The 218,539-nt window shown below is 33.8% G+C and overlaps 2 protein-coding genes and 1 pseudogene across 5 annotated transcripts; 2 read left to right on the top strand and 1 right to left on the bottom strand.

Moving 5' to 3' along the window:
* Positions 1-2,047: 2,047 nt before the first annotated feature.
* On the bottom strand, positions 2,048-40,892 carry PIG-U (phosphatidylinositol glycan anchor biosynthesis class U). Of its 2 annotated transcripts, none has more exons than XM_076466188.1 (12): positions 40,721-40,892; positions 32,413-32,477; positions 31,507-31,578; positions 26,952-27,014; positions 21,176-21,276; positions 20,743-20,843; positions 18,481-18,578; positions 8,829-8,968; positions 7,486-7,629; positions 6,751-6,875; positions 5,043-5,185; positions 2,048-3,635 (listed from the first exon to the last, which is right to left on the bottom strand). In XM_076466188.1, the coding sequence occupies exons 1-12, from the start codon at positions 40,848-40,850 to the stop codon at positions 3,525-3,527; spliced, it is 1,293 nt and encodes a 430-aa protein (XP_076322303.1). In that variant the 5' UTR covers positions 40,851-40,892; the 3' UTR covers positions 2,048-3,524. The 2 variants fall into 2 exon arrangements, with proteins under 2 accessions (XP_076322303.1, XP_076322304.1); XM_076466189.1 differs by having other exon boundaries at positions 8,829-8,872; positions 40,721-40,877.
* Positions 40,893-46,072: 5,180 nt separating this feature from the next.
* LOC143231643 (large neutral amino acids transporter small subunit 2-like) lies at positions 46,073-136,239 on the top strand. Of its 2 annotated transcripts, XM_076466186.1 has the most exons (10): positions 46,074-46,664; positions 88,505-88,630; positions 89,669-89,768; positions 103,682-103,726; positions 104,635-104,758; positions 106,971-107,074; positions 113,469-113,565; positions 121,749-121,898; positions 129,237-129,414; positions 133,357-136,239. In XM_076466186.1, the coding sequence occupies exons 1-10, from the start codon at positions 46,178-46,180 to the stop codon at positions 133,419-133,421; spliced, it is 1,476 nt and encodes a 491-aa protein (XP_076322301.1). In that variant the 5' UTR covers positions 46,074-46,177; the 3' UTR covers positions 133,422-136,239. The 2 variants fall into 2 exon arrangements, with proteins under 2 accessions (XP_076322302.1, XP_076322301.1); XM_076466187.1 differs by lacking the exon at positions 88,505-88,630 and having other exon boundaries at positions 46,073-46,664.
* A 40,052-nt stretch (positions 136,240-176,291) lies between these two features.
* LOC143231288 (Y+L amino acid transporter 2-like) lies at positions 176,292-217,265 on the top strand (annotated as a pseudogene). The gene is made up of 10 exons (XR_013016875.1): positions 176,292-176,791; positions 199,181-199,306; positions 202,729-202,825; positions 203,059-203,103; positions 206,772-206,895; positions 209,431-209,534; positions 209,981-210,077; positions 210,524-210,851; positions 211,087-211,164; positions 215,810-217,265. The product of XR_013016875.1 is annotated as a Y+L amino acid transporter 2-like (transcript).
* The last annotated feature ends 1,274 nt before the right edge of the window (positions 217,266-218,539 follow it).

The following is a 218,539-nucleotide window of genomic DNA, read 5'->3' as shown; positions in this document are numbered from 1 at the left end:
AAGGTCATGCCATCAAATTGTAGATTATAATTTTAACATTAATGTGTGAATTAATTTCTTAATTAATTTTAAAGTAAATATTAAAAGAACCCAATAAATACAGATTTTACTGAGTCATCAGGTATGTTGAATCCAGCACTGTTTAAAATTAGATGTTTGTGATTTACAAATACCAAGTATATGGTTCCATAGAAATTAGGAACTCGACTTACCAATATTGACAAGCTAAAATATAAAATAAGAACCTCATATCTCTTTATTTTGCTGAGATAAGCTTATGTACTGAAACAAACCCAGTGGGGCTCCATTCACCATCTTCTATTTTTAGAAATGGTTCCTTATATACTCTTACTACAATATATGACATGTGAATAACCAACAGACAGCTCATAATACCCCGTAGTAATTTTCTTAGTCAAATTATTCTTTTGAACTGAGATTTCAAAGAGGTAGGTTGTGTCTTTAGTCTGCTCGAAGTTTCACACCTTTTTTATACCTCAATACAAATTAGTTACTATAAGCTTATTTAATTATAGTAGAATTCTATGGTATCAGTATAGTTATTTATGATTTTTTGGTTACTAAACTGTGTATATAAAAACTTTAAAAAATGTGTGATATCTTCCACATGCAAAATTTTAAAAGGCTTAGCAATCTATAGCCAGCAGCAACTGGGGCCAAAGGTTGTAGCTAGAAGAAATAATTGATTTAGTTCTTTATTTATTGTTCTATATTTTACACCAAATAGGTTTCATTATAAATAGTCATAATCTATATACACATGTAATATATAATAATTTATGTTACTGTATAATACAAAATAATAGTCCACTAAAACAATGTGAATACTGGTTAAGTTTTTATGTTACTGGATATGGTAACACAAGTGCACATGCACCCACCAATGTTAGCTAGGCACAACTAGAAGGTCAATATAAAATATTCAATATACAACGTTATGAGACTTAAGCTACTTAGACTAAACATCTGTATTTTCATGTTATAACACGTAGACATTTAGGAAGAAAAAAGCATAATTTATATTTATTTCTTAATTTTTTTTATGATGGTTACGAGATTGGTCAATTGACAGACCCCATCACACTGTGTATGAAATAACATAAAATATAAAGTCATACTGAAAACAAATATTTGAAATGTATTTAGGAGGTTTTAGAGATTATATAAATAATATTTGAGATTTTTTGGACAAATAATAATTTTTTTAATGATAACATGAAATCACTTTACACTTGGATCAATAACCAAAGAGACTCAATATTTTCACAAACAAATCTTTAGTAATAATGTTTCAATAAAAAATTGTTTTTTTAGTACACAAAAGAACTTGTAATTTTTTTCTAAAAGTCTACCAAATTTTGTGAAGGTACATGTACTGTATCAAAAGTTATAGGGTAAATACTTAACGAGTGCAAATATGTATGTGAACTCATGTTTCTTATACCAAACCTGTTGCAAAAAGGTCAATTTTTCTGTCAAGTCTGAAAACTAAAATATTCCTGTGGAACTTTGAAACAGGAATCTTATATTAAACAGTTTGAGCAGAAAGATGGCTATAAACTCCTACAAACATACCACAGCCATGAAAATGTTGTTCCACTGGTCTTGTAATATAAATTAAGAAACACCACAAACAAATTAATTCAGGAGTCCATAGGAATATAAACAAATTATTTAATATTTAATTATTTAACAAATTATTTAATTCAGGAGTCCATAGGAATATAAACAAATTATTTAATATTTAATTATTTAACAAATTATTTAATATTTAATTATTTAACAAATTATTTAATTCAGGAGTCCATAGGAATATAAACAAATTATTTAATATTTAATTATTTAACAAATTATTTAATTCAGGAGTCCATAGGAATATAAACAAATTATTTAATTCAGGAGCCCATAGGAATATAAACAAATTATTTAATATTTGTGTTGATCAACAGTTCATTAAAAAAAAGAAAACAGAAGTGAATAGGCCTCAAATGATATCATGTTTTTTAACCAATCATCACAAGACAAGTGACATACAAATACTTTATTTATTTTGTTGTTTTAAATCATACTTAGAAAAATCCCACTCCTCATGAATGATATAAAAGGGAAAGAGTTGTTTTAAATGGTGGGCTGAATTAAAAGTTGGGAGAGTGTGAAAACAGATCATACAGAGAAATACCAGATTTAAGTGTAGATTAAATTTCTAGTATTTATTCAAGTACTTTGTATATTGTATAAATATCTGACAGGATTTTAGCATTATCAACTATTAATTAACAACAATGGAAAATTCCTTAAAATGATCACAAATTACGAGAGAGAGAACTTATCATGAATATATTTTTAAAACATATTGAAATCTCTCAAAATGTCAGAATTATAAAATGCATACAGATACAATGATGTTAAGCTGCAATGTAAGAGACAAATGGATACATAACTGAAAGTACTGTACAGAAAATACATTATTAATATTGTAACATGTAGTGAGAATATAGGGTGTCCTAGAATGCTCATGATAATATAAATTATATATAAACAAAATGTTTTCCTCAAAACAGAATTATGAAAAGTTGTAAACATCAAATTTTCAGAAAACACAAAAAAAAGGACCAACCTTTACTATAAGTAATAGTATAAAGAAAAACCACTACAGTTAGCTCAAAATTTCTAGTCAACTTTTGAAGATCTCATGTTGAAAAAAAACTATTTCTTATTATTCATGACATCGAACTTTGATCTGGAACACTGGCAAGTTGAACATGCATTTCTTTAAGCACTGAAAGTGTTCTACAGATATCTACTCAATATAAACATACCTGTAGCAAGAGGTGGACTACTTAATTACCTGACATTATTAAAATAAACATTTGAAACACTATTGAAGACTAAACCCAATGTGGACTGGATCAAAGGCTCACAAAATGGAGGAATGTCATCTGAAAAGTGAGTTATACATGAGTTATGTAAACTAGCTACACTCTTCTAATTGAAAGGACAGGCCTCACACACTACATTTTAAACTTTTTAAATTTAATATATAGAAAATCATAGATACAGCAATTGTATCAAATATTAATAGTTTTATACAGAATAAAAAGGCAATACATATGAGAGTACAAGACAAGCAAAAGCGAGACTTGAAACTTATTATACTGAATAAAGAGGAAAGTTATGATTAAACTGTTTATGATAAAACTACTAGATGGTTTGACACTGAATCAAATATCTGTAAGTAAATTAAACTGAGTTACATCGCTCAATTAAGAATGCAAAATTTTAAGAACAAGTGAAATCTAAAGCTTTGTGAACATTTTACAAAAACAAAACTGAACACAATGAACAAGCAAAATGTTTCTTTACATAAACAACAGCTAAAGTACTTTTATTCAATACCCAGTAGTAATGGAATGAATCATGGTCAAAAACACACACAATACATGTAACTAATGTACTAACATTCAGCTTTAAGTTAACACAAGAGAATAATTAACTATAATGACTCATCGAAGTTCCAGCTGTACAGGCTTTCCATCAACTTCGGTTTTCTTTCCATGATGTAAAATGTAATCTCTCTTAATGTACGCAAACAGAAGGTCTGTTATAAGGAAGATCTTAAAAAAAAAAACAAAAAAAACTTTATTGATATAAATAACACTGTAATGATATATATCACTATAAATTAAATACATAACAACAACACAGAAAAATAAGGAAATGAATTAAATATACTGCAATGTTTTATTGTTAGGTTCAGACTACAGGAGATTGGAGAACAAATGCCATGTTATTTACTATAGATGAAATAAGACAATCTACGATAAAAATAATTTCAGTTAACAGAACTATAAACTGGTTTAGATAACAGTAGATAGGAAAGAGCATGACATTTAACATGTCATAGAACCAGTTAGACAACCTGAGATAACAGAAATAAAAACCCTATAACCCAAGTGCTTCAGTTTGCCCCTGAAGAAGAAAGGTCTACTTTTCAAAGGCATTTGAGTTATAGGGTTTTATTTCATTTCTATCAAGCTTTCTTGAACCTGTGTGTTTTTCTGAGATCATGAAATAAGAAAAATTATGCAACAGTAATACAAACAGATTCAGATCAAAGTAGCTGGGAGAAAGAATGCCATGTTATATACCATAGACTCAATGACACACTATCAGGGGAGACAATGTACTATGACAAATTCAGGCCAAGCAGATGACAGAAATAATGTTAATTACTTGAATTACATCAATACAGAGTGCTTTAAGTTTGTGGTGTAAGTCACATAGATGAGTGACTAACCTTGATGTACAAGTTTACATGATAAAAACTATACCCAAACTAAACTGCTGAAAAAACATTACAATTATGTAAAAAACAGCAACAAATAACAAAAAAATCAGTCACCTTAACTCTGACATTAAGATCAAGAATATTTTCATAATAATAATTTACAGTTATATAATAAAAACATTAACTTTTATCTTTCTTGGACTGAATGTTGGAAACAAAGTTTTTCTCTCCATTTAACTGAGTAGGATACCATAAAATCTGGCTTTTAACTCTTATAACACAAACAGTGTTAAACAGAAAAGAGTTTGTTTGTTTGTTTTGTAATTTCGCACAAAGCTACTCAAGGGCTATCTGTGCTAGCCGTCCCTAATTTAGCAGTGTAAGAGTAGAGGGAAGGCAGCTAGTCATCACCACCCACCACCAACTCTTGGGCTACTCTTTTACCAACGAATAGTGGGATTGACTGTCACATTATACGCCCCTACGACTGGGAGGGCGAGCATGTTTAGCGTGATGCGGGTGCGAACCCGAGACCCTTGGATTACGAGTCGCACGCCTTACGCGCTTGGCCATGCCAGGCCAAACAGAAAAGAAGAACAAAATTTAACTTTTCATTCCTTTAACCAAGAAGTACTGGTATATAAAATATTACTTAACAAAATAACAAGGATAACAAAACAGTCAGGCTATGTATCATTGTTAATATCAAAATTATCTTTAACATTATTCTTACTTGGGCAGTGTTGTATGCTAATGTAATCCCAAAGTAAAAATTAGCATTAGCACTTCCAGGATAAATCCACAAGAACCACAGAACTGGAGCCAGAACAGTACAACTCAAAATGATGCATCCCACAATAAATGTTTGTCTCATATCTTTATTTGGAGGAAAAAACAACAACTGTAAGATATATTTAAGGATAACTCGGCTCATAAAGCCAAGAGAAGATAGACAGTACAGTAAGCATTGATAAAAAATGGAAACAATGCAATACAATGTTAAAAAAAAACAAAATTCAATAAAAATATCCTAAAAACATTGTTTAAGATACAATATAAGACATATTTAACAAACTTTTTCAAATAAGGTAAAAACACTAATAGTACAATTTTGAAGTTTCTTCATTTTCCTTTTAATCTCCTCCTATCTGAAGAGACACTAAAAGGCAACACTGATGTTATTCAAATGCTTATATAAATTATTAAAATACAGGAAAACTTATAAGATTATAACTGAACAAGTGACATGTCATCAATAACTCAAATTACTTTTTTATTGACCACTTTGTGTGTGTCAAATATACATTTTTAATTTTTTTTTAAATCTCTTATTCGGGGTATCATATGGATACATTCAGCAGTTGATTTGTCTGTAAACTAACTGTGCTTTACATATCCTATTTTGGGGATAACAAAGCACTTTACATTTTTTCTCTGGATATAGGTAAAGAACTGCTTTATGTAAATACTATGTATGAATTAAGATATATACATTTATATTAAACCCTGTAGATTAATTGAACAATATTAAAGAAAAGCCTTAGTTTTAATTTCCTACATCAAGCTGCATAAAAAAAGTTAAACAGTATCAGAAGAACATAAAAAATTCAACATCTAGTAAATTACTCTTAGCCAAACTCTATTTGAATGTTTTTATTGTGATGTGTGGATGCTAGTTTTTTATTCATTGTGATGTGTGAATGTTAGTTTTTTATTCATTGTGATGTGTGAATGTTAGTTTTTTATTCATTGTGATGTGTGAATGTTAGTTTTTTATTCATTGTGATGTGTGCATGTTAGTTTTTTATTCATTGTGATGTGTGCATGTTAGTTTTTTATTCATTGTGATGTGTGCATGTTAGTTTTTTATTCATTGTGATGTGTGAATGTTAGTTTTTTATTCATTGTGATGTGCGGATGTTAGTTTTTTATTCATTGTTATGTGTGGATGTTAGTTTTTTACCTATTGTTATGTCTGGTTGTTAGATCTTACCTACTGTGATGCAAGGATGTTATGTTTTACCTAGTGTGATATCTGGATGTTAAGTCTTACCTATTCTATTTTTAGTCTTGGAGTAAAACAATTAAAAACATTATATTGTGTGTCGTTTTTCTGTAACCTATACATGTAAATTACAAGAGGATTACAAACGTCTAAGGCCAAAGAAATATAATGTTATGCTCCTGTTAACACTAAAAATAAAAATTAATTTTTTTGCGACGACCAAAAGTTTCACCTACTTTCATAAGCAGACACATAGAGGTTCAGAGCTATGTTATGTGATGAATATTTAAGATGGACACCTCTATAATTCTTGCTATATGAAAGTAATCAAAATGCATTTGATTACTGTCTAATATTAAATCCATATACAGATAAGTAGTCATAAATTTAAACTATAGCATACAACCAAAATAAAAGTAAATTAATTAGTACTCACAAGGAAACAGATGTTTCCACAAAGGTAGTAGTGACAAATACAATGCTGTATCTGCAACACTGGGATAAGATTTGAACACAGCTGTCAAGGCCAGCAGAATAACAACAAGTAATGTATATTCTTTCCTGAAAAAACAAAACAGTTCTGTGCTTTCTAATTCTTGAAGTTAACCAGTATGTTTTTCAGAGTGGTAATATTCAACAAGAACTGTAATTAATTAATTTTTCACTAGCTTTCATGCTCCTGAAAATTATTCAATTCATTAAGATTTAAGGCTAAAAAACTTTGCATGTTACAAAATTATATGGTATTAGAGTATATCATGTTATATTGAAATTATACCTGTACAATGGGAATTATTGCATTTTGTTCTATTGTGATTAAAAAAAGTCAGAATTTACCTTGGCTGTTGTGGAAGAAAAGAGTTAAAACCAAGATTAAACTTAAAGATAAGGGAATAAAAATTAATGCAAGCAATAATATTAAAAAGGAATGTTAAAACTTGTCTTAGTTTTAATATCAAAAAGGTGAACAGTAAAAATTACTAAAAAAGTTAATTGTAAAAGGCATAGGTAGTTATATCTTGTCTTGTTTGATTAATAAGAAAAGTATATGATTAAAACATCCTTCATACTGCACTAACTATCATATAAAAATACTTTCGGTGAAAAAAATCTAAAACACCTAATTAATTTATATATGTGTATATACATATAACATCTTTTATTACCTTACCTTAACCTGACTGATAAAGGTAGTGTATAGATAAATGCATTTATCTGGAAAGTCCACAGAAAGAAAATGCGGAAGTGGTCAAACATCTCAGTGAAAAAATACCAGAAAAGTCCAACATTAGGAGTAAGATCTGGAACTGATACACTGGTAGGGAAAACAAAAATACAATAAAGTAAATAAATTTTATGAACTTAATGACACAAAAGTTTTGAAGATAACACACACACGAAGTAGATACCTTGGTTAAACAATGATTTAAAAGTTTATTGTATAAAAAGTGTTATACAGATCACTGTTTACAAAAATATATACTAACCAGACTACTGCTTCACCCTTGTAAAAGTTAAGTCCTTAAATAACAATAATAAATGTAGAAACTGTTGAACAGAGCTAGGGAATTAACTTGATTACCTGTAAAAATATATCTCATTCTCTAGTATTACCTAAAGTAATGAATTAAACGAACTTAATATCTGTAATTACTCTTATTTTTAATTGTTCTACCTAATAAGTAACTGAGGTTTTCACAATATCATTTCATATTATTATTTTCAATTAAATAGAGATTGCTCAACTTACTCAATTAGTGCCACAACTTAAAATAACTGAAGTTAGTTTTTCTAATTATTTAATCTGTAGGGTCAAAACTTTAAAAATCAGGTTTCAAAACCTGCGGTGAGCACAGCATACGCATTCCATCTTTGTGCCCCTCAACAACAACAAACCAACCAACCAATTATTACAACTATTCAACTGAGGATAACAAGTTAGTTGAATGTAATGAAATAATGAGTCTACTCATTAATCAATTATCAAATTCCACTATTTTACTGAACTGAATAGCGTAAAGAATATACATGAGTATTCTACCAATTACAACAATCTGAAAATTAAGAGAAAAATAATTTGTGTGAGATGTAAAAACCTTATATTTCAGTTACAGCATATACATATAAATAGCATTTTTGTCTCTAAGAATTCCAAAGCCTGTGATCTACAAGTTACTACTGATTGTTACAAATAATGTTTTCCTCACTTTTTAACTAGAATATTGATCAACTCAAAGATTCTAAAATAATGAAACAAAATTCCTTGCTGCTTTAACACTTTAAAGTTTTGAAACATTTAAATTGTACTCAAATCTCAACTAACAATGTTACACTTGCTACTTTGTCTGATGTTCTTCTTGATACTTTTGAAAAATTGATCAATCTTTATCAACTGTCGATGTATGGTTAAAATAGATTTAGAAATTTTGTAATTAAAACAGCATTAATATATTGGGAATGATAAACATGAAAAAGAAACAGCATTGGAAGCTTTTTAGTGATTAATCAACTTACATGGTTCCATAAGTAGACCACAAGAAGTCCCATGATCCCACAACCTTGAATGAGATGATTAACAAGGATGTAAGAGTACTCACAAAAACAACCAATATAAGTAGTGCTACAGAAATTCTTTCTTTAGTTGTCTTCTTCCTCTACAGAAACAATTCCAGATGGATATCATTAAGTAAATGTTTCAGTAAAAACAAATAATTTTTTGAAAACTATCACAGTACAAGCTATTGGTATATTAATAAGCAGTCAATAAAATGTACTTTATAATGTTACTTTATTTGTCTGCAGTGAAATATGGTGTTTTACATTTGGCACACACAAGTACAGTACTATCATAAGACTGATTTCATCTAGAAAAACAAAAAATAAGCTAATTTTGTTAACACAGCCTCCAAGAACTGTTGGTAAAACATTAAATTAATTATCTCGTGCCATGATATTCTATGTTACATCCATAAACAGAATTATATTTATAAAAAAAACAAAAAACGATTATACACTTTATTAATAGGTAGATAACTGCACATCAATTATTGGGCACTATTAAAAGCATACTGAGTGCAAATGGCACACATTTTCATGATTAAGGTTTATCTTAAATCATTTCTCTCGACTTGCTGTAAAACACATGATGCCAGAAAAACATGTAGGTTCATGTTGTTTTAAACAGAATGATAAAACTCTATGATAAAACCCATGCTTTTGAAAGGTGGGTGACCAAATGAATGATACATAAAGGGAGTTGAGTGATGTTATGAAGGTCACCTGGGCTTTGTATATTTTTCAGTGTACTGTTATAAATTGGTCTAAATTCTGGTGCAACACAGCTGGTAACAAGAGAATTATGTAAAAAGGTGTTAGAGATATTTTGCTTTAGAACTGGCCAAGAAAAACTGTACTTAAGTGTTGTTAATGTGCAATTAAGGTAACACATGGAGACTGACTGAAAAAAGAAATGTTAAACAGATCAATTTATAAACACAAGCATGGAACATTAACACAAGTAAATAGTAAGTACGAGTAAACACTGAGAATACACACTACATGAAACAAATAAATACATAAAAAAGATTTTCTGGCAATGAACAAACCAATGACTGGAGATCACAGATCCCAGGTTCTAGATTTATTCCATAAGGTTAAAGAATATTTAAATTAGCAATCCAATAAGCTTTTTATTCATCTTTTTCAAGCTTTAGTTTTAAAGCTGGTTTAAATTCCAATGAGAATAAAATTGTTAACGGAATGACCAGGTTGTTTGAAGTATTGAGCAACAGGGAAATATTTTTAGTGTTAATCCTCTCATCCAGGGTATAGTTTACTGTGCATGACACAAAATTTTAGTCTTATATTAAAACTTTTTTTAAACATTTTATGTTATACCAATTAGTAAAGCATAAAATATTTGCTAATAATTCATTTTAACAGTATATAACTTCTGTATTATTAATTTTATAACGTAATATTTTTAAAAAGTTCCAAATTTCCTGTAGTTTGACACAGTTTCTCAAAGTATTCTCTCATCTCTAATTTATTTCCCCATCACCTCCAGAAACTACAAAGTTAAAAATTAATTACTTACAATAAAATCATCATTGTTCAAACAAACCATAATTTTTAGTCTTTAAATCCGTTTGGTTACAGAGCTATCAATCAGAAAATCAGACCCCTCATCCTCTCTTTCAGGATTTCTCAACAGTTCTCTCTTAATTTTAATTATGTATTACCAATGACTAATACAAAGTCAAGGTTTCATCTATAAAATGATGTACTGTATAACATTGTGCTCTGAACAGAGAATGGTCAATTTCAATTCTAATTCACAACAGCCAGCTTGGATGCTTTTGTAGAAGTTCTTGTCAAATAGTTAGAAAGCCAGAAAAATTGTGATAGTTATGAGATATTGTCTGCTTTCTATGTTATTACTCTATGTTATTTTTACTAAGATAACCATTAGTTTAAACAAAGAAAAGTTCACTTATCAAAAGTTAAGAGCAAAAAGAAAAGAATTCTCAGATAAGTACGTTATTTCTTGTTTTTTTATGTTACACTTCACATGTTATTTTAAAACTAAAATGTCACAACAGAGATCTATTTACATTAGTTAAGGTTAGATTACATAAAATAAACAATAATAATATTATAAAAATATTTCACAAGGCATGCAATATGAGCATTTCAGAGTAGTTCATAGCTAATGTCATTTGATAGCACAATATGAGCTGCATGTTCACCAAGTGACTTACAACTCTTAATGGCTCTAATAGTAATTAGACACAGTTCAAAGGGCAATAAAATAATAAAATTTAATTATACTGTCCACAAATTTAATGCTACTTAAAATAAATTAATGTTTTTTCACAACACACTTGAAGTCATTCTAAAATAAGAAATGGAGGGTAATTTAGATTTATTCAGACTTTTTTGGTTTGGTGGTTATAGTTTGTTTTGAATTTCGCGCATAGCTACACGAGGGCTATCTGCGCTAGCCGTCCTTAATTTAGCAATGTAAGACTAGAGGAAAGGCAGCTAGTCATCACCACCCACTGCTAACTCTTGGGCTACTCTCTTACCAATGAATAGTGGGACTGATCGCATTATAAATTAAAATAAATGTATTTTCACAACACACTCAAAGTCATTCTAGAAAGAAATGGAGGGTAATTTTGTGTGGCGTAGCGTGAAAAGGTGTACCTTTGCCAGCACGACTGTTGTGTGGCGTGACGTAACTAAACCACTTTATTTGTTAAAAGAGAAATATACAAGTTACATAATTCTATCTAAAGTATTTTCATATTTCACATAGAGTGGTCGTGTCCAAGCTTCAATGTAAGTAACCACATAAATTTAAACTACTTTTCCTGTTGCCATTTTATGGCTGTATTGGAAATAATCTGGTCAGATTTTTCATCTTTTATGTAAATAAGCAGTATAATTGTTTCCATATCTAAATAGAAATGTATATTTTTTTGTTTTTTATAAACCATACAATTGTACGTAAGTGAAAACACAATATTAAACAATAATTTTCCCCCTTCCAACAAAGACAGTGTCATCAGTTTTACTTAAGCGTTAGGCCTACGTATGTTTTGTCACTTACATATTCAGATGTGTCTCTGAATCAAAATGTTTATAGCTTTAAGATTTTTATTTGTAAAAAGATGTATAAAAAGTGAATTTTTTTTATCAACCATATCAAAATTAAGTAATTAAAAAATAAGGTTTCCCCATCCACTTGAGGATTATGCTCAAGTCCTTGTGTAAATTAGCTCCTACACACATTACTCACACCAACAAACATAATGCAAGTCAACATATGCATGCCTGGGTAAAACAAAATCCACTTGTTTGTGTACCAAAATTGCATGAAAAAGCAATTTTTTGTTATCAATATAGAATATTTTAGGAAATACAGATATGAAAAAGGGATACTTTATCCAAACTTTATGAAATCAAAAAATGGGACAGAAAATAAAATCCGTATTAGTTGGAAACATAAAATTTAATGTCTGTTCTTTGTTTCATGCCACTCTTGATAAGAAAATACTGTTGATAAAACTATTTCAAGCTAAAATGTTTTACTTTTTAAATAATGCTATGAATATGTTTTAAATAGAAAATTGCTCCTGAAATGTAGTTTAGACTAAACAAGGAATAAAAACACAATTATATTCTACTACCAACTAATATAAGTATTAAACATTTACCCCTCACAAATCTATGATGGCTCACAGAAAGTGAATCTACCACCAACTAATATAAATATTATACATTTACCCCTCAAAAATCTATGATGGCTCACAGAAAGTGAATCTACTACCAACTAATATAAATATTATACATTTACCCCTCACAAATCTATGATGGCTCACAGAAAGTGAATCTACTACCAACTAATATAAGTATTATACATTTACCCCTCACAAATCTATGGTGGCTCACAGAAAGTGAATCTACTACCAACTAATACAAGTATTATACATTTACCCCTCACAAATCTATGGTGGCACACAGAAAGTGAATCTACTACCAACTAATACAAGTATTATACATTTACCTCTCACAAATCTATGGTGGCTCACAGAAAGTGAATCTACTACCAACTAATACAAGTATTATACATTTACCCCTCACAAATCTATGGTGGCTCACAGAAAGTGAATCTACTACCAACTAATACAAGTATTATACATTTACCCCTCACAAATCTATGGTGGCTCACAGAAAGTGAATCTACCACCAACTAATATAAATATTATACATTTACCCCTCACAAATCTATGGTGGCTCACAGAAAGTGAATCTACTACCAACTAATATAAATATTATACATTTACCCCTCACAAATCTATGATGGCTCACAGAAAGTGAATCTACCACCAACTAATATAAGTATTATACATTTACCCCTCACAAATCTATGGTGGCACACAGAAAGTGAATCTACCACCAACTAATACAAGTATTATACATTTACCCCTCACAAATCTATGGTGGCTCACAGAAAGTGAATCTACTACCAACTAATATAAATATTATACATTTACCCCTCACAAATCTATGGTGGCTCACAGAAAGTGAATCTACTACCAACTAATATAAATATATACATTTATCACATTTATGGTGGCCACAGAAAGTGAATCTACACCAACTAATATAAATATTATACATTTACCCCTGATGGCTCACAGAAAGTGAATCTACTACCAACTAATATAAATATTATACATTTACCCCTCACAAATCTATGGTGGCTCACAGAAAGTGAATCTACCACCAACTAATACGAGTATTATACATTTACCCCTCACAAATCTATGGTGGCACACAGAAAGTGAATCTACTACCAACTAATACAAGTATTACACATTTACCCCTCACAAATCTATGGTGGCTCACAGAAAGTGAATCTACTACCAACTAATATAAATATTATACATTTACCCCTCACAAATCTATGATGGCTCACAGAAAGTGAATCTACCACCAACTAATATAAATATTATACATTTACCCCTCAAAAATCTATGATGGCTCACAGAAAGTGAATCTACTACCAACTAATATAAATATTATACATTTACCCCTCACAAATCTATGATGGCTCACAGAAAGTGAATCTACCACCAACTAATATAAGTATTATACATTTACCCCTCACAAATCTATGGTGGCTCACAGAAAGTGAATCTACTACCAACTAATACGAGTATTATACATTTACCCCTCACAAATCTATGGTGGCTCACAGAAAGTGAATCTACTACCAACTAATACAAGTATTATACATTTACCTCTCACAAATCTATGGTGGCTCACAGAAAGTGAATCTACTACCAACTAATACAAGTATTATACATTTACCCCTCACAAATCTATGGTGGCTCACAGAAAGTGAATCTACTACCAACTAATACAAGTATTACACATTTACCCTCACAAATCTATGGTGGCTCACAGAAAGTGAATTTGTCATCTTACAATTATTACTCCTTTTCTCTACTGAACAAGTGAGATTTAGTGAACAAGATATTAGTGTGTGACTATATTTCACATGAGAATGATGCATTTTTTGTTCTGGTCAGTAACACAACCTGAATAGTGAGCAAAAACTTTTAAACCAAACCAAATACTTAAGAGAAGTGCCAAAAGAAAAAGTTTGACACTCAAATGTTGGTATTTTCTTCACTGGTTATCCTGTCTTTTCACGTTTGACATTCAAATGTTGGTATTTTCTTCACTGGTTATCCTGTCTTTTCTCGTACTGCACATTTAAAACCTTTTTTCTGTTCCAGAAATGTAGACAACACAATGTTGGTTATCTCAGATATGGATTTATACTAGCATCAAATAATGAACAACAGTCAATGTGCCTATTGTGTTAGAAAATGAAGCAATGGTACCCTCCAGGCTCATTAAGAATATGACAAAAAATTCACTCTGACAAAAACATAACTTATTTTCAGTCTCTGCGAGAAAAATTTCAGAAACGGAAAACCTTGCAAAATATGTTTGCTGGCACTTCATTGTCAATAGCCAGAACTGGTAAGCCTAATACAATTTGGGAAAAACTGATTCTGCCTGCAGTAAGAGAGGTTCTGAGTACCATTTTACATAGATCCCCTGAGCAAATTATTAAATCTATACCTCTCAGTGGTAAGGTTGGATAAGATGGCTGAAAACATTGAAGATGCATTGTGCAACATACTTAGAATAACAGAACTTGCTTTACAGCTGTATGAGTCTTCTCTACCAGGCAACGAATCTATGCCTTTTGCTTATGTTTGCTTCATCAAAAATGAAAGTTCGAATCAAGGGCTACTTTTTGTGAGACAACTAGGAATAGATATAAAGGGGAAGCCAATCTTTCATGTTGTTGAACAATTTTATAAAGATAAAGAATTCCCACTAACTAACATTCTTGCTTGTGCAACTGACAGGGCATCATCAATGGCAGGTCTTTATCAATGGCTTCAGCACTTTTGTGAAAAATGCTGTGCCTGGTGTGTTTACAGTCAATTGTGTAATTCACAGGCAACATCTGGTCACAAAGAACCAAAGTGATTGGCTTCACAAATCATTAAGAACTGTTATTACAGTGATAAATAAAATCAAAGCACATGCTCTCAATGCCAGACTGTTTTAATAGCTCTACACTAAGAATGATGAAGATTTTGAATATTTCTTGCTACACACAGAAGTCAGGTGGCTGTTGATGGGAAATTGCCTGAGACTTACTACTCACTTTTTTTGAAACAGGTAGAATTCTTTCACAATTCTAACGTTTCTCTCAATGAGGAACACAAAAACACCAAACATAACATTGATTACTAGTCAGACATATTCACACAGTTTAATGAAGTCAATTTGCAACTCCAAGGAAATGACGTGAACCTTATAAAAGTAAAATCAGTCATTTCCACGTTTTAGTCCAAGTTACTCTTATTCAAGCATAACATAGGCCACCGTGAGCTCTTCCAGTTACAAAGTCTCTCCGAAGTGGAAGAGAAGAAGAGAATACCAGATGACGATCTTCAAGCAGGAGGAACTGTACAGAGACACGTCTGAAAGATTTCAGGATCATCTTTTGCTCCAAATACCAGACTAGGTGATCAATCCATTCCTTGATATCAACAGGAAGAGTGGAGGAAGAACTGATCTCATTACAAAACGACATTGAGCTCAGGCCAAAGTTCAAAATATCATATCAAGTGTTTTGGTTACAGAAAGAAATTACTGAATGCTACTCTGTACTGTGGAATGAAGTCAAGCTGTACTTAATTGTCCTCCTGATATTGTATTTAGTAAAGCACAGCTTCAATACAGTAGCCCTGCTTCTTTCCAAACAAAGAAACAGACTGCAAATTACTGAATGCAGGGATCTCAGGCTTCTTTATACCTTGCAGCCTGATGTGAAGAAACTTGTATCAATGCATCAAGCTCATCCATCTCATTAAAATGTTACAGAACAGTGCAGTTACCAATGCACTCTTCAATGGTCTTAAATAAAGTAGTTTACTTATTTAAGCTTTAGTTTTTAAATATATAAGCTTGCATTACCATTATAATGATTGCCACTGTGTAGATTTGCAGATAGACTTAGTAGAAGTCTTATACTGGTGCAATGAAGATAATATTATATTGTGGGTGTGGAGTGGGAGGGGAGAGCACTGGGGATGTGGTCTGAAGGTGAAGGGAGCTGAAGATGGAAAAAGTTTGGGAACCACTGCTCTATATGGATACAAAAAGGTTATGTGGTAGGCCAAACTGACCAAGCCCATGTGGAAGAGTTAATAGAAGGCTCATGGTTGTTGAAACATTCTCTAAAATCTGTTTGGGTATGTCTCTTATACTGGTAATTGCAATTTTTGCATTGTATAAAGTAAAAAACATCATGTGTTCCATAAGTTATTTATTTATCAATTTGAAAGTTTCTTTGGTTGTGCTTGTCAGAAAAAAAGGTTTTTCTAATACTTACCATATATCTGTCATAACTTTCATTGTCTATTTTTAGAAATTGGTAAGCTTAACATTTCTTTTTCAGTCAGTCTCCATGTGTCACCCTTATTATACTTTAACAACTAATTATAGTCTCTCTTGACCATTTCTAATGCAAAAGTCTCTAACATTTTTTTTTATATAATACTCTTGTTACCAGGTGTGTTGCATCAGATATAAAATACACTTACAATAGTACACTGAAAAATATATAAAACCAATTCTTGGTAGTTTAGGTGACCTTCACAATGTCACTAAATTGCCTTTATACACACACACACACACATTCAGTTACACCATCATTCCCAGTTTAACTGGTAAAGAACCAAGGTCCACCTTTCAAAAGTGCTCTGGTTATAGAGTTTCATCATTTTACTGAAACAAATATTAGAAGTGGATGCAATTAAATGATCCAAGTGGAAAAGAGAGTTAAAAAATGTAATAAATCATACACAAAGCTCATCAAGCATTTAAACTTTACAAAACTTGGATAACAAGTGGGGTTAAAGTGTTATGAAATGACATAAAAATCTACTTTTTCTGAAAAGTTATAGTTTTTTTGGCAGAGACATGAACATGGTAAGTTGACCCATGTGCATGTTAGCAGAACAATGAAGTCTCATATCAGTATACAATTACATGTGTATGATTTCCACTCCAGAAGCTGAAGATAGAGTCCTTGTGATAAAGGATTTGTACTACATCTTGGTACATCCCACAATACCCGTTAGATGATGTGTTATGACTACTTTGAATCTCAGTACATACCTTAAGCTCTGCTAAGTAAATGGCTTCCAAAAAAGAAATAAGAGAATTTCTTGATGACACGAAACACTTGAAATAAAACTGTATTTCAGAATGGCTGGTATGGGTATTAACTTTTAGATAAGCAGAGAACAACGTTTCAACCTGCTTATCAATAAAAGTGTTAATATCCATAAAAGCCATTTTGAGATGCAAAGAGGAGTACTGTAATGAAAGATAAGGCAACTTTAAGAAATAGCATGGAAGGTATTAGTGTAAAGTCTCAAAATACATGAAATATCCATGCCTGATTACTGTCTTCATATAGTTAACATTAGAGCAGAACCCACTAATTATTAATTTTTTGAGTTACAAAGCAAACTTCTTTTGCCTGATATTGCAGTATTGACAGAATAAGTAACAAGAGAGCATTTTTCTTTTGTAATCTTTATAAAAAAGTTTAAGTGTTCACAAGTTGGAATCAAACTTTTAACTGATATTGTCTACCAGTAATCACACACAACACAACCTCTACTCTATAGACATCCACCAGTGGGTTAGCAGTAAGTTTAGACTCATAGCACTAAAATCCAGGGCTTGATTGCCTTCAGTAGACAGTCAAATGTGGCTCTGCTTTCAAACAAACAAAACTCTTCTACAGATTTCAGCAGAATCAAATACCATTAAGGAAATGAAAATATTCTACTTTATTAACTCTGATTAAGACGTTAGTACACAGAATCACATACAAAAGTTGTAATGGTTTTCAAACAAGATTCAAAGCTTTCAAACAGTGCACAATTGTAAGGTACTTGGGTTTTGGGTCTTGTCAGAGAACCATTCCTATTTTATTAATAATTCTATAAGACAAAAACATGCTTATTCTGATGAACAAGTCATACTTTACCTCAAAAGTGCTAATAAAAGTTGGCACAAGTAACATCACAGGATAAAAGGATTGGTAAGTGGCTAATGCCAAAATTACTGCTGTTATTGTTGAAAAGCCTAGAATAGAAAGCAAAATCAAATACACAGTGTCACTACTTGAATACATCAAATAAAAAATACATAATGTCACAACCTGAATACATGAAAAAAAGAATACATAGTATCACTGTCTGAATATGTCAAATAAGAATATATAATACCACTATTTGTATACATCAAATAAGAATACATACTATAACTATTTGAATACATCAAATAAGAATACATGATGTTGCAATACAAGTACATAAAATCCAGATGTTGTGCAAGGTTTAAAATTTATTGAGGGAACAATCTTCAACAGTTCTTTTTAACAGTGGCTTTGGGTCACATCAAGATATTTCAACATTGATAAATCACAATCTTCATTTTCATTAGTCACTATAAATGATACACTAGCATCAATTCATGCCACCAAAGGAATAACAAACATGTGAAGGGGAACAGCTTATGGTATCATTGACTGTGTACTTTCATTGGTGTTAAACCTTTATAATGATCAGGAGGAAAGAGTCAGACAATGGAGGAAGCAAGCATATCACACAATCTACCAAAGATATCAGCAGATTATTTTACCATCATCTAGATAAATATCAGCTCATATGAGCCATAATACACAAGTGAAGCATTTAAAAATACTTATTAATAAAAATTGAATTTACAAATGGGCTCTAGCATTATGTGATGTAAGAGAAAAGATTTATTTTGTATAGTTTTAATTTTTAATCATATGACACAGTTTAAAGTTCCAAAAAATGCAGTATGTAAACAAGTGTTAGTACAAGAGAATATTTTGTCATTTGTTTTTCCATTTTATGGGTTGAACTCTTCCTCCATGCCATTAGAAAATGTAAATTTCAACATTATGGTAATGTTTCACTGATCCATGTTGACAATCAAATAAGCCAGGGTAAGAATACTTGTTATTCTTTCAGAAATCCAACATACCTGTACCAAAGGCATATCATAAGAGTTATGCTTGTATAAACATACTGGTCAAATTTAAGATCTGAAATAACTTTCATGTAGAGAGAAGCTAGCATGTGGTATTGGTATATGCTAGAAGATATTAATTTAATAGCAATCTACAAATAAAGTTTATATAGTGACAAACACTGTTTTTATTCAAGTTTTTTTGTTATCCCACAACCCAAAAACATAGAGTTGTAAGGAAAGCAGAGTTCACAAAAACGTTTTATGTGATGCTGATTGGACTCTGATAAATTACTGAAGACCTGAAATGCTCTTCAAACACTGTCAATTACACCACAGATTGTGAGACAGAGACAGGCAAATTTCAAAATAGGAAACAAAGAGACAGAACACTTGAACTCAAGGATACTGTAGTTAAGTTTCTTTGTTGATGTAGCCTTTGGGACAGAAGTCACTGATCTCAAGCAAGATAAATGACCATGCACCAAATGACAGAAAAGTGTCCAGATCTACAGTATCAAGAAGAATAAACTAGAATATATTATTTGGTTGAGTATCAGTTAAAAAACCTTTACTTCAACTGTTGTCAAGAGATGGAAATTTGCAAAAATGAACAAAAATTGGACTGATAATGATGATTGGAAAAGGATGTTATGGATGGATGAGTACAAGTTTGAAATATCTGATTTAAACTGTATTATATCTGGCAGAAGAAAGGTGAAAGATACTTACCTCAATGCAGCATGATGGTTATGGGGTGATTTTCTGCTGAGGCAACACAAAATATTTGCAAAATAGATGTAATAATGAAACATTGTAAGTAGATACTGATACCTCATGGAATGCCCAGCAGTTTGGGTGAACAGATCTGGGATTCATATGACAGATACAAAATGCGACAAATCAAAGTTGCATCCAAAGAAACTTTATGGGAGTGTATTAGAATGAAATATTATCTGCAATTGTTACAGGGGGATACATAAAATATTAATTATTTGCTGAAATCAAGAACTTTAACTGAATTTCTGTTGTAAAGATTAATAAAAATTTTGTATGATTTACTTTTCATTGTTCTTTGAAAACAGCCTGTGACCTAATTGCTCACTTTGTCCTGACACTTTTGCCCAGTACTGTATTATATTAATAACTATTTATAATTTTCAATTGATTTCTAATTTAAAAAAAGATGGAAATTTATTTTCCTAAAATAAACATAAGAAGATAAATAAATCAAAAGATTAACACATACCATACACCATGCAAAAAAAGGAGAGTGATAAAAGTACATTTGTAAACACAGAAGTCGATCTTCCAACACAAGCCAGAATAGAGAACGGACACAGCAAATATCTGAAAACACATACATGTGACATAAGAAAAACAAGCAGTGATCACATTTATTATACAAACTTTATTAAACTCTAAACATTAACATAAACAAAATTGAAAGTAGTATAATACAAGACATAAATGCAATAACATTTTAGAAGAGTATTTTTACATAACTTCTACACACATCTGGTTATTAGTAAAACATAATTCTTAAACAGGTAAAAAGCATCCTATCATATGCTAATCTTAAAACAAACAAGTACAAAGTTTGGAAAAAAAAAGCAGTTAGAAGTACAAACTGTACCAAATAAAGATGTGTCATGTCATAAGCAAATTTACCTTATACTTACACAGTTTCCACAATCAATGGAACTTTAGCAACATCTGAGTTCTGTAGAAGGACTGTTGAAGATTGGGTTACAAACTTGGAAGAATTACTTTCTTTTTCAGCCTGAGATAAAAATTGTGAGAACACCAATTATTGTTTTTTGCAGCATCTCAAATGTACTGAAATTATAGGAGACACTTAAAAAACAGTTTAAAATTATTAACAAGTATATAACCATCACTCAAAATCATTCTGAACTTCCTGAAGTGACTTTTACAACTGAACAACTTTTTAAAAATCATATTTTTGTTCTTAAACTTTTAAATTCAGTAATAAATTTGTCTTTAAAAAATATATTTGGTTTCAACTATTAGAAAAGAAAATTCATTATCTGAAAAAAAAAAAGTCAGATTCTGAAATTTTACATCAGTATTATTATATTTTTCCAAATCATTAACTGGTACTTTTGATAAAAGATTGCAAGACATATTAAGTTGTCTAGAAATAAATGTTGGAATTCTCACAATGACATTTAGAAGCTGAATATTGAGTAACTTATCACTGGTTGATTGGCTTAATCCAACATTTGTCACTTACAAGGTATCTTAATTGCTTGCTGTTTCAACTCTACTCAGAGTAAGTCTTTCAGCCCCCAAGGCAGCATGGACAAGAAGAGCTTTCATCTGATTTTCCTCTGTGATTTCAAATTTCAACAAAAAGCTACTGAAACTACATGGAATATCAACAAGGCATTTGGCTCTGAATCTGTTACTCAACGTGTAGTTCTGCATTGTTTCCAAAGCTTTTGACATGGAGGTGGAAGTTTTGAAGACCATGAATGTCGTGGAAGGAAGTCATACTTAGATTAAAACACATTAAGAGAAGCAGTTGAAACAGACCCTCACACAGCAGTATGTGAGCCTGCAGAAAAGCTAGACACAAGCACTGCCAACCACCTGAATGCAATTGGAAAGATGAAAAAGTTGGATAAGTGGGTTCTGCATGAGCTGACTGAAGATCAACAAAATCAGTGTTATGAGACCTGTCAAGGATGATGCTCCAAAAATTGAACAAATTGGGAATCAAGCTTCTGCCTCATCCACCTTATTTTCCAGATACTCATTTTTTAAAGCACTTTGACAACGTTTTGAACAATAAATGCTTTCAAAACCAGGCAGCTGCAGAAGAAGCTTTTAGGAAGTTCATTGACCATAGAAACTCTGATGTATACAGCAGGGGCATATACAGCATCATTACACGTTGGCAAAAGTGTGTCAAAGCAAATGGTGCTTACTTTGATTAAAGCATGTTTTACAACACTGGTTTATACTTTTCCAAACTTCACAGTTCAAAAACAACATTTATTTCTGGATGACCTAATAGTTTATACAGTCAAATTATTATCTGATACTTTTGATAAAATATTACAAGACAGTTTTGACTTAATAAAGTATAGTAAAATGTGAAAGTTCAATAAACATTTTAGTTAATTTTTACCCAATTTATTAAGTCTTAATGAAAACAAATATTGCAAAAATAATGAAAAGGTAGAGTAAACAAATAAAACAAGGAAATAAGAAACATTCTTAAGTTGAAGAAAGCTGTCATAACTCTCCAGATGCACAGTGTTTAAAGCTATATAATAATACTGGAAAAATTCTAAATAAACAGACTACAATTACCATCCATATAGTAAGTTCTACCAAATACAACTCACCCTAGTGACTGTCTTTCTTACTGAATGAGTGTATAAGAAAAAAAATAGTTACTCTTTCAGTGTGATATAGTTTTTTGTGTAATATCACATATAAGAGCACTCAATTTTTTTCAGGAAAAAAAAGTTGTGGTGTTACAAATTCTGATAATAAATGCTGTGAGGACCTGCCAAATATCTAGTGAATAGAAAATTCCTTACAGAAAACAAAGAATAAATTTAGTTATGAAAACTGCTGATAGCAAACACTGTTTACTTGAAATGACAGTAAACAAGAGATAAATTTACAAGTAAAATATAAAAAAACCTTCAGTAGACAATGTTATTTCTTCCAGGATAAACATTTATGCACTTAGTATAGTTTGAGTCTACTTACTTTTGATAAGTATTTTAATAAGTTATAGCTTTTACAGAACATTCTCAGGATGAATTCTTTATTTAGACAGATACAGCACTTTAATCACACAGATGATTGAAATGGCACACCTGCATAAATAAATATTCATAAATTTATTTTATTAATAAATTGACTTTCATTAGTATCTTACTAAAAACTAATTTAGTGATTGCAGTTAAAATAATCTATATGTAGAATAACATATTGGGCCAACATGTGATCTATTGATCCATCTCAGCTGTTCCAACCTCAACACTAAACTAAAAGAGAAATAAATCTTATGTCATTTATGTACTAAGTCTTATACCATTTTGTACTTATCAAGCTTTCTCTTGTACTCCCTTAAATATTCTGCCTCTACAACGTCTGAAGGCAACTCATTACAAAGGCCAATCACCTTGTTAGAAAAATAACTCCTACCCTGTCAAACTTTATATTTGTGTCCCCTGGTCCTACTATTCTCACTGTTAAGAAAAAAAATATCAACACTATAAATTTCCTTTACAATCTTAAAACTCCTCAACCAGATCCACCTAACTAGTAACCTTTTAAAAGAATGCCAAAAGGTTTGTAAAACAATATTTTCCCTCAGTGAAACCATGTTGGCTATCTGATAAAATTCTTATTTGTTAAATGACTTTACAAAGCATTTTTAACAGACTTTCCAAAACTTTTCCCACAACTGATGCAAGACTAATGGGTCTATAATCCCTGGGGCAATTATAATCACCTCCCTTGAAAAAAAAAGTCACATAAGCTAATTTCCAATCCTCTGGTACTTGCCCACTATTCAAGGACTGACAAAAATAGTAACAAATGGCTCACATTTCCAATCCTTGATCTCTCATAATCCTCTATTACTAGCCTTCCTCTATCATCCCTTAAGGATCCTCATTCTAATGTTTTGTTTACCCTTAAGGTATTTAAAGAAAAAGGAGTAATAACTGTTAATATTTACATCAATTTTTTCTTATTCATTCTTTCTGATGTCCTAATTTCCTGTTTCAATACCTTTCTCGATTTGACCAGACTTGAAATAACTCAGCTGTCAAAATTATAACATATCATTCCTCTCACATCCATTCAAATTTTGCCTTTTTAAAAATTTGTAACTAATATATCATTATTCTTTAACTCTGTATGCAGCAAAACATCAAACCTAATAGAGCAATGATCACTTCCACCCAGATGCTCCCCACTTTCTACTTTAACAATCATTTCTATATTTGAATATTACAATAAATCTAAATTAACATTGTTTTTAGTAGGTCCCTTGGTTGGTTAGTGAAAAAAGCCATCCTGAACAGTTTCTAAAACCCTTCTTCTGGTCTAGAATTTCCCAATCTATGCCTGAAATTAAAATCACCCATAACTATGACTTCATTACAACTGAACTCTCAATATCATTGTGAAGTGCCTCACTAATTTCATTAGTATTATCTGATGGTCTGTAACAAATATTCATTAAAAACCTTATATCCACTAATATAAACCCAAATGGATTGAATCTACTTGCCATTATCTTGATATCCTCAACTTCAACAGGATGTAACTCACATTTTACATACAAAGCTACCTGCTTCTTGAATATTCTATCCTAATTAAATAGCCTATAAATATGTACTTCCATGAAACATCTGCCACCAGAAACACCTACATTTGATCATGTTTCAGTTATTCCCATTACATCAAAACTCTCCATTCCTACTAATGCTCTAAAGTCATCTATTTTAATTTCTTATATTTATAGCATTACAATAGTAACGATCAAACCTATCCTTATAACTACTTCTATAGTCATTTCCTACTATAAAAACTTTTATTTGCTTCTGATGCTTTTGCATTAAGTTCTTCCTTGCCCTCACCACTAACTAGTCCTAGTTTAAAACTTACCTTTATAGCTGAGTTAATAGCTGTAACAAATAAACCAACCTCTATCTCATTAAAAGCTGTAACAAATAAACCAACCTCTATCTCATTAAAATGTAAACCATCCATTCCAAATAACTCCCTTTTTCTGCTGAACTGATCTCACAAGTCAAAAAAGCCAATCTCCCCATTCTTATGTACTAATATAAATTTAGTGTTCAGTCCTAGTGACCGATGTATAATTTCATCCCCACAGTTTATTCTAGGAAGTATCCCTTACAAAACTAAATTATGTTTTTTTTTTATTTAAATGTCTTTATCATCTTCTGTACTTAATAATTAATTCCTCCTTTTACACATGCACCACAGAAACTGCACTTTACTATATTTTCTGCTCTGTCAAGTTATATCCTCTCCCTGTACCCCAGGGTAACATAATCAGATTCTTTTCTCACTACTTATCCCACAGACTATTCTATCCAAATGCCTTGCCAAGAAATCACCAAGCTATAACTTCATCATCCACATCCTTATTTGTCCCTTTTATTTTCCTTCCTTCTAATAGCTCCTCAGCTTCTGAAGCCACGAGCTACTTTTTGTTGCTCAACATAATATGCTCATTATAAGTAAATTCACAGCTTTTTACTGTGGCTTAGATACAGTTATAAGATAACAGTAGTAAGAGATTGTTTGGGGGAAAAAACTGATGACTTTTCCAACTTTGTGCTATGAAAGTGGTCTGAATGTAATGAATGAGAAACCGATCTTTATTATCAGTGTATCAAAGGATCATTGTGTAATGTGAATAAAAACCAAAAATCTTTATTATATACATTGTGTAGAAAACATAGGTAAGCCAAGCCTGTGAAAAAGATGCATGTCTATATTTAATATAACATCATAACAGTTATCACTAGTTTGGGATGAAAAAAAAGTGAACTAGATAAATAAAAAAACCAATACCTTTCACAAATTTATATTATGTAATAAATTGTCCTCAAAAGATGCAGAATATTAAGAATCTGTTTAACCAATACAAAAAGTGAATCTCAGAATGACTGGTATTAATACTTTTAATAAACAGCAGAGAACAACATTTCAATCTTCCTAGGTCATCTTCAGGTTAACAATAAAAGGGTCATCAAAATTACAAAACAGAAACGTGTTGGAAATGTTTTCACATGAATGAAATAAAAAAGATCTTTTTTTTTTATTTTAATGAAAGTATTCATGATTAACTACCTTTAAGCTGACAGAAAATTCACAATAAATAATCTTTGTAGACTGTAATAATATTGTAGAAATTTGGAAAGGAAAAGTGTATACTTCTCCAAATGGAAAGTACTACAGATTTTATCACTATGTACTCCAGATGAAGAAATGTACTGAACAAACATGCTCCTCTTGTAGGTTATTATCCAACAAACTGGTATGATCTGCCAGATCCAACATGCTATTCACCATCAAACTATTATCCAATAAACTGGAGTGGCTAACAGACTGTTACTCCAGAAATTGGAGTGTCTGACAAACTATTACACAACAAAATATACAGTCTCAATCCAACAAACAGAAATTAATATAAAGTTAAAAATAAAAATGTTTCACTTTACCTCCTCTCTGTTTGGAATTGATTTTAAGCTATTTACTTCTCACTTACAATTACAGAAACTCAATACTACATTTTAAAATCCATCTGTACACAGATAAACCTCAAAGCTATTAACAGATACAGACAAAAGACACTTCAGCAACATTCAAGAATATTTTGAAAGAACTACTGTTTAAACTCATCACAGGTATCACCACAATATTCACCAAATATTTTCCACATTTTCCTGCTGCTGCTCCCAGAAGAAAGGCTGTTAAAAGATCACAGAGCTGAAAGAGCAAAATGACTAGAATTAGTTACTGTTTTATACACTGCAGTAACAAATTTGTATTGTACAAGTAAAATTAGAGATTACTTATATTATCTATACTGATAAAATAAAATCAAAAATATAATTAAAAATCTATGACTCTTGAGAAACCCACAAACATGCTCTTCTCCAAAGTTATTATCCAAGAAACTGGTATGATTTGCCAGATTGTTATCCAACATGCTATTCACAACCAAACTATTATCCAATAAACTGAACTCATTAACAGACTATTGATCAACAAACTAAAAAAAGTTGTTATATAAGTAAATATTTGGTCACTTATAAAGGTATGTTAGTCAATCGTAATGGATTATCAGGTCACTATGCTAATTGACTGGCTAAGTTGATTAACACCCGATAACCTGTACCAATCACTAAAGAAATAGATAAAAATATGAAACTCTGAGTTTCTTTTTTTAAAGTGTGATTAGCAATAACCTTAAAAAAAATAAAGAAAATTAAGCAACACTAAAAGTACTCAACTGACTACCACACCAGTTATGGACCACATCAACAAATATATTTTTGATATTAAATTATTCCTTAGTCCAATAAAACAAAACAATATGTGAAAACATATGTGCTATGTAAAACTAAAGAAACAAACATTCTTACCATTTATGATCACATTGGTTCATTTATAGTGAGAAACAACCTGTACTGAATGTGAATACTGGTAATAAAATAATTTCTTACTTGAGGAAATAACAAAATACAAAATAGTGTTGAAAAACTTGTCAAACTGAAATAATTTTACTAATGAAAGACGTCAATAACGTTTTGGAGAACAGCCCTTCAGAAGATTATGAGTGGTAATGAAATTGTTAATATTAATGTTAAGAACAAGGTAACAATATTAGTGTTTAGTTGAAAGAACAAAGTAAGATGTGGATCGAAGGCTACAAAGGAGCTAAGGGAAGTAAGGTATAAAAATTACAAATAATAATAATAATTGTATAAATACAGTTATTTATAGTAAAATGAATCAAAAGATGGAAGTGTATAACAAAAACACAGGCAACAATGTAAAAATAAAATAAATGAACATGTGTATCAGGTAATATTGTTCAAAGAGATAATGATAAAAGGTACATAAACTTAAGAAGAGAAGCTAACAATGGTGAAAAGAATATAAAGGTAACAAAAGGTAACTAAAATGAATGGGATAGAGAGGAAAAATAATATGAACCTTGAACAAAAAAGCTGTGCACAGTTTGTCAGAGTGAGAAAGTATAGAAAAGGATTGAGAAATAGAAACAAAGTTAAAACAAAGTGTGTGTTTTCTTATAGCAAAGCCACATCAGGCTATCTGTTGACTCCACTGAGGGGAATCAAACCCTTGATTGTAGCATTGTAAATCTGCAGACTTACTGCTATACCAGCAGGGAATGTTAAATGAAAGAGCTCTCCATTCATTCCAAAGGGATTAACAGTGCCTAATCTAAAAACCAATCATTTTCCCAGCTTCTTTCTTGCATTAAAGTGTTATTCTCTTGTAAAATAAATGAATGTATGATTCTGAGTGCTGACACTGAATTTTGCAGTGTTGCAACATATTCTATCATTGGACTAGTTCTTTGGGATTACTTGGAAAAATAATGTCAAGTTCATGTAATGATTATTTATTTCTTTGATAATGTTTGTTACAAACTATGTCCATTTTAACACAAGATGTAGGCTAATAAACAGAATACCTAAACAGACACAATAATTCTCACTACTAACACTGACTTGAATCACTCATTTAAAATTCAATTCCTTATTAAATGATTATTGATTTGCTGCTTCACTTTACTTGAATTTATACCACTAGCAAAAATGCCACTCAATGAGCAGCTGTTTATGCAATTAATTAGTAACCTTAGTATTTATACCACATAAAAATTGAAATGTAGGAAGAGCTCATGTTGAAGTTAAAGCAATCAGAAAATATATTACTTAAAAACTATGCAGGAGAAGAAATAATATTAATAAGATACTTTGTTCTTCTCATTACAACTACTTTCACTGTCTTTATTTTAGTGATACAAACTTACATGTGATTGACATGACCTCAACAAATGAAAGTCTGAAGGTGTTGAAAACCACCTATCATGCAAATCCAGATCAAAACGGAATGATCCTGATCAAAAATAGCCTTGCTTTGGGAAGAATTTCCATTAATAATGTACAAAATATTGTTCTTGTTCACTAAACATGGCAATTTCTGATAACTAACTCCCAATTTTAAGGGCAGTTTAATATCAAGTCATCCCATAAGTAATGTCCAAAATTTAATACAGAAAGTGCATCATCATTTCTGGCTTTGTAGAAGGTTTTAATGACTAAAATATCTAGTAGGACCTGTATAAAAATGTTTAGACAGATAAAAAAACTAACCCAACTCTACTTTTTCAGATCATTAAACAAATAAACCCTTATGACGATGGATGTGTCTGAGGAGCACATTAGGCACATGATTCTTTATGAGTTTATAAAAGGCAATAGTGCAGCAGAAACTGCACGAAAGATTCAAGGTGTTTATGGTGTGGAGTCTCTTGATGAAAGAAAATGTAGAAGGGGTTTCAGAAGATAAGATCAGGTGACTACAGCTTAAGTGATGCATTATGTTCAGGTCGTCCTGTTGAGTTTAACGTTGACTTGCTGCTGGTTGCACTTGATAAAGATTGTGCTGTAACACTTAAAGAACTTGCACAGAAGCTTAATTCAACCCATTCAACAGTTCACCGTCATCTGTAACAGCTTGAAAAATTGGTCTCCCATGATTTGACAGAAGCCAATCTTAGAGCAAGAGTTGACATTTGCACTTCTCTGCACTCTCATGAAACTAACACCTTTTTTGAACAGATTAGTGACTGGAGATGAAAAATGGATATATTATAAAAATTTTAAATGCCACAGACAATGGCTCAGTGCAGGTAAACTGACTAAAGCACAGCCCAAAATGGACCTCCACCCTAGGATAGTATTTAAGTGTTTGATGGGATGTTGTTGATGTGCCACTCAATGTAATTATTACATCAGATTTCTATTGTCAACTGTTAGAGTGCTTGAATGTTGCACTGTAAGAAAAAGAGGAGTGCTTTGGTCAATTGTAAAGATGTTACACCAGGATAATGCACAACCCCATACAGCATGTTATGTTACACCAGGATAATGCACAACCCCATACAGCATGTTATGTTACACCAGGATAATGCACAACCCCATACAGCATGTTATGTTACACCAGGATAATGCACAACCCCATACAGCATGTTATGTTACACCAGGATAATGCACAACCCCATACAGCATGTTATGTTACACCAGGATAATGCACAACCCCATACAGCATGTTATGTTACACCAGGATAATGCACAACCCCATACAGCATGTTATGTTACACCAGGATAATGCACAACCCCATACAGCATGTTATGTTACACCAGGATAATGCACAACCCCATACAGCATGTTATGTTACACCAGGATAATGCACAACCCCATACAGCATGTTATGTTACACCAGGATAATGCACAACCCCATACAGCATGTTATGTTACACCAGGATAATGCACAACCCTATACAGCATGTTATGTTACACCAGGATAATGCACAACCCCATACAGCATGTTATGTTACACCAGGATAATGCACAACCCTATACAGCATGTTATGTTACACCAGGATAATGCACAACCCTATACAGCATGTTATGTTACACCAGGATAATGCACAACCCCATACAGCATGTTATGTTACACCAGGATAATGCACAACCCCATACAGCATGTTATGTTACACCAGGATAATGCACAACCCCATACAGCATGTTATGTTACACCAGGATAATGCACAACCCCATACAGCAAGGATCACATTTGTAAAAATTGAAGAGCTAGACTGGGAAAAACTTCCACATCCTCCTTATTCTCCAAACCTTGTCCCATCTGATTATTGTCTATTCCAAAGTTTGCAGAACTATTTTGATGGAAAAGAGCTTGGAATACATGAAGATGTCAAAACTACCCTCTCTACATTATTTTCCTCCAAACCCCAAGAATTTTATAGAATTCCAAAGCTTGTAAGTTGTTGGCAGGAAGTAATTAATAATAATGAAATATACATTGTTGATTAAGTAACATTAAAAGTGTTTGAAATCTTTTTCTGAACCTAAAATTGGACATTACTTAATGGATGACCTGAATTAACATTCTTCAGACAATTGTCACATTTTTTCTTCTAAATATTTAGTCAATCAATCATATGTATGAAGTTTATTGAATTCAAAGTTAGCATAAACACACTAATTACAATGTAAATAAACCAACAAAAATACAAGCGGTATGCATTCAATTCTACTTTATTATGTGATGAAATATAGTTCTTCTCAGAAATAACACTTTAATATATTTTAATCACAGTTATATTGTATATCATAAAAAGTTGCTTTACAAACTTACCACAAAAAGCAAAAAAACCCAGTCAACAAAGTATCTCGTCACTACTTCATATAAAAGAAGTGACAAAGGAGACTGAAAAAAATAAAAATTATTCCTTCCTTTCAAGATATTTTCAAGTACAAGTACTTCGACATACACTAATATTAACATAAGTGGATTTACAAAAATCCTGGCACAAGAATGACAATCACTGAAACCCAACATTATCATGTATAATTTCAAATATAAAACTTAGTTTTTGTAGTAAAATGGTTAAAACAAAAGAATTTACACAAAGATATTTAATTAATGAATTTGTTTAAAAATGAGACTTAAAAAGCTATGTGAAAAATGAGTTAGCATTAATTTTAATTAGTTACAAGACACTGAAACACAACAGAATTTATAAAACATTAAAAGCACTTGAGAAAGCTGACTTAAAAACTGATCTAGTAAATGTCAACTACCACATAATATATTAAAACATCAATGCAAACATCCATAGAATTTATTTTTATATTCTAGGTGGGGGAAGCCATTTGCCTTAAAGTTTGAATACTCTAGCTAATTACAGTTTATTTATGAAAATGTAATTTCATCATTTATATTTAAAAAGTGTTATTTTCTGATATATTTTTCAAATAAAATATTCAGATTTTCTTCTCAAATTTCAGATTGGGGACAAATGCTCTCACCCCACCCCATTCTGCAGACACTCATGAGCATTTATATCAGGGGTTCCCAACTGGTGAGTCACGACCCCCCAGGGGGTCGCGAAGCCTTGGCAGGGGAGTCACGTAGCCTTGTTAGAAGTAGCTTGGGATAACATTAATTTTATTTCATCAATTACATTTTCATGTCGCGAGTGCCAAAAGGTTGGGAACCCCTGATCTATATCATAGAAATTCAAGGTGGTATTAAGCTTACCTCATGGAACACATCCCCTAAATAAGGAGAAATACCTTGCCTATACAGGTGGACACCTTCTGTAACTATTTATTAAATTATAAATGTTAAACATTCCTTTTCAGTTTCACCACATATTTTTCCTTAAATGAAAGTTTGACAAGTTCTTAAATTATTTCAATATACATATATAAAACACATTCCTTACTCAAGCACCTTAAAGAAATCTAATTCTATACATCTATTAATGTTTTAAAAATGAACTGATAAAACTAAACTTTATCTTTGATAACAGTTAAGCACTTATGTGTGCATGTATACTTTGTAGCTGATAGTGAAATTTTTAAGTTACAGTTTTAGAACTCTACTGTGCAGTCTTATTCAAATGAAGCAATTCTGTAAACCTTCCATTAATCATGTGAAACAAAAGAAATAAACCTCTTTAAGTGCTCATGTCTTTCTGGGAACTTTTGAATATCTTGTGTGATGTGGTATAAAAGCAGTGAATAACTCCAAACATGCCACTAATGAGAGTAATTAGAATCCTACACAATCTGGTACAAACTTGGCAGCTTTATTTATGAGTCACCCAACCCCTTACAAGTCTCAACTGAGTTAAGCTTTCTTATAACTGATTACTTGGGTATCAGTTGAGCAACACTAAAGGGCTAGAATGTACTTCAACTAGTTAGTGTGGTTGTGCATAACTGGTAAGCATTAATAATGTACTAAAAACTACTGTGGGGAAAAGGTTAATTTGCATAGCTGAACTGGTTTGTTGGAAAGGCCTTGACACAAGCTGTAATTTGATACAACCCAAAGACATAATGGATAGTGTTGCAGCTCATTCTGGAATATTCAGTAAAGCCCTTTTCCTATTCATTCAATATATGTTTTAAAAAGCTCAATAATTACACAGGGCATTAAAACTAGGTGGTATATAAGTAAATATACAGACAAATATACATCATCTCATTTAGCCCAAAGATTCCTATCAGCCATAAACAACAGTTAGTGAAATGAGATACTGTTCTCAGAAGTCAACAACTAGAGCTGAGCAAGTTAATCAAAATTTGTATTTCTAATTATTCCAACAACTGATTAACTAAAAATCCAATTGATGGCCACCAAAATAGTCATCTGGTCAAAATTAGTGTTTCTAATTATTGTAACAATTGAAAATATAACCAAATTGACTGTGACCAAAATAATCAACTGATTAAAATTAGTTTCTGATAATTTACTTTTTTATTATTCCAACTATTGTCATCATGTTTGTTTGCTGTTAAGTACAAAATCATATACTTGAAGAGGGAGTAATATCTGATTTAAGGATCTTGAGTTGTATTCCCATTGTACCTAAACATGCTCACCCTGCCTTTGCTTTTGTAAAGCTACTAAGGCTTAACTGCTATTGACTGACAGCAACAACTGATAGCCCTCTAGCTACTGAATTGTTAAATAAAGTATAAACACAGTTTTTTGTATTGTTTTTGACATTATATTTCTAAGTTATAATTCGGTGAAGACATTACTTAATGTAGTACAAGTGAGTGCAAATCTATGGTAGCCTGGACATTCCCTATTTTTAAAGAAATAATGATACACCCTTTAATATTATATAAGCAAGATAGATCTAGACATTAATTGTTTTATATGAACAAGTTATTACCATAAAACATTTTCTAGGTTTTCTGAGATTAACACAGCTGGAGTCTAGAGCAATCCAGTTAAGGCTTCACTCAATACCAGGTTATTTCTAAGCTAATACAGTACGAGTATAAATTAAAACATTACCATGGTAATATCTTATACCTTGGTCTTTTTCCAGACACCCCAACAGTGTATCTAGACTTTAAAGATTTGTTGTCACCAAATGTAGAATCACTTTGTTACTCCTACAGCTCTTATACTTGCTACAGAATTTTTGTTTATTTGTCTAGGAGTCAGAGGTATCATGAAAAAATATTTTATGTGTTTCTGATGCCTAAAATAAGTAAAAATATAAGTGGTATGACTGAAGAAATACTGGTTCTTTTTTAATAAAAATCATTCAAAACAGATATCCTGTTTACCAATTACCATTTTTTCTCTGAATATAATAACTCTTTAAACTTAATTAAAACTTGAAATGATTGTTTCTGCTTGTATTTCTATAAAAGAGGAGGAAATTGTTAAACCAGCAAGTCAATTACAACCGAGCCATCAGGTGGGAGTAGATAAGATCATGTGACCAGAGAGAATCTAGTGACCCCTGACTCATGAACAGGGCAGAACTGTTGGGTGAATTTGAAAACCTGACATCTCGTATCAAAGAAATGTCTACATAATGTAAACCATCTCACTCTAAAGTATAATTCACAGAAACTACTCCAAGTGCATTAATATCCTTGGAATGAGAAGCAACAAGGGATAGCAGAATAAAAACAACAGTAATAATCTGCAATTACTTCCACCGTAGCCCACAATGCTGAAGGCATATTAATAAGAAAGGAATACAGACATCTGTAATACATGTGTGAGGACTTGTGTTGATTGGTTCTACTTTAAATCCAAAACCAACATTGTCCATTGGTAGGTACAATCCTGGATGGAAAATCCTATGAAGCAATTATATCACAAGGATAAACCTACAAGTGACCTAGTGGAACATCTCATCTCTGCAGTGTGTGTTGCATGGTCCTGGAATTATAAGATGCAAGTCAATATAGCTTGACAGTGCTGATTTGAACAGTTAAAGAATACATGGTCAAGCACCACTAGCTACAGACTGGATTCCAAAAAATGTGTAGTAATAATGAAAAGGAAAATAAGGTCCTTCTAAAGGTAACTTACCTTGTCAAAGTTGCACTGAAGACTGATTACAAGCAGAAGACAATAGTCCAAAGAGGAGGAAATCACAATACCAGGCAAATAGTAACAAATTAACATATTGAAGGTAAGATGTCAAATTTGATGAGAATACACCTAAAACAAAGTATGGGAGAAAGAAGATAAAGAGGAATAATCTAATGTAATAAAGAGCCAAACCCTGTTGGTTAAGGTGAAATAAAAAGATCATAGACAGAGAACAGCTGCCAAAAAGCAGGATTTGGTACCATGGAAGGAAGTTGTTTAGGCAATATAACAGCAAAGAGCACATACAGTATATAGAAATCTTTCTGGATCAAGTCTAGTATAAAGGTGAAAAATGGAAGGATGGGAAAATACCAAAAAGTAGGAGTTACCATCCCTAGCCACTGAGATATTGGGAAGGAAAGAATGGTCTAGTACATAAGTTGATAAAGATTACATGAAACAATGATATCAAATAAATTAGACTTCTGATATCCACAAAATAAGAGAAGAAAATAAGTCCTAAGGGAAAACTGAAATAAGGATCACATGGAAGGTGGTTCAAATGGAGGCAGTGAAGGATCATATTAACATTGCAGTCTGGAAGAGCAGCCTGCCACAGTGGACAACAATACCAGAAGGAAAGCATCAACAGGGAAGAATAGGAGAGGTAAATATCCTACAGTGTCATGAAGAAAACGTTGTGGGACAAGGCCACCCAATAACTGAAGATCAAGAAAACATAATACCCTCAAATGAAAAGAAAAGTAAGAAAATACTTGGTTGATCAGCAAAAAACCCTAGACCCAGAGACCAACAGTAGAAAATGTTCCATGCTGATGAACTTTCATGGAGGGAGGGTAAAGGAATGAGCCAGAAATAAAACTGCTTGTTGAGATAAGCCAGATCTCCCTGCCAAGGACCAGGTATAAATCAGGTATGAAAATGAAGAACATGATGGGCTAGGTGTGGCACCAATAACCAAGGTTGATGAAGAAGGAAGGAAGACAGAGAAAGAAGCAAAGAAGAGATATGTTGGACTAACAGAAGATGCAGAAACCACAGCTGAGCTGGCCAGTGAGAAGCAATCAGGAGAACTTTACACAGAATGGTATGAATGATTGAATCACCTGATGAAGAAATCAAATAGGAGGATAATATAGTAGTGTTTGTTAGTTAAATCCTGGCTGAAAGTATTGTCACCCAGAGCAATAGGATAAGAACAGGAGACTAAAACAGAGGTAATTTGTGGTTGATATATGTGGAAACAGTATATGGGAGAGAAGTACTTCACTGAAGGCCACTGCAAAGCAAAAGGACTGAAAAACCACTCCATCAGATATATCAGGTCATCTCACAAGTAATGTCCAAAAATTTAATACAGAAAGTGCATCATTACTTCTATCTTTGTAGAAGGCTTTAATGACTAAAGTATGTAGTAGGGTGTGTATAACAATGCTCAGACAAATAAAAGAAACTAACACAACTCCACTTTTTCAGATCATTAATCAAATAAACCCTTATGGAGCAAACCTAAGAGCAAAAGTGGACATTTCCCCACACTCTCATGAATGTAACTCAATGGACAGGTTAGTGACTAGAGATGAAAAATGGATATATTATAAAAATGTTAAGTGCTACAGACAATGGTTCTGCACAGTTAAACTGACTAGAGCACAGCCCAAAATGGACCTCCACCTTAGGAAAGTCTTATTAAACATTTGGTGGGATATTGTTGATGTGATCCACTTTGAGTTGCTGTCACTCAATGTAACGACTACATCAGACTTCTATTGTCAACAGTTAGAGCACTTGAATGTTTCACTGAAAGAAAAGAGGCCTGTTTTGATCAATCGTAAAGGTGTATTACACAAGGATAATGCACAACCCCATACAGCAAGGACCACATCTGCAAAGATTGAAGAGCTAGACTGGGAAAAACTTCCATATCCTACTTATTCTCCACAACTTGCCCCATCTGATTATTGTCTATTCCAAAGTTTGTAGAACTATCTTGATGGAAAAGAGCTTGGAACACATGAAGATGTCAAAATTGCCCTCTCTACATTCTTTTCCTCCAAATCCTAAGAACTTTACACAAGTGGCATTTCAGAAGCTTGTGAATTGTTGGCAGGAAGTAATTAATAATAATGGAACATACATTATTGATAAACATTAAAAACATGAAATCCCTTCTCTTTTTCTGAACCTAAAATCAGACATTACTTAAGTGATGACCTGATATTTTGTCTTAATGGGAATGTCAGTATGCAACAAAAACAAAAGCACTTGAAACATGACACACAATGATATATCTTGTGTATGAACCAAAAATAGAAGATCAATCCATGAATACAGAAGGATTGGGAGAGGATGCCACTCTGGTGACCGAGACAATAAACCACCACAGAATTGTAAGAATGAATCATTACCAGATGATGTCTGGCCAGCTGGAGAAAATGAAGTACAGCAAGAAGCTCCAGGATGTTGGTAAGATCTCTCAGTCACAAACCAATACCCTGAAGCTTTCTGTTAATTGACCCACAGCCCCATTGATAAGAGGATGCATTTATGAAAATGTGTAACTCTAGAAGGAAGAGGAAGCAAGACATCTGCTGATGTGCAACTCTTATGTAACTATAATTGCAGGTCATCAACTACGGAAGTAGGAAGGCTAATAAGAGCTTGTAAACAATCCTGTGCAAGATTTCATTGGTTATGAATAGCCCACATATGATCATGACCTAAAGGGATAAGCGATGCCATAGAAGAACACATCCCAAACCAACAGAACATCACAAGTTGTAATAGATGGAGCAATAAGAGTATGGGAGAACTAACAGCTCCATAGAATGAGGTTGAAAAGAAGGGTGGACCTGACTGAGTTGGACATGGAAAAAACACACCCCGTTTGACATGGAATAAACACACCAAAATGAACAATATTCTGGACAGGTTAAGGAAATGACTCCTGTAATCTGATAAACCAGCTCATTTGAGCCACTTCCAGGAGCAGCTAATAAGTGTGACTACGGAAGACACAAACACACAAAAAGAAAGCTTAAAAAGCAGACTTGCTCTTGAAACAACACTCAAGACCTTCTATCTTAATGATTAAAGCTGCTAAACTATTAATAATAGCAAAAAAAAAAAAAAAGTTCATTTTTCCAAATTCATCCACCTGTTCTTCATGAACCATGCATGATAGGTGTTTATAACAGGAATTACCCAGAAATTTAACAAAAATTCTAACAGAACATACAAAGATTGTTTGTTTTTGAATTTCGCACAAAGCTACTCAAGGGCTATCTGTGCTAGCTGTCTCTAATTTTGCAGTGTAAGACTAGAGGGAAGGCAGCTAGTCATCACCACCCACCGCCAACTCTTGGGCTACTCTTTTACCAACAAATAGTGGGATTGACCATCACATTATAATGCCCTCACTGCTGAAAAGGTGAGCATGTTTGGCACGACGGGGATGTGAACCCGCAACCCTCGGATTATGAGTCGCACACCTTAACAAGCTTGGCCATGCTGGGCCAACATACAAGGAAAAACCATCGTAAAAAAGAAAAGCTGTTCTTGAAACAACACTCAAGACCTTCTATCTCAATGGTTAAGCCTGCTAAAGTACTGATAATAGTAAAAAAAAAAGTGTCTTTTGATCATTAGATAACATTCATCCATTTGTTCTAATCTACTGAAAAAAAAACAACTCCTGCACAAGTTAGGACTATTTTTTTGTTGAATCTTCAAACAGACAATGAAATTTTATTAGTTTTGTCATTATTACTAGCTACTAGTTGTTTTTCTTTGAAGCCATTAATGCACTTAAGCCAAGAGCAAATTTGGCTATGTATTCTGCATTAAAATCTATGTATAGCTACTAAAACTCCTGCAAAGGCTGAATGGTTATTTTCAGGTTGATTCTTGAATTCCTTCTTTTAAATGTTTCCAAGTTGTTTTCTACCAACATAAATTATTTGAAGTCATTCAAGCATCACACAAATGTAAGTGCTATTATCCTAGTCAAAAATACCTCATTTTATTTGCATAAATAATGTGTAAATTTATAAATGTCCTGCCTTATTGCTATTAATTATAACTTTATGAGCCACTACAGATAAAATGTCTGTGAATTATTGACTGAAACAGGAACAATAATAATGAATGCAGTACTAAGTATGTCATAGGACAGTTTTAAAATTAGTTCAAATGCATTAATTTCTTCACCCTGAAGAATGTTTCTATGACCTTTCCATCATTGAAACAAATCTTATGTTTTTACTAATGCTCATTAATTGAAAACTTCCAAGTTGACAATTCACTATTTCCCAAGTTCACTGTTGTACTCTGTCTCTATGTGGTTTTCTGTGATTATTTCAGTGAGTTTTGTAACTGCTGACAATTATCATAGCAGATTTCTCTACTATTCTGAATGATAATTTATACTGATTTTCATACTCAGCTGAAATTCTGAGTGCATATTTTATTATCAAAACCTAGACAGATCAACTATACAAAACATTCCAAATGTCCATGAATAATTTAAAAAGTTTATTATTTTTCAAAAAAACTGTTACAAATGCATAACATAGACAATGATATTGTGAACAATCTCTGCTGTGCTCAGTGACTATTAAATTTGTTTTTACATGAAACCTCAGGCACAAAACCATGTAGTCCAACAAATACTAGATGTATGAAAAAAACAAACAATGCAAATGTAAGTTATTTAAAAACATTTAACACTCAACTAAATGCTTATTCATGCATAAAGCTTACAATTTATTTCCCATAAATGAACATTTAAGTAGTTAAGAAACACAAAAACTAAAAATGGCTAATTTAAGAAAAGTACAGAATTACATTGAATCAAAATGCCAATATTATATTTTCAGGACTATCATTAAGGACTCAAAAATATGAAGGAGAAAAAAGACCTAGACACTAGTCTGGAAATACACTCTAGAGTAATTATCAATTTTAGTGATGTCAAAATATGGATTTGTAGTTTAAGAAAACAATGCACGGACTATTTTTTTTTTCTGAGTACTTAACAGCTGTACACTTAAAAATATAATCTTTGCATCTTGATTCAACTTCCTTCTTTAATACTTTGGTGATACCTATTTCCCTTTTTAAATTATCAATTTTTAATTATTGTAAGTATAAAGGTTTCAAATTTTGTCTGACCTGTACTACATTATATTACTAGAACACAGTACCATATTAATTATTATGGTATGCACCACAACAATTAACTTTAAAAGTTAATTTTAATTTAAAACTTTACAAAATAGTACAAATATATGCTACTGTTATTTCTACTAGTATGTAAGCTCTGTAAACAGAACACGAACGAAATCTGTTGTTACTGCAGCTCTCAAGTGTAATGTTAGTTAGTGTTCACTGAACAACTGCTACAAGACTAAGACTGTACATTACGCTACACTACATAATATTCTTTAAACATTATTTGATTAACATTTACCTCTTTTCCAAGATGACACGGGTGTTGAAACTTCAACTCTTTTTTCAATATTTTCACTTATTGATGATTTGATTACAAAATAACGTAATATGTAACCACTTAAGTATAAAACGAGCCTAGTTCCCGCCATCTTGACTTAAACCGCCATCTATGAAAACTGTTTAGAAAAAAATTAAGCTTTTCTTTTTTTTTTCCTTCTTGTTTCTGAAGGAGTAAAAATTGTCTTTTAAACAGACACCATTTTTCTTGAATTAAATGATTAAATTATGCTTATCCTCCAGTTTCTACTGATGAAGATTTAAGCAGTATTGAACATCTTATAATAAATGCAAGGTAATGCACAAGGGTTATCATAATTTGAATTATAAGTTGGATGGGGATAACTTTAACAGCGTTGTGAAGGGAAGGGCTCTTGTTGTTATAGTCGATCAGTTTCTAAAAGTCTCATCAAAGTAATGTGCTGTTGCTAGTGGTCGGACAAATAGGATTTTAGCTTGTATCTACAGATATATTGAATACAAGTCTAAAGAGGATATAATTTCATTGAACAGGTCATGGGTTAGGCCGCGTTTGAAATATTGTGTTCAATCTTGGGCTTCTTACCTTAGAAAAGACATTGAATTAATTGAAAAGGTCCAGAGGAGTGTTACTAAAATAGTACCTGGAATAAAGCTGTCGTATACGAGAAGATACTGAAATCTCTCAAACTGTTTGCTCTTGAGAAAAGAAGAGCTAGGTGGGATCTAATTAAGGTGTTTAAGATTGTAAATGAAATTGATAGTGTTGATGCATTATCTTTTTTTAAAAATATTTACCAGTGAGAATAGTAAGACTAATAGACACAAGTATAAATTTTGGCAGGAGAGGAATCACCTCCAGCTAAGATAGTTTTATATTTTTAACAGGATAGTTGGCCTATAGAATTGGGTTGCCTACAAATATTGTATAAGCAGTAAATTTAAATGAGTTTTAGAATAAAACTTTACAAGTATATTAATGATAAGAATTGGCTTTAAAGTTTTTAAAGTTAATTTAGTTTAGAGTGTGGAATAGCTGAGATTGACTAATATGTCCCATGCTGTCCCAAAACGCTGCTATGTTGTTAATAGTTGATAGATAAAAACAAAATCGAACAAAATGACTGTAATTATTATGAATTTCTCAAGAAAATATTGAGAAGTATAAAAACTATAATATTTCCCCAAAGTTTCTGAAGGCGGTTGAGGATTGTATATGTGAGCCACTTGCTACAAGTTTTCATATGTACTTGAATAATAGGCAAGTACCAAACGATTGGAAGTTAGCTAATGTAATTCCTTTTTTCTAGGGAGATAATAAAAATTATTCCACTAATTACAGGCCCATTAGCTGTATATCAGTTGTAGGAGAAGTTTGGTAAAAGGTGCTTTGCAAAGTAATTTGAAAACTGTATAATTTTATTGGATAATCAATGTGGTTTCACTAAAGAAAATTCTTATCTTGCAAATTTTAACATTCTTTGAAAAGGTTACCACTTGTGTATATGAGCATAAGAGGGTTTATAGATTTTCAGAAAGTATTTAATTAGGTGTAATGTAAAAGACTTATAAAATATCTCTATAGCTTTGGGGGATAGGCCAACAAATTAGATAGAACAGTGTTTGGGTGGAAAAAAGCAGAGGGTTGTTACAAATGGAATTTAGTCAAATTGGATTAATGTCACAAATGGGGCACCTCAGAACTACGGTTTAGGGTTTTCACTTATTTTTTTATACATCAATGACATAGATAAAGAAGCAATCGATAAATTACTTAAACTTGTGATGACATTAAGATCGTGAATGTTGCTGACTGTAAAGAAGATGCTACTGATTTACAAAAGGATTGAGATCATTTAGCGAATTTGGCAAATAAATGGCAAATGGATTTTTATTGTAATAACTGAAAGATAATGCGCGTTGGTTATCATAATTTGAATTATAATTATAATTTGGACATTAATAACCTTAATAATGTCGTGAAAGAAAGAAATCTTGGTGTGACGATACAACTTTGTAAGTGTTGAAACTAAATGAAAGGTGTACATAGCTAAGTTTCTCTGCTGTGAACTTTCTTGCAAGTTCGAGTACAAATGCAAATATGTAAAGAAATTACGTGACTCTAACAAAATGTGTGACATCATAAGAGTGGGGGTGTTTGATGTTGGAAGTAAGACATAAAACTCTTGTAGTCATACTTTACTTATGAAAGACATTACTGATACCTGATTGGTAAGGAGTAGGTCGAAGGAATAGAATGAAAACCGCTGATTTTTTTTTTAATTTTTGAAATTTGTTGAGTACTTAGAAACGATAAGCTACTGATGAAACTCAACTGAAGTCACTTATTGAAGTGTTGTTCAAAGTAAAATATGAAGTAGGAGTGAGCGGAATGATGGTCACATCCACTTTTAGGTTGAACTTTTTCGAAAACCACTTATTGTTTTAATGCTAACCCATCCACTCCTGCTTTGTTTCCTTACTTTCAGATCCTTTCATTCCTACTTCCTTGGCCAAGCGTGTTAAGGCATGCGACTCGTAATCTGAGGGTCGCGGGTTAGCATCCCGGTCGCGCCAAACATGCTCACCCTTTCAGCCGTGGGGGCGTTATAATGTGACGGTCAGTCCCACTATTCGTTGGTAAAAGAGTAGCCCAAAAGTTGGTGGTGGGTGGTGATGACTAGCTGCCTTCCCTCTAGTCTTACACTTGTAAATTAGGAACGGCTAGCACAGATAGCCCTCGAGTAGCTTTGTGCGAAATTCAAAAACAAACAAATCCTACTTCCTAGTCTTTTATTTAAGAAGTTTTTACGTATCTCTCATAGTTCTTTTTGGTCCTTAATCTATAGAATGGCTGGGCTCAACTTCTTGTAACTCTTTTCAGAGCTATCTTTCGACATTTACTGGTTGTTGCTTGTATCTTTGGTGTAGTTTTCTTCCATCTAGTCAGAGTGGTAGCCTTTTTCTAGTTGGATTAATCACTAAGACTTATTTCGCATATAAAGCATTATTGTTTCCAACCTCTGCTAAATTAGGGACGGCTAGCGCAGATAGCCCTCTTGTAGCTTTGTGTGAAATTAAAAAGCAAATAAGACTCAGAATAGGTATAAGAGGAACATTTATAAAGATGTTAATTAACTATATTATGTTTAAATAACTACATCATGTTTAAATAATTATATTATGTTTAAATAACTATATCATGTTCAAATAACTACATCATGTTTAAATAACTATATTATGTTCAAATAACCATATGATGTTTAAATTTCAGTTTTGAGGAAAAGAAACAAATAAAAGAAATATATACATTTTGGCTACACATTTCGAAAACATAAAAAGTACCTTAAGGCTATACATTTTGAAAACAAAGAAAGTACCTTAAGGCTATACATTTTGAAAACAAAGAAAGTACCTTAAGGCTATACATTTTGAAAACATAAAAAGTACCTTAAGGCTATACATTTTGAAAACAAAGAAAGTTCCTTAAGGCTATACATTTTGAAAAGATAAAAAGTACCTTAAAGCTATACATTTTGAAAACATAAAAAGTACCTTAAGGCTATACATTTTGAAAACAAAGAAAGTACCTTTAGGCTATACATTTTGAAAACATAAAAAGTACCTTAAGGCTTTAAATTTTGAAAACATAAAAAGTACCTTAAGTCTATACATTTTGAAAACATAAAAAGTACCTCAAGGCTATACATTTTGTAAAAGAACAAACTTGTAAATATTAAAAGATAAGAAAAGATTTGGACTATAAACATATAAGTTATTGTATTCAACATAAAGTAGCGTAGAATATACCTAATTCGTGCAAATACTGTTTCACTATCCTACTTCATAATTTAATTTTGCGATTGCTGTTATTATACCAATATATATATCACGGTTGGCCCAAAGGTAGTGGCGTCACTATGCCGAGACAACCAAGCAGTGGCACAGGGGACAGCAAGTGAAAGAGGCCCAAACAAGGATTTCAGTAATAAAAATAGAAACATTGAAAATATATAAACACTGAAGTACCTACATGACTTTTTATATTATATATATGTGTGTGTGTGTGTTTTCTTTTAACATCAAGCTATCTGATGAGTCCACAGAAGGGAATCCAACCCCTGATATTAGCGTTGTAAATCCGTAGACTTAGTATTATATATATACACATATACGTTTTATGAAGGAAGAATTTTTTTTGTTGCTGACTTTCAAAATTTGTAGTGCATAATAAAAGGATTTACATATGTTGATAAAAATCTGGAAAACTACCTTTTCACTCCAGATAAATAAATATAAAACCTCCTTTTCACTCCAGATAAATAAATATAAAACCTCCTTTTCACTCCAGATAAATATAAAATAATATATTTATATTTAAGCCAACATTTCGGTTTGCGGCTTCTTTAGGGTTAATATTCATAGATGTTTTAAAAATATACAAATGTATTAATTTATATTTATTTGTAGGGTAAAGGTCGTTTTCTCTTAACTTTTATCAAAGTAATATATATGTAATTGGGCTGGGGCCGATGTTCTTTAGTAACGTCTCCGTCTATAGGTAACATTGATTTACATTGTTTCAGTGCCTGAAGAAATATTTTATTCGAGTTGTTACAGATTCATTATTTTTAGTTCTACAGTTAATAACTGCGGTTTTATTTTTCAATATATCTGTGGGCGATTTGTAAACCTAACATAATCTATACGAAAACCATTTATTCACAATTTAAAAAAAAAAAAGTATTATGTTGTATAATATATAAAACAGTCTCTTAAATAAAACTCTACTTTATTTGAATATTCACAACAAATTACCTTCCTTAACATTTTGCCTTATTCGTTACTTTTGTCATTCACTTATAAGTGTAGATATTGTATTCCCTATTGAAAAAGTTTGGGTTTGTTTTGAATTTCGCGCAAAGCTACTAGAGGGCTATTTCTGCTAGCCGTACCTAATTCAGCAGTGTAAGACTAGAGAGAAGGCAATTAGTCATCATCATCCACCGCCAACTCTTGGGCCACTCTTTTACCAACGAATAGTGGGAATGATCATCACATTATAACGCCCCCACGGATGAAAGGTCGAGCATGTTTGGTGCAACGGGCACTCGAACCCACGACCCTCGGGATACGAGTCGAACGCCTTAACTTCCTGGTCGTGTATCAATTTATTAGATTTCGACACAAGCACGAAAACACATACATATAGACCCGTTTGCAATACCCTCACACAGTCGAAGGTAATAATAATAAAGAGTGGAGTTATTGGTCAATCGATGGCGCCACATGCGTAAGTTTGTGAGAAAATTGATGTATTAAAGCCTAGTGTTGATGGCTCTGGCTAGCCTGACAGCCCACGTGAGAAAGTAGTGTGGTTAAGGTTGTTTTAATAAACGGAAAAACACGTTGCAGCTTTGTGGTCAGAAAAACATTCATAATGTCTGTAAATCAGATACCAGAGAAAGAACCCATGAATCCTGAGGAAAAGAAAAATGGAGAAAAATCTCAAAATAATGTGGAACTGAAGAAAGAACTTGGGTTATTAAATGGAATTGCAATCATTGTTGGGGTAATAGTAGGGTCAGGAATATTTGTATCGCCTCGTGGTGTATTACAAGAAGCGGGCTCGGTCGGCATGGCTCTCGTCGTATGGATAGCTTGTGGCCTTATTTCTATGCTTGGTGCGTTATGCTACGCTGAACTAGGAACATCTATACCAAAATCTGGAGGTGATTATGCCTATATTTATGAAGCCTTTGGCCCCTTACCAGCATTTTTGTTTCTGTGGGTAGCACTTTTAATCATTATGCCCGCGGGAAATGCGATAGCTGCCTTGACTTTCGCGAATTACATCCTGGAGCCTTTCTTCCCCGGCTGTACGCCGCCACCAAACGGAGTAAGACTCATAGCTGCAGTTGTAATATGTAAGTAGATCTTTTGATTTTGTTCGTACACGTTGAAGTTCATCTGTAAAAATTAACTATAAAACGGTTATTTAAATTTTATATATTTGTAGTCAATGTTAAAATTAACTCAAGTTTTCTGTACAATCTCTTAAAGTATTGCAGGTGGGGTTAATTTACAGGCTGATTATCTTATCTACACATGTGGTTCAAGAAATAATGTTGGAATAAGCTTAAAGAACAATTGTGTCTTTGTAAATACAAAAATCTCTTATTTCACAATAAACTAAACACACATAACGCTATTAAACTTAAAGCAACAACTATCAACAGGGTCAGTATTAGGCAAGCCAAACACTACGACCAGACTTTCTTCTTTCATGGGTCCAGTGTCGTATTCAAGATTGATGTGAAGATACGTTGCTACTAAAAGACCAGTGGTTAGTCTGACGACGTCATAAACACAGTTTTAGTGACGTGGCTGAAAAAAAATCATGTTTTCATTCATGACACATTCCTACGACTTTTTTTTCTTTCCTGAGATGTCGCCAGAAAGTGTGTGCATGTCTCACAAGTACGAGTCTGGTCGTAGTAAAGATGAAAAACAACAAAAAAACATGTCGAAACAGTGAGTATAAATCATGATCCTCCATGAGAGATAAAAGTTTTTTTAAAGCAACGGTTAACTCTTATCTCGATTTACGAAATAAGAGAGGTTTGGTCCGTAATGTTACAGAAAATAGGTTTTTGAAGAAGTGCCTTGGGACACAAACATTTATCGTACAGAAAAAGCCATTTGGTACAGAAAGGCCCTGTGCATATACCAAATTACGAACATCTATTGGAAGGAAATAGATGAGATATCCACAGAATGTCGCCCCCCTTATAATGCCAAAAGCCAGGATTTAGTACTTGTGATGGGCACATCGCAGATAGCCCATTGTGTATATTTGTGCTTAAATAACAAACAAACAACTACACAGAATGAGAAAGCCCCATAATTGTGAGTTATTAGTTCGTCGGTGGTTTGTATTTTGTAAGAAACAACGGTATATTCCCTTTCTGTTGCGGATGTTTTAATCAGAGTTGATCAAACAGAGGTCTACTTTAAAAATGTGAATGTTTCTGATTGCGTTTGTGAGCATGACCTTTCGAAAAATCGCTTAAAGAATGTGCAAACAATGGAATGCATTTCAAAAAAAGACTCAACAAATATCGTCGTTGACGAAACAATGGAAAGACAGTTGAAATTGTTAGGTTTCTCATAGAACACAACTTTGCTTTTCGTGAATATGATAGCAAGGTTGTAATGAACCACACAATGCAAATTTTTAGGCCTGACTGAACTGCTGGGTATATTCGACATTTAGAGAAAGAACATGTCACAGTAATAGGTAATAATAAGATTCAGAAGTCCTAACTCTTAAAAAAAGCATACAAAATGAGCTGATAAACAGCAGATGAAGCAAGTGCAAAATACAGTAGTTGACTGGCTAAACAAAGATGTATATTATTCAGTCATAATGGATTGCACATCAGATCAGAGTGAACGAGAATAGCTGAAGCTGATATTCAGGTTTATTAAAGTCAAGGAGTCATTAGAAGTTCTGATTAAAATTCGAGAAAGTTTCATAATATTAATTAACATAGGAGAAGGCACGAGTTAGCATTTAGATTCCACATTACTGGCCAGATGGTTAAGGTGCTCGACTCGTAATCTGGGGTCGCAGGTTCGAATTCCCGTCGCACCAAACACGATCGCCCTTCCAGCTGTGGGGATGTTATAATGTTATAATCAATCCCAATATTCGTTGGTAAAAGAATAGCCCAAGAGTTGGCGGTGGGCGATGATGACTAGCTGCCTTCCCTCTAGTCTTACACTGCTAAATTAAGGACGGCTATCGCAGATAACCCTCGTATAGCTTTGCGCGAAATTCCAAACAAACAAAATTAAAAATCTAACTTGTAAAAATAGTTTTAAGTTTGTTTTGTTGGAGCAAAGCCACATTAGGTTTATCTTATGGGTTCTTTTTGAGAAATCGGGTCAAGTATTTTAGCGTTGTAAGACCATATACTTATCGCAGTTGCACTGGATGAGATTGCTTAAGAAATGGGAAATTTGAACAATAATTTAAAAAAAGTTAAGGCAACTTCTAAGTATTTTTGGATTTGAAATATCATTGGCAGTGTTAGATTACAGGTACCGGTTAATGAGCAATGTGCGCACACGTATAGCAGACGATAAATTTACATGGTTCGGCAGGTCACTACAGCCCTCATGTTCAGATGGGTGTCATGTAGTCTGAAGACAAACCAGACGACAAATAAACAAAGTGCCAGAACAGGTTATAGATAAAACATATGATAAGTTAGATTGCGGTCTAAATGATAATAACGACAAAGCATAATTTATGTTGTAAAAACAAATTGTGCAGGAGACAATAATAGATAAAGTATGGTAAATCAGGTTGTTGACAAATTTTGCAAGTTAATGTGGTAAAAGAAGCAAACGGAAGGCTAATACGTCGTTCTTGATGAATGGAACAATACTAAGAAAAGTTAATTAATTTTTTAATACAGCAAATAAATCTGTGATTAATTCATGATTTTTGAAAATAGTGAAGAAATGAAAAAGTGCTATTTGATTGTTGAAGGCTGTTCCTACTCCCACATTTTAGAAAACTAAAAACTCATCTTTTATTTTTCAGAGAATTATGAATTCCCCGTTTTTAACTCTTGTAAATTGGTGGTATTTGCTGCTGCTAATGGTACCTCATTCTGTAAATTAATCACTGTGTGTAACAAATAAAACTGTCTTAATTGGAGACTGGAGTGTTTTTCCAAATCAAAAATATGTATTCTCTTATCATAATCTAACTAATTATGTCCCTACCAAGATCCTTCTTCATTAGTGTGAAAGCAAAGACCCAACCACTGACTCCCAAAGTGCTTCAGTAGTAAAAGGTGTCTAATTTTACTGTACTATATTGGTAATAATTTTTTGCTTTCTCCCTTCCAAGCATCCTACAGTGTAAGTAAGTAGAATGAAAACAACAGTTTTATGGATCACATGTTTATGTGTAAAATGCATAAATCAGACTGCAAGAAAAATTTTAGAAACCCCGATGTTAGTGAAATACAATAAAACATATGGTATCTCTTCATAGTACCCATACTGTCAAGAGATTTGTGTCTACACAGTTCAGATCAGTCCACTACTTCCTTTAGGATGATCAGATATGCTGCTAGTATGTTGTTTGATAAAAACAAAAGAGAGAGGAAAAACTGAAAAAAACTCAGCCATTGCGTAGTCCTTAACCTGATTTTTTTCCAGCACTACTCCAATCCTTTTGGATTTCCTGTTTTTTTTGTATCTGAACTAAATTCCCAGTTATCATATTGTCTTATAAATTTAAAAACCTTTCTATCAATTTCAACTTTTTCAGGTACATATCCTAGATTTTCTAACTTATGTCTTAAGTAAGCTGAATAAGTTAGATCTTTCTTATCTTTGTCTCTTTTAACCTGTTTTGAATTCAAAGCAATTTATTTTTAAACATTTTTAAAATATGTCCCTCATCACCTTTTAAGCCTTGGGTCCTGCTAAGTTTGTAATGCATTAAGCCTTGGGTCCTGCTAAGTTTGTAATGCATTATGCCTTGGGTCCGGCTATGTTTGTAATGCATTATGCCCTGGGTCCGGCTAAGTTTGTAATGCATTATGCCCTGGGTCCGGCTAAGTTTGTAATGCATTATGCCCTGGGTCCGGCTAAGTTTGTAATGCATTATGCCTTGGGTCCTGCTAAGTTTGTAATGCATTATGCCTTGGGTCCGCTAAGTTTGTAATGCATTATGCCCTGGGTCCGCTAAGTTTGTAATGCATTATGCCCTGGGTCCGGCTAAGTTTGTAATGCATTATGCCTTGGGTCCTGCTAAGTTTGTAATGCATTATGCCTTGGGTCCTGCTAAGTTTGTAATGCATTATGCCCTGGGTCCGGCTAAGTTTGTAATGCATTAAGCCTTGGGTCCGGCTAAGTTTGTAATGCATTATGCCTTGGGTCCTGCTAAGTTTGTAATGCATTATGCCCTGGGTCCGGCTAAGTTTGTAATGCATTATGCCCTGGGTCCTGCTAAGTTTGTAATGCATTATGCCTTGGGTCCTGCTAAGTTTGTAATGCATTATGCCCTGGGCCCGGCTAAGTTTGTAATGCATTAAGCCCTGGGTCCGCTAAGTTTGTAATGCATTATGCCTTGGGTCCTGCTAAGTTTGTAATGCATTATGCCTTGGGCCCGGCTAAGTTTGTAATGCATTAAGCCCTGGGTCCGGCTAAGTTTGTAATGCATTAAGCCTTGGGCCCGGCTAAGTTTGTAATACATTATGCCCTGGGTCCTGCTAAGTTTGTAATGCATTATGCCCTGGGTCCTGCTAAGTTTGTAATGCATTATGCCTTGGGCCCGGCTAAGTTTGTAATGCATTATGCCTTGGGCCCGGCTAAGTTTGTAATGCATTAAGCCCTGGGTCCGGCTAAGTTTGTAATGCATTATGCCTTGGGCCCGGCTAAGTTTGTAATACATTATGCCCTGGGTCCTGCTAAGTTTGTAATGCATTATGCCCTGGGTCCTGCTAAGTTTGTAATGCATTACACAAATGCTGCTACAATGAGATTCAAACAAAAACAATTTATTAAACAGGAATAAAAACTTTGAAACAACTAAAATACAAATTTTGTCACTTACAAAAAAAAATTAGTAGAGATATGCCTGGTCAGTACTAAGTACAGATGTTAATAAACAATACAACATAAAACTCAAAATTATAAATTAAAAACAATAATGAATTAGTAAGAAAAGAACCAGAAGAAAAAAAAATCTTTATTCAAAATTAAACTACTTCTCAGTATCCATAATAATCTCTAGCAATAGTACTTTCTTACTACGTCTGGTGAACTAACTTGTTTTTGAGATCAAGGAAGGGTGTTTATTTAGTGGATAGAAGATAGTCTTAATCTCATGTAACTAGCTGATTTATGTAATCTCTCACAAGGTCAATACACAAATATCACTGCTAGGGGAAGCTTGTGTCAGTTTCATAATGCAGACGTATTCAAATTCAACATGTACTAGAAGGTAATTTTGAGATATTCATAGAGATAGAGATATAATTAGTAAGTTGCAAAAGTCTCCTGCGAAATTATTGAGTATTTCTAGCTGAATTTAGGATGTTGAGGTATTGATAATTTAAACAAATATAAGGAAAATAACCTCTAATTGTAGTAAGTTGAAGACTGGGTTATAATAATAATTTTAACCAAATGTGTGATGCAGCTGAGAATTAACTCAGTAACATGACTGAAGAAACGAAGCTTGGCATGTTGGTGGCCAAGTCATCTGAGACATAGAAGCAGTTGCTTTGATGCTAATAGTATAGTTAACAGATAATCTAAAAGGTTATTATATCTTCATAAAAACCAATAGTTAGGTTTATCTTGGAATACTGTGACTGTATGATTTTGGCTTCATTATGTAGTAATAGATATTAACATATTAGAGAGATAAGAAGAGGGCTACTACAATAATTTAAGGGATGAAGTTTTATCTTATGGATTACGATAAGAGCTCTGAACTTCTCTTATTTTAAGAAAGAAGAATAAAAGTTGATATTTTAGGAAATTGACAATATTATCTGATAAATATATAGGATAAAGACCTCTGATTTTTGTGTTGTGTTCTACAGATAATATAACATACTTTGTGCATAGCGCTGCTGTCTGTAAAGGAAATATGAAATGCTTTTTTATAGTTTTTATTGTTCTCACTGGATTATGCCAACATTCAGTCCCAAGTGAAGAGATGAAGACATTTTAAGTAATTTTTATGGCTAAGTCCAGTTCTATAGAAATGGTTTAGTGTGCTGTTATACTTTTGATATGAAAGAGATGTAGTCAGCACTGCACTTTGTGTGGCTTAATTTCTGAGTTCAGTGAATTGAGGAACTGAAAAATAATAACTATTTTATTCAACAAAAGTAATTAAAAGTGACATTAAGAAGGGCATTGTATTAGTAACAACAAAGACAAACAGTACATAAACTGGAGAATTTTAGATATCACTGTAGCTAAAAATCACATTTCCTCAGAGTTGCCATATTGTGTATTACTTATTAGGTAATTACATGAAAAACTTAAATAAATGTCTTAATATAATTAGGACTAGTGCTTGATTTCTAGAACAAAAGAAGAAAGTAATTAGATCACTGTTGTTTGGTATAGGATGGGGGGATTTGCATTTTGGAAGATAATATATATTTTACAAAGGCATTTATTTTTGTATTGGGTTTGAGTGGATAATTTAGTGTACTAGGTCAGTCAAAATTCAATTCACAACATAACTGAAGCAAACTTAAAATGGATTGTAGTGCTTCTGTCTATCAAAAACAGGTTCTAGATCTGTAATCCAGCAGAAATCAAACACTGGTTGCAACACTTTTTTGGAAGATAAAATCTAGAAAAGGCTTAAATGTTCATAAGATAAAAACTAATTTTCAGTGATGTCGAGAAACCCACTTGTTGAGAAATTTATATGCAAAAACGGCTCGTTTGGGTTGAGAAAATATTTTACATAGAAGAGCGAACAACGTTTCGAATATATAATTTTATTATATATTCAAACATCTAACACCGCCCTCTACATTTCGACACTCAGTTACACAAACCCCTTTCAAACATGTGGTCAGCTTCCGGTCAGTTATCTCTTTTTTTGTGAACCTGACGATGACCGAAGAAGGTCGAAACGTTGTTCGCTCTTGTATGTAAAATATTTTCTCAACCCAAACGAGCCGTTTTTGCATATGAAAAACTAATTTTACATGTAGGTATGCTCTAAGGGTGAAGTGTGTTAGTGGAAATGAGAAAGAAATATTCAACTTGGCTTTGTTTTGTGATTCATATCTGCTAAGAAAATTTATAAAAACTAATTTGTAATTGTAGACTCACACCCAGGTCAAGTAAACCTGCTGTGACAGCTCAACATCATTGAACATCTAACACTGGAAGCTCTCATGATGTTATGAAAATAAAACATTGAAATCATTCTTGGTAATTACAAACATATGCCACACTAGCGACAGGCACACCACCAGACATAGCTTAAACACTGTGTTGGTTAGCTGCCTTTCAGTACATGTATTCACAAAGTAACTAAAGATTTTATGAAATTTTAATAGACAATATAGCCAAAATGAAGAGACTTAGATAGATACTTTAAAATTTCTTGACCAATCTATAGTTTCCTCACTTGTATTTTAAACTTTCTTATAAATGACATCATGAAGCTGAAGATGCAATTCAAGATTGAGACTCAATGCAAAGATAGTGCAAAACATGTTTGTTGTTCTCATCCAACATCTAAAAGAATTATAATTGAGATCTCTCACAGACTATCAGTGAATGTTTATTGATATTCTATTGTGCTTTGCCTTTCAAATACCTGAATGAACAAAATACTTCTTACGCTCTAGCGTAAGCAGTCTCTAAAGGAATCTTTCTTATCCTGGACAGAGCAGTATGCTCTAGCAGTCTCTAAAGGAATCTTTCTTATCCTCTACAGAGCAGTCAAGAATAAATTTTGGAAATGAAATGAGACCATTCTGTCACTTTTGAGAATCTCATAAAATAAATCACCAATTTTGATTGTACACTCTACTAGTGAGTCTTGTTTTTAACAAACTAAAGAAGTACTTGCTAGATACAGTAAATTACTACCTAATTCTCTTGGAATCATATCTGAAGAAAGTAAATCAGTAGTCCTCAAGAAAGATAAGAAGCTTGTAACATTTTAAATTTTGAATCCTGTATACATTTTTATGATTATGAATTTCCTTCAGATAAACGTTACTGATTGCAGGAAGCAGTAATTGTACCTTGGTTGATAAGACTTCTTTTGGTACAAAAGCAAAGAAGGCTTTAGGGCCAAGCCATCTGTTTAGAAGTGTCTGGAAGATAAGAGTAATGACTGGGAATCAGAGAAATTGGTTATTCTGACTGCTGTAAAGGTATTTGTGGGTTGTCTGCTCAGAATTATTGTAAGACTTTTTTATTTATTTATTTTCTGTAGTAATTGAGTGATCCTTTAGAAAGGTTCAAGCATTCTAGAAAGCAAATGGCTGTATTTTAGAGGGTTGGCACAGTAATCTATATAGCATGTAATCTAAGAGTTTTGGCCAGAAGAATTCATACATGTTGTACTACAACTTGTTTACTTGAAAGTCAGCCAGAACCTTTTCAAGACTCAGTCTCATGGAGAGAATGCCATATTCTTGGTAAAAAAAGAATAGAAGATGATTGGGAATGAAAAGTAGGTGGAGAAGACTTGAACTTTGAACCACAAACTTATAAATCAAATTTGTATTTTGTTAGATAGTTTTGTTGAGTAAAATATAATTTCAGAATTCAATGCAGACTGTAATTATGATTAATTTTTTTCAAACACTTTTTATAAACATTAACAAAGCAAAATGTTAGTTACTTTAGTAAAGTATCAAGATTTTATGTCTCTATTCCTATCAGTAAAAATGTTTAATCATTTTCATGTAAATGCTATACTTTCAATGACTAACAAATATTTAACTGCCAATATTAATATATGTTTGAAATATATTGTAAAGCAATGAGAACTATGTAACTTTTTAATAGTAAAGGGAAAATTAGAAATTAGTAATAAAGAGGATTGGTATGGTACATTAAAATTCAGGCATCTATTCATGTTCTGTCTGGCAACCATGGATCTTTATAACAGGCCTGCAGTGTACTCACCCTCTGATGCAAAAGGTTATGTGGTAAGGATGTCATACCCAAACATAACACTTCTCCCTGCTATTTTCCATAATCCATTTAATGTATGAGGTAATGATTTCCCAGTGACTGTTTCAACAGTTCAATTGCCCGGAAACTTGTAGATGATAATATACAGTGAGTTGTATGTTGTGTATGAAATAACAGTTTTCAGTCTTTTGTGTTACTTTTTAATTACACAGTTCTTGTGCTCATTTACACACAACAAATTAATTACAGATTTGATGTATTTAGGTTTTTCAGCATTTTTTTGCAATAATAAGTTAACCTTTGGCACAATTTGACAGCATTTGTGACTGATTTGAATTTTTTTAAATAATGTCTAAGCCCAATATGTTTTCAAGAACAGTAGATCACTTTATATTAAAAAAGTTAATTTTCCAGATATCAATTTTAAACACATCTAGGGACATATAATCTGTGTTTTCTAATATTCACATAATTCAGGACATTTCAACAGTTTCTAAATTCTTCAACATTTTCTAAATTCTTCAACATTTTAATGTGTATATTTTATATTTCTTTGTACCAAGTCTTCAAACTTTTTTATTACATCTTAGTCCTTGTGTGACATATGAACGTATCATTGTTTCTATCTTCTTATAGTATTATGATACATATTCAGAATCAGCTTTGTTTCTGGATATGTTGACATTGTTTCAAGTTACCTTTGTTACTTTGTGAGTCTCAAAGTTGGGAGTGTCTGTTTCCGCGTTTGGAGATCGTTTCTTAATACGGCCTTGTTTAAGGATGCCGACAGCAATGTACTTTAACAGTTGTTAAAATTATATCTAAATATTACCGAACCACGTGTAATGAAAATAACCAATTACGTGTTAGCGCATATGAACTGGAAAAGTATGAGGTTTCTTTTAATTTAAGAAGCATTATATTGGTCAGTGTAGTTTGGAATAAAATTAAAAACTGTCAAATATAATTTAGTTGTCATTCGTCAGTTGCACGTACCTGATCTTCAAGGTACACACGTTGTTGTGTTAAGTGTATGGTAAACAACAACAACAAAAAACGTTCGTTTTGTATTCCACTTTGTGTCCAGTCTTGTTACTCTGTTCTACATCGACTTCAGAATGGATTATTATCCAGAAATTGAAACCTTAAATGACCCTTCTGTTATCTAGTGTATCCAGTCGATGTAGTTCTAAAGTTAATTCAGTTTTTACCATAATACAACGCTCGCATATGGAATGGCCTACTGGGTAAGAAGCTTAGCTCGCAATCTTTGGAAAGCGGATTTCAATTCACGTCACCGAATATCAATAGAAGAATATCAGTCTTCTAAGAAAGTCCGTAGAGAAACGTGTACATGCTAGTCTGATACTTAATATGCAGTGGTTAACTATTACATGTATAAAACGATTAACAACTTGCGACAGTTGTATAATACAAGTGTGGTTAACCACGTGCATCAACTTCAGAAAAAGTATCTAAATGTGTTTGATTAAACATATTTTGTTACTGGTTATAGAAGAGCAAATTTTCAGTAGCCAGATTGTTCATATGTATTGGATGAAGTTTGTAGAAAAGTTTGGTGATTATGATTATATATGTATCCCACAAACCCCTAGAACAATTTCTGTTAAAGGCCTCTGTGTGTGTACTTCCCAGTGGAAGTTAGTAATTGAGATTTTGTGTAAGTGTCCTGCTTGGAGTTTGAGTACAGTGTAGTAACCAGTACATGGTCTCGTGCCTATAGGAAGTCCATGTCATTTGTTTTCATTCCAAGAATCATCTGTCAGTGAAGGATGAATAGACTTTGAAGCATTCTTTTATAGACAGACGATAATGTAATTTCAATATAAGCTGTGGAAGGTACCTTAATCTTGCTGTAAATTACATATATGTTTATTCTGTTGGTTGAGGAAAACCTTTTCTATCTGTAGCTAGGTAGCTTTTATACCTGCTAATGCTTGTTTTTGTGAGGATAAATATAATTTCTTATGGTTTTGTTTTTCAAAGTTAGTTTCAGTACCTAAATGCAAAAATACACTGTCCCAGCAAGCACATAGGACATAATTCATAAAAAAAACAACTAAACTCATGTTTTAGTTGAAGGTTAGCTTCAAGCTACAAGTTATTGTGAAACATGAGGACATTCAGACATTCACATCTTTATCAGAGAGCAAAAGTAAAGTTTCTTTACCATTAACCATGGTGGGATGTAATAACTAATAATGAGGAATGTAACCACTAGTTATAATCAGATGTAACCACCAACAGTGTAACTACTGATTATTATTGGAAGTAACCACAAATTGTGATAAATGTAATCGTCAGCTATGATGTGATGTAACCACCAATTCTAATGGACGTACTCATCAACCGTGACGAACTATACCTACCAATTATGAAAGAAGGTAACCATCATGATGCTAAAAACAGATAATTCGTTGACTTTGTACATAATGATGATTAGAATCTACCCGACAAATCTCTCTTTCCCCTTCTTTATAATAGATGACCTTAAACGTCAGTTTCATGGTGTTCATTTTTTCGAACTTAACGTTTCAAATAGAAATTTTGCCTCTGCGGAGAAACATAATGTTCTAACTCAGGTTTTTCCTTCCGCGGAGTGACATAATTTTCTAACTCAGCTTCTTCCTTCCGCGGAGTAACACAATTTTCTAACTCGGCTTCTTCCTTTCTACTTCTTCCAAACTTTTTTTTTAACTTTTCAATCGATCGTCAGTCCTTCATTTATCGGCGGATTGACATCAAACTTAGTGGGGTATAATACACCCAGATGTCTTTTTTCATTTTATTATGGCCAAGCGTGTTAAAGGCGTGCGACTCGTAATCTGAGGGTCGCGGGTTCGCATCCCGGTCGCGCTAAACGCGCTCGCCCTCCCAGCCGTGGGGGCATTATAATGTGACGGTCAATCCAACTATTCGTTGGTAAAAGAGTAGCCCAAGAGTTGGCGGTTGGTGGTGATAACTAGCTGCCTTCTCTCTAGACTTACACTGCAAAATTAGGGACGGCTAGCGCAGATAGCCCTCGTGTAGTTTTGCGCGAAATTCAAAAACAAACAATCATTTTATTAGCCGCGACCTAGCGGCTCATTGAATTGCTCTGAGTTATTTTCACCCCAAAACATTTACTTCACGGCTCCGTCATCTCTTTACCCATTTGAGATCTAATTACACTTGTGACTCAGGATTCTCTTTCGACTGATGTGTTTGACCACGCCCAAGGTCTCGATTTGAGGCTAGGATGGTGGAAGTCCTGATGAGTAATAAAATCGAATTGCGTATACGTGCGCCCCACGCTTGGCGCACAAAAATATAGAGCTAATAAAAATTAAAAAGTACTCAGAGATTAATTTACTCTAATCCTGCCTGAAAGAATGTAAAGCGCCGCGTCTATTGAGGATTCCCTCATGTCTGTTTTTTTTTCTTAATTAGTCTTTTATTAGTGTTTAGTGAAGTTAAAGTAAAACAACCTAAAAGTGTATATTTTTGGTTCCTGTGCAGTTATATTTATAGTAATCAAAGTGAGTGAATGTTGACGGAAATATAAATTTTAATGCGCCCAAAAAAGTTGTATTTGCCCATTTTTAGTCATTTTAGGGGGGTTCTCCCGCTGGTACGACGGTAAGTCTACGGATTTATAACGCTAAAATTAGAAGTTTGATTATCCTCGGTGGACTCAGCAGATAACCTGATGTGGCTTTGCTATAAGAAAAACACCCACACAAACACATTTGTAGGGGGTGTTAGAGCTCGCAAAAAAACATAGCTTAGTGGTTTTGGGCGATTTACTCAGCCATATTTTGACAAACTTATATTTACCGTTTTACTTTGATGTAACAGCGAATGTCCAAGGCGCCAGGTGAATTAGTAAGTATATATGCGCACGCGCACACACATCAGGGACTAACTTCTCAGTACGTTTATTGCGCTGCGTACTCTGGCTCCCAATAACTTTGAAATATCTTCCTTTGTTACGTGAATACAATTCGAAAATTAGCCTTTACGTGTACATAGTCAACCATAGGATCACTCATGCCCTGTTGACGTGGGGTGCGTAGCGATTTTTTTACGAGCGTGTAATTTATATACGTATTTGTAAGAATTCAGACACTGTAAATTAAAGTTGACGTGATTGGTATTATTAACGTTAACATCTTGTCTGTGTGTTAAGTGCTTGAAATAAAGGTTCTCTTCTGTACGCTTTCGGTGTTTATTTAAATCAATCAGCCTCATGTCATTAAATAGAGTGTATTTATTTTATTTTTCATGATTTCCCACGTAACTAGACGAGTGTCATGTAACTCGACACCCAGGAAGTGCGATACGTTTGTAGCTCTGTACACAGTTCTCAGAAAAGACGAACTGTTCATTGATGTTTGAGTAACAACAGTTATTGCTTAATTTGATCTTATTTCAGAATCAAATAATGTTTTAAAAAAAATGATTGAAGTATTGTGTAGCGTACTTATTTGTGGAAATATAGTTGTTTTTATAGTAAAAAAAACTTTAAGGATTAATCAAAAATTATTTTTATTTAAGTAAAATATTCTTGTACTTTTAAATTAGGTAATGTGATGATAATGCGTTAGATGAACAATTAAATTCACTCTAAGCTGTTGTGCTTATCATAATTGTCTTAAGTCTGGACGACACCTGAGCTTAAACCTAAGTTAGACTTTACAACCTAAAACATAAACAGTGATTCAGCAGTACTCGCTACCTTTGTTGTTGTTTTTTTAATTTCGCGCAAAGCTACACAAGAGCTGTCTGCGCTAGCCATCCCTAATTTAGTAGTGTAAGACTAGAGGGAAGGCAGCTGGTCATCACCACTGACCGCCAACTCTTGGGCTACTCTTTTACCAACGACTAGTGGGATTGAGCGTTACATTATAACACCCCAGAGCTGAAAGGGCGAGCATGTTTAGTGTGACAGAGATTCGAACCCGCGACCCTCGGATTACGAATCGAGTCGATCCCTTTAATGAGAAGTTTAGTCTTCCTTGTGTTAGTACAGCAGAATATCAACCTAGCAAATATTTTATTTTGATACAGGCATTGAAAACTTTCTTCGTTGGTGTAAATCATATCTTGATAAATGACGTTTGTTTGTTTTTTGGAATTTCGCACAAAGCAACTCGAGGGCTATCTGTGCTAGCCGTCTCTAATTTAGCAGTGTAAGACTAGAAGGAAGGCATAGTCATCACCACCCACCGCCAACTCTTGGGCTACTCGTTTACCAACGAATAGTGGGATTGACCGTCACATTATAACACCCCCACGGCTGAAAGGGCGAGCATGTTTGGCGCGACGGGGATGCGAACCCGCGACCCTCAGATTACGAGTCGCACACCTTAACACGCTTGGCCATGCATGGCGTATTACTGGAGTTTATTACTATGACTTCTGTGCTAAATATAATTAATGTGTGAAATTCTACATCCGCAGATGGTGTGCCAAAACACCAATATGTTGTAAAACACATTACACTTATTTAATGAGAGTTATAATTGAAATATTTACATTTTCACGTCGTAATCAGTACGTTATGGAATGTTGAAGAAACTCTGTTGTCTCGTTATTTTTTATCTCTAATATTAGGTTTATTTTTGGTTCAATTACTTCGCCATTAATGTTTTCATTGTTTATAAACTAGCATTTTTGATAGGCTTTTGACTGTTAAGCTGAGTTAACTACTTTTTGGCGTTTGGGGTTCAATTCCCCCTCGATAGACTCATCAGATAGCCCAGTGTAAGAAAAACATACATACATAGTAGTTTAGTATCCCCTCGGTGGTCTCAGCAGATAGTCTAATGTGGCTTTTCTATAAAAATAACACACACACTAGTTCAGTGATGGGCGTATGATGCATTTCATTATCCAGCAGTTTATTCATTATAATTATTAAACTGGCAGTGATGCTGTAGTTCAGTAATTTTGCGATACTCAACAGTTGCATATTTTAAAACTTTTTAATAACACACCAGATAAAATTATGTTTTAAAATAAAAAGTGAAAACAGTTTCATTAAAAACAAACGGTTAAAACCTAACAAATGTTTTGACACGTTCTGTCTTCATTTGGTTTTAATGGAATGGGTTTAATTTTTTTGTATCGTAAATTAAAGTTTATAATTTTATTTGCCTAGAGTTATTAATTGTCCTTTATATATACTATACTGTATATAAATGTTACTATATGCGTATTGACCAAGTCATTTTAATTTTTTCTTAAAGGACAGAATTTTATTTTTTTAAGTATAAATTTAACAGTTGTGCACGAGATATTCAGCATTTGATTTGTTGAAATCGGGTTCTGAAACAGGTTCTGTGGTAAATAACTATAAAATCCCTAATCCTTTATTTCCATGTTGTAGAGACCCAGTATGGCCAGGTGGTTAATTCGCTCAAGGGGAGATTCGAATCCGCGACCAAATGTGCTCGCCCTGTCAACCTTGGGGGCGCTATAAGTGATGGTCAATCCCACTATTCGTTGGTAAAAGAGTAACCCAAGAGTTGGCGGTGGGTGGTGCTGACTAGCTGCCTTTCCTCTCGTTTTAAACTGCTGAATTAGGGACGGAGAGCGCAGATAGCCCTCGAGTAGTTTTGCGCGAAATTAAAAACAAACAAACAAACAAATCGTATGATAGAAACCGTGTTATTGCGTGAAGAAATTGGAGCAAGGTTGACCTAGCTGACCTTAACATCAATTATAAATGATAACATGCATATTTGTCTGTTACATTTGAACTAACCGCTAATAACCGGTCCTTTGAGTCGCATTAAACTTAAGTTTCAGGACTGCAAGTATCTGAACAACTTGACAATCTATAACTGAATAAAGTTTCTACACGAGCGTCGAGGTTGAAAAAGGTGGCGACCTCGATAAATGAGACCTTTAAGGGGATTTCATATATTTATATTCGTAAAGAAGTACCCGTTATCAAAACTGTTTCAAACACGTGTATGGGAAATTTGTTTTTTTTAAATGACCTCTAGACATAACCTTCTTTGTTAATTTAACGCTCAATATCCAGTGTATTTCGGGTTTTGATAATTTGTCTATTTGAGGTTTGTTTCTTCAGCGAGTAACAGTCTCTAGTATCTATTAAGTAAAAAGTCTTGTACTACCAGTCATTGGTTGCTCGGAGTTGTTTTTCTCTACCCCCATTCCCCGCTACTCCCCTCTTTAGTTTTAGTGCTTTGCCGTCGCTCGTCTGGTAGCTAACAAAGGAACCATGCAGTTACTAGGTCATTAAACGCAGAAAATCTGTTCTATTTTCCAAGAAACATTTCGAATGTTTGGTGTGTGTATAACATCGGCTAAACGTTCTGTATTTTTTAATGGAGCTCTTTTACGTTATTTATGTTAGTCGTTCAGCGAAATGTTTAAATTATTTTCTAAAAGATAGAAGGTTTTTATATCGACTGCTAAAGTCTGTCAATAATTTATTGCAAGATTTAAGATTTTTGTCACATTTTTAAAAGTGTCTGCGATCCACATTTTGGTTTTAAAAAATAATGCTGGGTAAACACCAGTTGTTTTTTGTAATCTTTTGAAAACACAGTATCTTGAAAACAACTTAACTGTGCAAGTCTTAAAACTCATAAGAGAAACTTTACTGTTATAAAGTGGATAGTGATACATTTGGCAAACTAAAACTGGTTACATCAGCTCTCCCATGAGTAGTTTGTAGTAGAAAACTCGCGTAGGATAAATACCTTAGTAATATTAGATTTTGTACAAAACGTCTCCGTGTCAGATAGTGAGAACATACTTTACAAAAGTGAGGCTGCATTGACAGCACATACACACACACACACTACCGAAAACAAAATAACTAATTTATGACTGAGACCCACACAATGATCAGCTATTTATTGTCAAACTGGCATGTGTAAAACAGTTTGGTATAAACGTTTATGATAGCACACAGAACTGTGTTTATTACCTGAATTGTTAAGGGTCAAAGTAATAGTTTGTTCATAAAAATGACAGATGTAAACATGAGGCAAGACTTGCATTTTTATAATGTGTGATTAATTACAGGAATGTTTGCTACAGTCATGGTGGTGAAAGAAGGAGATTATCTCAAGATTCAACTCTTTTAATGTGTGGCTGATTACAGGAATGTTTGTTACAGTTATGGTGGTGAAAGAAGGAGATTATCTCAAGACTCAACTTTTTTAATGTGTGGCTGATTACAGGAATGTTTGTTACAGTCATGGTGGTGAAAGAAGGAGATTATCTCTTGACTCAACTTTTTTAATGTGTGGCTGATTACAGGAATGTTTGTTACAGTTATGGTGGTGAAAGAAGGAGATTATCTCAAGACTCAACTTTTTTAATGTGTGATTAATTACAGGAATGTTTGCTACAGTCATGGTGGTGAAAGAAGGAGATTATCTCAAGATTCAACTCTTTTAATGTGTGGCTGATTACAGGAATGTTTGTTACAGTTATGGTGGTGAAAGAAGGAGATTATCTCAAGACTCAACTTTTTTAATGTGTGGCTGATTACAGGAATGTTTGTTACAGTCATGGTGGTGAAAGAAGGAGATTATCTCTTGACTCAACTTTTTTAATGTGTGGCTGATTACAGGAATGTTTGTTACAGTTATGGTGGTGAAAGAAGGAGATTATCTCAAGACTCAACTTTTTTAATGTGTGATTAATTACAGGAATGTTTGCTACAGTCATGGTTGTGAAAGAAGGAGATTATCTCAAGATTCAACTTTTTTAATGTGTGGCTGATTACAGGAATGTTTGTTACAGTCATGGTGGTGAAAGAAGGAGATTATATCAAGATTCAACTTTTTTAATGTGTGGCTGATTACAGGAATGTTTGTTACAGTTATGGTGGTGAAAGAAGGAGATTATCTCAAGACTCAACCTTTTTTTAATGTGTGATTAATTACAGGAATGTTTGTTACAGTTATGGTGGTGAAAGAAGGAGATTATCTCAAGATTCAACTCTTTTAATGTGTGATTAATTACAGGAATGTTTGTTACAGTTATGGTGGTGAAAGAAGGAGATTATCTCAAGACTCAACTTTTTTAATGTGTGGCTGATTACAGGAATGTTTGTTACAGTTATGGTGGTGAAAGAAGGAGATTATCTCTTGATTCAACTTTTTTAATGTGTGGCTGATTACAGGAATGTTTGTTACAGTTATGGTGGTGAAAGAAGGAGATTATCTCTTGACTCAACTTTTTTAATGTGTGGCTGATTACAGGAATGTTTGTTACAGTCATGGTGGTGAAAGAAGGAGATTATCTCAAGATTCAACTTTTTTAATGTGTGGCTGATTACAGGAATGTTTGTTACAGTTATGGTGGTGAAAGAAGGAGATTATCTCAAGAGTCAACCTTTTTTTAATGTGTGATTAATTACAGGAATGTTTGTTACAGTTATGGTGGTGAAAGAAGGAGATTATCTCAAGACTCAACCTTTTTTTAATGTGTGATTAATTACAGGAATGTTTGTTACAGTTATGGTGGTGAAAGAAGGAGATTATCTCAAGACTTAACCTTCTTTTAATCTGTAGCTAATCACAGGAATGTTTGCTACAGTTATGGTGGTGAAAGAAGGAGATTATCTTGTAAGTATGACCAAGTCCAATGTGAAAATACATTTTATATGAGAGTTACTTGTAAAGTATTACTTTGAGGAAACTGACAAATAGTTCAGGCTTGAAACCAGATGTTTCGGGATGTTACTCCGGAGTTTCGTGTGTGATTTTTATTTTTATTTAGGAAGGGGATAACCGTTACATTAATGGGACGTTAAAAAACATTCTTTAAGTTTCTTCACCAGTGCTGGGGTCCAAATGTGTGTTTATAATGATGTTAAGAAAGAAATGTCTGGAAGAGTGTGTGTATACACTTCATGCTGTAATAACGAGGTGCTTTTCAAAGTTCATTACTGTAAGGAAGGATAGATGTCTACCAGTCCGTTTTCTATTATACCCCTTGTAAATGCTTGAAACAATTTAAGTCCTCTTTTGACAACATTATTATTTGTCATTTTTCTTTAACAAAAGGGTAGAAACTTAGTACACGACAGTGAATGAACAATTTAAGTCACTGAATGATTTGGAACGTTGAACATAGTAATGAAGTAATCATTCTTTTTAAGATAAATACTCTCTGTAAGATTAAATATAATTTGTCGTTTTTTAATGTTGTATCTGAGATTAAACGTTGTTACGTCCAACGCTGTTTGTAAGATTAAATGTTATTGGTTGTTTCAAAGATGTCTCCAAGGTTAAACATTTGCTGTTTCAAAGCTGTAAGATTAAACATTGCTGGTAGGTTCGGGGATGTCTCTTACAGTTGTACTTTATTTCTTGTTACAGTGTTGTTTTTAAGTTTTAAACATTGTTGGTAGGTTCGGCGCTGCGTGTTAAGATTAAACATTAATAGATGTTTCAGCTTTGTCTCTAAGATTAACTCTTGTTGGTTGCGTCAGAGTTCTCTCTAAGAATGAAGGTTGCTGGTTTTTCATTGTAATCTCGAATATTAAGTGTTATTTGTTGGTTCAGTGTTGCCAGTAAGATTCAACTTGGTTGGTTTTATGTTTTCTCTGAGTTTAAATGCTTGTACTCGGGTTAGTATTATTTGTAAGATTATATGTTATCAATCTTGTAATGAACTTTTCATAAATATTTAATATTATTTTATGTACTAAATACAAAATATTTCACTATTTTTTTGGCTGCCATTAGTGCAGAATATTTATTGATTTTTGGGATTATGTGAAAGGTCTCATCAGCAATGACTTGTGCTAGCGTTATAAGTTAGTTAATGTTTTATCTTATTTGTATTTTATTTCGATATTGTTTGTTCACGATTAGTTTTGTCCATAATGACATCTTGTGTGCCCTCGATTGTAGAAGAATGTAACATGTACATATGTCAGGGTCCAAAATTTCCAGTTTTTCTAATTGATCATTCACAAATGAAGAGGTTTAACTGGTCCACTTAGAAAACGATGGCAAAAACTGGCCTCCCTTGAAAATGTTAATTTATTATATCTTTTATTAGATAACAGAAAAAATATGTAAAACTATAAATTTTGAAAACGCACGTGATAAGATTTGTTTAAATATAACCTTAAATCCTAATCTAAACACTGACTTTCATAAATACCTGAACTTTTTATGATTTTAATTACATTTTCTCATAAAAGATGTTGTGTACTCGTTGAAGTTTATTCGATCTTTTTAGTTTAATTAGCGTATAAAATGATTAATATATATTAATTCTATTTATAACTTGCAAATGTGATTTAAAGAAGAAGACATAGTGGTGGCTGGGTGTGTATTTTCTTATAGTAAACCCACAGAGGGGAAGCGAACCGTTGATTTTATCGTTGTAAATCCTTAGCCTTACCGCTGTACCATCGGGAATTGAGAGGGTTGTTCTTATGTATGTATATATACATGAATGTTAAACATAACTTTTTTTTTTTTTTTTTGTTTAAATTTTTAACAATACTTATCGTAATCCAAATAAGCTTCCGCACACAAAAACATAATCTGACTTCAAATGGCTATTTTAATACTAACCAAAGACTAGTTTGCCATTGAGATGTTAATATTCATTAAACGTTTTTTTAGATCGATCGTGTTGTTCATATGTTCTAGGAACCTTCTTCTCATTTCAGACGTTATATTGATTTTCTATAATATTTAAAAGCGGGCCAGAGCTTGAAGCTTCATATGAGAGACAGATGTAAAGAAGGTACGAAAAACTACTATGGTTTTAAGAAAAATGCACGTTTGTTAACAAAGTAAAACTATTTAAAATTCTAACAGAGACGATTAGATTGTTATTATTTTTTTTAGCTTTTCTAGTTATTTGACCCATGGGCGGGCTTCCTAGCTGGTCAAGGCCGACTGAACGACGCCAATTTCGGACCCTGGACTTTGAATACAGCTAATGATGTTTTACAGTATCAGTTATGTTAAATGCAGACATAGTCAGCATAACGTATATAAGTAACTTAAAGCATTACTTTTGGCAATCATGAATAATATATTAATTGCCGACAGATAAAGTGTGCCAAGACTGCTTATCACACTTACGACGACTCAAATTGAAATATAACTGAAACATATACCAGGAGGCTGTTCCTAGATCAGTCGTATTGCACTAACAACAAAAAGTGTAAGTTTAAACTTATTTAACTGCTTAACTTTGCATTAGTAAACATAAGAGTTTATAGCGCTTAAAATTAGGTTTTGATTCTCGCGTTGGTTAGAGCACAGATAGCCCATTGTGCAAAACAAGCATTTTACCGTATTCTAAAAACGGCTAGTATGGGTGCTAAAACTTTAATTAAAATAAAGTACAGAACGAAGTTTCGACCGACTTCAGGTTAACAAGGACAGACCTTGTTTTAACACCCATACCAGCTTTCTTTAGAATACATTTTTTTACTTCTAAGTGGGTTTCTCGTCGTCATGAAACACTTTACCGATGAGGAAGCAAATTTCCTTTATTCGTATGTTATTGTTGGCAACAAGGTGCTTAACAAATGGTTATAAATGATGAATAAGTCATGTTAAAGTATATAAGTTAAGTGATCACATGTAGGATTGTTATTTATAAGTCATTTGTTGCTTTTCACACTGCTTTCCCTCTATTGCCCTTCTGATAATATTGGGCTACGTTTACTTCAGCCCATACTGTATTCTAACCTCCTAGGTAAGGAAATAAGGTCATTGTTTCTCTGCCACGACAACCGTACAAGCTTTCGGTACATTCATTTCAAGTACATGTACGTAGAAACGCCTCACGTCCTATGTCGTTACCATGAAATATCCAGGCGTTTCCCGTACGCTAGTCATTACACAAATCTAGATCACGAAATTACGTAAGTTTAGGGAATACTTGTAAGTTGTATTCAACTCATAACAACTGTCAGTCGGATTTTTTTCTTTGCAGGTTTCTAACGTTATTTAAAATCACTGTTATGAAACAGTGGTGTCACAGCTGACTATTAAGATACCTCGTCTTTAATATAGGTTTGATTAATAAGGCAATATGAAGGATCGTCTGTGGCAATGGTAAGATGGTTTGGAAGACAGAAGGTTTGGTAGAAGCAGCGTTACAGATTGACTGTGGAAACTGTATGATAGAGGCTGAACGAGTATCAAGATCTGGCAGCTGTGACATCACTTAGTTTATGGTGCTCTTTTCTTGTCGTCAGATGTGATGAAGGTATTGACTTTAACCTGATTAGTGTTACTGATGTTATTATTGACTGCCAGTTAAATACAACAATCTGATTTATTAATTATGTAATTCGTAGCTCCATACGTTGATTTTACGGAAAGGGTTTTTTGAATCACTTTCCAGTAAAGTACGTGTTTTTCTTATAGCAAAACCACATTGGGTTATTTGTTGTGTCCACCGAGGAGATCGAACCCCTTATTTTAGCGTTGTAAATCTGTAGATTTACCACTGTACCAGCAGGAGACGTCAGTGCAGTGAACCTCACACGAAGTTATGTATGAATTAGTAACGTTCATAACATACAAAAACGTTAAGATCTCAGCTGTGCAGTATGGTCAAATGTAAAAGTGGTAGCATTGGAAAATATGAAAAAAAAAAAAAAGCCACTGGAGTTGAAACAAAGAAATGTAGAATTTTTATCTGCACAACGCACCTGTATTTAGTTGTCACATCTGACTGGATAATTGATGAAAAACTTTTGGAAGAGGAATATTCTTACAGTACAAAACATTAAAATATCAAACCAACTCTACAAGATATGAAGATATAATTAAAAGATATCATATACCACACCTTCTTGTTTAAGTTACTTTAAATTAAGTGAACGTGTCGAGTTACAGATATATGTGTTTTCTTATAGCAAAGCCACATCGGGCTATCTGCTCAGCCCAGCGAGGGGAATCGAACCCCTGATTGTAGTCTTGTAAATCCGAAGACATACCGCTGTACTAGCGAGGGGCTGCAGATATATGAGAACCATCACTACTATTTCCAAGTTCAAGGTCAATTTGTGTGTTTCAAAGTAACTTTGTGTATCCGAAATGTTGAATTATTAAAAAATTACTTTTTATAGAGACTAATTCAGATATGATTTTCTACGTAAGCAGTCTTATAGAAGATATGATTATAATTTTGATGAATGTTTTTATTTAAAAAACAAACAAATTGTTTATAATATACAATGCGACAATTCAGAAAATACATGAACTTTTGTTTGTTTAACATATTTCTATACATTTTTTGATAAAATCTGAAATTATATTTCAGTGGCCAGTTCAGTTTCATGTTTGTTCTTTAGGGAAGTTCGCCCTCTTTCGTCTAACTGTTTGAAACTGGAATGAACGTTTTCAGTCGTTTTTTTTTCTTTGGTCTTGAAAAAGCACGTCTGCTTATATTATTACAAGTTGATGCTTTCTGCAGATGACATTTAAAAATGAACACTGATACAGCGATTAGATTTGTTTAATACTTCTTTAGAATCTGTACTTTCGTTCTATGCTACAACTACTAGCAGCATTTTAAAAGTAAACAAGTTAGCAAAGAATACAGCCCAGCTAATTATATCCCAGTTAGATAATAGTAGGAAAATCAATAACATTTATTTTCAGCTATTGGTTGATTTATCTGTCCAGCTTCTGTACCAGAAATTACTAAAATGAGAAACTAATGTGAAATTAGTGTGTGTGAAAGTAAAAAAGAGAATGAACAAGTGTATAATAATATGATCTTTAGATCAATATTAACTTTTTAAGGGCCTAATGGGATGTGACAGACGTAGTAGTGCATGATTGAAACACTATTTATATTAAGATAGGACAACAACTGTTACGATATGACGTGGTTTAACTTGATAAAGCATAACTTTTAATTACTTTTCAACGTTCTATATTATTAATTAGTATTTCCTTGAATTAACCTGCTCAGTATTGAGGAGAAGTGGCGAACTAGCTTTGATAGTTACATACGTAGCGATAACATTTAATTAATAATTTGGCTGCTGTGGTTGTTGGCAGGCCTAACTGTGTAACAGGATTTCTACTGTTATAAATACTTGCATGTTTCTCAATACTCGGTGGTAAACAGATTCTATTAAGAGCCTTATGTTTTCCCTGTTGATGATAGTTGAAGTGTTGTTGTCAGAAAAGGAGGGGAGGGAACACGAGGTTTAAATTTTGGTAAAATATAAATGTTGAAAAACCTGATGAATCGATTTCGTTATGTTTACATGCTGTTTAAAATTGTACAGGGTGGCCCGTAAGTCCCCACCCATCCATATATCTTATGCATTAAGTATTCTTGCGCTCATGTACCCACGTACTTGTCACAATACTCTCTTCAAGTGTAAATGGGCTTACATCGGCCATAATTCTCTGAAAAAAGAGAAACAAATTTATAATACATGCGTAATTGAATATAACATAATAACATATGGATGGGTAGAGACTTACGGGCCACCCTGTATAATAACTATAACGCTATTAAGTCAAAATGTTTTTGTTTATTTGCAGTTAAGCTAACAGTAGGCTATCTGTGCTGTAAAAAGATCCAAAATCATGTTGTTTAAGTTATCTTAACAATAAACTACAGGTATCGAAACCCGTTTTCTAGCGGTATAAGTCCGCAGATTGCTCTCCGCTGCGCCACCTGCGAGGCAAAAAAAAAAAGAGAAAAGATATCACCGCCCTAGTTTTTCTGTTTAATTTTTGTCATATCTGATATATTTATATTGACATTTTACCCGAAATGTTTTTATTAATATTTATTCGTAGCAGGCCTGGCATGGCCAAGCGTGTTAAGGCGTGCGACTCGTAATCTGAGGGTCGCGGGTTCGCATCCCCGTCGCGCCAAACATGCTCGCCCTCCCAGCCGTGGGGGCGTTATAATGTGACGATAAATCCCACTAATCGTTGGTAAAAGAGTAGCCCAAGAGTTGGCGGTTGGTGGTGATGAATAGCTGCCTTCCCTCTAGTCTTACACTGCTAAATTAGGGACGGCTAGCACAAATAGCCCTCGAGTAGCTTTGTGCGAAATTCAAAAACACACACTTATTCGTAGCTTGTTTGGCTTTTTAGAACTTGAATGTGTACGTTGGCTGAAAGAGTTGACTGAAAATTGTTTTAAAGGATAGAATAATTTTGTAGATTCTTATTTTCGTACGAAAAATTGAAAGTTTTGTCCACGTCAGCAATGACTAAAATACTTCATTGTTTATCAAGTTGCAACGGAAAACATGGAGGCTCATCTCGTGCGATAGTTGGCATGAGCATGTTGTGTAGCTTGTTGCATAAACTCAAAATTACATATATGTATGTTAAAAAATTATTTTTCACAGATTGTCTTTTTAATTTTACCTCTGATGAAAACGAAAGATATATTTTACATTTATGTTTTAATCATTAAACAGTTGTTTTGCTGTATAATATTGAATAACAACTTCGACAAAATGTCGTAATACTATTTACATACCTAATTTAATTTAGGTTAATATATGGCGACGCGAAATGGCATCAAAACGTATAGATATTACAGAGAAAATTAGTTTGCGATATTAAACTGCAAAACTGATGATAAACGATATACGGGGTATTATTTTGATGTTTCTTCTCATAGTTATTAAATTAAAAGAATAATTTTTTCTACTTATAGAATTTCATTAAAACGATATAAATTAATCCGTTGTGAAGCTTTGGGTTGAAAAAAATCATGACGGAGAGTGAAGTAAGACTACGAGTATATGTCATGTAATTAGTGTTAAAGAACTTATTAGTATCAAGTGTTAATTCAGTTTTTTCTGTAATTTTGGCAATTAAAATGCCAAGACTATAAGAATATTTCACAAAATAAGTCAGGATATCAACAAAAGATATTTTTCGAACTATAAAGCCCAAAGTAAATCCAAATTAGTCAGTCGTTATTGTGCATGCAAATCGTCACAAGCACAGTTATAAAATGTAAATAATTTTAAAACTTCGCGATTTCAACTTAATGGATTTACCCATGTTTAAGACTATTGAATTTTATTAATTACCTAAATAATAAATTCAGTGATGTTTATTAGCCCTTTCACTTAGGTTAATCCATGTTAACTAACCATCCAAGTTCAGTAATTTATATTCATCTTGCTACCTATGTTAATTGTTGTTAACTCGCCGGCTAAGTTTAATTATTTTTATTAATCCTGTTACTTAAGTTAATTCATGTTAACTCATCATCTAAGTTTAGTAATTTTTATTAATCATGTTGCTTGTGTTAATTCATGTTAACTCATCATTTAAGTTTAGTAATTTTTATTAATCATGTTACTTGTGTTAATTCATGTTAACTCATCATCTAAGTTTAGTAATTTTTATTAATAATGTTACTTGTGTTAACTCATGTTAACTCATCATCTAAGTTTAGTAATTTTTATTAATCATGTTACTTGTGTTAATTCATGTTAACTCATCATCTAAGTTTAGTAATTTTTATTAATCATGTTACTTGTGTTAATTCATGTTAACTCATCATTTAAGTTTAGTAATTTTTATTAATCATGTTACTTGTGTTAATTCATGTTAACTCATCATCTAAGTTTAGTAATTTTTATTAATCATGTTGCTTGTGTTAATTCATGTTAACTCATCATTTAAGTTTGGTAATTTTTATTAATCATGTTACTTGTGTTAATTCATGTTAACTCATCATCTAAGTTTAGTAATTTTTATTAATCATGTTACTTGTGTTAATTCATGTTAACTCATCATCTAAGTTTAGTAATTTTTATTAATCATGTTACTTGTGTTAATTCATGTTAACTCATCATTTAAGTTTGGTAATTTTTATTAATCATGTTACTTGTGTTAATTCATGTTAACTCATCATCTAAGTTTAGTAATTTGTATTAATCATGTTGCTTGTGTTAATTCATGTTAACTCATCATTTAAGTTTAGTAATTTTTATTAATCATGTTACTTGTGTTAATTCATGTTAACTCATCATCTAAGTTTAGTAATTTTTATTAATCATGTTACTTGTGTTAATTCATGTTAACTCATCATCTAAGTTTAGTAATTTGTATTAATCATATTAATCATGTTACTTGTGTTAATTCATGTTAACTCATCATCTAAGTTTAGTAATTTGTATTAATCATGTTACTTGTGTTAATTCATGTTAACTCATCATCTAAGTTTAGTAATTTTATTAATCATAAATCATGTTAACTCATCATCTTTTAGTAATTTGTATTAATCATGTTGCTTGTGTTAATTCATGTTAACTCATCATCTAAGTTTAGTAATTTTTATTAATCATGTTACTTGTGTTAATTCATGTTAACTCATCATCTAAGTTTAGTAATTTTTATTAATCATGTTACTTGTGTTAATTCATGTTAACTCATCATCTAAGTTTAGTAATTTTTATTAATCATGTTGCTTGTGTTAATTCATGTTAACTCATCATCTAAGTTTAGTAATTTTTATTAATCATGTTGCTTGTGTTAATTCATGTTAACTCATCATCTAAGTTTAGTAATTTTTATTAATCATGTTGCTTGTGTTAATTCATGTTAACTCATCATTTAAGTTTGGTAATTTTTATTAATCATGTTACTTGTGTTAATTCATGTTAACTCATCATCTAAGTTTAGTAATTTTTATTAATCATGTTACTTGTGTTAATTCATGTTAACTCATCATCTAAGTTTAGTAATTTTTATTAATCATGTTACTTGTGTTAATTCATGTTAACTCATCATCTAAGTTTAGTAATTTTTATTAATCATGTTGCTTGTGTTAATTCATGTTAACTCATCATCTAAGTTTAGTAATTTTTATTAATCATGTTGCTTGTGTTAATTCATGTTAACTCATCATTTGAGTTTAGTAATTTTTATTAATCATGTTGCTTGTGTTAATTCATGTTAACTCATCATTTGAGTTTAGTAATTTTTATTAATCATGTTACTTGTGTTAATTCATGTTAACTCATCATCTAAGTTTAGTAATTTTTATTAATCATGTTGCTTGTGTTAATTCATGTTAACTCATCATTTGAGTTTAGTAATTTTTATTAATCATGTTGCTTGTGTTAATTCATGTTAACTCATCATCTAAGTTTAGTAATTTTTATTAATCATGTTGCTTGTGTTAATTCATGTTAACTCATCATTTAAGTTTAGTAATTTGTATTAATCATGTTGCTGATATCAATTTCTGAATATTTTTTTCGTTCGAGTAAATTTTGAATAAAAAGTTTCGTATTTCTGTTCCACTCAGGAGTTCCATATGGCCATAGATTTTTAGTTTTTAATACCATTAAATTCTTATTAAAATGTGGTATGTGATGTGTTTTTGCTTAATGACATGCACCAGCTTATTAATATTACGTAAAAATGGTATTAGTTTACACTGCTAAACGTTTAAGAATTAGTGTACGTGCAGATGTTGGTATGTTTGATTTTTTATGCAACGGCTAAAATGAAAAAAAATTAGTGGATTCGAAAAACATCGGTTAGGAAATTTATTTATGACACAAATGTGAATAATGCTTTTAAAAGTATTTTCACTAATAGTTTCACGTTATTTTGAAATAATTCACAAACATTCGTAGTTCGAATATATGTATCATTTTAGTACATACACAGGATACTAAGGAAGCTGGTTGGTTTTAGGTACGTGTTGGTGTTCCTGCACTTTGAGTCCATCGTCATGCCTCAAAGTTTAAAGGTAAACTTATTTGGAGCTTGGAGGAAGTACAATTCGAGATGGCTTCTTGGATAACCCATGAGTGGTGTTTGTAACATATCCTTAAAGCAAGTTGTCAAAGTTGAGTGTAAATAATAAAATACAGACTGTTAAAATGCCGTATGCAGATATAATATTTCTTTGTTTTCTGAGTGCCAAAAACGTCTATTTACTTTTAAAAATAATAAGAAACAAACAGAAAACGTTAAAACATTTGTACTGTGGTTCTTCTAGAATAATTGGATTCCAGTTATTCCAAAACAAATTAAGTTTAAATGTTTATCTCAGCCACGATAATAAGCAAATCAACAGACATATTCTCACCCATTTCAAGGAGAGAAGTTATAAGTTATTAGCCGTTTTACCCAACCAGTATTTCAAGATCATGCACAGCTGTTGGTCGAACAGTTTTCGCCTTTTGAAAGTCCTAATTGTTTTATGTCAGTAAACCTGGAAAGTGTTATTCCAAATTGAGAAGTGTCTGATTGTGGAGCCGTGTTTTCTGACATGCAGATTTCTCAGACTCTTGTTTTAAAACAGGCTAATTTCAGGCACAGTCTTAAACTTTTAATGTAAAAAACAACAAAAAACTTTGTTTAATATGTCTGAATTAGAAACATTTAGACACATTGCAAGAGAGGCATGCCCTAGTAATGTATAACAAGGAGTGGACATTTTCAGTAAAAATATAAATAAATAAAAATTACGTTAAGTTATACGTGTCATCACTTAATATCATCTGCTTTTAATGTACTCAAATTAATATGAAAGTATTGAGGACAAAAGGCAAAATATGAGACAAATTGTTAACAAGTTTATTCCGGGTAGTTCTGTATGAAATGTGTGAAACTTTGCACATTCACTGCTGAACATCCAAAGTCTGCAAAGGCGAAGTCCACGCTCACTAGGTGAAGTTTAACATCACTCAACGTCAATATCGAGTATGCCCCCCGTGAGCATCAATAACTGCTTGGCATCTCCTGCTCACGGAAGCGATGAGATGACGAATCACATCCTGTGGAATGGCTGTCCACTCAGCCTGCAAAACTACTGCAAGCTGAGGTAGAGTCTGCGGTTGAGGTTTTCGCCGTCGCAGACGTCGGTCCAACTCGTCCCAAAGATGTTCGATGGGGTTTAAATCTGGTAATCTGGAGGGCCAGGGAAGAACGTTGATGTTGTGGTGTCTCAAGAAGACAGTAGTGAGTCGGGCTGTGTGAGAACGGGCGTTGTCATGTTGAAAAACGTCGTTGACGTTCACCATGATGGGTTGGACATGGGGCCTAAGAATCTCGTCGACGGTTGCGTACGGTCTGATCGGAAATCCTATGCAGCCCTGGTATGGTTGAGGCAGTAGACGTCGCAGTGGTGGTCCTATCCCGACGGTGACGTAACCAGATGTAGCGATCTTGTGCGGGCGTGGTCACACGAGGTCTGCCAGATCGTGGACGGTCACGAGTTGATCCATGTTCTTGGTGACAATTCCATAGCCTTGTGATGGTGCTTGGGTGGACATTCACAGCTCTGGCAACATCTAATCGAGATTCGCCTGCTTCCAAGCGACCAATGGCGTTGTTGCGTTGTGCTTCAGTCAGTCTTGGCGTAACTGTATTGCGTGTCGGTGGCTTAACACTGAGCTATGGAAACCGAGAACCCGTCACTTTTATAGGGATTTTGCACATGTTGCATTTGCAGAACATGCAGATCTCTCAAACAAATTTATTGGACACGCATGCGTTTTGGCGAAAAATCCGATGTTTTCCACCGTTTTCAAAGTGCACTACTTTTATTGTCATTTTGGTCTGACAATCAGTGCCTTAACACGTGTAACATCACATACTCTAAGCTTGTAACGTTATTACATATATTTCTCTTTAAAATAACAAAAATATCCCTTTTGCGTTTCTTGTTTTGAAGAATATATGTTACAGGAAGATTCCTCTCGTACAATGTGTTAAGTTTGTATATGAACGTTAGGGATGGCGGATTCTGGAAGTCAGTGATGGAATACAGATACGAATATCTCATATTTTGTTAATACGAAAACATGGGGGGGGGGATATATTCATGAACAATTTGTCAGGTAATATGGAATAATGATGAAGCAGCAGACGATAAGATATTAATACTTTTATTTCATAAAACAAACTCTTCAGAAATTGAAACAAAATTTGATCAAGTAATAACATTTCAACACTTTTATATTTCAAAATGCAGTGACAATAGCTTAGATTAAAAATTATATTTTTAAAGGTGACTTATAGATATTGTAACTGTCCATTGTTCTTTGTAAGCATAAATTTCTCAAGTGTCTTATCAACGGTTGCGATCAGGTCTATACCTGTTTCCTCGGATGTTAACCAAACGCTCATCAGGGACAGAGAATGTTGGAACACTCAGGTAGCGTTTGGCTAGTGGAGGTTTTAAGGTAGGATGGTCTTTTTCATGGATCCTCCAATAATCTAAAGGGTGGATTTCTTCAACTGTTGTTTTCTGAAGATGAGGTAGTTGCTTTCTTGAAGATATTGAAGAACTAGTTTTGCAGATTTAAAATGTTTTCTTGTTGAAGAAACTTCCTTCGCCTGTTTCTGCAGAAGAGTTCGATTTGATTCACAGACCAAAGGTCTGGTGAAACACCAGTCGAGTTTAACTCTGGCATCCAGTGTTACAGCTAAGCAGAAAACACTTCAATGTTCATTCACACTGAGTGAGCCAGAACAGATTTCTTCAGTATATGGTCTAGATTGAAATAGTATCTGGACTGCATGCTGTCAGTTTCAGTCGTCAGCCCATAAACTACATAAATGGAGATAACGATGTTTTGGGTGGAAGTACCAGAACCAGTTTGTTTTTAATTTCGCGCAAAGCTACACGAGGGCTATTTGCGCCAGCCATCGAGTATTTAGCAGTGTATGACTAGAGGAAAGGCAGCTAGTCATCACCACCCACCGCCAACTCATGGGCTACTCTTTTACCAACGAATAGTGGGATTGACCGACACATTATAACGAGTATATTTGGTGTGACGGGGATTCGAACCCGCGACCCTCAGATTACGAGTCGAATGCCTAAACCACCTGGCCATGCCGGGCCCCAGAGCCAGCGGTGACGTTTATAGTTCTGCCCGATGTTTACGTCAGAAATACAAACGCATATTTCATTTTATATAATATAGAATATAGTTTATAAAAAATATTAAAAACATAATATATAAAAATGATAGATAGAGTTCAAAACATGAGAAGTTTAATTGTAGAATATAGTTTATCACAAAAGTAATAAAAACATATGCTACTAAATAATTGAAAGTAATAAAAATATAGTTTGACATGCATGAAAGATTTAGTTTACCTACATTATATTGTATAATTTACATAGAATATAGTTCATATAAACAAAAATTATAGAAATGTTCATCTTCAGACGTATCAACAAATCAAAAGAGAATTTTCGTGTGGTATAAATAGTCCTCTTATTATATATTTACACTGTACCTTGGTGTGACCAGTTCTTCTGTAATAGGTTTAAAGTATTCATGTACCGCTAAAGGCAGTTTTGTAGCCATTTTAAATTCTCTCGAGTGAATGTATGTATGTGTATGTATTAATGACAGTCTAGAAACCTGTCGAGTACAATAGTTGAAATTCACTGTTACAGTATTAACTATTCGCTAAATTATTCAGTGAATACAAATGGTATGCCATCAGTTCGAATACTAATACTTTAACTTTTCTTACCAAAGTGTTGGAACACAAATACAAGTGATTACAAATTTTGATTTACATGCATTCGAATAAGGATACTCTATGTTTAAATTATTAAGAATTTAGGCGTAATAAGCTTTTTAAACTTTTAATTATACTGAGTGTTTTAGACTGTCATTACTATTCGTTACGTTTCAAACAAATTCGGGACTGAATATAGGTCATCTCTTTTATTTAATGAAAAGAGATAAAATCAGTCTAATTTCTTAATGGATAGACAACCTTCAAAATCGAACTCAGCTATTATAATAAATAATTGAAAGCGTATTTTTTTTTCTTGAGAAATGTCAGTTAAAGTACGATCTAGAGGCTAGAAATACGGGTTTGAAAGTAATGGCTGCAAGCCGACATTTTTCTGGGTCGGTGTTGATTGTTGATAGAGTTGTTGCTGTTCCTGTTGTGGTTAGAAGTGTTGGACTGCTGCTTTATCACTGCATTGTATGAACATATGTGAGTGTGCATTGTGCATAAATGTGTTTATGACTAAAGAAAAAAACAGTTACCTGTGTGTGGTAAACAGTGTGCTTTTATCACACGTAATGTCACATGGGAATTCTCAGGGTTTACTTTCTGACCCTCACATATTTTTTTTATTCTTACTGATGATTCCGACAGTACTTAAGAAATGACCGTATGTTTTTCAAAAAGATGTGAAATAATAATTTTAACTGTTTGTGTGTTTTAAAGTTAAACACAAAACTACTCATTATGGGTATCGAAACCCAGTTTTTAGCATTGTAAGTCCGTATATATATATATACGACAATATCAGTTGGGGGTTTGAACTGTCATAACAGGAAAGCTGAATCAGTCGGAAATTTCTTTCGTTTTCAGGAGCTTGATCGATCAGCTATGAATCTGTACAAGTAAACTTAGTTAGGGTGGTAAAAGTAGCATGGTATTTACGTTGGAACGTCATTTGTAAAAGTGACCTACAAGTGGTACGTGTAAATACGTTTTATATCATACAATAGTGATAGTTTACCTCATGACGACGACATCAGTGGTCGAAACGTTTTTATAAAGTTAAAAAAATTCGCTCAAGAAGCTGTTTCCGTACTTTTATTTAACATGTTATCGTAACATGGGCTTTACTGTGAATTATTTGTACCAGATAATATAAAATAATCAGAGAACAAAATAACAACATTATTTCATTATTTAGCCATAATCACCTCCTGAAGCCCCCTGGTGGTTCAGTGGTAAGTGTGTGGGTTTATAATGCTAAAAATCGAATTTCGATACTCGCAATATGTACACCACAGATAGTTCTTCTGTTTGAAGTTAAGTAGAAAGCTTAACAATAAGCTATCTATGCTCTGCACATCACGGGTTCGAAATCTGGTTTTAGCCGTTGTAAGTCCTGAGACGTGTTGTTGTGCTGCTGGGGAATGTCCGTGTGTAGTCTTAACAACAAACAAAATGAGAAACCACATTACAACGACTCCTATCGGATACTTGTGTACTGGTAAACTACCAATTAATTTGTGCTTAATTTTAAGAAATAACTTTTGTTCATTAAAATAAATATCCATAGGAATTGTCTATTATTCGATTGTATGAATACACTGCTTAATTTAGTAGATTCTGTTTAATGATTAATAAACAAATGACGTAACCATTACAGCTCTCATTTTCATTAGTGTCTTATTTTGACAATAATATTTTTGGTTGAGTTAAATTTATAAACTACGATTTAAACGCCCATATCCAGTGAAACATTGGTAACCATTAAGCCTAAGATCTATGATACAAATAATTTTAACTACAAATTTTATTTTCCCCCACAGTCCATTGGTTTGTTTTATTTTGAATTTCGCGCAAAGCTACACGAGAGCTGTCTGCGCTAGCCGTCCCTAATTTAGCAGTGTAAAACTAGAGGAAAGGCGGCTAGTTACCACCACCCACCGCCATCTCTTGGGCTACTCTTTTATTAACGAATAGTGGGACTGAGCGTCACATTATAACGCTCCTACGACTAAGAGGGTGATCATGCTTGGCGTGACAGGGATTCAAACCCGAATTTCAGATTTTTTTATTATTTTTTCTCTCCTTCAATTCGCTATCCAAGAGACCTTTAGTATAGTCAGACCTCTTCAGTTGTAATGGAAGATGAAAGACGAAATGTTCTCTGAGGCACTATTTATATACGTAGTACAAAACTATTTTATCGCGTTCTTTCGTTGGGTGGTCTCTTTTGGATTATCTGGTAAAATAATGAGAAATCCATATAACAATAAAAAATTAGTTTATTTCTTCTATAATGCTTCTTCGGGTTGCATTCGCTTGCACTTTGTAAACCTTAGTTCGTAAACAACACAGCAAATACAAAACTTACAAAATTTCCTTTATAATCGATTGATTAACTGAACAAACGTTATAACTCTCATTAAACAAGGTTTCTTAGACTGAATTCACAAACTAACTGAACACTTCCCATTGAAATCTTAATACTCATCACCAACTGGTTAGACGTATTTATAAACAATGTACTCTTGTTTCTAAATATTGCCCCAAATTACTAGATTTTTGAATAACTCTCTCTAGAAAACATCTAGCTTAAAACATTAAAAAAACAGCTTGCAACACTGGATTGTGAAGTCCCTTGAACATTCCTGTCACATAAGTATATGTGTGTGTGTGTATGTTTTCTTATGGCAAAGCCACATCCAGTTATCTGCTGAACCCACCGACGGGAATCGAACCCCTGATTTTAACGTTGTAATTCTGTAGAATTACTTTTGTACTAGCGGGGGGCAACCCACAAGTAAAACATCTCAATAAACTGTTGATACACTGAGTATGTTTTATGGATTTGCTTTTCCAAAGTTTATGCATGCAAATGGGATGATCTCATGTCCCTTATCTTCATGTGTTGTCATGTCACTAGGTTCCAACCTTGATAATATCTTGAAAGTAGTGTCGATGGGAACCTCAGCTCTTTAACAAATTGGATTTATGCAATTAAGTTTATTTGTAAAATTACTCAATTGTATGCTTTTCATTGTAACTGATGGTCCTCCCTAGCATCTCTTTTATTTTGGAGTTCATCTTTTCATGTGTTGAAAATTATTCAGCTATAACATACCGCCTTGATAATATCTGGTCGTATCAGAAATAACAACGTAATAATTTTTCATTTTATCACAAACTGATTTAAGTCTTTTTTTTTATTTGATAAAGTCATGTATAATATCTTTATTCTTCACATCCACAAGAACTTTTCCAACCATCAATCCTCAAAACATGCCAGAATGTTTGGTTATGCAATGTCCAAATTTCGAGAAATAGACTTCATGAAAGTTAGTTAAAGGAACGGTAACTGTCTACTGTAGAAACACAAGTATAGAGGACAACGTTACGGCAGTCTTCTGCTGCTGCTGTACATTGAACTAAATATTGTCATGAATACTCTGTCCAAACAATCTATCAAATAACAGATATAAATTTATTGCTAGCAATACCTGTTTGAGGTATTTCTGTTCTTGGTGATACAATAATCATCCATCCAGCTGTAAATGAAAGTTAGACCTTTGTTGTATTAATTGTCATGTAGTATAAAGAGGATTTGTAGTCGTAGATTCTCAAGCTACTTATAACTGGTCTGAAATCTCATCCATGTGTCTGCGTGAAGTCAGTTCCCAGTATATGTGCTTTCTCGATATGAATTACTCACACGTCTTGAGATGTAGAGAAGATTCCTGCAGTAAGGATAACATAAAAATCCCATTTTGCTTGAATTATATATTCACTTGCTGTTTGCATCAATATCCTTTATTTCTTCATTTTTGGAGACGGTTAACCATGTGAAACAAATTGTTGTAGGTGGAAATCATTGCCGATCGCCATATTGTACGTTTTTCTTTGGTAAGTCTATGTATTTGTAAACGATTTTTCTCAAATAACGAAACGCCTTTTTTTTTGTGACAGATTAAATACCTCCAGAGGATGTTTGCTTCACAAATTTAGCTAATTCCCGTTTCATTGGTATCTCATTAGATATGCGTTTATTTTATAAATCTGGTTGAGCTCTGTCTCTTTGACTTGATAACCAGTGATTCTTTACATTCTTTGCTATAAAGGCTCGGTTTACCACAAATATAGGTCACTTCTCTCTGGTATTCTCTAAGACCTCTTATTCCATATAGAATTGTGCTTGGAGTTCCTTGTAATCTCTTTTTTTCAAGCTACAGAATACATTTGGATTCATTTTTCTCTATTCTGTTTGGCCCGGCATGGCCAAGCGTGTTAAGGCGTGCGACTCGTAATCTGAGGGTCGCGGGTTTGCATCCCGGTCGCGCTAAACATGCTCGCCCTTTCAGCCGTGGGGGCGTTATAATGTGACGGTCAATCCCACTATTCGTTGGTAAAAGAGTAGCCCAAGAGTTGGCGGTGAGTGGTGATGACTAGCTGTCTTCCCTCTAGTCTTACACTGCTAAATTAGGGACGGCTAGCACAGATAGCCCTCGAGTAGCTTTGTGCGAAATTCATAAACAAACAAAACAAACAAAACAAACAAACAAACTCTATTCTGTCTAACTAGCCATGTGGTTAATTATTTAAATTCTTCTAGGCTATGGTTAAGTGGAGTTGACATTTCAGTACTAAAGGATCTGATATCCTTGTAACTTCTAGATCAGTGGTTCCTAACCGGAGGTGCGAGATAACATTTCAGTTTTTTTTGTTTATATTAAGGGTACTGTTCTATATGTTCAAAAATTACGTTCGATTTTTATTTCTTATTTTTCTTGTTACAGACTTAGCTTTTTACCTTGTTACGATAAACTATCGTTTCTACCGTCACCGGCGCAGACCGAAATCTTAATGTACAACTGTAAACAAACAACAGACGAAACGTAAACGTGACCTAAATACTCGGCACAACTAATTAGGTTACGTTCGTGAACGCTGTCTTAAAATGTCTATTATTTATTTATGTCATGTATTCACGTGAGCGTGACTCAAGAATCTTCCAGAAGTATCCAGAATTAATCGATGACGTCATGTGACGTATATTCGAGAATGTTCTAGAAAGTTTTGCAGATTATATAAACCCATGCGTGATGCTATGGTAGTCAGTGTATTGTTGATTCTGTGTTCGTGCAAAATCTTCATTATGTCAAAGAAAAGAAATGGAATGATGATTATGTGAAGTTTGGTTTCACATGCATCGGAACAACTGAGGATCTGAAAAAACCCCAGTGCATGCTTTGTGATGCTGTCTTTTCAAACGCAAATTTAAAGCCATCTAAGCTGCAGGAACACATCAACAACCAGCATGATGGAGCAGCTGTTGCAGGCCATAATGTTGAATCGTTGAAAGGTAGAAGGGCACGCTTTGATTCTCGAGCAACTATTCTAAAATTAGGTTTTATATCTGTTGACAAATCACTGCTGATGGCTTCATACCACGTGGCATATAAAGTAGCCAAATCAAAGAAGCCCCATACAATTGCAGAAGAAGTGATTAAACCGTGTGCATTAGAAATGGCAACAATTGTTCTGGGAAAAGAAGCCTCAAACAAGCTAAAATAAGTACCGTTATTGAATAATGTTATTCAAAACCGAATTGGTTATTTGAGTTCGGACATTTTGGACCAAGATATTGCAGATATCACGGCTAGTCCCTTGAAAATCTCTCTCCAATTGGACGAAATAACTGATGTTGCAAATTGCAGTCAACTCATCGCACTAGTGAGGTATGTCCATGATGGTGCAATAATGGAAGATTTCCTGTTCTGTGAAGATCTGAAAACAACCACAAAAGGGAAAGATGTCTTCCAGTGTGTGTAGGACTTCTTTGCGAAATATGATTTAGATATCCAAATTATTGGTTCTGTATGTACCGACGGTGCCTCTGCTATGCTAGGAAATAAATTAGGATTTTGCACTGATGAAACAAGAGATTCCGCACTTGCAAGGTACTCACTGTTTTCTTCATCGATACGCTTTGGCATCAAAAGCATTGCCTCCAAAGTTGAAAAAGGTCCTTGACACTTCTGTGAAGACCATCAACTGGATTAGGGGTCGCTTTGTGAAGATTTTGGAAGTGAGCATTCATTTTTGCTTTTCCACACAGAAGTCCGCTGGCTGTCACGTGGGAGAGCTTTAACGCGCTTCTTTGAACTGCAAGAAGAAGTCAAAACTTTTCTGAAGGAACTTGACTATGATCTGCCCAGAGAAATAGAATTACAAGAATTCAACCAAATGTTAGCCTATTTGAGTGATATTTTTACTCGTATGAATGACCTGAGTGTATCTCTTCAAGGGAAAAACATAAACATATTGAAATGCTGCGAAAAGTTAAATGCTTTCAAAGAAAAGTTAAATCTTCGGTGTCGACGAGTTAAGAGAGGGAATCTTTCAAATTTTCCATCACTCGAAGAAATGGTAAGTGAGGATGAGTCCCTAATTCCATGTGTGTGTGAAGAAATTGTGAATCATTTGGAAATACTATCAAAGTCATTTGATGGATATTTTGGAGGATAACTGGAAACTTCTGAAGAATGGATTATGAATTCATACTTCTTCAATTTGGATAATATGTCGGATGATAAAGAACTGAAGGAAGATCTTATTGAACTGTGCACAAATCGAGTTCTTGAAATGCAGTTTGAAAGCAAAACTTTGGAACAATATTGGTGTTCGGCAATGGACATGTTCCCAAGACTTTGTGAAAAAGCATTAAATGTGCTCATCCCATTCGTGACAACATACTTATGCGAGTTTGGATTTAGTGCTCTTTTGTCAATCAAGACAAAATCTAGAAATCGCTTGGGTGTACAGGCAGACTTGCGGATTGCTATCAGCAACAAAGTGCCATGCTTTGAAAAACTCGTAAGAAATAAACAGGAACAAAAGAGTCATTAAATATAAATTGGCTTATAAACATTTGAACATTTCAAATTCAAAGAAATTTCATTTCATGCATGGATGAAAATTTATTTTGTGTAGGCCATGTAGAGTTTATACAACTTTTAGTTTTTTGTAATATTTTTTTTCTTTTCCAAATGTTTCGTTTTTGTTTATATATCATTAAAAATTTGTTAAAAAATTTGTTTTGGCCACCTTCACCTTTATTCTTAAATAAATAATTACTGTGAGGGGTGCTAGAACATATTAAAATTTTTTAGAGGTGAGGGGCATAAAAAAAGTTGGGAACCATTGTTCTAGACGGTGTTTTTATTAGTTAATCTACAACATCATTAAATTCTAGTTCCATTTCCAATAGGAAACCTTCTTTTGAAAACATACATCTACTTTGCTTAATTCTTATCCGTTATGGCACATATCACCATCCAAATAATTCATCAATTCACGATGGGTTTCATGGTAAGGTAATTGGGAAGTTTTCCACTTCTTCAAGTTTGGCTAAGATCTTTTGTTTCCTCTATAACCTTTTCTGGATCTTTCTGGTACAATATTCTAAACCTGTTGAATAAGATGGCTACCGATACTTGATAATTAGAAGGTTACTTAACTTTATAAATGCTGATTTTTTTAAATATACAGCAAGATGGGTAGCTTATTGTTTACTCCTTCACCCATTTGCAGTAGAAATGATTTAAAGCTGAATCTGGTGTAGTTTCCATCATAGTCCTTTGGGTTTTCAATTGGTCATTGTTGAACTGGATAACTAAAGCAGGTTTTATAGTGTCATGGCTGAAGTAGTGCATAAATATCCTTCAGTAACAGGTGACACAGATAATAAGTACCGAATACTCAGGTACTATTCGATATTTTGTTGTAGATGATATTTTGGTTGGATCTCTTGAGAATGAAGAAAGAGATTGACTCATTTAATCTTTGCATTTAATTCGTTTCCCAGATGCTTTATACTGTAACATGTTCTTTTCTACCTCAATGATGCTTTTCTCTACTTTTGGTGGCTCGGCATGGCCAAGCATGTTAAGGCGTGCGACTCGTAATCTGAGGGTCGCGGGTTCGCATCCCCGTCGCGTTAAACATGCTCGCCCTTTCAGCCGTGGGGGCGTTATATTGTGACGGTCAATCCCACTATTCGTTGGTAAAAGAGTGGCCCAAGAGTTGGCGGTGGGTGGTGATGACTAGCTGTCTTCCCTCTAGTCTTACACTGCTAAATTAGAGACGGCTAGCGCAGATAGCCCTCGAGTAGCTTTGTGCGAAATTCAAAAAATCAAACAAACTACTTTTGTTTTGACATCATCATCATTGTTATTACATTTATTGTAATGATGTTATTTACATTTATTGCTGTACTCCCGTGTATGCCCCTAATAACTTCATTGATCTTTAATTAGATTTAGTATCTATTTTAACTTCTCTTTAAATATTACTTTTCTTTTCTCAATTTTTTCTTGAATTTTTATCGTGTTCTTCTTTCAATTTTCCCTAAATTGTTTTTGTCTTATTTTTCTATCGTTTTATTCTTGATCCTCTTGAATTTTCTGATATGTTTTTTTTTATTTCATTTCAGTGAATACTCGAATCTTATTTATTTAACATCATGGTCGCCATCTTTAACAGTTGAATCTATTACAAGTATATCTAAAGTTCTATAGTTCTATTTCAGTTTCAGCAGAATAATGTTCCACTTCTAACATACTATTGTAGCATAGTTTTTCGCTTGTGAGTTCTTTCAAATATTGTAGTGAAATAATTCTGTGCCCGGTTTACGTAACAATAATAAATTACACTTTGTAACACAAATTCTTTTCTTAATTGCTTATGTTGTAAAAGTACAGAAAATGGCCATTATTATGTTCAAACTTTGTTTTTGTGACCTGAATAATGAAATTTAGAAATTAACCTATTATCTGTGTAAAAATCGGCAGATTTGCACATTTTCATTTACATAAGCTCTGAATAAAACAACATATGAATCAAGATTTTTATATACTTATACTAATAAAGTTATACAAAAATGAATAAAAATGCTTAGAAGTGAGTCGAGATATGTGACTGTAATGTAAATCACTTTCACGTATCAGCCCCCAAATTTCGTCTCCTATCATGTTTTCGTTATACGCTCCCAGGAGGTCACAAAAGCAAAGTTTGAAGAGAAAAATAGTTCTTTTCCATTTGCTTTAGCCATAAGGAATTGTGAAATAATACTTTCTGCCCAGGAACAAGAAAAAGTAAAACTTTGGTTACATAGTGTTATTTTATTTTCTCATTTCTAGAAACTTGGACTTTTGTATACTAGTGTATATTTCCTGTATGTCTATATTACAATGAAGTTAAATAAAGCAAAACAAGTAAATTTACATGTACAAAGTAACTGCGATATCTAACGACTGATCAATTCAGTTCTCTATCCTGAAAATAATCCTTTACACTCGAGAACTATTTCCTGTTTATAAATTACCTCCAAATATAGTAAGTAGGTAATATTTGAAGCAACATATAACTTTCTTGACGTTTTACCTGATACTTTCGGTTTAGTTGTGTATTAGTTAAAACCTTTTTTTTCTATAGATTTGTTGATATGACAAAAAATTTCCTGTATACCATCTTTTTTCTCTCTCTTTCTAATACAGGTTTGTTGCTCTTCGTAAACTGTTACAATGTTAAATGGGCTGCAAGAGTTCAGGACGTATTCACTTTTGCCAAGATACTCGCTCTTATAATAATCATTATAGCTGGTTTAGTTCATATTGGCATGGGTAAGATTTTTGTGCCTTTTATTACATTCTTACAATCTGAATACTGTTCCAATTTCTAAGGTCGTTTTTAGACGCTTTTTCAATAAAACACTAATATAAGACTTTTAATCATTAGACTTTGACGATATTTATTTACCTACTTTAAATTACTTAAGTTGAACCTATATAAAGAATTTGGTTAGATAGAGCAACATTGTCTAATATAATAACTAATAAATAAATATCAAGTTAAAACTTTCAAATTGGGTAGCCAAATGTTTAATTTATAATTCGTTTAGAAATAATTTTTGTGTTAGCTTTTTGTAGTGCCATCTAGTGAATGTTCTTAATAGTGAAAGAGCAGTACATTATATTTATGTATATGTAAAGACGGCTCGTTTGGTTGAGAAAATATTTTACGTAGAGTATCGAACAATGATTCGACCGTTTTCGGTCATCGTCAGTTAATTTAATGTTAGTAAATAGTCCTGAGTCACGCAGCGATTTAGTAGTAAGTCAAAGAGCTTATAAAGCTAACAACGTGTTTCAACACTTTATAATCGTAATGGCAGGAACACCTCTTAACAACAAGATGGAAACCTCAATAGCCGTGGCACGTGAAATTATTTTAGGCAGGATTAGAATAAATGAATTTACGAGACATTTGTTTCTCCTTTCTTTAGCTACTATATTTGTGTATGTCTGATATTTGAATAGATTTTATTACTTATCAGAATATCTACCAACTTACCCTAAAATTGAAATTAGATCTCAAATTCATTAAGATATGAGGGAACTATGAGCTAAAACTTTGTACTTAAAAAATAACAACAAAATATAATAAAGGTTCAGTTATCCCTTTATTAGTTTCTGTTTAAATGTTTCAGTGTTAAGCATTTAATATAAAACACGTAATTTTAATGCAGAAGAATAAATTGTGATTTTTAAAATATATTGAATCATATTAACAAAAGCTTTTAATTTATTCAAGAACTTGTCCAGTACAATAGATGAAATTGTTTTATAATATCCTAAATTATAATTATTCACATTGTACAGGCAATATCCAGAATTTTCAAAATGCCTTTGAAGGGACCACAACTGAACCAGGATATATTGCCTTAGCTTTCTATTCGGGAATATTTTCCTATGCAGGATGGTAGGTATAAAGATTTATATTTTGTAGTGTTTAATCAGTAATTGTGAGGATACTAAAGGTAATAGCAATAGATGTGGATCTGTTTGGGTTTCTATTAGTGGTTACAAAGAGAAAAGGTTTTTAGTTGGAATTTGTTACAAACCACCGTATGAAACTGGTAAAGGTAATTCTTCAGTGAGGTAAAGAATGAAGTTATAATTATGGGATATATTGATTGCAGACATATTAATTAAGAAACATTAAAATTGTATTATAGGGGAGAAAGGTTTTTAGAATCTGTTCAGGATCATTTCTATAAATATAAATAAAATTACAACTCATGTCTCCAGAATGCAACTTTGCTTGGTTGATATTTTGCTATTACAGCTTCATCAGGAGCTATTGATATCCTACAGTGTCCCTCATCGAGTAAAATCTAAATTGGAACACTGTCCTTTGTAAATCAATATTTATACACGTATTTAAAAAGTTCATATTATATTAAACTAATATTAAAAATTCAATTTTTATTGATAAGATGGAGGACTACATGATAAATGTCATAGTAAAAACAGTTTCTGAAGTAACTTGTGAAAAATATTCTAGTAGGAGAAACTTGCCAACACGTACATGATAGAATATCTCAACATGCGAGTGACATTACATTAAAAAATCTGAATACTAGTAATGTTATTACAGAACATTATGGAAAAGAACATGACCAATCACAAGTGGATAATGTCTTGTTGGATGTCAAGATATTATCTACATGTCATGATTTTCTGGACAGAAAAATTAAAGAATTCAATTTAATGAAAACAATAAATCTAAGTTGGACAGATACAAAGATTGGACTTTAGTATGGAGAGTTTATTAACATTTTAAAGATTTTAATGTGTTGAGCTTTGACTGAGTCATTACACACAATTATTAGATGTGAAATATATGTTTGGACATTGTTTTATGGATGTATTAATATAATGTGATGGAAAAATACTTACCAATACAAAAAATGAATAAATATTTTAGAAATGTTATGTATTCTATTCTAAATCCAACAAAGTTAATAATTTACCTGTTGTTTTGCACATTTATTTAGTATTGATGATTTGGTTTATTTTAACATTGGTCAATTAGGTTTGATGTTTTACTGCATATAGAGACGAGGAATAATGAGATTTTGGATCCGGGTCCCAAAAAATTAAATTTTTGAGAAATGAAACAAGAATTATGTGCTGTGAATTGGTCAACTGAATCAGTTGGAAATACTTAAATGGGAAAAAAAATCTTGAATGTTTAAGATAAGCATGCCACTTATAGACAAGAAACAGTGGCAGCAAGTGAAAACCAGGTTGGCTTACAAGTGATATATTAGGTTGAGGAATAATTCGTGAGTGTTTTTAAATAATTTCAATCAAGCATTACATGCAAGACTATACAATACTTCAGTGCATGAACACATTACACCCAAAACATTTATTATGATACTTTATTTCATGTAATACCTAGGTATATAGTATGCATTGTTTTAAACGAAATTGCAAGAAATTAAATGCGAAAAGCAGATGGTGTCGAAAATGCTCGATTTTGTCCACTTGACAGTCCATTTAATGAGCTGAAAATGAAAGCAAAAATTAAAGACATATGAAAATCAAACACACCATCTATTAGAGCAAAAAATTATCTACCAAATGGCATGAAATATTTTGCGAAAGCGTTTCATTTATGAATATATTTTTTTAACTTGAGAAAACGCTCACGAATTATTCCTCAACCCAATATAAAGTACAAAATAAGAGAAAAGCATTAATTATGAGAGGTTTAAAACTGACTGAAGTGATTGGAGATTTGAAGGATTTTTAGAATATCAAAAGACTTGGATAAATGAGAAATTAGGAGATCAGAAAGTATATGAAAAAAGTTGACTGAAAATGTAAATAAACAGTAAAGTTTTTTTTTTTTTTTTTCGTATACACTGAGGGTCAGCAAAATGTTAGGAATTGAGTTAGGCTTTTAAGAGTTGATACAAGAAGGTAAATATCTAATGATTAATGGAATTGGTAATGTGGATGCATAAACTATTTTTTTCTTTATATTTAAGGGTGAGAATTTTAAGGCAGGGTAGGAGTCACTTTTGTTTGTTAAAAATTAAGCAGTCTTCTCAATGGGTGGCCTTTGTAACAAGTTTCCTTCAGATGTGGTGAATGCAGTTAAGGAAAAGTTTGAATATATGAATGATAAAAGTTGGCTTTTCTGTATTGTGTTTAATTTAATGGGTAGGATGGCCTAGATGGATCAAAATACCCATTATTGTTCATTTAAGTTCTGCTTTCTAATGTCAAGGTTCTAAAGTATTTTTCTCAGCAGTATAAGATATTAATTAAAGATGAAATGTTAACCTAAAAGCTAAGGTGTTCATCAGCAGGAGATTAGCATTAGCAGACCATAAAATCCATTATTAGTCAATATTAGATGTGGTAGTTTGAGTTGATTTTTTGTAAAACTTACATAGAAGTGGAAAGGATATAAGAGTTGGCATCAGAGACTATTGTAGTAGTTATGTTTGAGGTTATGTATTTGGGACCTCAGTGTTGGTAGGTCAGACTGGAAAATTACCAAGTACTGAGAGTGTGTGTGTGTATATATATATGTATATTTTTACACTGCTGGTTAAAATCTTAAGGCTAATGAACAAAAAGAAAAATATGCATTTTGCATTGTTAGACTCAATCACTTATTTGAGTAGACCTTTGAAAGATGAAAACGGAATATAAACATAAAAAAAATTTTAGCATTTAATAGGGAAAATGTGAATACTATGAAATTAGCCTAAACACTAGCTGGTCAAAAGTTTAAGACCATACTGAAACGAAGCGTTAATTGGTAAACACATAACAAAATTTAGTCATTTGCGTTCAAGCATTAGTTTTGTCAACATCTCCCATTGACATCCCCTGTGTTACATTGGGTAAAAATGTGGCAAAAACAAGTTTGAACGTGGCAGAATTGTTGAACTGCAAAAGCAGCATTTCTCTCAACATGCCATTGCTGGTGAGATTGGGCATAGTGAAACTGCTGTTGCAAATTTCTTAAAAGACCTCGAGGGATACAGAATGAGAATTTCAACTGGTTGGCTCAAGAAAATTTTGCCGATGTTGAGCAGAAGGATTTGACAGCTTGACCGGCAAGACACCAGCTGATTGTTGAACCACATTAAGGCCCTTACAGATGCAGAATGCAGCTCAAGAACAATAAGATGGCATCTACGAGAGAAAGGCTTCAAAAACTGTTAACGTCTTCAAAGACCACGCCTCCTTCCACACCACGAAACAGATCAGTTAAACTTTGTTGAGAAGCACCAAACATGGGATGTAGAAAAGTGGAAGAAGGTTTTGTTCTCTAATGAGAAAAAATTTACTTGGATGGTCCAGATGGCTTCCAACGTTTCTGGCACTATAAGGATATCCCACTGGAGACATTTTCTACATGACGCAGTGCTTTCTCCTTCCATGGAACAATGCAGCTTCAAGTTATACAGAGGCATCAAATAGCAGCTGGCTACATTGGCATGTTGAAGAGTATCCTTATTGACTGAAGCCCCTCACTTGTGTGGAAATGACTTGATCTTTCAGCTGGACAATGCTGCAATCCACAATGCCTGCAGGTCAAAGGACTTTATCATGGTAAATAACATGATTCTTTTGGACTATCCAGCATGTTTGCCCAAACTGAACCCCATTGAAAATGTTTGGGGGTGGATGGCAAGGGAAGCCAATAGAAATGGACATCAATTCCAAACAGTGCATGATATTCGTGAAGCCATCTTCACCACTTGGAATAGTTCCAGCCAACCTTCTGCAAATGGATATATTGACCATGTCAAAGCAAATGTTTGCAGTTATTCACAATGACAGCCATGCAACTCATTACTGAGACCTCTTGTTGGACATTTCTTATGCTGTTTAGGACTTCTTTTCAGTATAGTCTTAAACTTTGGACCAGCTAGTATTTAGGCTAATTTCAGTGTTCACATTTTCCCTGTTAAATACTTAATTTGTTATTTTTATTTTTCCTTTTCTTATTTTCATCTTTTGAAGCTCTACTCAAATAAGTGGTTGAGTCTAACAATGCAAAATGCATTTTTTTTACTTTATGTTCATTGGCCTTAAGATTTTGGCTGGCAGTGTGTGTGTGTATTTTTGTATTATTATCATTGTGGCCCCTACTTTAGTAAATTGTTGGTTGAGCATGATAGAAAGTTTTAAATTATAATTTAATCATAGTCTTTGAAAATGTACATTTTGAAAGCCACAAATGACTTTACTCTGTAAGGTAACAATTTCTGGACTTGGTACTGATCCTGAAAGAACTTAAGCAGTAGTTTGATCCACGTTACTAAAGTCAGTTATGTTGATCTCATCCCTTTTTGGATATTTCTAATTTTATTTATGTTTATAGATTATTTTTTTTTTTTTCTGTTTTGGATTTTTTGAGTAAGTTAGTTTCAAAGGACACTCACTGAATTTTGATTCTGCTTTTTCATTACTGATGCAATGTTTGACTTCCAAACCATTTCTGCATTAATGTATGGATTAAGGATTGACTTGTATCTCTGAATCTATTCAAATATGATGCCATACAATTGAATTTTTGCAGTTAGGAAATTTGTTGCTTTGTTTGATTGTATTCTTTGAGAAGCAGCAGTGAGGTTAAAGTGTTTTACAGAGGATCATGTTTGTACTTATGTAAATGCAATCTTCTACCCCTCAATGTGGATTCCTGTACATGGTGTGGGGACCTCCCAGGGAAGGTTCTGTTCTGTCAGTTTCCCTTCTCTGAATCTAAACATCCACTCACGTGTTTGCCGTGTGTGGTGACCCAAAAAGGGAAGGAGAAGATCCTGGTGGTTGAGGGGTCCAATCCTAACACACCAATTTGGCCTTGAATTCCTGTAGACAGGCAGCCATGCAGTGGCCCCCCTTGGGTCAGTTAGCTGGTCCACTTGAACTAGGGTAAAACAAGTACCAGTGTTGGATGTTCTCAACAGGTGTTGTGGATATTGTATCTGATGCTGGTGTTTGGGTATAGTGCTCACAAAACCCTAGCATTGCTGCAGGGTCCTTGTTTGACACTGTAGTGTAGCCTCTCACAGGGCTTCATAGTGTGTAGGGTCAGTGGGCACCAGAATTTTCCTTTCTTTATTATGGATACTCCAATTAAAAATTGTAATAAAATACTGAAAACACAGTCTATAGGTAAACGACCACGTCTCGAAGATTTTGTGCAGCAATCCTCACCATCTGTACCACCTGTTGTACCTCATTTTCTTATATTGCATTCACTTTCAAACAAATTTTTAGGGCAGATTTTTTCATTCAGAAGGGACAAGAGGGATTTGCTGGCTCTCCAGAGTCAGTACAGAAGCTTTGATCTGGTGACATGTTGATGGAAACATCCACATCTCAAAACAGTGAACTCCTCTTGCATTCAAAGGTAATTGGGATATACCTATTGAAGTTACACCTCATGCTACTTTGAATTCATCATGAGAAGTTATTGTTGAGAGGGATTTGAAGAACATCCCAGAGTTGGAGATTCTTGCTGGTTTCTCCACCCAAGGCGTTTCTGCAGTGAGGCGTATATCCACTTGCAAAGTTGGAATTATGGTGCTGACCAATGCCCTTATTCTCACATATACATGAGGCAGGTTATCATAATTGCAGAGTATAGCCATACATTCCAAACCCTCTCCAATGTTTATAGTGTCAGCGGTTTGGTCACTCGAAGATGTCGTGCTCATTACAGTGGCAAGGACCATGATGCTTAAGAGTGTGAAACAGACCCTCATGGCATCAATTGCAATGGCTCTCACCTGTCTTACTTTCGTTCTTGCCCTAAATGGTTGGAAGAAAATAGGTGCAGTGTTTGGAAATGGTTCATAACATTACTTGTACTGAGGCTTGAAATTTGCTGTCCACCACCTCCATGTTTCAAACAGAAACATACCATTACTGTTTGTTCTCTTTATCTGTCGCTTGCAGAGACCTATGATCAATCAGGCCTTGATGTTCTCATTGAACAATTGTCATCTCCTTTTTTAATCCTGGGGACTTTAATGGACATCATCCACTCTGGATCTCTGGCACTTCTGCTACTTGCTCCTCATTCTTTGCCATCAAGACTTGGGCAGGGTGATCACATCTTTCCTTTTGAGCTGATTGTCTCTATGACTATAATCTTCCCTTTGTACTGATGGAATTCAAACTGGCCCTTCATCAGTCTGGCTGTACATTGGTTAGACCAGATCATCAGGTCTAACCAATGTACTGCCAGACTGATGATGTACACTATGAAATGCTGTGCCATCTATCTTCTGCTTTTCTTGCTTTTCTTCTGATTGTTTTTAACCAGATCTGGCAGGAGAATGTTTTTCATGATGTCTGGCACCAGGCTATTGTCTTACCTTTCTCTGAGCCTGGGAAAGATCCTGAGATTCCCTCAAACTACTGTCCAATTGCTTTAATGAGCTGTCTCTGTAAGACCTTAGAGAGGATGGTTAATGCTCATCTCATTTGGTTCCTCAAATTAAACAACCTCCTGTCATCCACCCAGTGTGGATTCTAACAACAGCACTCCACTTTGGACCACCTGATTTGACTTGTAACGTCCATGAGAGAAGCCTTTCTCAAGTGACAATATCTTGTATCAGTATTCTTTGACACTGAGAAGGTTTATGATACAACATGCAGGTATGACATTTTGTGAGACCTTCATGTATACGAGTTACGTGGCCTTTTGCCCATTTTTATTAAAAATGTTATAATGGACCAAGCTCATGTGGGTTCAACACTTTCCTGTTCTTTTCTACAGGAACTTGGTGTCCCTCAGGGCTGTGTGTTTTGTGCCACACTTTTCAGTATAAAGATTAATGCCATCACTGGACAACTCCCTCTTATAATTGCAAACGAGCTCTATGTTGATGGCATTCACATCTCCTGTCAGTCGCCAAATATGAGGTATATTGAGCAGCAGCTACAGACTACCTTCAGTTGTTTACTGAAGTTGACCGCAGTGAACGGCTTTAACTTCTCTCTCTTTAACTGTTTGTATGCACTTTTGCCACTAATGGGGTGTTCACCCTGATCCTGAACTCTGTATTGGCAAAGTGGTGCTGCCTGTGGTCCCTGAGACAAAGTTCTTGAAGCTTATCTTTGACAGTAAGCTGACCTTTATGCCACACATCAAGCAGCTATGGGTCAAATGTGTAAGGGCACTGAACATCCTCCATGTCCTCTCTTCCACCACCTGGGGAGTGGATCGACATTCTATACTAAAGATATGTTGTGCTCTTATTCATTTGAAACTCTACTGCGGATCACTGATTTATGGCTCTGACAGGGTCTGAGCCTTAAAGATGCTGGACCCCATTCATCGTCAAGAACTTTCTACACTTCCCCACTTCAGAGCTTATATGTAGAGTCTCATAAACTTTCTTTGCACCTCTGCTGTTTGAAACTGTCTTTACTATATGCTTCGAAACTTCATTCCTTACCAAAGCATCCTACTTAGAATTGTGTTTTCCTTCCTCATTTGGCATACTTTTTCAGAATAGATGATCTGCCATTGTTCCTTTGACCTTTATATTGAGGTGCAGTTGGATGAATTGGGTCTGTCCTTAGATAACATTGCTGTATCCACTGGTCAGCCCATCCAACTGTGGCTTATTATAGTCCCCAAATGTGACCTGTCTTTAAGTCATCTGAGAAAAGCAGACAACTCTGAATGTAAATACTGTTTGTTATTTACTGATCATCTTTTGTACCATCCTTCAACTCTCATTTATGCAGATGGTTCAAATTCTGGTGACTGTGTGTGCTTTGCCATCGTTTGTTGTGGTTTGGTGGTTGTGCACAGAATCCCCTCTACAGCTTCTGTATTCACTGCTGAAATGTGTGCTATTTCTCTTACCCTGGATGATATAGAAGCTATCGGGTTTTCAATCTGCACTATTTATACTGACTCGCTTAGTTCTCTACTGGCCATGGAATAGCTTCACATCAGTTCACACCCTGTTCTTGTCAACATTCAAAATTGACTGGCCTAATTATCTTTAACATCTACTTCTATCCAGTTTTTCTGGATACCAGGCCATGTTGGTATTCATGGGAATGAGCTCACTGACACTGTAGCTAAATCTATTTACTCTGGCACTATCACTGCCGTGCTTGTTCCATATATGAATTATGGTCCTGTATTCAATACTCGGCTTCGTGCCAGTTGGCAATAGACTTGGAATGAGCAACGTGACAACAAACTTTTCCAAATAAAACCTTATATTGGACTTTGGCCATTTTGCTTCTGTAAGGATCGGAAAGAGGAAGTTGTTTAAACTAGATTACGCATTGGTCACAGTTTTTAACTCATTGTTTTCTGATGCACCAATATGTAGTCTGTGTGATACTCAAGTCACAGTAAACCACATTTTACTTTCTTGCCGTCATTATGACTCTCAATGATGGCACCATTTTAACCATATTCTGTCCTAAGGTTTGCCCATAATGTTAGACAGTGTTATTGGTGATGGTAACATTGTCCACCTTGGAAATGTTTTTAGGTTTTTAAAGACTATCATTCTTCTTAATGTCATTTAAGTTTTTTAATTTGTGCATTAGACCTTTTTTAATGAGATTCCCTTTTAAGAATCACGGTCCATAGAAAATAGCCATAACATCAAATAATTTAAAACCGGGCCCAGAAAGGCCCACTTCAGGTGACTAACACTGCTGTTTGAACTACCTGTTAGTCATCCTGGTAAGTCATTATTAAAATTTTGCTAAACGTCTTTTAAAACTTTTATTACTTTACTTTTTGAAAATGGCCATAATGTAAAATAACTTGGAGCCAGGACTGTAAAGGCCAACTTCAGGTGACTGATGGTGAGTTTTGTACTTATCTGTTAGTCTTCCTGGCGAGTTATGTTAATCAGTTATTCTACAGAAAGCCCTCTACAACTTGTATTACTCTAGTTTTTATCTTAATGCTGTAGACTAGATGTAAACATTGGTTTTATGCTTTTCTTTTTAACTTTGTTTTATTTTACCATAATTTTCTTTTATAACTTTCCTAATTTCACTTTAATTTTAACTTTTTACTGGATGATTGGCACAGGTAGCATAGCTGCCTTAAAACAACAAATCAACCAATCAAGCTTATACGCATAGATATTTAGGTACACAAACATTGTATAAAGTATATAAACTTTTAGCCATTAAAGTTTAAACCATTCTCTTTAAGTCATCACACTTAAGTTAAAGTAGAAATAAAATGCAAGAAAAATACATGATTGTATGAAACTTATTGAAATGTACCCATGCTATCTTGTTATACTATGTGACTAGTCATGTGTGTATTAAACTTAAGTTATATCCTTCTTGAGTTCCAGTTGGATAAGTGGCATCCTTGCTAGACTGCAGTTTGATAGCTTATATCTCTGCTAGGCATCAGTTGGTTAACTTCTTTTCCATTTAGATTTGCTAAGCTTTAAGTCAGTGATTCTTAACTTGTGTTCCGCAAGAGATTGTCAAGTTTGCCGTGGTGTTTTTGAAATTCATTCAAATTTCTTGGGATTTTACAAGCAAGTCAAACACATCAGATAATAAAAGCTACTATAGAGACACCTTCTGAAACCTTCCAAAACATTTGGTGGTTTTCATTGAACTCGAGCACTGAGAAGTTCATGCTTAAATTTCATTCTCGACTGCAACGGTTCGACTGTTAGTTTATTTGTGGCACAACAAGCGCTTTGTACGTCATAAATGATGCATCAAATAATCAAACTGCTTTCTGGAATATGTTCTCATTCTGCGGTAAGCTACAGCTACTACGCTGTAGGTAGGAATTTTATATCAACTGTAGAACTTCGTGCTTATCATGTATGAATTAGCTTTATCATTTATCCATGGAAAAATATTTGAGTAAGTCTGGTGCTGCAAAGGAGAATGTGTTGAATCAAAAGCAAGGAATCAAATGAAAGTACAAAAACGAATACATTGAATATGGTTTTATCACTTTGAAATCAGAACATTCTCAATTACCATTTGCCTACTCTGCAATGCAGCTTTATCGAACGAGGCACTTGTTCCTAGCAAACTGAAGAGACACTTGGAAGCAAAACAATCAGCTGTGAAGGATGAACCAAAACAATACTTCGAGAATCTCATGGCTTAACACCATGAACAATCAAGGAAGCTTGTGAACTACATGAAGCTGCCCGAAAAAGGATTGATTGCAAGTTAGAAGGTTGCTCAATTGTTGGCAAAGTGCAAGAAAGTGCATACAGAGGCTGAATCAGTCATTGTGTCATTGAAACTATGTTTGGAACAGATGCCACCAAAAAGGTTAAATAAGTTCCACTGTCCAATGACACAATTTCACGCAGAATTGTAGACTTGTCGTCGGATTTGAAGGATCAAGTTTGTGAACACTTTGAAGCACCTGAAGATGAATTGTCTCTGCTATGGTCTCTTCAAGTTGATGAATATACTGATGTTAGTGGAGAAGCTCAAGTTCTGGCTTTTGTTTGATTCATAAAAGATGGAGAAATTGTAAATAAATATTTATCTTGCAAAGATTTAAAAAGTACAGCAAAAGGCCAAGACATTTTCGAGTTGGTGAATGAAAACATTTTGCTCTTCAAATCACATTGGAATAACTGTGTCAGCGTTTGCACAGATGGCTATCCTTCAATGCAAGGAAAAAAGAAGGGATTCCTCACTCTGGTGCACCAACAAAATCCAAACATTAGGATTGTGCACCGCATGAAAAATGACTCTGTGATTCATGCAGTAAACAAAATCCAAACATTAGGATTGTTCACTGCATGACTCACAGAGGTGCTCACCTCCAAATCTTTTCTGAAAGATTTGCAGTTTGTTATGAATCAAGTTATTCAAGTGGTGAATTTCATCAAGTCTCATCCACTTCAATCTAGACTTTTCTCTCTTTTCTGTGAGGCAATGGATTCATACTACAAAAAGCTACTGTATCACACTGAAGTTCGATGGCTTTCAAAAGGAAAGGTGTTAAAGCGTCTTACCCAACTAAAAACTGAAGTAATTTCTTTCTTGGAGGTTGAGGAAGCAGGTTTTGAATTTCCTTTTCATGATGAGATTTGGTGGCTGAAGGTTCAATATCCCTCCGACTTGTTTGACAAATTAAATTCTCTGAACTTAAGTCTCCAAGGACCAGCTGAAAACATTATTACTGCAATATCCAAGCTTTTGATGAAAAGGTGACACTGTGGAAGAATAAGATCTTGAAAAGAGTCCTTGATTGTTTTCCTTCTGTTTACGAATGCCCGTCAAAGAAGAAAATTATCCCTCAAATTATGAACACATTGAGCGATCTACAGTCCGCACTAAAACATTACTTCCCGTCACTTGCTGTCAACGAATATAACTGGGTGACCTATCCATTCAGAATCGAGACAACAAATCTTACAACTGAGGAGGAAGAATAGCTCATTGATTTACGAAACGACAAATTTTATCAGTCGTAGTTTCTAGAAAAGAGCTTGGATGAGTTTTGGATATCCAATAAAAATTCATATCCTGCAATTAGTTCAAAAGCAGTTGAAGTTCTACTTTCATTTGCATCTTCGTGGTTTTGCTAAATTGGGTTTTCATCATTGACTGAAATTAAAGTCAGAAAGAGAGAGAGGCTTCTTACAGTCGATGATAAAATGCGAGCTTGTTTGTCCATGTTAGAGCCTCGCTTCAATTTGATTTGCTCTCGGAAGCAGGCACAAGCGTCACATTGAAAACATATGTAAAAATAAAAAGTTTTGATTTTTATGCTATACCACAAAATTGTTAAAAAGCCTTAGAATGACACTCACAGCCAAAGCAAGAGATAGTATTGTCAATGTGCAGATGACATTGACATCGCTTGTTTTGGCCGTGATTTTTGTTCTAAGGCTTTTAATGCTTGCCGTATAACGTGTACCTAAAAAAGTCATTAAGACTTTCCAGGTGTGCTGCGAAAATTTTCAGATTGTCGTAGTGTGCTGCAAGTCAGAAAAGGTTGAGAACCACTGATGTGGGTATTCACTTCTTTGTTAGGCTCTTGATCATTTAATTGTGTCTTTGCCTGGGATATCCACTTCTTTGTTAGACTCTTAATCATTCAGTCGTGTCTTTGCTTGGGATATCCACTTCTTTGTTAGACTCTTAATCATTCAGTCGTGTCTTTGCTTGGGATATCCACTTTTGTTAGGCTTTAATCATTCAGTTAGGCTCTTAATCATTCAGTCGTGTCTTTACTTGGAATATCCACTTCTTTGTTAGGCTCTTAATCATTCAGTCGTGTCTTTGCTTGGGATATCCACTTCTTTGTTAGGCTCTTAATCATTCAGTCATGTCTTTGCTTGGGATATCCACTTCTTTAGGCTAGTTCAGGCTCTTAATCATTCAGTCGTTGGGATATCCACTTCTTTGTCTTTGCTTGGGATATCCACTTCTTTGTTAGGCTCTTAATCATTCAGTCGTGTCTTTGCTTGGGATATCCACTTCTTTGTTAGGCTCTTAATCATTCAGTCGAGTCTTTGCTTGGGATATCCACTTCTTTGTTAGGCTCTTAATCATTCAGTCGTGTCTTTGCTTGGAATATCCACTTCTTTGTTAGGCTCTTAATCATTCAGTCGAGTCTTTGCTTGGGATATCCACTTCTTTGTTAGGCTCTTAATCATTCAGTCGAGTCTTTGCTTGGGATATCCACTTCTTTGTTAGGCTCTTAATCATTCAGTCGTGTCTTTGCTTGGGATATCCACTTCTTTGTTAGGCTCTTAATCATTCAGTCGAGTCTTTGCTTGGGATATCCACTTCTTTGTTAGGCTCATGATCATTCAGTCGTGTCTTTGCTTGGCTTGAATTAGTTATGCCCCTTCTTAGCTTCAAGTACCTAAGTCAAATTTCTATTTGATTCCTAGTAGTTATGTCATATCTTTGCTAGATTTCTAGTGGTTAAGTTATATTCACGATAGGCTTCAATTGGTTAACTAGCCTTGCAGTGGTAGGCATTGCGGTAACTTTATGCCAAGCTGGTAAGTAGTCATTGTTTTATTAGTTGTTAACAATAACTTAAAGGTTTCATGTATTATAATAAATTTTTGTTGTTTTTAAAGAGAAAAGCATGAGGTAAGCAAGCTTTAACTCTTCTCCTATGATACAGAGTTGTACTTATTGTCTTATTTAGTAATGATTTTGTTGTTGATAGAAAAAAAATATAAAACAGCTAAGATAGTGGACACTTTAATAAATAGAGGAAAATTTATTCTGTGGCAGGAACCAGAGCATTGTTTGCATTGTATAATAAGTGATCAAGTAGTTTAATGAGTGTGTGTATATATATATATATATAAAAATAATGCACATGCCATGTATATTTTCTACGAATGCATTACTTATGAAAAGCAGTAATACCACAGTATATGTTTGACATATAGCATGTTGTGCCTACATCCAGTTGAACAATGTACAAAAGTGGATATGCAGAAATAATGAAGCTTGATTGATTCTGTTAAAAAGAATGAACTCAAAATGTTCCAACATTAAGAGAACATAATATAATTAGCTAAGGTAGACAGTTTGCCTGCAAATAACACACTGTGATGTGTTTGAAATAGAAAAAGTTAACATTATCACACTTTTCATGGATAATTGTTTCTCTGTTCTACAACTTGAAGTGCATTGTGTTAATATATTGTATGTTTAAGGTTTATTAACATTATAATTTGTGTTGTTGATTTTCTGGTTACTTGTTTTTACGTGAAAAATTTCATCCATACAGTAGCAGTTTTCAAATTATGAGATGAATTGTAAATGATTATTTAGAATATGGAAATCTAATTTGATTTAATTTCTGTTCATTCTTACTAGGAATTATTTGAACTTTGTAACTGAAGAACTAAAAGACCCATATAAGTAAGTGTGCACAGTAGAGTTTTAAATTAACAGATAAACTTAAGTGAGGATAATGTTTATATTATAGAATCTGTTCAAACCACCTTGTATGTAGTTTTTATTGTTATTTAATTTCCTATTATATTAAACGTTGTTCTTATCTCATGCAGAAAGTAGAAAGAATTAGATATTCATAACAGTTTATCAAACTGTATGAAAGGATCCATTGGAAATTGTTTCTTATATGGAATAATCTCATAAAGATGTAGTTGTAATTTAATGGTACATAGATGTATGATTGTTTAAACACCTCACTACTTTATGTTTTATATTTACAAAATAAAAATTAGGAAAATAAATAATAAATCTATAAAAGAAAAGATATATCAAAAGCAACACCAGTAAAGACTTAAGTGTTTTTTTTTATTTCCCATAAAGGACTCTGTATATTTGACATTGCTTTTAGGTTATGAAAAGAATTCAAGATTATGTTTTGGAGATCACATTACATATAACTTGTTTTGGATTCAGTACAAGATTAATAATATTAGTAAGAAATATAAGTGTGCATAGATTGATGTTGTAAATAATAGTTTAGAAAAAACTACATATTTAACAACTCATTTTTAATTATGAATGCAGGAAATGCTGAAAAACTGTGACAGTTACTAGTTTTTACACACTTCATTTAATATTAACAATTAAAATACTGTGCTAACTTACCTGTAATAATCATGTTCAGTAAAGGTCTGTTTTTTAATTATAAACAAAGAAAATACCATGCTCAATGGTCAATTTCTAAACATTTCACAGAATGGTCTCAATTGAAGATAGAAAATGCTGGAAATTATGTTAACTATTTCTTATAATACTGTTGTTGAAATGCAGTTTATTTCTTTTTTCACCCTTAATTCATTTTCATCTCTTAGAAATCTTCCTCGAGCAATTTACATATCACTTCCTCTGGTGACTGTAGTATATGTTATGGCCAACTTGGCTTATTTTGCCGTCCTTACACAACAAGAAGTACTGTCGTCTAATGCAGTTGCTGTGGTATGTATGCTTTTTTTTTTTTATCAGTTTCTTACTGAAACTGTTGTAAATATCATGGTTTTAGATTAGAGTACAGAAAAATCAGAATTGATGATTAACACTGAAGAGATTAGAGATATTGAAAATTAATATATCCTCCATATTTGTCACATATTCTAATATTTTATGTAAGTACAAAAGTGTCTTCAGTATGTGAGTATTAGCTTAACAAGTTAGAAATAATGGTTAAAGTTTACTCTGTTCTTTATAATAGGGTTACTAATTTAGAGTGGTAGTGGATGGCTCTAGAATGAACATATTTATCTATCTAACTGTCAGTTCTATTATGTTTCAGCTATGGATTGATTAAAAATTTTTAGAGAGCATAGTCTTTTTCTTCAATTAGAAAATACAAATGTTTGGGTTTCAGTCACCATACCTCAATTAAGACGATCACCATGGGTTTCTTGAAAGGGGAAGTAATTTCTGTTCATTGTATATATATTTTTGATATGTACACATATACATAGAATAAAATAAAAGGTACTGCAGATGTTACAGTGAAAACATGATGAACAAGTTATGTTAAAATAATTATTCATGCAACTTACACAAATAATTATATGTAAGTAAATCACTTTTCATGAGCAATTTACACCATATTATAAAATAAGTAGGAGTTAGACATACTTTCAGTAGCTATTTAAACAATATTATAAATAGGAGTTAGTCATACTTTCAGTAGCTATTTAAACAATATTATAAATAGGAGTTAGTCATACTTTCAGTAGCTATTTAAACAATATTATAAATAGGAGTTGGACATACTTTTGGTAACTATGTAAACAATATTATAAAATAAGCAGGAGTTAGACATACTTTCAGTAGCTATTTAAACAATATTATAAATAGGAGTTAGACATACTTTTGGTAACTATGTAAACAATATTATAAAATAAGTAGGAGTTAGACTTACTTTCAGTAGCTATTTAAACAATATTATAAATAGGAGTTAGTCATACTTTCAGTAGCTATTTAAACAATATTATAAATAGGAGTTAGTCATACTTTCAGTAGCTATTTAAACAATATTATAAATAGGAGTTAGTCATACTTTCAGTAGCTATTTAAACAATATTATAAATAGGAGTTAGACATACTTTTGGTAACTATGTAAACAATATTATAAAATAAGTAGGAGTTAGACTTACTTTCAGTAGCTATTTAAACAATATTATAAATAGGAGTTAGTCATACTTTCAGTAGCTATTTAAACAATATTATAAATAGGAGTTAGTCATACTTTCAGTAGCTATTTAAACAATATTATAAATAGGAGTTAGACATACTTTTGGTAACTATGTAAACAATATTATAAAATAAGTAGGAGTTAGACTTACTTTCAGTAGCTATTTAAAGAATATTATAAATAGGAGTTAGTCATACTTTCAGTAGCTATTTAAACAATATTATAAATAGGAGTTAGTCATACTTTCAGTAGCTATTTAAACAATATTATAAATAGGAGTTACATACTTTTAGTAGCTATTTAAACAATATTATAAATAGGAGTTAGACATACTTTCAGTAGCTATTTAAACAATATTATAAATAGGAGTTAGACTTACTTTCAGTAGCTATTTAAACAATATTATAAATAGGAGTTAGACATACTTTCAGTAGCTATTTAAACAATATTATAAATAGGAGTTGGACATACTTTTGGTAACTATGTAAACAATATTACAAAATGAGTAGGAGTTAGACATACTTTCACTTTAAACACTGCAGTAAAGTGGTTAGGAGTGTGGTAACTGTAAACTCCCCAGCTTTTAGAAGTGTACTTAACTTTTCACACATAAGTGAAGGATTTATCCTATTCAGAGTGTGACTTTATGGAATGGCATATTCTTGATAATACAAGTTTGAACAGTATAGTACTTTCTCTTCTCAAACTGAGAAGTGGGACCTCTGGCTATTCAGTATGTTTGTATACAGTATGGCCATAGTAAGGACTTTTGTAGCTGTTAACCTATAAGTATACATGTTGTAAAATGAATGTTTAGTTATCATCCAAAAGGAGGTTCATTTGGACAGCTTCCCCACCTCAGCTCTTCCTGATGGTGCTTTTGTGAATAATCTCTACTAAATGTTAGAGATGCTATGACATAGAATTCTAAAAATTAGTAATGTCAGATTAAATAATCACATACTGATTTTTTTTTTCTTTCAGACATTTGGAGAAAGGATTTTGGGAGTAATGGCATGGATTATGCCAGTCTCTGTAGCACTTTCTACCTTTGGTGGTTTAAATGGAGGTATTTTTGCATCGTCAAGGTATAAAAGTTGTTAATATTTTTCTCAATAATGGTTTAATACCATAGTGGTTTATATTTACTCTGTCATTACATAATGACATATGTTTTCTTGGAGATGTAACACCTTTGAAAATGAATGCAAATTGATTTGCACCTTCATCACGCAAGTTTGTTTCATGGTTTTGTAAGTGCCATTTGGGATTAAAAAATGAGCATTGTGTTCATTGTGTGTTTGAAACTATAATCTCTGATTTATAGATTATAAGCTTCAGAAAAAGAGGAAAGAAGTGCATAAAATTTTACATAGTTGTAATAATTAAAGAAGAGTGTTTATAATTCTTTGTATTTCACCAGCTAAAACTTTTCTCTTGAAATATAAACTGTGGATTCACTAAAACTTTTGGTAACCGAATTTTTAGTTTGTAAATTGATGTAGAACTCTTCTTTTTACTTTTAAGTTTGATGGTAGTTTATACTTTCTAACTCAGTGTACATCTAATATCTTTACAGTATAACACGATGTATTCAGACATTTATGTCTATTATATGAAAACAACTTGTGTCTTGCCACATAATGATAATCCATGTCCCTACATCTAGTCATTCATTATCTGATACATCTTAACAATATCTCTGCAGTGAAGTTTTCATGTAATGCTTTGTCATGAGGTTATGTCCAAAACATACCACTTCCTTAATCTATCCAGTGTACAAAGTTTTAATAGTTCATTTGATGATTTGACTAGTGTGTCTTGATATGTATGCAGTTGATAAATGGGAGTTGCATATGAGTGAAAGCTTCATCCTAGGAACCCATACTCATTTGATCTCAATAAAAAACAATCAAGCCAGTATCTTTGTATGATACAAAAGTTTTAAAACATTAATCTTATAGTAAGTAGAGCTCAACTTGTCCCTTGTATTCATACTTGCTCCTAGCACAGTGTCCAGAGATGATTATACATCTACTTGAAAACATTTCATGACACGCTGAGCACAACTTCTAATGTGATATCTAACCTCTTCTCATGTATATAGCTTATCCAATTCAGTGCTGCCTTCTGTATAAAAACATTCTTGCTTGTCACTAACTGTGAGGTTCCAACCTGAACTGATTTCTACCTGATATCACTGCATTGTTATATGCAAATTGAAATATGACTGTCTTCCACCAATAGGAGTGCAACACACCTTCCTACTGATTGATTGTTCAATGATCACTTCTTGATTTGTAATTTGTCTGTTAAGATGTTTTTTTTTTTTTTTCTTGTGAAATTTATTTAAAAAGGAATTTTTTAATTGTAGGATTATCAACATTCCAAAAACATTTTGTTAAAAGTTTAATTTTGAAATTTAAATTTCTAACTTTATTCTTAAATAATTTTGTCACCCACAAATTTTGTTTTTTTTTTTCTTTCCACATAATGAATTCTCAAGCTACTGTCATTTCCAATTTGTCTGGTGTGGGCCAACAAGAAGTTATTCATGCTGGACAAACAATAACTACAAAATCAGTCTCCTTTTTTTCATTTGACAGTCATTGTATGACTGACAATGAAGTATTTCATGTGGTCTTCACCTCTATTGAGCATGAAAGTGATATTTTTCTACGTGTGGATTCAGCTTATGGAGAAAAGGATTTTTGACTTTTTTTTTTTCCCTCTCCACCATCAATTTTTACCAAAACTTGTACTACTACTGTCATTGACCTCCCAAGTTTTCTACTTCTTTCTTGGTTATGGTTTCTCAGGGTTGTTACATATTTTCCCTAACTTCTGCAATTTATGATTCTTCAGCTTTTCTTCTTCACTTCAGTTGGTTAGTCAAGCTAGAGAAGTGTTATCTCACATCCTCTCAGTATCTGGGTTATTTGGGTGTGTTCTACAATTCTTATCCCAGCAGGGCCCATCCTTCATCACTTTATTTGAAAGACACAGAGCAATTAATTTCCACTGCTCTATCACCTCCTCCTCTCCCTGACAAGAAATCCTTTCTCTTTTGAGTGCTTAGGTTTCTTTAGAATCTCTAATTCCCTTGGGTCTTCCCTTTTTCTGGTTTTTTTTTTTTTCTTCTCTGCATCATTGCATCATTGGATGCATTCAATCATCAGAACTGGTATAATTTGTTTCTCTATGCTTACTCCCTATTTTGTCTTCTTTTATGTGTTCTCTCCCTCATTTGGCCAGCTTGAATATAGGTTCCTTTCTTGGGCTTTCTCCAGTTCTCCCATTCTCTTCCTCTATCCCGTCCTTTTCTTTTTCAGCCTTGTTCCTCCATCTTCCATTCAGCCATATTATTACTCTGTTGTCTAGTTCCTTACAAGACATCATCTTGTTCAACCTTACTTTTATCACATTATGTTTGTGCACCTACCTTCCTTATTTATCAATAGAAATGCTCTATATTTTACAGTTGGTTACTGTGTTGTTATTTTTCCCCTTCTTACCCTTTTGTTCCCCATCTTTCTTAATCCATCATGTGATTTTTTCAACCAGGGTCTATCTGTATCAACTATCACTGATTTCTGGAAGACTTTCTCTAATACATTTGGGTTTTTCCATAATCATCAGCCCAGCATGGCCAGGTGATTAAGGCACTTGATGTGCATGTGCAATCTGAGGGGCACAAGTTCAAATCCCTGCCACACCAAACATGCTTGCCCTTTCAGCTATGGGGGCATTATAATGTGACAGTCAATACCACTATTTGTTGGTAAAAGAGTAGCCCAAGAATTGGAGGTGGGTGATGATTACTAGCTCCCTTCTCTCCAGTCATACATTGCTAAATTAGAGACAGCTAATGCAGATAGCCCTTGAGAAGCTTTATGCAAAATGTAAAACAAACCAATCCATAATCACCAAACGTTTTTCTTCCCAGTCCTTGCTATATTCTTCTGTTCTTACAATACTTTTGTCCTCTTAATCTTTGTCTTTTCCAGTTGGAACCTGAATATTGTTCACCACACCCTTTCTCTTTCTCCATTTGAATCTTTAGTCTCCCATTCCTTTTATTTTCTCTCCTTTTAAAGTCTGTTTATTCTGCATTTTGCTAGTGGTCATTGATGTTTATGGCATCAATTCTTCATACATTCTTTTCATTGATTCTGTATCCGTCTCTCTCCTGATTGTGCTTTTCTCTCCAAATTTCACTTCTATGCCTGTCTCACCTATTTTTCATTCTTATTCTTGTTCTGATTTTGATTGCCTCCTCTGGTTCTGCTCAAACAATCTATGGTTATTTAATTTCCACTGCTTCCTTTCATGGTTCCATTTTCAGTGTCTTCATTTTTTGGAATTCTTTTTCATCTGTAATCTTTCATTATTCTTACTTGGATGGCTTTATCACCTCATTTGTTTAAAATATTTTTCTTTGGATGAGGGATAGTCCAGATATCCTTGTATCAAATTCTTCACCTTACATTCTCGTTAATTGTTCACTTCTGTTGTCTGTTGGAGGAGATTGTTCAGGCTGGCATATGGACAACCGTTCACACTTTTGTCACCCTCTATCTCTATCATCCAGCTCTTTCTTCTTCATTGGACTATAGGCTGCTTTTAGTTGCCATTATACACATCTCTTACCAACTCTGACTGGTAAGTTCTTTTTTCTTTCCCATTTCAGATCCTTCTTGTGTCTCATTAGTTTCTGCTCAGTGGCAAACAGTGCCTACCAGGTATACTCATTCAAAATCTGCATAGCATAGGGTCATTAAGATCTGATATAGCACTCAGTTGAGATGGGGGTATACTGTAAGACAGCTCAAGGTTTTCTGCTTGTTAGTACAGTAAATCTCTTCCAGTTGGCTTTCCCAAGTCCTACTGTTGCCTGATGTCAGGTTTCCAGCTTTCCTGGTGTTGAATTGGTGCAAGACCAGCTAATGTAAGCCCTCAGTTTTCAAGGCTGATGTTACTTTTCCCTTTCTATTTTACTAAGCTTGATATATACATAGAAACAGCTGGTATGGGTATTGAAAACTCTATGTAGAGGAGTGAACAACGTTTCGACCTTCTTCGGTCATCGTCAGGTTCACAAAGAAAGAAAGAGGTAAGGACTGATAGCTGACCACAGGTTTGAAGGTGGTTGTGTAATTGAGTGTAGGAATGTAGAGAGCATGCTTAAATGTTTGAATATATTTATTAATATAGGTATAAAGGTGTTCCTTTGTATTGGTTTATATTTGGGCTTGTTGTTATATAAGTAAGGCTTCTTTAATTTTGCAATTGTTTATGTTTATTTATTTAGTATTTGGGTGTTTTCTATGGTTATGTTGTATTTATTTTACTTGTAGTATTCGAAAACGTCTGTGGATGACTTTTTGTGTTCTTTAAATCTGGTTTCCATTTTTCTACTTATTTCTCCAATATAGAAGTCGTGGCAGTTATCACATTGTATTTTATAAATAATGTTGGTGTGGTGTTTGTCAGTGTAGTTTTTACACAGTATAGACCTTAGTTTGTGCCTTGTTTTTGAATAAATTTGGTATTAACTGGAATGTCATATTTTGTTACTAGTTTTTGCCAAATGTTGGTTATTTTTCTCCTGATGTCAGGAATATATGGTATGCAGCAGTATATGGTTTCATGATTTTTTAAATCGTGGGTATACGTAATTTTGTTAGTTGATTTTGCTTTCTGTCTAGGTGTGTGTGTATAATGTTTTCTATGGTTTATGGAGGAAACTTATTGATGTTGATGAAGTATTGTTTTATTTTGTTTAATTCACCATTAATTTTATCAGGTGAACATAATTTTGTGGCTGTGTTTATTTAGTTTTTTAGTATGTTGAGTTTTTGTTTTGTTTTATGTGCTGAGTTCCAAAGAATGTATATGGGTGATTTTTTTCAGTGGATTTTCATTTTAACTTGTGCATCAGTTCTTGTAATTTTGAGGTTAAGAAATGATATTTGATTGCTTTCTTCCTATTTATATGTGAAGTTAATGTTGGGATGTAGAGAGTTAATGTGAACAAATTAAAAATTTATATTTTCAGAAACACCTAAAAACAACATCTTAAATGATTTTTCAAAGAATTTTCTCACAAAACCATCAACATAATTTCACAAAACAGAAAACTAAAAACAACTTTAAAAAAAGAAACATTAATTCCATTAAAAACCTAAAACAAGACAAAAACATAAAAATTATAAAACCAGATAAAGGAAACGCTATAGTCATAATGAACACGAATGAATACATCCAAAAAATGAAGATTTATTAAACATGCTAACTTATATTGTTAATGAAAGATAAGTTGGTTTTTATTCTCATTTACCTCATCTACTTTTTAATTTGATGTTCATTTAGTTTTTACATTTTGTCGGGTAGTACATTTAATCTGAATATGTGCACATCTGATCTTTTTACTTTATGGTTTGTTGTACATCTAGCTTATTTTAAGCTTGATGTACACCTGAACTGTACATTTTAACATGATGTATATCTAGCCTCTTTACATCATGATGTAAAACTAGCAATTGGCAGATCCAGAGTTAATATATATACATGTGTGTGTGTGTGTGTGTGTGGGGCAGAGGTCTGGGAGATATGGTGTTGAAGATACCAATACAAGCAAAGCAACTATCATGTGGGGTCCATAGGCTCAGCTAAGATGATGATGTTTAGGGGCTAAACCCCACAAGCTCTGCAATTTTGTGTCATCTGCAATATAGAAGTATCTAAACATGACTCAAAAATCATCTTGTATACTTTTAAATTCTAAACTTTCATGAGTGGAATTTGAAAATATATTTCACTCTTTAAGAAATCATAATAAAAATGCCTGTTTGTGGGCTTAAAATCATCAAAATGTTTTTTTTATTTTTGTTTGTAAGGGCCATGGCATCTTTTGTGTCCCCTTGGATCCACCAGTGAAACTAGCCTCTTTACATTGTATTATGATGTACAACTAATCTCTTTACTATATAATTTGATGCATGCTTAGATATCATATATGTTATAAAATGTATTCTTTAATTTGAATTCTTTTGTACATCTAGTCTATAAACTTTCTATCCTGATGTATATTTACTCTCTTTACTCTTTAACTAAAATTTAATTATGAACTTCTTGCCCAGCTATTCTCTGTAACTCTAACATAGTACTCGTATATTCTTTCTTTTTATTGTATAACTTAAAATACAGTTAATTTACACTGATTCATTTTGTTGTTAGTCTTTGTTGTGATTCATTTTGTCGTGTTTCTTGTTAATTCTTACTGTGATTCATTTAGTTGTGTTTCTTGTTATGCTACAAGTGCTATAAATAAATTTGTTTTTTTTTCTTTGAACTAAAATTGTTATGTGATTAAGGCATGTGGAATTTATTTCCAGTGCTACTTTTAAATATTACAGTGTTTCTTTCAGCTAAACTACTTTGTTATTTTTGTATATTTATTGAAATTATTACATTTTACAGGTTATTTTTTGTAGGAGCTCGTGAAGGCCATCTTCCAGCATTTTTAGCGATGGTCAACATGGCATATTTCACTCCAATGTCAAGCTTATTATTCTTGGTAAGAAGAAACATATTTTGTCCAATGTCCAGTTTCTTAATATTGTTGTTGATTAATAATTAAGGGCTGTTTGCCTTAATTAATTACTGTCACAATTCACAAAAATGATCAATATGAATTAATCAAAATTCTAGTTATAAGATATTACTATTTCTATGATATTACCAAGCAATTGTATGCATAAATTCTGCTTGTAAACAACTCAGAAAGTTGAGAGTGTTGCCTGGTGGCCATTGGTGTAACTAGTCACGGTGCTGTTTCTTCTTTTTTATCTTGTATATCTCAGAAATAGTACAGTTTGAACTTAATATACTTATTATAAGCTGCAAAATAACCAGTATTATTTAGAGTAATATTGTTTTAAAAAAGTTGTGGTGAATTAATATATTATTCTTTATTTCCTTAGAAATAAAGTTAATTGCTAAATAACTTTCTCATTTTATTTGTGTTTATCAGAATTTATTATACATGAACTAACAATAGTAACAAGATGTAATATCATTAACCTGTTGACTGCCAAGTATTTCAGCTGCTACAATACAACTGTAATGTTTCTTCATTTTGTACCTTTTTTGTGATCCCATTTTGGATTGAAAGTGAAACAATTTGTAAGTAGGTCAAATGCATGTATGGTTCTGACATCTAGCGTTGATGTTAGGTATTATTGAGAATGAATTAACTCATCCGTGGCACTGTGTTACCGATCGGCTTGAACGAGTTATCTCATCCATGGCACTGAACAGTTTAAGTTGTTAACTTATGTGAACAAGGTTTCTGTTTAAATATGATTAGCTTTAGCTAGATAAGAAGCACTGAAAATAGGAAAACAAAACTCTGGCTCTTATAACATGCCACTTAAACAATGCCTAGATCAGTAACCTTTAAGTTGTTTAGTTTAGTGATTTATCATAATGCATGCAGGTTTCCACAGCTTCTTCAACACTTACTGTTAAATGTAAATGTATTAATCATTTTATTTCTTATAAACTTTTATCTTTAACAATAAATTTCCACCTAAAATCTATAATGTTTCTTATACTTGAGAGTTAATTATTATCAAGAATTTTACACTGATGATTTTGTTTGTTTATTATTAAGCACAAAACTACATGATAGACTATTTGTACTGTTTCTACCATGGGTATCAAACATTATTTTTAGAGTTATAAGCTCCATGACTTACCATTCTTCTAAGAAGGCTGGGGCACTGATAAAAATTAGGAAATACAAAAAGTGTCTGTAATATAGGTTTTTTGTATTATTGTTAATATAATACTTGTTACTATACATCAGTTTCTCTACCTCATTAGGTTTTTTACAAAGTAATAAACATTGTATTGTCATAATTATTGTCAGTGAATTTTTCACAGACATTTATATTATCTATCACACATGGTGAGAAAAATCTTTACCAGTTTCATCTAAGTACAACTGTTTCTAAACAGAATTGGTGCATGTAGTTGTTAATAAGTAGTGTCATAAATATTTGTAGAGAAAAACCCACAGAATGAAAATAGTCTTTTAATCGTATAGTTTTTCATAAGTAACATCATGAAAATTTATGGGGAGAAGCTCAGAGTGATATTTCATATGTTCAGCTTGTTACAGGTTTCAGTGCTATGTCGTATGTAATAGTTTAGAACTGAAAGGGTAACTTAATCATAAATTGTTCTATATGAAGATGTCTGCTATAGTAAAGGAAAGGCGAATCAAAAAAATATTAAAACAACACGTTTGAATTTGGAAGATTAGTCTCGTGAGAATAATTGGTTAATTGATGTAATCAGTACATGAGCTCTGTTGTTAATCAATTAGCAAATTCCACTGCTCATTTTACTCTGGTGGTTTCTTTGAATACTTCATTAAACAAATTTTAACTTGAAAGTACATACTGTATTTAATGCAAAAATACCACAGTATTTCTTTGGTAGGATGTTTCTTCAAATTTAATTTAATATGTTGGTGAATTCACTAAATTTTCAAGAGTATAAGTACAGAGACTGTTTTTTAGGTAAAAGACAGACAGTACTTTCAGATATGTTGTGGTAATGCTCCATGTTTGGGTTTACTTTTGGGTATGGGAGTGTCCATCCAGGCAAAAGTTTGATACAACCCTATGCCTCATTTTATCTTTTAAAATATCTTGCTATCAGACAGGCTGTTTTATTTGTTTTATCTTTGATAACTTCGTGCTGTTGTTTAAACTATTTATTTTCATCCTAACACAGCCCTTTTTTTGTGGCATTTCTGCTTACAACTTCCTTATCTTTTTTTCTCAATATTTTTCTGTTATGTAACTACAGTTATCATTTCCATATCTGTTTCTAGCTTTCACTATAAATTGTTGTATTTCTGTTGCTGATGATGTTTTACTTAAACATGTTTTTTTGTAGCTCCTAAGATGCTAATTTCCATGTATACTTCTGATAGATAGGTTACTTCACGGTCATTAAGTACCTATGTGAATGCTGATAAACTCTTTGTTCTTCAATTATTTACCGTTTTCTGCTTTAAACCTCCTTTGATAATCAAGAAGCCTGATGATTTTTTAAATTTACTGAGGAATAGAAGTTAAAATTTCTGTTTCATCTGCTCTTTTGTGAATATGGAAGGTCTTCAGGTTGGTTTTTTTGTGTATACATCTAGAGCTATTCACCGTTTTGTTAACATGGGGGATATCAAGGCTGTCTATCCCATATATAGAATCATCCACTTATTTGTTAACCTGGGGGATATTGAGGCTGAATATCCCATATCTAGAAATGCCTACTTGTTTGTCAACCTGCAGGGTCTTGAAGCTGACTATACCTAATCCAGAAACACCTACTTCTTTGTTAATCTTGAGTAATTTGAGATTGGCTATCTAATATCTAGAGAGACACGTTTCTTTTTTAACCTGGAGGATCTTTAAGTTGGCTATCCCATATCTAGAGACTCTCGCTTCTTCTTTGTTAATCTGCAGGATCCCGAGGCTGACTATCCCCTATCTAGAGACACCCACTTTTTTGTTAATCTGGAGATCTTGAGGTTGGTTTTCCTGTATTTATAAACACCCACTTTTTTATTAACTTGGAGGATATTAAAGCTAATTATCTCGTATCCAGAGACAGTCACTTATTTTTTAACCTGGAGTATCTCAAGGTTGGCTAAACGTGTTTAGAGACATCCACTTCGTTTTTTAATGTGAAGGATCTTGAGACTAGCTATCCCATATCTGTAGACACCCAACTCTTTGTTAACATTGAGGATCTTGAGGCTAGCTATCTGATATCTAGAGATACCTACTTTGTTAACGTGGAAGATCTTGAGGCTAGCTATCCCATATATAGAGACATCCTCGTTTTTGTTAACATGGAGGATCTTGAGGCTAGCTATCCCACATCTATAGACAGCCACTTTTTTCTTAACCTGGATGATCTTGAGGCTAGCTATCCCACATCTATAGACAGCCACTTTTTTCTTAACCTGGATGATCTTGAGGGTGGCTGTCCCATATTTAGAGACACTCACTTCTTTGTTAACCTGGATGATTTTGAGGGTGGCTGTCCCATATTTAGAGATACTCACTTCTTTGTTAACCTGGATGATCTTGAGGCCAGCTGTCCAGCATTTAGAGATACCCATTTCTTTGTTGAATTGGAAGATGTTGAGTTTGGCTATTTGATATCTAGAGACACCCAGTTTTTTGTTAACGTAGGGCAGGGATGATGAACCTTTTTGATAGTGTATGCCCAAATTAGGGATAATCTGAAACGTTATCTTGCATGCCCATGGTAATTGTTAGCAGCAGATTATCATTTATTATTATTCTGAATTATTTTAAATGATACAGCTTTAGGAGGTACATGTTATAAATAACAATAGTAATTCACCATAAAAAAATTAATGAATTATTAACAATAAGAGTCCTCTTGGTTTTTTACATTTGTTCATTGTTGTACATTTTGTGAAATGATAAGTTTTGGGTCACATTATATAACATAAACAACAAAGGAAAGAAAAATAAGCATATTTTATGAGATTTTTGCTGCTGCAACAATGATAGACATTTCATATTAGACTTGAACTTGGTTGTTTTAAGAGCTATGCATTCAACACTAGTTTCATCAGCCAGTCTATTCCTATAATTACACATTACAAAATTCATTACTGAAAATAATTACTTGCAAAAATATGTTGATGAAAATGCTGTTAATACTGCCATTGCAACGTTTTTCAGACAGTCACTAACTCATCTGTTTCAATATTTTCTAGTTCAGTTGACAAATTTTTGCCTCCATATTCAGCTTCTTTGTAAATCAATCAGTTGAATCTCAAGAATATCCAAGTCAATTAACTGTAGCATTTCTAAATTCAGTTTATCTAACATTACACTGTCTCATACTTTATGAATTTTGCAGTTTCTTCAAATAACCTGAACTTATTAAATCTTAAAGAAAACTGTTCAAAAGTTGAATTAATGATGTTTGAAAATTGCATTTGGAAGCTCCGAATGTGTGTTTTTTCATGAATTTCAAGATCTGTCATGTGCTTTTTTAGATTTGAGAACTATTTAAAAGTGCCATTGTACACATCACGTTTAAAAGTTTTCAGTTTGATATCAAAACCTTTTATGTTATTAAACATAACATCAAGTGTTTTGCCAGATCCCTGCAATTTGTTGTTCAAGTCATTTAAATGTGAGGACAAATCTGTAAAAAAAATTCAATTTACAAATCCATTCAACATCAGATAATTCTTGACAAGAAAATGTCATTTGTCAAAAACAGATGAATTTTATCCAAACACCAAACTAATTGTTTAAGAACAGAACCTGTACTTAGCCAACAAACATCGTCATATATTAGTAGTTCTGTGTACAGCAAATTAAAACTAGCTTTTACACACACAACCTCCTTGTGTGTAATACAATGAAAGCCTACCAGTGATGTCCAACATATTTTGCAATAAAATTTACAAAACCTGCTTCTTTACCAATCATGCTGTCATGGAAACTACTTTTTAAAGGTCAATCTGTCAGTTGAATAATTTGTTCAGGTAACATTACCAAATTAACCGGTTCTTCACAGATTTCATCACCCCAACAAAATCGAGTAATAATGGCTAGCCTAGCTGGAGATGTAACATCAGTGGCTCTCATCATGACTAATAAGGAATTAACATGAACCAATATCGTTTGTTAGTTGGTTTGCTATATTTATTTCCATATTTAATATTTTATCTTTTACTGTATTTCTACTTGCTGGCAATTCCTTAATGTGTTGAATAATCTTTTTATTTTTCTGGAAAACTGTCAAAAGGAAAAGAATGCATTCTAGCCATTTTTCTTTAATATACTCTCCATCATTAAGTGGTTTCCATGTTGAGCAATAATCTTATAAGTCTCAAAACTGGCAACAACTAAGTTGGAACCACCTGAAACAAGTTTCACCATAACATTTGACTGTATGTTGTTGTTGCTGACTTCTTGAGAAATGTGTTCTTTTTGTTCTTGCTGACTCACAAAGTCATTTATGAATAGTTTCATAATGCAACTTTACAGAGGAAGTCTCTTGCACACCACTGTTTCAGAACATAAGATACATCATGCTTTATCATCATTTGTGATCATGCTTAATCTTTCAGTCCACAATTCTTGAAAATCTCTGCTGCTGTTCCTTCCATTTGAATGTTTTTGTTTTTTTGCTGGTTGAGCTGACATTCTGACAATCTGAAAAGGGTAAATACAATTTTAAAATATCTCACCAGTCAACTTAAATATGATAATTGAACTCACTGTAACATAACAGCAGGTGCAAATTTATTTCATTGATATAAAAATAAATCTGTAATTAAGTAACTTATCAAAAATATACACATGCCAAATAATATACTTTTAACAATATAATTTATTTCCTTACTGAGAAAAAAAATAAATACATATTTACTGTTATTATCACTAAATACCTAGTATTCATTTGCAAAGAAGAAAAATATAAGCAGAGTGAAGCCAATACCAACACTTCTATTCTTGCTCAGATACTGATGTGTACACTGGGTCTGCGAAGAATTCATAAAGTGTCACTGAATGTCATATGTTTCCACAACCACAAACCTGAGAGGGCAAGAGAAGTCTCTTGTGAACATTTCTTAGTGCTTCTTGGTTGGAAAAATTATTTGCTGCTGCATTAGGTTCTGGCTTTTGGCATCTGCTCGGGTCCATATATATAATCCACATTTTTAATAACCTGCAGGATTCTTAGGCTAGCTATCTCTTAACTAGAGACATCCACTTCTTTGCTAACCTGGAAGATTTTGAGGCTAGCTGTACCATATCTAAAGACACCTACTTCTTTGTTAACCCAGAGGATCTTGAAGCTGGCTATATGATATCTGGAGACACCCACTTTATTTAATTGGAGGATGCTGAGCTTGGCTATCTAATATTTAGACACACTTTGTTTTTTTGTTAACCTGAAGGATCTCAAGGTTGAATATTCTATATTTAGAGACACCCACTTTTTTGTTAACCTGGATGATATAGTGGCTGGCTATCCCATATCTAGAAACACTTACTTCTTTGTTAACCTGGAGGATCTCAAGGTCCAGCTATCCCATATCTAGAAACATTCACTTCTTTGTTAACCTGGAGGATCTTTAGTCTAGCTATCTCATATCTAGAGATACCCACTTCTTTCTTAACCTGGAGCAACTTGAGTCTACCTATCCCATATCTAGATACATCCTATTCTTTGTTAACCTAGTAATACTTTGTGTTAAAATTTGTTATATGTTTCTTGCAGGCTGAAGTTTGTTTTTTAATATTTTCTCCTGCAATTGATGCATTTGCTATGCCTCTCAGTAGGAAACCTACTTTCATTTTCTTGGCCTCATCGTTTTTTGAGTGGAATACTTCCAGTCTGTTTTCATATCATCTGTTGTTTTTACAACATCACATTTTATCTTTTCCTTGTGACTAGTTTCCTCTATCTAATACTGACCTTAGTCAGTCATTATATTTGGTTGGGTCTTGTTTAGTATAACATTTATTGTTAGTTGGTTATCATTTTGAGTAGTTTAACTACTCTTGCTCTGATCCTGTTATCTGAAGTCTACTAATGTAAATACAGTTCATCGTGATGTTTGTTGATTCTATATTTTCATGTAATTCTTATTTGGCTTGTTGCTGTTTTGTTTTTGATTTCTTCAAGCCCATTTCCTTGGCTGTGGTTTTGCTAGATAGTAAATAGATGATAAGGCATTTGGCTACCTTAAGAGAGTCAGTTTCTTGTTCAGTTGCTTTATTTTTATTTTTGTAACATGTTCTGTCTTCTTGTGTTATTTGCTCATTTTAATCACTTCATATTTGTTGTTCTCTCTTCTCTAGTCTCTTTTTAGAACTTTGGCTATTTGATTACTGGTTCATGTAAAATAAATCTTTCTTTTGCTTTGTATACCTGTTTCTCTTTGTACTTATAGATTTGCTATTATTATAGGGATAAAGTACTTTCACTTTTATGTTGGAACAGTATAACACAAAATCTTCACCTGATTCTGATCACATTTTGGTATAATGGTTGGGTGTCTGTAAAGGACCAGTTGTTTACTTTTGATGACTGTAGCTAATAAAGTAAAGAGTTTGATTAATGTTATCTATTTTGGGATTTTGAAAAAGCAGCCAAAACTTAAGAATAAACTGAAACAGAAGGAGGATTATGCACATAAATGTACATATTAGGAATTATACAGTGTATATTTTAGACTATTTCTCCACAGTGAAAATTGTGGTGTTGTTGCTGCATTCTTTGAGTGTCTTTATAGTTATATATTTTTACTTTTACTATAGTTAAACATAATATAACTATTTTAATAATATATTTCTTTCCCTTTCCTAGAGGTTATTTTTATTTGATATATGTATAGACAGACACACACATTAACAATTTATGATTACTTTCCAAGGGATTGTATCTTTTCATTATAAAAGTATGTTTTCAGTACGTTTTCTTTCTCAGTGATTCTTAATTTACATATAAGATAGGGTAAGAGAGCTTTATTAACACTACATTTACATGTTTGTGAGTTATGTAATATACCTTATTTTTATATGGTACAAGTTTCATTAGAAATACTTTTATTTTTCAAGGGTCCTTCCCTTGGGTTACTTTTACAAAGTCAGTAACGTGTTGTTTTTTTTTCCTCAGGGAGCCTTAACCCTAGCTTATCTGTCCACGGTACAAGTATATACACTAATCAACTATGCTGCCTTCAGTGAGGCATTGTTTGTGATGTTTTCTGTGGCAGGGATGTTGAGGTTGAGGCACAAACAGCCTAATTGGGAAAGACCCATTAAGGTATTGTCAGAGAAGAAAAAAAACTTTGTTTTTCCTTCCAGATTTATGAACTTATGAATAAAATTCCAGTATTCAATTGCTTTATCAGAAACTTTCAGACACCAATGAATATTACAGTTATACTTCTTATAAGGCATTAGTATTAGGCCTATTAGATTTTTGAACATTACATTCTTAATGTAGTTCGTAAGGAATTATCAAGAATTAGAAAAGTGTATCATAATAGCTTCCAAATACAGTGTATTTGCCATATTCAGTGTTGTTAGTGAATGCCAATGAAATGAAGATAAAGGGCGAGTTTTTTATATTTTTTATATGTGTGTGTATACATCTGTTTGGTTTAATTTTCAGAGATTAAGATTTGGAGTCAGGACATTTATATAAATCCAGTGATGATTACCTAAAAATGTGTAATATTTCAAATCATGAACCTAACTTTTGCCCTCAAGCAATCAATACATTTAATGATCTGTGTATATAACTATTGGAGGATAAATGTTTAAAGGTATTTTTTTAGAAATTGTATTATAATCTTACTAATAACACTGATGGTTTTCAACATTGTTGTAAGAACAACTCTACTTGCTTTATAAATGATATGTTAAAGAGATATAAATATTGGAAGTGCTATATTATGCAAAACTAAATAATGTAGCTATTAATTCACAAACATAATATATAAGTGGTTCTTTTACATATAATCTGACATTTCTTTGAAAATGACTTAATTCACTGTATGAATGCTATTATATTCAAATATATTTAGTCTAGTGACAAAGTAAAGATATTTAACATTTTGAGCCAGAACAACAACATCTGCAACACCTTGACATAAGCAGTCAGATTAGCAACTTCAAGTTTAGGTATAATTCTCCATAAATTAGAGCTGTTGTTCAGAGAGGAGGGACCACTTTTAATTTCATAATGGATAAACTGTAACTTAATGTGTATAAATCTGAAAATGCAAACATGCTCATGGGCTCAAACCTTAGATATTCTGAACCATAGCTTAGCACATTAAAAACCAGTTCATGCCAAACCTTCAAAAAGAATGAAAACTTTCTTTAAAAGAAAAGAACATATTTTGGTATGGCCAGAAACTAAGCTTATCAGAATTTATAATTTTCCTGCACTGAAAACATATTTCTGTTTGGTACTTTCCTCCCCTCATAAGATTAGCTAATCTTACTCAGTGCTGCACTCTGTATGCTAACTTTTTCTTTATGCATGACACAAACCTTTCTCTCTCTTTCCATTTGTTGGAATTCTGTATTTCAATGTATCTCTCTTGCAAATCATCATGCATCATCTATTAACCAATAGTAGCATAGAATGCTCCCATAATGTAAGTGACTCCCTCTACATTTCTCTACCAAACTTTCACAACTTTTACTGCTATTGATCTCTCTGTCTGCTCACTTTTTCTTGGAGGGTTGACAGTGACCCACAGGGCAGTGATCACTTTCCTATCATTTTGAAGGAGATAGATATTGGTTGATGCCACCTGACCCATGTGGAAGAAGCTGGACAAGGATAACTAGTCTTCTTTCACTATTCTCTTGGAAGTTGATCATACCATTGCCCGTAAGCCATCGATAGACAACTGCCTGGCAGCAGTGACTGACTGTATTGTCCAGGCAACTGCTCAGTCTATTTTTAAAATCTTGACACATTTTCCACGGTATTCTCATCTATGGTGGAATCCTGCCTTCCACTTAGCATGGAAAGCCCAAAAACAGAACTGGGATACTTTTTGTAGGTATCCCATGCTTTCAAACTGCATCACTTTTCAGCTGTCCTGTGCACATGCTTGGCAGGTAAGACATTTAAGCCAGCAGGAATCTTGCATTAAGTTCACAACCAGCATTTCTTCTACCATCAGTTCCAAAATCATATGAGACAAGGTTTGGAAAGTCATTGGGAATTATACTTCCCTCACTCTTTTGATCTTGCTTTGGTGCCCAGAGTATTGCTAATACTCTTAGTTAAAGCTTTTCTCGTGCATCTAGCACTTCTGTTATGTTCCCCACCATCTTGGCCAACAAGACTCTAGTAGAGTAATCACCTCTTTCATTTCAGGCCAATCATCTTTATATGACTATAATCATTCCTTTTCACTGGTGGAACTCAATTGTGCTCTTCATAGGTTTGGTTTGGCAGTACATTGGTAGAACCTGATGATATTTACTATGAGATGCTCTCCCATCTTTCTTCTCCCATTCTTCTCGTTGTTTTTAACAGATCTGGCAGGAGAATACTTTTCCTGATGCTTGGTGCCAGGCTATTTTCCTCCTTATTTTTAAGCTTGGGAAGTATCCCAAGATTCCTTCAAACTATTGTCCAGTTGCTTTGATAAGCTATCTTGGTAAGATCTTAGAGAGGAAGGTTAATGCTCATTTTGTTTGGTTCCTTGAATCAAACAACATCCTTTCACCCACCCAGTGTGGGTTCTGATGACAGAGTTCCAAAGTGGACCACCTGATTCAGCATGAAATGTTGATCAGAGAAGGCTTGTGTTACTATGAGGAGATACAGCATTTGGTGAAACCTCCATTAATATGGGTTACATGGCCATTTGCCCAATTTTATCAAAGTTTTTTAATAAACCAGTGATTCCAAGCCTGTGTGGGTTTGACACTTTCCCATTCCCACAGAATCGTGGAGTCCCTCTGGGTTGTGTGTCGAGTGTCATACATTTCAGTGTTAAGATTAATACCACCTCTACACAACTTTTCCTGTTGTTGCAAACAGACTCTATGTCAATGACTTCCACATCTTATGCCAGTTTTCAAACAAGAGGTTTATTGAGCAGCAACTTCATACTGCCCTTCATTGTTTATTGGAGTGGATCACAGCAAATGATTTTGTTTTCATTCTCTAAAACTGTTTGCATGCAGTTTTGCTACCAATGGGGTATTAACCCTGATAATGAGCTCTGTCTTGGTGATGTACTTTTCTTGTGGTCCCTAAGGCAAAGTTCTTGGGGTTTATCTTTGGCTGTAAGCTGACTTTAATTCTACACATCAAGTGTACAAGGGCACTGAACATCCTCTGTGTCCTCTCTTCCATCTCTTGGGAGTGGGCCATTGTTCTATGCTAAAGATCTATTGTGCCCTGTTTTAATTTTGAAACTGGACTGTGGGTCTGAGGCCTGGTTCTGCCAGGACCTCAGCCTTGATATTGGGATTCCATTCACCATCTGGGGCTTTGGCTCTGCACAGGGGCTTTCAGCACTTCTTCAGTCCATAGTTTGTACACTGAGCCTCAAGAAACTCCTATATATTTCCAACATTTGTCTGTCTTTACAGTAAACTTCAAAACTTCAGTCCTTGCCACAACATCCCACATAGGGTTGTATCTTCCTTCCTCAGTTGGCCATAGTATTGTACAATAGGTGGTCTACCATTATTTCTTCTGGCCTTTGTGCACAGGTGCAGAATTGCCTGTTTTTGGATAACATTGCTGTCTCCACTGGTTATCCCATCCAACCATTGCTTATTACCATCCTCATGTGGAACCTTTCTTTGAGTTATCTGAAGAAGACTGACATTTCCAATTGGAAGTACTATCTTCTACTTCCTGAACATATTTCAAACCATACTTCCATTCCCATTTATATGGATAGCTCAAATTCAGGCAATTCTGTGCCCTCTGCCATGATTTATTGTGGTGGTACACAGAATCCCCCTCTACAATTTCTATGTTCAGTGCCAAATTGTGTGCCATTTTTATTGTGCTGGATCATGTAAAAACTATGCAAATTGTACTATTTGTACCAACTCACTTAGCTCTATACAGGCCCTGGAATCACTTCACATTAGTTCTTACCCTTTTCTCATCAGTAGTCAAAGCTGACTGGCCCATTTCTCTTTATCTTCTTTTAAATCCAATTTTTCTGGGTACCTTGCCACATCAGTATTCACATGAAAAAAGTTGCTGATACAGCAGTTAAGTCCGTCTGTTCTGGTGACATCATTGCCATGCCTTTTTTATACGTGAACTATGGCCCCGCATTCAAGGTTTGGTTCTGCGTTAGATGGCAGTTGACTTGGATTGAGCAATGTAACAAGTTTCTTAAATCAAACCCTGTGTTTTTTTTTGGCTGTTTTGTTTTTGTAAGGATTGGAAGTAGGAAGGTTGTCCTCACTAGTGTGTGTGTTAATTATAGTGTTTTAACTCATCATTTTATTTTTATCTGGAATTGATGCACCAATGTGTGGCCTTTGTGACACTCAAGTTGCAATAGCCCATATTTTACTGTTGTGCCATTGTTATGACTTGAATGATGGCACCATGGTAGACATGTTTTTACCACAACTTTACCCCTGATATTGGAGTGTGTCATTGACAGTAGTGACACTGCCCACCTTACTTGTGTTTTAAGTTTTTAAGGGCTATTGATCTTTCCAATTGTATATAAGATTTTTATTCATGTTGTGGCCATTGATTTATTTTAACTTAATTTCCTATTGCACATTATGGCAATTTTATTGTTATTTTTTACTGGTTGTTTGGCACAGAGAGTCTAATTGCTTTGTACCATAAGTTGCCAACTAAACCGAACTTTCACTACTCATTTGGCAGCTTTCGAAAACAGACACTTTCTTGTATGCTTCTTGATTTCCCGTGTGACACATTTGAACTTCGTTTGAAGTGGTTTTAAAATGTGTTGTATGTTGATACTTTTCTACTTAGTTTATCATTGTTGTTGTTCTGCTCTAGGCCTTTTGTGCAGTTCAGTAAAATGTGAAATCTGAAGTCAAGATTATCAGTTCAGGGGTTAAGCCAACAACAATTGAGAGATTGGATTTAACATATGTGAAGACTTATTTTGATTGGTACACACAAATCCAACATGGCATTGCTGGGAACCAAAATCTATGTGAAGGTAAGATGAGGGCTCCTAGTTAAAAGGGGTGAATTGCACATGGGACAGATCAATTCTGGGCAGTATGGAATGTGTAAAAGGAGGCCATTTCAACCTTAATGTAATGGATAAATTCACTGTATTTAGAACTGAATAGTAGAAGACCACATTAACTAGGTGATGTGTATAGTATAGGGAGACCATGCCAGGATATGAGGAGATGGATCAATTCTGGGGAAGGTCTCGTTGCATCTACACTAGCAGAAAACCACTGCCCTATGCTTGACTGAATGGTTATAGCTTACCTCTATGATCCACCACCCCAGCAACTTGGAACTGGAAAGTGGTAAGGACTTCCATACTTTACTTGAAGGGTAAAATTGAATTGGGAGAGTTCAGAGACTGTCATCACTGAAGACAGTGCAATGAGTGATGGTGATACTCTGTTTTAAAAAATTGACCATACCAAGTACACTACCCAAGGCATGGCAGGAATGGGCAGTTATCCCCTTTTGCTTTACTCTTGTAGTTTGTGTGATGTAGTTCAGAATGAACATACTTATGAAGCAACAGTCACAAGATAACAAGATGTGGATTTTTGGATGAGAGCATCAAAGTCAACATGGTGTACAGTGCTGATTTTGCTGTTAAAGAGTGGGATCTGTTTGAAAAAGAGGGAAAAGGAACAAATCCTTTCTAGTTAATGTTGCACCAAAGTCTGTAGTAAAACCACAGGTAGAATATACGTAAGATAAGTAGAAAGACGAACAAAATTGTCATTCTGATGAAGAAAGTCAGCCAGTTCAGAAGATACACAAGCAACTTCAGGGGACAAAGATAACTCGAGTATCTTTCAATATCCAGATGGATAAAATCAGAAAGATCTACCATTGGGTCTCCTTCATCTAAGGCCTTAGACAGAAAGAAGGTTTGTTGTTGGTTTGTTTCCTGAAGTGATAATGTTGACTTCAGATTTCATAATTTACTAAACTGTGCAAAAAGACTAGTTCAGAAAAACAACATTAATAAACTGGATTGAAAAGTGGTAATGTACAACCAAATATTAAAACCAATTTAAATGAAATTTGTACATATCACACAGGAAATTGGGAAGCACGTAAGAAAATAAGGAAACGTCTGCATTCAAAATCTGCCAAACAAGAAAAAGTTTGGTAGAGAAGTGTAAAGAGAACTGCCTGCATCACAGGGGCATACTATGCTACGATGGGTTAATAGATGACTCGTGATAATTTGGATGAGAGATACATTGGAATAGTAAATTCTAACAAGGAAATGGTGCAGAGCTTTTGACATGCATAAAGAAAAAGTTAACATAAAGAGATAATCACTGAACAGATATAGCTGACCTTGTGAGAAGAGGTAAGTACCATTCTGGAAAGCAGAATACCCACCCACTAGGAAAATATACCAATCAAAAACGTAAACCAGGATCTTGAAAAGGCATCAAAACGTAATATTAAATTAAAATGACCAATAGCAAAAACCTTTCAGTTTATGCCTTCTTAAAAACACATCTTTCTATTTCAGAATAACAGAGAGTCTATTATTGGTTATACTTGTCAGTTTTTATAAACAAACAGTAATTCATTTCAGTTTTTATAAACAAACAGTTATTCATTTCAGTTTTTATAAACAAACAGTTATTCATTTCAGTTTTTATAAACAAACAGTTATTCATTTCAGTTTTTATAAACAAACAGTTATTCATTTCAGTTTTTGAACATTAGCATTGAAGAGTAAATATTTCTTAAATATTCAGACATATCTTTTATTTGATACTCATAGGTATATTTTTGGTATTTTTTAAATATTCAGACATGTCTTTTATTTGATACTCATAGGTATATTTTTGGTATTTCTTAAATATTTAGACATGTCTTTTATTTGATACTCAGGTATATTTTTGGTATTTCTTAAATATTCAGACATGCCTTTTAATTGATACTCATAGGTATATTTTTGGTATTTTTTAAATATTCAGACATGTCTTTTATTTGATACTCATAGGTATATTTTTGGTATTTCTTAAATATTCAGACATGTCTTTTATTTGATACTCATAGGTATATTTTTGGTATTTCTTAAATATTCAGACATGTCTTTTATTTGATACTCATAGGTATATTTTTGGTATTTCTTAAATATTCAGACATGTCTTTTATTTGATACTCATAGGTATATTTTTGGTATTTCTTAAATATTCAGACATGTCTTTTATTTGATACTCATAGGTATATTTTTGGTTAATTAAAATTCATTTCTGGCTTAGATAACTTTATAAAAGTAAAAATTAAACCAGAAATTGTTAAAGTAAGGTAATATTATATTGTGTGAGAAAGAAAGTCTGTTGCTACTCAGAAATTCTGATAAAGGTATTATCACATTGATTATTAACTTAATGCTCTGTCTGTTTAATGAAACACATTGTTTTTTGCTATTCTTATTTCTAGGTAAATACTGTACTTCCTGTACTGTTCCTGGTTATTTGTGCTTTCTTGGTGTTCCTACCATTCTATGTAAATCCATGGGATACAGGTATTGGGGCCATCATTATGTTGTCAGGCATACCTGTTTACTTCTTGACCATTTACTGGGAGAATAAACCTAAGTTTTACAAACGTGCCATAGGTAAGTAAGTTTGAATATATGCTAATAAATGTTTATCAATGTATAATGGAGTTGATTTTTTAAATCTTGTAAATGAGTTTCAGTAAGTAAACAGTGCATAGGGTGATATTTATCACTAAATAAACAGTGCATAGGGTGATATTTATCACTAAATAAACAGTGCATAGGGTGATATTTATCACTAAATAAACAGTGCGTAGGGTGATATTTATCACTAAATAAACAGTGCGTAGGGTGATATTTATCACTAAATAAACAGTGCATAGGGTGATATTTATCACTAAATAAACAGTGCATAGGGTGATATTTATCACTAAATAAACAGTGCGTGGGGTGATATTTATCACTAAATAAACAGTGCGTAGGGTGATATTTATCACTAAATAAACAGTGCGTGGGGTGATATTTATCACTAAATAAACAGTGCGTGGGGTGATATTTATCACTAAATAAACAGTCGCGTGGGGTGATATTTATCACTAAATAAACAGTGCGTAGGGTGATATTTATCACTAAATAAACAGTGCGTAGGGTGATATTTATCACTAAATAAACAGTGCGTAGGGTGATATTTATCACTAAATAAACAGTGCGTAGGGTGATATTTACCACTAAATAAACAGTGCATGGGGTGATATTTACCAATAAATAAACAGTGCATGGGGTGATATTTACCACTAAATAAACAGTGCATGGGGTGATATTTACAATACTGTTGTCACCAAACGTGCCATTCCATCCCTCGTTAATACATTTTATGGCAGATTTGTAAATGTACATTTATACATTAGATAGATGTCAGACAAATAACAATTTATACGTAAAACATAAATCCTTGTGGTTTTGGTCCAGTGAAGCTTATACTACAACTACTAATACAGAACTTGTCCATGTTTCAAACATTCTGTTTAGATTTAAAATATCTAAAACTGCTGAAGCAGGTAATTATGTACCAGTTCCACCAATGTTTCAATGAAAAACTAATTGCTAATAAGTGGAACATATTAATCAAACTGAGGTGTTGTATGAATAATAGAGAATGAACTATTAAAAGCACCCCCCCCCCAACCTCTCTCCAAAAAAAGATCAGAACCTAAATTTTACTAGCCATGAAACAAACTTAGTAAAACCCAGCAATACCCTAGGAATTCTTCTAGAACAGTAAAATAATATTATAAATGAAACAAAATTTAGATGCTTAATCTATCAGAATAGTAAGGTTGTGTTTGATAACACACACTTGCAATTCAAACTTGATAAGGCTGTCTTGATTATAATAACAAACTTTTCATAATTCAGCTGTACAGATTTTAAAAATAATATACATTTTTGTTTTATATCATATAGGAACTTTTTACAACTTGGGAGGAAAAACAAACTCTTACAAATTATTATTTCATTTACTGCACTGTTTGTTTCTCATGAGTTCTAGAATGATGAGTAAGTTCCTCAATGATCACTTGTATCTTGGTGTTCTCCAGTTTACACCCTTTTCTTTATTACAAGTTTACAATGAATAACAAAAGACTAAAAATGTAAAGTGCATATGAGGGCCTCCAGCAAAAAAAATTACAAGCACAGAATTTTTACTGGATCTCGGACTGATGTGTAATGCTCTCTAAGAAGTATATACATTGAGTTTGGATTTAAAAGAGATACAGATATAGACTTGTACTAGGTGGATTAAATGATAAAAAACATTTGTACAAGTTTTCGAAGAAAGACAAACAATACCATGTCCATATTATAAAAATGCATCTAAAAATCTTCCTCTCCTGAGAGTTTCAATTGAAAAAGGATCCTCTGATTAATAAAGAAGATTTTTACAAAACTTTGGAAAAAATTAATTGAAAATAAGTTGTTTGATATTGAAGATATCACACAGTGTGCACACATGCTTGATAAAAAGAGCACTCATTAATAGTATTTATTTGGAAATTAAATTTTCAACACTTTCTTAAGCAATGAAAAAAAAAAATATACAAGAAGTAAATTGGAAAGATTGATTTTATATAATGAATTGGAAAGAAAAATTACAGTAAGAAAGTAACTTCAAGCCACATAAAATTCACATCAGTTAAAGTAATTGTGATGAAAAGGGAGCGTACTTGTTTATAAGTTGAGGCTAAAAACGTAACAGAATCAGCTCAGCTTGTAACAAAACAGTCGTCGTGTTTGTAAACATTCAATCATGGAAAAAAGAAATTATCATAATGAAAAAGAAACCACCAACTTAACTGAAAAAACAGAGACAAAAGAAATGTTTTGTAAGGAAAATGCACAAAAGTTTGAGAAGAGTAATCACAATAAATACAGCAAAATATACAGTTTGTACAAACCCTAACCTGAACTTACACATTGCTTCCTAATTCATAAGTGTTCTGTTGCTCCTACTCACAATAAACAACTTGATATTTCTGATATCCAGTTCAAAAACCTAACAAAATACATTTTATGCAAATTAGCCTAGTTTCACTGATAGGTCCCAACTAGTCAAACACAGGTAATTCTGGATGTTGCATAAAAACAAAACAACAACAACAAAAACAGCATTTCACTATTTGTCGTGTGTAACAAATAACACAAGAACAAACCACAGGGGGCACCAACAATTACCACAATACCAATTTCTATAACATTAAATACTCCATGCTAACTGTCAAAATTCATTTAAATACTTCAGTGAACTACAGGCCTTATTTATCACTATTAAACAAATGCATACAATTCAGTAGGTGTCACCACTAAAGAAAAAACAGATCTTCAGATCTTCTTCTTATACAGTTGGAACAAGTTGAACATACAGTAGTGTTAGAACTTCAAAGCCAGGGCAGATACTCAAAACATTACACAAGTTTTGATAGTTTTAGAATTGCTTATATAACTACCACAAAAGCAACCAGCATCCCAAAGTTGTAATGTCTCACTACAGATTCAGTGCACATCTAGAATCTATGCTTATATGAAAACAGGTGTTGGTCACTGCAAAATAAACCAAATTGAACATCTGATGAATAATGAAAGGACAGAAAGCCATGTGTACCTTTTCTGCTCCTTACCGTAACCCTATATTATAACCCATCTTCAGTTAAAGTTGAGAATTGTGACTATTAAGTATTCTCACTGCAAGATGGTAACAATCATGAAGCAACATTAGACCAAGAGTGATACTGCACATTACTAGGGTTAGAGAATTTTACTATGAAACTATATATTTGCAGTATATTAAAGGTCCTCACCATGAAACAAACGTATGTTGTTCAGTACAGGTCCTCACTACCAGACCTGTTCATCATTAAGTTCATCAGGTATGACTAATATAAAACAGTCAGTCTACAAATGATTGCTCATCACCAGGATCCAACAACATATGTATTATTCATAAGTGGGAATCAATACAAAACACTAAGCTTAAAGCTTCTGAGAAGCCGGGAAGTACCAGGAAAGAGTGGTTGTACCAGGAAAGAGTGGTTGTACCAGGAAAGAGTGGTTGTACAGTATATTTTTGATCATTATGGCACATAAGTGTATTCTTCAGAAGTGGTTATTTCTAGAAACTATGAAACATTGACTTGAAGATGAAAGATTTGGTCTGTAGTTTATCACCACAATCACAAAACTGTTGTGTATCCTTCACTAGAAACTTTCACTGTAAAATACTTTCTTTAGTGTCAACTAGGTGTCAGAACTAGAAATTTAGTTTTTAATTTTGTGTTGGTCACTCTAGTAAACTAGTTGGTATAGGACTCTAGACAATACCATGAGTAAGTAAGAACTGTAAACTGTCTGTTTTGAAATAAATTTATAATAAACCTTTATTTTCCCAACAATGAGTAGTGTTAAAAACTTGTAAATTCTCTTAGAAAATTCTAAATTCATGTACGTACATAATAAAATATATACATTTTGTAAGCTATAAAAATGTTTTTTTTTTCCTTTCAGGGGGAACAACAAATTTCATTCAAAAGCTTCTTGTTAGTGTTATTGATAAAAAGAAATTTGATTAATATATAAATCTAGAAGTGGAACAAGCACATCTATATTGGAAAATATTTCTAGCATTTTAACCAATGCAGAACTTGGCATAACTTGAATTTTTACACGATTTGCTGTTAGACTAATATTCCAGAGATATCATTTGTATTTTGTTTCTAAAGTTGTTGATTGTTTGTTACTTTATTTTTTGATGTTTTTATCGAGAAAGTTTCAATATGCAATCTAAAACATGTCTTGATTTTTCATATTTAAGTCCCATCCATTCAATAAATGACTTGCAGAAGTTCACAACTTTTAATCAAAGTGAGTTATTTTTAATTTAGAAACACTGAAGACTGACTGTTGATGCTCAGTCACATCTTGCCATTATTGATTGTAGTTTTCTGTTTTGAGAAGCTGTTTCTAAGAAAAACTAATTCAACATGTTGCCTAACAAACATAACTTTGACAAGTTCCTTGAACAACTGCTTGTTTTAGTTGTTAGCATAAAGGGCCTACCTGAATCAGTGCAACTGCTTTTGATTTTGTAAATGTGATAATTGCAAACAAAATTAAACTTGTTGTATAAGTTTGATTGACTTCATGAAAACATATCTAGAATGTATCACATAATCTCTGATGAAGTACACTGTTTTTACACTATGTGTGAAATATTATATGATTTGTTGACTTTTAAGTTACAACATAAATAAAAATCAAGAGAGCTGTACCAGGGTTTACTGAAACTTAATGTTGGAATAACTAATTAAAGGTTTAGTTTTTTTAAAACACAATACATGAAAATCTATGTTGTGAAAACACTGTTTAAAGTGAAACAGGATTCGATCAATTTTGTTTTTGATCAGGATAAAACATTATGTGAGTGTAGAAATGTTTATTTTAAGCAAGAAATGTGAAAGAGATGTGCCAGTGTTTTACTCTCAGTAGTTATGTTGCATCCTGCAGTTCTGGTTTGTAGCTTTTATCACAGGTTTTATTATTTGAAATTTGATCTTTTGTTCTCAGCTAAACCTATAATATTTACTGTTCTACTGACATCATTTTGAGTTTGCATCAACAGGATTTTGAACTTTTTAAATCTAAGTTTTGGACTACATCTATAAGATTTTGAACTTTTTTAAGCCTAAATTTAGAAATATATCTACAAGATTCCCCATTCTTTAAATCTAATTCCATATTTGAAAATTTTTTGCTGTTTAGATATAATATGCAATATTTAATATTCCCTATCTGTAATCTTAAGTTTTTATCTACAAAACTTTCAACTTTTAAAATGTAACTATGGGAATACATCTATAGGATTTCACATTGTATAAACCTGATCTTGTATCAGTGGTTTTTAGATTTCTCTAAGTAAAAGCTTCAGTTTCTATCAACATGATTTTTTTAAAACTAATTTTGATTTTGTACATTTAAAATCATTAGTTATTAAACCTAAACTTAATTTTACCTCTTCAAGGTTTTACGTTATTTAAATTTATTATTGAGTTTTGAGTCTGCATGTAAAAAATTTTAAATTCTCTAATCTAATCTCAGATTTTTTCTACAGTAATTTAAATACCTGATTTGTATTTAATTTTTTATATGTGTATAATATTAAGTGTGAGCTTACTAACTTTTTGTGAAATTTATTATTATTATTATTATTTTTCAGCTAGTAACAAGATTTCTGGATATATTGCTGATATTCTTATACCTATTATAAATAACTACAAGAACTTTGTACTAACAAGACTTGCATTTCATATACCCTTCAATTAACTTCATTCATTTTATATTTATGCATGTCTGTCTATTTGTCGTCTATTGCAGCATATATTTTTTCCATTGTTACTCTTATAATGCAAGTGTTAAGCTTGTAGGTTTTGTCAAATGACTGGCATTTTCATCCCACTTTGAACCTTATGATCAGGCTCTTAATAAACAGTTTCTTTTCTTAAAGTTCTGTTTACTACAGTATTCTTAAATTAATAATGCTGTTGTTCTTTCTGTACAACCTTTTATTTTAAATTATGGTCTTAACAACTAGAACTATAGGTTTGGATATGGAATGAGTGTTAAAAAGTCTTTGCAGTAAGAACAGTTTTGTCAGTTTATTCTATTTGTTCTTTGAAGTTTGAGATGAAAGCGTTTTTCACAGGAACTACAACATTATTCAGTTGGAGACCTCAAGCAATTCACGTTTGGTTAAACAACAGTTAATGTTTGTGTCAGAAAGAAAAATATTATCAAAATCTCAGCATTTTGAAAACAGACATGGATTTAAAATGAAATTTTCAGTGAGGTTGAAACCATGCATCACTCCATTTACCTTATGAAGTATGCTTGTAGAATCAAATTTAAAATGTCATCAAGTTGTGCCTTTCATTTTAATTGTTGTTAAAATTATCATCAAATCAAATGGGATCAAATATTAAATGTGTTCTTATGTTTGATATGAAATATTTATTAAATATTACTATTTTGTTTGAAAATAGTTTTATACATCCCCAACACTGTCAGAGTATTATCAATAGAATAATTTTCATGTAATATTATTAAATATTACTATTTTGTTTGAAAATAGTTTTATACATCCCCAACACTGTCAGAGTATTATCAATAGAATAATTTTCATGTAATATTATTAAATATTACTATTTTGTTTGAAAATAGTTTTATACATCCCCAACACTGTCAGAGTTTTATCAATAGAATAATTTTCATGTAATATTAAAACATTTGGTACAAAATAATATAACTAGTTCCCAGAAATTGGCAAGAAGTTATGTCTAACTAATGTTGCATGTTGTGTTGTATTGGAGTGTATTAAACTTTTATAACAGCAGCTAATCTTTCTTTGTGATACAAGTTCAATATATCTGGTTATTATACATATCTGTTAGCACCTCTAATTTTCATTTTCTGAATGCACACACACACAGGGCTGGCTTTAACAAATGTGAAGCCCAAGCCAAGGTCTAGCAAAAATGGAAGTTATACATAATATTTATTTCAGTTCTGACTAATTGGTAGCATATGAACATAACCATAAGTGAAATATTTTGTGACTTTGCTGCTGCAAAGTCTTTCAATGTAAATAAAAATTACATTTTCTACTAAATCATTTTCTCTTGATAGGATAGTTAATGATACCAAACATTTTCCACTCATTGTACTTCATAAATAAGATTTTTATTAGTTTAAAATTGAAGAAACTACATTCTGCAAATGATGATCATTCATCTGTTGTTAGAATAATTCAAAAGTAGTGAGAGTACAAGATGACTATTCACAATTTCATGTTCAGTAATAAACTTGAAGGCTTAAGAGAGTGATCATGATCTGCAAACTGTCTCATGCATTATCATTTATTCATTCTTCACACTATCTTCTCCATCTATATCTTTCTATTCTATAACTCAAAACCTTCACCAAGTTCTTACTCTTTAGTTCGTCTTTGTCCACAACATCAATTTTGAACAAATATCCAAACTCTCCTAGTAGTCGTTCAGTTGTTGGAATCTCTCTTTTGAATTGTACCAATGCATATACAACATGCAGTTAAAAGAAATTCAACTTCAAATTGATTTTTTTTCAAATACTGAATGGCTCATGACTTCTTTTATAAGAAGCTAGCTATTTATCTGATGAATTCCTTTTTGTTTGAATTCAGGTACTATTTCATGTTCATCTGCTAGCATACCAGATATATTCACTTTCTGTTTGAATACAGGTAATATTTCATGTTCATCTGCTAGCATACCAGATATATTCACTTTCTGTTTGAATACAGGTAATATTTCATGTTTATCTGCTAGCATACCAGATATATTCACTTTCTGTTTGAATACAGGTACTATTTCATTGTCATCTGTTAGCATACCAAATATATTCACTTTCTGTTTGAATACAGGTACTATTTCATTTTCATCTGCTAGCATACCAAATATATTCACTTTCTGTTTGAATACAGGTACTATTTCATTTTCATCTGCTAGCATACCAAATATATTCACTTTCTGTTTGAATACAGGTACTATTTCATTTTCATCTGCTAGCATACCAAATATATTCACTTTCTGTTTGAATACAGGTACTATTTCATTGTCATCTGCTAGCATACCAGATATATTCACTTTCTGTTTGAATACAGGTACTATTTCATGTTCATCTGCTAGCATACCAAATATATTCACTTTCTGTTTGAATACAGGTAATATTTCATGTTCATCTGCTAGCATACCAAATATATTCACTTTCTGTTTGAATACAGGTACTATTTCATTTTCATCTGCTAGCACACCAAATATATTCACTTTCTGTTTGAATACAGGTACTATTTCATGTTCATCTGCTAGCATACCAGATATATTCACTTTCTGTTTGAATACAGGTAATATTTCATGTTTATCTGCTAGCATACCAGATATATTCACTTTCTGTTTGAATACAGGTACTATTTCATGTTTATCTGCTAGCATACCAGATATATTCACTTTCTGTTTGAATACAGGTACTATTTCATTTTCATCTGCTAGCACACCAAATATATTCACTTTCTGTTTGAATACAGGTACTATTTCATTTTCATCTGCTAGCATACCAGATATATTCATTTTCTGTTTGAATACAGGTACTATTTCATGTTCATCTGCTAGCATACCAGATATATTCACTTTCTGTTTGAATACAGGTACTATTTCATGTTTATCTGCTAGCATACCAGATATATTCACTTTCTGTTTGAATACAGGTACTATTTCATTGTCATCTGCTAGCATACCAGATATATTCACTTTCTGTTTGAATACAGGTACTATTTCATGTTTATCTGCTAGCATACCAGATATATTCACTTTCTGTTTGAATACAGGTACTATTTCATGTTTATCTGCTAGCATACCAGATATATTCACTTTCTGTTTGAATACAGGTACTATTTCATGTTTATCTGCTAGCATACCAAATATATTCACTTTCTGTTTGAATACAGGTACTATTTCATGTTTATCTGCTAGCATACCAGATATATTCACTTTCTGTTTGAATACAGGTACTATTTCATGTTTATCTGCTAGCATACCAGATATATTCACTTTCTGTTTGAATACAGGTACTATTTCATGTTTATCTGCTAGCATACCAGATATATTCACTTTCTGTTTGAATACAGGTACTATTTCATTGTCATCTGCTAGCATACCAGATATATTCACTTTCTGTTTGAATACAGGTACTATTTCATGTTTATCTGCTAGCATACCAGATATATTCACTTTCTGTTTGAATACAGGTACTATTTCATTGTCATCTGCTAGCATACCAGATATATTCACTTTCTGTTTGAATACAGGTACTATTTCATGTTTATCTGCTAGCATACCAGATATATTCACTTTCTGTTTGAATACAGGTACTATTTCATGTTTATCTGCTAGCATACCAAATATATTCACTTTCTGTTTGAATACAGGTACTATTTCATGTTCATCTGCTAGCATACCAGATATATTCACTTTCTGTTTGAATACAGGTACTATTTCATTGTCATCTGCTAGCATACCAGATGTATTCATGAGAACAATGAATCAATTTGTTTCTATTCTCATCAAAGTACACTTCATTGCATTGCACCAAATCAATAGCTTGTGTAATGTCAACAGTAATGTCAATTTTGAGTAAATTGCATATATTTTAAATATAAAGTCCTATTTGAAAGTTTCATGACTGCAAGCTCATATGGCAATAAAATGTAGTAACTTTGCAGGGTGGTGTATACTTTGTAAGGCATTGTGTCTTCTCTCCTCTTTCACCTTTGTGAGCTATACACAAAAAGGTTTAGGTGGTCAGGACTATAACTACTACATTGGAATTACTGATCATTTCTAATAGGTCAGAACAACGATTCTCAGTCCATAAAGTAATGCAGGTTCTGTCGGTAGGTTTCAGCATTTGCTTCAGTCTTCATCCTTTTTCTCTATTTCCTTTCCTCTCTTAGTCATCTTGCTAAAGTCATTCATGTCCTATGGGAAAGAACTATTGAGTTAACTCTGGTTTTACTCCCATTTCTTTGTGGTCCACCAAAAGAGGGGAATTTGGAGATCAATTATAAAATCTGTCTTTACTGAATACCTTTCTGGATCTTCCTTATCTCACCATGGAGTCCTATCTGTCACTGTGGTGAGTGTTTTCTTGGGTACTCTAGATAATGAAATTCGATGTGTACCCATTTGTTTAGCATATTTACTTGATTAGTCGTTGCACTCATCATTATAAAGACGACTGGCTCCTGCTTTTCGTTTGCTTTTAGTGTGTTGCAAATGTTTGTTTCTCAGGAAGCAGCACAGATAAGTTTTGTACAAGTTGGAGGAATATATTCTTAACCCCATTGAACACCTAGTTCATTTGGAGATTTTCTTTAATTCATACCTCAGTTGGGTCCAGCTTTCTCCTCTTCATCTTTGGGATATGGAATGAGCAGTCACGCATGCCCTTAATTCGCCTTCTTTCATGGCTTGAAAGGTTCTATCTCTTTTGTGGATGTAGAATTTCTTTAAAGATCTTATTCTCATGAATTGAGCTCATATTAATTTACTTCAGTGAACACTTTGTAATCAATGAAACTTCTATTTGGATTCCTTGAATGATATTTTTAGCCTTCTTTTCATGATCAAGATGGACCTAGCTTGTTGGTTTGACAGATATCAAACCACAGTGAGTGTTTTGATTTTCCCCCCTTTATTCAAAGTTAATCTCTTCACAGATGCATCTTTGGCAGGATGGAGGCTTTCCCAAACTCTCACGAAATTTCTGGTTTTTGGTCTGTAAAGGAGTCTCCATTCCACATTAGCATCCTTGAGTCTTTTGAATTTCATTAACTTTGGCCAATTTTCTTCCACTTTTGCTTGGGTGGGTTTTTATTGTCCACTTTCACAATTTCACAGTCATCAACTATATCACGAAGCAAGGTGGAATCTAAATCTGTATCTCAATGTTTTTGGAAACTGGGCCTTTTTTGGCCCAAAATCACTGGTAATGCAACCTTGCTGTGTTCCTGGAGCCATTAATGTGGTTGTAAATCGTTTATCTTATCCCAAACAGGTTCTTCTCATGAAATGGTCTCTTCATCTACAGGTTGTTTGGTGGGCGTATTTTCAACTGGATACACTATTTACCGACGCCTTTACCACACACTGGAACAACAAACTTTCATCCTCTTGGTATTCTGTTCACAATCTCCAACTCTGGGTTTAGGCTTATTCTGTCAGATTTGGATGAGTCTTCACATCTATGCTTACCCTCTGATTTAGCTCCTATCCAAAGTTCTATCCATCCTCTAGTTCACTTTTTGTTTTGTCCTGTTGGTTGCTATATATTAGCCTGAAAGTCTTGGTTTCCTCTGCTTTGGCCTTTACTTATGCAACATCCCCTGCTTTTAACTGTATTTTGGTTTCTTCTCTATCAACTTAGATTGGACATAGTTCATCCTTAAGTTACAAAACTCCATCTTCATTCTTAGCTTTTGTCTTGTCACTTGTCTCAGTCCATGGACAGTCTCCTCATGTAGCATTTTTCCTCTCCTAAACCATCACGCTTTATTTCATGACTGTTTACCAGTGACATTGGTTTTCCTTCCAATGTTTGTCTGTTTGCCATGGCTTCCATCCCTCTGTGCTTTCTGTCTCTCAACTTTCTCCATTGTTTACCTGGTTGTTTGACAAGAGCCTGCCCCTTTCGACTGTGTTTAACTATTGGACAACCCAAATTAATACCTTCAATTTTTTTGGCTTTATCACGTTTTTTCCTTCCATGTTATTTTCCTCCTTTTCTGTTTCTTCTGTATTGCTCATTCTCCGTGTCGCTTTTCTGTACAAGATAGTAATCATAATATGATTTTTATGCTTTTTTGTTCTTCCTTTGAACCACTTTCTACATACTTCTTGCAACATCTTTCCTTTAACACCTATTTTCTTCTCCCACTTCCCTTTGAATGTGTGTTCTTTCATTTTGTCCAATTTTACCCTCCTGTGTGGTCTGGGAAAATGTTGTCTTTCTCGATCATTTCTTGCCTTCGATTTCCCACTTATATTTCTGTTCTAATCTAAAGAGGCTTCTTTGTTTGGGTTGATCATTTAGGTGCTATATTGCTTGTATTGTCTCCTTTCGAGGTTCCCATTCCCGACTATCTTTTCCGTAGAACTATTCTTTTTCCTTCATCTGTCTGCAGTAACTCTTATTGGTTGGTTTTTTTACTAATCAGGATGGCATATTTGGACTTGTCCATAAAATGTCGTCATCTCCACAATCTATCTTCACAGCAAATTCGTCATATTATTATATTTTATCTGCTCACCTTCACTTTCTCTTGAAATAAATTGTCGAGACTAGTATGTGGCCAACTCCTAATACTTTCATTGCTCGATTTCTGCATGATCTAGCTGTTTTTTTCTCTAGTTGATATCGTCTTCTTTCTGTAATAATTTTGCATCCATCCCTTAATTTTTAACAGGGCTAAGCCTGCTCATTTTTTCTTTTGTTTCTTTTGAGCTCTTTTAATCATAGTCGAGGTAGGGTGTCTTTAGTATTGTTAGTCACTTTTCCAGTTATTTATGTGTATATTTATGCATTTTAATTATATATTTAGTGAACAGTGCACTTCATGAGTAAAGTGGAAGGAAATTTATATCCGTCCCTCTTGACCATTTGTTTCCTTACTTGAGTGTTTCCTGATTTTCAGTTACAGGGAAATTCAGTTAACTGTGTGATGCTTTATTGCCATTCTTTTCTTTGAATGGAACATGGAATTCCTTACCATTATCAGTTCCCAGTCACTGGGATGGTGGACCATGGAGGCTTCTTCCCAAGTGTCACTATACTTATGCTTGTTTATCTACTCAGAAGAAGAAAGTGAAGCCAATTCCCTACTGGACTACCCTTGGATCTTTTATGTTTGGTTGACTGCACTAAATAAACCAATCAGAAGAAACTGATTATTCTTTCATTATGGTTTTCAGTTATTTGGAAGTTTTTAGTTAGTTAATCTTTTCCCCCCTTCTAATATATCTTTCAGTCACATGTCTCTTTAGGAGCTTATCCAGGTCTTTTTCCCCTTTAGTGCGTTTATTTATCCAGGTATGTTATGCTTTATTATCAACTATTCCCCATGTTCCATCCCTGCTCTTTTCTGGGATTAATGCTTGAATAAATATTACTTTTTCTTGCTTCCCTTATATCTGAGGGTATTGCAAGTCGTTTTGAGAGTATTTGGTATATCTTGATCCCCATATGGACATGAGATTATCTCAAAGCTCTCATTCCTCTTGGTTGTGTGCTCATCATTACTAGTGGGTTTGTTGAGACTAGTGGAGAATTTTTCAGGATCACCTAAATTCCTCTCATACCCTTTCCCCTACCTTGCAGAACAGCTCTGATTTATTGTTGAATTATTAGAATCATACTATTGGTGTTTCTTTTTCCTTTTCCATGCAGAGAATGCCACCTTTTATGAATGCTTTTTTCCGGTTTTAATGTAATGGCCTCCTTCTACGTCCTCTGTTCATATCAATCTATGAGAACTCCTTGTTGTCTGCAGACTTTCTTTAACTCCCTGCACCTCTTTCGGGATGGTTCACTCTGATGTTCTGTAGTAGTCTCATAACTTACTGGACAATGGCATTTGGTTAACAGACCTATGTTTTCAAGCATATTATATTATTTATTGGGCCCACTGCCATCACTTTGTTGGAATGTCATAACCTGGATGCCATGAGTATGGTTATCCTGTTCCAACAAGATTATTCCTGTGGAGAGGTCATTGAATCTACACGTTTTTCAAGTTTTACGTGCTCTTTGGAGTGTCCCAGATTTGGATGTTTTTGCCACTTCTTAATACACCCTTTCCCCGATTTTGATCTCCTGTTCCTCATCTTTTGGAGGAAACAGTCAATGGCAGGTAATGTTGATATCTTTATGCATATCCCAATCATGCTCTCTTACATGTACTTACCTTCAGACCAATCTATGGAGTAGTGTTCTGTTAGTGGTTACATGCTGGCCTGCTTACACATGGCTTCTGCTACTGTGCAGGGTTTTTTGGTGTCACCTTACTTTCTCTTACTCCACCTTTGACAACACTCCATCAGCCATACTACAACATGCATCATTCATCCATACCTGCACTTCATCTTTCACATAGCTTTTTCGATGTTCACCTTTAGAGGTGGATTTTTGTGTGTAACTTATTTTTTCTATCATGTTCATTGTTCATCCATGGCTGTATACTCACTTATGTAGTACATGTACTGTTTTTGTTATGTTACAATTCTTCCTATCTAAAGTTTTTTGACATACTATCCTTTTGCCTGTTTTAAAAATAAGTCCCTTTGTTTTTCTCTGTTGTAGGATACAGGGAAGTATTATTTGTCACTTTTCGGGTTACCTACTTTGCATGTGTTTCTTGTTGCCAGTCTTATCCATGTTTACTTCCTTCTGATTTTGTTCTTCCTCTCTGTCCCGATTTCCTTCATGATTAGCACCACTAGATCTTTTGTCTTCGTGTTCTTCAAATCACTTTTTATTGTACCTGTTAGTACTCTTGTTGTTGTGTCAATGTTCACAGTTGATGCCTGCCATGTTGTTGTTTTTAATTCCTATGTTATTCTTCTTCATTGTCTCTTTATACCTAAGATTTCAGCTATCTAAGAGGCTTCTTCTCCCTTCACATCTTTTCCCACTTTTTTTGAGCATTATAATTCTGTCCACCTCGTTTGCCTGATCAGGGATCTCTGATGGTATTTGACACATATTACTCTCTCCCGCGGTTTCTAAGTCCATTTATTTCTTCCATGAAATATTCATCTCTTCAGTGACCTCTCAGTTGACCTTCCGGGTTGAATTCACGAACTAATTCTTCTCACTGATGATTGTTGGGATTTTCTTATTTTCTTCCCATTATATCCATCACCTTACTATGTCCCTAGCTGCACATTTCCATTTGCTCTTAGAAAGATCATCAGTGTTGTAACTGTTTGTCCCTGTTTGTATGATAAATACTCCTTTCATTTCCTTTGCAGAGGCCTTTATTACACATACGTATCTCACTTGATAACGATTGTTATCCAACCAGGTATACTTAATCTTAACTCTACACCTTATGAGTTGTGATCATATACCATGCTAGATGTCTGTGACGTCAAGGCTCTTTCTCCCAGTGTGAATATCATGTACAATTACAGATGCTGCCAAATGTCGATTGATTGACTCTGTCAATGGGTCGCCTGTGCATCGATTTACAATATTTCAACACGTCTCAAGGTCATGTTACACACACCACTGAAGTGTTCTGCAAGATCACTCGTAGGTATTTTTTCAGCTTCATAAATATGTTAATTCCAAACCATACATTTCTAGACTAACATAAGTAAAGCAGACAGCGATTACTGCTCATCTTTGATGATTCGTGGCGTTTATTTCTGTACCATGGACTGATGTAAAATCCCAAATGCTGCCAGTATTGTTGTTGATGCTTATGTACCACTGATACGAATTGTTCAATTTAAAGGTCAGGATAGAGACGTGGAACTTTTACAAAGCCTCAATATAGACCCATGTCTAAACAAAATTTCAGACTATAGAGATCGATATAAAGAACGACATTGGTTGACTTGTCTCATTTCAACAAGGAAGAGTGATTGTAACGCTTCATTTTCGTAATAATGAGAATTACTATCAAAAACCATCCGTTTATGATGCGTATCACAATTACCAAGTGAGAAAAGGTTTACTTTATTACGTTGGTAGTCAGTGGCAACGGGAATACGGAGTTGGGGATGTTTAGAGTAACTTGTTTTGTTCGGCTGTACCATTTCCGAAAAAAGGACCATTAGGGAAACAAGCTGTTCAGTTAGACTTCGGATGTTATACATGAAAAACCTTCTTTCAAGCCAATAAAAAGAAACATAATGTTCTTCTGTTCAGAATATCTACAGTGAAGAGAGGAAGAACATCCACTAATACATTTTAGACAGGTAACCATGACTTTCCTACTACATGAAAAATCATGTCAATATACAAAGTATGGACTAGACTTAATTTTTCTCCATCCTAGTAATTTCAGGAGTTCAATGGACTAAACACTATCCCCTATCTTCAGTTACTGATGGAGGATCCATCGAATGTTCTATGTCATTATCAGATTATGAGCATTTAGATCTGGTACAATCGTATCTTCATGTAAAGGCAAATATGTCAAATCTGATGAGACCGACATATAAAAGGGTGAAGACACCTCTGCATCCGTCAACACTTTGCTTGATTCTATATTTTCTTAAGTAGAGGTACACCTGAATAACAAACTAATTTCTTTCTTTCACACACTTTATGCATATAAGACCCACATAGCAACTTTACTAAGTTATAATGACGAAGCTAAAAAAAGTCATTTTACATCGTCGATGTAGATAAAAGACATTAGGTAATTTTGACGATCTTTACTTTAGCGACAGAATCAAAGATCAAAACATAGATACATGTGGTAATCAGTCGACATGGTCAGTCAGTCGCGTACTTTCGGATTTCTTTTTACAGAACAAGTTCTTGCCTAATGTATTATATCAAGTGACGATTCAGGATTCACAGTTGTGCTACAACACGTCTATACCTATGCCATAAAAGTTAAGATCGCCCCTTCTGTTGTTCTCACATGCTAAAACATCCTTTGAATTATATCATGTGTAAATCGTTTTCAGTCTTCCAGGGTAACTTACAAGCATGTATCGGTGATGCTTTTTTTTAGATCAACTTCCTACACGTCTAGCTATGGGATATGTTGATAATGATGCGTTTAATGAATCTTGGAAGGAAAAGAACGTACAGTTTAAAACATTGTATACAGCAACAATTTTGTGGCAGTAAATGAGGAAGGAAATAGGTTTCAACTCGACCTGTACAGCCAGATGGTGAAGCTGAGCTGTATGCATGAAACCACAAAACATCATTTGGTTCAATCGAACCCCAGGGATTCGGTGGAGGTCAAGACACACACACATGGTGTGTGTGTCCGTTCCGTTCACCCCGCTCATATGATTCGTAACGTCATGCTCTACTTGGCCATCATTGGCTATGGCTGATCACATCACATCACTTGGCCTTAATATCTGTGTTGCAGGGAACTTCGTGCGCTTAGCAGTCGACTTGTGACTGTAGTAATCGTGCGTCATTTGTGATTTTTTTCCCTAATCTTTCAATCCCTTCATAATAACTATGTCCAGCAAAAACAGAAAGTAGTCGGACGAATACGTAAAATATGGATTCACGTGTATAACGGAACATTATGGGAGTCAGCGTCCTCAATGCATGATTTGCAATGCCAAGTTGAGCAATTCTAGTCTAGCACCGGAAAAACTAAGAGAACACTCTCTATAAATCTGCATAGAGATGGGAAATACAAGAACACAACGTTTGCTGAATTCAAGGTAAAAGAGAGTCAGGTTCGATGAAAAGTTACTTTGCCTGTTCTCGGCTTTGTACCCATCGACAAACCGATCCTCACAGCATCATACGAAGTTGCGTACTTGATCGCGAAGCAGGGCAAACCACACACCATTGGTGAAGCACTCATAAAACCAACTGCTTTTAAGATGCCGAATATCATGCTGGGAAAAGCTGCTGAAAATACGTTATCCCAAATTTCTCTTTCAAATGACACCATCAGCAGCAGAATAGATGACATGAGCGATGACATCTCGGCTCAAGTAGTTGCAGATCTGATTTCAAACCCAGCAAAATTCAGCCTTCAACTCGACGAGACCACCGACGTTTCCAATCTAAGCCAGCTTGTTGTATTCGTGCGCTATGTGAAGAACGACGAGATAAAAGGATATTTTTTATTTTGTAAGGCTCTTACAACAACTAAGACAGCCGACGTGAAGAAACTTCTGGATGACTTCTTCAGAGATAACGATCTTTCTTGGGATATGGTTTCTGCAGTTTTTTCGTACGGAGCTCCAGTCATGCTGGGACGAAACTCTGGTTTTGGTGCGCTGGTGAAAGCCGATGCACCACACATCATTGTAACGCACTGTGTTCTGCACAGGCATGCGTTGGCAACAAAAACCTTGTCTTCAAAACTGGCAGAAGTGTTAAATATTGTATTGGAATGTGTAAACTTTGTGCGAAATAGTGCCCTGAAGCACCGCATCTTCAAAGAGCTGTGTAATGAAATGGGCTCTGAATTCGAAGTACTTCTGTACCATTTTAACGTTCGGTGGTTATCCCGGGGAAAGGTGCTGAATCATGTTTTTACCATGCGTGTGGAATTAGCCCTGTTTTTGCGAGAGCACCAACATTGTCATGCAGATTGCTTCGAAAAATCTGAGTTCATTTTCATTTTGGCGAACATGGCCGATATCTTCAATGCTCTCAATCAGCAGATGCAGAGCGGTGGAGTCAACATCATCGAAGCGGAAGAAAACCTGAAGGGTTTTCAAAAAAGCTACCGTTATGGAAACGACGAACAGAGAATGATAACTTCGCAAACTTTCCCCTGCTGGACGACTGTGTAAGTAAGATTCAAGATGTGTCTGTAACCGGGGAACTGAAGCAAGCAATTGCCATGCACTTTGATGAGCTCACAAAGTCTCTCGACGGATACTTCCCCACCAGAGAGTCATATCCAGCATGGGTGAGACAGCCGTTCACGTTTAGTGTTGCGACAGCAGATGTCAGTGATGAATACCTCGACGAAATCATTGAACTTCAGCAGAGCCAAGTTCAACAGCAACTTTTTAGAACAACAATGCTCTCAACGTTTTGGTGTCACCAATTCATAGTGTACCACCCTCTTATTGCTAAGAAAGCCCTTGAGATACTCATACCGTTTGTTACAGCGTATTTTTGCGAGCAATCCTTTTCGAGGGTGGTAGACATAAAAACGAAGAAAAGGAGCAGACTGTTGCGAAAATGATATGAGAGTGGCACAAGGTGAAGCCGCGCATTTCTGAACTTGTCTCTGAAAGGCAACAGCAAAAGTCACATTGATTTGCAGTAAATATTCATTGAGTTATGTTTTTGTTTTTGTGTGAAATTCATGTTTTGTTGGTTTTGTTCTTTGAACGCAGTGATATTATGTGCAACTGATGCATGGTTCATTTTGTGCACTTATAAAATATCTACTTATCTTTTGAATTCGAAAAAAATCATATTTTATTTTTCCAGTTACGAAGGGTTCAGTGAATGTAAGTACGAAACTTCCGGGATTCAGTACCTCCAACAAGGTTAAGAACCACTGATTTAGTGGAACTGATTTCAACATGAAAAAAATTGATATAGGATATGATTAATTCTTTGAACGATACGTAATTTTTGCTTTTGGTCTTACACCTGATCCATCTGCTGCAGATTTTCACTTTAACTTGGTGAAATAGGAGAAGTTATGAATTAAAATACATTTTGGTAGTGTCTTATCTAACACTATAAATGTTCTATCATGGTAGTGTCTTATCTAACACTATTAATGTTCTATCATGGTAGTGTCTTATCTAACACTATAAATGTTCTGTCATGGTAGTGTCTTATCTAACACTATAAATGTTCTATCATGGTAGTGTCTTATCTAACACTATTAATGTTCTATCATGGTAGTGTCTTATCTAACACTATAAATGTTCTATCATGGTAGTGTCTTATCTAACACTATTAATGTTCTATCATGGTAGTGTCTCATCTAACACTATAAATGTTCTATCATGGTAGTGTCTTATCTAACACTATAAATGTTCTATCATGGTAGTGTCTTATCTAACACTATAAATGTTCTATCATGGTAGTGTCTTGTCTAACACAATAAATGTTCTATCATGGTAGTGTCTTATCTAACACTATAAATGTTGCATCATGGTAGTGTCTTATCTAACACTATAAATGTTAGTGTCTTATGGTAGGTGTGTCTTATCTAACACTATAAATGTTGTATCATGGTAGTGTCTTATCTAACACTATAAATGTTCTATCATGGTAGTGTCTTGTCTAACACTATAAATGTTCTATTATGGTAGTGTCTTGTCTAACACTATAAATGTTCTATTATGGTAGTGTCTTGTCTAACACTATAAATGTTCTATCATGGTAGTGTCTTGTCTAACACTATAAATGTTCTATCATGGTAGTGTCTTGTCTAACACTATAAATGTTCTATCATGGTAGTGTCTTATCTAACACTATAAATGTTCTATCATGGTAGTGTCTTATCTAACACTATTAATGTTCTATCATGGTAGTGTCTCATCTAACACTATAAATGTTCTATCATGGTAGTGTCTTATCTAACACTATAAATGTTCTATCATGGTAGTGTCTTGTCTAACACTATAAATGTTCTATCATGGTAGTGTCTTATCTAACACTATAAATGTTCTATCATGGTAGTGTCTTATCTAACACTATAAATGTTGTATCATGGTAGTGTCTTATCTAACACTATAAATGTTCTATCATGGTAGTGTCTTGTCTAACACTATAAATGTTCTATTATGGTAGTGTCTTATCTAACACTATAAATGTTCTATCATGGTAGTGTCTTGTCTAACACTATAAATGTTCTATCATGGTAGTGTCTTATCTAACACTATAAATGTTCTATCATGGTAGTGTCTTATCTAACACTATAAATGTTCTATCATGGTAGTTGTCTTGTCTAACACTATAAATGTTCTATCATGGTAGTGTCTTGTCTAACACTATAAATGTTCTATCATGGTAGTGTCTTATCTAACACTATAAATGTTCTATCATGGTAGTTGTCTTGTCTAACACTATAAATGTTCTATCACATGCAGAATCCAGTCTGTTTTATAAATTGATCATAGAAATAGAAATATCATACCAGATATCTAAGAAGATACGAATACATTAGAAATTTATTCCATAGCCACTGGATCTGTAATTATTATGGTCGAAGTTAAAAAGGGAGAATATTTTGATGCATTAGGACTAACTCCACATAATCTTAACATAAGAATATTCAATAAGAACTTTCGAATGTGGAAGTACAAGCAACCAGGACTACGAGCACCATATTCATCTGTATATTTAATGTTTATTATCGGTGTCGACATGTGTCGAAACAAAAACTCCTATCTAATTTGGATCACACAAAATTAGTAATGATATGTTTGCTCAGAATTTTGTTGTAAGTTTATGTAAGTACGTCATTAATAGGCGTGTTTTTTCTATGTAGATTAGATTACAAAACGTTTATTGCGGGAAAATTAACAAAGTGTTAAAAAGAAATATTGTGTTTAAATTTTTTATTATAGTTAGGTTACTGAAATTATTTTAACATTATTAAAGATCCTAATAATACGTTTTGATTATTATATTGTCCTTTTCAGGATAATTTAAATGGTCAGGAAAATTAATTAACTAATGAATAAATGATTTAAACCAATTAAATATAGCTATCATCTTGGCAGTCTAAAGAAATGTTCTCTATTTCGTGAAACTACTACGTAATCATCTATCATGGCCATCTAGCAACGATTCCCTAACAACACGCCCTCTGCTGACGATTTGTGGAAGTATGATGTTATGCCCTTTGGAAGAGTATTAGTGTATTTTTCTTATAGCAAAGTCCATAGGGCTATCTGCTGAGCCCGCCGAGGGGAATCGAACCCCTGAATTTAGCATTATAAATCCGCAGACTTACCGTTGTACTAGCGGGGCGGGCCCTTGGGGGGATAACTGCTTGCATATAGTGTGTATGTATTCTTATAGCCAAGATACATCGGACTATCTGCTGAGTCCACTGAGGAGAATCGAACACCTGATTTTAGCGTTTTAAATCCGTAGACTTACTGCTGTACCAGTGGGGGACTTTGCATGTAGTAATTATAACAGAGAAACTTAAACTTTGTCAATATGTTTCAGAAATAGATAGTTTGTTATGACAATACTCAACTTTTGTTGCGTATTTTTGTGCGCTCATTGAATTTCAACGGTTGTAAACAAAACCCGGCTGTAAATATACTTTAGAAGACACTTTATACAGCAACATATTAAACGTTTATGAAAAAAAAATCTGTCAGGTCGTCGAGTAACATTATACGTTTACTTGTTGACAATACGATAAAGTTATTGTGTTAATTTATTTATTTATCGAACATAGGCTCTACTTAATAAATGATCTAATAATACAAGTGGACTTATAGATTTAGGTGTTTGCAATTACAATTCTTTTGTTAATGTTTTGAAATCCCATGTTTTAAAGAATTACTGTTTCAAAAAAGTTATAAGTTTGACCACAAATATTCTGCGGGTCTTTGCTATCATGTAAATACAATTGAGTGCTTGTTTGTATGTTTGAATTTCGCGCAAAATTTCTCTATTGACTGTCTACGCTAGTAGCCTCTAATTTTCTAGTGACAAATGGATGAAAACTAACATCACCTCTTGGACTATATTTTACCAATGAATAGGGATTAACCGTCAGATAAAAATGCCTTTACGGCTGAAAAGGTAGATATGTTCACTTAAAGGATTCGATATTGTGATCCGCAGATTGTGAGTGGAGCAAACCTCACCACCAGTTCATACCAGGCTTTGTTGAGCACCTGAACTTCTAACAAGGTGTTATATAAAATATAATATTAAATGCATTTAATGTACCAGTAATCAGTGGATATTGCTGGAGAAGTTACGAACAAACGTGCTTTTCCCTATGCAGAAAGTTTGTGTTCTAGTCCTTATTTCTTGCATGCAAAAATACTTGAGTTAAAGAAACAAATTAATTAAATCCTATGACTAACGAAAACCATGATTTAGTTTCTTATGTCAATGAAATAGATAAATTAAAATTGTGCAAGATGAAGTTATTTTAGTTACGATATTTAACACTTCTTTATTATGTCTTTATACGCCCAATTTAGCATACCACATATGAAATAACACATCGAATTTTACGGAGCAAATCCTTAGGTTTGTGTATGTATGTCTAATGTGTTGACGAGTTTAGAACGTATTTTTATTTTACAAAGACATACGTTTGAAAAATTGATTTGTTATGTTTCATTTCTTTACTTTAATTCTTTCGTACTTTTTTGGAATTAGAATAAAATAACTCGAAACTTGCCAAAAGTGATGTAACAAGAAATATTTTTCTTAAACTTTACGAGAAAGTTCGATTTATATATGATTGCTGAACCTTTGCTCAGTGACCGTTTGTTCCAGTCGTTTTAATACATTGCCCCCCGCTAGTACAGCGGTATGTCTCTGGATCTACAACGCTAAAATCAGGGGTTCGATTCCCCTCGGTGGGCTGAGCAGATAGCCCTATGTGGCTTTGCTATAAGAAAAACACACACGTTTTAATACAATACGTAGGAAGTAGAAAATGACTTTTATAAGTTTCCATTCATCTTTTGGAATAATGTTTGTACTTTAAATTGACGTCACTCCAACTTGTCTCTAATCCGGATTTTAGGTCTTCTAGCGTCAACCACTAGTTTCTATTACTCTAAGATTGCTCACATGTCTAATATACTGGGCTGCGTTCACATTTAGCAAGACTGTATGAAAAGTAACAAATTCTTATTTCATAAATTAGGGAATTGCTTACACATACTAAACATTACAGCAAGTTCTTTGTGGAAAAATATATTGGGATATTTTACACCTGCATAGCCATAGCAATTATTAAACTTAGATATGTGACTAGTCCAAAATTAAGAGTTTCAATCATATTAACGTCATAGCATATTAGTTTGTTAGGCTTTACTTTGGTAATCTCCAATTCATAAAGTCTGATGAGATAACGAACTTACTGAAACAATCGCCGTTTTAAGGGGCGAGTGGTTTGTTGAACTGTGAACGGATTCAATACGCACGCCAAAGATGAATTCCATTAAAGGAAATGTAAGTACTTAGAAACGGAAAAAAAGAATTACTGTCTTAAGAAGAGAATTTTGAGAAGGAGAATACCAGAATTTACAACTGTAATCATGACACGGTGTGGAATAATGGGTAGATTACCTAGTTACAGATTAGTAATCATGACATGGTGTGGAATAATGGGTAGATTACCTAGTTACAGATTAGTAATCATGACATGGTGTGGAATAATGGGTAGATTACCTAGTTACAGATTAGTAATCATGACACGGTGTGGAATAATGGGTAGATTACTTAGTTACAGATTAGTAATCATGACACGGTGTGAAATAATGGGTAGATTACCTAGTTACAGAGTAGTAATCATGACATGGTGTGAAATAATGGGTAGATTACTTAGTTACAGATTAGTAATCATGACACGGTGTGGAATAATGGGTAGATTACTTAGTTACAGATTAGTAATCATGACACGGTGTGGAATAATGGGTAGATTACTTAGTTACAGATTAGTAATCATGACACGGTGTGGAATAATGGGTAGATTACCTAGTTACAGATTAGTAATCATGACATGGTGTGAAATAATGGGTAGATTACTTAGTTACAGATTAGTAATCATGACATGGTGTGAAATAATGGGTAGATTACTTAGTTACAGATTAGTAATCATGACACGGTGTGGAATAATGGGTAGATTACTTAGTTACAGATTAGTAATCATGACATGGTGTGGAATAATGGGTAGATTACCTAGTTACAGATTAGTAATCATGACACGGTGTGGAATAATGGGTAGATTACTTAGTTACAGATTAGTAATCATGACATGGTGTGGAATAATGGGTAGATTACTTAGTTACAGATTAGTAATCATGACACGGTGTGGAATAATGAGTAGATTACTTAGTTACAGATTAGTAATCATGACATGGTGTGAAATAATGGGTAGATTACTTAGTTACAGATTAGTAATCATGACATGGTGTGAAATAATGGGTAGATTACTTAGTTACAGATTAGTAATCATGACATGGTGTGAAATAATGGGTAGATTACTTAGTTACAGATTAGTAATCATGACACGGTGTGGAATAATGGATAGATTACTTAGTTACAGATTAGTAATCATGACACGGTGTAGAATAATGGGTAGATTACCTAGTTACAGATTAGTAATCATGACACGGTGTGGAATAATGGGTAGATTACTTAGTTACAGATTAGTAATCATGACACGGTGTAGAATAATGGGTAGATTACTTAGTTACAGATTAGTAATCATGACACGGTGTGGAATAATGGGTAGATTACTTAGTTACAGATTAGTAATCATGACACGGTGTGGAATAATGGGTAGATTACTTAGTTACAGATTAGTAATCATGACATGGTGTGGAATAATGGGTAGATTACTTAGTTACAGATTAGTAATCATGACACGGTGTGGAATAATGGGTAGATTACTTAGTTACAGATTAGTAATCATGACACGGTGTAGAATAATGGGTAGATTACCTAGTTACAGATTAGTAATCATGACACGGTGTAGAATAATGGGTAGATTACCTAGTTACAGATTAGTAATCATGACATGGTGTGAAATAATGGGTAGATTACTTAGTTACAGATTAGTAATCATGACATGGTGTAAAATAATGGGTAGATTACTTAGTTACAGATTAGTAATCATAACACGGTGTGGAATAATGGGTAGATTACTTAGTTACAGATTAGTAATCATGACACGGTGTGGAATAATGGGTAGATTACTTAGTTACAGATTAGTAATCATGACACGGTGTAGAATAATGGGTAGATTACCTAGTTACAGATTAGTAATCATGACATGGTGTGAAATAATGGGTAGATTACTTAGTTACAGATTAGTAATCATGACATGGTGTGAAATAATGGGTAGATTACTTAGTTACAGATTAGTAATCATGACACGGTGTGGAATAATGGGTAGATTACTTAGTTACAGATTAGTAATCATGACACGGTGTAGAATAATGGGTAGATTACCTAGTTACAGATTAGTAATCATGACATGGTGTGAAATAATGGGTAGATTACTTAGTTACAGATTAGTAATCATGACAAGGTGTGGAATAATGGGTAGATTACTTAGTTACAGATTAGTAATCATGACACGGTGTGGAATAATGGGTAGATTACTTAGTTACAGATTAGTAATCATGACACGGTGTGGAATAATGGGTAGATTACTTAGTTACAGATTAGTAATCATGACACGGTGTAGAATAATGGGTAGATTACCTAGTTACAGATTAGTAATCATGACATGGTGTGAAATAATGGGTAGATTACCTAGTTACAGATTAGTAATCATGACATGGTGTGGAATAATGGGTAGATTACTTAGTTACAGATTAGTAATCATGACACGGTGTGAAATAATGGGTAGATTACCTAGTTACAGATTAGTAATCATGACATGGTGTGAAATAATGGGTAGATTACTTAGTTACAGATTAGTAATCATGACATGGTGTGGAATAATGGGTAGATTACTTAGTTACAGATTAGTAATCATGACACGGTGTGGAATAATGGGTAGATTACCTAGTTACAGATTAGTAATCATGACACGGTGTGGAATAATGGGTAGATTAATCAGTGATGACGAGAAACCTACTTGTTGAGAAATTTATATGCAAAAACGGCTCGTTTGGATTGAGAAAATATTTTACATAGAAGGTCGAAACGTTGTTCGCTCTTCTATGTAAAATATTTTCTCAACCCAAACGAGCCGTTTTTGCATATAAATGGGTAGATTACCTAGTTACAGATTAGTAATCATGACACGGTGTGGAATAATGGGTAGATTACTTAGTTACAGATTAGTAATCATGACACGGTGTAGAATAATGGGTAGATTACTTAGTTACAGATTAGTAATCATGACATGGTGTGAAATAATGGGTAGATTACTTAGTTACATATTAGTAATCATGACATGGTGTGAAATAATGGGTAGATTACTTAGTTACAGATTAGTAATCATGACATGGTGTGGAATAATGGGTAGATTACTTAGTTACAGATTAGTAATCATGACATGGTGTGGAATAATGGGTAGATTACTTAGTTACAGATTAGTAATCATGACATGGTGTGGAATAATGGGTACATTACCTAGTCACATATTAGTAATCATGACATGGTGTGGAATAATGGGTAGATTACTTAGTTACAGATTAGTAATCATGACATGGTGTGGAATAATGGGTAGATTCTTTAGTTCCAGATTAGTAATCATGACTCGGTGGCTTGGTGTGGAATAATGGGTAGATTCCTTAGTTCCAGATTAGTAATGATGACACGATGGCTTGGTGTGGAATAATGGGTAGATTCCTTAGTTCCAGATTAGTAATGATGACACGATAGCTTGGTGTGGAATAATGGGTAGATTACCTAGTTACAGATTAGAAAGTACGAGTTTCAAGCTGCAGCATGCTTCTGAAAACGTTCCAAACTTTTAGCTGAGGATGCATTATAATTATTACTGTCAATACTCTATCTTGTTAAGAATAGCCACATTGATGGAGAACCTGCTAATTGGTCGTTGTTCTTATGGTGAACATTTCTAAATTACAGATGATCTAGCTTGAACTTTAGACCTCTCTGACCTAGCTAAACTGGCATAAGATGGATGTCAAGTTGCAAATGACAATATCAGTATGACACATTAAATCCAGCTAATAAAGTATGTATTGAAAATGATAGCTTAAAATAGAGATGTTATGAGATAGCCAAGGCTGGAAGTAATAAGCTTTATATCTAATAAAATAATCCGCTTAACGATAGAACAACGTAAGATGAAATGAAAGAAAACGAAGCTTTGACACACCTTTCTTTTGTTTCATATCGCTAGGAATCATAGATAATACACTGTTCACCTCATAGGTATAAGGAAGGCAACACTTACAGAAGACTAGGATAAGTATTGTATTCATTTTTCATTTGAAATTTAGAGGATGGATATCAAACGGTTGTATGTTTGTAATACGAGGATTTTTTTAAAACCATCTGTATAAAAACCTAAGGCCCTTTATGTAAGTAAGGTAATAAGTGCAAAATTATAAAGGAAGGCTAAAGACAACAGACATTTTACTGACTTAGCAACTAAAAAGAAGAAAATCGCTAAAAACGTGAGGTCCAATAGAAGTTAAAGGAGTAAAATCAGATATTTTAAAATTAGAGTAAACATCTTTTAAAAAAGCAATATAAACGAGTTAGGAAGTAATAAATATCCTATGTAAGTGATGAAGGAAGGAAATATATCAATATTTGTGACAACCACGAAAATGCTATCTTCTCAAGGATAAAAGGATCTTTGAAGTAAAGACTTTATAACTCAAGATAGGGTCATATTAGGCTAGAATAAACTAACTCCCACTGTTGGAAGTTCTCAAAAGGTGTTGTGGACATCCTATCATTATGCATTTTTTGTTTGATAAAACTTTACAGCAAATGTCTCCCTTTTTTAATTCAACAGGAATAGCACACTGGCTCTCCAAAATCAGATATGTCTTGAAGACATCTACATCAAAACCTGTTGAAATCTAAAGCCATTGATGATATAGCTATTAAGGTTACTTCCCACGCTACTTTGAATTCTTCATGAGTAGTTATCGTTGAGAGGGGTTAACAAACGTTCCTGAATCCGAGATCCTTGCTGATTTCTCTAACCAAGGAATTTCTACTATGAAATGTACTTCGTATAGATGAAATAATTCTTATCAATGGAATGTTCTTATTTTGATGTTTACATCACCATGTGAATCTGCTATTACCAAGAAATTGTTGTTCCCAGTTTCATCTCAGACATATGCTGCTGCACTCATTCCACTGCTACAGAAGGAGTGCATACAGGTCTTTCAGTGCCTATACCAGAGTTTTCTCACTTTATGTAAATAGTCAGTTACCGTCCATGGTTGTGTGAGTTGACAAATCTACGTTAACTCCTATTGTAGTTCTAACTGTTGTCCAGCGACTTCTCGAGCCTTGAGGTGCAGGACCATTATTCAGTCACGCCCGTAGTCAACGAAGTCTCCTTCTTCTGACAAAGTTCTGGCCAATCTTCCTAGGGCGTATTTTATTGAAGCCAATAGATTTATTTCTGCAAAAGAAAAATGCCGTGTTCGGAACCGATTTCTTCTCCATCTAACTTTCCTCCTTCTAAATAAAAAACTACTTTGATACCGTGAAATTTTACCGTTTTTATTCTAATTTTACACACACTTTGAGGCTGTAGCCATCCCATGGATCATACCATCATTGTTTGTTTTCTCTATATATCTCCAGGAGAGACTTAAGTCAATCATATCTTGATGCTTTCATAGAACAATTGCTGGCTTCCTTTTTCATCTTGGAGAACTTTAAAGGACAAAATTCCCTCTGAAGTGATGCCGACATTGATGAAAGGGCTATTCTGTAAAGTGTATGCCCACAAGTCACAACATTTTTCTGTTTAATACTTGTTTTTATTTACCTATTTCATGCATCTAGTCAGTCTATTACTGCTATTAATCTATCCATTTATTCACCTTCACTTTTTCTCAATTTTACTGGACAATTGACAGTGATCTATGAAACAGTGATAATTATTTCTTAGTTTTGAGTGAGTATGCCATGGTCGATACCATCTGATCCGTGTGCTACAGTGGCTTCTCTCTCAGAACTTGTTTCTACGGTCCTTACTATTCCGTCGAGTACATGGAAGATATAACTAATTCAATTACTCTAACCCAAAACATCAACACATTTCCCCAGAATACAGTTATGGAAGATTCAGAAACATGCTGATATCTTTAGCAGGTATTTCACTCTTTCCAATCATACTGCATCTTAATGGGCCCGTGTCCATGTTCGGCTGGTAAGACATCAAAGCCAGAAGGAATCTTGGATTACGTTAACGGCTAGCATCTCTTCTGCTACCAGTTCCAAAGCCGTCTTTGACAACACTTTCAATGTCAAGGGAAAGTATGCGTCCCATCCCCTTTCTGTCTTGCTCTCCATTGGCCAAATTGTTGCTCGTGTACAGAACATCACTGATGCGCCTGGGGAGTGCTCTCCCACTTTTATATCTCCACTGTCTGTTCTCCAGTCTTCTTGGACATCGAGACCAGAGCTGAAAGCTCCCTTCTTTCTTTTTAGGCTTATCATCTCTACAATTATACTCGCCTCTTTACACTGATGGTACTTAAGATTGATCTTCATCAATCTGACAGTAGGTCAGTTGTACCTGGCGTTGTTCACTATAAGATGCTGCACCATCTTTCTCCTGCCACTCTTGCTCTTCTTCTGGTTATTTTATGCTGGATCTGGCAGGAGAAAGTTTTACCTCAAGTGCAAGGCTACTGTTCTACTTTTTAAGCCTGAGAAAAATCCCAAGGCTCCTTATAATTTTTGTCTAATTGTTTGACTACCTCTCTCTGTAAGGTTTCAGATAGGGTGGTTAATGCGAGATTTGTTTGGTTTCCCTTGAATTGAAGAACTTCCTCTCACCCACTGAATGCTGTTTTCGTTGGCAGTGCTCCATCATGAACCGCATGATTTGTCCCCGAACCTCGATCAGGGACACCTTTCTCAAAAGAGAGAAGTTTTTTCTGTTTTTGTTTATCATGAGAAGGCACATGAAATGAGTTGAGTTGTACGGCCATTTAATTCATAACTTTCTACCTGACGGGCAATTCCATGTGGGTACTATCCTTTCCCATTCTTTCGCACAAGAACTTGGAGTCCCTCATGGTTTTGTGTTGAGTGTCACCCGTTTTTAGTATCATTATCAGCGCTATCATTAAACAACTTCCACCTACTATTGCAAATGGTCTCTATGTTGACAACTTTTACGTTTTTTGAGCTTCAGATTATTCTCACTTGTTTGTTGGGATGGACCACAGCAAACAATTTCATCTTCTCTTTTTCAAACTGTTTGCATTAATGTTTGCCACCAGTGGGATTTACGTTGTGATACTGAGCTCTATCTCGATGATTTTCTTCATGTCGTTCCTGAGACCAAGTTTTTAGGGTTTATCATTGACTGTAAGCATACTTTTATTTCTTACATTAAGCAGCTTCGTGTCAGGTGTATAATGGCACTGAACATTTTCCATGCCCTTTCTTTCATATCTTGGTGCGTGTACTGATGCTTCATGCTCAAGATCTATTGCTCCCTCATGTGATCTGAGTTTGACTATTGGTCTGTGGTTCTGCTTTCACATTTTACCAGTTCAGAGTCTGTACACTGAGCCCCATGAATACTTTCTTCATCTCTGACGTTTGCAACTTTCTTTACAATATGCTACCAAGCTTTGATCCTTACCATGGCATTTCACCTGAGGTGGTGACTTTCTTCCTTCCTTCCTTCCTTGGTGAGTTGTACTCTTTTAAAATAGATGGTTTGTCATCCTTCTTTTCTCTTTTGTATTCAAGCATATTTGACTGAATTTGGTCTGTTATTGAATGATTTTGCAGAGTTTGATGATCAGTCTATTTCACCATAACCAACTCACCTGTAACCTTTCTTTGAAAGATGGATACTCCTTCATACTATTCTTCTGTTTACTTTTAAAGGGATGGTTCGAAATCAGGTGGGTCTGTGGGGTCTGCCATGGTTTGTTATGACTTTGTGCTTGCTTAAAGAAACCCTCTTTCAGTTTCTGTGCTCACTGCCAAGTTCTATACTATTTCTTTTGCCCTAGATTGCATAGAAGCTAAGCAGTACACTAACTGTTCTACGTACACTGATTCTCTTACCTCTCATTTGTCCTTGGAATAGCTTTCTGTCAGTTCTCACTCTGCCCTAATACATCTTCAGTAATGAGTCATTAGCTTTCTCTCTGATTCATTTTTATTCAGTTTCTCTAGTTACCTGTCCATTTTGGTATTCTAGGTAACGAACATGCTGACACAACCAAATCTGCCTACTTTAGTATTGTCACAGCGGTGTCTGTCCCATATATGAACTATTGTTCAGTGATCAAGGTCCGGTTTCGCGGTAGTTTGCTGTCTATTCGAGGTAAGCAACTCAATAACAAGCTTTTCAGATGAAACCTACTTTCTTGTTAGGTTGTTTACTTTCTGTTTGGATCAATAGAAGGAAGTTGTTTTGCCTAGACTGTGTACTGGTTACACAGTTTTATAAAACACTATTTTCATTATGTGGGTCTGATCTGCCAATATGTGACTTTTGTGACACTCAGGTCACAATTACTCATATTTTACTTTTATGCCATTGTTACAAACGTCACTGGTAGCACCATTTTATATAAGTATTTTCTAAATGTTTACTTATAATGCTGTGTGGTATTTTTGGCAATGGTGATACTTTACGAGTTAATGTGTTTTAGCCTTTTGAGCCATCGCCAATTTTAGTTTTATTTAGGTTTTAGCCTAATTTTGAACATTGTTTCGTTTTAACTCGTTTTCTTTTTTACATTTTGTTTTCCTTGTTCATTTTTTCCAGATCAGTTGGTGCAGATAGTTTAGTTGCTTTACGCCATAAAATGTTGAACAACCAACCATTTAGGGTCATAAGCTTTGAATTAGGGTTTCTCATGCTTTACTTGTACAGTTTGTTCACTGATTTCCATGAAACTCCTCTTCCTCTAAGACAATTTTCCTTGCTTTGCGTTGACAATCTTTGATCATTACCACAGCATCTCACTTGGGGTTGTGTCTTCCTTCCCCAGTGTGCTTTGCTCTTTTAGAATCGGCAGTCAACTATTTCTCCATTTGGTCTTCGTATTCAGACACAGTTGGCTAAACTGGATTTGTCATTGGATGGAGTTGCTGAATCATATGACCGGAGAATTTTTCCATGGTTTCTTACCACCACATTTTTTTTATCTTTCTTTGAGTCATCTGAGGAAGGTGGATGCTCCCAATTAAAAGTACAATATTATTTTTGAGAATTTGGTAAAATCTTCAGATTTAAAATGCTAAAATTAGGAGTTCCATTCCCTAGGTGAACACAACAGATAGTCTGATGTGGTTTTCCTATAAGAAACACACACACTTTACCAAACATTTTTGAACCACCCTTTTGCTCCCAGATGGTTCAAAATGATGTGACTCTGTGCACTTTGCCATGGTTCCTTGTGGTTCAGTATTATTCTGATGATTTCTTTCTCATTTTGTGTGGTCAATTCCGAGTTGTATGTTATTTCTATTGCCTTGGATGACGTAGAACCTAAGCAGTACACTTATTGTATTATTTACCCGTTTCTCCCTGCCATCTGTTTCTTTCCTATATTCTGGATATCTAGTCATGTTAGTATTACCGACAAGAAGCTTACATACCCCAAAGTCCATTTGTTCTGGGGTGCTGTTACAATCATGACTGTCCAATACATGAATATATAGAAATGTACTTTTTATGTCGTTGTTTGACGCCAATAAACCTCCAAAATCTACTTAACTACCATTTTGATGGGTATGCGAAACTATTATTAGAGGTATTATGTCTTATGATCCATTTTTATGAGTATGAAAACTCTTAGTAGAGCTTTTATGTCTTATGATTGATTGTGATGGATATGTAAAATATTAATGAGCATAGTACTTTTGATTTGTTTGGATAAGTATAGAGTTATTATGCCTTCTGATAGATTTTGATGGGTATACGAAACTATTACTAGAACTATTTGTCTATTCATTCTTGTGGATGGTAATGGTAAAATAACACTAGATGTAGTACATCTTGTAATCCATTTCGGTAAAGGAAGGTATTATAAGAGATATTTTATTTTTTATTCCATTTAAAAGGAATGGGACTCTATTACTAAAGCTATTACGTCTTGTGATTCACATGGATGGATGTTGGAGGTGATCACTTGAGCTGTTACACCTTTTCATCATTTGGATGTGTATGTAAAACTATTCATATAGATAGTACGTCTTGAGTTTCATTTTTATCGATATGGGAAAACTATTACTTCACCTATTACACATTGCGATACACTTGGATGGATACGTAAAACTATTGGTATAGATAGGATGTATTGTGTTTCATTTCGATGAGTATTGAAAACCGTTACTAGAGATAGTACATCTTGTAATCCATTTGCATGGGCGTGAAAAACCATTACTAGAGCTTAGACATCTTGTGATCCATTACGATTGACATGAGAAACTATTCGTAGAGACCGCAAGTCTTGTGGTCCACTTGGATGTTTGTGTGAAACACTTACTACAGATAGCATGTTTTATAATCTATATGGATGGGAGTTGGAAGATATTACCAGAGCTAGTACATCTTGTGTTCCATTTAGGTAGGACATATTATGAATAACTTGGATGTGTATGGAAAACTATTACTAGAGATGATAGGTCTTGTGTTCTATCTGGAGATAATACAAACTGTAATATATTTGAATGGGCATTAGAAACTATTACTAGAGCTGCTATGTCTTGTAATTTATGTGAATGTGTTTGGGAAACTGTCACCAAATCTAATGCGTTTTGTGATCCATTTTAATCGGTACGAGATCTAGTTTTAGAGCTAGTACGAATTTTACTACATTTGGATGTAATGGGAAGTGATTCCTAGAACTAATTTGTCTTGTGATACATTTAAATGGGTTTAACTTACTACTACTAGGGGTAGTATATCTTGTTTAACTTACTAATACTAGGGGTAGTATATCTTGTTTAACTTACTACTACTAGGGGTAGTATATCTTGTTTAACTTACTACTACTAGGGGTACTTGTTTATTATACTACTAGTGTGATTTACGACGTCTTTTGTTCCTTTCGGATGGTTATGGAAAATTATTTCAGAAACAGTATGTTTTGGTATCCATTTCGATGCCAATCAGAACTTGTACTAGAGCTTTTACGCCCTTTGTTCCATTTGGATAGATTAGTGAAATTATTCATAGCGGTAGTACATCTTATGATCCATTTCAATGGTTAAAGGAAGCTACTACTAGAGTTAGTACGTCTTGTGATCCATTTTGACGGTTATGAGAAGCTACTACTAGAGTTAGTACGTCTTGTGATCCATTTTGATGGTTATGAGAAGGTACAACTAGAGCTAGTACGTCTTGTGATCCATTTTGATGGTTATGAGAAGGTACTACTAGAGTTAGTACGTCTTGTGATCCATTTTGATGGTTATGAGAAGGTACTACTAGAGTTAGTACGTCTTGGGATCCATTTTGATGGTTATGAGAAGCTACTACTAGAGCTAGTACGTCTTGTGATCCATTTTGATGGTTATGAGAAGGTACAACTAGAGCTAGTACGTCTTGTGATCCATTTTGATGGTTATGAGAAGGTACTACTAGAGTTAGTACGTCTTGTGATACATTTTGACGGTTATGAGAAGCTACTACTAGAGTTAGTACGTCTTGTGATCCATTTTGATGGTTATGAGAAGGTACTACTAGAGCTAGTACGTCTTGTGATCCATTTTGATGGTTATGAGAAGGTACTACTAGAGTTAGTACGTCTTGTGATACATTTTGACGGTTATGAGAAGCTACTACTAGAGCTAGTACGTCTTGTGATCCATTTTGATGGTTATGAGAAGGTACTAGTAGAGTTAGTACGTCTTGTGATCCATTTTGATGGTTATGAGAAGGTACTAGTAGAGTTAGTACGTCTTGTGATCCATTTTGATGGTTATGAGAAGGTACTACTAGAGTTAGTACGTCTTGTGATCCATTTTGATGGTTATGAGAAGGTACTACTAGAGTTAGTACGTCTTGTGATACATTTTGACGGTTATGAGAAGCTACTACTGGAGTTAGTACGTCTTGTGATCCATTTTGATGGTTATGAGAAGGTACTACTAGAGCTAGTACGTCTTGTGATCCATTTTGATGGTTATGAGAAGGTACTACTAGAGCTAGTACGTCTTGTGATCCATTTTGATGGTTATGAGAAGGTACTACTAGAGCTAGTACGTCTTGTGATCCATTTTGATGGTTATGAGAAGGTACTACTAGAGCTAGTACGTCTTGTGATCCATTTTGATGGTTATGAGAAGGTACTACTAGAGCTAGTACGTCTTGTGATCCATTTTGATGGTTATGAGAAGGTACTACTAGAGTTAGTACGTCTTGTGATCCATTTTGATGGTTATGAGAAGGTACTACTAGAGCTAGTACGTCTTGTGATCCATTTTGATGGTTATGAGAAGGTACTACTAGAGCTAGTACGTCTTGTGATCCATTTTGATGGTTATGAGAAGGTACTACTAGAGTTAGTACGTCTTGTGATCCATTTTGATGGTTATGAGAAGGTACTACTAGAGCTAGTACGTCTTTTCATGCATTGTTGGTAGAGGAAACTACAAGTACATATGTGAAACTGTTACTACAGACAGTACGTCTTATACTCTGTTTGAATGGGTATGGGAAACTATTACTAGAGCTAGTACATACTGTGACCCATTTGGGTATGGGAAGGTATGAACAGAAGTAAAACGTTTTATTAATCATTTGTATGTGTGCGGGAAACTATTCCTAGAAATAATAGCAATTTGTGTTCCATCTGAATGGATATGTGAACCTGTTCCTAGAGATAGTACTAAGTGATATCTCTTTGAATGAACATGGGAAACTGTTACTAAAGCTACTACATCTTTTGACTGTTTTTGGATGTGTTAGGGATACTATTACTAGAGCTAATATGTCTTGAGATAAATTTAAATGGGTATAGGATACTATTACTTGAGGTAGTATATCTTGAGATAAATTTAAATGGGTATAGGATACTATTACTAGAGCTAATATGTCTTGAGATAAATTTAAATGGGTATAGGATACTATTACTTGAGGTAGTATATCTTGTGTTCGTTTTTATAGATATGTGAAACTATTTGTACAGATAGTATTTCTTGTGTTTTATGTACGTGAGTGTGAAAAACTATTACTACAGCTTTTATGCCTTGTGATAAATTTGGATGGATATGTAAACTTATCTTAGAGATCATCGATCATGTTATCGATTTAGATAAATACACTAAACTGTAACTGCAGATAGTATGTCTTATGATCTATTGGGATGGTTATGGGAAACAGTTACTGGAGCTGTTATGTCTCGTGATAAATTTGGATGGATATGGAAATCGTTCCTAGAGATAGCATATCTTGCGATCAGTTTGGAAGGGTATGGAAAACTAATACTAGATATATTACAACTTGTGATCCATTTGAATATGGAAAGCTATTAATAGACGGTTACATCTAGTGATACATTTGGCGAGGGAAAGGTATTACTAGAGCTAGGAAGTCTTAGTTGGATTTGTACTGGAATCTGTTACGAGAGGTAGTGTTTCTTGTGTTCCATATGAATGGATACGTAAAACTGTTCTTAGAAATAGTACAACCACAGGCATAGGAAACTATTACTAGAGCAAATGCAGCTTATGATTTATTTAAATGTATTTGGGGAAATATTATTCGATCTTATACGTTTTGTGATCCATCTGAATAGTTAGATGAAGCTAATACTAGATTTAGTACGTTTTGTTAAACATGCAGATGGGTATGGAAAATTGTTATTAGAGCTAGTTTGTGATACATTTAAATGGGTATAGGTCACTATTAGTAGAGGTAATATATCTTGGGATTTATGAAGTATTTTCTTCCCTTTAGATGGGCATGGAACACTATTCCTAGAGACAGTGCGTCCTTTGATACATTTTGATGATAATAGTAACTACAACTAGAGTCTTTATGCCCTGTGGTCATTTTGGATGTATAAGTGAAAATATTCATTGAGATAGTACCTCTTGTGATCTAACTGGATGAGTGCTTGAAACTGCTACTATGACTAGTACGTCTCGTAATCAATTTGTATGGGTTGGAAAAATATTATTAGAGCTCATACGTCTTTGAATCCATTTGTATGGGTGTAGGAATCTAGAGCTATTATGCCTTGAGATACATGTAAATGGGTATAGGATACTATTACTACAGCTATTATGTCTTGAGATACATGTAAATGGGTATAGGATACTATTACTACAGCTATTATGTCTTGAGATACATGTAAATGGGTATAGGATACTATTACTACAGCTATGATGTCTTGAGATACACTTCAGATACAAGATAGAGGAGCTAGTACATCTTGTTATCCATGTTCGTATGGAAAGATCTTACTAAAGTACGTTTTACGAATCATTTCGATGGGCATCCGAAACTATTATTATATATAATATGTCTTAATAATAATAATAATAGATAATAGGAATAATGTGTTCCAAGCTCTTTTCCATCAAGATAGTTCTGCAAACTTCAGAATAGACAATAATCAGATGAGACAAGATCTGTAGAATAAGGAAGATGTGGATGTTTTTCGCAGTCTAGCTCTTCAGTCTTTACAGATGTGATCCTTACTGTATGAGACCATGCATTATCCTGGTGTAACATAACATCTTTACTATTGATCAAAGCAGGACTCTTTTCTTTCAGTGTAACATTCAAGCGCTCTAACTGTTGACAATAGAAGTCTGATGTAATCATTACATTGAGTGGCAGCAACTCAAAGTGGATCACACCAACAATATTCCACCAAGCGCTTAACAAGACTTCCCTAGGGTAGAGGCCCATTTTGGGCTGTGTTTTAGTCAGTTTACCTGCACTGAGCCATTGTCTGTGGTGCTTAACATTTTTATAATATTTCCAATTTTCATCTCCAGGCACTAACCTCTCCAAAAATGAGGTGAGTTACGTTCATGAGTGTGCATATGCCCACTCTTGCTCTTAGGTAGGTTTCTGTCAAATCATGTGGGACCCATTTACCAAGTTTAGACACCTTTCCAAGCTGTTGAAGATGACGGTGAACTGTTGAATGGGTTAAATTAAGCTTCTGTGCAAGTTCTCCAACTGTTAACGCACAATCTTCATCAAGTGCAGCCAGCAGCAAATCACCATTAAACTCAACAGGACGACCTGAACATGGTGCATCACTAAAGTTGTAGTCACCTGATCTGAACTTTTGAAACCACCTTCGACATTTTCTTACATCAAGAGACTCCACACCATAAACACCTTGAATATTTCGTGCAGTTTCTGCTGCACTATTGCCTTTTTTAAACTCATAAAGCATTGTATGCCTAATATGCTTCTCAGACACATCCATCTTCATAAGGGTTTATTTGATTAATTATCGGAAAAAGTAGAGTTGGGTTAGTTTCTTTTATTTGCCTGAACATTTTTATACACGTCCTGCTACATATTTTAGTCATTAAAGCTGCTCTCTTCAAAGCCAGAAATAATAATGCACTTTCTGTATTAAATTTTCGGACATACTTATGGGATGATCTGATATTTAGATATGTGTTGGAAACTACTATTAGAGTAATTACATTTTGTGATCCATTTGAGTATGGAAAGCTATTAGTAGAGCTAGTACATGTTGTGATCCATTTTAATATGGATAGATATCACTGAAGCTACTACATCTTGTGATTTGAGTATAGAAATGTATTACTACAGCTAGGAAGTCTTATGAATATTTTGGATGTTTATGGGAAACTGTTACTAGAGGTAGTAGGTCTTGTGTTCAACTTGGGTATATATGTATATAGGCGAAACTTTCTATAGACTCTACGTCTTGTGATTTATTTAGATGTGTATTGGAAACTACTACTAGAGCTGTTATGATCAATTTGGATGGATATGTGAAAATATTCATAGAGGTATTACATCTTGTGACCCATTTGGACGGATGTGAAAAATACAATGAAAACGAGTATATCTTTTGGTTCACTGAGGTACATTTGAGAAACTATTACTAAAGCCAGTATATCTCGTAGTCCATTTGGTCTTGCTAAAATATCACTAACTAAAGCTAGTATATCTTGTGATACATTTTAAAAAGTTTGGGAAACTACTACCAGAACCAGTTCGTCCTGTGATCCACTTGAGTATAAAAAGCTGTTATTAGAGATAGTACATCTTGTCATCCATTTGAGTATGGGGTGCTGCTACTAGGAATAGTACGTCTTGTGATTCATTTTGATGTGAATAGGAAACTATATAGGTAAACCTACATACCAATGGACAGAGAGTTCAGTTGAGCCAGACAGATGATAATTTCTCGTTAGAACGGATGAGTTGATTGTCACGTTGTGCTGTCTGTCTGACGAGTCTTTTTTAATTGGAATATTTCTCAGGATTAATAACAATGGCGATTAAGATCTTGCCGAGTAAGACATTTTCTTCTCTGCAGGTAACCATGGTTGACTTCACAGGCTTCAATTCAGGGTCATCATCAGTTGGTTCCTTCGGTGTCTTAATATAATCAGTAGGCCACTCAACTTCATCTTGCTGGTCCAGTGAACCATGAATGTTCAGATGTCAGCTTCTCAGCTCTTAACCTTCTTGTACAATAATTTACTGTGTTCATTTCCGAAGGCATATACTTCCATTCTGAAGGATATGACTTATATATAATACTTCCGAAACGAGAGGCTTGAATCTCTTAGTTTCATTGTTCAAATCGCAAAACACAGTCGAAGAATCAGTCAAGAAAACTGATCGTGTGATGGGAATATTCAACTCATTGGTGAGAGTGTTCAACAAGCATACAGATAACAGAGCTACTTGGAGTTCTAAACGTGTGATAGATAGAGCCCTCTTGATGGGAGTGACGTGTTTTGGCTGCCAGAAAAGCATTTGAAACTCTGTTTTCTGCATTTGCATACCGTAGATATCCAACCTTTCCAAAGACCACCTCCGATACATCTGAGAAGATTTGAACTTCCATCAACTTGGAGTTTGAAGTTAGCCCTTCATGATACCTTGACAATTCGAAATGAAAAAGCTGATCACCTTCAGCCAACCACGACTTCCATCTTGATTCCAGTTCCTGTACAAGGCTGTCATCCCTGTCTATATTCTGTCGCCATAACTCTTGAATCAAGATCTTTGCTCACAATGGGTAAGGAGCAACAAATCCACAGAGATAAAAACTGAGCTGACAATGCTCACTAATCCTCTCTTAGTCTGTGGAATGTCCTTCATCTTTGGGGTGAAGATGAACGCATCTTTGGCTATGTCCCACCTGAGACCTAGAGCTCGCTATACTGGAAGTTCATCCAAATCCATATCTACATCTACAATGGTACGTTCGTCTCTTGCAACCGAGTCGATGACTTTGACAACCATTTATGAAGATGGAAACCACCCTTCGACAGTAAGTATGCAAGATCTTTGACCAAACCGACTGCTTCACTCATGGTGTCTACAGACTTGAGTAGATCATCTAAGTAGAAATCTTGGAGTACAATTTCTACTGCTTGCAAACTGCAAGTATTCATGTTATCTTTAGTTATGCGTTTCAAAGCATAAGTAGCACAACAAGGCAAGTCCTTTGCACCAGAGATGTGAACCAATATCTCGTATACTACAGGAGCCCCTGGATTACTAATGTCCTCTTTACACAGGAATCTTCTGACATCCGAATACTTCTCTTGAACTCTTACTTGATGAAACATTGCTCCCACGTCTGCTACAAGAGTTATAGGATGAAGTTTGAATCTCTGTAATACCCTGAAAAGACTGTTCAGTAAATCAGGTCCTGTGAGGAGGTTTGCGTTAAGTGACGTGTTCATGTGAACGGCTCATAAATCAAACACTGTCCGTAGCTTTCCAGGTTTGTTGGGGTTGGTGACACTATGATGAGGTAAGTATCAGGTATGTGGCGAGCAGTTCTGAACTTCTTGTTTCGTCAGATTCCTAGTATAACCCTTGGATATATAGTCATTCACAGTCTTGCTGTATGTGGATTAAAAGTCAGTCACTGCGAAGATGCTTTGTCATTGAATGAGCTCCTTGCTACAGGGATGTTGTCAGATAACTTTGTGTCACTAATTTGCCACAGCATCCCAATCTCATAGTGACTGTCTATCAACTTTGTTGTACTATCAAGTATAGACTGAGTGCATCTATCTTCAATGCACAAAGATGACTTGTCCGTGTAAGCAACACTCAAAGATTCTATCTTCCAGAACTGCTCTATCCGAGAAGATTATCTTGAGCAACTGTAAAGTTGACTTTAGTTTCAACCTGTTCTTTTGCTATGCTCCCTATGATTGCCCACCCGAGAAAAGTATGAACTGACACTGGATGCATTTCATCACCAATTCTGACTTCAGTCTGTAAGTTAGGTTGTGGAGTACTAATACCAATCAACACCTGTACTTGACCTGGAGCGACGATCTGTATGTTTAATCCTTGTGTGTACTCCATTTCTAGATAAGCACACTGGAAAATGCCACTGAAGACGCCAGTAGCTGCAGTCCATGCATCATTGATATGAATATTTTCTGCATCTAGTTCATTTGCAGCTTTTTCACTAAATAACACTCACTACTCGAGACTCTCGCACAGTCTCTGAGTTCAGAGTTCTCATAGAGAGAGTCTTCTGCACACCCTTTAGACTGAGCTCTTTCGCGAGATTGTTTTCAATAAAAGGCACTTGACTTGTTGAGTCAAGAAGGGCAAATGTTTGAATTACACGTCCGTTTATTTCATATACTACAATCGGAACTATCTGAAAGTAAACCCTTTAACTATTATTACTATTATTGTTTGTAGCGTTCACTCTTACTTTGACAGTCGTGTTTCCATCATTTGGAGAAGTACTATTTTCTTTACGTGTAACCGCAGGATTTCTTGAAGCATGTAACAAGGTATCATGTCTCTGTGTGCATGTTGACTCTCTGCACCGAACTGAGGATAGACCCTTTGTAGACACGTGTCCACTATGCAGACAGTTGAAACATACAGGGTGTCCCATAAAATGTACACCCACTTTAAATGATTATAACTCACTCAAACTTTCATTTTTTTACAGATGCAACTGAGTTGAAGCATTTGCAGAAGCAAGATTAAGTTTTGAGAAATGGAAATTTATCTTAAAGTGCTACTGGAAGTGCGAGAACGTAGCTGAAGTGCAAAGACGGTTTAGAAGGGAGTTTCATTAACGCGACTCACCATTACTTGCATCAGAGATAAGCTTGAAACAAATGGAACTGTTCAAGACGTCCATAAAGGGTGTTCTGGAAGACTGCGATTGTCTACCAGTCCCACACGAGAAGCAGAGCTGTTGGAAATTCTCCAAGAAAATCTGTTCGGCAAACAGTCCGTGGGACAGGAATCCCAAAATCGAGCGTCCATCGCATGTTGAAGTGCGTTCATTGGAAAAGTTTTATTCTGGCATTAGTCCACGCCTTCAATGAAGATGATCCTGACTGGACAGTTGAATTTTGTGAGTGGTACCCGGCAAAATCTGCAGAGGATGCACAGTTTCTAAACAAGATTGTCTGGAGCGATGAGGCCACATTTAAGTTAAATGGCTTAGTTAATCGCCACAATTGCACTTACTGGGTACCTCAGAAGCCACAAGTTACGGATGAACACCATGTAAGCTAACCAGGGGTTATAGTGTGGTGTGGATTATCAGCGTTGGGCGTAATTGGACCATTCTTTGTCGAAAAAAAACTGTCACTGGTCTCGTTTATCTCAACTTGCTGCAAGAATCTGTTGTGCCACGTGTTGAGAACAATTTGGAGATGAGGAGTCTTATTTCCAGCAAGATGGAGCACCTCCACACTACCATCGTAATGTGAGGACCTATCTTGACTAAGATTTGCTGAACAGATGGATTGGATAAAGAGGTAGCACTGAATTTCCCCCACATTCACCAGACCTCACACCTCTGGACTTTTTTGATGGGAATGCGTCAAGGATAAGGTTTATAGCACAAAACCTGCAACAACCAATGAGCTGAAAGCAGCAATTGAATAGAGAATGCAACCAAATACCAAATGAAATGATTCGTGAGTTTTGCAATACCATATGTCCACGTTATCAGCAGTGCCTGAATTAGAACGGTCATCAGTTTAAACACCTGTGATAACTCAAAAGATTATACACTTCTCTTCTTAAACTTGGACTATAAAACCTAGATATATCTTGATAAACATTGTAATTATAATCATTCAAAGTGTGTATACGTTTTTTGGGACTTCCTTTAGTTTATGTTGCTTGATGAACTGATGTCTTGCATCTGCAGACATGTTCAGAAACTGGGTACACTTGTATACTAAATGTATGTCTGGACGTATTGGACAGTTCTAAACCTGGCTTATCAGGTGTCTTTTCAACAACAGCACTAGATGGCTGTTTCTAACTTATAGACTGTACAGTAGTGCTGAAAGTCATCCTCTTCCCTTTACTTTGTGGTTAATCAATATGTCGATGGGTATACGCCCTTGTAAACCTTCTTGCAGGAAACGGCATTGCATAAGGATTATAATCAGCATCTAGAAGTTTCTTCAACCACATCAGAAGATCGATTAAACTAGGTTCTCCGTTTTGTAGAATATCTCGGACATGGGAATTCCATCTGGCAAGATTGCCAGATGGAAGATGTTTTGTTACCCTCATCAAATTATCGGAGCTGTATAAATCAGAGGTGTAATGCAACTGTCTTAATGTTGAACACAATCTCTGACGCTCACATAGAACTGTCTTAGAGCAAAAGGGTCGCCAGTCGCAACAGCAGGTCCATATGTGACAGCGTTGAGATTAGCTCTTGCAACTCTAACTCTGACCGAAAGCATTTTGCAGTTCTTGTAATACCTGAGCATAATTGCGACCACTGTAACGAAGTCCTTTTACTATTGATCTTGCTTCTCTCTTTAGATGGGACTGTAGTAGATCCATTCTCCAGTTGTCAGAAATACTAGACCTGCATGTAGAATTGTTCTTCGAATCGTGGTTATTCCAAAGCTGCACCGCTGAATGTGGGCAAGTCCACGGCAGGCAGGTCTCGCTTTCTCACGAGCTTGACAATAACTTCTCTAAGACAGTCCGCAGATAAGCTTGAATTATTGTGAACAGTCTCAACTCCAGGAATGAGTTTATCAATCCAGGTATCGATAGATTCATTTTCGATATTCATGGCTATTGGCGATATACCTGACATCTGCCTGCCATCTGCAGTGACAGACAGCTGCTGTCCTTGGCTTTGCATTATATGTGCACCACCATGATGCTCTGGCTGATGTGCGCTTACTCATACAAACAGCAACAGTTTGAAAGTCATATTTCTGCCATGCTTTTGAATCACCGGAACTAACAACTCGGTCTTGTACACGTTGTGTTTATTTATTGTCAGGCATTAACCATGGACGTTTGTCAGTCTTTGGACGGACCTGTTGGTCCACAATCTGTTCCAACAACCTTCTGTTGACTTGTTCAGATGGTTTGATATCAGCCTGGTCCATAAGAACTACATTTCCTTCATCTTACTACTATAGTGATGCTTCTACTGATGTTTGTAACCCTCTGGCCTTTAACTGTGCTTTATCTACCTAATTTTGTGCCGTCAATTCAGATTTTTATTTCAACTGTTCTGCTTCCAAATCAACTAACTGTCTATTGACAGTTGCTCTTCTTTTCGCCTGTTCTAGTTCGAGGACCGTTTATTCAGCTTCTAGCTCGAGCTGACGACTGGAGGAATCCAGAGAAGGCTAACTGTATTCTGATACTGATCGTGACGGTATGCTGCCACTAATTAACACAATCTGTAATTCATGCAAAACCTGATCAACTTTTCTCTGACTGGCTTGCATCCACTGATTGGCAACCTCTTTCAGAAATGACAGTTTTAAACTGTTACTATAAACAATGTTCGTTTGGCTCAAAACAGCTAAGGAGTCCTGCTTGTCTCTATACCAGTTAGGTATGTTACCTCTGGTACTTTAGACAGGACGACCACCTGGATCAATTTACTATCATCAAGAGGTACCTCACCAGAGGCCCTTTCAGTTAAATTTAGCTGTGATGTGACACGATTCATGACTATCACAAATTGTTGGTTGGCATTGCTTCGGTCTATCAAAATTAACACAACATTGATATCAGTATATTCAAATTAAGTTGAATGCTGTTCGACACTGCAAGTGCACCAAGAATTATTAGTGGCCACAGACAGATAAACATGTGATACATATGTTATTACCTTGTTTAGTTTTGCACATAACGGACAAATCTTATGCAATAAACCTTATACTTATAATGCTGGTTACTGTAACAGACTATAATCCTTATTCACTTACTACTTACTTAATACTAATTGTTACAACCACTCAGATATATTGGTAAAGCAATATAACATGAGTCTTTTCAGTTATGCATCAGTTAGAACTTTTTGTTTGTGATATATGTAAATTTTATACATACAACGAGAACAACAGTTTATAAAAAACACGAATACCTTTTAATATTATCTTAACTATATCATGTAAATAATAGATACATAATAAACTTAAATGTCTCTGGAGTGATCACTCTTAATCAGATACTTTGTACTTGTACGACGGTCGGCTCTGCTTAGACAAGCTTCGTAACCTCCTGCGCGTTGCCTGTTTTTCACAGAACACGGTAAATCTAATATATAACAATGGACATATAGTTCAGTTCAGCTTCACAGAGGAGTTGATGGTTACGTTGTGTGGACTGAGCGCCACATCGTGACTGACAGTTTTATGGTTTTGGTTTCGGTTATACAACATAAAATGGTGTGTTTGCTTAGCACAAAATCATGTTTAATACACAACAGCTATGTTAATACATAAGAATATATTTTCATTTCACGCATGCGCAGAATACAATTACTCAAGAAGCTGCTGCGCTGCCACTGGCACATATATGGGCGTGTTTGTATAGTAAAGAATGCGCAGAGCGAAAAAGTGTTGATTATAAATAACAACGTCAAAGCGTCTCGTAACAACGTATTGTGATGGTTGTTGCGATCGGATCAACATGCACGTTAAGAAAGGTAGATACTGATTACAGGCATACTTTATTAACTTAAAGGTTTTATTTTTTTTTCAAACCTTATATAAACTTGTTAGACGTGTAATAAGAACACGAAATTAAAAGCTGAAGAATTAAAAACTTAGACGTAGGTAAGAACAATTTGCGCGTGGATTTTTATCTGTCACTTTTGGCAATGTCGCAACTGGTAACACGTTCACCCAAACTGCATACTGTTCATAAGGAAGGTACATACTGTAAAACTGAAATATTCAATTCAGAAAAAGTAAGTTTGAAGAAGAAAATAACCCTCTTTAATGGTGTAACAATAATTGTAGGAACTATAATCGGTGCCGGAATTTTGTTTCCTAAAGGAGTGTTATTTTACAGTGGAGAGTCGCTAGGGTCTCACTGATTGTATGGGGTATGTGTGGTTTTTCACCATGCTTGGGGCTTTATGTTACGTGGAGTTAGGAACGTCAATTTTGAAATCCGGCGGAGATTATGCGTATATATTAGAAGCCTTCGGTCCTCTTCCGGCATTCCTGCAACTATGGATGATGTTAGTGATCGTCAGACCAACATCACAAGCTATTATGGCCCTTACGTTCGGACAGTACATTGTGGCACCTTTCTTCTCAGAATGTCAACAATTGCCAGAGGAAGCAGCCAGGCTTCTAGCAGCCTTCTGTCTCTGTAAGTTTTCTTCTTGGACCGTTATTACACTTCTTTAGATATTAGCAATGGTTAGGGAACTTGAAATCTGAGAGTTGCAGATTCAAATTCCTGTTCCACCGAACATGCTCGTCCTTACAGATGTGAAGATGTTATAATGTTACCATCAATTACACTAATCTTTGGTAAAAGAGCATCCCAAGAGTTAGCGATGGGTGGAGATGACTAGCCGTCTTCTCGGTACCCTTTTACTGCTAAATTAGGACAGCTAGCGCAGATAGCCCTCGTGTAGCTTTGTGCGAAACATTAACGATGTCCTGTTATGTGTTAGCATAATCTTATGTAGAACAATGCACCAGATTCTTCTCGACGTTAAAATACTTTTGTTTTATTCACGATCTTTAGACTCTCTTATTGGAATCTTCATCAGGCAACAATGCTCTCCAATAAGATGACCGAATGATCGCAAATAAAACAAAACAATTTTAAAGTAGAGACAAGTCCGTGTATAGTTTTAAATATTAATTTACCTACATTACGAGTCTTGAAAACAATTATCAAGACCTTATTGTGGTCTCTGTGTTCTGTTCTGTTCACTTTCACTCTTAATGACCTCAAGAAGAGGCAACTGTTATCGCTGATATCCACTTTAAACTTCTACCTAAAATTGTACATTAATATTAACTTCCGATTGGAACAAGATATTTGAAATCAAATATCATTTTACAAGGTGAAAAGGAGTACTGTGGTAATAACAAGAAGTGAGGAATTGTGGAAATCACGAAAACGATTGTGTGAATTACTGGTAATTTTAAGAGTTAAAAGAAATAAATAATCAAGCTGTTTTATGAATTTGTTATAAACAAAAACAAGTCCAAAGCAAAATAAAAAACGCTGCACCAATCTTAAGGATCTCCAGAGCACAGGCTATAATGCGAGATATAAAATGTATCCTGAGTTTTGGTGGTGACAGCGAGACTAGAACCCATGTTACGATAGGGATACACTGTCTGTCAGTCCTAACTCCGTTCGCCAGTCTCACTTGAATAATAAAATAATGGAAACAAATTAGAAAAGCGCTTTTATTTGTTTGTAGTTAAGCACATAGCTATACAATGGTCTATCTGGGCTATGTTCACCACGTTTTCGAAATCTAGTTTCTTTGAATCCGCAGACATACCAGTGTGCTACTTGGGGACATAGGAGAGTGAGATGTCCGACATCTATATCACAATTCACTGCCTGCAGACCATTTCAGAAAATTGGTTTATTTGGTTTGAATTTCGCGCAAAGCTACTCGAGGACTATCTGCGCTAGCCGTCCCAAATTTTGCAGTGTAAGACGAGAGGGATGACCCTCCGATTTATCATATTACACATTATAATATTAACGTATTACTATTTCAAATAACCGGAAATTTGAATTCGAATTTAGAAGTTGTTTAAATGTTAATATGTATTAACTTTGTGATATCTGTCAACAAAACTGACACACATAATTTCCTTTTTTAACACAATTATATTTTAACATGCAAACAAAAAATAATACAATTTATAATAACAACTATTACTAATAGTTATTACAAGTGATGGTTTATACACAACAGTTTCACAAACTTACAAACAACACTGGGTCGTATATACGGTCTAGAATTGAATATTTTACTGACGATCCAAGTTCATGATGAGCAAATTAATTCTGAGTTCACATTGGCCACCTTGCTTAAGTTAACCAGTTTAGTTCATGTTTAGCCTCACACCCTTACAAGCTGACATTTTCCGGTGGAGATATTTAATGTCTTCAAAAGAATAATAACATCCAAATTAATTGACTGAAATTAAGCTGTTTGTCATAACTTGTGTTGTCAACGTGTAGAAGTCACATATTGTCAGTTATTAACTGATTTTAATACTTGTTTTAATACTTTAATTATTTATGGTATTAAAATAAAATGTGACTTTTTTCTCTGAGTTTTATTTCCTTTCACTGGCCCAACAATACGCTAGTGTTTTCGCAAAACATGTATTGTTGATTCTTAGAATCGAGGATTTTGTACAAACTTACAGAACAGGCGGGGCTTGCGTAATACACATACAACAATACACGTTACATGTATTAAACTAAAGATATTTAAATAAATGTATACGGGTAAATCTGTTACACCACTTTATGGAATGTTCTAAGAAATGTGTTCGAAGTTTACATTCATTGGTCACTTCAAAATATTAGTTCCCCGCTGGGACAGCAGTAAGTCTATGAAGTTACAACGTTAAAATCAGGGGTTCGATCCCCATCGATGGACACGACACACAGCTCGATGTGGTTTTGCTATAAGAAAAAAACAGACACTCAATACACTAGTACTACTTCCTCCGCTAAACGAAAACAATATGAAAATAACCAATTTTTTATTGTGTTTTTGACCGCTTATATATTATTCCTTTTGTCGTTTAATTCATCTACGATTGTTTTGTTATAGCAATAATTTATCTTCTGTTAGAACATGTTGATTTTGAGTACGTTTGTATTATGAAGCCGACAAAAACTCCCCCTAACGTTGACTTACAGATATTAGTGTTATGAAAGACTACGTAAATTTATGGTATTGGTAACAGCTGTTACAAAAGGTGTTATCTTTATGTTACGACCTATTTTAGGTTATTAAATAATTTGAGAAAATATACCATCTGACCTGTATGAAAGCCAGTATGTGATGTCACGTCACGACTGATTTTTTTTCGAAAAAGGAGTCTTAAAAAACAAATTACGTTTATCTGGCCACATAGAGTAGTTTGAATACTCCATGTTCTATTACGATTTTTAGTGAAGGAGGTAGCAAGGAGGCTTGAGTTAAGTACAAGTATTGGTTCAGTGATGTCGAGAAACCCACTTGTTGAGAAATTTATATGCAAAAACGGCTCGTTTGGGTTGAGAAAATATTTTACATAGAAGAGCGAACAACGTTTCGACCTTCTTCGTGACCTTTCGAAGTCATAAAACAAACTCTTCAGAAATTGAAACAAAATTTGATCAAGTAATAACATTTCAATACTTTTATATTTCAAAATGCAGTGACAAAAGTTTATAACTGAGCTGGAAGACCTCAGTTATAAATGAATACTTAACCAATTAAATGTCAGAACAAAATAGTTGTTTTCAATAAAATATAATTAGTTGAGTGTAGCTATACTTTCTAAGTGGTGGGTCATTTAAACCATGGTTTTTGAAATTATGCTCCTCGGAGCCAGGGACGTCGAGAGGTAGGTGGAAAGTAATGTTCCCGGGCTCCTTTTTGAAGTCTTCATAAATCTGTGGTACATTCATGGGCGTATGAAATATTTTATGGTGGGCGAAAGCCAAATATGTTGAGAATAATTTACAGATTTTGAGGTAAAGCGATTTCCCCAGTACTGCAATATTTCCATAAGTATATTATGAAAATGAGAATGCATTATTCTTTATCTAGTATTTCCCCGGGCCCCCTAATTTACGCTGGTCCCCAGGACTGTAACCCCCCGATTCTTCGTCCCCTTTCGTTAGGCCTGCTCGGAGCCCGAGGGCTCCACCGTAGTTATCTGGGGCTCCGCGAGGAAATTTTAAAATGTTAATATTTTTTCCTAAAACTATAAAATTCAATCAGAATACGCTGTACAAAGAAGTAAAAACTAAAATATATCTTTAATATACCATGTTTATCGCGTATTGGGCCTTTTAATACTTTATTCTGTCTAACACCAGACGATTTTATTTAGCTGAAGGGAAGTTCTCGCGGTGAAAGTGTTAATACAATTTCAATTAACTTCGATAGTGGCACCATCTCAAGATCGCATGCATGTCATTGTAAATGCAAGATAGCTTAGTAATTTTCGTATGAAACATCGATCAACTCTGAGAAGTGATGCCAGCTGTCTTTTAAAAGGCAGTTCTGGATTATTGTCTAAACCTCGAATGAAATAAAACATGACGTCATAGCTGAAATTTGTCCAAAATTGAAGCAACTGATACTGCATCTAATTTCAAAGTACATATATACGAAGTATAATTATATTTATGACAGTTATATTTGGTAATTGTTAGATTAGGTTAGAATCGCTATAGTTTACTTAGACAAACTAGTTACCAATGAGCGCTATTACGTCATGTTTCATTTCTTTCGAGATTTATATGCACCTCAGACCTGGCTTAATATTTCGTTATTTGGCTTAAAATTGCTGTTAAAAGTTTAAAAAATAATAGTTTACCCTTTTCCTTTAGAAAAATATATTATTGTCGTGGCCTAGCCTATGTCCACAAATGTTTATTTTTATTTCGTTATGGCAACATGTCATCGTATGATGATTAAACTGAAGTGTTTGAACGAGTTTTAATTAAGAAATTATTCTGTGTCCGTGAAAATACTTTTTGAAGTGACAAAGGTATAAGAATATCAGTAATAAATCTGACTAGGCCTAGGCCTAGGCCTAATACGAATTTATCGGCGTTATCGTCATGTGCAAGTACTTCAACGGGGTTTGATGCAAGAAGGAAAATAAAGTATTATGAAAATTTTATTGAATGTGGTTTTACATGGACAGGTAATAAAGATGGACCTAGTATGTTGAATGTGGAACAGTGTTGAGTAACAGTAGTTTGCATCCAGCAAAGTTAAAACGGCATCTAGAAACCAAACACTCCCAATTAAGAAATCTAAACTTCTGAGTGTTTCAAAAGAGAGTGTTTGTAATTACATGCAAGGCCAGCTAATGTCCATCAGGACAACAAAGGTGTTCTTATTGCTTCATATCACGTTAGTTACTGCATTGCAAAAGCAGTTGACGCTCATACAATTGCAGAATATTTGATAAAACCATGTGCAGAAGATTTGGTAGAGTGCAATATTGATGATTTTTTTAAAAAAACATCAGCTCTGTGTCCTTTTATGACAATTCGGTTTCTCGAATAATCAAGAATATGTCAGCAAATTGCTTAACGGAGCTAATAAGACGAGTAAAAGCAAGTCCAAATTTTTTGCTTCAGATGGATGAATCAACAGATATCGCAGGTTATGCGATGTTGCTTGTTTTTGTTCGCTATATTAACGAAGCTAGTTTTGGAGAAGACATGCTCATTTGCAAATCTTTGCCAATTCAAACAACGAACAAAGAAATATTTAAACTGATCAATTTATTTATGGAAGAACATGAGATTCAATGGCAGCTTTGCTCAAGTATTTACACTGATGGGGCCGCAGCTATGATTGGAAAATTTTCATGCGCAGTAGCACGTATAAAAAATAAAAACCCGGATATCGAGAATATCCACCGCTGTCTTTATCGTCATGCACTTGCAACAAAACGAATGTCAGAAGACTTAAAAGAATCATTGGGTGATGTCATAGAACTAGTTAATTTTATAAAAGCAAGACCTCTCAATATGAGGATCTTCAGTTTACTCTCTGAGAATATGGTGAATTTGCATAAAAAATTGCTGCTTCACACTGAAGTCTGATGGCATTCTCGGGGAAAGCGCTTGCTCGGCTTTGCGACCTGCGTAAGGAGATAGATTTCTGTCTAGCTGAATGCTATTTTGAACTTCCATACAAATTAAGGGAGAAATGCTGGATACAGAAAGTGGCTTACCTTTCGGACGTATTTGCCTATCTAAGTGAAGTGAATGCTACAATGCAGGGTACCAGGGTAACGTACTTCAAAGCTTAGAGTAAAATGGGAGCGCTTCAATGTAAGTTCAAATTTTGGGGTGAATATATACTGATGGAAAAACTTGACTGCTTCGAAAATCTCAATGGGTTGTTACTTATGAATGAAATTTCCTTAAATGAAGATTAAAAAAAAGTTTCAGTTATGAACAACTACTGTGGAGTACTTCCTTCCTGATTTATAAAAATTACTGTGGATTCAGAATCCCTTTTCACTCTGCAAATACTAACGATTTATCTTTGAAAGAAAAAGAACAGCTGATAGAAAGTTTACCTTAATTACATCTTAAAAACAAAATTTCAGCAGGAAGAAATTTTGGATTCAAATGGCCATGGAATACTTTGAAATAAGTAACAGAGCTTTGAAAAATTTTGATGCCTTTTCCAACAACTTATCTATATGAACAAACATTTTCACTGTATACAGCTACAAAGACCAAATTTAGAAACAGGCTAAATATTGGATATGATATACGCTTACAGGTAATAATCATAACTCCAAATATTGAACTATTTTGTGAACAGAAGCAAGTCCATCCGAACCACTAATAAATAAATAATTACACTGTACTTTTACTGATATGAATTTTACAAGGAGAAATTTTGAACAAGGAAATAGAAGAATTTTTTTTTTTAAATATTGATATCTTTAATAAATCTATATTCTAAAAGCTTGAAGTAAACTTTATGTGTTGCTGGTGACCGATTGTTTCTACTTTTAGTGTATTTTGTAAGAAGGCTCCGAAATTTTCTTTTCCTGATGTTAAGCTCTAAAAAGTTTGGGAACCTCTGATTTAAACTACAGTTTTCTATACTTACAATGGTAAGTTAGTACATTTCAGCACAACTTAACGTGAATTAATTATAAAAGGTTACTTCTACGTAATTCTAGAAATCTTATTTAATCTATATGTTAGTAAAAACCCAGTATTATAAAAGTTTTGTTTGTTTCGAATTTCGTGCAAACCTACACGAGCGGTGCATGCGCTCAAATTTCTAGATGAATATGGAAAAATTATATAACATATCCATCCAATTATTGTAAATATAAGTGTGTGACTCCTTTATCTGACACACGAAACTTATCACGCAAACTGACTTGTTATACTTCGCATAGTCATCACTAACAACTAATTCTTTTTTATTTCGCGCAACACTACACGAGGGTTGTCTGTGATATCCGTCCCTAATTTATAAATGTAAGTCTAGTGGCAACTAGTCATCACTACCTACCGCCAACTCTTTGGCTACTTTCTTACCAACGGATAATGGGATTGTCCATAACATAACGCCCTCATAGCTGAAATGGCGATCGTGTTTGGTGCGAGTGGGATTCGAACCTGTGACCTTCAGATTACGAGTCGAGCACCATAACTACCAGGCAATATCAGGTCCTGAAACCACACAATAGGCTTTCTTTGCTCTATTCACTGTATGGAATCAAAAGCTTGAATTTCAGTGTTGTCAGTTTATCAACTTATTGTTGACTCACCCAGAGAACAAGTTGTTTATTGTTAAGCAAAAAGCCACACAAAGGGCTATTTATGTTCCGTCCAACAAGGGTATAAAATCTGATTTTAGTATCATAGCTTTCAGGCTCACTGCTCAGTTGCCTGGTTTATTTTACGAGTTAAATATGTGTCGCACAATTACTTCGCCTGGACCATTAAACTGTGCAACAAAATTTATCTATCATTAAATAAGTCAACCTGCCTACACTATGAGAATTCTCATAAATTTAAATTATTACCAAATTTATCAACTTCATTACCAATGCTTGTTAGTTAGGTTACCCCACATATATCAATGAATATAAAGTAAAACCACCTAGTGATCTCCATTAACGTAGCTCCTATTGAAACTACTTATCCACTTCCACTTCCACTAAACTCTCTCAATTCCATACCCTAGAAAAGATTCTCTGATTTTACTACAATTACTCTAGAAATTATTCACCTATTTCAAATATACTTTGTCCCGGACAGCATCCACTTTACAGCTAAGTCTGTTTCACAATTTAATATGCAATTCACATATTTTTGGCCCACTCACACTTTCATTTTTTTATTTATGAGATTCCAAATGGTAAAGATGCATGAAAAACACCTTTTAAACCTTTTATTTGTTTCCATTCGTTCATTCCTCGCATACAGACTCTTAGAACAGATTTTCCTTGTTGAGAAATGTTTTTGGTTTTTTTTTTGCGAATATCGTTGTCGTTAAATCAGGGCTATCTGCTTTATTACGTCATAGACATATTCTGAAAAAAAAACAAAAACCCGAGAGTCAAAGAAAAGAAGAATATTTTATAATTCGTTTGATTAATTGATTAGGGGTTTATGGCGGAAAGCAACGAGATTATCTGCACCAAACAAAGTGTAAAAACACAGAAATAAATATTATGTAGCTATAATTTGTCACCACACTAAATATGCCACATTTAGTTCTAATGAGATGTTTGGTCTAACGGCATGGATAATTAGATGAGTTGAGATATAGCAGTGATCTAGTCGTTGTATATACAATCAACTTTTATAGTGTGAATCACATTGAGTTAATTGTAATCATTATCATCTTAAGCCACTTACGTGTCACATTTTGAGGGTAATAATTAAAAATACAACAATAATTAACAAGTTTATAAATTGTAACTGATAATACATTATTATTAATAGTATTGTTGTTGTTTGAATCAGTTTTACTTTCAATCACGTGAAATGGAGAAACAGCGAGCTTGTCTTTTCATTCGCGCCATGGGTAAAAAAAACCGAGGGAGAAAATTACAAAGTAATTACAATAATATAAAATAAAATACAAATAAAGCATGGTACAGTTCCGAGACCCATTTTTTGCCATTGCGTCGACTATATTGTTGGATAATGTCCAGTATTGCTTCTGTTACCCATAACGAGAGGAGTAACTTACCCAAGGATGAAAGGTATTACGTCCAGTACTTAAGTACTCACAGACACAACGTAAAACCACAAAAGTAACACGCGTTATGCATAAAACATTGACACACCTCGTCATAATTCAATGAGCATAATTTTAAACAACCCCTTCATTTTACATCTTACAGCATGAAAATACATATTCTAGCCATATATTTACATTCTGCTTGATATATTGCATTATCTATGATGCATTAAAAAATCAAATAAACTTGCTGAACGTGTTTGTAAGGAAACTCATAGAATAATTAAAAAGTATATATATTTATATACAACTGCAACTAAACCTTTAAATTAATATGCTCAGTCACGTGAACATACGGCATCTAAAGCTATAATAAAAAAACAGACCGAACAGTATTTATTCTACTACCAAGGTAACATCAAACCACAAGGAATGAATAAAACAATATACTGTCCAGAGAGCCTCAAACACGAGGAATAAGTGGAACAATATACTGTCCAGATAGCCTCAAACACAAGGAACAAGAAGAACAACAGCAACAGGATGTCCAGATAGCCTCAAACACAAGTGACAAGAAGAACAACAGGATGTCCAGATAGCTTCAAACACAAGGAATAAGTGGAACAAATAATAGGGTGTACAAATTGTCTCAAACACAAGGAACAATAGGATGTCAATATAGCCTCAAACACAAGAAATAAGTGGAACAATATACTTTCCAGATGACCTCAAACTCAAGGAACAAGAAGAAAAATAGGATGTCGAGATAACCTCAAACACAAGGAATAAGTGGGAAAAGGTGCTATCCTGATAGTTTGAAACACAAGTAATAAATGGAAGAGTAGGGAGATCAGATAGCTCCAAATACAATGAATAATAGGATGTCCAGATAGCACTGCACAACAATTTTTTTGAAAAGTTTTGCTTCCTGACAAGTTTTTGCTGATTGTGACAGGTACCTGGTGGGTTTGTACAAATATAGTTTTGATTTTGCTTCATCACGTAGGAACTCTGAAAAATAGACAGTTAACTGTTTACCGGTAATAACATATGTAATGGCGTTTATGTTTCTGATACGCTATTAAGTTCAACATAATTAAAAGTGTTTTGCTCCTGATTTTCATCTGTATTCAATGTCCGGTGCATCACGTTGCAGTGTCCAACAGTAGTCTGCAAGCAATGACGGATTCCAGTTGCTTTGATATCGTTTTTACATTGTAGCAATATCCTGGTGAAACTTTTCACCGTGTTCGTCACTGACAGCACCGAGATTTGCGGGAAAAAGTCCAAGTGTGAGTGGAGGAAATGAATCTTGAGTGACATGTTGCACTTCATTGTTTTGTATGCTTTGAGAAGTTTGTCTACCAGCTGAATGTAATGTGGAGTTCTGTAATTGTCAAGAACATTGTTAATAACATCTTTGAAGGCTTTCCAGGCAATCTTTTCCGGTCCAACTAAGAGATCTTTGAACCGCTTGTCACTCATAACATGTCCGATCTGAGGGCCAACAAAAATGTCCTCTTTGATCTTGGCCTCAGTTATCCTTGGAAACATCTGTTTTAAATAGCGAAAACCTTCGCCTTCTTTGTTCTTTGCTTTCACGAAATTTTTCATAAGTTCCAATTTTATGTGAAGAGGAGGCAAAATAATCTTTGCAGGGTCGACAAGCGGTTCATGCGCCACATTTTTTTGTCCTGAAACTAACTTTTTACGAAGTGGCCAGCTCTGTCTTGAATAATGTGACTCTTTGGCACGACTGTCTCATTCACAGATGAAACAACAGTTCTTTGTATAGCCTAGCTGCAGTCTCAGTAACAGAGCAACGACTTTTAGACCTCCACAGATATTCCAGTTGTACTTGCTGTACTGGATGTGCTTCAGCAACATTTCCATGTTCTCGTAGGTTTCTTTCATGTGTGCTGCATCATTGAGGCTTAACACTGATGAAGAGAAACCACTCTTGCGGGTCATAGTCACAACCCAGAGCAGAGAACAATCCTTCGATATCAACACAGAAACGAAGACTGTCAACTTTTGCAAAGAGTTTGATTATATCATCTTGGTGGCTTCGAAAAAACAGAGATTTTTGCACCTGGTGACAGCAAACACCATTCCTGCAGTCTCGAACACAGCAATTCGGCTTTTGCTTTTGACAGATCCAAATATCTGACCAGATCGTTTAATTCTAACTGTGTTATGAGATGTGGATCACCTGAGGAGCACGGTTCAAAATCCGGATCAATGTCACTGCCAGTTCCCTGTATTGCAGTTTCTTCATCTGGTTCGTCTGAGGTCCATTCCTCTGGTAGGTTCGGAATTGGAAGACTGGAATATGAGGCATATTGGCCGACACCAATCGTCCTGTAAAACGTCTATAACATCTAACTTACTTGTTACAGTGCTACTGAGGCAATGCTCTATTCTGAAACAATACGTACACACTATAAGGTCTATATTAATCCAATGAACAGCATCTGTGTATGCAAGCCACTTTTATAGCCTGCTGAGACAGTGTCAAGCTGGCTCTGGCCTGCCCAGGCATGCCCGGACTGCATACTTCCACAGAACAGCTTCCAACATGGCCTGATTGCATGCGTAGACATGCCCAGACTGCATAAAACATTGTTCATAGGTCTCTTACAGAAACGAAAATTTTTGGACACAAATATGAGAAGAAAACATGACAAAACTGAAGATTTAGATCAAACGGTACGTGATGGACAAATTTAGATGTGATTTTCGTGATTAGCAGCCAAAAATCTATAAGGAACACCCAACAGTGTTCAAGAAGCAAATACTTTGTTTTGTGATGCAGTGATAAGTGGAACAATATCATGTCCAGATAACCTTAATGACATGGAACAAGAAGAACAATGGGATGTTCAGATGGCCTCAAACACAAAGTATAAGTGGAATATTATATTGTGCCAAGAGCCTTAAACACAAGGAATTAGTGGAACAATATACTGTCAAGATAGCCTCAAACACAAGGAATAAGCGGAATAGTGTACTGTCTAAATAGCCTTAAACACAAGAAATAAGTAGAAAAATGTGCTGTCCAGATAGCTTGAAACACAAGGAATAAATGGAAGAATAGGAAGATCAGATGTCTTCAAACACAATTAATAATAGGATGTTCAGATAGCCTCAAACACAAATTATAAGTGGGATAGTATACTGTTCAGATAGCCTTAAACACGAGGAATAAGTGTAATAATATATTGTTTAGATAACCCCATACAAAATGAATGAATGAAAGAATATACTTTCCACATAGCCTTGAAGACAAGGAATAAGTGGAACAATATACTGTCTGGATAACCTCAAACACAAGGACCAAGAAGAACAACAGGATGTCCAGATGTCCTCAGAAACAAATAATAAGTGGAACAATAGGAAGCACAGATAGCTTCAAACACAAGGAATAATAGGATGTCCAGATAGCCTTAATCACAAGGAATGAAAAACAAGGTACTGTCCAGATAGTCTCGAACACAAGGAATCAGTGGAACAATAGGATGTCCAGATAACCTTACACACAATGAATGAAGAACAAGGTACTGTACAGATAGTCTCGAACACAAGGAATCAGTGGAACAATATAACATGAAGTGCAAGGAGTAAGTTAAACAATATGCTGTACAGATGGTCTTGAACACAAGGAATCAGTGGAACAATATAACATGAAGTGCAAGGAGTAAGTTAAATAATATGCTGTACAGATAGTCTCGAACACAAGGAATCAGTGGAACAATATAACATGAAGTGCAAGGAGTAAGTTAAACAATATGCTGTACAGATAGCTTCAAGTACAAGGAACGAATGAACAGGTTTTCTTTAACACATATTTAATTGATTTGGAAACATTCTTAATGACATCAATTTCATAAAGATACCATTCGTATTCTGTATCGGAGGGTAGGTACGTGTATTTACCACCGTACATCTTTGTCTTATTTTTTAACTAACGTAAAGTACATTAATATACGATTTCTAACACACGTATATTTTGTTTGTGTGTGTGTATATATATATATGTATTCAAATTTATTATATTTTAAGCTACTTCTACACGAAGCTGCTGAACCATTTTTTTCCTTATTAATTACTGCCGGCTACGCAACATTCAAACAATTAGAACAAAGACTAATTTTTATCATGCCTTCACTGACAAAGCGGTATGTCTGAGGACTTACACTGCTAGAAACCTGTCCAGATAGCCTAATTTAGTGGTGTTAGACTAGATGGAAAGTAGCTAGTCATCACCACCCACCGCCAACTCTTTCGTTTCTCTTTTACCAACGAATAGTGGAATTAACCTTCATATTATAACTCCCCCACGAATAACAGAATGAACATGTTTGGTGTGACAGGGATTCGAACGCGCGACCCTCAGATTACGAGTCGAGTGCCTGAACCACCTGGCCATGCCTGGTTGGATGTTAAGTTAAATGTTAAGGGACTTTCCTCCAAGTTTTTTATTTGGTTGAAAACAGATCTTTTTCGTGTATTTGTAATAAAACTATGAAATCCTAGTACTTTATATTCACACTCATTCGGAATATTCTGTGAAATCCTTGTTTTTGTGTACGTAAATTTGCTGTTCTTATAAAATCATAGAGCTCTTTTAGGCCTGCTATTCTACCTGACTTACGTATAATCATTTTTATAGAAACAGAAATACTCGTACACCTGTTGTTTACCACCTATAGTTTTAGTTCCTCTTCGTCATCAGAGATTTCAGACCATAATTGATTGATGTCATGGTTATACTGTTTAGGGTCCAATGGTGAAGTTTTGGATCATCAGCACTCATTGTTAAATCTGAATTTATTGTGCAAAACTTTATTATTAAATTCTGATATGTGCGTCGTAACGATTGAATGTTTTCTAGGTTTACACTGAAGCTTAGAAGCAGATATGTTTCTATGAGCATCATGTCATTCAAACGTTCTGTGAAATGAAAGAAATCTTTGACTAAAAGTGGGTATTTCATGATAATGGTTGGAATAACTGTACTACAAGTTGAACCAGCTTTTACGTTCCAACTACTAAAAATTAACTTCTTCTAACTGCCAATTTACAGCTAGTTTCTTCAGTTTTTACTTTATTTTTTCAAGTTTACCAACAACATTTGTCTGAAGTTTTATTGGACTTTTAAAGACAGTGGTTTTGATTGTAATTATAATACAACTTTGTTTTTGTTGATACTATCATAATAATGTCCTTATTTCCCACAAGTTAGGTTGTTTTGTATTTTTGTTGGTGCTACTTGTACGTTCAAATTCATTTATAATTTTTTTACCCTAGTTTATTATTTTGCGTTTCCTATAATATTTATCAAGAATATGATAACTCAATCAAAGAATATATTAAAGTCCTTAGTCAACTAGATTTATAAGGTGTACGACTACATTATTTAAAAGCGGCTCATCAAACATACAACTCCATTTTTAAAAGTGGTTCAGGGCCCGGCATGGCCAAGCGTGTTAAGGCGTGTGACTCGTAATCTGAGGGTCACGGGTTCGCATCCCCCTCACGCCAAACATGCTCGCCCTTTCAGCCGTGGGGGCGTTATAATGTGACGGTCAATCCCACTATTCGTTGGTAAAAAAGTAGCCCAAGAGTTGGCGGTGGGTGGTGATGACTATCTGCCTTCCCTCTAGTTTTACACTGCTAAATTAGGAATGGCTAGCACAGATAGCCCTCGAGTAGCTGTGTGCGAAATTCAAAAACAAACAAAAGTGGTTCAACTGATGTACAACTCTATTATTCAGAAATGGTTCTTCAAGTCCGAAACTCTATTAGTTAAAGGTGGCTAAAGAGTCGTACAACTCCATAATTCAAAATTTATTAACTTAATGTACAATTCTGATATTAAAAAGCAGCATATCATACGTCCAATTCCATTTTTTAAAGTTAAACCACCTAATGTTATCTGAATGTGTTTTTTAAACAATACTTTCTAGTATTTGGATCGTATATAATTCTTGTCCGTTGGTTTTTATGACCATCGCATCCAGTTTAGAATTGTGTAAGATCAATGCTTTGTCCAAGTAATTTGAATAAAAAACTGACCAAATATACGTTGATAATTTAATAAATTTTTCATTCAGAAATTCTTTACATTTGTTTAAGTTTTTGTTGTTTGAATTTCGCGCAAAGCTACTCGAGGGCTATCTGCTCTAGCCATCCCTAATTTAGCAGTGTAAGACTAGAGGGAAGGCAGCTAGTCTTCACCACCCACCGCCAACCTTTGGTCTATTCTTTTACCAACGACTAGTGGAATTAACCGTAACATTATAACACCTCCAAGGCTGAGCATGTTTGGTCGACGGGGATGCGTCGAACGCCTTAACCAACCTGGCCATGCCGGGCCGGTTTCTTGCTGATTTGACAGGTCTAGTATTTTTCTAAATTTCCTACTCATTTGAACTTCCAACACCTTAATATCAGGTTCACACCCGAAATGGAAGAAAATGTATCTTTACCTTCCTTAGACACCAGGACTTGCAAAGACGGTAAACACTTTTCTGTATCTGTTTAACGTAAAATAATTTTTACAGGTCTTTGTTTTGACAGTTTTATCCCTGATCTCCACAAGCAAAACCTTATAATCTCACCGTTAAATATAATTTTAATCTCTCGTCGAATTACTTTATTTTACACGGAGATATTAGACCTTAGCAAGAACCGCTTGTTCACAAGGTCTATCCTACTGACTTTCTAACAAACATTACATGTGAATTTCTAAACTACATATCACAACTCCCGCTACTTTTTAAACAATCACCAAATTTCCTTTTATTATCTACCTTTCTATCAAGGGTTGAGAAACCTTATATATTAAAACAACTCTTCTTCTTAATAAAACCTTCAACCCTCAAAGTTAACTCCGACTAATATGTAGGCCTGGTCTTCAGCAGTAATTAAACACTTCTTTCAACATTAAGATCAAATAACACCATTTTTATTTCAACGTTTCGGATTCTTCCCATCGAATTCCAAAAATCGTGTTGCAAATATCATTTTTAACTAGCGTTATAATATCATAATTACTAGATTTTGATTTGAAATTATATTTTTAGTCAATAATCATCTTTGTAACACGAGTTTTACGTTCGTGAGTGGTGCATGGGTATACTTATAGCGACTGTAAGGTTACGTAGATTGACCAAACGAAACGCCACTAGAATTTACGAACATTGTAGAGAATCAAAAAGAACTGGCAATCTATTACTTAAAAACCCAACTAATCATCTATTTGTTCACATGTTGGAACTATATGTCTCAATATTTCATATAACGATTTCTTTATAATTTCAACAAGATCTTCAGACCTTAACTTCGTTTTTATGAAAATTTACTCAAACCTTAAGCATGAAACTAATATAAATAAACTTATTTAACCCTATTCGTTTGTTACATGTAGCTATAATTATAACCTGATGTTTCATGCAACGGCCCTCCAGTAGCACAACGGTACACTTCGGAATCACCCCATTAGAAACCGGGTTTTAATACCCCTAATGGGCAGAGCACAGTTAGCCCATTGTCTAGCTCTGTGCTTAATTTAAAAAAAAAACAACAGCAAAAACTCATGAAATGCGTAGTTTATTTTACGTCTTTGACATATGTTATAATTTCAAATTTCTTTTTACCACTTTACTGAATATTGTAACGAGTTATCGAAGTTATTATCACATTAGTTAATAGATATGATTATATTTCATTTCCACATCTCATTAAAGGTGAAACAGTATTCCGAAACGTGCTGCAAATAAAAATGTTTTGTGTCTTATCAGTGTTATGTATTATAAAATGTATCTCGGACGAGTCACCGATTTATTGTGTTACGTACTCTATGTATTATGACTTCAAATAACCAGAAAATTGAATTTGAATCTATAAGTTAATTACATGTCGATATGTATTAAATTCATGATACTTTCTTTAAGATTAGCTGTTTTAACATTATCATAATCCATACAATCTTATAGAGATAGAGCAGCATAAGACTTTTGTGCTTTACCAGTTAGCTCCCCAGTGGCTCAGCGGTATGTCTGCGGACTTACAACGCTAGAAACTGGGTTTTGATACCCGTGGTGGGCAGAGCACAGATAGCCCATTGTGTAGCTTTGTGCTTAATTCAAAACAACAACAGCTTTACCCGTTAAAATATTTTGTAATAATAATGACCATTGTTTTCAATGGAACATTCCATGGTTTCGGCAACCTTCTAAAATGTTGTAAATATTTATCAACTTCATTTTGATTAAAAGCTGGCACTTAAATATATAGAATGAGTTCAAAGTTGTCATTTTATTACAGTCACTTAAATATATAGAATGAGTTCAAAGTTGTCATTTTGTCACAGTCACTTAAATATATAGAATGAGTTCAAAGTTGTCATTTTGTCACAGTCACTTAAATATATAGAATGAGTTCAAAGTTGTCATTTTGTCACAGTCACTTAAATATATAGAATGAGTTCAAAGTTGTCATTTTGTCACAGTCACTTAAATATATAGAATGAGTTCAAAGTTGTCATTTTGTCACAGTCACTTAAATATATAGAATGAGTTCAAAGTTGTCATTTTGTCACAGTCACTTAAATATATAGAATGAGTTCAAAGTTGTCATTTTGTCACAGTCACTTAAATATATAGAATGAGTTCAAAGTTGTCATTTTGTCACAGTCACTTAAATATATAGAATGAGTTCAAAGTTGTCATTTTGTCACAGTCACTTAAATATATAGAATGAGTTCAAAGTTGTCATTTTGTCACAGTCACTTAAATATATAGAATGAGTTCAAAGTTGCCATTTTGTTACAGTCACTTAAATATACAAAATGAGTTCAAAGTTGTCATTTTGTCACAGTCACTTAAATATATAGAATGAGTTCAAAGTTGTCATTTTGTCACAGTCACTTAAATATGTAGAATGAGTTCAAAGTTGCCATTTTGTCACAGTCACTTAAATATCTAGAATGAGTTCAAAGTTGTCATTTTGTCACAGTCACTTAAATATATAGAATGAGTTCAAAGTTGTCATTTTGTCACAGTCACTTAAATATATAGAATGAGTTCAAAGTTGTCATTTTGTCACAGTCACTTAAATATATAGAATGAGTTCAAAGTTGTCATTTTGTCACAGTCACTTAAATATATAGAATGAGTTCAAAGTTGCCATTTTGTTACAGTCACTTAAATATACAAAATGAGTTCAAAGTTGTCATTTTGTCACAGTCACTTAAATATATAGAATGAGTTCAAAGTTGTCATTTTGTTACAGTCACTTAAATATATAGAATGAGTTCAAAGTTGTCATTTTATTACAGTCACTTAAATATATAGAATGAGTTCAAAGTTGTCATTTTGTCACAGTCACTTAAATATACAAAATGAGTTCAAAGTTGTCATTTTGTCACAGTCACTTAAATATATAGAATGAGTTCAAAGTTGTCATTTTGTTACAGTCACTTATATATATAGAATGAGTTCAAAGTTGTCATTTTGTCACAGTCACTTAAATATATAGAATGAGTTCAAAGTTGTCATTTTGTCACAGTCACTTAAATATACAAAATGAGTTCAAAGTTGTCATTTTGTCACAGTCACTTAAATATATAGAATGAGCTCAAAGCTGTCATTTTGTTACAGTCACTTAAATATATAGAATGAGTTCAAAGTTGTCATTTTGTTACAGTCACTTAAATATATAGAATGAGTTCAAAGTTGCCATTTTGTTACAGTCACTTAAATATATAGAATGAGTTCAAAGTTGTCATTTTGTTACAGTCACTTAAATATATAGAATGAGTTCAAAGTTGTCATTTTGTCACAGTCACTTAAATATATAGAATGAGTTCAAAGTTGTCATTTTGTTACAGTCACTTAAATATATAGAATAAGTTCAAAGTTGTCATTTTGTCACAGTCACTTAAATATATAGAATGAGTTCAAAGTTGTCATTTTGTTACAGTCACTTAAATATATAGAATGAGTTCAAAGTTGTCATTTTGTCACAGTCACTTAAATATATAGAATAAGTTCAAAGTTGTCATTTTGTCACAGTCACTTAAATATATAGAATGAGTTCAAAGTTGTCATTTTGTTACAGTCACTTAAATATATAGAATGAGTTCAAAGTTGTCATTTTGTCACAGTCACTTAAATATATAGAATGAGTTCAAAGTTGTCATTTTGTTACAGTCACTTAAATATATAGAATGAGTTCAAAGTTGTCATTTTGTCACAGTCACTTAAATATATAGAATGAGTTCAAAGTTGTCATTTTGTCACAGTCACTTAAATATATAGAATGAGTTCAAAGTTGTCATTTTGTTACAGTCGATCGGAGTTTCGTCTAATTTCCATTTGTTTCAGCCAATTGTTTTCTTGGCTTCGATACGGGCTTGTTCAAGCTCAATTTATTGGAGGTTTAACTGGATTTTTCACATATTTTTATCATTGATTGGTTAACGGAGACACAAGTATTCCCATAATGCTTCCTCAGACAACAAATCATCATCGACTAGTATTTTAATAATACATTTTTAATTTATTTTTTCTCGTTGATTTCTCACCATCTAATTATAAAATTGGGCAATTTCAACAATTCACTATTGTTTTAGTTTTCTGGGTGCTCGACGAAGTACGATTCAAGACATGATCAAATATAATTTTTATTTGAATGAATTTTGTCTCTGATTCAGATCTCTGACACGAGACCCAGTTTATTATGTTACGTATTATAATTTATCTTGGACGAATTTAAATTTAGAAGTTAATTAAATGTTTATATGTACTTAACTTGTGATACTTCTAAACAAGATTGATAAACAACATTTTATTTTTTAACACAAATATATTTTACTATGCAAACAACAATACAATTTATAATGATGGTTATTACAAATATTGATTCATATATAAAAGTTATACAAACTCACAAACAATATTCTGCCTTCTATCTGGTCAGAAACTGAATATTTTATTGACAGTTCTGGTCCACGACAAGCGAATTAATTCTAAGTTGATACACTATGCACTTATCTTGACAGGAATGCTAGCTTGCTCTATTCTTTACTCGTATTTTCCCGACGACAATATTTAATGTATTCGTAGAAATACTGACATCCGAAGTTACTTCACTGGTTTGTAGTATTTCGTACCTATAAACATTCCTGGTCAAGGTGGTCAGATGGTTAAGGTACTTGCCTCGTATTCTGAGGATCGTGGGTTGGAAATCCCGTCACACCAAACTTTTTAAAACATATTTAATCCTTTCTAATTGTCATCCAAATTTTATTCCTGAAAAGTGGGGTGTGTCTTAAATTAGAGAGTGTCTTAAACCTGATCTAATACGGTACATATTATTACTTAAATTATTATTTCAATCATTCTTAATAAAGTAAGCGTCTATATGAAAGAAAATCCAGGAACTATGTTTTTTTACTATTAAATGCAAACATAACCTAAAGATGCATTGAGGGCTTTACGGCATAACCAGCTTTCATTCGCTCGGACTCCTGGACAGTTGACCCCTTTGCCCTCTGTCACTGTAACCTGAGCATGGCCTAAGAGTTAGAGCTTGTCATGGTCTGGTGGTTAAGGTGTTCGAATTGCAGATTCGAAGAACCCCTGGTGTTCATGCTCACTCTTACACCTTTGGGGTCGTTATAAGATCTTGGTAAAACACTAGTTGGCGGTAGGTGTTTTTGAATAGTTACTTTTCCTATAGTCTGTCGGTGCTAAATTAATAAACGATACCTTAACAAAAAGAACAAAAAAACAACAACTGACAAATATATATTGTACCTGCATGGACATTGTCTGAAAGAGATGCAAAGGAACAGTTGCAATAATGATGTAATAACGGATTTTCTTGGCTACCTGACCGAATCGGAGAACTAATGTGAACTTCATCCACAACATCCAAAAACTGAACCAACAGACAAGGTGAAAGGTAGATGTCCAGGAATACAATCGATCTTCCCAGGTCACATGACCTAATGAACAATCAGAGAGGAAGAAACATCTGAAATTATTCCTTTACCAGATGGTTTAAAGCTGCTATACTTCTTCTAAATCAGATATTTTTTAATATTATAGTTAAAAATGTGGATAATAGTAAGGGTTACTGATTGTTGATCAAATGTGGTAAGCTATCTTAAATGTTCTCCGGAAATAGGCTTATAAGGTGAATTACTAGTTCTTATGGTGTGAATGCCTTTTATAAGCAGACGATGCATGATTATACTTGTCGTAAGACATAAGTATTAGACATATATTTTTAAAGCGTGCATTGTTTATCTGTGAATTGATAAAGCATGTAGTGTTTGAAAACATAACAGATATGCATTATAACTAATATCTTAAGATCAGAGTAACTGTAATGTTTATTCTTTAGCACTGCTATAGTAATTAAATTACTATTAATGGTTTACTAATACTGTCGTAATACTACACTCAAAATAATTATATTTTATTCTAGATTAATTTCTTTTTAATTAGATGAGTTTTAGATATTCGAAGAGTTCTAAAGACATCAATTTTTTCTTCTGTTTTTATAATTCACGTTGTTTAAGACCAGGAAATACTTGCTAGAAATGTCTTCAATCTTTTTTTACGACATTTTCTTATCAAGAAAGTGCAAGTAGTGAACAATACTTAGGATAAAGAGCTAACAATAAAATAGATAAAAAAAACTTCAAGCACAATTTAATCTGAAGGTGTCAAGTACTCATTACATTACTTGCAAAGGTCGAAGTATACATTTGACAATTTTTTATAGTATCAGTTCGTTTTATAATGATATCCACTACCAGAAGATTCGCATTTGCAGGCACTAAGAGTGTGACAATGTTGAAAGTACTCAATTAACTTAGGACCTTTAGTGACAACTTGTGAAGACAATTGTAGTTCTCAGTAATGAGACACTACGAAGGTAAGGTAACGATGTGGTGTTAGCAACCACTAACTGTTTAAGTTATTGACTCTCTGTGCCGTTGCTAGGCAAACTTTGTCCCCTGATATGTCATTTAGTAGAGGAAGTCAACCATACTCTACCAAATGAATTCTTAAACTTTCGCTCTTTTAATAGTGGCTCGAGAACCAGAGAAATCACCTGATTACTCCGGAAGGTCACACAATTTTAATATTTCTTTGTCGTATACAGTGCTTTAAACGACTCCCTCACAAACTACAATATTTAACTAAAATAACTACAAAGGAATGGATAAAATATAAGTCCACCAATTCATAACAATGAAACCTTTGGAAGACACTTATTACAATATACACTGAGATAACATAAAGTTTAACAAAAAAAAACTGTTCCAAAGGAAAAACCTGAATTGATGGGAAATGGAGGGAAATCCATTTTTTCCTTATTAACAGAAAAAAAAGTCATTCCCTTGTTAAGACAAAGAAAAATTGACTGTCAAATATCTTGTGGTGAGAACATGTATCTTTGAGTATATTTCAGAAGTCTCCCCCTGTGTTAACTTTTTTAATAACTTGAGTCCAAAGGTGAAGATCATTTTTAAAGATAGTACCTTGATCTTCAGCTGTTAAATTGTAGTATTTTACCTATTGGACGATAAAACAATTTTTGTTTTTCCTGAGTAATAACATTGTTCGCAAGGAATTATGTTTTGATGACTGGGTTTAGTCAAGTTTCATGATATCACTAGTTGAAATTTTAAGAGATGATTTCATTTACTTGTAACTTTATAATTAATATACATTTCCAAATAGTCAGTCTACTAAGCCTTCTTTATTGTTTGGCAGGTCTGTTAACTTACGTCAACTGCAGGAGTGTAAGCTGGGCCATGTGGGTTCAAAATGTATTCACTTTAGCCAAACTGCTGGCATTAATAAGTATCATAATAACTGGAATTATCCTATTATACCAAGGTAAGAAAATCTCTATTATACCAAGGTAAGAAAATCTCTATTATACCAAGGTAAGAAAATCTCTATTAAACCAAGGTAAGAAAATCTCTATTAAACCAAGGTAAGAAAATCTCTATTATACCAAGGTAAGAAAATCTCTATTATACCAAGGTAAGAAAATCTCTATTTGTGGCTACTAAAAAAAAAAAAAGTGTAAATTTAAAGCTTTGATTTGTATTATATTTTAGAGATGCGAAGATAAGAATAAATAAAATAAAAATCAGAGTTGAGAACCGGGTGTTTAACATATTTATTTGTCAACTCAGTTACGATAGTTTTAATAAAATGTATTGTAAAATATTCCAAAACTAACAAATATAATAATACCGAATGATTGTCTATATTCACTGATATTATAACACCTCATTATAATATGACAGAATAATGGATGAAAGTGACAAGCGGCGCTCTTTTAACATTCGCAAACTTCGAACGCTCGTGGTTAGATAACTCGTTTCCATTTTATTGCTTTAACTAGCTGTATCTATACGGTCTTAGAGATGATATTTAATGCAGAGCTTGTTTGGATACTTGAAAATACCACATCCTCTTGCCTACCCAAAGGTGGTTTTCATAGATTTCACTCCACTATGTATCACATCAATCATGTTGAAACCTCGATCAGGGAAGCTTTCCTCAAGAAAGAACATCTTGTTTCTGTCTCATTTATCTTGAGAAGGCTTATGAAACTTCTTGGAAGTTTGGCATTCTGTGGGACCTTCATTCATGTGAGTTGCATGGTCATTTACCCATTTTTTCATATCTTATTACAAAACAAGAGTTTATGAGCTTGTGTGGGTTTGAATTTTTCCCATTATTTCACAAAGGAACTTGGAATCTCTCAGAGCTGTGTCATGAAGGTCACACTTTTCAGTATCAAAATTAATGTTGTCACTAAACCACTTTCTCCAACTGATGCAAATGACCTCTATGTTGATGACTTTCACGTTACTTGTTGGTTATCATGTATGAAGTTTATTAAATTTCAGATGCCTCTAACTCGCTTGTTGAGGTCAAACAGTAGACTTTCATCTTTTCTTTCTCTAAAACCATTTGGTTTACAACCCAATCCTGAGTTTCATCTCGATGGTGTTCTTCTTACTGTGATATCTCAAACAATGTTCTTTGGGTTTGTCTTCTTACTGTGATATCTCAAACAATGTTCTTTGGGTTTGTCTTCTTACTGTGATATCTCAAACAATGTTCTTTGAGTTTAAATTTGACTCCATACTTACTTTTTGTTCCCCACATTAAGCAGCTTTGTTCAAGTGTACTTGGGCGCTGAACATTCTCCATGTCCTCTCTTCATGAGAAGTGAACTGCTGCTTTATGCTCAAGCTGTATCAGATCATCCCATAAGTAATATTGTTATTATTACGTCCAAAAATTTAATACAAAAATTGCATCATCTTTTCTGTGTTTGTAGAAGGCTTTAATGACTAAAATATGTAATAGGACGTGTATAAAAATGTTCAGAAAAACAAAAGTAACTCATCCAACTTCACTTTTTTAGATCATTAATCAAATAAACCCTTATGATTGTGTCTGAGGAGAACATTAAGCATATAATGTTTTATGAGTTTAAAATAGGCAATAGTGCAGCAGAAACTACACGAAATATTCAAGGTGTTTATGATGCGGAGTCTTTCAATGAAAGAAAATGTCGAAAGTGATTGCAAAAGTTCAGATCAGGTGATTACAGCTTAAGTGATGCGCCACGTTCAGGTATTTTAACAATTGAAGAACTAGCATAGAAGCTTAATTCAACCCATTCAACAGTTCACCGTCATCCGCAACAGCGTGGAAAGGTGTCAAAACTTGAAAAATGGGTCCCCCATGATTTTACAGAAGCCAACCTTAGAACAAGAATAGACATTTGTACTTCTCTGCACTCTCGTGAACGTAACTCGCTTTTTGTGGGCAGGTTAGTGACTGGAGATGAAAAATGGATATATTATAAACGTGTTAAGCGCCGCAATGGCTCACTACAGGTAAACTGGCTAAAGCACAGCCAAAAGTGGACTTCCACTCTAGGAAAGTCTTGTTAAGCGTTTTGTGGGATATTGCTGGTGTGATCCATTTTGAGATGCTGCCGTTCAATGTAAGGATTACATCAGACTTCTTTTGTGAACAGTTAGAGTGTTGCAATGGAAGAAAAGAGGCCTGCTTTGATCATTGGTAAAGGTGTTGTGTTACACCAGGACAATGCGCGGCCCCATACAACAAGGATCACATCTTCATAGATTGAAGAGCTAGACTGGAAAAAAACTTCCACATCTTTCTTATTCTCCAGATTTTGCCTCACCTAATTATCATTTATTCCTAAGTCTACAGAACTATCTTGATGGAAAAGAGCTTGGAACACATGAAGATGCCAAAACTACTCTCTCTGTACTATTTTCTTCCCAACCCGAAGAATTATATAGAAGTGACATTCAGAAGCTTGTGAATCGTTGGCGGTAAGTAATTAATAATAATGGAACATAAATTATTGATTAAATAACATTAAAAGTATTTGAAATCCTTTCTGTTTGTGTAAACCTAAAATCGGACATTACCTAATGGATGACCTGATACAAGGCCTTTATGCAATATAAACTGCATTATGTGAAGTACTGACTTCTTTGTGCCGTACATCTAGCAAACCATTCTTCTATTCCAGTTTATATAGATAGTTTGAGATAAAGTGACTCTGTGGGATATTCATGGTTCGTTGATGGTTTCACACAGGATCTCCTCAACAGTTTTTGTGTTCATTGTCACGTTGTATATCAATTATCTTGTATTATATACTTATATTTCACTTAAGTACTTTTTACAATGTTTCTAGAGCCGAAGATGTTATGGTTATTGAGTATATGGTATATGGTTCCATTGGAAAAGCAGGTGAAGAACTGAACAGTTTTCATTCACCAAGAACGACTTTTGCCAAAGAATGGCAACAAGTAAATCTATGATTTTTCACATTTTCAAATTTATTTATTACCACACTTTAAGGGTTTACGTTAAAGGTAACGAATTTTAAACAGTGAGATTAGGGAGAGAATTTTCTCCAGTGGAGGCTTAGTACTTAAGGAAGTGGATCTTGCATTTACCCAATCAGTACCACAAAGTGATGTCACATGCTTTTGGAAAACCAATTGTACTTATGCAAGATGCATTTGTAGAAACAACTGGCTGGAATATTCTCTTGCATGTGGAAAATTCAGTGTTGTAAATTGTGAATTTTCTTCACAATTAGTTTTTATTACCTACTGAATGGAAATTACCAAATTTCAAATGCATCAACAAAAGTATTGTTAAAATTTTTATGCATATAATAACACTTTACCTCCTGTTGTATACTACATTTAAACTGTGATGTGTTGATTATTATCGCTTAGGAAAAACTCAGCACTTTGAAACTATCTTTGAAGGAGACTTTAAAGCAGAAAATATACCTCTAGCCTTCTACTCAGGTCTTTTCGCCTTTGGTGGATGGTATGTTGAATTATTGTAAAATTACTAGAAATTTGTTAAAGCATTTTACTTTTATCTTAACATTTCAAGGATAGTTTAATTGTTGTAATAGAAATAGTTATAAAAGTTCACGATATATATTAAAAAGTTCTTATTGTTTTAAAGATTTCAATAGCGCTTCAATTATTTATTTAATTATTGTAGGTGTAAAAGATATGAACTGAGTAAAAAGTTGACTGTTTTAACAATTTCAGGAGTGCTTTGAACATTGTGGCTGAAGAGATAAAAAACCCTTACCAGTATGTATTAAAAAGGTTTTAAAACAACTTTATACTAATGATGTATTTTAGTTTAGTTTAAATAATTAAGCATATAATATTAAGTATATAAATTACTATTTGATATATTTGTAATATATTTTATTGTTGTCTAGATAAAATAGTCATTAACAATTATTCATAGTGTTGCTAGATGCATAATACATACGTAATAATCAGAGCTTTGTACAAGTAGTTTTCAGTTATTTTGTATTGTTGGTCTATAATTATTCTATATTTCTGTTAAATATATGAATAATAGAGTTTTGTAGAAGCAGTCGTTAAAACGTATCTTGTATTGTTGATATATGATTATCCTATAATGTTGTTAGATGCATACATAATAGTCATAATTATCACTGCTTGTCAAAAGGAGTGACGATTATTTGGTACAGTTGTCAAATCTGTACATATTTATCAAACTTCTAAAAACACTGTCATTTCGTGAGTCTTAAATTACGGGTTTGGTTTTCATTTTTATTTTAGTTAACGCAAATTAATGTATCTCTTTTAGTGAACTGAAACATTTTGTATAATGTATGGACTGTATTGTATATACGTAGAAACAGGAACCAATAGGTTCATTCGGGATGTAGGCTGACAACAATTTGGCAATTTTAACCATATATGAATTTAGGTTTGATCAAAGACTCATCCACACAATAATAAATCAATCCTATTAATATATTGTTCATTCTTATGGCTGTGAATACACATCTGAGTTTGTTCCTCTATTGTTATTACTTCATCAACTTCTTGATGTAACTGTTTTTGAGTAATTTGATGATGTTGATTCTAAAAATCATGTTGAACATTACTGATCACCCATCATTTTTGAGTTATATTTATATTCTTATATATTTTAAAAATAACTTTTTCCTTAATAACTTTATTTATCCATTATGTTGCGCATTATAATTTATCTCGGACGAGTCTCCGATTTATTATGTTACGTACAATAGGCATTAAAAATTCAAATAGCAGAAAATTTTAATTTTCATTTAGAAGCTAATTAACTGTTAATATGTATCAAATTTATTAACAAGATTGATTCGCACATTTTTCTTTCTTAACACAGATATATTTTAATGTATAAGAAACAATATAATTTGTAATTACGGTTATTATAAATATTTATTACAAATAATTATCTATATACAACATTTTTACAAACTCACAAAAATATTCAGTCTTCTATCGAGGTGCAAATTATTATTATGTTGAAACACAAATATACCTCACTTGACGAAAATGTTAGTCAGCCCGTATAGGGCTGATACTTCATAGTTTTTTTTGGATTTTTTTTCTTTTAAAGTTATGTAATGGTTTCATACAGACACACTAACGTCCGAAGTTAATTCACTCATTTCACTGCACAGCAATTGTTTTAAAAAGTTTTACTTCCTGAAAAGTTTTTGCTGATTGTGACAGGTACCTGGTGGGTATGTACAAATATAGTTTTGGTTTTGCTTCATCACGTAGGAACTCTGAGAAATAGACACTTAACTGTTTACCGGCCATAACGTATTTAATTGTGTTTATGTTTCTGATACGCTATTAAGTTCAACATAATTAAAAGTGTTTTGCTCCTGATTTTCGTTTGAATTCAATGTCCGGTGCATCACGTTGCAGTGTCCAACAGTAGTCTGCAAGCATTGACGGATTCCAGTTGCCCTGATATCGTTTTTCCATTGTAGCAAAACTGACGATTTTGATGAAACGAAACGTGATGGGTAAATTTGGATGTGATTTTCATAATCAGCAGCCAAAAATCTATAAGAAACACTCAACTTTGTTCAAGAAGCAAAAACTTTGTTGTGCAGTGTAGTTGAACGATTTGCAATGTTCGAAGTTTATAAACATTCCTGGTTAAATTCTGTAATCTTCCGATTGATAAGTTTTAATCACAATCATAGCTTCCAAGACTTATAGTATACTGACTGTAGCCGAATAACAATATTCTATAACTGAGTCTCGGCGCACCGATTTATGAACATTTAGGGCGAGTTTCTCGAAAGTTCATTTCGCGACAATATTCGAAGATACGCTAATATTTTCGTAAAACATATGTTCTTGATTCTTGCACTCAAGAATCTTCTATAAATTTAGAGAACAGGCGGGACTTGCGCAAAACACATCCAACAATATACGTCACAAACTGAAACAAACGTAGATATTAAAATAAATGTATAACTGTAAATAAGTTATAACTGGAAATTGGTTTTAAGAATGTATAATCTGTATGCTTTAATGAATTTATATAATATTCACGGTACGAGCAACAGGAATCGATAGCTTAGTTTCTCATAGTGGAAAAGTTACAGTTTTCAGGTTAGTTTTAGGTGAGTCGACAAATACTCTCCGTTTTTGAGGAGAGTATTTGTTATATTAATACATCAACACTTGTACAGAAACGCAAAATATCTTGTATGCTGTAGTGAGAAGCAAGAATTTCACGGTGATTCTGGTAAATTGAAACTTCTTCTTAATGAATTCAATTGCTGTAACCAAGAGCCAACAAGTTTCCCATGTTGCTTTGGTAGAGACAAGCCACCAATCAGCTCGTTTCGACGTTCTGATGTAATCAGCAGAGGCAGTGTTTATTGAAATGCCACAGGGTTAGATGATGAAAGTGAAAATTGTCTTCTTTGCAGGATGACTCTTATGTTTCCAAATTCGCTGGTGGATGTGGTAGTGGAAGTTCATTCCAATGAGGTACTGGTTTCATTGCAGATACAATATCCGGATATTTAATATTTTGCCTACCTATCTAGAATTATTAATCATGCAGAAATAACAGTCAGTTAGATTATCTTTGGTTCACACCGATCATGAGAACTGCAAATGGCGTACTTGTTCTCTTTTTATTCAGCCAATGTGAGAAGCTAGACTAAATGTGCAATCTATACAACATACTTGTGGAGGCCAATGTTATTACTGGTCATAAGTTTGTTCAAAATAGTGGTATTAAACAAGCTTCACCTGATTTGTGATGTTTTTCCTTCGTGAAACTAAGACATTGCAATAACTTATAATCTCCCCAATGGCACAGTGGTATGTCTGTGAACATTCAACGCTAGAAACTACGTTTCGTATGAATGGTCGACAGAGCCCAGTTAGTTTTTTGCGTAACATTGTGTTTACCTACAAACAAATAAACAACTAAGTCAAAATCAGAAGGTGATGGACAATTTCTGACTACATTTTTGAAATCAGCAAATCACTTGAATTTTCTCTCTTAGAATTTTTATTGTTGTACACTTTATTTGAAAACGTTGATAGATGGTTGAATAACAACCTGGAGTAATGGAGAACACTGACGAAAACTGGAAATATGGTTACGTTTAAAACGAACATTTGTTACTACTACGCTAACATGAGAATGTTTATTATTTCTTATGTAGTTTTTGGGCAATTTTGAATTAACCGGGAAGTTTGCTTATAGAGAAATATATTGAATGTCAATGTTTACCTTTTTAAGGTATTTGGCACTAAGTCGACTGGGTTTGTTCTGTGAGTGATTATTTAGTCGACATCTTAGAACCGATTTCGATTTAATCTTCTAAGCAACTTTAGACAAAACAAAGGTATTATTAAGCCGTTTAACATGAGTGTTTTACTCTAACTTTATTCACTGTTAATATTTACAGAAATCTTCCCCGAGCTATCTGGATTGGAGTTCCTCTTGTCACTTTCTTCTACGTGCTGACTAACGTGGCATACTTTACAGTTGTATCTCCCTCAGAGATGATGGCCTCCCATGCTATTGCCGTTGTATGTAACTAACAAAATGTACAATTGATGTTTATAATTCGATAAAAACGGGTAAAATTATACGTTGACACAAAGTTTTATTTTTCGTAAAAGAACACTGGACGATATTAACTGTTACACTTTAAAGTTAAGAGTAAGCAAACATTCCAACGTCAGCTGGTATCTTTCGGGACATCAGAGATACCATCTAAGAAGTGGTCTTGTGAACTCCTATAGTGTTTACCATTACTACTATTGTTTTATACTATAAAAATCACAAGTTGAAACACAGCGCTTCAAGAGGTCTAAAAGTCGATTTGGCTTTCACATTAGGATTTATATTATAATGAAAACACTGACGTAAAAATATTTTTTGGGTGGGGGAGAGTAGGCTGAAAATAAACACACAAGTGTTAATCATGGGTGGGGGAGAGGAGGCTGAAAACAAACACATAAGTGTTAATCATGGGTGGGGGAGAGGAAGCTGAAAACAAACACATAAGTGTTAATCATGGATGGGGGAGAGGAGGCTGAAAACAAACACATAAGTGTTAATCATGGGTGCGGGAGAGGAGGCTGAAAACAAACACATAAGTGTTAATCATGGGTGGGGGAGAGGAGGCTGAAAACAAACACATAAGTGTTAATCATGGATGGGGGAGAGGAGGCTGAAAACAAACACATAAGTGTTAATCATGGGTGCGGGAGAGGAGGCTGAAAACAAACACATAAGTGTTAATCAGAAAGAAAAAAATCAAAACAATTTTGTAAGTACGAGATAGCAGTAAGGTCCCGTCCAATAAAACATGCTCGTCCTTTCAGTCACGGGGGCGTTATTTTAATTATGTTCATTCATACTATTCATTGATAAAAGAGTAGCCCAAGAACTGGTGGTGAGTGGTATGCTAAATTACGGATGACTAGTGCTGGTAGCCTTCGTGTAGCTTTGCGCGAAGTTCATAACAAATCAAGCTTTCAATTCAAAGCTATTTATTATAGGTTTACATATATCTATATCGACCAGTTATTTCAGTGTGTTATCATCTTTAAGTTGTTCTGCATAAGTTTAACATACTTTTAGATCTTAATGAAATTCTCTCACCTTCTCCATTGCAAACAATTTAGACTTCATAATGTGTAGATTTTTACCCAGTTTAACTCAGAATCATTGTATGAATACAAGACAGCAGATCGAATTATTATACACATTCAAGTTTTCAATAAACTATTAAAATACTACTACTTTTGTTAACGTAAACCAAAACTTCTCTGTATTTCAAGATGGCTGGTATGGAAGGTCGAAATGTTGTTGTCTACTTTATATTAATAAAAGTTTTAATACCCATACCAGCTGTCTTGAGATACAATTTTATTTCAAGTGAGTTTGTCGCGATCGCGAAAAACTTCTCCGTGTATTCCTTCATGTAGATGATGTTTATTTTTCAAACTAATCACAAGTTTTTGATGACTCAGCCCCAGCCCATGATGCAATAAAGACTGGAAGTTTGATTTGAACTTTCGCGCATGGCTACAGGAGCTAGCCGTCCTTAAGTTAGCAATGTAAAACTAGAGGGGAAGGCAGCTAGTCATCACCACCTGTCGTTAAGTGTTGGGCTACTTTTTTTACAAACGAATAATGGGACTGATCCCTCATTATAACGCCCCATGGCTGAGAGAGCAACCTTTTTTGGATGGCGCGACCTCACATAACGAGTCTGGCGTCCTAACCACCTGACCTAAGACTAGAAGTAGGTATGAATTTTATACACATACAACTATATATAAATGAAGGTGGTTCGTCTGTGTCTTGACATCACAAGTCGTTGTGAGGAATTAGGCCTACTACTTTGAATAACTTTAGTAAAAGGACACTAGAAGAAAAGAAGTAAAGTGTTTGTTTGTTTGTTTCTTAATTTCACACAAAGCTACTCGAGGGCTATCTGTGCTAGCCGTTCCTAATTTAGTAGTGTAAGACTAGAGGGAAGGCAGCTAGTCATTACCACCTACCGCCAACACTTGGGTTATTTTTTTTACCAACGAATAGTGGGATTGGTCGTCACATTATAACGCCACCATGGCTGAAAGGGCGAGAATGTTTAGTAGGACGGTTATTCGAAGTAAAGGGAATGGATCAAATTAGGCAGCCATTTGTATTTTTACTACATTTAAATCAACATATTGTACGGATATATATAATTTAACAAATAAAATAAGTACATTGAAATATTTCAAACAGCTAATTATGCTAATCTTTCTAGATATGACATAAGTGAACGGCAATTTAACATTAGTAATCTATACAACGTGTTTCTCAATTACCGGTGTTAATCATAAAGATAAAATTTATTGTAAGTGTTTATTGTACTTCCAATCTATTGTGCTAAACTCTTCAACGAGGGCGGGACTGTCAAACAGAAGGTAAACCTTGCGGGTGTTTCCGCGTGTTTATTACGATAAATGCAATTAGTCGATGTTTGGACACTAAGAATACAAAAGTTTTAACGCTTCAGTAAAATGTTTCTATTCTAACCTGATCTTCTTTACCTCATTTTTCAGACTTTCGCCGAGAAGATGTTTGGAGCTATGGCTTGGATAATGCCCGTATGTGTGGGGCTTTCAACAGTCAGCGCTACGAATGGATTGCTATTTACTTCCGGAAGGTAACTACTTCATCTCTTGACTTTAGAAGTGAGAAAGTTTATAAACGTATTTACCCTTATTGTGTATTTCCGAGTGAAACTGAGACTAGGAGACATTGTTGTACAGCGATCATAATGTGTTATCTCTTGACACTGATTGAAGTGTTGTTATATCTATTATATTTTCACAGTGAAACATGAGTTATTAATTTTTACTTTCACTGATAGATAAAGACGTTGTTATACGTACTTCCCAGGGAAATATGATTATATTCAAACGTTTCTGGTAACAGGTGAAGACGTTGTTGTATCTACTTCCGAATCAAAAATGGAGTATTACATTTTTTACTTTCACTGGTAAAGGTTGTCTTGTATATATCACGGTGAAACACAATATAGCTTCCTCGAATCTCACTTTTTTACTTTAAAAATACATGTATAATTTTTAAAATGTTTATTTTATGTAGGATATCTCTAGCGGGAGCTCAGGAAGGATACCTACCGGTTATTTTTGGAATGATTCACTACAAAAGATGTACGCCATCACCATCGTTATTATTTACGGTGAGTGAAGGAAAGAAAATGTATTGGGTAAAATCTAATCACCACGAATAGAACGTGAAACCGGTGCGACACCTATTTTAGTCATCCACAGTTTAATCATGTGCCTCAGGTGTTTTCTTTTTTCACACTTGTACTTTATCATTAATAAACGCAACACGACTGGGTACTTAAACTTATTTATCATAATTTGACCAGAAATTAAAATTTTATAGATATGCTTGATTTCAACGGAAATTATATTTTATTTTAAAATAAGTTACATTTTCTATTAAAGTTAATACCACAATACCAGAAGAATGGTATAGCTTAGATTTTGTTTCTTAAGAACTGAGTTTGGTATAATTTTTTTCCGTTTTTACAGTTGTTCTTTTTAGAAATTGTGAAAATTTTCTGAGTTTCCTCTCTCTTTGCTTGTTCAAGAAGAAATTATTATAATTATTTTATAGTGTGGTCTCTCTCTGTTGATGCTGACTAGTGGCGACATCTACCAGCTGATCAATTACTTTACTTTTACCTTTTGGCTGGGAGTAACCGTCACCATCATCAGTTTGTTGTTCCTGAGATTTAAGAAGCCCAGTATGCAGAGACCCATAAAAATGAATTTATTCGTTCCTGTTTTGTTTTTGTTTTGTTGTTTATTTCTGACAGTCGTTCCTCTTTACGCCCAGCCATTTGAGACAGGAATCGGGTTAGTGGTAGTCCTCAGCGGAGTACCTGTTTATTTTGGCAAGAAAGAGTGGAGTAGAAAGCCGCGTGCATGTGATAGCCGATTTTGTAAGTTTAAAACAATATAAAAAATATGTTCTTTATAACTCGACTTTTTATGGTTGTTATAAAAGTATCTGAAGATAAATGGCATTAAACAAAATTAATTTATCAATGATATTTTAAACTCACGACAATTGGCATGTTTTTGTTTTCACAATCTTACATTTATTCTTGTGACTATTTTCTTAAGATGTTTATTATTCATTTCATTGTGCATAGGCTAAATGTATGTCTCTTCCAGGTCAGTTGACTTTGTATTTCCAGAAGTTTTTGGAAGTTGTGGCCCCAGATAAAGAGGAGCAAGTATGAATGGAAAATGGTAAAATAAGCGAAACGATAATTAAAAGTAAAATAAAAGTCAATAAATAGTTTTACGTGAGTGTAAGTGCTAACCTGTATAGTTCATAGTTGAATAGTTTTACGTGAGTGTAAGTGCTAACCTGTATAGTTCATAGTTGAATAGTTTTACGTGAATGTAAGTGCTAACATGTATAGTTCATAGTTGAATAGTTTTACGTGAGTGTAATTGCTAACCTGTATAGTTCATAGTTAAATAGTTTTACGTGAGTGTAAGTGCTAACCTGTATAGTTCATAGTTAAATAGTTTTACATGAGTGTAAGTGCTAACCTGTATAGTTCATAGTTAAATAGTTTTACATGAGTGTAAGTGCTAACCTGTATAGTTCATAGTTAAATAGTTTTACGTGAATGTAAGTGCTAACCTGTATAGTTCATAGTTAAATAGTTTTACGTGAGTGTAAGTGCTAACCTGTATAGTTCATAGTTAAATAGTTTTACGTGAGTGTAAGTGCTAGCCTGTATAGTTCATAGTTAAATAGTTTTACGTGAGTGTAAGTGCTAACCTGTATAGTTCATAGTTAAATAGTTTTACGTGAGTGTAAGTGCTAACCTGTATAGTTCATAGTTAAATAGTTTTACGTGAGTGTAAGTGCTAGCCTGTATAGTTCATAGTTAAATAGTTTTACGTGAGTGTAAGTGCTAACCTGTATAGTTCATAGTTAAATAGTTTTACGTGAGTGTAAGTGCTAACCTGTTTAGTTCATAGTTAAATAGTTTTACGTGAGTGTAAGTGCTAACCTGTTTAGTTCATAGTTAAATAGTTTTACGTGAGTGTAAGTGCTAACCTGTTTAGTTCATAGTTGAATGAAAAGTTGTTTAGTATTTTATAAAAGTTATATATTCGGCATATTGTGGTTACTTTTACAATATTATTCAATAAAAAGACAGAGAAGCTAGTAAGATATTTTAAGAAGATTTACCTTTTCGGTATATATTGTATATATGTATTTAATTCATGACATATGAAGGAAATAAACCGTTTCTTTAGCCAAGAAAACAACAATAAATTGCTATAAAAACAATTGAACTGTATATAATTTACGTGATTTAATTATTTATTTTGTCTTAGTGCCGCCATCTAATGTTAAGTGTATTTAATAAATATTCAAGAAAACATTTTATTAATATAAAAGAAGGCTCGTAGATTATTATATCATAATTAATTCCTATTGTTTGACTGATTATTCTTTCTGTTTATTGCTTTGATTCGTAACGATAATTAAATATTGCTTTATTTGTGTGTATAATAACAAAGATATGTATTGTTGCTTCATGTGTCATTTGTTTTGAGTTAAATAGCTTTAAATACACACTAACATAAATAACATCTATAACAAATTGAATATGCTTTTAATATCTATGTTTGTTTCAGTTTAATATATATTTAGAAATGTATGTGGCCCGGCATAACCAAGCGTGTTAGGGCGTGCGACTCGTAATCTGAGGGTTTGGGTTCGCATCCCTGTCGCGTCAAACATGCTCGCCCTCCCAGCCGTGGGGGCGTTATAATGTGGCGGTCAATCCCATTATTCGTTGGTAAAAGAGTAGCCCAAGAGTTGGCGTTGGGTGGTGATGACTAGTTGCCTTCCCTCTAGTCTTACACTGCTAAATTAGGGACAGGCAGCACAGATAGCTTTCGAGTACCTTTGTGCGAATATCAAAAACAAACAAACCAACAAGAAATGTATGCAATTTATATTGTTAAATGTGTACTCACACGTTCCTTCCACCTGTTTTGTAAGTTTGTAGAGATTCTTGAGTGTAAGAATTAATAATTTATGTTTTATAAAAACACTAGCGTATCTTTGAATATTGTTACTAACCGGTTAAAAGTTTATAAATCTACGTGTCGAAAGACAGTTTAATATTGTTGGATCGCTACAGTCACTATACTCTAATCCTCGGAGGCTATAACTGTGACAAACGCTTATTAATCGGAAAATTACAGGTATTTTTGGGGGAACGTTTATATATTTCAAACATTATAAACTTCAGTGAATTAACTGCGAACGTAAGTAATTAGGCTTATCCAAAGTTAAACACTAGTTGAGTATTATAATTAATCTCGAACGAGCCTTCAATTTATTATGTTAAGTGTTAACATTTCAAATAGCCAAAAACTGATTTGAATTGTAATTTAAAAATATAAGTTAGTTAAATGTAGAGAAGTATCGAATTTATTATGTTTACTAACAAGACTGATACAGATAGTTTTCTTTCTTAATACAAATATATTTTAATATAGAAACAATGATAAGATTAAAATTAATGGTTATCACAAATAATGATTTTATATACAAAAGTTTTACAAACATAAAAACAATATTGAGTCTTACATGAGATCCGGAACTGCCTCGGTATCTTATCGAGGGTTCACGAAGAGCGAATTGATTCTGAGATGATATAAGTACAATTCACCTTACGTGGAGGTAACCAATTTTTCACTGAACACACATGAGTTTTTCACTGCTGAACGTACTTAACGCCTTCGAAAAATACTAACGTCCGATGTTAATCTGCTGAAATTAAACAGCTTTTCATTTTCGAAAATATGTGAACTTTTCTGGTCAGCTATCTGTAGTTCCCGTTTAATAAGAATTAATAACAGTTACAGCAGGGGTGGCTAAACCTGTAAGAAGCGAAAGTATGAAGATGAAAACAGATATTTAAAGCTAAAGTGGGAGGAAGATTTTGTATTCACTGTTAAAGAAGGTAAAACTTTGTGTCTTATCTGTAAAATGTTACTCAGTCATTACAAGAAGGTAAACCTTTGTGTCTTATCTGTAATGTGTTAGTCAGTCATTACAAGAAGGTAAACCTTTGTGTCTTATCTGTAATGTGTTAGTCAGTCATTACAATAAGGTAAACCTTTGTGTCTTATCTGTAATGTGTTAGTCAGTCATTACAAGAAGGTAAACCTTTGTGTCTTATCTGTAATGTGTTAGTCAGTCATTACAAGAAGGTAAACCTTTGTGTCTTATCTGTAATGTGTTACTCAGTCATTACAAGAAGGTAAACCTTTGTGTCTTATCTGTAATATGTTACTCAGTCATTACAATAAGGTAAACCTTTGTGTCTTATCTGTAATATGTTACTCAGTCATTACAATAAGGTAAACCTTTGTGTCTTATCTGTAATATGTTACTCAGTCATTACAAGAAGGTAAACCTTTGTGTCTTATCTGTAATGTGTTAGTCAGTCATTACAAGAAGGTAAACCTTTGTGTCTTATCTGTAATGTGTTACTCAGTCATTACAAGAAGGTAAACCTTTGTGTCTTATCTGTAATGTGTTACTCAGTCATTACAAGAAGGTAAATCTTTGTATCTTATCTGTAATGTGTTACTCAGTCATTACAAGAAGGTAAACCTTTGTGTCTTATCTGTAATGTGTTAGTCAGTCATTACAAGAAGGTAAACCTTTGTGTCTTATCTGTAATGTGTTACTCAGTCATTACAAGAAGGTAAACCTTTGTGTCTTATCTGTAATATGTTACTCAGTCATTACAAGAAGGTAAACCTTTGTGTCTTATCTGTAATGTGTTACTCAGTCATTACAAGAAGGTAAACCTTTGTGTCTTATCTGTAATGTGTTACTCAGTCATTACAAGAAGGTAAACCTTTGTGTCTTATCTGTAATGTGTTAGTCAGTCATTACAATAAGGTAAACCTTTGTGTCTTATCTGTAATATGTTACTCAGTCATTACAAGAAGGTAAATCTTTGTGTCTTATCTGTAATGTGTTACTCAGTCATTACAAGAAGGTAAACCTTTGTGTCTTATCTGTAATGTGTTAGTCAGTCATTACAAGAAGGTAAACCTTTGTGTCTTATCTGTAATGTGTTAGTCAGTCATTACAAGAAGGTAAACCTTTGTGTCTTATTTGTAATATGTTACTCAGTCATTACAATAAGGTAAACCTTTGTGTCTTATCTGTAATGCGTTAGTCAGTCATTACAAGAAGGTAAACCTTTGTGTCTGATCTGTAATGTGTTACTCAGTCATTACAATAAGGTAAACCTTTGTGTCTTATCTGTAATGTGTTAGTCAGTCATTACAAGAAGGTAAACATGTGTGTCTTATCTGTAATATGTTACTGAGTCATTACAAGAAGGTAAACCTTTGTGTCTTATCTGTAATGTGTTACTCAGTCATTACAAGAAGGTAAACCTTTGTGTCTTATCTGCAATATGTTACTCAGTCATTACAAAGCCAGTAACTTGAAACGCCACAATGAAACAAATCACAAAAACTATCGTCTGATTATCCACCTAGAAAAACAAGTTAACTTTGTTAAAATCATCACTAAATAGCCAGTAGACACTGTTAACAACGTTCCCTAAGAAAGTTAATACACAACGACTGAAACTAGCTTTGTTATATCATGGAATATTGCTCGTGCTAACTGCCCATATTCTGATGGTGAATTTGTTAAGATGAATATAGCTGAAGTTGTTGCAGTGTTAGATCCAAATAACACAAAACTTCAGCGACTAATAACACAAACAACAGCTTCATGCCACACTGCAAAGAGACTCATCTCTCAGATCAGTGCTGATGTTGCAGGCAAAATTCACAATGATTTAAATAATTTCCTTGCATTTAGCTTAGATCGTGATGAATCTACAGACATACAAGACAACCCACAAATGGCTGTATTTGTTCATTATGTTTCCTCTGATGTAACTGTGAAAGAAGAGATGTTGGACTTAGTGGCACTAAAAGAAAAAACTTGTAGTGTTGACATTTAAAAATGTTTGACAGAACCTTAACAAATGCTGATATTCCACTGGATAAACTTGTCAGATTGAGCACCTGCAGTTGTGGGGTGAAATGCAGGATTAATTGCACTTATGAAAAGTGATCCCAGGTTTCCAGAGTTTCTCCCTGTTTCATTGTGAACACCTGGCAACCAGATACTTCAAGTATGAAGATGTTATGAAATTTGTTCTTGAAATTGTCAATTTTATACGTTTAAATGGGAAGACCCACGAACAATTCAAAACTTTTATTGAAGAACTGGAGGTTGAAGATAAACCTAGTGATGTCTCTTTCTACTGCATTGTAAGGTGGCTGTCTACCAGCAATGTCTTAAGTAGGTTTGTGGATTCGTCGGAGCCTATTATTACTTTTCTTTAAGAAAAGAAAAGATTCTATCCTCAACTGGGAAATGATGAATGGATGCAAGACCTAATGTTCCTTACTGATATAATGAATCATCTACAAACTCTCAACTTGGCACTCCAGGGGGAAGATAATATTGTTTCTGATCTTACTCAGACAGTTCTCAGCTTTCAGAATAAAATAAGACTTTTCAAAGAGACATACTGTGAAGAAACTTCAGTTACTTTCCCAATCTCAAAAGGAGAGTAAATACATATCCTGATATTGAAGCAAAAAACTACAAAGTGGAAAAATACGAAGATATATTGCAAGGACTGCTTGATATTTTCGTAGACAGGCTTGCTTCATCTTTTTTGTAAATTCATTCGTGGTTGATGTGGTCAATGATGGTTGTCCAATTCTCGAACCTCTAGTGACAGAATCATCTGCTGTGGATATGGAACTAATATAACTACAGGAGGATCTGGGTCTAAAGATGATCCATGAATCCCATTCTACAGTTAAGTCCTGGAAACAAGTTCCAGAAATAAAATATCCTGAACTGAAGAAAACCAGTGTGCGACTCATCTCAATTTTCAGCACAACATCCTGCTGTTAATCACTGTACTCTGTAACGAAGTTTGTGAAGTCAAAGCATCGTGCAGTCCTTACAAATCAACACCTGACGGAGCTAATTCGCACAGCTTTGACAACATATCAGCCGGAATTTCATTGACTCGCAACCAAGATGGAAACTCACAAGACCTCTGTTAGCAGTAAATAGCCTGATAATTATATCAATGTCTATTTGTGCCAGAAAAATATTATGATAAAACAAACATTTTGTAAGTTGGTATCTGATTAAAATATCTCTAATTTTATGGTTTTACGTATTTTTCTCCACGTTTTGACCAGATATTTACTAAAACAAATAAATATCATTAAAATTATATGTGTTTTACCCCTTTTATTATAATTTTTGGCAGTTTCATTTGATGTTAATGAAATGCAAATTTGCATATTATTATTAGACGTTTCTGTAATTCATTACTGTATTAAATACGCTCGATATAATTAAAACAATTGGGAAAACATTTGATTTATATATGTCTATTTTAGGATTATTGAAACCAATACAAATTAACAGTTTAAAAACTACGTATGAGAATAGATATTGTTACAAACATGTATTATTTAATATTCATGTAAAAATTCATGTAACAAAATGTACATATAACAATAAACACGTGTGTGTTATATTTGTTTATGTCTTGCGGCTCTCAAACATCTGAAGTTTATTGTATGTAGCTCTTACGTTAAGCATGGTTGGCCACCCCTGAGTTACAGCTTCCCGAGATTCATAGTATATCAATTCTACAAAACCAACAATACTATCTTTTCGCCCGATATTTAGGTTACTTTTATAAGCTTGAGAGGAGAGTTTCAGTCTGCTTAACTATACTGACAATAGATTAATAGTTCTGTAAAACATACAGTGTTAATTCAGAGTTTCAGTCTGCTTAACTATACTGACAATAGATTAATAGTTCTGTAAAACATACAGTGTTAATTCAGAGTTTCAGTCTGCTTAACAATACTGACAATACATTAATAGTTCTGTAAAACATAGAGTGTTAATTCAGAGTTTCAGTCTGCTTAACAATACTGACAATACATTAATAGTTCTGTAAAACATAGAGTGTTAATTCAGAGTTTCAGTCTGCTTAACAATACTGACAATACATTAATAGTTCTGTAAAAAATACATTGTTAATTCAGAGTTTCAGTCTGCTTAAAAATACTGACAATACATTAATAGTTCTGTAAAACATAGAGTGTTAATTCAGAGTTTCAGTCTGTTTAACAATACTGACAATACATTAATAGTTCTGTAAAACATAGAGTGTTAATTCAGAGTTTCAGTCTGCTTAACAATACTGACAATACATTAATAGTTCTGTAAAACATACAGTGTTAAATCAGAGTTTCAGTCTGCTTAACAATACTGACAATACATTAATAGTTCTGTAAAACATAGAGTGTTAATTCAGAGTTTCAGTCTGTTTAACAATACTGACAATACATTAATAGTTCTGTAAAACATAGAGTGTTAATTCAGAGTTTCAGTCTGCTTAACAATACTGACAATACATTAATAGTTCTGTAAAACATACAGTGTTAAATCAGAGTTTCAGTCTGCTTAACAATACTGACAATACATTAATAGTTCTGT

This window comes from Tachypleus tridentatus, chromosome 11 (assembly GCF_004210375.1).
Source record: "Tachypleus tridentatus isolate NWPU-2018 chromosome 11, ASM421037v1, whole genome shotgun sequence".
NCBI classification, from domain to species: domain Eukaryota; kingdom Metazoa; phylum Arthropoda; class Merostomata; order Xiphosura; family Limulidae; genus Tachypleus; species Tachypleus tridentatus.
Note: the sequence above shows the minus strand (reverse complement) of the source record. Positions and strands in the feature narration are given on the sequence as shown.

Bases quoted from the DNA above. Each gene is read 5' to 3' on its own strand.
- LOC143231643 (XM_076466186.1), top strand. From the start codon at position 46,178: ATGTCTGTAAATCAGATACCAGAGAAAGAACCCATGAATCCTGAGGAA. The intron at 104,759-106,970 runs GTATGTATGCTT...TTTTTCTTTCAG, and splicing joins CGTCTAATGCAGTTGCTGTG to ACATTTGGAGAAAGGATTTT. The intron at 107,075-113,468 runs GTATAAAAGTTG...TACATTTTACAG, and splicing joins GGTATTTTTGCATCGTCAAG to GTTATTTTTTGTAGGAGCTC.
- PIG-U (XM_076466188.1), bottom strand. From the start codon at position 40,850: ATGGCGGGAACTAGGCTCGTTTTATACTTAAGTGGTTACATATTACGT. The intron at 27,015-31,506 runs GTAAGTTTGTAA...TTGCTCTTTCAG, and splicing joins GGGTTTTTTTGCTTTTTGTG to CTCTGTGATCTTTTAACAGC. The intron at 8,969-18,480 runs GTAAAGTATGAC...TTGTTTCTGTAG, and splicing joins CTTTTATTAGCACTTTTGAG to AGGAAGAAGACAACTAAAGA.